A 253667-nucleotide genomic window follows, 5' to 3' on the forward strand; every position below is an offset into this window, starting at 1 on the left:
GGGAAATGACCTTTACCACTACTCTTTAACAACGAGGGGCCTGAACCACGATCCCTCAACCACTACTGCATTTACAACTACTTAGTCTAAACAACGACCTGTCCAAACAACGACCTGCATGAAGAGATTAGTTGTTTTTTTTGTTATAGTAAGTTAAGTCAGTCTGATTTGTTTTTTTCATAGTGTAACATTGTGTAACAATAATTAACAGTTTTACATTTTCTACGTTTATTTATGCAATCTTACTAATTAATGTATGTTGTTTAAATTTACCTTCTTAGACCAGTAGATGGCACTCTTGGAGTGTTTATGACATATATAGTGGCAAGTGTATCACGAGTATGAGTTTTTGGGTGGCAGGGTATTTTTAGGTCTCGTAGAGAGACCTGTTGCCGTCCATCCACAAAGCTGACTTTTTACGATCCGGATTTTGACGAGTGCATGTGCTCTCGTGCACGAGCTTGCCCGAGCCTTCTGCCTGCCTCCTGCCTTGAAGGCTATCTGCTTCTCCGCCCCCCTGGCAGCCAGACGCTCTTCAAAGGGTTTGCTCCACGCCCCCCGCCTGCACCACTCTCCATACTTCTCCCACCTCCCACGGCCGTCCTTTCTGCCTGCCTCGCACCCGTCCTCCTCCTCCTTGCCACACTGCAGCCCCCCATGAACAACAGAGGAGGCAACATCACACTGCGCACTCCCTGCCGCCCTCCTTTGTTGTACGAGTAGTTACAGTGAAGTCGTGCATCAGGCAAGCTGAACTCCTCTTGAAGTACACCGCTTTGTTTATGCCTCCCACCTCCCACGGCCGTCCTTTCTGCCTGCCTCGCACCCGTCCTCTTCCTTGCCACACTGCAGCCCCCCATGTTTATGACCTACCTAGTTTCTCATGTAATGCACACAGCGCTCATTCAAGCTGAACAACAGAGGAGGCAACATCACATCGCGCACTCCCTGCCACCCTCCTTTGTTGTACGAGTAGTTACAGTGAAGTCGTGCATCAGGCAAGCTGAACTCCTCCTGAAGTACACCGCTTTGTTTATGCCTCCCACCTCCCACGGCAGTCCTTTCTGCCCGCCTCGCACCGTCCTCCTCCTTGCCACACTGCAGCCCCCCATGTTTATGACCTACCTAGTTTCTCATTGTAATGCACACAGCACTTATTCAAGTTGAACAACAGAGGAGGCAACATCACATCGCGCACTCCCTGCCGCCCTCCTTTGTTGTACGAGTAGTTACAGTGAAGTCGTGCATCAGGCAAGCAGATCTCCTCTTGAAGTACACCGTTTTGTTTATGATGAGGTACTCAAGCGCGACGCTTCCCCAACACGCGCTTGGCCTCACTTCTCATGCACACCCCATATGGTCGTTCCCTCCCACTCGCTCGCGCATCAAAGGCTGCTGCTCCCCGCGCCACCCTCCCCCCCCACACACCAATGCCGAGAGCTTGTTGTTGGCCATATTATTCATAAGACCTTTCTTCGATGTGCAAGCTAGCAAAGAAGCCCCTCAGACGGTTTAAAGACTGACTTTGCATGTGCAAGCTAGCAGAGAAACCCCTCAGACGGTTTAAAGACTGACTTTGCTTCACCTTCTATTCATTTCTACCAGCCGCTGCGTCAGTGGAATACGGAAATAATGTTAGGGGTGTCTGCGTCCCTTTTCTTGTAGTTGTCTGGTGACGTGCTCAGAGGTCTTCTTACTGCACGTTCAAAGCAACAAAGACCCCAAGGAAATAAGTTGCATTGCTAGAGAAACACTAGATGGCAGGAGAGCACACAATAAACCAAGTACATTGTTCTTTTTCGAGATCTCACACCGTGAATGCACGGCTAAGAGCGATCGCTTTATGCAGCGGTTCTTCCTGTTTGACTTCTCGTGACCCCCCACTTAATTATTACTGGAAATCCCCATTGAGTCGTTATTAGAATCTGGACCCACCCCCAACACCCACACACCCGAGTCACTGAGGACTTCGCCTAAGCAATTTAAAGTGATTTGAACCTCATTAATACAGAAATAAGCATTCGGCAAATAAATGCGCAAACGAAATATTTTACTTTAGCCACAAGCATTTTTTTTAACGAGATTTTAATGGGTAGGCCAGTTCATCTTTAAATTCAATTGAGACCATCTCTCTACATACTATATTGTGTTAGACATTCTTGCAGTAGTCTCACACATCAATCTGATAATAACTTAATTTAGACTCGCTCTATAAATTTGTTTATGGGTGCACCGTTTTAACCATTTTTTCATGTTGGGTTAAGTCTTCACAAGGACGTCAGGCTTAGCAGGAACCTGTGCCCCCTCTAACACAGCAAAGGCCGCATCTGTGGTTTCTAGAAATGGGTTCCATGTATAGGATTCATTGTCTGACTTCAGCATGCACTTTCTCACAACCCCTTCGAGCACTGTTATCTTAACATTTGTGTTTCTCTCTCTTAAGATGTCTGCCCTGCCACTATTTACTTGGTACCCTCATACCTCCTCACCCTCACACACCCTCAAACCCTCTCAGCCCCTCACACACCCTCACTCACCTTCACCCCTCACACACCCTCAATCACCTTCACCCCTCACACACCCTCACACCCCCTCCCTCACCCCCCCGCCACACACCTTCACCCACCCTCACTCACCCCCTCGCCCACCCTCACACATCCTCACACCCTCTCACACCCTCACCCACCCTCACACCCACCCTCACTCACCCTCACCCACCCTCACCATCGCACACCCTCACATCCTCACACCTTCACTCACACCCTCACCCTCACCCACCCTCACACCCTCACTCACCTTCACAGCCCCTCACCCACCTTCACACCCCCTCACCCTCACACCCTCAACCCCTCATCCTCACACACCCTCACACCCTCACAACCCTCACCCCTCACACCCTCACTCCCCATCACACCCCCTCACACACCCTCACACACCATCACACCCCCTCACACACCCTCTCACCTCACACACCCTTTCACCCTCACACACCCTCACTCCCTCACTCACCTTCACCCCTCACACACCCTCACACACCCTCACTCACCCTCACCCATCCTCACTCACCCTCACACACCCTCACACACCCTCACGCACCCTCACATCCTCACACCCTCACTCACACCCTCACGCACCCTCACTCAACCTCACACCCTCACCCTCACCCCCTCTCACACCCTCACACACCCTTACCCTCACACCCTCACCCCCCTCACCCTCACACCCCCTCACCCGCACACACCCTCACCCTCACACACCCTCACTCACCCTCACCCTCACACCCCCTCACCCGCACACACCCTCACCCTCACACACCCTCACTCACCCTCACATCCTCACCCTCACACCCCCTCACCCTCCCAACCCTCTCACCCTCACACACCATCACACCCTTGCCCTCACTCTCACACCCCCTCACACACCCTCACTCACCCTCACTCACTCACCCTCATACACCCTCATCAGCATAGCATAACAAAACATAGCATGGCATAACAAAAAAAGCATAGGATACACAACCTCACAACCCTCTCACCCTCTCACCCTCACCCTCGCTCTAACACACTCAACCTCACTCACCCACCCACCCTCACCCACCCACCCTCACTCCCCCACCCTCACTCACCCACCCTCACTCACCCACCCTCACTCACTCACCCACCCTCACCCACCCACCCTCACTCACCCTCACCAGAATAGCATAACAAAACATAGCATAGCATAACAAAACAAAGCATAGGATAGGAAAACATAGCATAGCATAACAAAGCATAACAAAACATACCATAGCATAACAAAACATAGCATAACAAAACAAAGCATAGCAAAACAAAACATAGAATAGTATAACAAAGCATAGCATTGCAAAACAAAATATAGCAAAACACAACAAAGCATAGCATAACAATGCATAGCATAACAAAATATAGCATAACAAAACATAGCAAAACAAAACATAGCAAAACACAACAAACCATAGCATACATAACAAAACATAGCATAGCATAACAAAACACAACAAAGCATAGCATAGCATAACAAAACACAACATAGCGTAGCATAACAAAACAAAGCATAGCATAGCATAACAAAACATAGCATAACAAACATAGCATAACAAAGCATAGCATAACAAAACATAGCATACCAAAACAAAGCATAGCATAACAAAGCATAGCAGAACAAAACATCTCATAACAAAGCATAGCCTAGCAAAACACAACAAAACATAGCATAGCATAACAAAACACAACAAAACATAGCATGGCTTAACAAAACATAACAAAACATATAATTGCATAGCAAAACCCAGCATAGCATACCAAACACAGCAAAACATAGCATAGCATAACAAAACATAGCATAGCAAAACAAAGCATAGCATAATAAAACACAACAAAGCATAGCATAGCATAACAAAACATAGCATAACAAAGCATAGCCTGGCAAAACACAACAAAACATAGCATAGCATAACAAAACACAACAAAGCATAGGATAGCAAAACTAAACATAGCATAGCATAACAAAAAAACGCTTTGGATAGCAAAACAAAACATAGCATAGCATAACAAAACATAGCATAGCATAACATAACAAAACATAGCATAACAAAACACAACAAAACAGTATAGCTTAGCAATACAAAACATAGCATGGCTGAACAAAACATAACAAAACATAATAGCATAGCAAAACACAGAATAGCATACCAACACAACAAAACATACCATAGCATAACAAAACATAGCATAGCAAAACAAAGCATAGCATAATAAAACACAACAAAACATAGCATAGCATAACAAAGCATAGCAGAGCAAAACATAGCATAGCATAACAAAGCATAGCATAGCATAACAAAACATAGCATAGCATAACATAGCATAGCATAGCATAGCAAAACATAGCATAGCATAGCATAACAAAACATAGCATAGCATAACAAAACAGCATAGCATAGCATAACAAAACAAAACATAGGATAGCAAAACAAAACATAGCATAGCATACAGCATCACTCAGCACCACCACAGCATCACTCTGTGGCACCACAACATCACTGAGCTCCACCACAGCATCAATCTGTGCAACCATTCAACAACAACTGGTTCAAATATGTTATCTCAATGTTTCAAGCTTTATTACAAATGTAACAAAAAGATGTTAATATTTGACATATGTTCTTGGATTTTCGTCACAATAAAATACACTGAACATAATCTTCACAAATGTTATTTACAAAAGTTTAAGCTATTGCCATTATAAATTACAATAACTTTTATTTAAGTATTAATTATTAAAAAAAATTAAAAACCATTGTTATTTGTAATATCAATACATGTAAGTCACGTAAATACAACACATATTGCATTACAAATGCTATAGGTGTCACATTTGCGAAAGTTATAACTATTGGCAAGGTAAATGACAAAGCTATTAATTTCGCTATTTTCAAAAACAAAACCTAAATAAAAAAATTGTCATTTACAATACCAATAGCTCAAACTTTCCTAATACGAGACCTATTGCATTGCAAATGCTTGTTAGGGTTATTGTGTGTGGGTTTTTGGGAGGCAAGGGTATTTTTTAAATTTTGAGTGGGAATGGGTTTTTGGATGGCACGGGTAATTTAAGGGTGGGTATTGCTTTTTGGGTGGCAAGTGTATTTTTAGGGTTAAGGGTGGGTATGGGTTTTTAGGTGGGAAGGGTAATTTGAGTGTTTATGCTAGGTATGGTTTTTGGGTGGCAAGGATAATTTTATCATTTTGGGTGGGTGTGGGATTTTGGGATTGTAAGGGTATTTTTAGGGTTTAGGGTGGGTATGAGTTTTGGGGTGGAAAGGGAATTTTTAGGGTTTAAGGTGAGTGTGGGTGTTTGGGTGGCAAGGGTAATTTTAGGGTTTTGGATGGGTATTGGTGTTTGGGTGGCAACGGTAATTTTATGGTGGGTATGGGTTTTTGGGCAACAAATGTATTTTTAGGGTTAAAGGTGGACATGGGTTTTTGAGTGGCAAGGGTAATTTTAGGGAGGATGTGGGTGTTTGGTGGCAAGGGTTATTTTTGGCTAGGTATTGATTTTTGCGATTGCAAAGGTATTTACAGGGTTTAGGGTGGGTGTGGGATTTTGGGTGGAAAGGGAATTTTTAGGGTTTGGGGTGGGTTTAGATTTTTGGGTGGAAAGGGAATTTTTAAGGCATGGGGTGGGTGTAGGTTTTTGGGTGGAAAGGAAATTTATAACATTAAAAGTTAGTATAGGGGTGTGTGTGTATGTATATAAACATACATTTATCTATATATATGTGTGTGTGTGTGTGTGTATGTATAGTGTTAATACTGATCAATATTACATTTACAACGCATATGTCTTTAGCATGCATGCCTTTACCACGAAATGTAAGATTTTTACAGGTACATACAAATCCATCACACATACACACACTATATATATATATATATATATATATATATATATATATATATATATATATATATATATATATATATATATATATATATATATATATTCCACAGATCCATCGATTGACAGAAGAAGTCCGCACTCACAAAAGAGTTGTTTTCCCAAGTCTCAGATTTTATTTGTCAGAGATCCAGCATATAAGGTTACAACACCAACGCGTTTCGCAACCCACCGGTCGCTTGTTCACGGTAAACAGTAGTTTTTAGTAAATTTTCCATGTGTTATCTTATTGACAAAATAGCGACTTTTGTGAATGGATTGTACGGTCAGTAACCAATTATAACTGATTCATATTTTTCCGTAAATACAGTGGTGAATGTTTTAAAGGTTATGTATCATTCGCCTACATTATTTTTAAATGGCCCGCGACCCACAGATTACACAATTTTTTTTCACCGGAGGGCTTAAATATATGTTGCTTTATTGGTTTCCCTTTGGGAAGCTATGGATGAGATCATATGCATGCAGAATATAAATGTGCCCACTAGAGGGCTTGAATCCTTTCGTGGTATCTAATCATGATTTCAAATGTATGCATAATATGAATGCTGCCCACTGGAGGGCTTAAATATAGGTTGCTTTATTGGTTTCCCTTTGGGAAGCTATGGATGAGATCATATGCATGCAGAATATAAATGTGCCCACTGGAGGGCTTCAAATTTTTGTGAAAGTTTTTTTGTGTGTAATCTGTGGGTCGCGGGCCATTTAAAAATAATGTAGGCGAATGATACATAACCTTTAAAACATTCACCACTGTATTTACGGAAAATATGAATCAGTTATAATTGGTTACTGACTGTACAATCCATTCACAAAAGTCGCTATTTTGTCAATAAGATAACACATGGAAAATGTACTAAAAACTACAAATCCCATCTAACTTCCTGTCGATGTGCAGGAAGTGAGGTCAGCAAGGAAGTTTGTGGCGGGTTTTGTGAAAATATAGGCGGAGTTTGCGAACTTCTGTTTACCGTGAACAAGCGACCGGTGGGTTGCGAAACGCGTTAGTGTTGTAACCTTATATGCTGGATCTCTGACAAATAAAATCTGAGACTTGGGAAAACAACTCTTTTGTGAGTGCGGACTTCTGTCAATCGATGGATCTGTGGAATATAAAAAAGCGGGGCTCTGCTTTGTAGTCCTAGCACCGGTGGAGAGAGCGCCATTGGACCACGGGATTTTGAGCCAAGGCTGTGAATATATATATATATATATATATATATATATATATATATATATATATATATATATATATATATATATATATATATATATATATATATATATATATATATATCTATCCAAGAGCCAGCTTCTCTCTCCACACCCTCAGGAATTCTCCCAGCAAGGGATCTCGCAGACACGAACCAGTTGAGTGCTAAAGTTTTTTATTGAGTGCAAGTTAGCCGCATGACGTTTCGGCTCAAAGGAGCCTTGTTCACATGACGATATATATTTACACACACACACACCCATACATATGGGCTTATACTTACCCAGAAAATAGATAAATATTGGGGTAAAGGCAATCCTGGTAAAGGCATAGTAGTTGTAAAAAATAGTAGTTGTTAAAACTTTAGTGGTTTAGACTAAGTAGTGGTTGAGTAGTCGTTGTTTAGACTGAGTTGTTCATGTGGTAGTTGTTCCATCATACAACCACTACAGAGACATTAGTATTTCTCAAGCAGCATACTACATAACCCTCACAAAGAGATGCCAATGTGGGCTCGGATTGAGCAACAACTGCAGTGTGGTGTGAAGGGTGCTGACCCTCTTTATAGCGGGCCTAAAGCATCTATAGACGCCAAAATGTAATATTCTCTGGCATGACTAAGGTTTTGACTTCTACACACAAAATCATAGGAGAACATGGTCTGCTTCATGTGAAGACACCCAATTTCCACAATGTGGCACTTCTGACTGACCACATACCCTTCCTATGGCGTAACTGGGCAAGCTCGGGGTAAGGACATTGATTCAGTTGGTTGAGGATGGCTTTCTTAAGTCCTCGGCCACCGAATCTCTTGAGATCCATCTCTGTCAGAGTCAATTCTGGTTATATCTGCAACTGTAACATTGTTTACCAGTCCGGCTGGGCCATCACTCTTGGGGAACACCTCTTCCCTATCATCTTTACACTCCTGAAGAGGTTGTGATATTACAAGAAGTTGATATCAGGATGTTATGCTGTCCTGCTTGGGAAACTGTTCTCCAAACCAACGGAAAATCTCTAGTAATGCAGATGACAAACAAGACCGCAATCACAATATATTGAAGAAAACTGGTCAAATCTCCTAAGAAAGCATGATAGCGGTCTTCGGGAAGCATGTTTTAAATTTAGTTTTTTTAAGATCTACCTGCTACACAGAGAAAAACTATCTGACACTGCAGCATGCTGGTGCTGCGGCCTGCCAAGAAGAGACATTTTGTACATCCTCTGGTCCTGCCCTTACATCCAGTACTACTGGAACAAAATCTAAGGCTCCATCTGGGAAAGCTGTGACTTTACATTTTAAGTTTAATTCCTCTGTGGCATTTTCTCTATTGCATGATACCTAGGATGGTAGGCAGACAAAATATCGAGTTTTAAATATCGACATACAATAATGTCGATGTTTAAATATCGAAGGGACATAATATAGAAGGTAAGTTATATCCTTATGTTTAATATCGATGTTAGTAATATCTATGTTACTAATATCGATGTTAGTAATATCTATGTTACTAATATCGATGTTACTAATATCGATGTTAGTAATATCGATGTTACTAATATCGATTTTTGTATGATTTCTATGTATATTATTATGTATTTATTATGTATTTAATTTTTATTTATGTAATTTAAGTACATTTTGTATTTTAGTACCGTAGCGGGTTCTGGGTTTATAGGGGAATAGGGTGGGAAATAAATTAATTATTAGGAATTATAAATTAATTTTAATTAACTGGTAAATAATTTTTATTAATTGGTAATTAATTTTAATTAATTGAATAATTGATAATTATGTTCTGTAGCGGGTTCTGGGTTTATAGGGTAATAGGGTGGGAAGTAATTTAATTATAGTAAATTAATTATTAATTATTAGGAATTATAAATAATTTTAATTAATTGGTAATTAATTTGTATTAATTGGTAATTAATTTTAATTAATTGATAATTTTGTTCTCTAGCGGGTTATGGGTTTATAGGGGAATAGGGTGGGAAGTAATTTAAATGTAATTAAGTAATAATTTATTTTAATTCATTGTTTAGTAAATTATATTATTGTTAATTAATTATTACTTTGTAATTTATTATTATTAATTGGTATTTATTATTAATTCATTTTTACTTAATTATTTATTGCAAATCATGTTTTTAATAATTATGCATTGGTATTTGTAAATAGTTTATATTTATTTAATAATTAATTTTTGTATTATTTTAAATTATTAATTTATTTATAAGTATGTTATTTTTGGAGAGTTCCCCTTCATTTGTTATGTTATGATTGTCATCTAGGACCTTCTGTGCTCTTTTGACTGCCTTTTCTAAAACCTCAAGTTCTTTTTTTTCCTTTTTCTTATGTTCTGTAGCGGGTTCTGGGTTTATAGGGGAATAGGGTGGGAAGTAATTTAATTATAGTAAATTAATTATTAATTATTAGGAATTATAAATTAATTTTAATTAATTGGTAATTCATTTGTATTAATTGTTAATTAATCTTAATTAATTGATAATTATGTTCTGTAGCGGGTTATGGGTTTATAGGAGAATAGGGTGGGAAGTAATTTAAATGTAATTAAGTAATAATTTATTTTAATTCATTGTTTAGTAAATTATATTATTGTTAATTAATTATTACTTTGTAATTTATTATTATTAATTGGTATTTATTATTAATTCATTTTTACTTAATTATTTATTGCAAATCATGTTTTTAATAATTATGCATTGGTATTTGTAAATAGTTTATATTTATTTATTAATTAATTTTTGTATTATTTTAAATTATTAATTTATTTATAAGTATGTTATTTTTGGAGAGTTCCCCTTCATTTGTTATGTTATGATTGTCATCTAGGACCTTCTGTGCTCTTTTGACTGCCTTTTCTAAAACCTCAAGTTCTTTTTTTTCCTTTTTCTTATGTGATGAACCGAGACCAATTAATATATCTCTGAGGTAGGCTTTATAAGCATCCAAGACCGTGTCTAAAGGTGCATACCTGAGGTTAATGTTGAAGAATTCCTTTGTGGAAAGTTTCAGGGTGGTTATTATTGTTAAATCCAATAGTAAGGATTTATTCATAGTCCATCTCCTTTCATCGGTATTATATTGTTTTATCTCAAGATATAAAACAACTGCAGAATGGTCTGACAAATGTTCTGGTATGTGCAGAACCTTACTTATCTGCTGACAAATTGTAGCTGAAACTGAGAGGAAATCTATTCGTGACCTATGGCCATGCTTTTTATTATAAAAAGTGAACCTCCTTGTTGCTGGTCGAAGTTTGGGCCCTTTGTAGACCAAATATCTACCAAGCCTAGGTCTTGCATTATTTGCTTCACTACAGCCCTCATTTTTGGGGTTGAACCTGCTGACCTCTTAGAAGTAGAATCGTGACTTGGATCCAAAATGATATTAAAATCACCCCCCATAATAATAGGGAGAATCACCTCAAGTAGATGTAAGAATAACATTTTCAAGGGTTCTGTATCATCTAAATTGGGTCCGTAATACCCCACTAAAGCAACCCAGAGGCCCTGTACTTTAAGCTTAACTATGATCCACCTCCCTGATGGATCAACCAATGTTTCTCCCAGTACACCATGACATGTTTTTTTGATCAAAATCGCTACCCCTTTTGTAGTAACTGTTTGTGATGTATATAAACAGTAATCCAGCCAAGGTAAATATTTTATTACATCTGGCCATTCCTCTTTTGTCAAATGTGATTCCTGAACAAAAATAATATCCGAATCGCATAGTCTCCAATACTCTAAAATTCTTTGCCTTCTAGGTATGACTCTTAGTCCGTTGACATTCCATGTCATTATCTTCAGACCGCTAATTTTATTCTGTACCGGCATACCAAAAATAAAGTAAAACACACTCCATGTTGCTTGGTAGATGAAAAAAAACTAAACTACGGCTGTGACAATTGAGGACTTTTAAAAAAAAAAATTCCCCTAATGCTCCCTCACCCTTTGTGACATTTTTCTTGAGATTTTTTATAAAAATGTTTTCCATATCTGTGCCCCCCCTCACCCACCCTGGTGAACCCTCCTATTTTTCCTGAGGTATAATATTACAGCTCCTTTTGAGCCTTTTCCTGTCTCAGCAGGCATCTGTATTTAAATAACTTACTGATGTGGCTATCCTTTAGTTCCATCTATAAAGGCTCTTACTTCATTAGGATCTCTGAAGTTGTGCATTTTATTATTTAGCATCACTCTCAGTGAAGCAGGAAATCTAACTGTTGCTGTTGCTCCTAACTCTTTTAGTTCAGGGATAAATTTGCCCAGCTCCCATTGACGATCAAGCATGGTGCGAGATATATCCGATCTGATACGGTACGACCAGTCATTTTTTTTGTATGATCCTGCCTTCAATGCCACTGTAAGTATCTTTTCCTTCAAAGTGTACGTTCTAAAATTTACCAAAATCCTCCTAGCTGACTTCCTGCCAGTACAGGCAATAAAGGGGTCGTGATGGACTCTCTGTATATCTTCTTCTGCAGAGGCTTGATCAAGATCACTGTTATGTTCTAGAATAAGCGAGACAATAAATGATTTAATGTTACCCCCTTCTGCCCCTTCGGGAACATTTAGGATTCTGATGTTATTGCCTCGTGCGTTATTTTCAAGAAATTCAATTTTATCTCTCAGTTCTTGTTCATTTTTTTGTAATTTAGTGATCCCCATCTGATTAGAGACCACCTTTGCTGCAAGTTGACCGTATGCTTGCTCCATAACCCCGACCCTCTCAACTAAGGAGTTGATCTTGACTTCCATTGACCCGCATTGCCCTTGGATTATTTTTTGATTCTCTTCCATCAACTCACATTGCCCTTGAATTTTTTTTTGGTTTTCTTCAGAGACAAAGAACCTTTGTTTGATCTCTGCGTACATAGTTAACATTAGTTTCCCCAGATCTTGAGGAAATTCCTGTATCCGCTCTGAAGTTAACCCAGTACCATCGTCCGGGGGGAAAAATGGGAGTTCTGCCATAGGCAAACAGCTTTGGTCCCTCTGAGTACTACGGAGAAGGTTCACAGTCTGGTCATCCGCATCTACTGATGCAGAGTCCTCCAAACCTGCTAGTAATCCAAAGCTGTTTTTTAATGGAATTTGGGCAACAACACCCTCCTGGTGCGCTACTTTTAAATCTTCATTCATTTTCTGGCTTAGTCCTGGTCCTGGTGCTAGCACGGACATACTCACACTTTGTTTTGGAGCTGCAAAGCTAGTTGAGTAGTTAGGAGCAGACTTCAGGGATTTTACTTTAAAGTATGAGCGTAGAGACGGTGTAATTTTTTGCTTTTTACCTTTCCCTCTGGGTGCTTTCTCTTTCTCTTTTTCTTTCTCTTTCTCCTTACTTGCCGAGCTCCCTAACTTACTTTTTGTTGTAGAGCCTTCTATTTCAGATATTGGGGAAGGCAACTTGTCCCCTTTAGCCTCTTTAGGTGAAATTACTTGAACCGCCGGGTTTCCCTTTGCTCCTTTTACACTGACCGCCAAGTCTTCTACTACCCAGACTCCTCTACTTCTTAGTGTATACCTATTAATTGCTAAGACTTTTGTAAACTTTTTTTTTGCTGAAGTTTCCTCCCCCTGCTTCCCCTCTTTTTTTTGTCTCTTCTGCCCTTCTTGCCCTTCATGCCTAACACCTCACTTAAGGCCCCGTCCTCCGTTCCCTCCTTTATACCTTTAAGGTCTTTCTGATCCTCCTTCTTCTGTTTCCTTACCGGGGTCATGAGAGACTGTGTATGCCTTTCATTATGAAGGGGAACTATCCAAGAAAAAGGCTAATCTAGCCGATTACGTAGAGATTAAGCTAAAACAAAAATGGGAGGCGAGTAAATTTGCAAATCATGATTATGGGGAAGGCTTCGGCAAATTTTAGCCTGGAAAACAAGGGCAGACCTAGTTAGGAACACTATAAAAGAAATCAGGTATCCGGAAACTGGGCTAGGAACAACAGAGGCTGGAGGGATTAAACAAGCATTCTCACGGTTTTATCAACATCTCTATACAGAGAATCTAAGCCCAGATACTGATCAAATAGCAGCCTTCCTTCAAGATAGCGACCTCCCTAGTATTAGTGAAACAAATAAGAAAGAACAATCAGCCCCCTTCACGATTGAGGAAATTTATGGAGGCATTAAAAACTTGAAGAAAGGGAAAGCGGCAGAACCCGACGCTCTACCTAATGAAATTTACTCCATTTTAAAGGAAGAGTTAGCACCTATATTATTGGATATGTTTAACTCCTTTTACATCTCACAATCGGCTTTACCTGTATCATGGCAAGCGGCCACCATAATTGTATTATTAAAACCTAATAAAGACCCAAAGATATTTGAGTCATATAGACCGATCTCCCTACTCAACTCGGACTATAACATTTTTACCCAGTTAATCACCAAGAGATTGGAGAGGGTGATCGGTCTTGTCATTCACGAGGAACAGAAGGGCTTTATTAAGGGTAGACACCTGCACGATTCAACCCACGAACTAATAGGCACAATCGACCTGGCCACTACAAACCATAAACCGCTAACAATCATGACTTGTGACGCAGCTAAAGCATTTGACAGGGTGAATTGGGTGTTCTTACAAGAAATAATTTGGCGCTATAATCTAGGTAACACGTTTTTACAAGCTGTTAAATCCTTATATAACAGCCCAGTTGCACGGGTACTGGTGAATGGATCCCTTTCGCCGCAATTTAAAATAGGAAGAGGAACCAGGCAAGGGTGTCCCCTTTCTCCTCTGCTTTTTGATATGTTTATCGAGCCACTTGCCATTAAGCTAAGGAATACTCAGGAAATAACTCCTTTTGTTTGTAACGAATGGAAAAAAAATAAGCCTCTACGCGGATGACCTTATGATTTTTACAGGTCATTTACAAGATTCAATATCGACTATTTGGGAAATCATAACAAAATTTGGGGAAATATCCGGTTATGCAGTGCACCACGACAAAACTGAAATTATGCAATGGAACACATTTTATAGTTGTCCACAGATTGAGCAAAATATTAGGTATTTGGGCATAGAGGTGGTACAAAAAATTGAATCAATAGCAAAAGCTAATTTTGATAAAGTAACAGCGAAGGTAAGAACTTTACTACAGAAATGGGAGACCTTGCCATTATCCTTTTTAGGTAAATCCAATCTTGTAAAGATGTCCATCCTTCCTAAGTAATTCTATTCCTCTGGAGTTTAAGAAGGAATGGATTAACAAGGTCCATAGTCTTCTTATTAGTTTCATATGGGCAAAAAAAAGCCCCCGAATAGCCTGGCAAAAGCTTAGAGCTAAAAAAGATAATGGAGGGATAGAAACACCAGATCTTCTTCAGTATCAGAGTGCATCCCATTTAAAAATCTTCAGGCAGCTACTGGGTGATACCCCAGCATTTTCGCCACTATTTCAGTCCCTAACAGCTGTTTATAAATCCCAAGCTAGATTCTTCATGTTTAATTTGGTGACCCAAAATACTACAAGAAAGTTAAATTAAAAGTCCTATTAGCAGCCTGTAGGGGATGGCATCAAATAAGAGTCTCACAACGTATCCCCTATTACAGCTCTTTGGCCCCAATTTGGAACTCACCGGGAACCCCAATCTGTCTACAAGACTCCCTAGCCAGAGCAATTCAAGACAACGGAATAGAAAGGTGGGGGGAGTTGTTGGAGGACGATGAAATAATATCATGGCCAAGTCTTCTAGTTGCAACGAAGGGGGACATCTCCAAATTTTAATATCTTCAATTACTAAGCTGGGTTAAATCACTTAAAAAACTGGAAATGGTAATGGGTGGATTGAACCCAAGGCAGCGACTTTTCCAGCGGGACGGAAGGGAAATTGCCATATGGTACTGGAATATGATTCAATCCCATGAAGATTTGCAGCAGTGGCCCGGATCTATTTGGAGGAAAGAGCTGCCAAGCTACGATCGGGATACCCTATGGCAAGTATCTCTATCTCTTCTATGGCAAAGTGTTAAAGCTGCACCTTTAAGGAAAAAACATTTATTTAGAGTTCACAAGGCTTATTGGACCCCGAGAAGATTATCCAAGTTTGGTTCCAGGAGAGTGATATGTCAAAAGTGCGGGGAAATAGAGGCTGATGAAATACACATGTTTTGGAGATGCCCTGCAATTCAATCGTTTTGGGAGAAAGTTGGCGAGACGATATTCAGCATCATGGGGGTTGAAGGAAAGGTGAGTCTCCCACAGGTAATTTTTGGGGTAATTCCAGATGAGGATACTTTAACCAGTTTTGCGAAGAAGAATAAAAGCTTAATCTTTGCGCTAATTTTACTGGCACGAAGGGAACTATGTATTAAATGGGTTTTACCTGTCCCTCCATCAGAGAGTGAATGGATTAACTCAGTCCATAGGGTGGCTAAACTAGATAGGGCAATTCGTACAACAACAAAAAACTAGTTTTTGGGATATTTGGGACAACTATTGCAAAACCAGATAGGAGTAGTTGAAGGGCCACACTAGCTATAGTTTAGTAAACACCTTTTTTAATGACCTATCTTCTTTTCCTCCTCCTATTCCTTGGTAGACAATTTTTTGGGGTTTTTCTCTTTTTTCTTTCTTTTTTAAAGTTAGGGAACTTCAGTCCTATGATTATGTTTAGCCATACAGGTTTGGGATAGTCCATTGGATATGGACTGATAACCCCAGAGCAGAGCCATCTGCGGGACCTGTTATACTGGAGAGCGAGACTGGGGGACAGAGAGATGGACAATGAGGTTAAAGGTCATGGCCAGGTGCGGACTCGAAGTGTTGTGAACACGCCTTTAGCGAATGAAGTGTTCGGTAGTCCCCAAAATCTGGTGATCTAAGGCCATTAGACTTCGGGCCTCTTCCTCTGTGGGTTTTGTCTCTGTCTCTACATTCGACCTCTCAAAAATATATCAGCTATGTACAAATGAGGACAATAAAAGAAAAAAAAAGTATGTTATTTTTACCTTCTACACTATCCAACACTTTCCCTACTGTTGCACTTTCTGGAGTTGGAATAGTAATTTTTACCCCTACACTATCCAACCCTTTCCCTACTGTTGCACTAACTGGAGTTGTAATAGTAATTGTTACCCCTACGCTATCCAACACTTTCCCTACTGTTGCACTAACTGGAGTTGGAATAGTAATTTTTACCTCTAAGCTATCCAACACTTTCCCTACCGTTGCCCTCTCTGGAGATGGAATAGTAATTTTTACCCCTACGCTATCCAACACTTTCCCTACTGTTGCACTCTCTGGAGTTGGAATAGTAATTTTTACCCCTACGCTATCCAACACTTTCCCTACTGTTGCACTAACTGGAGTTGGAATAGTAATTTTTACCCCTACGCTATCCAACACTTTCCCTACTGTTGCACTAACTGGAGTTGGAATAGTAATTTTTACCCCTACGCTATCCAACACTTTCCCTACTGTTGCACTAACTGGAGTTGGAATAGTAATTTTTACCCCTACGCTATCCAACACTTTCCCTACTGTTGCACTAACTGGAGTTGGAATAGTAATTTTTACCCCTACGCTATCCAACACTTTCCCTACTGTTGCACTAACTGGAGTTGGAATAGTAATTTTTACCCCTACGCTATCCAACACTTTCCCTACTGTTGCACTCTCTGGAGTGAGAATAGTAATTTTTACCCCTACGCTATCCAACACTTTCCCTACTGTTGCACTCTCTGGAGTGAGAATAGTAATTTTTACCCCTACGCTATCCAACACTTTCCCTACTGCTGCACTCTCTGGAGTGAGAATAGTAGTTTTTACCCCTCCTCTATCCAACATTTTCCTCACTGTTGTTTTTTTGGGAGTTGGAATAGTATTTTATTCCCTCTGTTACTTAATATTTTTTGTATTGTTTTAGTTAATGTAGTATATAATTAATTGAAAAAATATTAAAAATAAATGTATTTATTTTAATTTGTTTTGCATAATTATTAAATTTTTATTTATGTTATTACTTTATGTGTATAGATGTATTTGTTATATATAATATTTTTAATTATTTATAAGTTATTATAATAAATATTGCAACTTATTATTAAGCATATATATTATACATTATATTTATATGTTTAATTATTTTTTTAATTATATTATGTATATTACTTATTAATTTTAAATAATAGAATATATTTTGTTCTATGTTTATTATATTTTTAAGTATTTTTAAATAAATTTTCCATATTTTTTTATAAAAAAAACGATATTTTAAAAAATACGATATTTTTGACATCAATTAATTTTTTTTCGAAATGTTTGTACTTACCTTTTTGTAGATAGGATTTCGATATTGTTGACATCGATATTATTGCTCCGATATTTTTGTAGGTCGATATTTTGTCTTTCTATATTTTGTCATAGATCCGTTAAGACAGTGGATAGACGTAATGGCTATGACGGCAGGGCATGAACAATTAATCTACAGACATAATTTTCAGACAGGCATCTTTAATGTTATTTTGGTGCATTTGTCTTCTAGGACAGTGTTACTTACAATGTCCGTACCCCAGTGTGAGTCAGGGTAACCAGTTCTCCATGTAGAGTGTTTGGGACATTGATATTTATATGGATTTTATGTGAGAATGCTGTTCAACATTTTTTGCGCTGTTTTTCAGGTATTAGGATACTGTAACTTTACTATGTTATGTTTAGCTAGCTTACCCGTGCTTTTCAATACTATACTGGTTTGTGATGTTCTGCACTGCAACCATGTTTTTTTCTGGTCTCCCTTTAAGCCTTTGGTAAGTAGTAACCCCTATCCCTTCCCTAGCTAAGGCTTTATGATTGGATGGATGACAAGTGATTTTATATATACCTCAATAAAATATATTCAAACAAGGAATTGTGGAAGCAGGTTGGAATTATGCGATTCTGGGCGAATCCAACAAAATATTGTGTAAATAAAGGATATATGATGTTACAACGCGTACTTTTAGCACGCATACCATTACCACAGATTTTTTACATCGCAGGTCATTTTACAACGAAAACCTTTACAACGCAATACACTACAACGCAGATACTATTACAACGCATACCATTACAACGTAAGTATAGGTAAGTATATCTTTTTAAAAAAAAATTAATTAAGTTAATTTAATTATTTTAATTTAACTAATATAATTAAATTAATTTTAAAATTGTAATTAATTTAATTTAATAAATTTAATTCTATAAATTTAATTTAATTAATATTAAATTTGTAATTAATTTAATTTAATTAATTTAATTTAATTAATTTAATTTAATTAATTTAAAAATTGTAAATAATATAATTTAATTAATTTAATTTTATTAATTTTATTAATTTAATTTATTCAGTCTTTTTTTTAAAAAAACTGAACCCCAAAAATACCCCTGTACCCCAAAACCCAAACCCAGCCCAAAAACCTAAAAATACTCCTGTACCCCAAAACCCAAACCCAGCCCTAAAACCTAAAAATACCCCTGTACCCCAAAACCCAAACCCAACCCTAAAACCTAAAAATACTCCTGTACCCCAAAACCCAAACCCAGCCCTAAAACCTAAAAATTCCCCTGTACCCCAAAACCCAAACCCAGCCCTGAAACCTAAAAATACCCCTGTACCCCAAAACCCAAACCCAGCCCTAAAACCTAAAAATACCCCTGTACCCCAAAACCCAAACCCAGCCCTAAAACCTAAAAATACCCCTGAACCCCAAAACCCAAACCCAGCCCTGAAACCTAAAAATACCCCTGTACCCCAAAACCCAAACCCAGCCCTAAAACCTAAAAATACCCCTGTACCCCAAAACCCAAACCCAGCCCTGAAACCTAAAAATACCCCAGTACCCCAAAACCCAAACCCAGCCCTGAAACCTAAAAATACCCCTGTACCCCAAAACCCAAACCCAGCCCTGAAACCTAAAAATAGCCCTGTACCCCAAAACCCAAACCCAGTCCTGAAACCTAAAAATACCCCTGTACCCCAAAACCCAAACCCAGCCCTGAAACCTAAAAATACCCCTGTACCCCACAACCCAAACCCAGCCCTAAAACCTAAAAATACCCCTGTACCCCAAAACCCAAACCCAGCCCTGAAACCTAAAAATACCCCTGTACCCCAAAACCCAAACCCAGCCCTAAAACCTAAAAATACCCCTGTACCCCAAAACCCAAACCCAGCCCTGAAACCTAAAAATACCCCTGTACCCCAAAACCCAAACCCAGCCCTAAAACCTAAAAATACCCCTGTACCCCAAAACCCAAACCCAGCCCTGAAACCTAAAAATACCCCTGTACCCCAAAACCCAAACCCAGCCCTTAAACCTAAAAAGACCCCTGTACCCCATAACCAAATACCCCTAATAAATGTTTTAAAAAAAAGATAAACTTACCTATAATTATACTTACGTTGTAATGGTATGCGTTGTAATAGTATGTGCGTTGTAGTGGATTGCGTTGTAAAGGTAATCGTTGTAAAATGACCTGCGTTGTAAAAGTATGCGTGGTAATGGTATGAGTGGTAAAAAATGCGTGGTAACAGTTACATACCGTAAATAAATATCATGGGATAGAGCATAGAATGTAAGAATATAATTTTTTAAGTTTTCTAAATAGTTTGTTATTTAGTTTTGCATAATATAGTGTTTTCATTTGTGAGTTCGTTTTTTTAGAATATGTGTTATAAAGTGCTATTATTTTAATGTTAAGTATGTTTAATTATTTTTAATGTTGTGTTTTTTTAATTTGGCAAACAATTTAAATGGTGTTTTTATTTATTTTTGCGGGTTGTTGTGGGTGTAGGGGAATAAGATGGAGAGTATTAAAAAAAATTATTTTTAATTGCTTATATGTTTTGTTATAGGTTTTAATTTGTCAATGAGATAATTACATAAATAATTATTTTAGTTATTTAGCAGATCATTTTAGAAATATGGTATGACGTTTTGACTTGTTATTGCATGATTGTGTTAATTATGATTTTTTTAACAATGTATTTTGATGATAATTATGTTATCTTTAAGTTTTTTGTTTAATAGGTAATTCTATAATTTTATTATATTTTTTAATAATTTGCATTCGTATTTTTCTCCTATTTAATTTGTTTTTGTAGTTGTAGGAATTTTAAGATAATAGGGTCAGAAGTATTTTAAATCTATTATTTCAATATTCTCTTCCATTTATTTTATTTTTAAATATCATTTTAAGTATAATTTTACATGTTCACTTCCTTTTTTTTTTATTACAAAGAGAAGATTGAGTGTGAAAATGCTATAAAATCTCTTTTTCTTACAATGATTCCACTCGATGAATAATACTCCATATCTATAAATGCAGGCTGCTTTGCTCAAATGTTCCAAGATTGAAAACCAAAGATAAAATATATGATGGAAATGAAGAACATTTGAAACCTCGTCGCAAGCCTATTGGCCAATTAATTGCGAATTCTGGTTAACCTCCAATCATAATAAAACATATTTAACTGCAAATGTTTAAATTACATAATTGTTTGGATATTGAGCCTGATGCATGTAGGTTAGGTTGCAAAGCAATCAATTCTCATACATATTGACCGATTTGAGGCTCAACCTGAGTTTTGCAATTCAACTGTTGTATTAAGCAGTCGCAGTGCAAAATTGGCATTTTCAGGAGTCACAAAAACTCCTGCTTATTAACATGCATGAGAAATGTGCCATTGTGTGGCTGCCTACCAAGGACTGTATGTGGAGGGATGGAGTCCTTTGAGGGGCAGCAACTGTTCATTCCTGTATTTGCAGTCACTGAATGCTGGCAGTTTTTTTTCTATAGCACCCCTGTCCCTAGAAAGGACTGAGGCTCAAGGGTGCTTAAAAAAAGTTAAGATTCAGTAAATTGCATCAGAGGAGCATGCAGTGATGCCCTGGACCACTCTACCTCCTCGCCCTCTGTTGCTATGCATATACATTAAGACGGTGGAAGCTGTCCTGTGGGTAAAAGCTTTGTGAATGGGACACCACCCCTGTAGGGAGTTAGTAGCTCATAAATAGTTTGTAATTGCAGATGAGGTCAAAGAACATAGAGACATTCCACAGTGGCTCGGTAGGAAGAGGGGTACAACCTTTTACCACGCCTCCTTCCACAGAATCAGAATCACTTGCAGACAGCATTTTATGAGTTGGAAAGTGGTTTCCAACTAACAGTATTTCCTTAGTACTTTGTGATTTACTTTTTTCTTTTGTTGCATAGTCTGTGATTTTGCAAATCGTGTTCTTTGCAGCTCGACTAAGGTACAAAAGACCCATACCTCGGTAGTGTGGTTCATTTCACTCTTCTCTCTGGACCCGATTCACAGAACTAACTTAAGGCAAAATCCTAAACTTACTACTTTTGGTATTCACAGAAGTTAGGATTTTTTCTTAAGTTTGTCTTAAGACAAACTTAAGACAGACTTAAGAAAGACTTAAGTTAGGATTTTGTCTTAAGTCTGTCTTAAGGAGGGAGGAGCTTCGCACGCAACCAAGATGGCCGCATGAGCACAGGGCTCCCGAGACCCACGTAACCTCCCGAATATATCCTGTCACTTATCCTGTTCGCTGTTGACGTCTTCGTGTGGATGAACCACAGGAGAAGTGAAAACTGAAATTTATTTCCCGATCGGACCACGGAGACCGGAGTTGTGGCACTGGAAAGTTTGCGGCCTTCACCTCTTGGATCCTCGGCGCCAGAGTTGGCACGGTGCCCAGGGCGTAATTGAACAACAACGGCCTAAGGCAGCTGAGGCAGTCGGTCTGCTTCCACTTTCGCTTTCGTTTTTGTCATCTGGGTTGGATCCCGGGCCTTGGGTCGCCTCAATCGCTTCGAAAGCCTGTATCCTGATCGGTGCTTGGGCGTGCCGAACAATATTTGGAGTTTTGGCCTTGGACTGCACTATAAACTGTCTTTTTTGTCCATTTTTGTTCCTTTGCCTGAGAGCCATTTTGGACTTTCGCTTTCTTGACTCCTTGCTGCCCTAACATCTTGGTCGACATCCCTTACAGTTGGGTGTTGTCTACCGCTTTCTGGTTGGCCTGCTTGTGTCCCCCCCGCTGCTCTTGATTTGGATAATACCTGGGATTATTCCGAAATGGCGAACAAATCGGAGGGGGACAAACAGAGGTTGAAAACCACCAGACAGGGTGGCTATACCCAAACTAACGTGATGGATTGTTATGCTCAGGTTAAGGGGTCGTCCAGTGGACCTAGCCGATCGCTGGAGGAAGCGGGGGGTTCATCGACTCCGGCAACGGAACCGACTTTACAGGATGTGATGGCCGCCGTCGATGGTATCAAGTCTTCCCTCGGAAAGCAAATGGAGACCCTTGCTCATAAGTTGGATACAGTGGCGATCTATGTAAATTTGATCCATACGGACCTTACAAAAACCAATGAAAGGGTCAAATCGTTGGATAATAAAACATCAAGCTTAACTGCTGATGTCGTTGACCTGCAGACCGAGGTCCGTAACCTGAAATCCTCCAATGACATTGCTATCCGTCGCCTGGAGGAATTTGAAGGAAGGGCTCGGCGGAACAATGTCCGCATAATTGGTGTTCCGGAACAGGCGCAGGAGAAAGCGGCTGACCTCTTTGTTGAGGACCTTATTGTCAAACATCTAGCCCTCAAGGGACTGGCAAGTTTTTTACGGTGGAACAGGCTCATAGGATCCCGGGTGGCAGACTGAAGGTAGGAGCCCCGCCGAGGCCTATGATAGCGTGGATTTTCAACCTTCGGGATAGAGATGCTATGCTACAGGCTTCGCGGGCTGGTGGACCCTTGAAGTTCGAGAACTCTTCTATCAGTTTCTACCCGGACTTCACGCAGGCGGTCCAGAAACAGAGACTCAGTTTTCTGGGGGTAACAAGGAGACTACGAGATATGGGACTCAAATATGCCATGCTTTTCCCGGCCAAGCTGAGGATTGAATATAACGAACGGGTCCACTTCTTTGATAAGCCCGAGTTGGTGGCCGACTGGTTGGACACTCTGCCGGCCCGACAGGAACCAGAGAGTCAGTCTGGCGGAGCAGAGGGAGGACTTGAGAGGCAGGAATGAGTGCCATTTGCCTGGTCTCTGGGGACATTGGGAGGATTGCTACTGTGATGGATCCAATTATGATGTGCATCTGATTATTGTTCGAACGAGGGGTTGCGGGCTATCGGCGGGTCTTTCTCCTCCTCAGCCTTACTTCTTGTAGTTTAGTTTAGATGTGGGGGCGACAGGCACACTGCGAGTTGGGGTGGCTCTTTAGTCGTATGCAGGGGTGCAGGGTGGGGGGTGTTGTAATGGGTTGTTTTGGTGGGGGTTGGAGGGGAGTTTGGTTTTCAGGTTGCTGTTTTTGCAAGGTGCTCTATTGCTGGACTTTATCATTGATGTGCTAGACTCTGCTCGGGGCTGGATCCTCTTTCTCTTTCATGATGGGGGGTAGGGGGTTGAGGTTGATGAGTTGGAATGTTAACGGGCTGGGGGATAAGATTAAGCGTGGGGTGGTACTGCAGCTTCTGAAACGTCACTCCCCTGATGTTGTTCTACTACAGGAGACCCACTTGGTAGGGAAGACATGTCATGCCATGAACAGGAAGGGGTATCGTCTGGTTACCCACGCTGGGTTCTCCTCTGGGTCCAGGGGTGTTGGAATCCTTATTAAGAACGCTTTCCTACTTGAGGTGGACTCCAGGGTCCTTGACATTAGGGGACGCTATGCGGCTGTTTCGGGACGGTGGGAGGGCCCCACACTTTCCCTGGTCTCAGTTTATGTTCCTCCGGGCGTACAATCTACTACCTTTGCTGATTTGGGACGGGTCTTGCTCGATCTCCCCGGGGGATCTCTGATACTGGGGGGTGGGATTTTAACGCTGTGGTTTCCGGTTTGCTCGATAGACACCCCCCTAGGGACCTAAGGGGGGCGCTTGGTTAGCTACCTGACTTCATGGACACTCTGGGCCTGGTGGACTGCTGGAGATTGCTTCACTCTGATCAGCGGCAGTATACGTTTCACTCGGGCGCCCATGGTAGCCTCTCTAGGATTGATTATGTCTTGGTACCGGCTGCACAGGCGTTCTGTATTAAGGAGATCAGGCATATGGCCCGGGGTATTTCCGATCACTCCCCGCTGTGGCTTCGGTTGGAATTAGCATCGGGTACCGAGGGGTAGCCCCGATTAACCCTTGGTATCTCCGTAATCCCAAGACCTGCGGTGAGCTTGTAAAGGCTTTGGATCACTATTTCCAGGAGAATGAAGGTTCGGTTTCCTCCGCGGTCTCCTTATGGGACGCGTTTAAGACCGTTATTAGGGGTCAAGCTCCATCATTGATTGCTGGAGTCAAGAAGCAGAAAGAGGAAGATGTGGTAAAGATAGAGACTGAGATAGCTGACTTGGAACTAGCGCTAGACCAGGAGGTGACCCGTTCTAGATTGCATGTTCTGCAATTGAAGCAGCTGGAATATAAGACGTTGGTGAAGGAGGTTGTGAAGGCTCTTAGTCGGGAACAACAGGGGCGTCTTTATGATGTCTGGGACAAGGCAGGCAAATAGATAGCATGGTTGGATAGAAAAGATAGAGCAAGTTGTGTGGTACCAGAGATTGTGAGGAAATCAAAAAAAGGGATGGAAGAGGTGGTGCTGGTAGGCACCGAGGTGGGCACGTCCTCCTCTTGTCAAGGTACTTGTAATCAAAAAGGTCCACCTCCGAGAAGGTTATTGTGCATCCTGTTGGTGTTGGAATACAAATGATGTGTTAAGATACCCCTCACACACCAAAAGGGCCCTTGGTGTCATGCTTCATCATCGGGGTCTTCCCGCTCGGCTGCCGAACGGGGCAGTGCTGCAACAAGCGACTACACCGGAGCACCTTTTGAGTGAAGGTGCTATGTGAGTGAGTGGGAGTGAGTGTCAGTAGGGTCAGGGGTGATATAGTGATGTTAAAAAATACCTGGCCTAGTGTAAAGAAAAAATTATTTATTAGGCACTGGCTGGTATTATTAGAATAGGTGATGTCGGAAAGGTTAAGCTAGTTAGTGGGCTAACTTTCCTGTGCGGGTCAACATGTTTCGGGGCTCCATGCCCCTTCGTCAGGACCGGGGTCAGATCCCCCTGTCACTCACTAAATGTTGTGCCACAGTGCGTGTATGTACCCTAAACTGTAAGGTACTTACTCCTATCAATGTGTATTTTATTTTATTTGTTATATAAATACACAGCCCTTGCTAGTACTGGTATACTTGGTTGTATGCCTGAAAAACAAGAACCAGGTGTTAAAAGTGCGCGGATCCCAAAGCGCTTCGCTTAAAGGTACCTGTGAAAAAAAGTTTGTGGAAAGAAAGACTAATATACATAGTACATACAGATGCTGCTGGATGACCTATGGGAGGTAAACAGTTTTTCATCGAATCTGTAGACAAATATTGCTGGGTACGTAGTTTCAACTAAGGACAACACATAATCAAATACACACTTCAGTACATTATGGGAAAGTTTGTGCAAAGCGGTATATACATACTAGGCAGGGGGGGGAACAGTGCCCCATGAGCCAAAACTGAACAGACGGGTAATTGGAGGTTCAACTGCAGTTGGGGAGAAAAATGGGAAGAAAAACAAGAGGGAAGAAAATGTCTATTGGTTTTCTATATCTGTTCTGTAATGAGGGAAAAACGATATGGACAGCAAAGTTTTTGTGCCTATCCTTGATCGGCTATGCCGTACTATTACATTAGTCTTTCTTTCCACAAACTTTTTTTCACAGGTACCTTTAAGCGAAGCGCTTTGGGATCCGCGCACTTTTAACACCTGGTTCTTGTTTTTCAGGCATACAACCAAGTATACCAGTATCAGCAAGGGCTGTGTATTTATATAACAAATAAAATAAAATACACATTGATAGGAGTAAGTACCTTACAGTTTAGGGTACATACACGCACTGTGGCACAACATTTAGTGAGTGACAGGGGGATCTGACCCCGGTCCTGACGAAGGGGCATGGAGCCTCGAAACATGTTGACCCGCACAGGAAAGTTAGCCCACTAACTAGCTTAACCTTTCCAACATCACCTATTTTAATAATACCAGCCAGTGCCTAATAAATAATTTTTTCTTTACACTAGGCCAGGTATTTTTTAACATCATCACCCCTGACCCTACTGACACCCACTCCCACTCACTCACATAGCACCTTCACTCAAAAGGTGCCCCGGCGTAGTCGCTTGTTGCAGCACTGCCCCGTTCGGCAGCCGAGCGGGAAGACCCCGATGATGAAGCATGACACCAAGGGCCCTTTTGGTGTGTGAGGGGTATTTTAACACATCAAGTGTATTCCAACACCAACAGGATGCACAATAACCTTCTCGGAGGTGGACCTTTGTGATTACAAGTACCAGAGATTGTGACAGAGAGTGGAGCTATTATGACAGACCCACAAGAGATAGTGGTGTGTTTTGCTGATCATTTTCATACTGTGTACTCTTCCGTGTCTGATAGACCGGAGGAGGACTCGTGCTTATTGTTACGAGATATTGCCCTTCCGAGTCTCTCTGAGGAAGACAGGGAACGTATGAATGGTACAATCACTGCCGATGAGGTAGCATTAGCTATGCGTTCCGTAGGTTCTGGCAAAGCGATGGGTCCCAATGGTTTGCAGATAGAATTGTAAAAGCTCCGGCCTGACAAGATTGCTCCATATTTAAGGGATATGTTCCTAGAGTCCCGGGACCGTGGTTTTCTCCCCAGCGACCAGAGGTTAGCGACAATAGTTGTAATACACAAGGAAGGGAAACCGAGGAATAGGTGTGCCTCATACAGACCGATTTCTCTGTTAAATGCCGAACCTAAAATTCTTGCCAAGCTACTGGCTAATAGATTGATCAAAACCATTAGTGCCCTAATTCATCCGGATCAGTCTGGTTTTATTCTGCATAGAAACACAGCGTTGAACCTTCGGCGTCTGCACGGGGTTCTCGAAGGGGTGCAACGTTGCGTGAACCGGAATTTTGGCATCTTTGGACGCCACTATGGCGTTCGATACTGTGGAATGGCTGTATTTGTGGGCGGTGCTGGCTAAATTTGGTTTTGGGTCAGATTTTATTGGTTGGGTGCGGCTTCTTTATGCGGACCCCCTTGCTCAGATTGTGGTTAACGGTCGCGTTTCGGCTCCGTTTTGTCTCGGGCGGGGTACCCGTCAGGGTTGCCCGCTCTCTCCCCTTTTGTTCGCATAGGCCCTGGAGCCCCTCGCTGCGTGGATCCGTTGGGAGCCCTCCATGAAGGGTATTTACTGGTCTCCGGAGTACGAAGATCGAATCTCCCTATATGCGGACGACATCTTGCTTTACTTGACTTCCCCTAGGAAGTCTCTGATAGTTTTGTGTGATGTTTTGACTTCCTTCGGTAAAAACTCGGGCCTGATTATCAACTGGGCTAAATCTTATCTTTACGTCCTCTGTGGTGATACTCCGGTTTTGCCGCGTAACTGTCCCATTCAGATAGCCCAAAAGGGGTTTAAATATCTTGGTATTTATGTTTCGATGGACCCCCTGGTTCGTTATGAGCAAAACCTTCTCCCTCTCTTGAATCGGTTGAAACGAGATGTTGCGGGCTGGCGGAAGCTTCCGCTTTCGTTGCTTGGGCGAGCGGCCCTTTTTAAGATGATGTCTCTTCCTCGTTTTTTGTACGCCCTTCAGAACACGCTTGACATAGTTCCCACTAGTTACTTTCGGATAGTTGAGGGTCTACAGAGGAAACTGTTGTGGGATGGCAGACCTCGTATTGCGATTGCCAAATTGACACTCCCGTGGTATGACGGGGGCATTGCCCTTCCCGACATTAAAAGGTAATATTGGGCATCGCAGTTAGGGGCCATCAACCATGGTATGTATGGCCCGAGTTAAACCCTGGTTTCTCCATGGATAGGTGGTTACTTCCCGGGGGCAACTATTATAGGGCGCTATATTCCAAATCGGGGGTGAGGTCTTTGTCGGGGCCGACGAGGACGGCCGTACGGGTCTGGCAGGATGCCACTAGTGCGTTAGGTTGGAAAGATCGCTTGACCTTGGCGACCCCGCTTTTCGGATCTGATAGGTTTGGTAAATTGTGGAACACTAAGGGGTTCGACAAGTGGGATCTTATTGGCATCAACAGGGTGGGAGACCTCTGGGCCAAGGGACAGGTAAAGTCGTTTGCGGCCCTGCAGGTTCAGTTTGAATTGGGTGGGTCTGAGTATTTCCGTTATGCTCAGGTTCGTCATGCATTGACTTCAGTCTTCCCGGTTGGGGAGGAGATACCGGAATCTACCCCACTGGAGGACCGAGTGTTGGATGGTCATATGCCTGACAGTACCATCTCCCTGGTGTATAAAAAATTAATTAACCATAGGGCAGACCTACTGTCGAAATTGCGAGGTCAGTGGACCCGTGACGCCCTTGAGCTTGATGATGAGGACTGGCAATCGGCGATCTCCTCTCCCAAGGAGGTCGCGATTCCGGCACGACTCAGATTAGTTCAACTCAAAATACTACACAGGGTATATGTCACGGGTCCCCGTCTGGTCCGAATGGGCTTTTCTGAAGAGGGTCTGTGCCAACGGGGTTGCGGACAGATGAGTACGTTTCTCCACATCATCTGGGAGTGTAGGGAAGTTGCTGTTTATTGGAGGAAGGTCCACAAGGTCATTCAGGAGGTCACGGGTGTGGCTCTCTTGCCAGAAGCCAGGCGCTGCTTGCTAAATGTGTGGGAGCCCACCGACCATAATGTGGCTCAAACTCAATGGGTGACCCTAGGGGCTATGATCGCCAAACGTAATATTGCACAGCTATGGGGATCCCAGAGGCCCCCTACTCTTGGAGTATGGAAGGAAAACATGGATTGGTGCATGTTCAGGGAAAAACTGTATACCTGGCTCGGGGTCGTCCCCGGAAGTGGCACAAAGTATGGGGTCCTTGGAACCGGTATAGAGGTGACATATGTGTACCGCCTGTGACACCTGTCCTTGATATTCCGCTTTCCCCCTGACTCTGCATTAATTCTTGATTGCTTTAAGGTCTTTGATACTCGCTCTTCTCCTCCCACCCTCCCCCGTCAATGTGTTTTATCATTCTATTGTCTATATAATGATGTTCCGTCTTTGCGCAGTCTATGCACTTCATGTACATTGTTATCGCCTTGCTTGTTTTTTCTAATAAAAAGAAATATAAAAAAAAAGTCTGTCTTAAGACAAACTTAAGACAAAATCCTAACTTCTGTGAATACCAAAAGTAGTAAGTTTAGGATTTTGTCTTAAGTTAGTTCTGTGAATCGGCCCCTCGCTGTTCATTTAGATTCTCCTCAGTAGACCGAGCACCTTTGACTTTTCATGTGACACGTGGAATTCCTAAGCCTCTCCCCCAGTCTCTTCCACACATATATGAGAACATTCTGTAGAATTTTACAGCCACCAGATGAAGGAGAGCGCACACAAAGAGATAACACCCACGTCTGTATCACAATCACAGAATCAGAGAACCCCAAGAAATACCTAAACAGAGCTAATACAATATTCTCAAGTGCTGGAAAAAGAAGCATTGCTTAAACTTTGCCCGTCGTGGGCTCCCGCTGGGTCGTTACGTCTCTCTGGTCATCCTGAATCTTGCCGCCACTACTTGGCAGTTCGTGCTGGACTGTTCCCATGAGGCACAGGGTCAGACTGATTTGCATATGCCCATGTCTGAACTGGGGTGGCTGAGTGAGCTAAAGAATGATGATGGATTAAACCCAGATCAGTTGACTGGGGGTGAGTGTTTGATCTGCTCAAACGCTCCGTCCATCATCCCATTTTGTATCGCTTTGTTTGCCCTAAGTTGGCAGGGTATGCTCAGACGTGAGTCCCTTGATCACTTGGCCACTGGATTCAAGATAGCCTGGCTGATGAGGATTATGAATCTGAAACCGGTCCCAGGATGCTTGTTTCCGGTCCAGGGAAGATATGGGTTGGCAGTTCGGGCTGGACTGTTCCCATGAGGCACAGGGTCAGACTGATTTGCATATGGCCATGTCTGAACTGGGGTGGCTGAGTGAGCTAAAGAATGGTGATGGATTAAACTCAGATTAGTAAACTGGGGGTGAGTGTTTGATATGCACAAACGCTCCGTCCATCATCCCCTTTTGTATCGCCTCTATAGAGGGGCAACAATTCACAGATCCTCACTCAGGCCCTGGAACCTTTACTTACTTTCATCGTGTAAAATAATTGGCACCTTTTTTTGGCTGCCTATTTTACTTCAATAATTAAAATATTAAACAATTCATAAATAAAGGTGCTCTTTCCCTGCACTCTTCATACGTTTTGTATTAAAAGAAGTCCCACATTTGTTCTGTGTTAAAATTGTGCTTAAGGCAAAAATACTAATTAAATTAGTAGCAATTAATTGTGTGATGTTCCCTTTCTACTAGTATGTAACTGCCATGGTCATGCCACCGACTGCTACTATGACCCTGAAGTAAATCTGCGTGGGGCGAGTCTGAACATTCATGGGCGGTACGAAGGTGGAGGGGTCTGCATCAACTGCCAGGTATGAATGAATGAAAACACAATTGATATACAGCTTTTTTTGGATCCCATCCTCTTTTTTCACATTCAAAACTGATTATATCAAATTTAAGAGCCATGTCACTAACTGTTCCATACCTCTAGCTTCTCATCAGCTGTCTCTTTAATGGGCAAGTACTATCAGGTACTGAATAACTGCACTTCTTTATTTTTAAATGGAGTGTACCAACTCTCCTAAGCAGGGGTGCACTGTTTTTAATTGAAGCATACTAGCACTTCTCAGTTGCAAGCAGATACTTTAGGATAGTACCTGCACTTCTGTGTTCCCACTTCAAGCACTGCTCCAAACATGTTATTTACGAACTATATAGGTTTCATGAGGGATGTAATAAGTAGTGCATAGAGGGGGCATAAGTTATAGTTAGCTCAGAAAACTAACACTTATCAATTTCAGTGTTTTTGTGATTTTTATTTTATGTCAGTTCAACACCTATGAATAATATCAGGTTTTTTTAATGAAAGGTATGATCTTATTACAATACCTAATTGTAATGTCACTTTATCCTTGTTTTTTTTACTGCTTTTCTGTAGTTTTTTTTATCATATTCAGCCAACAACCTGCTTGCACACCAGAGTGTTGGATGCAGGGAATGGCCTTTGACAAGTGCATGTTCCCAACCATGCCACAGGTGCCCAAACTCCCTGTGGACAACTAAGCTACATTTTCTTTCTTTTTCAATTCTTTTTTTCAGCAGTGCAGTCCTCCTGTGATATCCATAATACCCCAAAGTACGTGATACAGTGATGCTGGCACTAATCTGGGATATCATGGTAGTGAAGCTAGAGTGGTCGCTCCTATGGGAGTTCTGCAGTACCTCATGTAAAGGCCACGCATGGTCCCACAGGAGCATCACTGGGCCCATGACCCAAAGAAGCAAAATAATTATTTTGGACCCTGGGGTTGTTCTGATGTTTTCCTGGGGGGCAGTGTGTCCCTATACTACCCCCTTATATCCTAAATCTCAAAGATTTTCAGGACACAGTGATGGAGTCCCAGGGTCCTCTAATGGAGGCTGCAACATTTCCTTCTCAGTTGTGGTCAGCCAATCGGATCACTTGTTACTGCTGGATCCTACGTGAGAATGACTGCACACTGGAAGGCTTCCACATATGTGGGTGATGAAAGGCATGTAAATATAGCACCAAGGTAAAAGAGTTGAATGTACCATACAGCAGTAGGAAGAAAAGTCTAAAGACATTTTATAACACGTGGGACAGGCTATACAGTATATGCACGTAAGTGCCCATGTAGGAGGCTCTACGTGGGAAGCACGCTACAACCTGTGCAAAAACGCATTTTAGAAAATATGCCTGCAATAAAAAAATAATGACAGGCACTGTCCAGTGGCACATCACTATCATGATAAGCATCTAACACAATTATTACAGATTGGGTACTTTGGAAAAGATAAGGTACTCACAAATCCAAGAGGTGGTTGATAGAGAACCGACCCTCGGAGTATTGGAATATACATGTATCTTGGATTTAGAGACAAAACAACCAGGGGAGCTGAATGTAGAAGAGGAAAATAATATACACTTGCAATGTATTACCAATAAATATAAATATATGTTTGTTCTGGATACTCTTGGAATTTTAATGCAATTGTCTTTACCCAATGCTGGATCTTTCTCCAGTAGAAGGATAGAGCATTCATATTCATGGACTGTGATTCAGCACTCTCCAACTAGAATGAGAATACACTTTGTCTAAGTTTATTTGACTCTAATTGAGACACTAAGAGGAGATGTCTCAGTGCTAGCCCACTGGGGTAGTATCTGAAGCTGGTAACTCTATAGGGTATTAAAATGCACTTAGCTACAAACAGCCATCAATCTATGCAATTTAACTATTTTAATATGGACTGCATTTCCCATGAGGAATAGACGGGGATGTGACTTAAAGGTTTATGCAGTAGGAATTATTGAATATGAAATGCACAGCCTGATGTGGCTGGGTCAGATGCTGTTAACATGTACTGACATCTTTGTCTGAATACTACATATGCTGCTAAGAAGGCAACAGAATGGTATATGCAGAGCTTTAACTGTGCAGAAAAAGAACCCATTGATCAACTATTTTGTTCAATCACAGGGACAGAGTAGAAAGGGACAGCCAGCATGGGCAAGATGGGCATATGCTAATGAGCTGACATATAAAACCTGATGTAAAGAGGGTCTGGCACCATACTAATTCCTTTATTGCGGGAACAAAAATGAAATATGATAGCTCACTAGGGCATGATGGGTTGTTGTTATGAAATTAATGGGAAAACCCAATGTTAAGTGTTTCTAGCAGTAATGAATGTATCTAATAATACATATTGTATTGAAATATTCAATGGATGTAACTGTAATAAGATAGGAGAAAGTATATAAACATGTCTAGCTAATATGTATTAGCCATATTAGACTGAGCAACTTTTTTTAAGATGGCAGCAGTTTTGATAAGTAAGAAGAGAGGCTCTATGTACATCGCTTATGTCTATGGCACTTTTTTTTACTGTTGCACTTTATATGGAGGGGGCTAATGCTGAAAAACACAAATCCGATAAAGTTGTGTTGCAGAAATGCATTCTTGTTGTCACATTCTGCCAATAAATACCTGGGAATCTAGAATCCCTGTAGAAAAACCTCTTTCTAATTTCTTTATAACAGGCGACGTGATGTGCTCGGTCACCTATTATAAAGAAATTATGTCCGTCTGAACTCAACTGTAATATAGCCTTATAGCCCGCCGTAGCAGTCTATACCGGCTATTAAAGGCCCGCTGCAGGACTTTAACAAGGCAGCGGGGCTTTAATAGCCGGTATAGCCCTGCTATGAAGGGCAATAAGGCTATTCAACATTCTGCCACTAGAGGGCAGAATGTTCTAACAAATTAAACAAAGGCTTCAGGGAGCGCGAGGGGATTGAAATCCCATCAGGCTCTCTCAAGCCTTTATTCACAGCCATAAAAAAGCATTGGAATGTTGGAGCTCCGGGCTTATACAAGCCATTATAGGCCCGGACCTACTCCATTGTTTTCAATGGAGCTTCCAATGTTCTAATAACTATTAGAACATTGGAATGTTGGGAGCTCCATTGAAAACAATGGAGTGCTCTGGGTTTATAATGGCTGGTATAGGCCTGGAGCTCCAACATTCCAATGTTTCTTTGTTCACAGCTCTGGCTGTGAACAAAGGCTTCAGGGAGCCTGAGGGGATTCCAATCCCCTCACGCTCCCAAAAGGCTTTGTTTTTTCGTTAGAACATTCTGTCCTCTAGTGACAGAATGTTCTAATAGATAGGCTATACCGCTATTAAAGTCCCTCTCCCTTGTTAAAGGAAGATAAGACATAAGAGCACTATTATAGTTAAGTTCTGATGTCACATTGCCTGCTGCCAGATCCAGGAGCTGAAGGGAAAGGCCGCTCAGGTCAGGGAGTATAATTAAATCAGCTGTTTAGTGCCTTAACCACAGCGGCAATTCTGCTGCAGTGTGGGCGTTCTAATGAGTGGGCGGGGCTGAGACAGCCGTTGGCCGTTCGCTGCACTAGGGAGAGCACGGAAGGGGTTAAGGAACAAAACAAAATGTTGTTTTATTTTCTTTTGTTCTGTTTCTTTAGCTGTATAGTGACAAGCAGAAGAGAGATATATTTATGGCAACATGTTTATTCTTTACACTTCTTAGGAAATTATAAAAAAAGTTAGACTCTTTCTGCATGTTTCCTAGCATTCTGAGCTACAGGGCTTTTAAAAAAAACTGATTCTAATATCTTTTTGCAGAAAATATCCAACAGCATTTTTGAAGTGTTCAATTTTGCACTAGAGATTGTATTTTTAATATTCATGTTTACAAAAATGCTTGCATTTTTATGTGAAAGAGCTACACACCAGGATTTTAGTGGTTTGTGGGAAAGGAGGTGGTGTTACAATGTATTATGAGGAATAAAGTACCCACGCTACACATAAGGATATTGCAAGTCACCTCAGTGTTCCATAAATTTATAAAAGAATGAAGCCTTCGTACCTATATTTGGTCATGGAACTCCTCAGTGACTTGCAATATCCTTATAATGGACTCCTAACCTCCCTTTACCTTTACCTTTCCCTCCCCGAACCCTAAATTTACTCTTATCTCCCTATACCTCTACCCAAGCCTGAATACTACATTTACCCCTACTTCCCTTTACCACCCCCTAGACCCAAAAATCACTTTTACCTCCCTTTACCTCTACCCACACCTATACCCCCATTTTTTAAAATAACATTGAAAGTGATATTATTTGAACAAAATATAATACCTGTATTGTAAAATATCACGTGGTAAAGGATTCTTTGTAAAGGCAAACAAACATCCCTTTCACGTATCTACCTGGTACTTACCTGTGTGGTAATTTCCTGCATGGTAAAAGATATGTGGTAAAGGCTGCACACCGTCGAGAGGATCCTAGCCAAAGAGCGACTTAAGACCCCAAAAATGTAATATATCAGCACTGCTCATCAATTGTCTGAAAATATGTTGTCACTCCAGGCTCATCCCTCTTTACGATCTTGATGTCACAGTGGTTCCTGTCCATCAGAAGACAGAAATCCATGTTCAAATGGTGACAGAGGTGGAAATGTCAACACAAGTATATGACATATATGACATTCAAATATCGAATAACATAACATAACATAACATCTGAGAGCCCAGAACCAGCTCAGGCATATTCACACTCCCAACATTTGGAAGATAAAAAGGCTAAGGCATTAATATAACTGAGACTGGGGGTCATTAGCAGTTCTTCTTTGATGGCATGGGATGCTATTTATCTGCTTTAGAAGAGTTTGACACCAGGCGTCTTATGTATATTGTACCCTGTCCCACTATGTGCTGTGCTGGGATAAGCCGGTTAGTGAAAGGTGGACCAGCTGTTTCAAGCCGCCAGTCCACCATTTACTGTGCATGCAGCACACCACCCTGCATTACGAAGGGGCGCTGAGATCTGTTTTCAGGATAGTTGGGTGAGTTACTGCGCTCACCTGCAAAAGGGGCCCTGGTGGGTTCTAGAGCTCCCTTTCTTCCTTTCAAGGAGCACAGTCAGTAAGCCTCCTAACAGTCTCATTGCCTTTGTGCCCGCGTCCCTAATAAAATTCTCTCATTCCACACCACCATGAAAATGAGGGGAAACCCCCTTGAGAACTCATTGGTGCACATTGACTGTCAGGCACATCTCTATTAACGAAGGGGCCACGCAGGCATCTATGTACCCATGCCCACAAATCAGATAAAAGCACCCTATGAGCACACAGGGGACCCTCCATGACACTCCTGTTGGCTGTCATGAGAATGGATCCTAAGTAAGGGGTGTTATTGTATTTGGCTTCTGAATGCTTCTTCCAGGGCTTTGTCAAAAACAGGTAGAGTAGGTAAAGGGCAGGCATTGTTAGGGTTAAAAGAGGATACTAGGTTACATTATCGAATACTCTTTAACTCCTCTGTATTTTGTTGGTTAGGAAGGGAGCGGAGGCAAGCTCCTAGTAGGATAGAGCTGATTTACTAGGCAAGGATACATATAGCAGTTTTGACTATGCTGGTGGGGCATTGATTGAGGGGACATATAATCAGGCACATGCATCAAAGGATTTTGTGATCGCAAACAGTGCGAATCGTAAAAATCGTCCGTTTGCGATCGCAAAATCTGCGTTTGGAATGCATGAAGGGTGAAGGCCCTTGCAATTTGCAATTGCATTTAAGGAATCACATTTTGCGATTCCTTAAATGCAATGCATGAAACCTTAAAAAATTGCGATTTCACAATTAGGGGGAGCAAATTACCATGAGGTTGAACCTCGTGGTAACTTGCGAAAACTTTGAAAAATGCACTTTTGTGCATTTTTCAAAGTTTCATGTTGTGCACACACAGGGCATGTGTGTGCACAACATATGTGCACAGATTAATTTCAGGGGTGCAACAGGGTGTCCTTTGGACACCCCTGCACCCTTGAAATTGCATTCTCAATTTGCGATTCGCTAATTGCTAATCGCAAATTGAGAATGTCTTCCCATTCATTCCTATGGGCCTCTGGGCCCATAGAAATTAATGGGGAGGTATTCCTTAATTTAGATTCGCAATTTGCGAGTCGCAATTAAGGAATTTTAAGAAATCGCAAATTTTTCAGCGATTTCTTCATGCATAGGCTTTTGCGATTTCTTAATTGCGATTTCTAAAAAATCGCAATTAAGAAATTGCAAAAGCCAACAATGATGCATGTGCCTGATAGTGTTTTTTGTTTTTATTTAGCAGCTTAGTGGTTTGAGTAATGGAACATACCTTTAAGGTGGGGACAAAACAGAGCCCTGAAAACATAAATCAACCCATCACTCAAAGAATTATCATGTCTTTTAAAGAGCAGACCTGAAAGTAAAAAAAACATGTTTATAGTATCTCTCCTTAGATAAATAGTATTCAATCCGTTCTCTAAGAATAAACCTCGGAGTTCAGAATTGTTGTTTGACCTTTTATGGACCTTCACTTACCGAGGCATTTTGGTAAAAGCAGGCTTATGCAGTGATGTAACTGGTCTTAACCACACTGACCTATTGTTCGCTGCTTTTGTGAGGGATTTTGTTTGAACAGTTGGCAGTGGTCCTCGAAAGGCAGGGCTCAGGAAGGTCAGCCAAGTCCCTTAGTATTCTCAAGCATCCTTGCATGCAGGCTTCCTGTAGAAACGATGCTCTTATCTGATACAGTGGCAGCACAGCACGGTTCACAGTTATTCATCAACATTAACATGTGATTTTTTATTTAATCTGTATAGAAAATTACTTGAATGAAAGTCAGTACACACAAGTAACCACAACTGCACGTTTTAATTTCTCTATAAATGCATAAACCAGAAAAGGGAGAGAAAATGGAAGGTGTAGAAAAGACATTTATTTATCACCCAAAAAGTACAACATTCTAAACAGGGTGTGAGAGGTGGACTGTGAATGTGAAAAAGATAACAAATTCCACAAGTACTCTGGGATACAGGAACAATTGGTTTATGTAGAAAACCTCAATGGGGTACTAATACTCTATTCTCTGAAAAGGTGACTAGTGTGCGTAAAGTGTTTTACTTCTTAGGAGGCTGAACCCTTACTCCCCCTAGGTTGGCCTGTTTCATCATAACGTCTGCTCCGGACCCGCCAACATGTTTCATCCCACTCAATCATCCCCGAAAATAGGGCTCAAGCGATGGAAAAATATAGAGCGGTATGATCAAAGCCTCTGCTGAAGAAGGCGCGTTTTTGTGAAATATTGATGTTTATTTATTTATTTATTTATTAATACAATTTGTAGAGCGCAAACTTTTGCCCGTGGGCGTCTTGGCGCTAAGATTACAACATAGGATCTCTGAGTGGTAGCAGCATTTATCCATAAGGGGTCATTACTGGTTAAACAACCATGTGTTCACCAGTTTCCTAAACTGGAGAAGAGATTGAGCCGATCGTTTCTAACTAACTCGCTCAAACAAGCAGGGACTAAGGGCCTTATTACAAGTTCGGCAGTCGTGGACGAGTGGCGGGCACTGCCGCACTGGCAGTGTGACCGCCGCATTTTGAGTGCGGCGGTTCCACCTCCACACCTTTACAAGATTGCCACAACCGCCGGATATCTGCGATCCCTTGGTGGTGGGGCAGCATACTGGCCAAGGAATATGCTGGCAGTGCCGCAGCAGCACTGCCAAGCATATTCTGAGTTTCCTCACCACCAAAGTTTTCATGTCGGTGAACCCGCCATGAAAACTGTGGTTGTGAAGAAACAACGAGGGCCCTACGAGGTCCCCCCTGTGTCCTCAGGGCCATGGGATGTATGCAGGAGGGTTCATGCTGTGCTCCCCCAGTGTGCAATCACCCTCTTTCCTGCACGGCTTGAATGTAGAGTCCATGCTGTGCAGGAACGGCCTTTGGAACTCCCATTGCGGTTCCTTTTTAATAGGCCCTGCCTTGAGACCGCCAAAGTGCTGCCTGCCAGACACAAGAAAACTCGTAATCTGGCGGGCGCTGTTCACACAGCTTTGCGGGTGTGGCAACGGGGTTGTGGCGGGGCTGCCCCTCTGCCAAAGTCGTAATTAGGCCCTAAGACAATGAGTCTGACTATTATTTTTTCTAGTGACTTCTGGATGTTTACATTACGACAAAAAAGCACAGTATGTGTTGTAAAATGTGTTTGCTGTTTGCTTTCTAAAATATTGCCAATTAGACACACGCATAGAAATATATTAAAAAAAGAATTAAAGTAAGCCTATACGTCGTTTAAATGGACTAATGCATCTGCTGCAGGGGTTCAAATCCCAGATGATCCACTCAGCTTTTCATCCATCTGAGGTCGATAAAATGAGTACCATTGAGTTGAGTAACAATAAACATCCGTTATTCAGCGCCAAGATGCTTACGGGTGAACATGCGCATTCCAAATACATGTCATGTCATGAACGCCATTGAATACATTTATGGCATTTCACAAAAGTATTTATAAGTATATTAAGTACTACTTTTGTAGTCCCACGTCACATCCTCGTAAATGGCTTTGTTGATTGCTCTGACATATCCACCTCCTTATAAATAAAAGTGCAAAGAGGGCAATGTTTTTTCTATTTATAGTAATTTGAAAATTAATATACCCTGTAACTCACATTTTATTTGTTTTCAGGCCAAATCACAAAGGCATAAATGAGCACATAGAGAAAATGCCATAGCGGTACTACCTCAGGCACTCAAAAAGATGTTTGGGAATTAGAACCATTAAGGTGTGAGCAGCACAGTGAAGCATGCTGTAGGAATCTATGGGACTGAGTACGTGAATGTGTTGGTGGATGTAGGAGAGAAGCACTAAACAAGTTGTTGCAAATGTTGTTGTGATCGAATATCTGAATAGATGTCGGGTTCTGGCTCTGTAATTCACGGTTGGGGAGTGCTGACTGCTGTTTGGAATAAGCAATATTTAGAGTTCAATGAGCTCCTCGGGCCTCTGGGTCCCGTGCCACTGCACCTGTTGCAAAAATGTAAAGCTACACCCATGTCTGCTCTTGATGTAGTCTCACACGGAGCTCCACCCTTGATATTCCAGGCCCACTGAGTCCCCTGCTCCTAATCTCCACTGTGATATGATGTCTAGCATATTCACTTGAATGGGAGGGTCCCTGGGCAGGGCCAAGAGGTAAAAAAAACAACAGTTAGTTCCAAAAACCTGCATTTTTGTCAGTACCCTTCCAGTATGCTTGGTTTTTGAATAATATTTTTCCTAGACCTACATAACTTAGATTTGTAGTATTAGATTTAGTTATACATTCATTTTCAAAATATGTTTCATTTTTCACAAAATAATTTTATTTATATATTTGAGTCACAGAAAAGAACAGTAGGATATAAAATAAACTCGGCACAGTGAGTATAAAACCACATGCATTTTAGAATCTTCCTCCGTCTCCCCCTTATTTCTGTTGGTTGTCTTTTATCACACCGGTATATGTTTGCACCTGGACTCAGGCTAGTCTATATACAACTCTTTTTATAGTCTATTTACTCTCTGTTTACGACATGTGTAATCGTATCGCTGCCTACTCTGTTAATAACTCTGTCAATAATATTCTATTATTTGTATACAATTTACTTTTATTTTCTATGCTTCTATATAGAATCTACATGTCTTCCTGTTCTATCTGATATATATATATAAAAAACCACTAAGAGGTAAAAAAAAAAGAATTGGAACATATTATTAACGGATAATACCATCAGAGAAGATTTATCTTCAAGTCCGTTAGTTACTTATCGGAAAGCTAGAGCCTTAAAGGATGATCTAGTACATAGTCATCATGTGGTCAAAACTAATGCATCTAGTAAAATACCTCTTAGTGGTTTTTTCCCATGTGGTCGATGTAAGGCCTGTAAAATCAGCAAAAGGACCCTCACATATATCATTCCAGGTTTGAAATTCCGTAAGAACATAACAAAGTTTCTGACATGCACAACACCTTATGCTATCTACTGTTTCGTATGTCCCTGTGGGTTAAGATACGTCGGGAGCACCATCAATCCTGTAAAATTACATATACTAGAACACATGCCTGCTATTAATAACGTCGATGAATCCTATCCCGTGGCAAGACACTTTAATAATTTGCATGGACGCAACAGGGATCTGTTGGCCTATTTTTGCCTGGATAGTGTGCCACCCCTTCCACGAGGTGGAGACCGTCTACAAAAAATGCGGCGACTAGAGTCACGCTACATTATAGATTTGCAGAGTAAGAGTCCTTTTGGGCTCAACACACATGAAGAATTAGCAGTCCATTTGGGATATTAACATTCTATATGGGGATAAACTGTCTTTTGTATTATAATATGCTGTATAAAATTTGCTATCGATTTTTGCTTTTTCTCCATCCCCTTCCCCCTTCTTTTTTATTTTCTCTTTGCTTCTTGAACTGACATTTTAACAATACAATGTATTTCTTTCACAGTATGAATTGTTATGGTTTAGCCCATCTGTGGGCAATATGAATTGTTTAGTGATTTACGCCCATCCAGGGCTATAATGAATTTGTGGGAATATTTCTATAGTAGAAATATGGTTAAGAAGAAAGAGTATCGAATTGTACTTACTTTACCCCACTTTTTGAACAAGCATGATAATTGAATTGTAATTTTTCTTTTCATTTTTCATGTTAGAATAGTACTTCCATGATGGCGCTATTTTAGCTATCGGACAGTCCTTTCTTTATGTTCATGCCATGTTTACTGTGACAAAAGCACTGTGATTTAAATGGAATGGCGGCGCGTTCTCATTTGCAATTGACGAAGGCTCATCGCCTAAACGCGTCTTGTCTGTGCTGGTGGCCAAATAAAGGATTGTTGGCTTTATACCCCCCTGCGAGTGCTGTTTCTATTTCACAGTGTATTGTGAGAGGATTGTGGCAGCGAGAATATATATATATATATATATATATATATATATATATATATATATATATATATATATATATTCACACTGCTGCAAAGCGCTCTATCACCCGAAAGGGTCTTGTTTGCACTACATAAAATAAATATCACAAACATTGTGAAGATCACAATTGGACATAGAAAGATAATACAATTATTTTGTGGAGCAAATCAACTATGAAAAACTCAGTCACTTCTTCGTGTTGGATTTCACACAATATTAATCATGAATATTCTGTATAAAATCTTATAGGACTCTGACTTTGATACAGCAAAGAATATGTGCGGTAAGAGTAAAAAAGACAAAGGACCTTATTATGAGTTTAGCGGTGCGGGAACAAGACCACTCCACTCCCGCACAGCCAAGCCCATGTTTGAACAGCCCATCAGATAAGGAGTTTTCTCCTGTCTGGCAAGCTATTTTTTGGACATCCTTACACTGCATTGTGTGTCTTGGCTTCCTGTGCCAAGAAGCTGTCATAGATATTCCACCGTGGTATTTGGAATTTGAGTTGGCGTCTGTGTCCGGAGCAATGTACTCTGCCAACCCAAGTATCTTTTAAATAATCCATTAGGGTAATTCGTTTGTGTTCATTTTGTTGGTAGAAAGGGCTCTCTATTAGTAAATTGTAGTGATTGGCTGCCTCAGGGATAGGGACATAGGCAAGTGCTATAATTGTTTTTCATTTAAAGGCAAATTGACTGCTTGTAGCATATTCTACTCTTAGTGCAGATTGTTGGAGGTTTCTCCATGGGCTTTGATTGAAATCGTAGTAATAGACTTGTATGGCTGAGTGGAAGTACATAAAATGGTTTGACTCATGGCTTGTTCAAATCTATGATTATGTTTTGTGGGTATTAGTTTCTTATTTTATGTCAATTGTGGTTTGAGAGTTCGTAGTAAGTGCTACAAGTGCTACATTGCTTATTTCTTAGTACAGCATATATATAAAAGGGATATTTGTGTTTTGATATTCACCATGTATGGTAAGTTTTGGTTATCATATGACAGGTGACAGGAATGTTTTCTCATTACGTGTAATTTTTAAGGGACTTATTGTGACTACGGCTGTCCATTGGAACATCGTAGTCATTGTGGGGGTCACACCACCCCCTCCAATGTGGCACTGTGCGCCGCATTAGGACTGCAGTGGTCAGACCCCCACAGGACCCCTGCAACTGCCAGGGATCAAGGATCCCTCGATGGTCGTGCAGCGGTCAGGGATAGTAATATACTGGCGGTGCAGCTGTGGCACCGCTGAGCCTATTACAAGTTGCCTCCCTGTCTCCGCCATGAAAAAGTGTGGCGGAGAGGCAACAAAGGGGGCCCTGACAGGCCCCCCTGCTGCTACCGGGCTGGGGGTACATGCACAGGGGCACAGTTTGTGCTCTTTGTATTTTTGCACCCCAGTTCCTGGACAGTGTGACATATATGCCACACCATGCAGAAAGGTGCAGTCGGCGGTCTGGCAGGTGCGGTCTGCCTGTTAGGCTCCACTATGGGCCTGACAGACTGTCACCATCAGACTGACACAGGACCACCTGCAAGATCAGGAAACTCCTGATCTGGTGGGCGGTCACACCACAGGTTTGGCGGTCCCACAGCGGACAGCACCTTGCATCATCCGTTGTGGGACCGCAAAACTCGTAATAAGGCCATAAGTGTTCATGTATTTCTAAATGTTGGCTTTCCACTGCCCTGTTGATGGCGGGGAGCCCATCACGAAAACGGTGGTGGAGAGACAACAAAGGGGGTGCTGCAACTAGACCTGTGGGTATATGTCCCCCTGGATTTGCACCCCCAGTTCCTGCATGGTGTGGCATGTATGGCACAGTCGGCACTCTGAAGGCAGCATCTGCATGTTGGGCTCTTTTATGAGCCTAATAGACTGCTGCCGTCAGACCGCCACCGCAGCATCACCCGCCAGACCAGGATTGAACTCCTAATCTGGCGGGTGAGCACACCACAGCTATGGTAGTCCATTAGTGGATGGCCCGTTGGCGGCACTGCTGTAGGACTGCCAAAGACGTAATAAGGCCCAGATGGTCCAGAAAGGGCTGCAGCACTGGTTGTGTTACCCTGAGTGTGACAAGAAGAAAATGGCTCACGGCTTGCCACTGCAGACTGGAAGGGCAGTGTGTACACTGCCAGTTTGACTTTGACATTAAAACCAATGGCAATGTCACCACTACCGTAACATTATATATAAGACTCCCCTACTGATATGATATGAAGTCCTATGGCAGAGAGCTATTTATTGTTAAGTAATACATATATATTTTATGTGTTTTTAAAAGCAAAACTTCAAAATTTTGATTTTGCAGGGGAACAGTTAGTAGCCCGAATGGCTAAAACATGGTCAACGACTGACATCCCAGCATGGCTAATTTCTGAACTGGACTACCGAAATGGATACTGTAAGGTATCAAATTAATTGGGCCGTTAATTTCAACTTGGTGTCCAAGTCGAGATTTCTGTCTCTTTTAAAGTTTTGCAACTTTTAGAAAGTTACCAGCCTGTGTCCTGCTAGTCCAGTGGCCTCACAAAGGTCTTAGCACACAGGAAACTTTCTGCCCACCTGGGGAGACATGTGAACTACTCCCAGGCTAAGGAACAAAGGCATTTACAGCAGAGTGAGGTGTTACCTTCTTTCCCAAGGTCAAATGGGTGTTAGCCTAAAAGTCGAGCTTTAAAGGGTAAGCCATCTTTGAAGGGCTGCCTGCAACAACACTTCTGGGCAGGATGCCTTTTGTTCCAACAGACATGTTGGAGACAGGGACAAGGAGGGAAATCTCATCCTCAAACCTATTTTCCTGTGGGCGTGCAGCTCACAGGTAGCCACACCTCTAGGGTCGACTACCTAGCTCCTGGCAGCTGAGGAAGGGTCCCGACATTTTGAATACGGCTGAAAGAGTGCTGGTAAAATCGGTGAGGCTCAGAACTCCTCTCGTGAACTATTTTCTTCTCGATCATGAAGTTGTTCTTGTCCCTTGATCGAGTTTCAGTGACCTCTCCACTGTCAGAGGAACGCTGGAACGTCATTGCCCAGTTTTTCTTTGATAAAGTGGCCTCCATTTACTCCATCTTCCCTGAGAGAGTTAGAGACGCTCCTTGTCTCAAGCTGTGTTTGAATCCTCAGATGACAGCTTGGGCCTTTCCACTTTTAAACATATGTCAGTTGAGGAATTGCTCCCATTAGTGACAGCTGTTAAATCAGGTGCCTCCTGCTGTTTTGGAAGGAGGGATGACTACAATATTACCCGTGCTTGGTGAGCTATTCAGTAGCTCTTTTGAGATGGGCTGGGTCCCCAAGAAGCTGGAAACACGCCACCATAGTTCCACTTCTCAAAAATCCATTAATAGATCCCACTAAACCTGAAAACTGTAGCCCTTTTTCACTGCTTTCTTTTATTTCTAAAGTAGTAAAGAAATATATCAAACAAATGCTTTTGACCTTCATTGAGGCAAAAGAACTTCTTCATAGGACCCACTTGGGCTTTCGCCCCCATTATAGCACTGAGTGTGCATTACTGTTTGCCTCTGAATCTATCAGTCAAGTTGTTGACAAAGGCATAACTGCAGCAGTGCTAATGCTGGACCACAGTGCGGCCTTTGGTAGTTTTCCACAGCCGATTACTCAAACGGCTGTGGAATTGCCTCAAGGCCCCATTGTGGCTTGCCTCTTTTTGCAGAACCGCACTTTTTAGTTGAGGTTTTTCCATTGCAGCAGGGGGTACCACAGGGCTCTTATTTGAGCCCTACTTTATTCAATCTCTATATACACCCCCTGGCTGATATCGAGTGCTACGGTTTTAATATAGTATTGTATGCCGCTGATACGCAACTAATTTTCACCCTAACCCAGAAGGAGGCCAGTACATCTGTTCCTGCTTAGATCCCGTTTTCGGAGGTGGCTAAGTTGATGGATCTCTGTTGCGTGAAGCTGGATGCCGGGAAAACTGAGGTCCGTATCCTAGGTAAGCAGCCTTCGATTTGATCCCCTGCTTGGTGGCCTGACTTGCTCGGACTGATACATGTCCCTAAGCTAAAAGGTAAGAATCTTGGCATCTGGTTCGATACGAAGCTCTCGTATGACAGCCAGATCAAAATTCTAGGGACAAAGTGTTTCAGGATCTTAAAAACCCTAAAAAAGATCCTCAAACGTCTCCCAGAGAACGCCAGAAAGACAGTAGTTCAGGCCCTGGCCACATCCAGGCTGGATTACTGCAATGTCCTGTATCTGGGAGTCTCACAGTCCCGACTGGCGATACTCCAGCATGTATCGAACTTGGCAGCTTGCCTATTGCTAAATCTCCCAAGGCGGTTGCCTATAAGCCCTGTTCTTACTAAACTGCACTGGCTGCCTTTGAGGGAAAGGCTCTCTTTTGAAGCCAAATGTCAAGTACTCTGTGATAAAATAGCAATGCATTTCACACAGAAAATGTAGCTGATTTATGATAAAATCACCTCAGTTGGGAGTCCTCTGCAGACTCCTACATCTTATAGCCCGCCTACACTCACTAAGGTGCAGCTGTTGGAAAATATTCCCCCTCTCACTTATGATGACGTGGAATCATTACTTCTTACAGTAAAATCAGGTTCTCCCTCAGACATCGTTCCAGCAAAAATGTCTTCCTCACTTTCTATACAACTTTCTGCGCCTATTTGTTCCCTCCTCAATCTCTCAATAATGAATGGAAGGCGGCTTAGGTCGTTCCTATACGCAAGAATACTGAGGCTCCTATGGAGGACTTGTTCAACTTCCGGCCTATTCATCTACTACCCCTCCTGAGCAAGTTACTGAAAAAGTACATCAATAAACATCTGTCTGACCATGTCGAATCCTCCAGAAGCCTTGATCTTTCTCAATCTGGATTCACCAAGCATAGCACTGAGTCAGCCCTGATTGCTGTCATGGACAACATTAGGATGTCCCTGGACAGCAGACAATCAGTATTACTCGTGCTGCGTGATCTCTTGGCTGCATTCAACATGGTCTCCCACCAGATCCTGCTCAGGAGACTGAAGGAAATTGAACTCCGAGGATTGGCTCTTCAGTAGATGACGAGCTTTCTTTCCCTCTGCTCCGAAACCATTAACCTTGGTCCTTTTCGCTCAAATACCTTGGAGCTGACCAAGGGAGTGCCTCAGGGCTCTTGTTTGACCACTACTTTGTTCAACATTTACGTCGCTCCCCTTGCAGACCTACTTAGGACATTAGGTTTCACACCCATTTCTTATGCTGATAAAACTCAGCTTTTATTTTCATTTAATAAGTCCACTCTTATGGCCCAGTCCACCTTCTCTGAAGGTATGATAGCCATATCTAACTGGATGAGGAGCAATTTCCTTCAGCTTAACGCAGGGAAGACCGAGATCATGCTCTTCAGAGATACACCACTGCTGTGGTCACCTGATTGGTGGCCGGTGGATATGGGCGACTCCCCTGTACCAAAAACTGCTGTCAAGAATCTTGACATATGCCTAGACCAGAAACTGACCATGAAAGAACATGTGGTTTACACTGCTGGATCCTGTTTTCATGTGCTTGGAATTTTACGGCGAGTCTTTTCCTTTTCTCCCCTTGTCTACATGAAATCCCTTATTCAGGCATTGGTACTAAGCCGCCTAGACTACTGTAATGCCCTCCTGATCACCACCAATGAGCCCTTGCTGAGCAGACTACAGGTCTAAAACACCGCGGCACGCCTTGTCTCGCCTCCCTTCCCCTTCTCCAAAAGCTTCACTGGCTCCCGATATGCAAGCAAATTAAGTTTAAAATCTGCTGCATCGTTCACATGGCAGTGTGTGGCAAGGGCCCCAATTATCATGCAGGGAAATTCCCCCACTATATTCCTTCAAGGTCTCTACACTCAGGAACCAAGGGGCACATGCATCAAGTTACACTTTTGCGATTCCTTGATTCTGAGAATCTGCCCGTTTGCGACAGGTTTTTCTTTCGATGCGTGTGGCCGAAAAATCTCTTCTCATTGTTCCTCGGTTTAAAAAATCAAGGATGGGTGGGAAAGATTTCTCTCACCTTGCCCCTCTCTATTGGAACCAGCTCGCCACTCATCTGAGACAATGCCCTGACCATTTTCAATTTAGAAGGCTCCTCAAAACTGTATTATTTTAATCAGGTTCTTTTTTCGGCCTACTGTTGCATGTCCACAGAGCAGAGATACCCCTCCGGGGGTGATTCAGGTGCTCTACAAAACAAACAAATAAATAAATAAATAAATAGAATCTTCAACAATAAAGGCCATCGTTAGCTGCATTCTTTTGTTAAAGCCTACTCTTCTAGATGGAATGTAAGATCAGCAGGAGGTCTTCCGCCTGCATGACTGTTGTAAAAAGAGCATGCATCGGGGACGCTCCTTCGGTTTTTTAGCATGCAAGGTATGGAATTCCCTTCCCCTCTCTCTCAAACAGGAAAATACAGAACTATCACTTCGTAAAAACTTGGTTATTTAGATTAATCTGATTGAGGCTTCTTTTGTTTTGTTGTTTGGACCTGTATTCGGGAGCAAAACCTTAACAGCGGGACACTTCGTTAGAAGTAACTAGGTAATCTACAAATTACTTTATTATTATTTTTATTATTATTAGTACACTCTGGGATAGCTAGATGCCACACTATGCAGGAAACAGGCGAGAGGGGACCCAGATGCCCATTGGCTAGTGACTGCATGTTCCCCTCATGGCACTTTCCTGGGATTAATATGACACCTCTGCCACTCTGATCACCAGATAACTTTTGACAGGAAGATCGGACCGAAGAAGGACTGCCCTGCTGCCCTTGACACTGCATGGAGAGAGGCAGAAAGACTACACCTGCTGCACGTTGGGCTAGTAAAGTTTGGACTGTGCTTACGGCTATTGACCCACTGAAAAGTTGATCCCCGGCTTCATCTCACTTCAGTGACTCCAAGTATCAGCTGGCTGATTCCCTGGAACCTGCTCCAGGGACACAAAAGCTGAAAGTTGGTAGCCACCACAGAAGTTTTGCCACTACCAGTCAAAGGACAAATCCGAGATAGCCAAAGTCTCCACCTGTATCTACCAGAACAGAGAGTGCTATCAGAGTCCGGATTTCTCGTACCCAAGAGACACTAGCCCCCACCTAAGGAAGTCACCCCAACCGCAGTGCAAAAAAAAACGTAGCCCCCCATCATCTGTCCTGCTACTGCAACAAAAAGGACTGCAAGGAACTTCAATCACTGTGACCAGAGTCACCATTCATCATCAGAGCGCCGAGGGACAACCACAAAGACACTCCTGTTGACTGCACCTCAACTGGAGCATCTTTAGCCTGCATCCCCAGCACCAGGACCACTCCATCATAGTCTATGGAGGTCATCCTGTAGAGCTTGGAACTTGCCATAAAAATGCTATGGTGGTTAAGTAACTGTTCAAAGTATCCTCTCTGGCCCTCTAGATCTCTAGGCTGTCGGATTTGGCCGCTCAGTTCCCTAACTAACTGTTTGAAACTTTTCAAAAGTTTACAAACTTTATGTTGACCAATGCTTGTTTGCAGTTACATTTAAAAGTATTTAAAAGTTCGACATTCTGTATCTCTGGAACCCTCCAGTGAATTTTGAACAGCAAGGCCTATAAACAGTTATAAAAATACACTCTATTTATATAAATTGGGTTGTATCTCTTTCTTGATGTGTGACTTTCTTACTTCAGTGTTTTGTGCTGTTAAATGATGTATACATTGTTTTTTTGCTAAGCCTTGCTTCTTGAAGACACAGCTACCCCGGGCTGAGCTTAAGGTTTACAAACGAGCTTGACTGGACCCAAGACTGCTTTTTGCGAGTGTACTACACAATAAGTCCCCACATCCTCGCACCTTACATTAATTACAACATCATATTTTGAAGCAGCCCTCCCTTATCATGCATTACAATAAAATGTGGTACATTTCCAATTCACATTTTCCATCAGTGTACTGTTCTAGTTGTAGGTGTAGCCCATGTGGCTTAGTAATTGCTTTCCTTTCTGGGATATTATGTATTTTGCTCTTTTTGTCATTGTGTCTGAAACTTGTGCTTTATAGATGACATGACAAAGGAGGTCTAGTGTTGTCACTCAAAAGGCAAGATTTTAAAAAACACACTTGGGATAGAATAATAGGTTTGGATATATGTTCTTGCAGCCTGTTAGCAACTATCTCAGCATAAACTGTACAACCTAATTATCAAGGATATTGTCCTACATGTTTGGGTAGGGGAGGGCCTTTGCAATCTTTGGTAATTAAAGTTTGATTGATGGGGTAGTCCATCGCACATGTGACGGATATCCTGTCTGCTGTGTTACAAGCACTATAGAATATAATCAGAACTATTCCAATTTTGTGATGTTGCATCCGTACTGTTTTCCGCATAAATATGAAATTGCCACATAAACAGTCCTCTTCTGCATAATCTGCAGCTTTTAAGAAAAAATTTGGCGATGTATTGCCACGCAGTGGAAAACGTTTACTGGTTACCTTTCTGTTGATTATTGCTATATTTGGGTGTAAAACCGGTACTAATGAGGTGAAACTTATGCCCAGATAGTGTTAACAAATGTGAAAATGACAAAATAATGAAGTGATGCTATCATAAAATGTGGCATCTTTTGCCACATAATTTGCCTTTTCTTATTGCATAATTTAATGTACCCTGCTGTATGATTTGGCCCTCCCCTGCTGCATAATTCCAGTGACCCTGGATATAATGCAGTTGTAGCACAGTGGGCAGGAGATCCATCACGCTTGTGACAGAGCATCCCATCTGTAAAACTCTACATTTTGCCCTCAGTCTTTCCAATAAGGGAACCTTACACAAACACCCCAGGACAACATTATTATATTGTTTGCTCTAAAATGGTGCCAGCTCCACTTATATCTCAAAATGGTAAATCAATGCCACATGCAATCAATATTAAATTATGTCCCTGTTTTCTTTCTAGCACAACACAGCTGGCATCAATTGTGAGCAGTGTGCACTTGGTTACTATCGTCCTTATGGCATGTCAAGGGAAACTCTTTATGGTTGTATACGTAAGTATTGATTCCATTCCCCTTATTTCTATATAAATGTAATTTGCCCTATGTGGGAATTATGAGCTTTAAATTCTGTCTTCTAATGTTCTGTTTGTGGTTACTGTATTCATTTCAATGGCTTTCATTTGAAGTGCTGTTGGTGTACTCTCTGGAGAAAAAATATTTTAAGAGATGATAAAGATCTCTTTGGCTTTATAACTAAGCATCTCTATGCTGCTTTAAAAGCATAGGGGCTCATGGTTAGTTGTACTGTTCAGTTCAGACCTTGGTCTCAACTGGAATCCCTCGCTGAAGAGGCCCAACAAGGAGGAAATATGTTTGGGATTGCTTCTGTTTTCATTCAGAATGAAAGTGGCCTCAAAGTACAGACTAGTCTGTTTTATTTTGCAATCCCTTTTGCTAATGGCACTGACTGAATAACAATTACTTAATAGAATGGAATCCAGCAGAATCCCCTTTGTTCAAGATTGATCCAAACATTTTCCCATTAGTTTCTTAAATTAGAGCGTGTTGCAAAGTGGCTAAAATGAAGTGCCATCATTTTGCGTCATGGCTTTTTCGAGTCTCTTTGCTAGCAGTGCTTAGGGCGAGAAGGTTAAAGGAAAAATCAGCAGATGGTTGGCCTCTGTATATAATACTGCATGTTTAACAAGAGAATTGAAAATTTCATGATACTGCCCCGATTACTCTGAGATTACTGTGGGAAGACGCCCAGGCCCGCAATTTAAACAAATGTAAATGTAAATGTATAGGCATTTCTATAGCGCACTACTTACCCGTAGGGTCCCAAGGCGCTTCGACCGCTGCAAAACACTTCCTGGCTTCCTAAGGAGATGGTCCCTTTTTAATGGGTATCTCCAGGGTGAGACCAGGCATCCCTGGCGGTCTGGTGGGGCCGTTAGTGAAGATGAGGCAAGCTAATGCCCAGAGTTGCCGAGTGTGAACGCTGATCAGAGTGGGCACCGAGGCGAGAGAATTATCGAGTCCGCTGACCCTGGTCCAGAAACCTGCCGCGCCGGGAATCGAACCCTGGTCCCGGGCCGTCCTCTGCTCTCGGGACTGCCGCCTCTAACCAGTGAGCCACAGAAAGTTAAGATCTGTGACCAACAGTGGGAGGTGACTTATCTACGCAGAAATAAGTTAGTGCCAAGCGACTCTGATATGGACTCTGACGAATGCGCTGAAAATGGTAAGGTGAAGCACAGGCGTGGTGGCAGCATGAATGAGCGTGATTGCGCACTTAAAGTTTTTTTAATTAAGGATGAAAAAGCGTGTCAGTACAAACATCACTCCAGGAACTTACTACTTGCGGCAAACAAGCCTGCTGGTAGCTGCTGCCCGCAAGTTCAGACTCCCTTTGCGGCTGGGCCAGCCCGTGGCCCAGGCACAATTGTCAAAGTCAAAGTCAAAAACAGCTTTATTCGATTTTGATAATAAAAATCATAAAAGCTCAAATAAAACAATAAATAATCATTTAAAACTCAATTCATTAAAGTATATGAAAGCACATTTGTATATAAAAAACATTTAAAATGCAGGATTTACAGTAATTTCAAGTTATATTAAATTAATTCATTGCGATCCTGGCTCTAATTAAAGATTTTAAAAAAGATGACACAAGGTACATGATCAATTCGTCTTCCAATATTTTCAGTCTCATTAACGCTGTCCTACATTGCCTCAAACCCCAGTGTCTAAAAATTGGCATTAGAAAACTTATCTCTTCCCCCTTTAGGCTTTCGTTTCTGTTGTATTTGGGTGGTGGTCCTGTGTTTGGTTTCAGCGCTGGGACGCTCAAGGGCACCATGCGCTTTACAAATCTCTTTTCATTTCATTTCATTTCATTTCATTTTCCTTGGCAGGGTATAAAATTTGCAGAAAATAGTACAATGTAGAGTGGACTGTTCAGAAACATCATCACAGGGGCATAATGTCAGGTTTTTGGACCAACAGTTTAAGTCCGGAAACGTGATCAATCTAAAGAAAGTCTCCCCCGCTGAATCGTGTCAGTAACATGCGAGAGTAGCAGCTTTGCACCGTAATCAGATATGGCTGGATTCCCTGCCCTTGGAGGATCAGATGATTCTCCATGACTGATGTCTTGCATTTCTCATCCAACCATCGTTTATTTTCTAAAAAGTGCAGACAGATTTGTTTCAGCTTCTTCCTAGATACGGTCACTAAGCAGCTCGGGGTGTCAAAATATTCTATATGCCCTATATCAGCCAAAAACCTCTTTACATACTTAATCCAGGGGATTTTTGAGACCCCCTCGAGTCTAAGGCAATCCTATATTATATCCCTAGTCAGGCCCGTCTCATCAGTTGACCACACTTTATGCCACAATAAGATAGGATCGACTTTAATGAGATCTGATATATAATGTATGCCTAATCCTTGGTGGCACCCGAAAGTAGAAGTGGACTGCGGGAGAAGCTAGTAGGTATCGGAGGAATGCATTCTCACAAAGCTTAAAGTGTGAGCTTCTTTTAACCCCCATATCCCTGCACCATACATTGCCGTGGACACACATTTAGATTTATATATGTCCATTAGTACTGGGACTGGACGGCCGCCGAGTTTGTTAGCAAAGTTTCGGACAGCCCCTATTGCTCTTGAAAAGGCCATTTTTCTAGCCTGAGCTGCCGAAGACCAAGTCCCCCTTTTATCAAAATGAATGCCCAGATATGAGAAGGTGTCGATCATAGCTATTTTTGAGTCTGAAAGAACATTTTTACATTTCAAGGTCTTCTTCGTAGTGCAGCACATAGTAAAAGTCTTGCCTATGTTTATCTTTAGTCATTTATCACTCATGTACCGTGAGAATTTAGTAAGTGATCTTTGGAGGCCGACTTGTGTCCGTGCCATAATTACTGCATCATCTGCGTATAATAAAATGGGGACTAGGGTGTTCTTAATTCTAGGGTAATCATACTGATCTTCCATGAGGTGGGAGGCTACACTATTTATTTATAAATTAAACAAGAATGGTGCTAGTATGCATCCCTGCCTCACTCCCTTTTTATATCAAATTTTGAAGAGCATTCACCCTTGTTCCCATATCGTACCCTTGCCCAGCCCCCCGATATAGTTCCTTTATAAAAATCTAGCAGTTTCAGTTCAACACCCAGTTGCAGTAATATGGACCATAATTTGTCATGGTTCAGACAATTAAAGGCCGAACTTAGGTCTACGAAGGTCAAGAATACATTTTCTTTTTCAGCCGATACGTACTTGGCTATTATCAATGCTAAGTTTAGGCCTTGTTCTGTTGTTCCCAGTCCTGCTCTAAACCCATATTGAAAAGGTGAGAATATACCTTGATCTTCTACCCAGGACTGTAATCTATTAAGTATAACCCTCCCTACGACCTTCATAAGTGAATACAATAAAGAAATTGGTCTATAACATTTTGGATCACTATGGTCATCTTTTTTAAAAATCGAAATTACAATGGTCTCTTGCCATGTCGAAAAAACACATGTTTGTTACAGCTGTTTAAGACATTTGTTAAAAGTGGGGCCCATAATTCTATGTTGGATTTGTACACATCTACCGGTACCCCATCCGGTCCTGGCGCTTTCCATGCCGCACTATTATTAGAACATTGGAATGTTGGGAGCTCCATTGCAGACAATGGAGTGCTCCCTGCTTCTACGGGCCGGTAAAGGCCCGCAGAGCAACATTCCAATGTTCTACAAAGGCTTCCTGAAGCTTGAGGGGATTTATATCCCCTCGAGCTTCGAGAACCCTTTGTTTAATTTGTTAGAACATTCTGCCCTCTAGTGGCAGAATGTTCTAATAGCCTTATAGCCCTTTGTAGCAGGGCTATACCGGCAATTAAAGTCCTGCTGTCTCGTTAAAGTCCCTCGCCTTCGGCTCGGGCCTTTAACAATTCAGCAGGCCTTTAATAGCCGGTATAGCCCTCTACGGCGGGCTATAAGGCTATATTAACAGCCGTTTGGTCTTCTATTAATGAGAATTCAACATTTATAAGGAATGTTTTTTGGGCCACATCAAGAACTCCATCTAATTGTTCCGGGCTCTCTGCCAGATTTAGGGTATCTGCTTCATGAAGCTCACTGAAATAGGTTACCCATGTATCTTCAGTGATTGCCACTTCTATTGTGTTGGTTTCTTTCTCTGTGAAAAAAGGGGCATTTACGGCCTTCCAAAACCCAATGTTATCTTTGATCAGACAGGCGCGGTGTAACGCCTGCCATGCTTCCTGCTTCAGCTCTCTTTTACGATTTTTTACTGCATGTTGGAAAGCAGTTTTGGCGGATCTTATTTCAATCTGGTTTCTAGGTTCACTTTTTAATGTTAACATTAAGTGTGCATGTGACTTGCTGCACTCCGAGTTGAACCATCTCCACACCTTTATTATATCATGCATCCGTGGTCTTTTGAGAAGCTGTCGAATTTCCTCTGTTATTAAGAGAAAAGCCTCTCTAATTTTAGCATCACCCATTTCCACCGTGAGACATTTTTCGAATTCCCTTTGTTTATTTTTAATGAGGTTTGCAAAAAAGGCTGTTGGCTTTACTTTATTCCATTTTATGGCATATCCATTCTTCTTTGCAAAGCTTAGTTTATCATTATATAGGTTCTCAGTTAAATTATTTTCTTTTCCTTGTGTCCTTGCAAAGGAGAGGGATAGGCCATTTGGGTAATGATCGCTCTTTGCTATCTCACATGTGGTAAAAGTAAGAGCGCGACTAGAATGCCATTTAGATATTAAGGCAAATCTATGACAGATTTGCATCCCCTCTCAATAAATGTTGGTTTAAATGGGACCGGAGGTGAACATAATTTGTTTATAAAGCCCAGGTCTAAGTAAAAAATGAGATCATTGAAAAGATTATCCAGGGTCGTATGGGAAAAGTGTGCTCTAGTGTCTTTTCTGCCTAAGCCCAGGCCTCAGATGTTCGACCAGTTAAAAGATTTGATATGTAGGTACAAAGACCTCCCTTATTTCTTTCCTTGGTCCTATGTGTAGCAGGTGTATGAAAAGTGCGATAACCATTTATATGAATAGGCTCCATAACCCAACATTCCTGCAGGCAAATGATCGAGTACTCTTTTTTTTCTTTTTTTTGCAAGACTTTATTGAAATTTCCAACACAGTACATACGTGCGCCTACAACCCTGGGGCCGGCTTTAAAGTTTTGCTTATGAACTTCACACATGCAGGCATCCGGTTCATTTCCCGCTGTTTGTAATCTACGGATCTGCTGACTTACTGGGTTTCTAAAATAATTCTGTACACGGATGTAGTATCATCTTGCTTTTTGTATTTTATGTAAACAAAACTCAAATTGTGACTCAATAGTAACACATACGGCATTTCTTCAGCATACCGTTGTCAAAACGACCCTACTAAATGTCATACTCTCAAGCAATACGTGGGTTCCCCCCCCTCCCGACCGGGCCCTCCCCACCGCTCCTCGTGTACCTTATATGGCATTCGTTTACCATACGTGTCTCTGTCGGTACCCCCCAACAATCAATCAGCGTCCGCCTCATCCTCAGAACTATCAATATCGTCCTCCAGTAGTGGTTCGCAGATGTCCCCCCTGTAAGTGTTCCATGGCTGCCATATCCCATTCCACTTGCGCGGGTTGGCTCTCACTTTATACACAGCCCTCTCTGTTACCATAAGTGATGATCGAGTACTCTTGCATAAATGGAAGGCAGCCAGGATCCCCAAGCCTGGCAGATAGCCCCGCGATATTCCAAGACATCAGTCTAATATTATCTGATGTCTCAATGGTAGTTGTTATTGGCCTATCAGATCTCTGTAGAGATGTAATAGCTGGGGTGCCTCCAGTTCTACTTTGGCATGTAAGTTTGTACTTATTTAGATCCGTAACCTGTTCATGTGGTACCAAGGGTGCTTCCCTTACTATAAAATGTGTAATCAAATCTGGCTTGAGTGGGGTTTCAGCTTTATTTTGTGGGTATTGATTACTTTCTAGTATGGTATCAGGGTGATGCCCTTTATCTATCTCATCTCTTTTGCTCAGTGCAGGGATTATTTGGAGTTCATCTGAAATCCTACTAACTGGGAGACTCCTACTAAAAAATGATTTTCTTTGATCATTGCCATTAACTCCTTTTTCTTTCTTCTTTCGCCCGAGGTTATTTGGTATGGCAGTATTTGGCGACAGTCAATCCACCATATCGAGTATGCTAAATCTGTTGTTGGTCAGAAAACCCATCTCCTGCTCAAAGCTCTCAAGAACTCTTCTGTTTCTGGGGTAGTTTACTCCTGTATTCCCCTCTATGAAGTTTCCCTGTGAAGCATAATTTAGGCAAGATCAAATGGCTGTATACTTGTGTTTGTCATGTAAGGCCACCCATCACAGATGTACTGAGGAGCTTGCGTATCTCTGAAATTTACGATAATGCAATCTCCTTGAATATTTTTCCTACTTCTGCCCACCCAGCTAACCCTCCGTACAAGCAGAATCTTACTATGGATGTGCGGGGGTAGGGGTCTGTTAGCATTGAGCCAGTGTATGGTCTTGTTTTTCAATTCCACATAAGATTCCGAGATACCTTTCCCTAATTCAGGGACTCCTGTCAAAACAATAACATAGGGAGTAGATTCTGGGGGCAGATTTATGCTTGGTAATAGACAACCTTGACCATTAATTGTATCAGTTGGTTTCCCTCCCTTCTGTGTGGTTTTAGTTTTTCCCCCGGCCACCATATGATTTGAGTCCTTTTTTCCCGGAATAATTTCAACGTCCTTTGTACACAGTACGCCTTCCGCTCTTTTCTGTGATGTTCCTGTGATTGGGTCACAGCCAGGTGTCTGAGGTGTAGATGATGGCACCAGGGTTTTCCTTATCTCTTTTGGTGGGGCAGGTTTCTCCTGGGTCGCTGTTAGCATGATCAAGTTTGACTTTTTATTAAGCTCAAGATTCGATAAAGTCAGTTGCTCGAGTTTTTTCAATCTCTCTTCCATATATTTTAATCTGTCCATAATGGGCCGAATAGAGGATGTTAGGATCTCCCCCAATTTTACCCAGAAGCCTTTCCCCATAAGAGTCAGAGCGCAGTCCGATGTATTGGCCGTAGTAGGACTTGTTCCCGTTTTATGTATATCAGCGGTGGTTTGTACAACAAGTGGGGGGCAGTCTTTATTTGCTGTTGTGGCTTTATTTTGTCTTCCTTTTTTAGTGGCCGTTACCTTCTTCTGTTTAGGTATTGCTCCTGAATTATAACCCACTGAATGAATGATACCTCCCTTCTCAGCCAAAGTTTGGGCACGAGTGGATACTCCGTCGGACAAGTTTCTCACTGGGTCTTTTATGTTTCCCATCTGTGTTTTAGTTGTTCCATCAGCCCTGTTAGTTAGAGAATCTGCAGTTGTATCATGCATAAACTTATAGCAGCCGAGTCAACAGTGGTATTGGTATTGGTAGTGACACTGCCATCTGGGCTTTTAGATAGCACAATATTACCCAAAGAAGACCTCTTATTAAATGCCGGGTCTAAGGAGAGGTGACGTTCCGTTAGATCAATTTCACGGCAGCTCTTATAATGAAATTATCTAAGGTTCCAGCCACAGAGCCTCCACATGTAGCAATTTTCCCTCTTCCAATGGTCAGCCATTTCGAGTTGTGATTGATACTGGTAGGAGGTATTAATAGGGATAAGAGCACTTACTGTTTTATGTATCAGTCGTAGATGTTAGGGGGTGGCCCAGCCCAGCCTCTCAGGCCTCGAACTGGCTCAAACGGGCCCGCCCTTGGCCCGGGCTAAGCCCGGCGCAGCCCGCGCGCTGTCCCGCGACGCGAGGGCTCTCCTCTGTTTTGTAGCGCCTCCAAGCGCGAAATGAACAATGGGCAGTGGTGGCTTCCACCGCAAAGGCTCCCGGATAATGTAGTCCCCCTCCTGACCGTGGCCGCGCTGTGATGGCAAGGAGCTGCGGCGGCTGGAGGGAGACCGGGATCAGGGATCAGGGAAGCAGCTTCAAGCCACCAGCAGAGAGGTGAGGTTTTTCCCCGAAAGTATCCAGAGAGCACAATTGAGTTTGAGGGCTACTGTTGTGCTCGGGTAGGCTGAAGCTCAGCTGAGGAACCACTTCTGTGGCTATATTCACTCAACTGTAGGTGTGGGGCCTACTCGGGGTCCGGTCACGGGATTCCTTATTAGATTTAATGGTGCGAGATGCCTCATTCATTGCCAGCAGCCAAAACGTCCTCATGAACTGACGCTGGTGCATGACCCACAGCACTTTTAAAGACGTCACTCAGTTGTGTCTATATTAATGCGGCTGCGCACTTTGCCAAGTGAATGTGTCACAGCCAAAGCTGCAAGCGGCTGAGCCTGCCCCCAAGCCTGGAGCACTCAGCAGCATGCACTGTGACTGTGTTCTGAATACTCAGAAAAGTGAGAATGCATGACAGGTTTAGGCATATTCCTATTACCCGAAATGTGTTTGTAAATACAGCCCAAATATTCAAGCAAACAAAAAAGCAAATACATCAAAAAAATATTTCACACAATTCATCTCTTCTAAGAGGGTGGTAATCATTGCACACCCTGAAACTAAACTAATGTATGGTAGCGTTCAATGGAATTGATAAATTCAGAGGCAATTAACAAGAACAAAGCCTTTCAAAAAGGAAGAACAATGAAAACCGGTTGAAAAAGAATGAGACAATTGTGGCAGGTGTTGGAAACATTTAAAAACAATTGATAAAATGAGTGTGCACAATGATGATTGGCATATTCAGAGCAATATGGGAAGATAACGGGTTTGAAGTGCAAACAAGATTAGAGGCTTACAGTGGGTAAATCTGTAGCAATTGCATACTCATAACTACAAAGACTAAAGTAATGGCTCTGCAGCAAATGATGGTACCACCGTTGGAGTCTTGTGCTTCTCTAAACCTGAAGTGTACCTGCCTGTGTAACAAATTCATGTCATGGCATGTTTATCTAAATTGAAAACCTGCTTTAAGTCCCTTCATGTGGCGCTGCATGTGTGGAAATGCACCGTCTTTTCACTTTTTTTAAGCAAACGTTTGGCGTGATATTTGACGCTGCACCCCCACGAGCAGTCAGGTTCCCGGCAGACATAGCCTTCATTGCAGCGCACAGAGACCGTACACTGCCACACACAGAGGAAAGAAATGAGAGGGAACATAGCCAATAAGTCAGGGGAATTGTTTATTAGTTTCCTATAGATCAGTGGCATTCCCTTATGTGCAAAGGCCTCGGTCAATTTTCGGTCATCTAGTGGTGAGGACTGTGGTATCTGCTCGCCCTCCAACAGATGGCAGTGCAGGGCATGCCCAACCTGCAAATGCTGATAGTGCTTAGACTCAGCCAGACCATAGGTCTTCAAATTTTATGTAGGCTTGGTTCCACCAGACATCTTCCAAATGTTCTACACCTATGAACTCCCATTTCTGAAATCCCTCCAATCCTCTCACCTCTGACAGCTGTTCGCTGCAGCATAGCAGCATCAGACCAGTAAGTTTCCCCTTCCAGCCCAGGAACCGGATGGCTTCCTTGATCTACTGTCTGTGTATGGTGTGGCCTGCTTCTATTTGCTGTTGCTCTGTAAAGAAGGTCCTTGTGTCAACCCTGGCCCATGGATGCCCTCTCCACTCCATACGCTGGGTTTTGATGATCACTGAATATCCATTCATTAATGACCAGGAGTTGGGAGGCCCAGTAATATTTCTAAATATCGGGGACTGTCAGTCCCACATCGTATGCCCCTCCTTACAACTTGGCCAGAGCCAAAACATACAAAACATTTTTTTTATTCTTTCTTGTGCTACAAACCCGACAATGCAATAGAAAATATCGTAATAAAACACTGTTGGACTTGGTCCTTTTTGCAGGGTCATCCCTAAACTTTTTGCTTTTCTCCTAGTCTTTTCTCTGACAAGGTGTTCGTGGTTTTAGGCCTCTGGGCACTTTAGCACTGCTTTCCAGTGTAAAGTGTGGGTCTCTCTGTGTTACGTATGGTAAGATTGGTCTACACCTGTTTGTCCTATTTAATTTACCTGTCAGTCCCTTGTAAAGTGGTATCTCAGATACCCAGTGCTGGTAAATTAAATGCTCCTGGTGAACTTGCAGCGCTGATTGCGCCACCCCCCAAAGTAGCCTTGCAAACCTATCTTAGGCCTCTGCCATTACAGGGCCTCTGCGTGCAGTGTCACTGCCTCTGTGACGTGGCACCTAAAGTGTGTGCCATGTCTGTGAGCCCCTTTTACTGCATGTCAGTCACCCCTAAGGTAGGCCCTAGTTAGCCCTATGGGCAGGGTGCATTGTAGGTAAAAGATAGGACATGTACCTTAAGTGTGTGACATGTCCTGGTAGTGACAAACAGCCATTTTGGGTTCTCACTACTGTGGGGCTGCCCTCCCATAGGAATGCATTGGGGCTTCCCTGATAAGTGTTTCAGTGGTAATTCCTAATATGAGAGGCGCAGTGTGGTCATGTTTGGTAGATTTAGAATGGTAATAATAAATGCTGCCCAATTGTGTGTGCAGATTTATTATAACTATTTTAGAAATGCCACTTTTAGAAGTTTGCCTTTCTGTGTGCTATGTGTCTGCCCGCCTGATGTGAATTGCATGTCTGGCTTTTGAGTGACAGGGGCTGGTGAGGTGTCTGTGGCTCTAGGAGGGGCAGGGTGAGTCAGCACCAGGCTGAATGGGACATCTACATTTGGAGTAGTGTGAGGAGAAGTCCCTGGACCCTGAATAGGTCTGTGCCTTGCCTGTACAATGCTGGCTCCGCCCCCTGTGGTGTGTCTGATGGCTGAGCCACCATCTCCCAAAGAAGGGTGTGAGCACTGTAAACTGAGTGCTCCAGAACCAGTTCTGGCTGGTCCCCCCAAGCCCTGTGCTCTGCAGAACAAAGAGAATGGTTGTATAAATGTAGGGGCTGTGACCCCATGAGGGTGTTGTGCTTCCTGATGCTGAGGGGACCTGCTGCTGCTGGACTCCAAGAGGAACCGCCACAAGGGGCTACCTCCCTGCTGGAGGGCCCTGTGAGCTGGCCTGCCTGGCCCCAGCCTTGTGCCCCCAGATCTTTGCCTTGGACCTTTTCTTTTTAAGTCCAGGACCTAGCGCTTCTATTTTTACTTTGCAGCACTGAGCTGCGACCTGGAGATTCCCCCGAGTTGCTGAGAACCAGCGGAAGCCCACCCCGCATTTGGTGTGCATCGGCGGGAGCCTACCCCGCTTTATGCCTATTCAAGGCACGGGAGCCCACCCCACAGTGGAGGTTATTTTATTGGTGGGTGCCCACCTAGCATTGCCTGTGATCCAAAGGAATCACCACCGCGACTCGAGAACAAGCAGCCGCCGCATTGTCGAGCGGCGACCAGGAAGTCAGGCAAGAACAGCCTGACTGAGGGTGGAGCCAGCCACCAGGAAGTACTGCAGTGGGTTACAGAGCGCCGCAGCGGAAATCAGGCATTGTGGAAGCCCGCCTGTAGTCAGGGCTCCCGAGTGCCGGTGGTAGCCCCGCCAGTCGTGTCTTGAAGAAGCCGAGATCGGTGGAGACTTCACTACAGGCGCATTGAGGGCTGAAGCACGGAGCCTGTCGGGCTCCATTTCGCCTCATCGAGAGAGGCGGGTCCCTAGCAGCCCCAGGAGAGGGACCAGACGAAGGCAGAAGAAGTCTGGGTGAAGCAGGGACTGTCGAGGCATGTTGGTCGGTGCCTGAAGCTGCCCGTGAGCTCCGGTGAGTGGGGCTGTAACGGGGGCATTTGTTGGTGCTCCCCCCAGGCACAGTTAGTGCCAGTGACCATTTGTGCAACAGCTGCCCCATCGGACAGTGGACAGCTGCGACGTCGGGGAATTTGCCCTTGAGGAGCCCCAGTGGGGGCTCAGTAGACGCAGTGGAGCCAGTGCCCCTTTTTCCTGCACAGCTGCACCGCCGTAGCGGGCAGCTGCGCCGTTTAGGCCAAATCATCTCTTGAAGTCCCGGAGTGGGACTTGGGGGCATTTTGTGTTTGCAACAGGAAAGGGGTGAGAAGCACCCTAGGCCCCAGCGCAGTGCGCACTTTGCTTTGGCTGCATAGGCAGCAAAAGGGCCATTTTGGAAGGCCCCATGAAGAGGCCTGACTTTCTGGACCAAGGGCCTTTGAGCCCCAGTATATGGCTAGAAGACCTGGGGTCATTGTAGATGGTGATTGCATAATGTGATTTATGTGAGGTATATGCCAAATATGATCTATGCACCCTCATTTCTGCCCCTAAATGTGATTTATGCTTAGGAGGTTATTGCATACAGTGTTTATGCTGGTGAGGCCTAGTGCGTAATGTGTTTATGCTAATGAGGTTTGGGCCTCATGTGATTTATTGACAAATGTCATGCTATGATATTTTAGGATGGTGTCTAATGCTAATGTGATAATGCTTAGGTCGTTATGGCACCAGTAGTTACTGGTTGTGTTTTGCATTTACTTACCTGTTCTGATGGTTCTGACCATGGCCCGATTGGCCTGGTCCTGTATATAATCCCCTGTGAATATTGCCTAGTGCCAGTTGGCACAGTAAAAATGTGTGATTATGTTCCTAATGTGTTTATGATAATACAAAGGCTATTTTTTATATAACCTCATGTGGAGTTCCTTTTGTGGTGTGCTGCTGTGTGTGTGTTGCACAAACGCTTTACACATTGCCTCTGGGATAAGCCTGACTGCTCGTGCAAAGCTACCAAGTGGGTGAGCTGGGGTTATCTTCAGCGTGTAACTCCCTTGCCCTGACTAGAATGGTGGTTTCTGCCTGGCTTTGGTGCAAGCCTTAGCCAACCAGAAATCCCATTTTAACAAACACCATATAGTAAAGTACTATTATACTAGTTACAAAAAATATCAAATTAAACTAGGTTATATACAACAAATACAAAATAAGCTAAACAGTACTACAACTTAAGGAAAATAGATATTATAATCAACAATAATAAAGTAATCAATATTATCTACCTTAATATTTTTCACTAAGTCAAAAATATGGGCCTCATTTACAATGAGGCTGCGCCACTAGAGCGTCACTTTTTACGGAGCTCCGATGGCGCAAGAGCCTGCTTATTATTTACTAGGCAGCACTAAGCCACTTTGTGTGGCTTAATGTGGCCTTGTAAATACTATTCCCTTTAATGTCGTTTTCTGCGTTAAAGGGGCATGCAATGGGTGTTGCTGTGGGAATTCCCAGCAACATCCCTATCTTTCTGACACTGCCCCAGATTTATGGGGAATTGTTATTCGGAGGCAGCGCCAAAAACGTACGCCTCCCGAAGGGAGGTGTAAGAGAGGCGCAATGAGGAGAAATACCTTTATTTCCCCTCAGTTTTCTATTTTCTATGTGTCCTACTTTCTGCACCACATATAGAAAGAGGAAAAAGCCTCTTTTGATTGTTTTCATGCAGGAAGGTTTCTCTTCTGGACAAAAGCAATCACCCCTGCAGTGCAGGCACCCTTTCACCATGGCACGAAGGTGCCTGTGTTGGTGCATTGCTGCCCATTGTGCGCCAGCGCTGGGGAAACGGACAGGAATTTGCGGTATCGCTGTATTTGCAGCTGTTTATTTTTGTCATAGGGCAGCGCCGCAAGAAGGCTTGCGGAGCTGCCCTACGAAAAATCTTGTAAATAAGGTTCTATATTCTTACCTGCGATATTTACTCCAATTATATTCTTGACATGACAATGATATTTTTCCACCATATTATTGATTAACAACATCGAGTCAATAATATAATATAACATCGAGAAGGTGGGGAAATGAAGATGTAAAGGTGATATAATAATGAAGATGTTGGGAGTTTGACGCCAATATCATGGATATGCTCAATTAAAACCCTAAACTTTGGAAGTGGTGGTTTGGTCAAATGTTTTTAGGAGTATATAAAAACAAACCGATAAAATAAGGTCTTAAAACAAGAGATCATAAATAAAATGCAAATAACTATTTCATGCATGGTTTCTATTGGTTTTACTTAACACAATTAAAAAATACATTACAACTATTTTTGTATTTTAATGTGGGAAACCCTCTGTACCACCCTGTCATTTTATGTGGCCTACATATCCGCGACAAGCCACAACATATACCTGCAGCCCTGCCATATATTCTCAATCTTATGTCTGACCTGCTCTAAGGTCACCTACGCTTAACTTTTTTGTTTCTTTTTTCCATGTCCTCTTGCACCCTTTACTTCCTTTGAGATTCCATCTCCACTCCCAAATAGCAAACACACTGTGCTCCCCCCTCCCTTGTCATTGACCCAGTACCCCATCTCCCTTCCTCCCAGTCAGTGGTGTAGCAAGAGTGCCATTGGGTCTAATGCAAGCAAGGAAAATTGCCCCCAGAGCCCTGCTGGATATTAAAGGTCTACAATAATACGGGTGCAGTGGTTGCCCTCTGACCCAATGGCCCTCATGACTTCACTTGCTGCACCATTGATAGCCCGCCCCTGCTTTCTATAGATTTATTTGCCCACATACTGCAGCTTTAAAGTGGTGCAGTGGCAAAGGAAACCTCCACTAGAGCCCACCCATGCAGATTCTGTCTGACTGGTGAATATGTGCCTCACTGATTCCTGGGTATGCTATAGCAGGTTTGCGTTATTTTATAATGCTGCTATATAAAAGCTTACTTTTTATTTTTCATATCTGAATTTCCTTTGTCTTCTTTTTTTTCCTAATTTGAAGACCTTGTTAGTTTTTAGAGGGATATTTTTACTGGACACGAAACTCTTTTATAGTCAATGGTGTGTCGATTCCGAAATAACTACGTTTGTGCCCCACATAAAGGCTAATAAACGTTATTATGATTGCCAAAAACATTGTTTGAAGAAATTGGGAAACTAAAGCTAATTTGAAAATTGTATTCTCCATTATACTTGTAATTAATAAGTTCCATACCAAGTCCAAAGTGAAAAGTCTAATTATGAAGGCATCTGGAATTTTGAGTTAAACATATGTGACTAAATTGATTTTCCTAATGCTCTTCCCGAAGGTGGAAATCATCTGCTAATAGAATGAATAGTTCACTGGTATTGTTCTGGTTGTTACAGTGCAAAGTACATACTTATTATTCAATACATTGCAATATCGGGTTTCAACGTATTTCTGGTATGTTTGTAACTTTGTAGTGTTCATTCTTCTTTTCATATATTTTTCTTTTCGTTTGTCTTGGCTTTTCCTGACATTCGTTGTTTTAAATGAATAGGATCAATGCTGTTTTTATGCTTTACTATCTGATTTACCGTGGCTTAGTTTGTGTGGAAATTCTAGTTGCCTGCCTTATGAAGGGAGACAGCTTCTTCGTAATGCATGTGTGTATCCATATAATGTGCATTCGTATTTAAAATACATGTAACATATTTTTACCCTTAAGACATTGTTGACACCCAAGGATTAATTGATACGAGTCTTTGGAGAAACAGTATTCCTGATTCATTTTAAAACCCTGCAGAGGCAAACATTATTTTAAGAATACGACTCCACCGCCATTTGTACCCCATCTCCACTGGTCGCTCAGGCAAAAACTTCTGCAAGTTGCAAAAGCCTCAAAATCAAGCCAGTCAGTCATCTTGAACATGAGTAGATCTGAGCACATCACCTCTGCTTCATGGAACTCTGCCCTAATTGGTACTGGTAAAATAGTCCATATAGAACAGAGTCAATTCCACTGTTCACAAGACCCTGCATGGGAAAGTCACATCCACCCAAACAAAATCCACCCAAAGCATGATCTAAACACACATCTAAAATGTGTTTTCCTGAACCTGCCTACCATCCATTCTATCAAATGCAAACGATTCAGTGGGTGATTATTCAAGGGTGTGCGCTTAAAAACTCCTATTTGTTAAACCTAAACAGAATTTCCTATGATCTGTCAGTGAATGCATTTGGCCCACCAGGTCTTGATTGACCTTTGGGCAGCTTAAACTGTGACACTTCTTCCTGGCAGGTATTTTCCTATGTGGTGGTCTCTGTTCTGTCCTACAGGCCACCTCACCCATCCGTTCCCAGTCTACCACTTTGGAACAACTGGAAAGTGGTAGCAAACTCTATATGCAATTGACCCATTATGCCCCATATAGTCGTAATTTTCAGAACACAACTATACAAAGAAGAGAAGACACCATTTAAGTGACTTCAAACAAATCAAGATTTACAATGAAGTCTACTTGTTTCTTCAGTTATACATTGAAGGATATTCCCTTCTGCGTCTTTAACCGCATCGCTGCGGCGGTTATTTTTCCGCTGTGCGGCATTTTTAAAAATACCGCGTTACATGACGAGCTGAGCTCGTCATCAGCAGCGAAGGGGTTAACTATTAAAGCGATGCCTGCTACATAGCACGTCTGGATAAATGGGCCGCACAACTGCCAGTCATCATCATCATCAATACTTTATTCGATTTTAAAAACAAAATTATACAAGTACAGCAGAAAATAGAACAACATCCCAATTATACAACAACAAATATAAATATTGACATAAAATTGCATAAAAACATCAAGAGCGTTATCATTATTTACGACCCCTGTCGAGCTGACCTGTAAACCCCACTGAGAAACATTGACACATTATAGCAGATTTCATGAGAAGCTAAAAGGTGTAGCTATAGAAAGGGAGGCCTACCTTGTTAAAAGTCCAAGGATTCAAAAAGAGTTTTTAAAAGCTTGTGCCAGTCTATACTCAAATTGCATAACATAGCAGATTTTGCTGGCCAAACGAATGAACCCAGGTTGTGAGGACCCTATAAAAGCAGTCATTAAGAAAACAGAATAATCTGTAATGTCTCACTGGCCTCACACCACCAGAAACAAGCGTTTATATCCATTGGCAAAGGTGGCTAGGAGCTTGATGTAATAAGGTTTTTATTTGCTTAATCACATTTTACATGACACACACTATTGAAATAGAAACCCTGTGCATGCCAGAATCCTTACTTTTGTGGGGGAAGGAACACGGGCACTGCTGAAAGGTGACAGAGCTGATTTCCTGTAAATTAAGCAACCGAGAAAAAGCAAGCCCAAATGGCATTATGTGGTATGATACCATTCCTGTAGCAAGGCGCAAAGTACCTCCCCCGCTCACCAGTATACAAAGATGGACCGCCACTCTGTACTTTTCAGCACTGGGCATCTTTCTCAGTGTCTTATGGATACATGTGGTAGTGTTACTTCTTACATTAAATGTTCACGTTGATTAATAGGATTTTTACTGTAGAGCTGTTGAGTTTATAGTGTCAGGGCCAGCAGTCCAACTTGCTATTGGATTCTCCTCTATTTGAGTGGATTTCCCAATATTAGAGGCTGCAATAGTATAAGCTCGGAAACGAAGGGTGTGGACAGTGGTTTGAACTATGTATGATGGTTTCTTTTCATGCTGTAGTTCACAGAACCCGCCTCAGTTCTTGAATGCGATATGTGAGCTTTTGGTTTTCTGGCATGGACAAGCAAATTAGGTATTTTCTTCACTGAAGGAACCATCTGTTGCCCCAAATTCTCTGAACACAAACCTTTTTATAGAGCTAGTCAATGAGAGCTCATGTGTTTGTGTAACTCGTTTACTTCTCGTGAACATTCATGCTGTGTATTAATAATTCAGGGTCCATCCTTCACAGACAATAAAATGATGGCAAGAAGAAGGCTTCAATGAATTTCCGTTGTTCAGGCCACATCCAGTCTGTCATTTTTCACACACTGTGTCACTCTAAACAGAGATCAGCCTAGGTAAATGAGTCTTGGTCCTGATTTTATAGGAACGGTCTTGGCCAATTTCCTGGCCAGATCCCCTCCGGAAGGGAACACAAGCAACCCTACACAGGATTTGACCTGGACCTCACAAGTAACGCGCAACTTGAGTCGCGTGGCACAGTGAGTATAGGACCCATGTCCCTGTATAGTCACAGCACATAAGGTATTTACTGCAACAAAAATATGTTGAGCCAAGGACTGTTTGACCTAATGTCAGTTACTGGCAGGGCTGCTTTCCACTTCATTGTTTATCACCTCTTGTAGCAGTCTTAGTATTGCACCATTGACTAAGGGCCTTATTATGATTTTGGCGGTGTGGCAGAGAGCCGCCACACCAGCTCCCTTCTGCCACACCGGCAAAGCCATATTGAGACCCCCACCAGATTCCGACTGGAATCCAGGTCGGGCAGTCCAGTGGAGGCTGGCCTGCAGCGGTGCAAGGCTAAGGCTCATATAAGACCCTTAGCAAGGCACCGCAATGGGAACACCGTTGCACGTTCCTGCAGGTCATGGAGTGACAAGTCCATGCCCTGCCGGAACTGGGGTGCATACATACAGGGGGGCACACCATATGCCCCCTATATGCATCCCCTGGTGCAGAGGCAACAGTGGGCCCTGTAGTTCCCCTTTGTTTTCTCACCGCCACACTTTTCAAGGTGGGCTCACCGCCCTGAAAACTAGCGGTGAGGAAGCTCCTAATATGCTTGGTGGTGCCGCAGCCACACTGCCACCATATTAGGACCTCAGGCCGCCACAAGACGGCCAGGAATGGATAATACCTGGCGGCAGCAGAGGTCCCATGGCAGTCTGCCCGCCCTACTTGTTACAGGGTGGTCGGACCACCTGTGTAGCAGTAGCTGCACCGCCACCGCGGTTTTGGCAGTGCATCGGTTCGCCAAACTCATAATAAGGCCCTCAGAGTAATTAAAGTGTTCCTTCGATTGCTTTGTCATTTGTTGTACCACCCTTTAAAAGTGTCAAACTAGGGGCGTGGCCAAGACTGCAATGTGAACGGACGTGCCACGGGCGAGCTCTGTCGCCCCGTTGCCTGCATTAGCCTCTTAAAGCGACATTCGGGGGCTACCGAAAGGGGTACCTGCACAGCTGCTGGTGTCTGGAACGTGGGGCGGCCACTGGCGAGGCGGACCCGGCGAGGGAGGCCGGGGAGCACAGATCGGAGGGCTTGGGCGTCTTGCCGCCGGAGGGCCCGCCCGCCATCTTGGTCCTGTGACGGGGGACTGGCGCCTGGGTGACTGCGCCTCTGCGGATGCCCCATCCCCTGGCAGCGGCTGGGGATCGTAGACTGTGCTGCCTCACCCCACGGGGTGCCCTCCGGTTGCCGGGCTTGAGCTCGTGGATGCCTGGGAGCCGACCTGCCGCCTTCTCGCGGAGCGCGCTCCGGCATTACATGAGACCAAAGATGGCGCCGTCCTGTCGTCGCAACCTAGCCTGACGCCGAGGGTTGCACTGGACCCCCCAAGCCAGCGAGAGCCTCCTGCGAGACTGCGGGGAAGAGAGGAGCGCCCGGCCAATACCTCCACTCGTCCCTGAGGTGAGAGTCCCTGGAGTGAGCTGCCGCGGAGGGCCGGAGTCGGACGGATTTGCCTGACTCTAAGATGGCGGCGGTCCCCGAGACCCGCGGTGGTCTGCAGCGCGGCAACTAGCGCTTCAAACGCAGCGCTCGAGACGCCCCTCCGGCCCATCCTGCAAGAGGAGGGAAGCCCATTGGTCCTGCCCAGGCGACTCAGTTGGGGGTGACAGGGGACCGGCAGAAGCTGAGGCCGGTGTGCCCAGCGAACTTTCCCGCGCTAGAGCTTCCCCACCCCCTACCTGTGGACTGGAGCGCCACTGCTGCCCGGCGCTGCTGGACTGCGGCGGGGACCGCTTCTCACACCGCCTGCCGTCTGGAGCCTCCAGGACTGGGCCCTGCTTGGCATCTTGACCCCTCCGGCCGCTGCGACCACAGGCTTCTGCGCTCCCGGGGCTGAACCGGCTGGACTGGAGCGAGGGAGCAGAGCTGCGGCAGACCTGTGAGTACCCCTGCGCTGACTGTGGGGCCCCGGGGTGACCAGCGCCACTCCTGGGAGGCGACGCCATTCCCCGAGGGACGAGAGGAGTGACACCCGGAGCTCGAGGGGAGGGATGGCCTGTGCGGCGTGCTGGTGGCGACAAGAGGACCCAAATCTGCACCCCGCCTTACGGACAGAGCGAGCTTGCACGTGGGGGAGTACTTGGGTGGGGAGTGGAGGACTGGTGGCGCTCCGCACTTTCCCCACACCCCGGCGACACCGTCGAGGAACCGTGCCCGCGACGAGGGACACTACACTCTGGGTGGACGATGACCCGAGGCAGAGGAGGGGGCAAGGCGGACCCGGCGACGGCGTCCAAGGGCACGTCGGTGGTTGCCATGTGGGGCAAAGCAGGGGCGTCGGCCCTAAATGAAGAAACGCCGCCACCTGTCACCGACTCTCCCCCGGTGACCCAGGCCTTCATGTCCTCTTTCATGGCAGACTTAAAATCTGAGATAGGGTCCTTGCGGGCGGAGGTGCATACCTGCGTTAAAGAAATGCGCAAAGAAGTCACAGAACTGGGAGACAGGGTTGATGGACTTGAAAAAATTGTCGACACGCGCACTGAAGATGTTGATCAGTTGTGGCAGAGGGTGGCGGCCCTGGAGGAGCAAAACATCGAGCTCCAGGTCAAACAGGAGGACCTTGAGAATAGGGGGCGCCGCAACAACCTCCGAATCCGCGGCGTACCACTCGGAAAGGAAGGGACTGACATCATAGCCTACACGGCTCAGCTCCTGCACGAGGTGCGAGGCGGAGAAGGGGCCTCCCTACCAATTCTGGACCGCGCACATCGAGTCTTCAGCGCGGGAGGCAAGACGGGCCTTCTCCCGGATATAATAACCCGAGTACATTACTTCACGGAGAAGGAGGCTATAATGAAAGCAGCAAGGGACAAGCAGGACCTACAATTCGGAGGGCATAAGATCCAAATCTACCAAGATCTGGCACCCAACACGCTGCATAGAAGGAGAGTCTTCCGTCCTGTGACAGAAAAACTATGGGCTCTCGACATCCCGTATCAATGGGGGCACCCCTTCGCCCTGATCTTTCGCTGGGGTGACAAGCACAGAACACTCCGCTCCTACAATGAGGCGGCGCAACTGATTGGACTCTCGGAATCCCCCGAACATAGCCCATCCCACCCCAGGCGACAGGAGAGACCCCCGGCTCGACCGGACTGGACCACGGTGACCCGGCGACGCCGGACGACCCCGAAGGACGATCTCTCCACATCCCAGGCCAAACAAGACATCATAGACCACATTCGCTCCCTTGAGAGCGACCGCGAGGAGCACCCCGCAAAACCTCATACACCGTGACCCCCGATTGGCCAGTCCCCACGCTTAGATGACCACTGATCGCGGAGGGAACTGCAACTGCAAACCCCTGTGCGGGAATAGGAACCTCTGCGACTGTACGCTCGCTGATGGGCGATATGGCGCAACCTACATTTCTGCAGCCTGCACGAACTCCCACACCCCGGCGACAAGGGGGAAGCGCATGCCTGGCCCTACAACCTGCCGAATCTCTACAGGGGGACGACTGAACAATAGATGCGGCTATGACGGGCTGATGATGCCATGGACAGCTGTTGGGCCCCTTGGGGTGATCGAGAGGATACGTCCTTGCGGCCTTTTGCTACAGGATCTTGCCCCCGTCGCTGGACCCAGGTACTCCTGTAGAAGTTATTCAGCCTTCCCCGATTTTGAGATACATTAGACTCACTTCCCCCGAATCCGCCCTGGGCAGCGGGGCAGACGGGTTCCATGGCTACCGGGACCTATATTCTCAACAGGACCCCTCCCCATTCTGTCCCGTAGGAAGTGACATTCCTGAGACCATCCAAACCCTCGGGTAGAGGATGTCCGGAACATGGGACATTGTGCTAGGGCCCTGTTGGCCCGTTGTGGTTCCTTACTCTCTTTGTTCTCTTTGTTTTCCCACTCTGTCTGCTTCTCCTACTTTTCTCCCGAGCTGTCCCTATGCTGTCCCCCCTTCTGCCCTCGGGCGGGGTGGCAGTCCCGAGGCTTCTGCAGAAGCACACACGGAACTGCAGCAGTGGTGGTGGAGGGAGGTGATTATTCCCGCTCATGCGGGGTGGAGGGTGCTGGGTGATAAGGCGGCAACATCCCCCCTAGTGTTATGGCGGTGACTGCTCCCAGGCCCCTAAAGATCCTATCGCTCAATGTCAAGGGGCTGAACTCCCCCAACAAACGGAACCAGGTATGGCGCTACCTTCTCCATCACTCCCCAGACATCATATTTTTACAGGAGACGCATCTCCTACGGGGGGACACTAAGCGCATGGCACACCCTAGATACCCCACACAATTCTGGGCATCGGCTGACACCAAGACGGCAGGGGTGGCAATCCTGTGTAGAACGGGTTGTAGACAGGGGCCCACCAAATCATACAGGAGCAGTGATGGGCGCTTCATCCTTGCTGCGGTGCAGATGGGGGGGATACAGTACACCCTAGGTAATGTATACGCACCCAACCAGTCGCAGGACAAATATCTCCAGTTACTCCTGAGGGCCCACTTCAAGTCTGATGAACCGCGTACAATCCTGGGTGGAGATTTTAAACTAGTGTGGGACCCAGATATAGATCGCGGGGAAAACGCGTGCGGTGGCGCGGGAGCGATGTCCTCTACGCTCAGGTCACAGATCACGGACTTGGGACTGGTCGACGCGTGGCGCTACCACAACCCGGGGGTCCGAGACTACACCTTTTACTAACACTCCCACCGAACATACTCGCGCATCGACTACATTTTCACCTCCCTAGACCTTGCCCGGGACACGCTGCAAGCTGCCATTTCGGATATCTCGCTGTCGGACCACGCACATGTGGAACTTACGTTGCAGGACCCCCTGGCGTGCGGCCCTTGGGAGCGACGCTGGACCCTCCCACCGGGCGTCCTCCGTGACCCGGACGATGTGAATAGCATCCGCGAAGCCATAGACTCGTATTTCACCGTCAATGATCTACCCGAGACACCCCTCCCGGTGGTATGGGACGCCTTCAAGGCCACCATACGGGGGCACATCACGTCCCTAGCGATCGCAAGACGACGGGAGACCCACAAGCTGGAGTCTAAGCTTACGGGCGAAATCAAGCAGGCGGAGGCACGGGACAGGAATCGATCTTCCCTAGCGTCCAGAAGGGAGCTAGCTAACCTCAGGGGACAATTGCGTCTTCTACGCACTAACAAGGCAGAGTACTCCCTATTAGCGCTGAAGCAAAAATATTATGAGGGCGGAGACAAGGTGGGGCGTATGTTGGCCAGACGGCTGAGAGCGAGAACAGCCAGAGCCCATATCGCTAAACTCCATTGTCAAGATGGCTCCACGGCCGTCACGGAGAAGACAAAACAGGACGCCTTCGTGGCCTACTACACCTCCCTGTACGCGGGGGCACCCACATTGCAGGAGGCGCGAGCAGCTGTCCTCGACGACTATGAGGGGACTCCGTTGCCGCCGACATGTGCTGCGGAACTGGAGGAGCCCATACTAGACGAGGAGGTTTCGGCGGCCATTAAGGAACTCCCCACCGGGAAAACCCCAGGACCGGGTGGCCTCCCGCTGATCTTTTATCAAGTGTTCCAAACCCAGCTCCGTCCTTATCTGCTCAGGCTCTACCACTCCTTCTCTGACACGTCTGGTCCGTCCTCCGACATGGGAATGGCGGAGATTGCGTTGATCCCGAAACCCGGAAAAGACCCTGCGCTCTGTGCTTCCTGCCTATCGCCATCTTAAATACGGATCTGAAGATCTATACCAAGATACTGGCCAAGCGATTGGACCCCTACATGCCGGGACTTGTGGACCCGGATCAGGTGGGTTTCATCAGGGACCGACAAGGGGCGGACAATGTACGCCGACTGGCGCACCTGGTGGGCAAGGCACGACACTGGGACATTCCGGCTTGCCTTCTCTCGCTTGACGCGGAGAAGGCCTTTGACCGGGTGGACTGGACCTTCTTGAGGGCGGTGCTCCGGAAGCTTGGTCTGGGTCCTAGAATGATAACTAGCATTATGGCCCGTACCTTGGGCCGCAAGCTAGGGTCAGAGTGAACGGCCAACTAACACCGCCGCTGCAGATACATAGAGGTACGAGGCAGGGATGCCCGCTCTCGCCGCTCTTGTTCGCCCTCGCGGTGGAACCACTAGCGGCAATGATACGGCGCGACCACAGAATACATGGAATAGCCCATGGGGGGAGGGACAACAAAGTGGCGCTATTTGCGGACGACTTGATCCTCACTCTCACACACCCCAGTGAATCTCTGCCGGCGCTTCACGAGGTTCTGTGTCTCTATGAGCAGGCATCGGGCCTCAAAATAAATCATACCAAGTCCTGGGCGCTCAACCTCACTATACCCGCGGATGAGCTCCAACCACTGAAGGAGACGGTGCCCTACCAGTGGGCGGAAAGCCAAATCAAATACCTGGGCCTCACACTAACCCCCCACCTGGACTCCTGGTCTTCGGTAAACTGGACGGAGTGTCGTAAAGCGGTGCTGGAGGACCTCCGGAGGTGGAGGCCTCTGATGATCTCCTGGCTGGGGCGCCTAAACGCGGTCAAAATGTCGATTCTGCCAAAAATGTTGTACGTTTTTCAGAGTCTGCCCACGCCGATTCCGCTTTACTGCATCCGGAGCCTCCAGCGAGAGATCACTTCCTTCATCTGGGGCGGGAAACGCCCCCGGTTCTCGCAGAAAATCCTTATGGAGCCGAGAGACAGGGGCGGCCTGGCATGTCCCAACTTGGTTCATTACTACTGGGCAGCACACCTGCGCTTCGTAGTAGAGTGGGGTGCACGCGCAAGTGACAAGCACTGGTTCCACATGGACCGGGCGCACTATATGGGACCTACCGTGGCTTCCGCGGGCAGCGCGCTCCAGGAGTGCCTATATAGCAGTCCCTACAAAAACGGTCCTGGACATATGGGACAATGTTGCCGTGTCCAGGGGCCTCACAACGTTCCCGTCTCCGCACATGCCGATAGCGGGTCACCCGCAATTCCCTCCGGCCCACAGAACCCGTGCGTTTGATGAGTGGACGCAGGGAGACTGCAGAGTCATTGGGGACCTCTTCCTCGGGGGCTTGCCCAAGACCTGGGAGGACTGCAAAGAGGAGTTCAGACTCCCCCCGTCGGCTGGTTTCCAGCACACCCAGCTACGTCATTGGACTGCGGGCGACGAAGTATACCAGGCGGCCACCAGGGCTTTCACACCCTTCGAAAAGCTGGCGCGGTCTCTCGGGGGGCTGAAGAGACTAATTTCGCAAATATACCACATACTACAACACCCTAAGTCAATCCCCGCGCACCCGTACCAGAAGCAATGGCAGCTGACGGCAGGAGCAGACATCGAGCCCTCCCAGTGGAGCAGGCTGTGGCGCGATATACCCAAAATTTACCGCAGCGCCCCGCAGCAGGAAAATGCCTATAAATTGCTCACCCAATGGTACTACACTCCGCTGCGCCTTAGCAAAATGTTCCCTAGAGTCTCGCCGATATGCTGGAGATGTAGCTCTGCGACTGGTGACTTTGTGCATATATGGTGGGCGTGTCCAACTTTGACAATCTTTTGGAAGGAGGTACTTAGCCATATCAGAGGGGTGCTGGGTTTCCCCATACCTGAAGAAGTGCCCACAATACTACTCGGCATTCACCCTAGCACACTTAAGGCACTTACCCGCAGCGATTGGGTACTCACACTCCACATGCTAGGTGCGGCTAAGCAACTCATAGCCCTGTATTGGAAACGTACTGAAGCGCCGCCCATAGCATCCTGGTTTGTAGGCCTTTGGCAGGTACTCGCGCTGGAACTGCTCACGGCTAGGCTACAGCTGAGAGACACACGCTTTACAGCATTTTGGAAACCCCTAGTGCGATACCTATGTTCTGTACAACATGCACGATACATGCCCCCTAGGCTCCGCACGTTACGCCTCTTTGAGGACGCTATTGTCCCTGCGGATCCTGCCAGGCTGTGTCCTTGAGTGTTAGGCACACTACGGTGTCCCGCGCTGCAGCACATGCCCCCCCACTTTGCCCCCTGACGCACCACCCACAGCCACTATCCCTTCCCCTCTCTCTACTCCCTGACCTCAGATTCTCTTGCTCCGTCTGCTTTCTTTCTTCCTACTTGCCACTCTGGCCTTCGTCTCGCTCTGAGACGGTTGTGCCCTGTTGGGCTGTTTACTACAGTTGGGCTAGTTGCCTGCTACCTACCTCCCATGCATAGCGGGCGTATGCCTGCGTGTGATGAGCTTTTGTTTACTCCTCCATAAGCCTCGCGGCCGGCTCTCTTGAGAGAGTTGTAGGCATGGCGCTGTGTTAAGGCTTTGAGCCGGCTCCAGTTGATACGCAAGCATAAGAACTATTGCAAACGCGGCCGGCCTCTACAAGAGGTTGTAGGCTTAACGCTGTGTTACAGATAAATAAATGTGGCCTGTATGGGCCTGAACACAAAAGTGTCAAACTAATCATATCATGACTGTGTGCCCCACAGCCTGTGTATTAATGTTTTGACATGGAAGGCTCCTGGTGTAACTCTCCACCCTTTGCAGGTTTTGTAAGTATGAAGGGTTAGCTAATGCACATATTAAGCCTTTGATCTCTCATCACCTGGCAAGCTACCCTGAATAAGGGTGTCTTATACTAAACAGAGATGTCATTTTCTTACAGCCTGTAGTTGCAACCTTGAATATTCAGATGGCTGTGAGGAGGGATCAGGCATCTGTTACTGTAAACCGAACTTCAGTGGGGGAAGCTGTGATCGTTGTGCTGAAGGGTATTACAACTTTTCATCCTGCATCCGTAAGTGCATTTTAAAATTCTGAACTCAAACATCTTCTTTCAATGGAAATAAATACTTTCAGGCTAAATGGAAATTCCTCTGAGAGCACAGGGTAATCTGGGATTGTATTTATGTTTATAATTTCTTGAAAAGTGAAAAATATTCATAGTTATTGACTATTTCATTGACATGTCTGAATGCAGAATTGACTAGTATTTCTATCCAATTAGGCAATCCGAATGCCATATGCTTTTTTGAAAATTCGCTTAATTTAGGGGTGAAAAATGTAAGGGGTAATTAGAGATTTATAGAATTGAAATTGTACTGTTTTGTAGTGTTTTTTCATTAATACTCATATGAGCATGGGCAGTGGTCCCCTGGCCAGTTTCTTCACCTTGCCCTCTTCCTTCCTCATCTGCATCTGTAAGAGATGTTACCTGCAATTCGAGGCACAATCAACATTTCAGGTGATCTGGTTGGAACCGGTCCAGAAAGACTCCTACTGTTCATGGCCTTGACATGAACTGATCTTGCAGTGACTATGCCCTTTTTGAAGGCCCCCTCCACCAGAATTTGAACATTTGAACAGATTGTTTCTGATGATATATGTTGGTCGCCTTGACCAGTAAGCAGTTACAGGAATACCCAGCAATCCAGAATGGAGCTGTACTTTTATGAAAGTCTGAAATGCAGGGAAAGTGCCTGTCTGACAACTGTCTCCCTGCCTAACTTGGAACACGTTTAGTCAAACAACTTTAGGTAGAAATGTTGCTGGTCTGAACTGAGAGAAGAGACTCCTGCCTGCTTTGGAAAGGGATGATGGGCTGGGCCCCACAGAGAGGAGCCTCAACTCAATCCCCTGGCCTGGGTAAGTAAGAAGGGTGGGTGGGCAAGGCTGCATCAAATCTAGAACCCTTGACTGCTTGGAAATCAGAGACATTAGTGCGCAAACCCCTTTTCAGTTGTATTCTGATTTGTTTTGGCTGCTGTAGTCTGTACCCCTGAATCTGTGAGCATCCCTGATACCAAGAAAACTAACTATGGCTGGCAGTTTTAAAGTTATAGGGCATTTTAAAAATCGTGTGTGTTGCATGAGAATTTCTTTGTTGCAACTCTGGAAGCATCAGTTGTTCCTTACCATAGGCAATTGTGTCAATATTAGTCACTGGGCACTGGCATTGTCCACTCACCCACCTTCACAACCATTTTTGTGTTTAACTCTTGGGTGAGAGCCTCTTTGCATGTTGGGAGATGGGTCCTTGTGCAGTTATATTTGTGTGCACTAAAGAGAAGTCCCAACATACAGATTTGTGTATTGCTGCTTTCCTGTGAGCTGGTTGGGACACACAATTGGGAGAGGAGGGTGAGGCTCCCCCTGTACACTTCAAAGGGTGGTCTTTGATTCAGTGAAAAGGTCACAAGGGGGAGGCCTGGCCACAACTCAGGAAAGAGACAGACTGATAAGAGAATCATAAAGAGTAGGTTTGGGGGCCTGGGATAACCTTTTGATGTGCATATCACTGTTCCTGACATCCAGGTGTAAACTCTAGTTTCTGTGATGGCCTTTGTTGTAGGACTATCCACTTTGGAAACACCCTTGCTGTGACAGACTGCTTTTCAAGAGGAAGAGGGAGCAAAGGAGTGGACACTTCAAAAGAAGCAGAACCCCAACATAAAACTTCAAAGAATTGGACCCTAAATCACATTTGGTGTCTGGAAATTAACTATAAGAAGCAGAGTTTGAGACCCAAAACATTGTGATCTGCCAAACAGCCACACAGGCTGTGTGAGTAGGGGAAGTTCTGCAAGATCTCTGCCTGTTTTCAGGCCTGGGGGCCAATGCCTGCTAGTGTCCCTACTGGATGAGGGGGCATCACCCAGGGAATCCAAGACCACCTGCCCAGGAGCCTGGAGTGACAGCACCTGCCTGATTGCCCATACCAGTGTGCCCTGTGAAGAAGAGGAGAGTTTTGAAGGGAGTGAGGTCCTGTGGTGATCCCTGTCAAGTGGACTGTCTTGGCAAGGTTTGAGGAAATGGCTGCTGCACCGATCGGGTACCAGTATGCCAGGAGGGGCTGCCATGGGATGAATTGCAGAGTGGTAGTGGCCAATGCCTTGTACGGTAGCGTGGCAGCAACCCTGAATGCCAGGAAGGGTTGCTGTGGGAAAGGCTGCTGTTTGGTAAGGGCCATAGCCCTGTGCAATAGCAAAACAGTGACTGCTTATGCCAGGAGGGGTTGCCTTAAGAACTTTCCCTTACTGATCACGCCAGAGGTCATGGGCAGTGGGTTGCAGTATCCCCATATGCCAGAGGGGGCCATTAGGAACACCAGGTTCTGCAACTGGTTCTCCCCCATTCCACCACTCGAGAAGTAAGGATGCATCAAGAGTACCTGGGCACCGTCACCCACGTGCGGGAAACTAGCCCCGGATGAACTTGCTGCTAAATTAGTACAATAGCGCTGGAATCTATTGACTTAAAGTTGGAGTCATAGTGGCCTCTTAGTGGGTTATTACCAATAGTAACTGGGGAATACCCACAATTGATAATGTGAAGAGTGAGTGGGACAGTGAACCGCCCAAAACACTAGCACCCTAACCCAGTGGCTCCCAAACTTTTTTGACCTGTGGCCCCCTTGACCAAATTGGCCTTTGGCCGCGGCTCCCCAACATGTCACTTTTTTTCGGGTGGGGGTATGTAAACCCGACCTCAGGTATACTCGCATTTTTCTCCCTGAAATTAATTAAGATAAAGCAGATAAAGGTATTATATAATTATTACCAATTGTGTAACAAAAGAAAAATACAGCAGTCGTTTAATGAAAAACTTTAATTGGTCCGTATGGGTTTGCTGTTTGCGACCTACGCCTGTAGGTTGTAAGTTTGTGACCTGAGGTGTAGCTCTCCTGCCTGAAACCTGCGCCTGGATGACCTGAGTGACCTATAAAGAAGTACAGGAAAGACGCTCAATGTTAACAGTGATAGCCGAGAGCACTATAAGACATGAAGTTCCTGCACTATTTATGTGGAGCACTTGCAAAATCCCCAACTTTAAAACGCTAATTACCCAGAGCTATTGCATTTGCCACACATACAGCTCACAAAAGCATGCTCACTGCTGGTCAGCATTCCATCCCTGTGGTAAGTAAAATGATTTTGAAGCTGTACCCTGCTGTAATTGTCAGTGCTTATAAATTACAGAGGCTCTGCTACACATAAACAAGTTATGACTCCAGTAATATTTATGATTATTGTCCCTAATATTCTTAACGGAAAAAGAGTAGTGACGTGATTAAGAAAATACTCTTTTGAAGCGTGGCAACTTGCGACCCAAGACCACCCAACTTCCTCCCTCCAGCCATCAAAGTGTCAGTGAGTGCCCTGTAGGTGGTAGCCATGCGTGGAAGACAATGGAGGCCACTTACAGGAGCATACCGTTCTCTTTCCTCTGCCATGTTGTGCATGGTTCAGGCAATGGCTTCAGCTAGGGACTTCCAACTTCAATGTGTCTGCAAGCAGCCTTCTCTTTCTTTGTGGCACGATCAGCGCAACACATAATTTGTTACTACCACAGGAAGAAGGTTAGACTGAGAGCTTTGACTTTGCTAATACACGACACGACTTCAGTCAAAAATGCTGACCAACTGCCTGAGAATAGAAGGAAAAAGACAGCAAGGGCCTTTCAAAAACTTCACACTCCCCACTGCGTTCGTTTCTGAGGCACACTGTCTCTGGTGCTTCTCTGTGTGCATTTCTGGGAATATTGTAGGGGTTACTCAGGCCACAAACGATTCTTATTTTCTAAACTCTGCACATTACAAAATTCTTCTTCAGCAGAAATACCTTTCCCATGTTCCGAACATCTGCACGGCGCCCCTGGCTAGTTAAAAAGGCGCACCGGGGTGACGAGGCGCACAGTTTGGAAACCACTGCCCTAACCCCAGGGGAGGGCTGTGTAGTTGTGTTTTGATGTTGTATATTTCCTTTGTGTAGGTGGCATTAGAAAACAAATACTTTTCTTTTGTCATGAAAGTGAGTATTTCACTGGACAATGATATATTGCTGCTGCTGCACTCATATTGATTTGGGAGCCTGTGTTCACTAACTTGTATCCACATCTCCCTTGGATTGCTCAAACCATGCTGCCCTGAGAGTCCAGTGGAGAAGGGGTACTAGGCCCAGTTACTCAGAGTCCACAGTAACAGGGGGCCCGGACATCAGGAGTATAAAGCCTCATCCCCCATGGTTGGGCCCAGTAGCCCCTGTGTGCCCTGTGGCCCCCTGAAAGGGGCTCCTGTAGTCATTATCTGACAGGGATTAGACAGGTCCTGTATGATTATTTCCTAGATGATTAGACCATTGACTAGTTTCTAAATTGAACGCTGATTCATCACACTCTAAAACATAATGATCTGTAAGGACCAACAGCCCAAGGTATCCTGTTCAGAGCCAAAGAAGGCTCCAACATAAGTGGAGGGCGTAGTCATAATCTGTTGTGGCTCTTAGCATAGTCTGTGGAAGGATGTCAAAATATAATCAGTTTCCAAGCCTGTGTGAAGTCTGAGCACATTTGTTAAAACAGAATAAACATTCTGTGAATTCACAACCTTGAGCAACAAAGGTTTACCCTTCCCATGGTGAGCATCTATGCTAAACCCACCTCTTTGAATACAACTGAGCACATGTGGCAGAAACTAAACCAGTTTGATTTTTTTCAGTTCACATCGTTCTCATGAGAAATGTTTTGAGGACATTCAGGAAAGAGATAAGAAAAGTTATTTTCTAAAGACTGAACTAACTACTTGTGAATCCTCTCTTAGATCTACCAAGCATGAGAGTTTGTTAGTCTGTAGGCTGCGAGGCAGCCTACCCGACTGCTTTACTCGCCTCCACTCTATACAGAGGTACATTCCTTTCACTTACCTGCGTCGCCACGAGTACCCATGATCTTTCCTTTGCGGCGGCCAGCCCACTGGTGCAGTCTCTGGCTATCCTCTCTCTGGGGGCCACGCTGGAAACCACCACAATCCTCCTTCCCAGAATCCCTAGGAAGGTTCATGTTTTTTAGCATCCCTATCCATGATGGCGATCTCTCTATTGATGTCTTTTCTTCCCAATCCAATATGGCAGCGCCATTCTCAGATGTAACTTCCTGTCCTGGGTATATGAAAAGGGTTGCATTTTCTTCATTTTTGCGTCGCAACACGTCTTCAGTCCTGTTGGAGTGTTACATGCTCCTTTTAGTCTTTTTCGATCCAATTGGTATTCTTCACTCCAGTTGGGAGTTCATCTTTCTTGACAGTGTCTACAGTGGTGCTCCAGTAACCTGTCCATTGAGTCCAATTTCTCTGCCCTTGTCATCTTAGAGCCTTACAACCTTTGGCAGAGGTTTTTTCCCTTCTGGGTTTCCCTCCTTCGGGCTCCTCCTGGAAGACACTATCTGCTTGGACGCTTAATGTTTGGGCACCATCGTGGTTAATGGAAGCGGTCACCCATATCACTGACAAACCAAGACTGTCAAGAACTGGGCTCTAAGATCTACCAGGTCAATAGTCAGAGGTTCCTTTCATGAGAGACAAAATCACAGGAGACAGCTCCTCACAACACTGCACGTTATTATTAGGGGTACTTACACCTTGGATCCTTTCGCCCGCTTTACCGATTTAACAGCCGATTCTATTTCACCAAAGGTCAGTGTCTCTTTCATAATATTAGCGAGACATTGGTATCAATCACAGGAGACAGCTCCTCTTACCGTTGCATGATACCGCCCATCACCCTTTGGCACAACCTTTTGCATATTTGTGTACACCACAGACAGTCTCAGTTCCAGCTCACTTCTTCACACAACAATCGTTTCCTTTTTCGAGGATCATCAGCATGTTACTTGTCACTCTTGATCTAAACCTTCACTTGAAGTTCATGCATGACAGCGTGAATTAGATTATATTACACCGGCCCTCACAAGCCGCTGCAGTGCAATGTCGCTCGCTATTTATGAGTTTTTAAACAAGCAAGATTCTTCTCTCATTTCTTTCCTCTCTGTCTTTCTCCCTCCTTACTTCACAGGCAGCACTTTTAATTTCAGGCATGTAATTTGTACAGTCCTGTTGATGATCCCACCATTCACCTGAAGGGATCGAAACGTCGTCGACTTATGGAATAGTGTCACACAGCAAACAATTGTGTTATCTAAGTGTGATTACTATTATGGAGAGCTCCTTTTGTATTAACATTGGTCTATAGCTTCCTCCTTCTTTATGCCTGAAAATTCTTTTTGTTTTTTTTTTGTTCCTATGTACTGGATGCAGGATTGTATCCCACTGTTATTGTTGGTTGTTCTTGTAAATACTGAAAATATTTGATTAAAAATTGTGTCTGGCTGGACACCTGATAATAAAGTACTTATTACAGACTATATTTATTTAGAAATGCTATAACTGATTCTTTAAGGACCACTGTTTTTGCTTAAAGATTGTTACATAAGGTCCTTAACTACCTTTAGGGTTCTCTTGTACCCTCCGAACTCAAATTGAACTGGATACAGCACAAGATTTGACTCAAGCTGGACAAGCAGACCTAGCGCAAGCCTTAGTTCAGGCACTCCATCAACAACAACGATATGAGACCTGGCACTTTATCAAGCACTAACCGCTAGAGCTTTTGATGTTACTATGGTTTCTTCAACTACTCCCCGTTTTTTCTGGAGATCCAAACAAGTTAAAAGAATTTTTGGATTCATTGACCGTACTCTTTTTCTTTCAACCTGCACAATTTTTGCTATATCTAGCCAAGCTATGATATCTCATCAGCGCTCTGTCTGGCCCAGCACTTTCTTGGGCGACTCCTCTAGTAACCATAGAAGATCCAAGTCTTTATAATTACTCAGCCTTCCTCACAGACTTTAAGCACATATTTGAGAGGCCTGGTCTAGAGTACTCTGCAGAAAAAGCTCTCTATGATATCCAGCAAGGCAACCAAGATGTCTTCACCTACATCACCAGCTTCCACCAGTTGGGCACTGCAACTTCATGATTTGAGACGATCCTCATCACCCTTTTTTGCCGAGGTCTTTGGTAGGAGCTAGTACATTCAGCTGGAGTGGAGGCAATGTTGACGCCGATTGATCAAGCATTGTCTGTTGAACACTGCCTGTACAAACGAAGATCTGAAAAATGTAGAACCTGAACTCAGCAGCCTTAGGGAACTGTTTGATCATCCATCACAAGAGTTGGGGCCTCTCCAAGGAAGTCTTCTATGCCATTCTGTGAAGATTCAATTCAAATTGTTCTTGCTTGTGGAATACTTTCCGAATCTGAAAAAGAACATCGATGGAAGCAAGGGCTTTATAAGTATTGTGGATCACCCGGTCATTTAATTCATGCTCGCCTGGTTTGCACCCAGAAGGTGTCAGTAAAATGCCAGAACCCCTCCTCTTTAAGAGGGAGAGGACAAGAATCAATCTGCACCTCAAGAGAACTGTTAGTTTAATTTGTTTTTTTGCCAAAGCAGTTGAACTCCCTAATGGAATGACTGAAAGGGTATTGGCACTTTTGGAAAGCAGAGTTAGTCGTTTATTTCTGAATGATAAATAGTTGCATGAAAAAAGAAGTGCCTACGGTAGATGGTACGCCATTGGTCTTTGGACCAGTTAAAGAGATGACAGTTCCTTTGAAGTAAACCTTTGGAAGACACTATAAAGTGTTTAATTTCAACCTCATGACCTTGCCTATTCATGTCATGATCTTAAGTATCCTTGGCTTGTTCGTCACAACCCATACATCAATTGTGAAGCAAGGACTATTTGTCTTTCATCTAAATTTTTTCCCCAATTTTGCTACTTTACGGAAGATTAATGAACCCCAAAGGTAATGTCCCACAATTTTGTGGCTAATCACAGTACTACTAAAGCCCTGCAAGGAGTTCCTAAACATTAGCAAGAATCTATGACCGAAAGAGGCATCACTACCTCCTCACTGAGAATCCAATTGTGTCATTCCCCTAGAACCTGGTGCCACTGCTCAATTTGGAAGAATCTAATCACTCTCGGAGTCTGGAAAGGAGGCGTTGAGGCAATAGTTTGAAGAAAATCTCCAAAATGGTCTCATCACTCAGTCCTCTTCACCTGCTGGGGCCTCACTCTTTTTTTATACCGAAAAACTCCAATGAACTGCACTCTGCATAGACTTCAGAGGGTTGATCAAAGTAACCATCAAAGACAGTTCTCCCTTGCCACTCATTAAGGATATCCTGGAGTCTGCTCTGGGGGCAAAAATATAAACTAAATTTGTCCTTCGTGGGACCTATCATCTACTGTGAATTAAAGAGGTGCATGAATGGCAGACAGCTGTTAGAAATCCGCTGGGACACTCAGAATACTGTGTCATGCCATTGTGATTAAGCAATGCTCCATCGGTCTTTCAGCGCTTCATGTTTCATATCTTCACAGATTAAATTAACCAAATTGCTGTGGTCTACTTGGAGGACATCCTTGTGTTCTTCACTTTTGATCCTTCTTTGCATGATCAACTTGTTACTCAATTGCTTGATAGTTTGCAACAATTGCCTATACTGCAAACCTGAAAAATGTGAGTTCCACCAGCCTGAGGTTGAATATTTAGACGAAACTGGAATTACCATGTACCCTCAAAAGGTCTCTGCTATTTTAGAGTGAGCTCCATCATTTACAATCTAAATCCTTGGCTTTGCCGTTTTCTATCTGCAGTTCATTGGGGATTTTGCCTCCCTTACTATTCACATAACACAAACTCTAAAGAAGGAAAATCTCCACAATGGTTTCAAATGGGATACTCAAGCTGAGGAAGCATTATAAATTAAAACAAGAATTCACCCAAGCTCCTATCTTGCATCATCTGGACACCAGCAAAAAGTTAATCATTAAAACAGATGCCTCAGATCGAGCCGTCAGTGTAGTTTTGGGTGAAGTGCAAAAAGTGGACAACCTAGGACATCCCATCTTTTATCTTTCTCATATCTTTTCAGATTTCGAAAGGAAATATTCAGTATTGGCATAGGACCTCTTGATCATGAAGTTGGCCTATAGTGAGTGGAGACAATTCCTAATGGGAACAAAAGAACAGTTCAAAATTAGGACAGGCCACCGAAATCTTCAGTATCTTTGCAACCTGCAATGTAGGAACAGTCGGCAGGCACGATGGGCCAATTTTATCAACCATTGTGATTTCATCCTGGTTCTAAGAACGCCTTGGCTGATGCTCTTTCCCATAGATCCTCCATCATGGACCACCTTTGATCAGAGTATTCTAGCCGGTCAACATATTATTGGAGCTACACAATCTTTCCTGGACAGAGTACCATCCAGTTATTCTATGAAGCTATTCCATGATTACAAAATAAAACTGGATTTCTTTACTTTGATAGATCCAAAAACAAGACACATACTATTCCAAGGCCTAATTCATACCTTTTTCTGCAGGGAATCGAGTCATAACGGTTGCAGTGGATTACTTTTTGGAGATGACAAATTTTTCTCCTCTAAAATATTTGCAGGTAGTGAAAGCCTACATGGCTTTCATCAGGTTATCATGTCGGATTGAGGTCCACAGTATGTATCTCGGTTTTGGAAGCATTTTTGCAAATCAGCGCACATGGAGGTTGCATTGTCTTCTGGTTTCCATATTCAAACCAATGACTGGTTAAAACATCTCAACCAGACCCTAGAACAATACCTCCAATGTTTTTGTCATTCTTTTCAAAGTGACTGGTTCACCTTTTTGTCTCTTGTTATATTTACGTATAATTCAGTTCATAATGCATCCATGACTACACCATGTTTTTGTCTATATGGACATCATCCTCAAACCTTCCCTTCCAGCTTGCAAGGGTCTGTTTTAGTTCCAGCTGTTACTACATTTCTTCCAGGCCATTAATCTGTTAGGTGTAAAAGTGTTCTTAATTTGCAAGAATACAAGCATAAGATTAAAGTCTCCTCTGAAGCCCACCAGCGTCGATCTCCTACATATCAGGTTGGAGACAAGGATTGACTTTCTTCCATATATCCACCTGTCTTTAAACATATTTAAACCAAGGTTCTATGGACCATTCAAGATTGTTCATATCACTAATCCAGTGGGGTACGGGTCCAGTTGCCACTATCATGGAAGGTGCACCCAGTATTTCATTCCTCTCAGTTAAAACCCTATGTAAAGGATCCCTTTTGCCATGTCTTCTCATGGCCACCTATGATTTTGGCAAATGATGCTTCTGAATTTGAAGTTCAAGACATGTGTGACTCCAGCTTCTTTAACAATCGCCTGCAGTTCTTGATCCATTTGGAGGGTTATGCTCCCAGTGAATGATCATGGTAAGATGCTTCTGCAGTTCATGCCCCTGACCTGTTCTGATGATTCTTTTAGTAATTTCCTGAACAACACGGGCCTCTGGTGGGCATACTGTTATTCTGCGCCCCACCCTACTGCTTCCCTTGTGGCTCTCTCAGTACAGTGGGATGCACCCTTCACTTACTTGCGGGGCTATTGTAATAACGGCAGTCCACCAAGAGTAGCCACAAACATTTCTTCATGGCAACCGGCCCACCAGTGCAGTCTCTGGCTATCCTGTCCCTGGGGACCATCCTGGAAACCACCAAAGTCCACCTTCCCAGAATCCCAAAGGAGGTGGTTGATGTTTTTTTTTAGCTTCACTATCCATGATGGTAGCCTCTTCATTGATTTCCCCGGTTTTCTCCCCAATCCAATATGGCAGTTCCATTCTCAGAAGTAACTTACTCTCCTGGGGGTATGAAAGGGGTTGGATTTTCTTCATCCTTACATTGCAACACTTCTTTGCCTCTGCTGGTTTGTTCCCTGCTCCTCTTAGCCTTCTTTTTCCTCCTGTATTGTGTTCCACGCTCCTGTTGGTGCGATCCTCACTCCAGTTGATACTATTTGCTCCTGTTGGGGGCTCTCCTTCTTTAATGATGTTTCCAGTGGTGATCCTGTGACCTGTACTTGTCCACTGGGTCATTTTCTCTGCCCTTGTCATCTTGGAGCCCTACTTCATTCGGTGGAGGTGTTTTCCCTCTGGGATTTTTTCTCCCTGAGGCTCCTTCCAGGTGGCACGATCTGCTTAGGTCCTTAATGTGTCACTGGCATTGTGGCTACCGGAAGAGGTCACCCATATCTCTGGCAGACCAAGATAGTCAACAACTGGTCTCTAAGGTCTACTCACTGTCCCAGGTCAACAGATTACTGACATAATATTGATGCACACAATAGTAAAACACAAAAATATCTGAAAATAAATATAAAAAATATCAACTTCCTATAGTTGACTAGTAAAATTACAAATATCGAGAACACAAGTACTGTTATTAAAAATATCGATTTTTACTTATTAACACAAATATGGGAAACAAATATATCGTCACCTTTAAATAATTAAATAATATATAAAAAATATTGATTCACACAACATCAGCAACAATAATATCACCAAAATAATTAAATTATCATTAATAAATATAGAAAAATCCCTTTTTATATAAAGCAAGTATTTGAAATAAACCTAAAACATTTTATACACGTTTAAATTAATTATAAAATTATGACATCACCAAAATACTTACCATTCACCCCAATAAATGATATAACTAAAACCAAAACAATACAACCCAAAACAAATATTAGCATTAACTACTAACATTCATACAACAACCTAAATATTAAGCAATACACATATAAATAGATGTATATTCTAAACTATCAAACTATAGATCATGCATTATAAATCAAATCTAAATTAGCCAAAACCAACACAATGGAAGGATGGCACAATGCTTTCCAATCTACCAATGGCAGAACCCACCCTGAACTTTATACATTTTTAGAAGCATTACAAAAATAGCAAAGATACTACCAACTATGAATGGAGCAATGTTAGCAAAATTGCCTCTATACTTAGGAAACAAATTAAAAGAATGTACAACATGCTACAGTTTAAAGTTAAACCCTTCATAAATGACAAAGGAGTAAACAGCTTAGAAATTATAGGTAAAGCGCATTATAAAATAATAGTAACCTATGAAAGTTAAAAAAACGATAATAAAATCAAAACCAACATGACAAACCTCTTTTTAATCAATAATAAATACAATATTTTATCAGACGTCTACAAATTAAAGCCCGTTATCAATAAAGACTGAAATAATAAAATGATTTTAAAAAATGATTTTGAACAAGAAATGTAACCATCACCAACTAAAAAACAATATCATCACATAAAATAACTATATCACATAAATTACACAATTCCAAATAATAATCACATAATATTTACACAAACAATAAAATGTCTTACCCAAAAGAAACCAAATAAATAAGACTTACTGTTGTGCAGTAGCCACAAATCATCCCATTATCCACGTAGTCACAGATAGTAATCCACCAAAAATGGGAAAAATCTCATCCAAAAAACCCAAAATAAAACAAATCCAACAAAGATTCATTCAGACCAAAAAAGGGCGCTGAAGTAAAAAGCATTTCTTTATTATAAAACAAAATTAATTTCCTTTAAAAAGAAAAGGAAAGTCCCAATGCCAAAAGGACACATTCGTAGACAAAAACCTGTAAAGCAAAAAAGAAAACCCACCCGCAAAACATAGTACATTGCCGAAAATACATATACATGACACTTAGGGCCTGATTACGAGTTGGCCGGTCCAAGTCCTCAACGGTCTGACCGCTGTATTACGAGATTGTCGGATTGCTTTTGGAAAGATCGCGGGTGAACCGCCAACACCGCCAGTAGGCTGCAGAACGCCACACCTGCGGTCGTAATGAAACAGCAACCATAGGGAAGTACAGAGAAGTTTCACCACCTTCCATACTACAAGTTGGCAATCTGGGCAATAGCTTGCTTAATATCCACACTGGCCCTAATCACTAAGGATGCCTGGCTTCACCTTGGGGTGCCCAGGAGTGGGCGCCTCACAGGAACAGGCCAGGATGGGTTACTCAGTGGTACAGCGCGGGGACACACTGGCTAGTGTAACCAGGCGCTTTATAAGCTCAGTTACTTACTTACTTACTTACAAGCCTACCATGGCGGTGGGACCGCTGGCTTCAAGTTGGCGGAATTGAAAGATTTGGGATGCATACTCACCCCTTTCCTGTTCTTCCAGTCAAAGTTCAACGTGGATCCCTTTCTCCAGGTCCCCCCGTCACATCAGCATCTTCACCCCATAGAATATGACCCTGTTTGAGGTGATATACAGGTAAGTTCGTTTTGTACCATGTACCCATTGACTGAACTGGCCACAGATGGGCCAGATCTGGCAATGGGTAGTTGGTATTTTTCCTCATGTATCATGCATATGTGTACATTTGACACAAGTACAGTCGAAATATACAAACATGCATCGCTAAATATGAAAAATCATTGGCCATCGCCACAAGACCACCGCAGGCACACCACGGGCCCAGTGACCAAGTCGTAATGCGGCGGTCAGAAGACATTTAAACTTTTATATTAAAAAAGTCAAATTATTTTACTTTATTAAAACAAAAATATATATATTTCTTTGCATTTCCAAATTAATTTTTTTATATTTTTAACAAAGAAATCTTTTAATTATAATACATATATATTTTAATTAATTATGAACAGAAATATATTAAAAATATGTACTATGTATATATCCAATTATATTTAAAAATTGTAAAACATTATTTGCATATCATTAAAAAAATTAACATAAAGGTTTCTTTAAAATATACACTTTTAAAAAGTCTCCACACCCTTAACCCCTAAAAACGCAAAGTTCCACTACTAAAAAAATATATAAAATAAATATTTATAGCCATTAATACAATTGAAAATACAATTCTCAACAATTGCATATCTAATAAATTATCTCATTAAAAACACAAACAAAAAATGTGTAAACTTATATAATCAAACAAACTATAATAAATTACTTACTAATTAACACAAACGATATTACATACATTTTCTACTATATTATTTACAATTAATTTAAAAACAAGACTTAAAATTATTATTTTACCTTCGATATTCCTGTCGATATTTTTGACACAATATTTTTGCATCACAATATTTGTTTCCAATATTTTGTAGAAGCACCAAGCCAACGGTCAGAGATCCCTTTTCTGAGAGACCTGACCCAGTGAGGCAGAAGAGGCCCAGCGTGTACTACAATAGTTAACATGTGCTTAAAACAGTGGCATTGGCTTACACAGTAAAGTTAAGGCAAATGAGGGCAATTTTTCAAGGAGAAGTTGTGGAATTACCAATTTGGCGTTGGGAGTGGTTAGAGTGTCGTCGCCGATTCTCCCATTCATCTGGTTTTCTTTGTTGATGTCTTAGTTGTGCATCAAAAATGCTTACCATAAAATTTGTATATGCTACTTTCTATTGTTGAGTGTGTACAAGTTTTGAAAAAACACTGAGGTGTTCATTCCTCATCCAGCGCAATAGTAGTTGCAATTGCACACCTGGTAAATACCAATGGCGCCAACTGCATTATTTGCCAAGTTGACAATTGCAATGCCATTCCAAGATCCAGACTGTAGAATGGGTAATAACATGCAAATAGTACATATTTTCAGGCAATCTGAAGTGCGCAAACTGTGATTTCAAGAAAGAAAACACCTATGTGGTATACAATTAGCAATTAGCACCCATGTTATGATCCCAATTCAGCTGCAAAAATAGACGTTTTAGATGCAATTGCTCAGAAGAAAAATGAGCCCCTTTTACTGTTCCGGAAGATTAGCACCGCCTGCGTGCAGCAAGCAGATACAATGTATGAAATTATAGTGATTTTTTTACAGAAAGGTGTTGCTAGTTGATCTAGATATAGAAGGGTACATTTCAGCACCATTGGTTATCTTTCACAGAGAAACCCAAGCAACAGTTACAAACTCACAAACTTGAGAAAATACTTCAACAATTTGTAGAAATGCCTTCAGAAGGGTGGGTGTGAAGATGCAAAGTTAATTGACTTGCGCCTTCACATTTTATTAGAAACTATGGGGGCCATTATGATGTTGGGCGGATCGCCACCGCCCGACCGGCGGTGGCGATCCGCCCGACATATTTCTCCGTCCGCCAGCCATTTACCCCTGCCCTATTAGAATGACGGGGGTCACAGCGGCGGACAGAAAGACCGTCTGCCGCTTCATCCGCAGGCTGGCAATCATTACGATTCCCTGCCGTGCAGTCCTCTCACATAATATGGTGGCGGTGCCTAGCAGGCACCGCCCGCCATATTATGATGGTTGTGGATTTGTGCCTTTCCATGGAGGTAATGCCGCCTTGGTGATGGGGGCCCGTTGCGGGCCCCAGGGGCTGTGGGGGGGCGGGGGGGAGGGGTGCACTTGGGGGGTACCTATGGTACCCCCCCTGCATTTGCATGCACAAGGTGGCAGGCCCCGCGCGGTGCCTGTCACGTTGTGCATGCAACTGCACAACATGCATATTCAGCATTGTGGCGGGTGCTGCTTACAGCACCGTCCGCCACAATGTTGAATATCCGGGATGCGACCACCAGGGTGGCGGTCACTTCGTAATTGCTACTGCGGGACTGCCGCACCTCTGGCGGTCGGTCCCGTTTCCCGGTACGGTGGCATCCAGCGGTCATCGTAATAGGCCCCTTTGTGATTTTCGCAAATTCCAATAATTGTGTTTTTTTGTATGAGGAGCAGTTTCATTTGTGTATCCACTTCCTGTCGTATTGGAAAGGAACAACCCAGTCAAGAATTGATTAATTCCAATAAGAAACTCAATTGAATCCAGGGTTGATTTTGGATAAAGAAATGCATTTGGAGCAGCTTCAACACCTCTTTGCAGTAGTAGCAAACTGTTCCATCTGTTGTGAGAGCCACAATGGCAGTTGGCGGCTGGCACCACTTGGCAGACATCCCTTATCAGTACCCTATCCCCCAGCCCATCTTCTGACCTAATTCACAAATTGTATCATCCACTGCCAAGTGAACACACCTTCCCCCCAATGACCCTAAGGATGTGCCTCCTTCATCTCTGAGTACTGTCCCAGAGCTCCAGCCCATTTCGTGATCCCTACTGCATCTCCTATACTTTTAGCCTCAGCTGTTTTCCAGTCATAAGATGTCCCACCTTATGAGCAGAACATTCTATAGGAAGAGAACAGCCCAATTGTGCAGAGTTTTCAATGAGGTTGATTTTGTACTAGCTGAAACTGTTGCCAGGAGAAAGACCATTGTGGTGGATATGACACGGACAGATATATTGTTTGACTGGCCTTCCAACTTGGGGCCCGATTCCGATGTCGGGCAGACCAGAGTCCCTCCGACATCAGTTGGAACTGGAACCAAACAATCTCCTGTTGTCAGTTCCAGTCCAAGAAGTGGGATGAGACCAAACAATGTTTAGTCACAATCCTATTCTTTGACAACGGGAGCATGCATTCTAAACAGAATGCTTGCTCTCATTGCAAAGAACAGACGTGCAGTTCAATCCTTCCACCCTGTGGCAGGCACCTCTAGATGTCTGCAACCAGGTGCAGGGATCAACAGTGGAGTATAATAGGTGCCCTCTAGGCTGCCATTCGGCAGCCTTATACCCATGAGGGCCCAGCTGGGGGCTCCCAAAGACAGATTCCTAATGCCTTTCTGTGTCAAAAAAGCTGGCACAGAGAGGCAGGGGGGAGCCGCCATCGTAATCGCTTGGCCGGCTCTTTCTGGCCGTAGGATTACTGCCGGCTTTTCAAATGGCAGACGGGCTCTCTGAGCCCATCGGAGGCCATTCAGAAAACGGATTAGGATTCCCTTCTAACCGACCCCATCAAAATGGGTCAGTTGGAAAGGAATCCGAACAGGCAATTCCGTAGCAGTCGGAACGGCTCCGACCAACGGTTGAAGCCGATCCCAACCCCAGCAGAATCGTGCCCTTGTTATGGAGGGTCCACTATCATTTCTAGTGGTTTCTCTTCTGTGCAATGCTAATCTGCATTGATACGCCTGAAAACATCTCCGACAACCATTAGTCCTTTCTGGACATTTATAACGTTGGTGTTGGAATTGTGCTCTTAGACCCTACTGGGAGGCTGGAGTAAAAAGGATGAGACATGTGGGCAGAATCATGGGACAAAAGCAAGTAAGGTGGGATATGAGACAGATTCAGAGGATCCGAAGCAACAGAGGAGTGACAAGGGGTGAGTTTTACCAGTTGCCACAGCTTCCTTCACCACAGCACTCTTGGAATTCTGCTGGGAGCTATCATGGAACATAACATCTTTTATACGGATTGATACCTCTCCTACATTAATGTTAGTTCGTGTTAAGGGCACTACTCATATTTAGAAACTCAAATCAAAGTAATGTGACCATTTCATAGTCGTTAATGAAATGGTTTCTTGTTCTTGCTGCACATTTTCACCATATCATATAGTGATACTTGACTTCGTCAGTTTTAAAATTTTTAAATACTTTTTTCCATGTATAATAAAATCAAATGACATTCAAAATATCAAATATTCCTCTCCTTTGAATTTATAATTTAAATTAATAATCAAATGCTGAATCATTTTTTTAAAACTGTCTATGGTCCAAGGTATCCATTACATTCACTTTTTATGTTGTTTGTATCGAGATTTAACAATGATATCTTAGAATGCTTACATTTATGATGATATTAAAAATGTATTCTACCATTGTTCTCCTAACATATTTATTGCAGAGATGTGTCGGGAAATCAATTGTTAATTTAATTTGTGAAACAATTCTTATAATTGTAATCATAAATGATCATGTAAAAAATCATTTATGATTATCTTGCTAGTAGGGATATCGCTACTAAGGATAAGATCATTTCATACTCTGTACTGTGTGTTTGTTCCTAAATCCCATATTCTTAGAGGAGGCATGCATTAGTAGTTCCAGTACAGGACAATTGGTCTGCATGATGGCCTGGCGCCTGCTCAACCGCCCACGGGCCCCAATCGTCTTTGTGGATTTCACCGCTCCTCAAATTGAAAACGCAGGAACTGGAAGGGCATAGCCTGGATATGACATAGTCAAGCAACAATTAGCAGTAGGACCTCCTCTTACTCTTCTGGTCCCTGCATCAAGGGGCACCTCAGGCTGCTGGAAACCCACCAAAGCCTCTTTATGCAACTGCAGTTGTTGGATTGGGTGGGTGCTAATGCTAATACCTGTCTCTTTAACCTAAAGCCATACTTTGTCTTTGTTTTGCTCAACTCACTTTTTTTGAGAGTCTGGGATGGATACAGGACTCGATGGAAGAGAACTGACCTACTAATGCTCCAGGGCTTCTATCTCTGCTTTGTGGTTGCCCACAGTTTACATGAGAGTCAGTGGTGATAACAGGTGCCTTGAGCAGTGTTACTGCAGTATAGGGTTTCCAGGGTTGCAGGTTGCTGTAAATACACAAATCATATTTGTCATGGTGTTATAGTTTGTTTGTAACACTTTACACTAAAGGCACTCTTATGGTTTGACACCAAGTGATGACCTTTGACTACCATCATTTTAATTCTCTTTTGGTGTTTTACTTTACCCTAGCATGAATGAACGACGTCCTGCATATGTCTTGTTTCTCTTGAAGACTTCTTTTCGTAGTTTTGAAGGGGGAGCTGTCACAGTAGAACAGCTTGCCAAGAACAGAACGTGTGGGATTTGCATTAGAAAGCATGAGAGAGAGAGGTGTGGAATGTTCTTTTTAGTCTCGAAGTGCAGTGTTTTGAGCAGTGGTGTACACATGTGCAATGTGGTGTACAATGAAAGATGAAGTATGTGATGCTATAGGCAGTGGTGCAGAAATGCGCATTGTGTAGTACATTGGGAAGTATTATGAAGTTCTTACTATTGGCTTTGGCATGGCCTCATGTCATCCTAAATCTGACTCTGCCTTGCTTGAGCTTTTCTACGTGCACAGACAGGCCCCGAGAGTGTCTGTAATTTGTTTGGGGAGAGTGTCTGCAATTTGTTTGGGTTAATCACATTCAAGGTCGTTTTGGTGGAGATTGTTTAATGTACCCTGGAACACTTTTGTAAGCTTTGTTAAGATAAAGGCTGGAACATGTGAGAATGTAGAGGGAACGTGGGAACTCTTAAAAAAGATCATCTTGGCAAGGTGGGTCAAACCAATTCACAGGCACATATATGACAAATTATTACTTGTAATGACCACATATATATCTCAAACACATAACAACCTAATATCTGATAAATTTATGTTATTATTCTTTTTTGTGTTTTCTTTTAAATCATTACGTTTGATAACATTAATCACTTTTTTTAAACTATTTCCTAAATATAGATATCTTGTTCAAACAATTTTTTTGCATGTAAAACCGGTTGTTTTAGTGCACATACATATTAATATTAATAATTCCTCTCACCTTTCGCAATAATCTTATCGCTATCAATAGTTTAGTTATTAACAAAGGAAAAACATTTTTTCAGCATATTCATTTAATTTCATCCTATAACAACACCATTACTTTCAATATATATTCAACTTTTTCTTGATAAGAGGAGACTGGCGGTCTGTGTTCTAGCTACGCGCATTTCAGCTTGCGCCTTCGTCATTAATCCATCACAGATTCTTGAAAGGAGAGATTAACAATAATATGGTCTAATAATAATATGCCTGCTTGATAGTTCTAATTAGACATAGTTTCACATTTAAGGTAAAAAGTGATGATACACAAGAGGCCAAGTGCATCCCATTGACACCGCACCATTTATTTAGAAAATCGTGCTCAGAAAACGCCCATGTGCTTAAAATGCTAAAGCATAACATTTGTGGATAGGGCCTGAATTTAAAGTACACAACCTCCAAAAACCTTCACCAAGGTAAATCCCTATTGTGCTTGTAACCTAATTTTTATTCTAGTTATACCTTTTGGCGTTGGCTTTGAGCAGACTGTCCCTACTTCTCCTGAGTAAACATTTTCTTCAACAGGCACCTAGTAGCGACTAGAAAACATAAGGAAAAAATGTGTGGACGATAGAAATAAGTCTATAATTTAGAATTTTGGCCTGTATTTAATTTACCAAGGTGAGCCCTTGCGAGAAATTTCCTTATCTAATGACTTGAGGAGAGTTAGATGGCCAAGGCTTGCTGTCAATGAAGGGGATCATGCTAGAATGAAGGACCTGGTTGAACAATCTATCATCCTTTTTCAAAGCTGCCCCACACAGGCGGACATTGATTTAATTTCCCTGCAGGTCCACTGTGATCTGTTTTCTAACTTAAAAAACTTCTTTGTTAAAAGATGTAAAAAAAAAGTGGAGGCTAGGGTCGTAAAGGCCTCTTGGTATAATAAATACTGCCAAGGTGCTTACCGTAAACTGTCCAGGGCCATCAGATCCAAAGATATGGCTGAGGTGAAGGCCTCTAGGGTCAATTACAAGGCAACCCAGTTTAAGGCCAAAGAAGAATGGGATGAGGATAGTTGGAACGATCTTCTCCTAGCGAGCAAAGAGAAGAACTTGACCTACTTCTGGCAGCTGGTAAAACCAGGGGCGAAGGGACGCCCTTTAAAGCAATCAATCATGTCCCGCCAGATCAGTGGGCGGAGTATTTTATGGCCCAGTTTTCCATCACTAATACTAACTTAGATGGATTTAAAATAACCAGCCCAATTCTAGCTCTGGTATTCACCAACTCTGAGGTTGAGACTGTTCTTTCTCTTGTTCCTAGAGGCAGGGCCCGGGACCAGACTGTGTGCCTGCTGATTTATTCATCCATGATAAGGACAACTGAGTGCTCTACATTACTTTCTTGGCTAACTCCATTGCTAGTGGTTCGTGTATCCGCGCCACTTGTTCGGGAGCGGTAATAATTCCGGTATATAAAAAGGGGGACCGAGCGCAGGCAGGTAATTACAGCCCCATTAGATTGTTAGACTGTATACAAAAAATTGTTGCCAGATTAGTCCTAAGCCCGATTCAATGGTGGGTAGACGATGCTAAGATTCTTGCTAAGATTCTATCACCCCTGCAGGCAGGGTTTTAGCCCTGCACTAGTACAATAGACCAGGTCCTGAGGTTTGTGATGATATATTGGAGGGTTGTCCTCATAGGTGGTGGCACATTTTACGTGGCATTTATTGATTTAAAATCAGCTTTTGACCTTGTCCCACTGTTGTAGAACATTTTAGGACCCTAGTGTAATTTTCCCGATTCATGCCCTTATATAGGAATAAATCACCATGTCCATATATAGGCATAGAAATCCTAACCATATTTAGACATAGCTCATGCAGTCCAAATGTGGCACGGCTACTTCCACTAGTTCCGAAAATCCACGATTTCTTGGAAAACTTGGCTTCAGCAGCTAGGGACTTCCCCTTGCTTGAATATTGATTTATCCAAGAACTCATGGTGTTTTAAAAGAACTGAGACTCTTTGATGACGTTATTATGTCCACCTTTACGTCAATCTCGGCACCTTCAGGGAATAAATATGCCCACACTTGCCTTAGCAAACACACAGTGGTTTGAAGCAGTTCGACTATCTACTTGCCCGACGCATCCTGCTACAGCAAGTGCCGAAGGAAGTCGACCCTCCAGCAGACGCACTGAGAGAGATGCTGTCTTTTCTCTTGCCGAGAAATACAGCTTCAGTGTTTCCAAGCTACCCTTGCTGGTTGTTGGGAAATCGAGTCCTGAGACTGACCTCCTTCATTCTAAAACCAAGGAACGGAGCTGATTAGACCCTAAGAGAAATCTTGGATAGATTCTTGGCAAAAAGAATACTAGATTTATGCTACACCTCACTTACTTCTTCCCTCGTACTAGACGCAGGTTAGGTACATCCGGGTAGGCGTATTTTAGAAGCACCAGTTGAGTACTTTTTAGCCTTTGATATTTATGTATGTATTTATCTATGGTCTAGGAAACATACAATGCTTTTACAGTATTATTTTATCCTACTCTTATTACTGTTTGCATTATACTTTTCAACAAGTCTTACTATTGTAGCAGTTCATTTCTTCTGCATGCGAAAGACTGTTCAATAAATACTTTTATTGAAAACGCCCATCTCTCAATTTCTCTGCACCTCTGGTGAAACGAAGCATGCACGAATGACTGAGTAGAATATCTATCTATTGTTTCCACGACTCTGAAGGTCAGTTTTATCTTGGGGAAACAAATTTGTCATGTTTATGCGGTTGTCAGAAACAAAATCCCTTCATGTGAATTTGAGAACGTTTCTAGTGACCTCTGAGCTAGCTGGAACTCATACTTAAGTCTAATATATTCGATAGCGACCTAGTAGACATAAGTCCTACGTCACATCTATAGGATATATTATTCCAATTCGCAGAGCCTATTGGGAATACAGGAACTACACTGCACCACGTAGCAAAATGTGGAGAGCCTTCCTAGAATTGGGAATGCCCCTGGAGCTCTTATCGATGTTAGTTAAGCTCCATGATTCCAAATATGCCCAGGTTAGATGGGGCTCTTATTTTAAAACCACTGGATAGGAAGCTCTGCCATCCGTTTAGGGTTGGTTCCTTGCCCACAAGAGCCTTCACAAGCAGATGGCTAAGGCCCACAACTGACTTATGCCCGTTGTGTCAGGCCTACCATGAAACTACTTCCCATATGTTATTTTCTTGTTCGGCCTACAGTGTCCCGAGGAGGAAATGGCTTAAACCTATATGTCTTGTCCTTGGCACAAGGTTTGCCAGTGAAGCCCTGAGGATCCTAAAGACAAGCCCCCAGGAGGCCATTGTTATCGCCACTGCTAAATTTCTTGGGTGGGCATGGAGGCTTCGGGACAATAAACTTAGGGCCTAAAGATATGTCTTTCCATACTGAATTCAGACGTGGGTTAGTGTGAATTGCTTTTTAGCCTTTTTCAAATGTATAAAGTCATAGATGCTGAGTGTTTTGACCTTATCTATCTTTTGTGTTCTAATCATGGTTTTAAACAGTGAGTCTTGGCTTGTGGTTTAATACTTATTTTAGGGTACCTTGTGCATGTTTTAACTATTTATTCTAATGTGTTTTAATGGATACATTCTATTGTTGGATTGTCGTTTATGATTCTGTAATCGAAATAAAGACTCTATGAATTGAATTGAATTGAATTTACCAATTTTTTTAAAATTCAATACCTTTTCAATTTTCTATTGTCCTTCTCCAGTTGAGTAATTTTTAGGGGCAATTCTATTCACCTGTGGCAGCTCATTAGTTATTTCTACATTATTTTCCTGTCCTCTGATTTAAAAAAAATATAAAAGTCTATGGGTTAGATAGACTGCTATCACCCAGCATTATTTAGAGCCAACATGTTTAATGTTTTACTGTTCACCAAGGAGGGTCAATGTCTTTTTGCAAATATATTGTCCCGCTTGAATTGAATAAATTAACAAATGTTCTGTTCACTTTCAGCAACTGATTCATTGTTGCTTCATTATTTTTAATTTTTTAACCTCTAACTAAAATATAAAAATGTATAGTTTAGATAGACTATTGCCCTCCGACATTATCAACATAATTTGCTCTTTCAGTTATATTACCCGCTGCAATATATTAAGAGGTTTCTCAATAAAAATAATGTTTGTGCATTCTTATATTCTCAACATTACCTGTATGAGGGGTTGTCATTTTTTTCCTTACTCAACTGGGAGATTTGACAACGTGAAAGGATAGAACTATTGGTTAAATCTAAAAAAGTTAAAATAATGTATTCTATTCATGGATTCTGTGCATTTATAATATAATTCATGTGTTTATTCTAACAACTATCTTAAGTGTAGAAAAAGTTATGAAGAAGGATACTGACCCTTTTGTTCCTTTTTCCTGCCAGGTTCTGGATTTTCTTTTAAAAAGGACTTCAATGTACTTACAGACCAGATTCTTGAACGTTATGGTCTTTTGCACTTTCTTTGAGCTGGAAGATAAATGCTGACATTATATGGTTTGCCTATATCTCTCTGCACGCCGTTTTGTTGTAAATTTGTATACTATAGCGCCCCTGTTATCTACAAACTAAGGCGTCTAGGGCTTTAGATCTCCCCTTATTGCACATTGCTCTAACACGCCACTTTTGTATGAAGGCAGTGTAGTCTTCTACCTTAAATAGCACACTCTACGTTTTGTCAACTCTTCTCCATGTCCTCGCTTATGCGTATTTGCTTTTAATTATACTGGTATCCCCTTTGTACCCGATAGTGAAACCGTAGACAGTGTACTCTAGTACCTTAAATATCACACTCTACGTTGTTGTCAACTCTTTGCCATTTCCTCGCTTATGCGTATTTGCTTTTAATTATACCGGTCTCCACTTTGTGCCCAATAGTGAACCTGGGAGGTATATACCTCTCCGATTATAACTAGTTTGTGCAATATTTTAAAGTATACTCTCTTAATGTACATGGGCCCGCTAATATTCTTTACCACCTCATCATGATACCCTCACAGCAAGTGTTGCATGCTTACTGGCTCCCTTACGTTAACGGGCGCAATTACTTGCGAAGTTTAACTCGTTCCCTTAGAGCGATTAATCAAAAAAAGGGGGAGCTATCTTTGTCTAGTCAGTTAAAGCATATAGGTTGCATTCTAGTTAGGAAAAATTAACGGGAAGTTTCTGGGACATCAATATGTTCCTATTTACATTATAAACTTCCTTACGTAGCATTTGCAAATTTGTATCAATTACGGCAGTTTTCTCTTTATATCTGTTGATTACTTTAGGAGAATAACTGCTTGCTTAACTATATACAATCCGAGCATTGTGCAAAGCTAGATACTACTATACCCTGATGGCAAAATATTGTTCTGCATGCATCTCTTACCTGCCATAGATTACTCTCTCGATGACCTTAGGTAGACCACGCCTGTAGCCATGTGGTTACACTATGGCCTTTTAAATGCTACGAGCGACCCTTTACGTCAGCAGGAGCAATTACTTCCGGGGTTTGACACGTTCTCTGATAAGAAGTGTTCAAGGTACGGTAACATATTTGCCAAGTTTATGGCCTAGTGTAGATTCCATTGTAATTGGAGGATTGTTATCCTGCTTGGTTACTATTGTCCCAAAACAGACTCCACATAGACGTTAGTTGTGTGTAACCGCGTTTGACTTTTATGGGCTCTAAGATTCCATTTTAATTGGGGGATTGTTATTCTGCTTAGTTACGACTATCCTGAAGCTCACTCCACATAGATGTTAATTGTGTATGACCACGTTTGACTTTTATGGGTTCTAACCTGATGATAAGTGATTATTTTCTCAAAACGTGATGTATTTTACTCATGGGGTGAAAAGGTAAGTTAATACCGCTCCTCCACTGTTATTCCCCAAGTTGGTGGCAAATAATCCCCTCCCAAATTCTAACCTTATTTCTTTTCCTACACAGTTGTTATTTACATATACGATATGTGATTATAATCTGAGCGTTTAACTTAGTAGTTGTCGGATATCCTAATACGGGGTGACAATAAATGATTTAAAATACCATATAAATAAACTGTTTAGAACTTGGTAGGCTAATATTTGCCACCGACTTGGGGAATAACAGGTAATATAACTGAAATTGCAAATTATGTTGATAATGTCGGGGGCAATACTCTATCTAAACTATACATTTTTATAATTTTAGCTAGAGGTTAAAAAATAAAAAATAAAAAATAATGAAGCAACAATGAATCAGTTGCTGAAAGTGAACAGAACATTTGTTAATTTATTCAATTAAAGAGGGACAATATATTCACGAAAAGACTTTGACACTCCTTGGTGAACAGTAAAATCTTAAACATATTGGCTCTAAATATTGCTGGGTGATATCAGTCTATCTAACCCAGAGGCTTTATATTTTTTTAATCAGAGGACAGGAAAATAATGTAGAAATAACTAACAAGCTGGCACAAGTGAATAGAATTGGCCCTAAAATACTCAATTGGAGAAGGACAATAGAAAAATGAAAAGGTATTGAATTTTTTGAAAACTGGTAAATTCAATGCAGGCCAAAATTCTAAATTATAGACTTATTTCTATCGTCCACACATTTTTTTCTTATGTTTCCTAGTCGCAACTAGGAGTCCTGACGAAGGCGCAAGCCGAAAGGCCTGTAGCTAGAACACAGACTGCCAGTCTCCTCTTATCAAGAAAAAGTTGAATATATATTGAAAGTAAGGGTGTTGTTATAGGATGAAATGAAAAGAATATGCCAAAAAAAAAATGTTCCTTTGTTAATAACTAAACTATTGATAGCGATAAGATTATTGTGAAAGATGAGAGGAATTATTAATATCATTATGTGTGTGCACTAAAACAACCCGTTTTATATATAAAAAATGTATTGAACAAGATATCTGTATATAGGATATGTTTTTTAAAACAAGTGATTAAAGTTATCAAACATAATAATTTTTAAAAAATCACAAAAAAGAATATTAAAACAAATGTATCAGATATTAGGTTGTTATGTGTTTGAGATATATATGTGGTCATTATAAGTAAATATTTCTCATATATGTGCTTGTGAATTGGTTTGACCCACCTTGCCACAGTGATCTTATCTAAGAGTTATATTTCCCTGTCGTGGCAATTTATCCAGTATTCAGGGGCCCCGTTCTTTACAAAAGTGAGGGAACGTGGGAACTCCTTTTGTCCTGGAATGCTTGCATGGAAGGTGGCCAATTCCAGCATGTTTCCTTGGTGCAAGGGAAAGACTCTCGAACCTTCTTGTGTGTTTTGAGACTATAAAGCTGTAGAATCTTGGCAGCCAGCTTAGGAGCTCACTTCTGGAGTAGACGTACTGTCACAAGACAAACAGAACCTGAGTCCCGGCTAAGAGTGCATTGCTTGGCTTTTAACGGGCTCCTCTTGCTTGAGTTGGCAAGGATGTCGAGTGAATGATTGGGTGAGGTGATTTGATTCTGACTAGTGCCATTGTGATGCGTGGTGCCTTTGTACATAGTCATTTGAGGTGTTTTTTTTGTGATGTGTCAGTGAGTCCAAGTACACATCCAAAGTGATCATTTGATGTATTTAGTGTATTTATATCTTTCTGATTTCTTGCAGGACTTCCAGTAATATTTGCTGCCTGTTTATTCAGTATTTCTATTCATGCATTTAACAGTTACATTTGCCAAGTGTGTTATCATTGCTTGTATATAAAAATATATCTCTATATACATTTGAATGTTACTCATTCGATATCTGGGTAAACCTTTTTGTTAGAGAGCAGTGCATAAATAAACCCCCAAGCCTTATTCTAAAAAGAGAGTCTTTGCATTTTGTAAAGTGAAACCCCTTTCTAGGAGTTGTTGTGTTTTATGTCTCCTGCTTCGTCGTGTTTAGGCCATCATGTGAGAGTGGTATTATTATTTTGAGGGCGAGGCAAGACACACTCGTAACGCATGAAAAATATGTTGGCTAGTGGAGCCTGGGTCAGGATGTAATAGATACATCTTAATTGGTTGACAACACATTTCAGCTCTATGTATATAGTTTGTTTAGAATCTTTTTGACACTTGGGTGTAATTTAACAAGTTTTATTGGGTCTTTTCAATGTGTACAAGATGACAAATTAATCCAACAATTCATATCCAAACACTTCTATGGTACAGGTGTGTTAGGAGATAAATTGTTTAATTTATAATATTATAATAAAATAATATTTATTATAATTGGAAGACAAATTGTTTCATTTATAATTATATATAAAATAATATTTATTATAATTATAATCACAAAAATGATTTGAATTACATTGTTTGCTTATCCTACTATTAAAGGACATGTCCCTACTAAGAGTAAAATACTCATATGCTTGGTCCTGTGCTGTAGATCAATGTGGTAGAATAATTAGTTACTTGGATATGATTTGCTGGTGTTCTCAAACTTCTTTCCTGCACTACCCCACCATGTCAAATATTTCCTCCAGCAAAGGGCTGGAGTAAATCATTTTGCTTGGTGGGAAGGGTAAGGAAACATCTCCAAACATTATGGGGATATAGGGGAAGTGATTCTTCAACATGGAAATGTTTCCTTATTGAACAAAATAATATGAAACAATGTGCATTTGCACATCAGGCAGCCTTACTGAATGTGGAGCAGTACCCTATATACTTCCTCATTAGAGAAAAAGCAAAGTCCTATGGCATTCCCTGAAGTACACCTGGAAATATGAGATGGTGTAGCTTTCAAGGCCTTTTACTAGGAACAAAGGTGAATTCCTAAAAGTCGTACATTTACACTTGTACGTAGGAATGTAAGTGTACGACTATTCTTCGACGTTTGAGAAAAGGCCGCTATGTTTCAGTGATAATGTTTTGAAACTCTTACCTGGTTGATCTTTAAAGACATTTGATAGGCAAAACTGACTTTGTTCATGTAATGGAGTACACTTTTTTTCACAGGTATCCCTTTCTATCCAGTAACCCCAACGCCTGATGATCCTTCCGCTGGGCATATTATAAGTAAGTTAATTATTTGTTCCTTCCTATCTCTTTATTTCATTATTAGGTAAAACATGTAGACTTTAAATAAGTACTAAAATGTTGTCTCAGATTGATGGTACATTAGATTCAAAACCAGATGACCCCCAGACACTAGAAATTGTTGAAAGGCAACAAGTGTGTAGCGTGGCCCTGTCAGTAATCAGAGTATGTTTTATTTTTGTAGTTACAATTTTTTTATCCTTTTGAGGCAATACTACAGGCCTATTAGGATGGCGGGCAGACTTATTTCTGTCCGCCACCCTAGCGGACCTGGGACCCGCCGCCAGTGGTGCGGCGGTCCCACATCGGCAATTAGGATGCCATCGTCACGGTGGCAGTGGCATCCCCTATTCCCAGCATTGTGGCGGGCGGTGTTCACAGCACCGCCCGCCACAATGCTGTGGATGCACCTTGTGCATTTGCATACACACAATGGCAGGCACCATGCGGTGCCTGCCACGTTGTGCATGCAAATGCAGGGGGGTACCATAGTTAACCCCATGTGCAACCTCCACCCCAACACCCTGGGGGCCCGCAACAGGCCCCCAATGCCAAATGCCTCATGCCTTTCCATGGCGGCATTGCCGCCATGGAAAGGCTGATCTCCGCCTGCATCCTAATATGAATGGCAGCCATGGAAAGGCTGATCTCCGCCTGCATCCTAATATGGATGGTAGTGTCTTGCAGACACCGCCACCATATTGGAGATGTTTTTCACCCGGTCGACGAGGCGACCGGTGGAAAAGCGGCAGGCCCCCTCCAGCCATTGTAATATGGGGGTGGAAATGGGATGCAGGCAGAGGGAAATGTCGGGCAGATCTCCACTGCTGTGCAGGCGGTGGCAATCCGCCCGACATCCTAATAGACCCCTACGACTCTCTTCAAAATGCAAGTCTTAAGACACTAGTGCTTCGACTGGCTGCATCTTTTATTTTATTAGGAAAATATAGAAGTCAAAGAATTCAAGCTTTTTTAGCTGACTTTTTAGTGGGACAGAGAAAGGATGTGCAACAAGACTGGCTCATGTGCTAATAACATTATTGACCTTTATCATTATTAATCTTTGAGCATATATTCAACACAATGGATATACCTCAAAACACTCAGTTGTGCATGGGTGTGTAAAACCAACATTCAACAAAAACATAGGCCATTGCTATGCATAGGTTATCGCTGGACCTGCCATCCGTGTCATGATTTCCCCCTAACTTTTTGACTTCCATCCTACTGTTATTGGTGACTTCGTTTTTACTGGCTGTAGGACTCTGCCCACTTTACCACTGCTAACCAGTGCTAAAGGGTTTGTGCTCTGTCCTTTAAATATAGTCACATTGGCTTATACCCATTAGGCCCATTTAATTTACTTGTAAGCCCCTAATAAAGAGGTACTACATGTACGCAGTTAGTGTAAATTAAATGCTACTGCTGTACCTCCAGCACTGATTGTGCCACCCACTTAAGTAGACTTTTAAACATGTCTCAGGCCTGCCATTGCAGCCTGTGTGTGAAGTTTAAACTGCCTTTTCATAATGACAAAATAATCCTTCCTTTTTAATACATATGAGTCACCCATAGGGTCGGCCTATATATCCCATAGTGAAGGGTGCACTGAATTTCAAATGTTGGACATGCACTTTTAAGTTTTACCTGTCTTGGTACTGAAAAACTCATTTGTTTTTCACTGCTGCAAGGCCTACCTCTCCCATATAATAACATAGGGTTACCTTATTACATTTATAAAGTGATAACTCTCAATTGGGAGGAGATACGAATGTCAAATTTGGTGTATAAAGAATTGCAATGTAAACCTCTCTTTAATGATTGGGTTGGATTTTAAGTCATAATTCACAAAAATGCATCTTTTAGAAAGTTTCATATTCTTGTCACAGCAATTTGTGCCTGCAGCCTATATTCTGGGCCACATGACTAGGTGTATCTGGCAGTTGGGCTTCATGAATTGTGCCCAGATGGGCCATCTTTGCCTTGATGAAGGGGAGATGTTACCTACCCACTAAATATCACAAAGGCTCCGCCAAGCACACTCACAAAGGGTTTGTCTCTATTCTTTTGTGACCCCAGACAAGTTGGGGCCAGGGCATGGAGGTAGGAAATTCCAAGCACTTCTGGGGTCGGAAACCTTCAGAACCTTCTACTTCAAAGTGGGCACCAGGTATAAATACTGAATAGTCAGACTCAACTCTTCAGTACACCTCTGGACCTTTTGAAGGCTCAGAAGCATTTATTTGCTGCTGTGCAAGAAGGGCTGCTACTCTGCTCCACTATTGACTTAGTGAAAAGGACTGGAGCTACATCTTGAATGAAAGACCACCAGAGTGACTCCAAGGGCTAGTTGACTGGCTTGCTGATCAGAATCTCAGGGACAGAAAAGGCTCCAACCACCTTGAACCCAGCACTTTGACTTTGTCTGCTGTGAGTCCTACCCCCATGTGGTGCCACCCCAGTCCTGGACCCTTGGAAGCAGGCCTAAATGGGCTCTGGCAACCCAGCTGTGGCCCCTTAACAGAACTTATTCAGTCCGATACATCTCCACTTTAGAATTGCCGCACTGCGGTGCATCCCTAACGCAGGAACTCGCATCATAGACTCGTAGCTCCTCAGAACCACCACTGCACAAAGCATTCTCGACGTGGGATCTTGCAATGCTACACAAAAGCGATTTAAGGTACTTTGTTAAACTGGCCTAACTTGGTTCATGAATCTGGCCTGCGCTTCATCGAAGTTTCATGACCTTGTGACCTTGTCCTAGTCCAGGTTGACCAAATAACCTCAGTTGCCTCCTTGTGCTTCTAGGCCTTATTTTTGCTTACATTTTTAACATTGCATATCTTCTGTTCTACTGATTAGATTTTTGTCATTTTGGTCTTAGATAATTTATTAAATTTACTCTATTCTTCTAATTTAGTGTGGGATTTTTCTTGTGTTGTATTTTCACTTTATTACTGTTTGACTTGTTGCATATTTTACATATTGCCTGTGAGAAAAGCCTGCCTGCTTGTGCCAAGCTACCAGAGGGTTAAGCATAGGTTAATTTGGTGTTCGCTTGTGATTTCACCCTAATAGAAGTTATGGTTGCTGCTTGAGTGGGGTTTTACTCTCCTCAACCTGTAACCCAATTTCCTACAGTCATGCGCATGCTACTTTTTATTCTGTGGCAACATCCAATCTCCTTTCTCACTTTGTTTTGCATTTTGGGCAGGTGATTCTGCCTTTGAGTAGGTCTATCTTGAAGGACATCAAAGATATTCATAGATCTTTGGCTGAATAAATGCCCTTTCGGAATGAAGGTGCCAACAGGGCCCTCCTTTGTGCCCCACTGTTTCAGAAGGAAGAGATTTCATGAAGGAAAGGAAAGGGAAAAAATATTAAGTATTTTCATAGGGCAGCCCTTACTTTAGGGAAGGTCCTGACACATCCTTTCTATTTATGTAATTGCATTGGTAAAGCCAATAGGTCTGGTGTTAAATGCCAACCTTTTAGTTTTGCCCATGGTTTTTCATTTTGTAATGGTTTTCGTAAAACTTTATTACACAAAATATTTGAGTTTCCTCAAAGAGCACATTGGGCCAATAGATCCTGGCACTAAAAGGGACTACTTTTCTATGAAGGTGCAAAATGTGCAAGCCCCTCACAGTAAAGGTAGTCAGTGGCTCAAGAGTGCTGGCATTTGCCTCAGGTCGTGAGCTATGTGAGTGGAAGACAAATGAAAATGACACAAAAAACGTCCAGTGGGTTCAAAAGATGGTTGAAAACCAGTAAAAATATGTTATACTTATATTACAGTGCTTTAAATGGGCCGGTACTGAGTACTGGCACCTTTTAATTTTCTCCCTTTGAGTACCGGAACTTTTCCTTTGCCAAGGAGAGTACCGGTACTCTTAGGGGAAAGACAGGCAGTCAGGCAGGGCAGGCTTGAAGGCACGGGAGACTGTGCAGCTGCACAGAAAGTGCTCTGCTCAAATGCTGCCAAAAAAGAGAAGGCAGAATGGAGGAAGGGGCCAGTGTACACCTCTGAATGGAGCCGCTGCTGACCAATCCTGCAGCTGCTCCTTTGCATCACTTAAGGGCTGTTTGGGGTTTTCGATTCCCTGTGGCCATCTGTGAATGAAAGTGCAGGATCCAATCAGACCTGCCCAGTTGGTCATGCTGTTGGTGTGTGAGACACTGGGTCTACCCCCTTCCATGTTTTAGGGGAAATTAAATCTATTTAATTTACAGTGTGACACCCGAGATTAGACTGCACCTCGCAACTGCAGTCTGCTGGCAGCCGAAGAGGAGGGAGGGGTTGGGAAGGGTGGGGGCAGTGTATCGCCCACCGGCTATCATACATTGGCTGATTTTCATTCAGCTGGGCAGTCGACTGTAGGGCAGGTAGTCCATCAGCATCCACACTACTGGCTCTACCCGTCCCAGCGTACCTGTGTCCATTTGGCAAGTTTTATGAAGTCATCCGAATTGAAGTATTCATTCATTAGATTCTTTATTTCGGCTAATATGCCATAAAAGACAGTGCATACATTACATTGCATTTCATTAGTGATTAAAAACATGTTATCACTTAAATACATAAAACACAAGGTATAAAATACAATACAAGTTGGATAATAATTTGAGCAGGAACATACATTCGTAAAAGATACAATGGACCATCATGTCAATCCCAAGCATCGGTTCGGTTACAATTGATGCCCTATTTTTTTCCTTTGATAAAAGATAGAGAGTAAAAATCTACTGACACTAAATATTATTTGTTGAGATGTGTTTGTTGTTAGGATTCTCAGAGCCTGAGAGCATGACCTCAAGCCTAAAAGTAAGCATATTGGTTTAATCCACTTCTTTCTAGCCTGTAGATAGAAGGGACAGAAAAAAAGAATATGCTGTTCATTTTCGGTCTGGTTTTGGTCACACATGGGGCAAATTTCATCCATTACTAGGGATGCTGGGTCGCGGTTTCTAGCCCACCGTGCCAAAGTAGTTTTAATCAATAGATTTCCATACCGAAATTTTAGGAATAAAGTTTTGGCAAGTGGCGGCTCTATCTCGTCCATAAACATCTCATAGAGCGGTTCATCCTTAAAGTTTAGGAACTTTGCAACTAAGGTACCACTGGTTGTAATATTTACAGTCCTACTTAACATAAAACTCCAAAAGGCTCTTTTTAGGATTAGTTTGGGGTTAGCAGGTAATTGCTCGGGATTCTCCCAAAAGTGCTTCAATCCTATATTATTCAACCATGTCTTAATGTGCCTTAGCCATGGAGTGGTACTCTGGCTGTCAAGGATCATAATTTCCTTTAGCCCGTCTCGGTAGTCTTGAAGTTCGGGCACTTGCCATAGTCTCACCCACAGCATTAGTGGTCGAATCAAAACTTGGTGATCTGTCCTTTTGAAGTTTAAGTCAAGCTCCAGGGGAACTAATGGGGTGCCTCTAGGGACCCTTACCAAGCTACGCACAAAATTATTGTCTAAAACACTAAAAGACTCCCTGGACCCAGGACCCCATATTTCAGCACCATAAAGAACAGATGCTTGGACCTTAAATTTGAATAATTCCATTACTGGGGATATCGCTTTACTAGTGCTCATACTTTGCTCCCTGAGTATTGGTTTAACATTTTGTACAAAGGTTAATTTGCTTTTATCGATTTGGGCTTTCCAAGTAAAGTTTGAATCCAAAGTCACCCCTAAATAAGAAAAATGTGGCACTGATTCAAGCGTAACTCCTTTTAATGTTAAACAGCCCTTGTCTGGTTTAACAGGGTTTAGGGCCATACATTTGGTCTTCTTACCATTGATCTCCAACCCCTTTTGGCTACAATATTCATTAAAGGTATTTAATAATGTCTGTAAGCCATTTTTTGTTTGGGAGATCAAAATGGTATCATCAGCAAATAGCAAAGATGTCACCTTTTCGCCATTCAGTTTCGGAGAATCGTTTTTACATCTCCCTAAAAAGGAGGGGATGTCATTTACAAAAAGGGAAAATAACGTCGGGGCCAGAACACAACCCTGGCGTACTCCACGTTCGATGGGTATTTTTTGGGTTAATTCACCATTTGGACCCCATCTAACTCTCGCGAAGTTCCCTTTGTGTAACTCTTTAATCTGAATGACAAGATTTTTTGGCATACCTGCTGCACTCAAGGTTTTCCATAAGAGACTGCGAGGCACCAAATCAAATGCAGCCCTTAAATCTACAAAGGCAACATATAAATGGCACCTCTTAATCACTACGTACTTCCAGTAGAGGCAGCAAAATCTAAAAATTTGGTCTATTGTGCTGACCTTAGGTCTGAAACCGGCTTGGAATTTGGTTAAAAAAGAATTTTCATCTAGCCAATTACTCACTCGTATTAAAATGTGTCGTGAGTAGATTTTCTGTAAAATGTCCATTAGACTTATTGGCCGATAGTTACATGGGTCCATCCTATCTCCTTTTTTAAAAATTAAAACAATTTCCGCTCCCTTCCAACTTTCTGGGAATTCTAAAGTGCAAGAAAATGTATTGCACAGATAATTAATATAAGGTGCCCATACTTCGAGGTTATGCTTATATAGATCCCCCGGGATTTTATCCAAACCTGGAGCTTTCCCGGATTTAATTTGTGATATTGCCAGCTCTGTTTCCCCTATAGTAAAAACCAGATGCTCGGCTGGGGATTCAGGATTTTCTACACTCGTATTCATGTATGGGTCGTCATATTTTTTGTATAAATTCGTGAAATGTGTGACCCATGTTAGCTCATCCAAAAAAACATCTTTAGTTACCCTGCCTACATGGTTCCCATTTGCGACCAGCCTCCAGAAGGCCACATTGTCACGTGACTTGGCGGCTAGCAGCAAATCAGCCCATTTATCTTCCTCCCATGCTATCTTTGCGGCCCTTTGGACAGATTTGTAATCGCTCCTTGCTCTTTTTACGTCTGTTGGAGATTTGGTCTTTATTGCCAATAGTAATTCCCTCTTTGACTCTCTACAGGATCTGTCATACCATGGCTTACTATGGGACAGATTCTGGGTCTTCTGCTGGGTTTTTTTTGGCATCTTAGTGACTAGTAACTTTAGGTCAGCAAAAATTTTTTGGTGAATTTGAAGAAATGAAATGTTACTTTCGTTATCACCTATTATTTCTAAATAAGGACCAAAAGTACCTGCCAAAAGCGAGTATATTTCACTTAAAATGTCACTATGATCCAGTATGAATGGCCATTTTAGGGATCTTCTATTATTACTGATATGGATCTCAGAATTAACAACTTCGCCTTCCTCAGATGTAAGTTGTTGGACCATGTCATTGAACAAATAAGCATCCAGCATCAGGTTTAAGGGAAAATGATCACTTTCAAACCGTTCCATTACTTTGAGGTCTAAAAGATGAGGCCAGAGGGGAATAGAAGCAATCACAAAATCTAAGTTGCTTTTATAGTTGTTCCTGGTGAATGTTGGTTTTTTTGAGCTGTCGGAGGGTAACCGTCCGTTACATGCCCTAAGGGAGTGTTCCGTACATAGATTAATCAATTGTAAGCCCAATGTTGAACATTTAACCTGTTTTACATTCTCCAGGATAGGGATTTTGTTTGCTTGATCTTCATCATTAAAGATTTCGCTAAGGCCCAAGACTGGCTCAAAATTACAATTTAGATCACCAGCCAAAATAACAAAATCCTCCCTGGGATCTAATCTACTCAGAAAACAATCTAAATTAGCAATGGTCGGTGATTCTTTTGAGGAGGGTAAAGGCCTGTTATAGACATTTATAAGGAATAGGTTCTTCCCATTACAAGCTGTGATCTTTAGAGCTAATATGTCTACGGAGTTAGTGGGTATCTCCTCAATGTTTACCCTTAAATTTATTTTCACCCATATCAAAAGTCCCCCTGACGGCCTACCACTTCTAGAGGGTATCGCACCAATCCCATAAGTCTTGTAGCCCACCCTATGAGGCATCTCCACTGCCCAAGTTTCCTGAAAGAGGCAGAGATCAAAGGACTCTATATAGCTAGCCCACTCCGGGTCCCTTAGATTTTTATCAACTCCAGCTATATTCCAACAGATCATTTTAATCGGAATTTCAGGAGTAACTAGTCTCTCAGGGAAAGTCCTAGGCATCTCTTCCTGAGAACTTGGAAGCCTAGATTGAGTTGCCATGGGCATTACCTCTAAGAGTGAATTGTTATGCGGAATAGATATCTGCAAAACCTCCTCCTCTGGATTTTTGACGTCATGGAATACATTAACATTGTCATAGGCAGTTTTACCCACACAAGAGGACGCAGTATTAACCAATATATCATTCACATCATCAAAAATCACAGTATTGGCCAGTGCATTCTGAGTGGTATTACTCACGTCACCACAATTCAATGTGTCTAACCCCGCACACCCCCACATCACATGGCATCAATCACAATCATCTAGACCGCTAAAGATGTCATATCTATTAGAGGTTTCTAGCGGAGTAAATGGTTTAAGGTTATCCATCCTACCTTTCTGGGTGTTATGTGTTTTGGCCGAAACATAATTCCATCCCATCGGGTCTGGTGCTATCATAGGGCATGGTATGTAATGCATATTGTTTACATTCTGCAGAGGGGGGGATATGACGCATAACAATTACTCCCAGCATTCTGTACAATGGAATGATTGTTTGGTTGAGTTGTGGGTATATGGTGTAGTTGTTGATATTGCGGCGGGTGGAGCTGTGATGGAAACACCACTGACCTCGGATAAAAGTAGGTTAATGGTTTAGGGATTATTATGTTATTTGTACTTCCTGCCTGCCAGTTCAATATGAACTGGACAGCGTTTGGGTCCCTAAAATTCACCACCACCACGTCACCATCAATATCTTTGGGTCTACCCCCAGCCATTGAAGGCGACGAACATGAACAATTTCACCATTAACATGATTTGCAATAGGCCTATATAAGCTGAGCCAATGCATAATCTTATTTTTTAGTTGAGCAAAACCTTCCCTCTTATTTGGTCCAAGCACAGGCACCCCTGTTAAAACTACCACATAGGGTACTGCCTCTGGTGGAAGTTCGGGCAGAGGTGTCCTTCTAGCTTTCCCCCAAGCATGTCTAGTATCCCCCGCCTCCCTTGTTGGTTTCCCCAAAAATGGATTGGGTGTGTTACCAGTGTTTTTATTTGTAACATTTGATGATGTTTGAACAAGGTTTTTTGGGTGTGGAGGATTGGGGGGTGGTTGAGTTTGTACAGTCGTCATCAGCGTGTTCCCCGTAGATTTAGAGGTAGATGCAATTGGGGGAGGAATATTGATAGGAGTAGTGGTAGCTTTAGGTGCTTGGGCTTTAGCTGGTATGTTTTGTGAGACATTGACTACAGTTGTTTTGGTCACATTATTCAAACCGGTGTTAGTTACAACATCCTTATTACCCAATACACGCTCGATGTTACACAGCCTACATTCCACCTCCATCAACCTCTCCAGTATACTTGCTGAGTAAGACTTAATCAAACTCTCTATATCAAATAAGGACACAGGATCCCTGCTCACGGTAGGTGCATTAACAGCCGCAGTCGTGTCCATAGAATCCTCATTGGCTGACGGGGTAGTTGGCAAGGCAGAAGAAGTTACTGGAGCAATACCCCCCTCATTTTCTATATGTGGAGTACAAAGTTCTTTAACAACATTACTTATTTTCTTGCCAAAATCACGACAACTTAATTTGGGTTGGAGAGGATCTCCCCTTTTCCGCTGTTTTTTATTCGGTGGTGGGTCATAAATTTTTTGAGGAGGAATCAGTTTTTTAACCTTAGTACGGGATGTTTTTACAACAGGCGAGGCTTCTCCTTTTGATGTACTTTGGTTATTTAAAAGTGAAGATGACCCATTCGCATCTGGGGTAGGTAAGGAGCTTTGTGTGAGCACAGTTACATTAGCTTCCAAGGGCTGACTATCCAATAAAAGGGACGAATCATTTACTGTTAGATCAATGTCAGTATCATTAGAACCATTAGCTGGAAGTGAGGGCAAAGGAACTAAACCATTTTTTATATTTTCCACGGAGCGACGTCGGTCAGCCCTCCGCTCAGACAGGACAGACTCCCTTGCAATATCAGGGGATGATTTAGAGAAATAATTGTCCAGGGTACCGTTTAGCAACACTCCCAGTTTGTCAGGTGCAGGCTGGTCTCAGTTTAACGACGCCATTAGCAAAGGCTAGGTAAAGGAACCAAGGCAGTCAAAGGTAATAAGGAGAGATGACAAAACAAATAGTACCTTAAAGGCCAACATTTATGGCCAGTCCAGTCTCCTCGGTTCTCGGAGGGTCTCAGAGGGTCCGCCCTTAGTCCGGGCTTTGTCCCGGGGTGAGTCCCGCACCCGCGTCCCGCTAACGCGTTGCTAAACCAGGTCTTATGCAGGCTGTAAAAAGAGGGGGCGGAGTCACGGGAAGAGGCGGCAGGTGTGCTCGATGGGACACGCACAGCCTGGTGGGCCTCGCTGTCCCGTCCTCCTGCAGCAGCAACTCCCCCACGCAGCTTCCAATGCCCAACGGGGCTCCAGGCAGGCAGCAAACAACACGGGTCACAATCTCCTCGGCGAGCGGCTCCCGCGAAGCGGGGGCCGCGAGGAGTTATCAGCAGCACAGAGCAGGGGGCGGAGACACGGGAAGAGGCGGCAGGTGTGCTCGATGGGACACGCACAGCCTGGTGGGCCTCGCAGTCCCGTCCTCCTGCAGCAGCAACTCCCCCACGCAGCTTCCAATGCCCAACGGGGCTCCAGGCAGGCAGCAAACAACACGGGTCACAATCTCCTCGGCGAGCGGCAATTGAAGTATTAATCTAGTTCAGTGACATACCAGCTCGACTTATTCCATTGACTTTTCAAGGGGCGGAGTGCACTAAAGCAAGTAATCCACTACACATTTCTCGAACAGAACTTTGGGATGGAGTAATTTAGACAGACTTTAGTTTCAGAGGAAAAACTGATTTTACAGTTGTGAGGTTAATCTGCAACATCACCTCATGTTTGTGTGCCTTTCACTGTGTGCATGAATAGTACCTTTTCTGACTTTTGAGGGATTATTGTGGACAAGGGGTGTCCACCATAGGTCCAGAAGGGCAGTTCAAGTCCCTGTTTTCTGACTATTAACATGAGGTAATATGTGCAAGCTAATGATCTTAATCAAACTGTGTGTGAGTGGTTGTGAATGTGTGTTTTTTATGTGATAGGTAAGTATTTGTGCAGAAATGTGTTTAGTCTGGGTAGACAGCTCACAACCTCCTATTGGAGTCCAGCCATATGTGTGTGAACCAGAGGCAGCATGAGTCCATACTACTTGGTTTGCCAAACAGATGGTGAGAGGCAGAGGCCCCGCAGAACATAAGATAAAGATCCCCCATGCATAGGAGCGCAGGCAGATTGAAAATGTTCCCTTTCCTTTGGGTTGGTTCTTTGACTTCCGTTTTGATGTTTGCTGTGTGAAAAGTGGAGGAGGCAACAGACAGAAAAAGTATGTAAAGATGCACCGTGCAAGGTGTACCCTAAAGAATGGAGGCCAAAGGGAATAGGCCTATCGTTATTAATGTTTCTTAGTCAAATTGCCTACAATAGCTGTTGGTGTGCGCAATGAGAAAATTAATGACTTATGTTTCATATGTCAATAGGTTCACAGATAATCTGCACTGGTATCAAATTACCAAAATCATAAATGTGTCGGTTTGCACATGGGAGGACAAAAATAAATACTCTACAGTTAGCAAAAATATGTCTATATTATCAAGCACAATTGGCACCAGGAAAATGTGGCTCTCATTAAATGACTGCCTGCAAGCTCTGCCTCTAGTCCCTCCCACAATTGTCCCACCCCCATTTGCTGCCTAAATTGATGAGTACCTGCACTTATTTTTCCCATTTAAAGCACTGCTTATATAAGTTTGCTAAAATCAAATGTCTTAGCTAGCACTGGACCTAGAAACGTTTAAGATGATGGGCCGTGACGAAGAGGCAATTAAAGCTTAGAAAGGATGGGCTTTAAAGAGAAGGGGGTCTTATAATAAACACGCTTGCAGCTTTAAGATAATGATATGTAATGTTTCGAAATGGTTGTATGTTAAAACATCCTATTCAGAAATCTCGTCTGACATAAACATGGTTTCCTAAATATCGTTTGCCCAAAAAAAATTAGTCCAATTAGTTTTACGTTCTCTATTATTAACTGTACAGTTCTGTAAATGCTATTTCGGACACAGTAATCGATAATCTGGCCCAGACTAGATTGGAATGTTGACTCTGCCCGGCCACTGAGGGTTGTCCTGGAAACTACTGCTTGCGTGCGTCAAGCACAAGGGCATTATTAGGACCCGTACTTTCATGGTGCCCGTATGTAAAGCAGCTGGTCATGCTGTGTCACAAACCTTTTCTGCTTGCTACCCAACCTCCTTTGCACTAGTTTGACTTTTTTTTCCCTAAAGTTTTATTCCTTTCAAGTCTGATGAACAGTAACTTTAATGTTCTGTGGCAAATGTAAAAAAAAAACTGCGCGCGGCTGGGGCCGGAGCTTCTCTTTGTTTGTACTTGGTCCCAGCCACAGGTTCTGCTCATTAGCACTCACGAGACAAGCTTAGTTATATTCTGGCTAGGCCTGCTCAGATGTTGGTTTATTAATTCGCTCTATTTGGTTTTTTTTTATTGTTTGTTCAAGGACCATGCACAGACGGATTCTTTGGACCGCGGTGCCAACGTAAGTGCTGTAATGCATTTATTGGATTTGGGCGGGGTGGTGTCTCGTGCAGCTGAGGTGCCTGGGGGTCTTACCAGTGCCAACAACCTTTCATAATAGATGAAGCGTAGCGACATGAGAAAGACAATACACCATTAATTTTAATTCTAATATCAACTATCTAACATGAATGTAAATGTAGTAATTTGCAGGATACAAATATTTGATGTCTTGAGTAGATTTATTAAGGTACATGGAAAGAGAGACAGTGTAGGAAGCAACTGGCTCTAACAGTCACTAACTCAAGAATGCCCACAGGACATTCTAAGGTAACTAAGCACAAGTAGATACATTCCACAATCAACATGACAAGATTTAAAGTGAAAGCTTACTACATTACCTTCCCTTCTCAATAATAAAAAAATAAAAAATAAAAAATAACTTGTGAGAAAAAAAAACAATAACGAAAATCTACTAAGTTCATAACATAAAACAAATAAGTATATACACCCCAAACATCCACAACAACATTATTTATTCTTTATATCTAAAAGGTCTAACAATAGAACGAGAACTCTTCCTAAGAACAATATTAGAAGCAGACTGATAATTACTCTTATCAGATTGCTTCTGGCTAGAACAATTAACTTTAGCAACTTTACTCAAGTTCCACCAAAACCCTCCTTCAACCTTAACAGTGTTTCCACTTATCTTGAGAACCTTGACAGGAGGACCAAATTTACACTCCCCTTTATTAACATGAGTGGATTTCCTAATTCTGACACAATCTCCAACATTCAAGGTGCACAATTTATCCCCTTTCTTAAAATCAAAGGTAGATTTTTGTTTCTCTTGAGTAATAGTTGCACTTTCTTTAGCAAAAGACATCAACTTTTCCACATCAGATTCATTTTTAACCCACTTTGACATCCAACCTGGACGAAAAGAAGTGTTCGGTTTCCTTCCCCTCATTAATTCAAAAGGGGAGACTTTTGTGGAGGAATGAGGAGTGGTCCTGTAAAACCAAAACCTGCTCCTAAGGGATTTGACAACATCACAATTCCTATCCTTTGCCCATCTCAGGCAATCACCAACCACCCTATTCATCCTCTCCACAAGACCATTTCCTTGAGGATAATATAGGGAACTCTTACTATGCTTGACCCCAGAAGTAGACAAAAAATCTTCCAATTCTTTAGAGACAAACTGTTTTCCATGATCAGAAACGAGAATTTCCGGAAAACCTTCTCTGCTCCAAACATCACTCAAGAAATCAATGACAACGTTCGAATCAACATCCTTGACTAACTTGAATTCTGGCCATTTTGACGCATAATCAATCATCACTAAAATAAACCTAGCACCACCACTGAGAGTCATATAGGGTCCCATCACATCAACTCCTACCTTTTGCCAAGGATGATCTGGACATTCAACCGGAATTATTGGAGGAATACAAGTTTTTAGAGATTTGTCTGAAGATTTGCAGATACTACAATCCAAAACAAACTCATCGACCTCAGCATCCATACCTGGCCACCAAAAGGTATCACGAATGCGACGCTTAGTAAATGAACACCCTAAATGTCCCTCATGAGCCCTGACTATAATACCTTTTCTAAACACTTGTGGTGGAATTAATTTGTCATTGCGTAAAAGAATATCATCTTCCACAGACAACTCGTCTTCGACCTTAGAAAAAGGTTGAAGAGAAAGTGAAAGAACTTTCTCTCTTGGCCAACCAGACCTAATAAAATTGCAAACTTCTTGAAGAACAGAACCATTAGCAAAAGCTTGCATCCACTCCTCCTCAAAACAAAATATAAGTTCAGGGATATCAACACTGGCAACAAGACAGTCCTCGCAATCCTCATCAATAAGATCAGCAAAAGAAACATTGTGATCAAGTGAGTTTGGACCAGGAAACCGTGAAAAGAAATCTGCCCTTCCGTTCTTGCCACCGGTAATATGCTTAACATCAAAATGATATTGTAACAACCTGCTCACCATGCGCATAATCCTGGGGGTAGAACACTTGGTTATAGTCCCACTCAAGATGTTTATAAGAGGTTTGTGATCCGTTTGCAACAAAAATCGCTTACCCCACACATAAGAACGAAACTTATCAATGGCCCATGCACACGCTAACAGTTCCTTTTCTATGACCGAATATTGCAATTCAGGGGCACACAAAACTCTGGAAGCAAATCCAATTGTTCTTTCAACACCATTGTCTACCTGGGTCAAGGTGGCACCCAAACCCACCTGACTGGCATCAACCGTCAAACAACACGGTAAGCTAGGATCAAAAGGCTTCAAGATAGAACTTGCACTCAGACTGTCTTTGACCCTCCTAAAAGCAGAAACACATTCCTCACACCATTCAAATTTAATTCCCTTCTTAAACGAATTGCTGATGGGGCGAACAGTGGTGGCATAATGTGGTATGAATCTTGAATAGTATTCACAGAGACCCAAGAGAGATTTCACACCTGTTTTATCTGTGGGAGTAGCAGCATTAGAAATAGCCTCCAAGAGTCCCAGCCTAGGCTTGATTCCATCTTGGGTGAGAATATGCCCTAAATATTCCACTTCTGTACAACCAAATTTACACTTCTCTAGCTTAAGAACAACCCCATGTTCTTGAAAAAGACCCAAAACTTTATGCAAGATCATATCATGTGAACAAGAATCCTTTGCAAATATAAGTACGTCAACTTGGAAAACTAGAACTCCATCTACCCCACTGAGAATGTTAGACATTACACGCTGAAATACCGACGCAGCGGATGCTAATCCAAACGGCATACGTCGATACTGAAACATTCCCAGGGGAGAGACAAATGCTGTAAGATGACGCGATTCTGGGTGTAGCTCGATCTGGTGATAAGCACTGGCCAGATCCAGCTTAGTAAAAATCTTAGCACCTTTCGTAGAAGTAAAGAGATCTTGGATCTTAGGCAAGGGATGTGAGTCGACCCAAATCTCTTTGTTCACAGACCTTAAATCTACACACACACGAAGTTTGCCGTCCCTTTTTCTTGCTACGACTAAAGGACTAAGCCAAAGAGATGACTCCGTAGGTTCAATAACCCCTTTCTCACAGAGCATTTGTAATTCTTTGTCTAAATCTTCCCTTACACTATAGGGTACACCCCTTAGTTTATGCTTAACTGGCTGATAACCATCTTTCACAATTATTTTGTGCTTAAATCCCTTTATTTTTCCAAGTTCCCCACCAACAACTGTTGGGAAAACCTTTTGTAGAGATAAAACTTCATCAGCACAATCAACAACAAGAATTTGTTCTTTAGCACCAGGCCTCAAAATCATCTTAAATAAACCCTGGTGGAACCAGCCCAAGATATCAAGCCCCTTGACAGCTACATACATTTTGCCCCTTATCTTCCTTCCTTTGAAGCACAACTCATCTTCAAAATAACCTAGAAGATCAATCTTCCTGCCTTCATAAGACACTGGTGCACGGTCAGGAGGAAGAAGAGGTTGTGTACCTTCCCAAGTTTCGTCAAAAAGTTTTTGCGTTATCATAGTTACTTTTGCTCCAGAGTCAACTAAAAGTTTTACAGATTTTGAACCAATTTTAAAATCAGCTATGGGATCAACACAATCATTAGGATCTCCCACAACAACATCTTCAGTAACAACAGAAACAACTTCCCCATCAGAAGAAGAATCAGAATCAATAATGCAAACAGTGGGTTTTTTAAAACTCTTTTGTCCCTGCCCCTTTAATTTGAGGCAAATTTTAGCGAAATGTCCAACTTCTTACAATAATTACAGGTGACACCAGAAGCTGGACAATGAGAACCTTTAGGATGAGATGCATTGCCACATCTTATACACATATTAGCATCTGAAGTATTAAGCTTGGAAGATTTAAATGACTTCCCAGGATTGTTATAACCACCCCTAACAGATTTCTTAGATAATTTAGAAGAATTGATATTGATGGCATTCACAGGTTCAATAATCTTTTCTTCCAATTCCTTTAAAGAAACCATCGAAATTTTGATGCTCTTAGCGATCTTTATGGTTTCATCTAAGGAAGGATCACCCAAAGAAAGTAACTTTTGTCTTATGCTTTTCTCTCTACAATGACACGCAAATTGGTCTCTGATAAGCTGGTCAGAAAAATGTTCAAACCTACAATCCCCAGCTAATTTCCTCAAAGCAGATATATAGGAATCAACATCTTCACAATCTAGTTGTTTCCTCTTAAAAAATGTATGTCTAAGAACCATGAGACTAGGCTGCTTGTCAAAACGTAATTTAAGTTTTTGCACAGTTTCTAAATAAGCATCATTCAAAGGAGAAAGTCAACTCAATAAAGGTAGAAATAGGCTCTGTAGAAGAATTCAAGGGGATTCAAACTTGATAGAAGAAAGATGAATCCGCTTCTTGATGAAATAGCTGCACATGTGGCTTCTCCATGTAACAATCGTCGCCACAAAATTGTAGTAATTTGCAGGATACAAATATTTGTTGTCTTGAGTAGATTTATTAAGTTACATGGAAAGAGAGCCAGTGTAGGAATCAACTGGCTCTAACAGTCACTAACTCAAGAATGCCCACAGGACATTCTAAGGTAACTAAGCACAAGTAGATACATTCCACAATCAACATGACAAGATTTAAAGTGAAAGCTTACTACATTATTATTCCCTATGTTAACCAATTTAAAATGGAAACATCTGTATCGCTTTAATTAGTTTTGTACAATTAAGATTATGTACTAAAGCAAGTGAGAGGTGCGCTTAAGAGTATACAGTTTCGGGAGGAGCCAAGATGGCGATGGAGACGGACGTGTAGTCTCTCGGCTCCTCGAGCCTTTGTTCTCCGCGACGATATCCTGATCTTTATCCTGCCAAGGCGCGATAGCGGGAGGACGGCGAAAGTGCGCTGCATTGGTTGGCATTTCCCCGATGTCCCTGCCTGCCTACGAGCCTGAGATATCACCGAACTGGCTGCGACGACCATTTCTACCCCCGGAACTGGGACCCAGGCTGTGATACATAGATGGCGGCTGCTGGAGCTACGAGGGGTGACTGAGAAGGGGGAATCTTGGCGCCCTGACCTGCGCTACTATCTCTTAGGGTCCTCACTAGCCCTTTACTTGGAATCTGCGTGCCTGCCGACTGGGAGATCTCTTCGATGCCGATTTTAACAGAATCTACAGGTGAGGTGAGATGCGCCTCCCCCATGATGGCGGGCATCTGACTACCGTAGCTCCCCCACAAGCCTGCTCCCGCTCTCTGTCTTGATCGGAGTGAGACTTTTTCCTACGGATCGTCCACTGATTGCAGGTCTGGACTGCGCCAGTAGCCTGGGTCCCTGTTGTCTTGTGCTGCTTATGCCCACGCACCCCTGTGATTCCCCCGGCGGTGATGCAAAGATGGCTGGCTCGGCTGGGGTGACCGTGGATGATGCCTCGGATCAGGACTGGACTGCATTGTGGGGCCCTGGGCACTGTACTGACTTGGGCGCCGCGCCTATGATCGTGGAGGAGATGGAATCCCCGGCTGCTTTAACTTATGGCTCTGTCCTCGCTGCACTTGTCGAATTGCGGGCAGGAATGCGTGAAGGCTCTAGATTGCTGTGCGACAAACTTGAAGCTGTCGCGCTCAGGGTGGACTGTACATCGCCGGCTTGCTTTTCTCACTGCACCGATTTGCCTCTCCTGACTCTTGACCAGGCTACATTATAGCCACACGAGTGCTCTGTAATTCGCCTCTCCGGCAGTGTTGGCGGACGCGGCTTGTTGTCTGCCCATTCCACTGGCGCTACACTGTTTCCACCCCTGCTGGAGCTCCTGTTCTGTGCTGTGGTCTCGCTGCCTTCGAAAATGGCGCCGCAGGCGCAGCATCTAGTTTGCTTAATTGCCCATGCTCAGCTAACCCTGCTTCTATCTCATGGTATTTTGCAATATTGGGAGCACCCGGTAACGCCACTCCGTTGGGCTCATGGAACTGGTCGAGATTGGACACGTCCATTTTGTTTCGGGACATCGTTTCCCTGCAGAGAGCGGCCATCTTGTTCCTTTGTTCTGCTAGTGGGGGTTGCCCTACGGGAGTTCTGTTCGGGGGGACGTGTGCGGACTGGCCAGGGCTAGAGGATTTCCCTTGGTAGATTGTGCATTCTTGGCCGGTGGAGACTCGGACTGAAGCGCTTCTTTAAAGTGTACTGATGCGGAACGTAGTGACTCTCCCCACTTCATATTGTACTTGCAGCTCACTGTTTTTGCTAACACACATGGGGTGGAGTGACAAATTGTGTCTGATTGGCGGGTGGTGACTCGGGATGGGACACTTCTTCAATGCGTGCTGATATGTGATGTCTCTCCCTATTACACTCCGTACTTGATGCTATCTAACCTTGCTATTGCATATGGGGTAGGAGGTATTTTATGGCTGGGGAGTCCGGGAGACCTGGTATTCGGTGGGCTCCTCCCCACTTTTCCTCTTTTATGGGAGTTGTAGATTAGAATACTCTTTTCTTCCTCCCTATATTTCAGATATTATAATTCTTCCTTTTCTTTTTCTCTTCTTTCTTCCTTGTTCTATATTTCGGGTTTATTGGGCGACAGACACACTGCTGGGGGGGGGGGGGGTAGGCCGTAGCCTCTGCATGCGTGTAGGGTGGGGGGTTGGGGGATGGGATTTTAGTTTCCTGGTTTCAGTTTCTATGGTGCCTTGTTTTTTTTTTCTTTGTTTTCGTTTCTTCCTCTTTATTCTATCTTGGGTCCGTGTTTGGGACAGCTGAGGGGTGGGTGGCGGTGGACACTGGTTATGATGTTAGGTATGATACTCCTGCTGCACAAACTTCGAGCCGCCATGCCGCCTGGGGGGGCTTGACTTTTGGGTACTTTGATTACATGGTAAAATTGTCGCTTTCTTAGTCTATTGTTTATGTAAAAAACCAAAAATGTCGAACTTTAATAGCTGCAACAAAAATACAAAACAAACCTTCACTACTCCTGGGACACAGTATCACGATGATCTACAGTGTAACTCTTAAGTGCTTGATTATCGTAACAATGTGTTACTGTGTCGCCGTATTGCATGCTTTGGTGCTTCAAACGTATCCGTGGCCGGCCTGTCGGTTGTGGGCCCGTATTTGTTCTTTTATTGATGCACAATAAAGGTTTCCAAAAATTAAAAAAAAAAAAAAGAGTATACAGTTTCAAGTCAATGTGTAATAGTTCCTTGGTGTATATTGTTTTACTATATTGTTCTTGCCATTACTTAAAATTGGGATCACAACATACGTATAGGTAAAAGAAAACAACACTTTAACTGCCAATTGCATTGCCTGAAATACAAAACAGATTGGACTTCCCTGTTCTGCCTTTGCCTATAAACTTCCACCACTGGTTCTTGCTTGCTTCAGGCCATCTAGATTGGTCGTAGGGATGTTTGTCCCAGACACATGGCCAGCTTTAGGGCAGTGCCACTGGTGCGACTGCACTGGGCGCTGGCCTGTGGAGGGGGGTTGACCTGGCGGGGGGGGGGGGAATGGCGCTGTGTTTTGCACTTATGATTGGCGAGATGAGGGGCACTTTTGCCCGGTGGTACGGAGAGAATCCGAGGAGGCAGTCATGGGGCATGGGGGCGCCAAGAGGGATTGTTGCACCAGGCACCACCAGCGCTAAAGCTGGCTCTGCCAAGACAACCATCATGTAGTGTACAGATACAATAATTCACTCCTGAAACTTCCTCTGGAAAATGGAACCTCTTGGATACTTAGTATACAACGAGATCCTACAAAAAATTTGCTTTTCTACTTTTCAGCTTTTTACACCGACATACACGTACCTTTGTAGGCCCCCCCCGCACTCCCCGCCTTTCTCATCTCACTCCTATGTCTGTTTACGTTTTTGTATGTATGACACTATCCAATCTTTATACTATCTATTTGCTCTATCATTGATCTTTCTTATTCCTGGCTGTATCCTCACTGAAAGCTTCAATCTGGAGAGTAAGGTGCATCATTCTTTAGCCTCTTTGGTCTCCTTTATATTGCTTAGGACCCCAATGCTTCAACAGAAAGGGCAATGGTTGGCTCACTGGTGACTTGCATTTATGTAAACTACCAGGAAAGTTGTCCTACAAATGCCCAGTCACTGTCCAATTGCATAGCATGGCGTTAATGCTCATAAGACTATAACACCACAAGTACCAAAGCAAAAAATACCCATTTCAAATCTCAATTGTGAATTCAGAATCCTCCACCACCAATCTGTTCCATTTTGGAGAAAGTGATGTCCACAATTGTTACTCTGAAGTCCTGTAATTATTCGACTGAACTATATAATTAGCTTCTATTGTTTTTCCAAAACTAAACTAGGGAAACATCTAACCAACAACCACTCCTCAGACCAAAATCCAACTCTCTGAGCAAACTTGTTCAAGTTCGCAATTGTTCAACCACGAAGATCCTATCCTCCTCTGACTCCCCACTCAGACATGTACGCTGGTCAAAGTAACAAATCTTAGGTTATCCGCACTCCCTCACTATCAGGCCACTTGTAAATGCCTTGCTCCTCATTTCTTCTGTTTCCTTAAAGGTATAAACATGATTGCTATACACCATTACAACAAAGTGCAACTCGTGTATGTATGTTTCTTTGTATATGTGTGGTATTTCCATAGTGTAAACCCAGCCAAAAGGATGAGAGGTGTTGTACATGCTCACAGACAATCATAATGTCAAAAAAAGAAAAGAAATTTGAGTTGTGGATAGATAATGGATTGTGATATAGTGTTCTTTAAAGAGGTGAGTCTGTAACTCTTTACTAAGTTGGAGAAGCATTGAGACAAATGTTTTGGATATGGGGATGTTGTTCCATATCCTGGGTGCTAAGATGCAAAAGGCCTGCTGCCTTGTTTTACCTTTCACACACTTCTTAGTCTGCAGTCTGATGGTGTCCTGGCTGCGGGTGTGTCAAGGTCCACCAGAGATGGTGAACTTGTTTGCAAGATAAGCAGGGGTGCTGGTCGTGGGCATGTCAGGTTGACCCAGTGGTGAGAAGATCTGAGAATTCATCAGTTAAGTCCCTGTTCTGCCCAGGAAGGCCTGTAGATGAGATGGGAGGTGTCAGTCTGAGTTGCAGAGCCTAGGAAACAGAAGGCCAGCAACTCCATGGAGTTGAGATCATGACATTTTGTCCAGCTATGAATACATCTCCAGCCTTTCCTGCATCAGAAATGTAATGGAAATCATAGTACCTGTATAACTGTTCATGCACCTGGTGGCAAGCAATCTACTATGGCAGACTCTGTCCGGGTCTTGGCAAAAATTTCACTTTTGCACCTCGGAAAAGAGCTACTGGTCATCATCAAAAGAAATACGAGCATGTGTTCTAATACTACTGGAATTCTCCTCAACTTTCAAAACTAATGAACACCAGCTTCCGCCTCATAGCCTGCCACTGTTTTTCTGTATAAGACCGACTGTAAGTCCATTCCCTTCTTAAGTTGTTCGAACAAACAGTCCAAATCTAGGCTCCTCCCCTCCAGGGCCTCAGACATCATGAGCAGAATCCTATAAAGGTGGCCATGTTTCTGAATCTTTTCAGCGTCTATGTGGCATTACTGTTGGACATTTTGAACTCTAAGACATCTAAGCCATCTTTGTGACCAAAGGAGCAGATAGAAAAGTGCCAGGAAACTCACGGTGACAGTGCGCTCTAAAAGAACCTCCTAACATAACATAACATAACAAACTCCTGTCCTCTTTGAACATCTCTTAAATTTAGCCAAATGATCTATCAAAAGTGAGGTATTCCAATCCTACCCTGAATGATTCTGTGTCATTATCCCTAGAGGCAATATTGGGGAAATTTGGTTGTAAATGGCACATTTTAGAGCAATTCTCAAATAATTTTGTCAAAACGACATGCTTCCAAGCCATCACAAACCAAGCCTAAAACTAATTCCTACTTACAATGGGTGAATTTCCCCAGGGATGATAGGAGATCATCCATGCAAGAGCATTTCAAACAAATGGGGCCAAATGGTGCAATTTAAGGCACAGTTTACAAGTACATTGATTACACCTATAGCGAGTTCTGATAGGTATTGATTGAATATTAAAATACTTCTCTGGTATGCCTGACATGTCTCATCATACAAAAGAACTGGATAGAGCAGTAGCAGCCCGTGGTGGGAGTGCTGCCAGGTGCTGACGTGGGGCGGGGGGGAAGTAAACTCCAAAATACAGCTGCACAGAGGTAAGTACACAAACAAATAAATAAAACTAATTTAGTTGCGCGTGCTGCATCGCATTTGGGGATGCAGCACGTGCAACAAAATTGGTTTTATTTATTTGTTTGTGGACTTACCTCTGTGCGGCCGTATTCCGGAGTTTACTACCCCTCACTGTGCCCCTCCCCCCCCACGTCAGCGCCCGGCAGCACTCCCACCACGGGCCTCTACTGGGATAGAGGGCAGTTCATCCACCAAGAAAACATAATAAAATGGTAACAAAATGAAGCATGTTGCAGTGTTGTGTCCTAGAGTGCTATAAAAAGTAAAAGGTTTACAGGCAGTTGATTTAAGCTACGCAGGAGCACCCAACCTTCAAATTATAAAAGAAACTTCCTTCACGTCTGTTTTCCACTGCCTTTCATAATCTCATCCAGCTCCTTCATGGTGGATTTTCAGTCGTACCATGACTTAGATTTACTTAGATGAAACAGGGTAGATTACTGTTTTGCCCGTACAAACAAGCAATATCCTATAGGTGAGGCAGATCTCATAGGCTCGAACTAAAGTTAACATGTGGATTCAGCTAGAAGACATATCTATAATAATAAACAATTGATAATGTCATAAAATCTTTATAGATGATGAACACTATGTGTTCCACACTCACATTAAAATAACCCTTAAATACCCGGGTAAAAAATATATGGTAATGCTATATGTGTGTAAGGACACCCTGTTGCACCCCTGAAATTGATTTGTGCACATATTTTGTGTGTGCGCAAAATGAAACTTTGAAAAATGCACAAAAGTGCATTTTTCAAAGTTTTTGCATATTACCATGAAGTTGAACTTCATGGTAATTTGCTACTCCTATTAGCGAAATCGCTAATTTTTTAATTTTGATGCATTGCATTTAAGGAATCTCAATTTGGGATTCCTTAAATGCAATCGCAATTTAAGGAATCTCAATTTAGAGATTCCTTAAATTGCGATTTTTGCATCCCAAATGCAAAAATACCTGTCGCAAAGGGGCAGATTCTCAGAATCTGCCCGTTTGCGACCGTTTTTTGCTTTGATGCATGTGGGCCATAGTGTCTACCTAAGGCCTGCAGCCTCATTTCTTCGCATTGGATCGTCAAATTCTTTCTTTGCAAATTGAGTACCTATCTTTTAATGTAAGGGGTTATAAGGTTTACTCCAAAATTGCAGTTTCAGATTTAAGTGAGATGCTTACATTTTCAAGATGTACTCATTTCTGAGTGCTCCTTTCATGCCCTGTGGACCAGTCGATTTATCAATGATATCAAGCATTTCAGTGCATATTTTCCAGACGATAGTCAGTCGACATCTATTGACATGTACTTTCCAGGTCGTGTTATTTACTTACTTATTTAATTACAAAATTACTTCTCTGCTGCTTATATTACTTGAAGACCCTTCTCTTTGATTGCATCATTCAGATCTGTAAGCTGCTTATCTCATTGTACTTTTTCATGGTTCATTGCAGTGCTCGAAGACTTTTTGGGGTTTGTGCAGTCAGGATGGAAGTCATTTGCATACAGCGATGAAGAGACCAGAAAACCCTCTATGCTAGAAATATATTGTGCAGCTCACAGCACTTTCTCATACATATCATTCATATAAATTGAGAAGAGCAAATATGACTGTGACAAAAATTCAATTGACACAGCTCATGCAGCTGACCAGGAAGCAGATGGTGATTGCTTTTAGGCCAATGTTCAATAAATCTGTTTTAAACCTGTGACATTGAGGCCAAGCTGGTGAAACAGTTTCCTTGCTGGCTGTGCATGACCACATGAGTACATAGATTACATTCACAGCCCAGCAGATTTGTTGCATTGATAATATTGTGAAAGATAGTGCACAATGTTCCCCTGACTCACTTTTGATACATACTTTGTTTCTGTCTAGCTTGCCAGTGTTACGGGTTTGGCGTGTTGAATAACCAATGTGATGGAAAGACAGGGCAGTGCACGTGTCAACCTGGGTTTCAAGGTTCATCCTGCGACCACTGTGCAACAGGATATTTCAATTATCCTTACTGCGAGAGTAAGTATAACTTGTGGGGGTATTAGTAGAATTACCTCTGAGGGAGTGTTGGTAACTGCATTAAAAATCTTTTCCCTGCTAGAGGCACGTGGCATAAAATACTTGGAATCGTAGCATTACAGCCTATAACCACGTACAGATCCTTATTTAATGCACCGGGGAAGTGATATGAAATGAGTGATCTGGGATAAGGCCGTAGATATAGGTACGTTTCAGGTTTTTTAGTTTTTCCTACCTATCACCACTTTACTAAAACGGTAATAGCCATGGAAAATTATTTATAAGTTTCTATATATCAAAAAAAATGTACCAAGTACTGCTGTACTACCTAGGACGTACTGCTGTACTTAAAAAAAAAGAAAATGTTAAAAACATTAAAAATACTGTATGCTACACTATGGCCCTCAATGGATGTCGGTGAGACCGCAATCGACGGCCTGTTGGTGGTGGTCCCATCGACATCTATGCCATCAGTCTGACCAACGGATTATGATTTTGGTGGTCGAAATGAGTTAGGCGGGGGGAAAGACTGCCGCCTCTGACAGGCTCAAGGAGCCCATCGGAGTGGCAGTCGGATTCCTAATCTCTACACAGGGGCGATGACTGCTCAGGCACCACCGTAGGGATTAGGATATCCCTTGTCAACTGCCTGTTCATGGCCAGCCCACTGTTACGAACAGGCAACCAGAAAGGGACTTTGGGGGCCCAGCAGGGCCCCTGTCCCCCGTGGGCCTCCACTATGGGGCCAGGAGACACATGTGGAGCCCGCCCAAACCCCCCAAATGGTGCCCGGCACACGCTGCATGGATGTTTACAAACAAGTCCTTCTCAATTATGGCTTGTGCTGCAGCCCTTTTCCAGGCCGCAGCACAAGCCGCAATAGAAAAGGGCAGGATTCTGACCGCCTCATGGGCAGTCACATCATAAGCGGGTAGGTGGAACTGCTAGCTACTAGTCAGGCATTTACCATCCTGCAACCATCGTAATAAGGCACTATATTTTACAAATATAGTGTACCACAGAGTATTTTTAATTTTCTACATGTTTAATTCTTAACAAAAAAGTTTACGGAGTACCACTGTAATACCTACAAATTAACGTGCTACTTAAAAAAAGAGGTGGGAGGAACTCGCATAGCTTCACTTCGCAGAATTCCGCGGAGTAACATGAAAAATCGGTGAGATTCTGCAGAGTTCCGATTTTTTTAGCAGCTGGAGCTTTTTATGCGCTGCAAAATCAACTCGAACGGCACCATGCCGTGCACCAGAAGGTGCTGCTTCTTTGCTGCGGCTCATGTAGATTTTGTACTTGAGAGGCAGCTTTCCTTACCTCGACAGTTGTGATCGACCACGACTGCCCACATTGAGAAAATCTCAACGGGTGCCCTCCTAGCACCTGAAAATCACACCAGGGAATGCAAATTCTCACTCGTGCCAGCCAACTTACTGTTGGTTAATCACATGCAAGAAAAATCTCCGCAACTCGGGGGTTGGCAGAATATGGCATGTTACATGCTTAATGCGTTGTGGTCAAAACTCCGCCGGTGGAGCGAAATGTATAAATTTGCCTATGTAGTGTACTATAGTGTATTTTACATTTTTTATATATATTTTCGGTAGCTACCATAGTACTTTGTAGGTACTCGCGTGGTTCTCTGTAAAGTTTCTTTGTAAAATATGTTTAAAAATATAAATAAATTACATAACCTATTACCACTTTCATAAAGTAGTAATAGGTAGAGAACAACACTAAAACCTACTACTTACCTATATTTAAGGCTGTAACCCAGAATGCAGCCAAAGTGTGCTGTAAAACTACATGGCTGCCTTTCACGTTTTCAAAAGACATCCATTAGGCGATCATATACTGCCTTGTCATCGGCATGTACTGTGGTATATTGTGTCACAATATATAACTGAGTATTTTGACTCTTATAACTTAAACGCTACTGAAACTATTTACACCTACTACCAAAAATTTGCATTTACACCCTATAATCTATATTCCTGCCACATTACATCTACATCCATTCATCTACTTTCATGCTACATCTCTTTAAAATACAACACTCCACGCTATGCCACTTCACTCTATGCCACTCCACTGTAAGCTATTCCCCTGTATGCCACTCTACTCTACATCACTCCACTATACACAACTCCACTATACACTGATCCACAGTGTGCCACTCCACTCAACCCCACTATCTGGCACTCCACTGTATGACACTCCTCTCTTCGCTATTCTATTGTACACAACAACACTGTACCTCACACCGCTCTACACCACACTACTCTATGCCACTCCACTGTACCCTTCTCCACGGTACGCAAATCCAAGGTATGCTATTTCACTGTACGCAACTACACTTGGTGCCACTCCAATTTACTATTCCACTCTACACCACTACACTACCCAACTTCACTCTGTGCCGCTCCACTGTACAACACTCTGCTGTATGCTATTGTACTCTATGCCACTTCACTCTATGCAACTCCAGTCTACGCCACTCCACTAAATGCCACTGCACTCTACGCTACTCCACTCTGCACTGTTTTACTGTACAGCTCTCTACTGTACGCTAGTCCACTCTATGCTAGTCCCCTATTGGCCACTCCACTGCATGCTATTCCACTGTATGCCACTCCACTCTGCGCCACTCCACTTTACACTATTTTATATTGCACTCCACTCTATGCTTTTCTACTGTACGCAACTACACTGTACCTCACTCCACTCTACACCACTCCACTGTAGGCCACTACACTCTATGCCACACTACGGTACACTATTCCACTCTAAACCACTCTCCTCTACACGGTTGATACGGGGGACTCATTGCGTACAACACTCGCCCTGAGAACGAGTGGACTTGGCAGCTTATTAAGGTCTGCCAAGTTGTTTCAAGACAGACCTCGTCTCTACAATATTCGCTCAAGAACCCCATATTTATGTTGCTTCAATACATTCTAATTGCCTTGGAGCCATATTCAACGCTAATCGGTCCTTACTGAGCTCAGTTCCAGCACATATTTTCGTGTGACTTTCTTGACTTTGTTCACTCTAAGTCTATTTGGATTCTGACTGAGCCTTATATTGCCTGTTTGGCCTGGACCCGTATACTACTATCTCATTTGACTTCGCCCTGACGAAGCTCCCAAGGTGTGGAGCGAAACGCGTTGGCTGTCCTGTGCACCCCTAAAACAAAAAGATCAATAAAAAGAAGAACATATTTTCAGAATACTTTGCCTTTGTGAATTACTTCATAAATGCTGCTGCCTCTACGCCTCTTTTAAAGCTTTATCTGGAAATCCAGTGAGACCGAACCACAGCAGGTCTTGGAGGTTTAACAGCACATGACATTGAACACTTTATAGGACTGTTGAAGTAGAGGTGCTAATCGCTTGGTCCACTGTGGTGTTCCTTGTTTGCTGGCTCACTCTCCTCTACACCAATCCACTCTACGCCACTCCAATCTATGCTTTTCCACTGTACACCACTTCAATCTACCCCACTCCAGTCTATGCCACTCCACTGTATGCCACTACATTGCACCTTGTTCCATTCTACACCACTCCACTCTACGGCCCTCTTCAGTACACTATTCCACTCAATGTCACTCCACTCCACTGTACACCATTCCACTGTGCCCCACTCCACAATACCACACTCCAGTCTACTCCACTCTACACCACTCCACAATACACTATTCCACTCCATGCCACTCCAGTCCCAGCCACTCTACTCTCTGCTATTCTACTGTGTAAACCTCCATTCTACTTCACTCCACTCTAGGACACTCCACTCTGCACCATTCCACTGTACCACTCTCCACTGTACACCAATACAAGGTATGCTATTTCACTAGACGCAACTGTACTCTATGTCACTCCACTTGAAACTATTCCACGCTACGCCACTGCACTCTACCCAACTCCACGCCACACCATTACGCCACTCCACTGTACACCACAACATACGCCACTTTGATCTATGCAAATCCAGTCTACGCCATTCCACTCAACACTACTCCACTCTACGCTATTTTACTGTACGCCACCTTACTCTGCGCTATTCCACTGTATGTCACTCCACTGTGTGCCACTCCACTCTACACCACTCCACTATATGCTATTCCACTCCATCAGGGCCGGACTGGCTACCGGGCGTTTTGGCAGCATCTGGGTGCTGATGTCACTGCGGTGGGGGCTAATTTTGTTGATGAAGACCTGTGTGTGCTTCAAAAGAAACAAAGCAAAATGAATTTCGTTCAGCACACGCAGGTCCCCATCAATGAAATCAGCCCTCAGCTCGGCAGTATGCCAAGAGCCCGGTACTCCACTCTATGTCACCCTACTCCACATTATTCCACTATGCATAGTTCTACTCTGCACCACTTCACTCTATGCTATTCCACTCTACGCCACTCTACTCCTCACCACTTCGCTGTACGTCACTCCACTGTCAACTGCTTCACTGTATGGAACTCCACTCTACATCACTTGACTCTACGCTACTCCACTCTACACCACCCACTCCTCTCTACGCTATTCCAGTATACGACACACAATTCCATCTCACTCCACTCCAAGGCAATCTACTGTATTCTGCTTAACCAGACTGTACTCGACGAAAGTCTATGTACCTCAATTCTACTCTACACTATGCTCTACTCCTTAGCATTCCACTATACAACAATGCACTTCTGTCAATGTGAGTCTACAGTGTTCAACTTTTCTCTATACCACTAAACGACACTCTACTCTGCTGTAAGACACTCTTCGCATTTCCCTGTGTGTGGCTCCAACCCATTGCTCCACCCCTCTTTATTATACTATACTCAGAGACACTACTCCACTGTACTCCACCACTGCACTCAAAGTCACTCCGCTCTACGCTCCTCTATGCTACTCTATGCCACTCAACTCTATAACAGTTTATGCCACTCCACTCTACCATTCTGTACTGCATTCTACTCTACTCCATGCCACTTTGCTGTAGAACACTGTAATCCACTCTGTGGCTCTCCACTGTACTCCACTCTTACACTTTCCAACACTCTACAACATGCCAGTCCACTCCACTTTACACCACTGTATGCAACCCCAGTCAATTCTACTCCACGCCACTCTACTCCACAACACGTTGCTCCAGTCTATGCTATGCCACTCCTCTGGACTCCACTCCACTCTATTCCACTGCATGACACTTTACCTTACCCTATGCCACTGTACGACACTTCACTCTACTGCACTCATCTCAACTGTATGCAACACCATTCTATTAGACTGTACTACAGTCTGTACCACTATACCACTCTGTACTCCTCTCTATGCCCTGAAAAACATAACCCTCTACTCAACTCTATGACTCTACACTCCATTGTATAACACTCTGCTCCACTCTACGACAGTTCCCAAGACTCTATGACACACCACTCTACTGTAGTGTACAAGACCCTACTCCAATTTATTACAGTTTACTCGATGCTACACCTGTCCATTCCACTCCACTCCACACCACTCTATTGTTCAACATGCCACACCACTCTATGACACTTTACTCCATTGTATGCTGCAATGTGCCACTCCATTCTACTGCACTCTATGCACAACAAGGTTCTACAATCTCCTCCACTCTACTGTACGCCACTCCACTGTATGCCACTTCACTCTACAGTATTCCACTCTATGGCACTATACTCTACTGTACGACATGCTACTCCATTCTACAGCTCTCCAGTCTATGCCACTAAACTGTACATCACTCCACTCTACGCCACGCTACTCCACTCTGAGTCATAGTTACTTTAGGGCACAAGTTATAGTTAATGTAGTGTGGCTAGGGAGTTGACAACGCTGTGAACGGAGGTGCTCAGGTTATATTAATTAGGAGGTGGTACATAAATTATACATTTTTAGGCATAACTACAACCTTAAAATTTCTAATGTTTGTATAGTTTAGGTTTTGTTTGTATAGAAAATAAAAAGAAAGTGTTCCTAACTAAGAACTATATGGGGGTGTGCCCTAAGGTTCAAAGCGTGAGTTACATATTTAAGTCAAATGATTCAACATTTAAAAGAACTATTTGAATGTTTTTACACATTCACTGCCAACAACACTGATTTTAGATATGGAATTTTGCGTTACTTTATTTAGTGATGTTTACAATAGCATATTTTTATATTTTAACATTATTGGCTTAGAACTATGCTAGTGAAAGCGGCATGTTTTATTGACCTGTCTGCTAATCTCCTGGTTTATGCAGGGTGTGACTGTAGCCCTTATGGGGTTCTCCCTGATGTGTGCAATCAAGAGGGAAAATGCCTTTGTCGCTCCGAGGCTGAAGGTCCTCAGTGTGATCGCTGTAGACCAGGGCGCCATTCTTTTCCTAATTGTGAAGGTAAGGAACTATGACAAGTGACTACTGCTTACAATATTGCTCGTGCCATCGGTCCCTGATAATAGGGGAGTGCAGAATTAGCATTCCACTTTCAAAGTTGTGTATAAATTACACATTTTGACGTTTGTGAAGCTGTACAGCTTCTAATTTGCACACAGCTTTCCCTTCAGGTGAGATTTTCTGCAAAATAAGTTTGTGCAGTACAGTTTTTCCAATTAAAGTACTTTTTTCTGGCAAAACCTAAGGCTCATTTAGAGTTTGCCATGTGAGATACTCTGATACACATGGCTGATAACCCATCTCCCAACCTCACGAGGAGGAAACTCCCAGGGTGCCAGGGGCATGTCTTTTTTTAGTTTCTCAGCTACAAGAAACTTTGCTGACCTGGCAAATTAAACATGCACCCACTCAATACAGAGATGTCTGCGTACCTGGTGCCGACCTCTAAGAATGACAATTAGTCTTCTACCACGGGAGCGAAGTACATCCCTCCAGTGCCCTGGTGGACCAATAAACCAACCACCATGCCTTAAATGACATCCTTAATCTTGCAATCAGTTTTAATCTGCTTTATTTTTAAAGTTTTCTACCTTGATGAAGTTTGCAATCACTGTGAAGTAAAACGTTTCTGAAATTTACAGAAACAAAGTCCAACAATTTCACTCACCAACATCAAAAAGGCACAGCTAGGGGGGAGGAGCCAAGATGGCGATCGGATCAGACGCGTAGGCTCCCGGCTCCGCAAGCCCTCGAGTCCCGCACCGACTTCCTGACCCCCATCCTGTGATTGTGCTGCAGCGGGACGCCGGTGTAAGCGCGCTGTCATTGCTCGCGTTCCTCCGAGGTCTCTGCCTGCCTGGTAGCCGGAGTTATTGACGAAGTTGTTTGGCGGCCTCCATAGCCCTGGAGCCGGGACCCGTGTTGTCATACGCCGCTGGATGCTGCTGGAACAACATCGGCCAGTCGAGCCGGGGTGGAGCTGGTACTTTGAGACACACTGCCTGCCGCAAGGGGAAACCGAAAAGATCCTTTTCGCTGTAGCATGGTTTCTCGCCACACGCGAATTGATCACATCTGCGAGGTGGGAGCTCAATGAGACTACTTCTCCTTTGTGGAACGCTGGAGGTGAGCTGTGCCGACCCCATTTTGGAGCTTGCCCAGCATTTGCGGACCACCTTCGAATTTGCCCCCGCCTTGAGCCGAAGAAGGGATGGCTGTCGCCGAGGGACGCTCATTAGTAGTGTGTCATGTCAATATCAGTAGCTCGGACTGCAGCCTTCCAGTGCCGCTTTCGCCCCCATTTTATCGTGATCCCCCCGACGAGGTGGAAATGGCTCCTGGCTCCCTGAATGGCAAGGCGAGTATTACCTCGCCTCAAGACTGTGTTACCCTGCCTAGTGCTGAGCTGTGTGCTGGATTGCGCGTATCATCTCGTGATGAGGAGCTGTTGGAACTGCAGCCTGCGCTAACCTGTGGTGCCATTCTTGCTGCTCTCGCTGACTTACGATCGATCTGAATGGCGAGAAGGCTCCCGAGAGCTGGGTAAGAAGCTTGACGATGTCGCGCTCACACTGGGGCGAGCACGACTGGCCTGCTCCCAGCGATGTGTTGATTTGCCTTTGCCGGTTACCACACGAGTGCAGAGAGGAGCGGACTATCCCTGGCTGTGTTAGTGGCTGCGGACTGTCGTCCGCCAGCTTCAGCTGCGCTACAGTGTTTCTCTCTCAGCCGAAGATTGAGACTTCACCCATGTTGTCGCTACTATTGTCTCGAACGCCGCTTTTGCAGCTACTGGCCCCCTTGGTTGCCTCCGCCTCGCAAGCCTTGCTCTGTCTGCAGTGGAAAGCGTATCATCGGGCGAACCTGGGTGCGCTCATTGTGAGAAGGTGGCCTGATATGCAGTGCTCACTATTCTAGTGAACACTATGTATCAGTCCAGCAACCCTTATTGATGATTGGTTGTAAGTCAACCTTATAGACCAGCTATCCTAGTAGCATGGATACGAGCAGTCTAAGGCTAAAGACTCGAGAGGGCGTGTTAAGCCAGCTGTTTACCACACATATACCCCTTGAACACCAAGTGAAAGGACACCACACAAGTGTTATGAAAATAAACAGTTATTTATTAAAGATCACAACAGCCCTGTACTCTTTATGAGGACAGGGTACTAAGCACAAACCAAAACTCTTACAAAAATACTTAAGTTAGCACAGTATATACAAATGCCCGAGGGGCACGGAAAACCATATACTCTGAAAGTGGAATGTGAAATTCCTAGCAGGTAAGTACAGTACTAATAGCTTTTGGAATCGCTAGGACTTGACTAGGGAATCGTTAGATTACTTCTAGGAGGCCTAGGGGACTCGGGTGCAGTGTGTGCACTCTCACGCGAGATGCGGACAAAAGTCTATGGTAGCTAGGAAGTAGAAAGTTAGTGTTCTCGGGCGAACCCGACCTGGTAGGGAGAAAACGAAAGTAGATTCTGACCCTTGGATAGTGAGGCTATGCTGGGGCACCGAAATGCCGAAGTTACCTAGCCCAGGGGCTGCAGCTGCATAGGTCTGAAAAGACGTCGGGAATCCTCGTAGACGGACCAGGGGCCGGAAGAAAAGATGCTGGCCGGTGACCAGTGAAGAAAGTTCAGTTGGATCCAAGCCTGGATCTCGAAGATAGATGACACCTGAAAGCAGAGGGGACCAAGTTCGAGACTACTAGCCAGTAGTCAGTGGGCACCAGGAGGGCACCGGATGGTAGCCACCTCGACAAGGTGAGTGGGTGACGCTTGAGCTCGAAGATCTCACGGACCAGGAGGCGTTGTCCGCGACCAGGATGGAGGATCGAGCTGTCCCACGAAGATAGAAGCTGTCGGCGTCGCTGGACCCAGGATTGGGCAACAAAGCCTTGGCAAATTCAAGCCCACGCGGTGGACCTAAAATGGCGTCTGGAGTGGACCAGGAGGGTCCGGGGTGCCTCTCTTGAAGAAGGAAGCAAGGGCCAGTCTGGAGCAACCAGACCAGCAGTCGTGAAGTCGTTGGGCGTCGTTCAGAAGGCCACAAGCCAGCCGGCTAGTAACCAAACAACGCGGTGCACAGCAAACAGCAGAAGGGCCCCACGCAGATCGTGGAGATGCAGGGAGGCTGACCTTGGGTGCTGGAGCTGCGCAGGGTCGGGGCTTCTCGGACCCCAAAGCACTCACCAGTGGAGGACACGGTGGGCTTGCAGTAAAGATGTCGTGCAGTCTTGGCGATCGTCGGTCCCTCGAGGTCTCGTCGCACTCACGGTTCTCAGCTTGGCTGTAGAGGTGAGTAGAGGTCAGAGGTGCCAGGGAAGCCGGGTCTCGTCGAGCTGGGTCGTCGGATTCGTGATGAAGGACTTGCAGCAGACCGCAGTGTTCTTTAGGATGGTGCCCGCTTGATGCAGGGTGACTACTCCTTAGCCACAAGGGAGAATCTTGAAGAAGAAATCGTGAAGTCCTTTCGAAGAAAGTGGTATCTTGATTCCAAAGATGATCTAATTTGAACAGGGGGCCCGCTCCTATCTTTATACTAAAAAAGGGGGCTGACCCGGTGACTAGGTCCTGCCTATGGGTGGGACCAGGAGGGGGGTGGTTACACCCCTCTCCCCTGCCGGACTTCCCCAGGCCAGGGGCTGGTGTGCCCCTGGAACTGGTTCTGACTGGCCTATGCGTAGTGAGCACCGGGGTGCCACTCAGCAGTCACCTTCCTGAAAAGCCCTGCCTACCCAGGATACACAAAACCATGTCTGGGACGGTGCTAGCACCGCCCCGGACAGGAAACCCTTTGTCCAGGCCTCCCTCGCTGGAAGGACTCCCAGAAGCAGGAGGTCAGACTCGTGTCTGTGGTGGCAGCATCCATTTTGTGGAGCTGAGGCTTCAGTTAACTTTAACCGGGGTTCACAGTTACATACATGTCGTGTCCCTCTAGAAGGGTGGAATGCTAACCCCGTCGCCAGAATTGGCGAGGGGTTAGTATTCCAATTCGTATGACACCTTACTCGACATGTTTTGATAAAGCAATACCAAAGATAGCATTTAACCGCGAGGATTATAATGCACTTAAGAGTATATGGTATGCAATATCATGGAACAGCTATTAGGACTTGATTCCGCAAGCTGCAGACAGGCTCAGCTCATGCCAGAGCACCATCTCACACGATTCCAAGCACTCTGCCTTCAGGATTGTCAAGGCCTGCCATAGGAGTGACTGATAGGAATCTGTGTGTCCATTTTAGGGTTAGGTATACTACACCTACAGCAAAGGGTGATTACACGACTTTGCCCCAGCTGTCATGCAGCCAGTTGTGTCAAATTTAGGAGGCCAGCCAGGGGTGGCATAATACATGCTGCAGCCCCTGGCAGCCCTGGGTACACCTATGCCCTGAGTTACAGGGTCTGATAAGGTGGCCCAGTACCAATTGGTAGATGCACCTAGGGTACATGAGGTAATTTAGAAAGAGAACAGCCAGGCTGTGGGTCTGATTGGCAGGCCCACAGCCAGAGAAAGTCGTAAACCAGTGAAACAAAAGCAAAAAATCTGGGTGATCATAGGATTGCAGACCCTACTCTCCTACATGTGACCCCCCCCCCCAAACTTTGGGACAATAAGCTAACCTTGACCAGGTGAGTCTTCTTGTTCTAAGTGGAAATATCTGGAGAGCCCTTCGGCATTGCCATGATCAGTACCAGGTCTATGTTCCACTGTAAAGTCCATCCCCTGTAGGGAAATGGACCACCTAAGCAGTTTGGGGTTTTCACCCTTCATCTGATTTAGCCACAAGAGGGGCTTATGGTCGGTCTGAATCTTGAAGTGAGTGCCAAACAAGTATGGCCTCAGCTTCTTCAGGGCCCAAACCACAGCAAAGGCCTCCCTCTCAATAGCTGACCAATTCTTCTCTCTGGGGGTCAGCCTTCTGCTTATAAAAGCAATGGGCTGATCCTGACCATCAAAATTCAGTTGAGAAAGAACAGCTCCCACACCCAACTCAGAAGCATCTGTTTGGACAATGAATGGTTTGGAGTAGTCTGGACTCTTAAGGATAGGTGCTGTGCACATGGCCTGCTTTAGGTCATCGAATGCTTTTTGACAGCCTGCTGTCCACTGAACCTTTTTTGGCATTTTCTTACTTGTCAGTTCATTTAATGGTGTCACCATGGAACCATAGTTCCTGACAAACTTTCTGTAGTATCCAGTCAGGCCCAAGAAAGCTCGAACCTGAGTCTGGGTGGTTGGAGGAGCCCAGTCCCTGATTGACTGTATTTTGCTCTCCAGTGGCTGAACCTGGCCTCCACCTACAAGGTGGCCCAGGTATACAACCTGTGTCTGCCCTATCTGGCACTTGGTGGCCTTGATAGTGAGGCCTGCTGCTTGCAGAGCCTCTAACACTTTCCTCAGGTGGACCAGGTGATCCTCCCAGGTGGAGCTAAAGACAGCAATATCATCTAGATATGCTGCACAGAAGTCATCCAGCCCAGTAAGGACTTGATTCACCAACCTTTGGAAGGTGGCAGGTGCATTTTTCAGACCAAAGGGCATTACCACAAATTGATAATGCCCACCAGGGGTTGAAAATGCTGTCTTGGGCTTGGCATCCTCAGCTAACCTGATTTGCCAATACCCAGCTGTTAAGTCAAATGTACTTAAGTAGTTGGCAGAAGCCAATCTATCTATAAGTTCATCTGCCCTTGGTATTGGATGGGCATCAGTCTTAGTGACTGCATTGAGACCCCTGTAGTCTACGCAAAACCTCATCTCTCTCTTACCATCTTGGGTGTGAGGCTTTGGCACTAGAACTACTGGACTAGCCCAAGGGCTATCTGAGGGTTCAATGACTCCCAATTCCAACATTTTCTGCACTTCAGTTTTTATGCAGTCTCTAACATGACCAGGCTGCCTGTAGATTTTACTCTTGACTGGCAGGCTGTCACCAGTGTCAACCTCATGGGTGCACCAATTGGTCTGACTGGGTGTCAGAGAGAACATATGTCTGAAAGACTGAAGAACCTGTTTACAGTCTTTCTGCTGATGCTCAGAGAGGCTGCCGCAAAAGACAACACCATCTACTGACCCATCATCAGGATTCTGAGTGAGCAGGTCTGGGAGAGGGTCACTCTCTTCCTCCTGTCCCTCATCTATGGCCATGAGCAAGCTCATGTCCTTCCTGTCGACATATGCTTTGAGCCTGTTGACATGGAGTACCCTGTGGGGACTCCTGGGAGTTCCAAGGTCCACCAGGTAGGTGACCTCTCCCTTTTGCTCAAGAATTGTGTGGGGCCCAGACCATTTGTCTTTGAGTGCTGCTGGGGCCACTGGCTCCAACACCCACACCTTCTGTCCAGGCTGGTAAACAGTCAGGACAGCCTTTTGGTCATGCCAAGCTTTTTGAAGTTCTTGACTGGCCTTAAGGTTTTCAGATGCCTTCTCCATATACTCAGCCATCCTGGAGCGGAGACCAAGTACATAGTCCATTATGTTGGTTGCAGGCTTTTTGAGAGGTCTCTCCCATCCTTCCTTCACCAAACACAAGGGGCCTCTCACAGGATGCCCATACAAAAGTTCAAAAGGGCTGTAGCCAACCCCCTTTTGTGGGACCTCTCTGTAAGCAAACAGAAGGCAGGGCATCAGGACATCCCATCTACGCCTGAGTGTTTCAGGTAGTCCATGAATCATCCCTTTTAGGGTCCTGTTGAACCTTTCAACAAGCCCATTGCATTGTGGGTGATAGGGTGTAGTGAATTTGTAATTGACACCACACTCCTTCCACATAGCAGTTAAGTAGCTTGACATGAAGTTTGCACCTCTGTCAGAGACAACCTCCTTAGGGAAGCCCACTCTGGAGAACACTCCAACTAGGGCCCTTGCCACCACAGGTGCTGTGGTGGTCCTAAGTGGAATAGCTTCAGGATACCTGGTGGCATGATCCACTACCACCAGTATAAACTTGTGCCCTGATGCTGTCTGGGGTTCCATTGGACCAACAATGTCAATCCCCACTCTTTCAAAGGGCACCCCCACCACAGGCATTGGTATAAGGGGGGCCTTTGTTGTGCCACCTGACTTACCACTGGCTTGGCAAGTGACACAGGAGCGACAAAACTCCTTGGTATCCTCATTCATGTGAGGCCAGTGAAAGTGTGAGACAAGCCTGTCCCAAGTCTTTGTCTGGCCTAAGTGACCTGCTAAGGGAATCTCATGGGCCAAGGTAAGTAGGAAACCTCTCTGAGACAAGGGTACAACCAGCCTCCTGGTCATGCCAGGCTTGGGGTCTCTTGACTCAGTGTACAGGAGTCCATCTTCCCAGTATACCTTGTGGGTACCTGTGGCGTTCCCAGCAGCCTCAGCAGCAGCCTGCTGTCTGAGGGGTTCAAGAGAAGGGCAGTCTAACTGGTCCTTCCCCAGGTCTTCCCTTGAGGGTCCCCCTGAACCCAAGAATTCAACTTGATCAAGTTCAAACTCTCTAGGCTCAGTTTTCCTCAATTCCTGTAGGTCAGCCTCCTCTGAGACTTGATCCACAACCTGGGGCAAGGGGGAAGGCACAGCCTTAACCCTACTGCTCTTTTTCTTGGAAGGTGTCTGGTCTATTGTTCCAGGATCCAGCACCTGTTCAGTGGGGCATTTTCTGGCCTGTGACCTGGTCACAGCAAACACATGTGCTGGCAAGCCTAACATTTCCAGATGAGTCCTCTGCTCCACTTCTGACCATTGTGATGACTCCAAATCATTGCCCAACAAACAATCCACTGGGAGGTCTGAACTAACTACAACCTTCTTTTGGCCAGTTACCCCTCCCCAGGAGAAAGCTACAATTGCCATACTGTGATTGGTAGTGACATTGCTTGCATTGGTCACCAGGAATTCTGTACCTGGCATGATCTGTCCAGGGTCCACAAAGCTAGGTGTCACCATTGTGACACTGGCACAAGTGTCCCTATAGGCCTGAGCCATTTTTCCATTAATGAAAGGTGTCTGTCTGTATTTGCCCAAAGTATTGGGACTGATGTCAGGGGACATATCCATATCCCCTGTACTGACAAGGACAGCCTGAGTAAGAGTTCCAACTAAGTTGTCACTCCCCTCAGAACCCAGGGTTAACCCTACTAAACCCTTGGGAGGTGCACTACCACTGCTGGCTGTACTAGGGGGCACAGGTGCCTTAGGGGCTGCAGTGGCAGGAGTCTGCCCTCCTCCTTTCTTGGTGCACTCACTAAACCAGTGAGTTTTACTTTTACAGTATTGGCACCACCTTTTAGATTGGCCTTCTTTCTTCTTTTGGGGAGCCTGACCCCACCCTCTTTGGGTTGTTGGGGACCTGTCGAAGACTTCTGGTCATTTTGTTCCCCCTTAGAATCTTTACCCTTCTGGTCTGCTTTCTTCTGACCACCTTGATTCTGGCCCTGGTTCTGTTTAACTCTTGTTCTAACCCATCTGTCTGCCTTCTTTCCCAATTCTTGGGGAGAGGTCAGATCTGAGTCAACAAGATGCTGATGCAACAACTGGTTCTGACAATTGTTTAAAATTTGTTCTCTCATCATCAAATTGTACAATCCTTTATAATCAGTAACCTTACTGCCCAGCAACCAGCCCTCAAAAGCCTTAGTGGCACAATCTACAAAGTCAGCCCAATCTTGAGACTGAGTTTTCTGGGTATCCCTGAACAGCACCCTGTACTGCTCAGTGGTTAGGCCAAACCCATCAACCAGTGCATTTTTCAAGACTTGGTAATCATTAGCATCCTCTACCCTTGTGGTGAGGAGCTTGTCTCTTCCTTTACCTTCAAAGGAGAGCCACAAGATAGCTGCCCACTGACTTGGGGGAACACCTTGCACAGTGCAGGCCCTCTCCAAAGCAGTAATCCATTTGTGGATGTCATCCCCTTGTTTAAAGGGGGGCACTATCTTACCAAGGTGTTTTGTATCAAAACTCCTTTCCCTATTGCTAGGTACAATGCTGCCACCAGTGGGGACTGCCCCACTTAACTGTTGCTCTCTAGCAAAGGCAAGCCTTTCTTTGGCCAGGGCAAGTTCTTCCCTTTCAATCCTCAGATTGGCTGCCCTTTCTTTAGCTTCATACACTCTCCTCTGAGGGGAAGTCATCCCTCTTTGAGAAGAGTTGTGAGAGCCATTGGTTTGAAGGGATCTGCCAGAGCCTCTTGACAGAGATCTGGCTCGTCCATTCCCAATGTTAAGCTGACCTGATAGTGGCCCCAGGAGTCCCCCAGTACCACTGTCATGTTTGCTTAAGTTGGACCTGCTTAGTCTTACGACTTCTACCTGTCCCTTATCTGCCTCATCCCCAGAGGGATCCTCATCCTCATCATCCTCTACATCTTCATTCTCAGTTGAGAGGTGGATGAGGTCAGGGTCTCCTCTGGTTCCCTCAAGGGGAGGCATGCCTCCTTCTGGATTAGAAGGGCTAAGAAGTTTCTCAGCCTTTCTGGCATCATAGGTCTCTAGGAGACCAATCAGAAAGGAGGTGGTGGGGTTAGCCCCTTGCTTAATCTTCCTAGAGGTACATACTTGTCGTAACTCATGGAAGCTAAGCACAGTATATCTTGAAGGGATGACCTGTGGAGGGTCAACTGACACAAGGGGAGACTCAGAGTTTCCTCCTTTGTCCGACATACTGTTTCTAGTGTGGTGTAAGTGATGCACCTACCTACACTATGTGTTTACCTACTGATCCCTTGCTAAGAGTTGCAGCCAAGGTGTGCTAAGCCTTGAGGAGCTGCAACAGCTGGTTCAGTAGAACTCAGAGTATTCTAAGCTTTAGTTATATGTACCTGAAGTACTTATGTGATCTTTCAACAAGATATTCTTAGGATACGTGTGGTAAAACAACAGCAAGCTCAAATCCCAACCGCTGCTCACCAATGTGAGAAGGTGGCCTGATATGCAGTGCTCACTATTCTAGTGAACACTATGTATCAGTCCAGCAACCCTTATTGATGATTGGTTGTAAGTCAACCTTATAGACCAGCTATCCTAGTAGCATGGATACGAGCAGTCTAAGGCTAAAGACTCGAGAGGGCGTGTTAAGCCAGCTGTTTACCACACATATACCCCTTGAACACCAAGTGAAAGGACACCACACAAGTGTTATGAAAATAAACAGTTATTTATTAAAGATCACAACAGCCCTGTACTCTTTATGAGGACAGGGTACTAAGCACAAACCAAAACTCTTACAAAAATACTTAAGTTAGCACAGTATATACAAATGCCCGAGGGGCACGGAAAACCATATACTCTGAAAGTGGAATGTGAAATTCCTAGCAGGTAAGTACAGTACTAATAGCTTTTGGAATCGCTAGGACTTGACTAGGGAATCGTTAGATTACTTCTAGGAGGCCTAGGGGACTCGGGTGCAGTGTGTGCACTCTCACGCGAGATGCGGACAAAAGTCTATGGTAGCTAGGAAGTAGAAAGTTAGTGTTCTCGGGCGAACCCGACCTGGTAGGGAGAAAACGAAAGTAGATTCTGACCCTTGGATAGTGAGGCTATGCTGGGGCACCGAAATGCCGAAGTTACCTAGCCCAGGGGCTGCAGCTGCATAGGTCTGAAAAGACGTCGGGAATCCTCGTAGACGGACCAGGGGCCGGAAGAAAAGATGCTGGCCGGTGACCAGTGAAGAAAGTTCAGTTGGATCCAAGCCTGGATCTCGAAGATAGATGACACCTAAAAGCAGAGGGGACCAAGTTCGAGACTACTAGCCAGTAGTCAGTGGGCACCAGGAGGGCACCGGATGGTAGCCACCTCGACAAGGTGAGTGGGTGACGCTTGAGCTCGAAGATCTCACGGACCAGGAGGCGTTGTCCGCGACCAGGATGGAGGATCGAGCTGTCCCACGAAGATAGAAGCTGTCGGCGTCGCTGGACCCAGGATTGGGCAACAAAGCCTTGGCAAATTCAAGCCCACGCGGTGGACCTAAAATGGCGTCTGGAGTGGACCAGGAGGGTCCGGGGTGCCTCTCTTGAAGAAGGAAGCAAGGGCCAGTCTGGAGCAACCAGACCAGCAGTCGTGAAGTCGTTGGGCGTCGTTCAGAAGGCCACAAGCCAGCCGGCTAGTAACCAAACAACGCGGTGCACAGCAAACAGCAGAAGGGCCCCACGCAGATCGTGGAGATGCAGGGAGGCTGACCTTGGGTGCTGGAGCTGCGCAGGGTCAGGGCTTCTCGGACCCCAAAGCACTCACCAGTGGAGGACACGGTGGGCTTGCAGTAAAGATGTCGTGCAGTCTTGGCGATCGTCGGTCCCTCGAGGTCTCGTCGAACTCACGGTTCTCAGCTTGGCTGTAGAGGTGAGTAGAGGTCAGAGGTGCCAGGGAAGCCGGGTCTCGTCGAGCTGGGTCGTCGGATTCGTGATGAAGGACTTGCAGCAGACCGCAGTGTTCTTTAGGATGGTGCCCGCTTGATGCAGGGTGACTACTCCTTAGCCACAAGGGAGAATCTTGAAGAAGAAATCGTGAAGTCCTTTCGAAGAAAGTGGTATCTTGATTCCAAAGATGATCTAATTTGAACAGGGGGCCCGCTCCTATCTTTATACTAAAAAAGGGGGCTGACCCGGTGACTAGGTCCTGCCTATGGGTGGGACCAGGAGGGGGGTGGTTACACCCCTCTCCCCTGCCGGACTTCCCCAGGCCAGGGGCTGGTGTGCCCCTGGAACTGGTTCTGACTGGCCTATGCGTAGTGAGCACCGGGGTGCCACTCAGCAGTCACCTTCCTGAAAAGCCCTGCCTACCCAGGATACACAAAACCATGTCTGGGACGGTGCTAGCACCGCCCCGGACAGGAAACCCTTTGTCCAGGCCTCCCTCGCTGGAAGGACTCCCAGCAGCAGGAGGTCAGACTCGTGTCTGTGGTGGCAGCATCCATTTTGTGGAGCTGAGGCTTCAGTTAACTTTAACCGGGGTTCACAGTTACATACATGTCGTGTCCCTCTAGAAGGGTGGAATGCTAACCCCGTCGCCAGAATTGGCGAGGGGTTAGTATTCCAATTCGTATGACACCTTACTCGACATGTTTTGATAAAGCAATACCAAAGATAGCATTTAACCGCGAGGATTATAATGCACTTAAGAGTATATGGTATGCGATATCATGGAACAGCTATTAGGACTTGATTCCGCAAGCTGCAGACAGGCTCAGCTCATGCCAGAGCACCATCTCACACGATTCCAAGCACTCTGCCTTCAGGATTGTCAAGGCCTGCCATAGGAGTGACTGATAGGAATCTGTGTGTCCATTTTAGGGTTAGGTATACTACACCTACAGCAAAGGGTGATTACACGACTTTGCCCCAGCTGTCATGCAGCCAGTTGTGTCAAATTTAGGAGGCCAGCCAGGGGTGGCATAATACATGCTGCAGCCCCTGGCAGCCCTGGGTACACCTATGCCCTGAGTTACAGGGTCTGATAAGGTGGCCCAGTACCAATTGGTAGATGCACCTAGGGTACATGAGGTAATTTAGAAAGAGAACAGCCAGGCTGTGGGTCTGATTGGCAGGCCCACAGCCAGAGAAAGTCGTAAACCAGTGAAACAAAAGCAAAAAATCTGGGTGATCATAGGATTGCAGACCCTACTCTCCTACACTCATCTTTTGGGACTATGGATCTATTGGTGACAGGCGACGTCCATTTTGTTTTCACACGCCTCTTCTCTGCCAAGTGTGGCCATTTTGTTCCTTTGTTCTGGTTGGGGCGGGCTCTCCTCGGGGGCCATGTTTAGGGGGACTTCTACGAACAGGCCAGGGCTGAGGGATTTTTTCATGATTGGTGGCTGATTGGCTGGCGGAGACTCGGGTTGGAACGTTTCTACGACACATTCGGCTGTGCAATATGTGATGACTCTCCCCATTCAATGCTGTAACTGCTGCTTGCTATTGTTGACTCTTGCTCATGGGGTGGAGGTTAAATGCGTGGCTGGGGAGACCGGGAGCACATATGTTTGGCCCTCCTCCGGTTTTATATGATTCCTTTTTCTTTTCTTCCTTTTCTTTCTGTGTCTATATTTCGGGTACTCTTTTTTGGGCGACAGGCACACTGCTAGGGGGGGGGTAGGCCGTAGCCTCTGCATGTGTGTAGGGGGGGGGGGTTATTTTGTCCGTTTCAGTTTCTATGGGCCTTAATTTTTTTTCTCTTTTCTTAAACTCTTTTCTCTTCTTATTTCTGTCTTTGGGTCAGTAGGTTGGTTCGGTACGAGGTGGGTAGCGACCGGCATGCAACATAATTCGTGATTGTTAATCCTTTTGTATGTATCCTTATGCCGCTACTTTGATTAGGGGTTTTTTTTTTGCTTGTTGGGTTTCATCTGATAAACGTTGCCCACTCATGTCTTAGGTGGACGGTATGGACTCTGATCCTTATTAGTTTCTATATTTTAAAAAATACTTTAAAATTTTTAAAAAATTAACCTTCCTCTCTCCTGTTCCTCGGTAGTACGAAGATATCCAGTGTAACCCAGATTGATTGTCATTTTGTATTGAGGTGCTACTGAGTCGCCGCATAGCTTGCAAAAGTGCTTAACATGATGTTGAGGCCGGCCTGATGGTTGTGGGCCCGTATTTGTTTGCTGATACTGCACAATAAAGGTTTTAAAAAATTAAAAAAAAAAAGGCACAGCTAGCACATGCTGACTAAATGATAAGATGTCTTTGTAAACAGGCCTAGATGTAAGAGTTTGTTCTTTCCTTTTTTACATGACATTTCCTTCCCTGTGTCATTTATAGCTTGGCAAATGATGACTTAGGGTCTGATTTATATGTTGGTAGAGAGGGAACCGCATTGCAATAGTGACGAAGGTCCAGTGCTTAATTTGTGCAGGTGCTTTCAGGTGCTAAGCACCGGCACCTATTTCTCAGGGCCGGGTCTATTGAATTTGTCTCCCATGCACAACCAGCACTGTGCACAGGCCATTTAAAAGCCCGAGCCTTGAGCAAGGCTTGTGCATCTGTACGTTCAGATTTGCTGGATGCTGCTAGTGTGCTTGCTTTTGCGCGCACCAGTGCCTGGTATTCAGCATGGGGGAACGGCAGGTGTGTTGTGTCATGTGCAGTATAAACTGCACGAACGATGAACTGGGAGTATAATTTCAGCTGCGCTACCCAGCAGTCTGCGCTTTCCAGTGTAGCCAAAGCTGCAAGGTTAGGTAAGTTGTGTGTGCGTTATTTTAATAATGTCACAACTGTTATCCTACAGATGACAGAATAGTGCTTGGCCGTGGGACACCATCAATAAATTCCTGCATAGTAGTACCCGCAGGAAACTGCCCAGTAGTTGCCTGCCTCAGGAGCCCAGGCAAGACCTTCCAGCATAATAACAAAATACGGGAAGCAGCTGAGGGTGGGTTAAAATTGAAAACATTTTTCCTGTCAGTCAGTGTATTAGTACCATGCTCCTACCTGTCCCAGTACCATCTTGTCTCTATAAGACCCGTCCTCTCCCTTCTGCAATGGGCATTGTTGCAGCCACACGCACCTTGAAGAACACCTCCCATCCCTGCCACTGTGACTGTGCCCCACTGCTACCTCCGACAGTGCTCCTCTCTCCACAGTCGCCTTCTCCCACTATCCCAGTGCCTGTCTCTCCACAGTGCCTTTCTCACCTGTATCTCAGTGCCCCTCTGCTTACAGTCCCCTTCCCCTCTGTTTCACAATGCGCCTCCCTGCAACAACACTCGCTCACTCCTGTTACAGTACCCCTTGACTCCCTCTTTCACTATCAGAGCACCCCTCCCACCCATCGCTTTGTATTAAAGCATGCACGGGGCCCTGAGTATCCATACTTTGAGTTCGCTCTTGAGACCACAAAGCCCTTCTCAGTCTTGGCCACTCAAACCAGGAGGCTTTCTCAATTACCCCCTAACCAGAGAGAGGATACACAGGGAATTTCTCAGCTTTGACCTGGAGAAAAGTAGCATTGATTCAAAACATTCTATCAGAGGGGATAGGCTGTGTTGGGTGCTCTGTACCTCCCCCACCCCCACAGGCCTGCTGAGCTCTATTGCCCCACACCTTCTATTCACCTCCAAAGACCCATGTCCTGTAAACCCCTGCTGAATACTTACAGCCTTATGTCCCTGTTGGAGAGAGATCAGACTTTTGTCTAGTTGAAGTTTTGACTGTAGCACAGAGGGGTAATGTAGAACATGTACCATGCAGATGACAGAACTATATAATGTGGATAGCTCAGTGGGTTTCTGTGTTTTGTCACAGACGTCCTTTTGTTACACACTGATCATAAATTACAATCCTCATATAGCACAGGTGGCAGACTCAGTTGAATTTCGTGCTTTATTAGTTAAAAAGTATGTGTGGAAGCCTGTCTGAATGGAGTTGAATGTCTGACTTCATTTGAAAATAGGCGGCAGTGGGATTTTGAGATTTATAATCTGATCATGTAATAGAACTATTTGTTTGAAGCATGAGAGTGTGGTTCTCCATCAAGGCGAAACCCCAATGGTATAAGTGACACTTTATTATGTTTTATCAGGAATACCTATTGTAACGTAACAAAACATCTTTTTATGGCATAAAACTTTTACACAGTTAAATAATCGCTATTGTGTGTCTTGGACAACACTACTGTGCATTGATGAGACAGGCCAAGAATGATACACTCCTGTCACCTCTCAACTTACATAATTAATGACTGTATATTTAATAAAGCAGTATCTGCTTTTTTTCTTCCTGCCCTTCACACCTCACTCCTTCACTTTTCTCCAATCTTACTTCACTTTCTGCCCTACAACTGCATTTTCTCTAAATCGCCACCTCCCCTCATTAAATGCTTTTCATTGTTCACTTTTCCATCTTTCCCTTCCACTCTGCTCTCACACGCTCCCCACTGTTCGCTTTTCTTCCCTTGCCTTTCTCCTCTTTTCACTTTTCCTTCGCATCATGTTCCACTCCAATCTTGCAAATCCAATCTCTGCTTTCCACATTTCTCTTCACATTGTCTACTGCATCTATCTTTGCTTTTAGACCTCTCCTCCTAACTCACTCTCCCTTTTAATTTTTTCCTTCTTGCATATATGTTTATATCTGCTCCAGGAATCTATGTTCTATCTCTGGGTCATACATTGAAATCTTGGTGTGGCCACTCAGTCTTTTATCTTTAGATACAATTAGTGCCATTGAGCTGGGTAACAACATTTTTAATTTGGTGTCAAGGCCCCCTCTGGTGAATATGTGCTTTACAAACATACATGATGTGTTTCTCCCTCTATCCCTTCATTTCTTCCTTTCACATTCTTTTCTTATTTCCTCCTTCTTTCATCCATTACTTATTTATTTCCTTACTCCAGTGCTTCTCTTCATGCCTGCATTTATTACTGCCTTCTTTAATGTTTTCCTTCCTTCATTCTTTTCTTTCTTTTAAACAGCGCAGTGCAAGCACATTTTCTTTTGTTTGCAAAGCTGCCTCAAATTACCTTTCTCTAATTTGAGTTCACTTTTAAGTTTTTGTCATAGCCTTCCAATATGTTATATTATGTTATATTGATTTGTATAGCACACTAATCACCCAGGAGGGTATCCAGGGATTTGGGCAGGTGTGTAGGTGTGAGGTGCCTGAGTTGCTTTTGTGAAGAGCCAGCCCTTCATCTTCTTGCAGAACTCAATAAGTGAGGAGGTGACTCTGATGTGTTGAGGCTTGTTGGTGTGGGTGGAGCCAATAAAGGGAAGTGGTTTGGGCCACTGGAGGGAGTGGGACGAACTCGGGAAGTGGTTGTCGCCTCGTTAAAGACTGTGAGCACCTGCACTTCATATTTTACAAATTAAGCACTGCGAAGGTCCCTCCCCACCGACATAGTGGTCCACCCACCCTGTTTATATCTGGGCGGACCATAGTTTGGTTTTAGCTTTGACTAATCTGCCACCACCGTAGCCAAACTTCTCAGGCCATTGGAGAATTGCCTGCACGTTGTTCCGGACCCAACGGGCCGATATTTTTGGAACAGTTGCATGTTGTTCCGCCCAATTACTATGGGAAGACATATACCCATGTTTTACTGTCTTCTCCGCCAAGCAAACCCTGGTGGTGAGGGACAGTAAAAAAACAAAAAATGCCCCCTCGCCTTTGGAGATGACTCTCATGCCGATGGGGGCATTATCTTTTTTATTTTCAAAAAGAAATTCACGCTCCAAGATTTTCTTTTTGAAACTCAAAAAGAAACCAGGTTGGTGCACGGCTCCTTCATGTCGAAGTGAAAATCCACACAGAGGCCCACTCAAAAAAAAATTGAGACATTACTTTTGACTGAGGCCTCCATCTTACTACTTCCTATCTGGCTGAATCATGTGTTTTGTATTCCCTTGCAGGGATTAGTCCTCATATTTTTCAGTGTGTACAGTAATTGTTGTCCATAATGCAACACCATTCAGATCCACGCATCTTGTATTTTTTCACAGAGTGCAACTGTGATGTATATGGTTCAACAGACAACTATTGTAGTCCTACAGGGCAGTGCCGGTGTCATGCAAGCTATGGTGGCCTAACCTGCAATCAGTGTGCACCAGGCTATTACAGCTATCCCGATTGCATCCGTAAGTACTTATTTATCTAACACGTTCAGTGATTGTGAGGTTTTTGCTTTACATGGCTTATGCACAGTTATACTGCATTAGTGTAAGCTTACATATGATATGAGTAATATACAGTTTGAAAGCTAACATTGTCTCGCAGTTGTGGCCTTTTTGTCACTCTTCTACTGAGAGCCCCCAAGTTATCCTGCTATTTGTATATTAGAAAGCATGTGCCCAATACACTTGCTCTTGCAACACGCTTTATTAGGCTTTCTAGGCTCAGAAAAAATAAAATTTATTGATTTTAAAAGGTCAAATTAGATCAGATTTTTGGAGAACCAAATGCGAAAACGAAATCCGAATTTGCCACCTTTCTCCTTGTTTCTTAGTGAAAGTCGAAGTGTAAAAATAGTCGGTACTGTTGATAACATCTTAAATACCAACTCCGATTTTGTTAATTTCCTTAATAACTTTTATGCATTTTAAAATATTTGTTACTTCCCTATAACCTGTAATGGACTGTAAAAACCTTTACTCGAAAATTGGTACTATTTTGTAAATATTCTGTTTGTTTTAAATTTTCTTTTGCGGGAAGGATTTCCCCCAAATTGTACTCCTTGTAAACTTTTCTGCATATTCAAAAGTAACAACGGTGTGCTTCCTAACTGAAACTCCACAATATTGCATAGCGTTGCAATGCTCCCGCCCTGCCATCCCGCCGCCGCTGCATGCCCTAAAGCACTCCCCGTCTGCACATAATTCCAGCATTTACCTTATTCTGTGCATGCGTGCAGGTGCGTAAATTAGAGTACACATAGAGTTAGAGAAATAAACATAGATCAGCAACATATGAGAATAATATACTTAAATGTATAGACAACATGACATGAATAGTAAATGCATGAGTTGGAAAGGAATGCACTTCAATGACTAAACAATTGTTAGCTAGGTTCGTAGGTAGGCATAAAGTACACAAAGTAAAGTTCACACGTGCACTTCCTGTGTTTGGTGAATCTCTTCCATGTTCTGTTATATTAAAAGACTCTCAGAGTTTAGGATCTGAACGTAGGGTGGGTAGTGTAGTAGCGCGCTCTAGTGTACGCACGTCACGTAAGCCACGTGACGTGCCATGCCCGCGTAAGGCTGCGCGCGCTGCGTAAATCATTGGCGCGAAGAGCCGGTACTGGCAGTTGAGGCTCGGCGCTGTTTAGGGATAGACGTATCTAATAAAGCACGGTTGAACTAGCACCAAGGTTGCAGCGTCATCTTTGGGGGGAAATCAGAACATTACAATGGCGACGAGGATGGGATAGCCGATCCCTACCCCCCCACAGCAAACACCGACGGCAACCACCTAGCAGGTACCCTAAAGAGCGCGGCAGGGCCAAACAACCCGGAGATCCCAAGGGGTCGAACGACGGTGCAAACCGAAGAAGACACGGCAAGAAGTGCGCCATATAAGGCCAGCGTCCACCGAGTCGAAGAAACAAGCTGGATATCCTGGTAAAGAGCGAGGGGGCTGGCACAGGTAGTCCCCAGGACCACGCAGATAAGGAAGAACAAGACAGCGCGCCGGGAAGCCCCAGAGGCCAAACGAGCCACCAGCCCACGATCAAGAGCGAAAGGATGAGCGCGCAAACAGGATACGCGACGGCGCCGGTGCAGTTTCTGCCCAGACCGGGAGAACCGCTGATGAAGTGGGAGGACTGGAGAGAGTATATCGACAACTTCATCGGGGTCCTGGAAGATGAGAACGAAGAGACATTTAAACCATCGAGGAAGAAACGCATCTTGCTATTGAACTTAGGCCCCGAAAAGTTGAGGGTCTACAAAAGCTTGGTGCCGAAGCAAAGAAACAGCACAGACGATGACGTGTATGCTCATGCGATCGACGACCTCAATGAACATTTCAGACCGTCTGTGTGTGTGTCGGTGGACAGATTTAACTTCCAACAAAGAAAGCAACGCCCAGGAGAGACAGTAGAAGAGTACGTGGCAGCATTAAAACGGCTGGCAGCCACGTGCAAGTATGACAATTGGGAAGAAGAGTTCATAAAGGACCAAGTGGTGATGCACACCACATGCACATCCATACAAGACAAGCTGTGGGCCAGCGGAGACACTACCCTGAAAGACGTGATGGTCATTGTTAAGAGGGCAGAACTGGCAAGGAGGTGTGCGGACGCAACAAAGAAAGAGACGGCGTCCAGCGCCATGGTAAACAAGGTGGACGAGGAGGAGTCCCGTAAGGACCACCAGACAAAAAAGGCAGTAGACAGAAGTAACACCAGGTGGAGCAGCAATGGTGGTCTGCCAGGAAAGCAGGCGGGAACCAACCGGAAGCCATGCTACAGGTGCGGAAACTGGGCACACGAAGCGCACGATAGGAAATGTCCGGCGTTTCGCGCCAAATGCATGTACTGTGGAATAATCGGACACTATGAGAAGGTGTGCAGAAAAAAGGCCTCCAAAAGCATGGTGAGATTAGTTGGCCACGACAGCGACACCCAGGAGGAGGCAACGGAGGAAGATGTGGTCACGGTATTATGCATATATGATCAGGTACTGGGAGTGGATGGACAAATAATGAGCATCGATGGCAAAAGAACCATGAAACCTGTCTTGGAGATGGCCATAGGAGGAATCATGATCAGCGTGGTGGCCGATACCGGCTCACCGTACACCATCGTCCAGAGGGCAGTGTGGGAGGAGAAGTTTGCACCACGATTAGGCCCGGAACTGGAGAGACTGGACATCCGCCCAGTCACATACAACGGGGACCGCATTCCAATGGCGGGTTTTCGGCCGCTGAAATTCGAGTTCCGGGGCCGATCTGCCTACTGCAAACTCTATGTATCAGAGAAAGGTCCCTCTGTGCTGGGGTGGCTGGACCAGGGCGACCTAGGCATCAAGCTAGATCCTGGAGGCAGGGAACAGATCTTGTTAACGGAACAAGGAACATGGCCGGACCTGGACAAATGGAGAAACGCGTTCCCTAGGGTGTTTGGAGGCACGGTGGGGAAGCTAGAGAAATTCTCGCACAAAATAATTCTGAAAGACAAGGCAGTACCCGTGGCTCACAGGGCCAGGAATATCCCCATTGCGGTACGGGAGGCAGTCCAAGAAGAACTCCAGGACCTGGAAAGGAAAGGGATCATCGAGCCCATCACGTGCGCGGAATGGCTGGCGCCATTGGTGGTAGTTAAAAAACCAAGCGGAAAGGTCAGGCTGTGCGTGGACCTCAGGGAGCTCAATAAGAACATTGTGGTGGAAAAGTTCCCTCTGCCAAGAATTGAGGAGATGCTGGCTAGCACCCGGGGCATCAAATGGTACTCCACCATCGATTTGACCTCGGCCTACCACCAAATTGCCCTACATCCGGAGAGCCGCCATCTCACATCGTTTATCACCCTGTTTGGATGTTATCAATTTCACCGCATGCCATTCGGGTTGGCCTCAGCGGCAGCGGTCTTCCAGAAGTTAATGCACCAGCTCTTTCAGAAAACTACTGGTGTCCAGTACTTCCAGGACGACATCCTGGTAATGGGCCGAGACAAGCCAGACCACGACGCAAAGCTTGAGAAGGTGCTACAGATCTTGGAAGGGAAAGGCCTCACGGCGGAATGGTCCAAGTGCCGCATTGGAATGGCATCAGTGACGTACCTGGGACATGAAATAGGGGTAGAGGGAGTGACCCCAAAGGCTGAAAATGTCAAGGCAATCTGCGATGCACCCCCACCTACCAATAAAGACGAAGTCAGGTCATTCATCGGCATGGCCGAATATTACAGGAAGTTTGTGCAACATTTCGCCTCAAGGACCCACCACATGAGGCAACTGACAAGAGATAACACAGAGTTTCAATGGTCAGAAGAGGCACAAGGTGAATTTGAAGCAGTCAAGAAGGCAATCACTGTGGCCATTCCACTCCAAGGGTACGACCCCCAAGGGAGAACAGTTCTGACCACGGACGCCAGCGATAAAGGACTGGGGGCGGTCCTTATGCAGGACAGGGGACAAGGACAAATAGACACTATAAGCTTTGCATCACGCAAGCTGTCGGACACCGAGAAGCGGTACAGCGTAATAGAGAAGGAGATGTTGGCAGTGGTGTGGGCTACATCGAGGTTCAGACAATTTCTGTGGGGCACACGGTTTCTACTGAGAACGGATCATAAACCCCTGCTGAAGGTGCTAACGTCGAGTGGACACGCCGAGGCTACACCCAGGATTTCCAAAATGTCACTGAAATTACTAGAGTTCAGGTACGACGTAGAGCACATACCAGGAAACAAGAACAGAGTGGCAGATTACCTAAGCAGGGCAGCCGCCATGGAACCAAGTGAAGAGAACAATGCAGGAACGGAGGAATGGGTGGCACTCACGAGGATCAGGAGGCCTCCATCAGCCTCCCAGAATGGAGACAGGCATACGACGAGGATTTGGCGTTGAAGGAAGTGAAGAAATTCGTTACCCAAGGATGGCCTGAGAAGAGAATACTCGGGGTGGAACTTAAACCCTACTATGAAATCAGAGAAGAACTGTCGATGGACGACAAGGGAGTGTTTGTGCACAGGGGTGAGAAGGTAATACCACCCGCGAACATCATCAACAGACTGTTAGACACACTCCACGAGGGGCATCTTGGAATCTGCAAACTAAGATTGAGGGCCAGACAAGACTAATGGTGGCCGGGAATGGACTTGAGAGCAGAAAGGCACGTAAGAAACTGCAGTAGATGCCAAGGGGCCGATAAAGCCCTTAAACCACTCCGCCCCGAACTGGGAAAGTTTGAACTGCCAAAGAACCCCTGGGAGGAACTGAGCGTGGACATCTTGGGCCCGGTTCTGGACATACGGGGAGTCCAAAAGTACGTGTGTGTCATGGTGGACCGGTACTCGAAATGGCCTGAGATAACGATAGGAGAGACCATGGACGTGGAAACCATCATCAAGTTCCTGGCAGATACATTTGTGAGGGAAGGCATCCCTAAGGCGGTGCTCAGTGACAACGGACCCCAGTTCAAGTCAGAGAAGTGGAATAACTTCATGAGCAGGAATGGCATTGTAGCCAAACACACAGCCATATATCACCCCGCCGGGAACGGCTTAGTGGAGCGGTTCAACAGGGTGGTGATGGGGTCGATCCAAGCTGCCATATCCGACGACAAGGACTGGGAAGTGGAAATTTGGCACAGTGGTGATGGGGTCGATCCAAGCTGCCATATCCGACGACAAGGACTGGGAAGTGGAAATTTGGCACATGATCTGGGCCTACAGGATCACGCCCACAAGCACGGGCTACAGCCTATTTCAGATATTGAGAGGACGCGAACCATTTACACAAGACAACAGAGTGTGGAAAGAAAAAACAGTCACGAGCGAATGGTCACCCGCTGTGGTGCGAGCCAACCTTGAGAAGGCTCAGGCAGTCTACACCAAGCATTACGACAACAGAAGGAATGTACGGAGTACTGGCCTGGAGAAAGGAGAATGGGTGCGAGTGAGGTTGGCCAATGCGCCGAGGAAGGGGGAGAGCAAATACAGCAAGCCCATGCAAGTGAAAGAAGTCCTGGGCAGGGCAGCCTTGCTGAGCGATGGAAACGTGTGGTCGCAGGACCACATGGGAAGATGTAACAAAATCTTGAACTGGGACCAAAGAACCACAGACTTTGGAGATGAAGAGACTGAATCTGTTGAGCAGGAGCCCCCAGAGACAACGGCTGGGGAGGATGGAGAAGGCCCACAAGAACTAGAGACAGTGGTACATGATCAGGAGCAGAGGGCAGGAGGACGTCGCAATGAGAGAGAAGGAGGCGCGGCCACGCAGGAGAGTGAAGGAAGCAACGAAAGTGAGACCACCAACACCCAGGTAAGACTGACCCGCAGGGGTAGGGTGGTGGTCAAACCAGCCAGATTCAGAGACTATGAAATGAACAGTGGACTATGAGTAATAACTTGAGCGTTGGAAAAAAGGGGAGATATGTAGTAGCGCGCTCTAGTGTACGCACGTCACGTAAGCCACGTGACGTGCCACGCCCGCGTAAGGCTGCGCGCGCTGCGTAAATCATTGGCGCGAAGAGCCGGTACTGGCAGTTGAGGCTCGGCGCTCTTTTGGGATAGACGTATCTAATAAAGCACGGTTGAACTAGCACCAAGGTTGCAGCGTCATCTTTGGGGGGAAATCAGAACATTACAGGTAGGAGTCTTTGAGATGTCTCTCCTAGCTCCAATGAATTGCATCCTCTAAAACGTATAACTAATGGCATTGTTACATTATGAAAAATGATGTAGACACAATTATTCTAAGTAAGTGAGATATAGAGTTTTTCTCAGAACGTTTTCATTTGCTCTAAGGAGGGTGGAGATGCAGTCCATTTTTGGTAGACAAAAAACAGGACCTGCAAAATGATCTGCCCAGAAGGAACAGTCATTCACCAAAAATGTGAACCCTTGAAAGTTCAGGTGCGGCCAGCTCATCACTCCTCAGAAACTGACAGAAATGCATGTGCCACCTGGATTACCTACCACTGATAGGCACATAAGTGGCTGTAGCCTCATGTGTCTGATGGCCAAGGGATCAATTATCTGGCACTCGCTACGCAAAGTGTTGTCGGGCTGTACTTGGTGACATCACTTGCAAGAAGTTGCAACTAGTTAATTAGGGTATTCTACGAAAATCAAGTTTTTGTTGATCAGCAAACTTTCAGTGTCCCTGTACTAATTTAGATTATCATCAGACCTGCTCCAGCTCTCTTACAATTCATAAAACACTGAATACTGTCATATTTATAGAGTAATCCCACCCTACACAATGGAAACCTACAAGGGGACTGCTTATTGTAAGTGATCATGGAAAGTCTGAAGGGCTCTGCCCTTGTTCAGCCCCTCCCTTGCCCCCCAGCTAGGTTTGTGCTATACCACCACCACATACATAAGTACACAATAGTAGGTAGAATGCAATTCATGGTTGCTTCCTAAAATGTTAGGTAAAATTATGGGTAAGCACTTGAATGTTGCTTATAAATGATTGGCGCCCTACATACAAGTCCTAACAACAACAAACATTCTTATTTTATCAAACTACATCCATCCTGTGGAGAAGGAATTTAGGAGTCTGTGGTGTCTGTGTTTCATTTCTCAGTGCACTTCTTTTATATAAAAATGTTTGGAATGTTACTTTATACCTGTCAATGTATTCATGTATTACTTGTTTGGAATGTGTGGGCTAGGCACTGGAACTACTTCCCAGGCAGTTGGGGCTACCACCTTGAGCCCTCAACACATGTACACTTGTGTATCCTGTTGACTGCAATAAATCTACTCAAAGAGTGAAGACTCCTGGTCTGTTTGACTTGCTGTACAACTTTATTGAAGAGGACACACCTCAGAGTCGTTACCATTACATTGAAAACCTACTCTGCTATCTTCAGGAATGTTCTCTGGTCACTTCCACTAACCCCACATTTTGGGACCCATTAGGATCGCGGACGGACGCACCAGAGTAGGAGGGAACCTCCGCATGGCCTGTGGAGTTCCCTCCTGTGCAATTAGGATGTGACCGCCACCCAGGCGGTCACATCCTCTATTTTTACCATTGCAGCGGGTGCAGCTTCAAGCTGCACCCGCCGCAGTGGTAAAAATGCATACATTGCATTTGTATGCAGAAAGCGGCAGGCACCGTGCGGTGCCTGCCGATTTCTGCATGCAAATGCAGCGGGGTACCATAGGTACCCCCCATGTGCACCCCCCACCCCTCCTTCACCCAGGGGCCCCACAACGGGCCCCTGCAGTGAAGTTCCACATGCTTTTCCACGGCGGAAAACCCGCCGCGGAAAAGCATGTTTCGAAACCCATCCTAATATGGCGGGCGGTGTCTGAGAGACACCGCCTCCATATTAGAGCTTTTCCACCGCGGTTGTAAGCCAACCGCGGCGGAAAAGCAGCGGACTGAAACCAGGACCCACCAGCCATCCTAATGTGGCGGGGGGTCTTTGGTGGGTCCGCAGCGGCTTTTCCGCATCCTCCGGGCCAGCGGTGGCTTCCGCCGGCCCAGAGGATGCGGAAAATCCGCTATCTTAATAAGCCCCTTTATGTGGTTTCTTCATATTTTCTGCAAATCATCCTGTCTTCCTCTGAACATTCATAGAAACTCTTTCGAGTGCGCCTGTCTTTCATCTGTCTCTTTTTCACTACTGGATTTAAATCTTACTAGTTGATTTACTGCTTCTTGGTGCTATGTACTTTTCAATGCTGAGGATCATGTCGATCCACAGTGCTGTAGGTAAGAAAACAATATACTGTATAGGTATTTGTTAATGACTGGACGATTTTAACTTGGTGTAAATGATTCACCATTCCCTTCTACTTGTCGTCAGTTTAACAATCCGAGTGAACATAATTTCGAAGTTTATATTTTTGACAGTTGATACAGGGGAACACTTTGCATGTGATCTTGTATATCACCCGAACATGATGCTTCAGTTTCGAAATCCTGACAGAATCGTTTGCCACAGTGAATTTGATCAATCTCAATTTATCATTAGAATATTTATATCTGTGAAAATATTTCTGTTCAGCTTGCCGGTGTTCAATCGATGGATCCTACCAGAGTGCATGTGATCCAGGGGCAGGACAGTGTGAGTGTCGACCAGGAGTGACCGGACAACAGTGTGATAGATGCCGCTCCGGATCCAACACCTTCCCATTCTGTCAAGGTATGATGTACCTGATTTTTACAATTTCAAGCCTTACTTTCTGACCTTGTGCTTCTGGCCACAAAGTGAACAATGGTGCTCCTTTAATTATGTATTACTTGACCTACATGTTTCTTATGGAGCATTGATATTGTAATATTTAACACAACATATGTTGTTACTTTTCTAATATTTTTGATTTATTGTTTCATCAGTTTTCGTTTCTAGGGGGTAGCTAACAATAGTGTAGCAGGTACAGTTGCACCGGGGCACCTATGTATTAGGGGCCCACTCCACCCCCATTATAGATGTTTTCTACTGCCAAACCAGTAGATAAAACCTAATTTTTCGTTCTTGCATTAAGGCCCTTGCTATCCTTGCTGGGCCACTTTAAATGCAAGTGTTATGTTGTACCAGAAATTCTGGAGGGAGCCATGGGTTTTACAAAGTTAGATGGCTAGCTAGAGCTTTAATTAATAAAACCTTTCAGTTTTTTCCTACTGCTGTGCTTCTTGTTTGCTGTGATGGTGCTGGGTGTTACTTTCTTGTGTTAACATTTCACTATCTATTTTGACACTCTAACAATAGAGACCCTCATCCTGGTGCATAATCGTATGAAACGAGTCATAATTTTTGGTCTCGGCTAGACAGCGCATGCCCTGTCCCTTCAAGATATGTTGTTTACAGTCTGTGGGCTACAGCCCGCCACAGCCTTACCATTTGTTCCCTTCCACACTGCTCTCATATCCATTGTTCCCATTTGTCATGGCACGCATGTACCATGCCTCTCCTTGTGTTTGGCCCTCCCCTAGAGCATGGACCAAGTACTTATGTGCATCCACTGCTGCCGTTTTTGGAGATACTTTTTTAATTGTGTTTAAGCACTCCATTCGAGTGCTTGTGTTTTCACTCACTCCATTCCCTTACCACCCGATCCATTCATGTTGCTCCTTTTTCCCTCCCACCCGTTTTGATTCTTTTCTGTCTAATACCTCCACCCCATCTGTTTTTTCTTTATCTCCGCCACCCTTTAATTGTGTTTACCACTGAATACATGTTTGCTTTTAGGTTCTGTTCCTATTTGTTTTACAATAACAAATAAATGCCATTGACTCAATATCCATGTTGCTTCTCCCAACCCCAACCCCTTCCTTCTCAATGGTTGTTATTGTTTACCCTTCACATTTGGGAGGCCAGCTAACTAGAGAGGCTGTAATGTTTTCGAGGCAGAAAGTGAATTACAGCAAAAATTAAACAGATCAGTATATAAAGCCCTAATATGAAAATATTTTAAAGTGAAAGTAATTTTGAAAGCTAGGGCCCACTACCCATGCACTCTGCGCTGTCTACTGCCAACTCCTAAACATATCACTGGTGTGGCTAAAAGAGAATAAAAAAGGAGGAAGCAGCTTAAACTGCCAATCATGCCCATGGCATTATGGGCATACAAATGAACCCTGAAACGGCTTTCTCGACATTGCAGTTGGGGCTAGTAAGAAATTAAGCTGACAGGCAGTGAAACTGAATTTTTCAATATTACAGTTTTTCACCTGGAGCATCACAGATCTTATCCAAAGTCAAAAAATTACACAAAATAAAATGTTTTATTGAAAAAATACCTACATTTAAAACAGTTGCCAAGCATTACAACTGGATAGTTGAGTTTTTCTCCATGTACCTGCAATGGGCCGGAAAATACTTTTTTTCACTTTTCAGAACAAATTGGCTACACAGCTATTAATAATGCATAAGGAACGTGCACTTCATCGTAATAATGCTCCTACTACCGCATGGTACTGCTGCCCCTTCTTCTTCATCAGACTACAGCTCCTCCATCTTCATGGCACTGCTTCTCCCCTTTCCTCCAGGTATTTCTGCCTCCCTTCTTCATCGCACTCCACCCCACTCCAATCGATCCTACTCCATCCTACTTTAGTCTGCCCCTGTCTACCTCAATCCAAGATCTCCCACCCTACCCCAATCTATCCCACCCAATCTATCCCATTCCAGTGTACTCCATCTATCCCACTCCAATCTACCGCAAACTACCACACTACAATCTACCCCATGTATCTCCTCCAACGTACCCCAATCTATCCCACTGCACACTACTCCAATCTACCCTACTCCCCACTTCAATCTACCCAACTCCAATCTGCCCAATTTACCCTACTCCAGTCTACCCCATCTACCACATTCCAATCTACCCCACTCAATCCACCAAATCTACCCCACTCCAATCTAACCACTAAATCTACAACACTCCAGTCTACCCCATCTAGCCCACTCCAATCCACCGCAATCAACCCCACTCCAATCTACTCCAATCAAGCCTACTAAAATATACACCACTTCAATCTACCCCAATCTACACCACTCCTATTTACTCAAGTCCACCCCACGCCAACCTCATCCAATTTACCCTACTCCAACTACTCCAATCTACTCAAGCTGCCTCATTCTAATCTACCTAAATCTACTCCACTCCAAACTACCCCAATCTGCCCCAATATATCCCACTCCAATGTAAGGCAATTTACACTACTCCAATCATCTCGGCCCCAATCTACCATACCCAGTCTACCCCAATCTACCCCATTCCAATCTACCTCACTCCAATGTATCCCAATCTACCCAACCCAAATCTACTTCATTCTACCTCACTCCAATCTACCCCATTCAACCTACCCCAATCTACCTCACTCCAATCTACCCCACCTAATATAACCCAGACCAGTCTATCCCTATTTACTCCAATACAATTTACCGTACTGTACCCCATTGCAAACTACCCCTCCCAAATCTACCCCACTCCATTCTACCTCAATCTGCTCCACTCCAATCCAATCTACTTCAATCTATCCCACTCCAGTCTAACCCACACCAATCTACACCACCCCATTCTACCCAACCCCAATCTAGCACACCCAACCTCCCCCAATCTGCCCCATTCTAATCTGCCCCAGTGTACCCCATTCATGCAACCCCAATCGAATCTACCCCACACTAATCTACTCGACCCAAATCTGACATAATCCACCCCAATTTGCCAAAATCTGCCCCACCCCAATCTACCTCACTCTGCTCACCCCAACCTACCCCATGCCAATATGCCCACCCCAATTTACCCATTAACCCCAATATACTACCACTCCAATCTACCAGGCCTCTATATTTCCCAATTTAGCCTACCCAATCTTCTCCATCCCAGTGTACCACACTCCAATGAACCCCACCCCACCCAACCTATCCCACTCCAGTCTATTCCATCTATCTCACTACAGTCTACCCCACTCCAATTTATCCCAAACTACCCCACTCCAATTTATCCCAAACAATACCACTACAATTTACCCTTATTGTCCCCCACTCTACCCCCCTACAATTGACCCCACTACAACCTCCGCCATTATACCCCATTCCAATTTACCCCATTTGACCCCGTCCAATCTTCCCCTGCCTACCCCACTCCAATCTACCCCAATGTGCCCCAATCTAACCCAATCTGCACCACTACAATCTATCACACCCCAATCTATTCCACCTCAATCTACCTCACCCAACCTATCTCAATCTACCCCACTCCAAACTATTCCACCCAATCTACTGCACTCCAACTACAATTTACACCAACCTACTCCACTTCAATCCACCACACTTCAATCTACTCCAGTCTACCACACTCTACCCCACTCCATTGTACTCCGCAAAACCTACCCCATTCCAATCTACCTCAATCTACCCCAATATATGCCACTTCAGTTTACCCCAATATACCCCACTCCAATCTACTCCAATCTACCCTACTCCAATCTACTCCCAAAGTCCTCAATCTGCCCCACTCCAACTACAATCTACCCAGTCTACCACATTCCAATCTACCCCTCTCCAATGTATCACAATCTACCCCACTCAAATCTACTGCACTCCAATCTACCCCACTCCAATGTACCCACTCCTATCTACTCCACTGAATCTACCCTACCCAACCTACCCCAATCTACCCCACCCCAACCTACCCCAATCAATCATAATCCACCTACTCAAACCTACCCTGCCCAATCTGCCCACCCCACTCTACCCAACCCCAGTCTGTGCTAATCTCCCCATTCCAAACTTCCCCACCCCAACCTTCTCCTACCCAACCTACTCCACCACAATCTACTCAGCCCCCAATCTATCCCGATCTACACCACCCCACTCCACTCACTTTTAGCCATGCTGAAGATCAGCCACACTGATGTACAACATACCTACAACATTTTGCCAAAGCCAGTAGCTCTCACATAATCGAGAACTATTGGCTTTGCCAATGATTGTTAAAGCAGCTGTTGGTATTGCCTTCCCCTACAAACCAACTCGTGGAATTCCAGGTTTATCCATGTTTGCTCGAAAATATGTGGTCATTTTTCACCACTGAATTCTTGTCAAAGTAAACAATGCTGACTCTGTTTCTGATTGATAGGGGTTCCTTGGACCACTGCCAACATGTTTGCATAACATCAACCTTCCTCTACGTTCATTCTTAACTTTGTGTGATGTTTTTGAAAACAGAATATACTGAATAGTTGTTTAAAATGTGAGACCTCCTGTTTTGCTAAAGTGTCAAGAGAAATAAATAAAAGAACGTTACATCGTTTTGGATGTGGGAAGTTTCTGTTCTTAGGGAGACAATGTTATTATAAGTCCATGTTCTACTGTCTTAAAAGCGGAACCTTTCATTATACGTTTATATTTACATAAATAGAAGAACTTAAGGGCCATTTGATGCAAAATAAAACTCAAGGTCATTGTTCTGCACTTGTCTAGGGGCGTAGCTTGGTCAGTAAGAATGGGGGAAGGGATGAGCTTCAGATTTTCCGACAATCACTCTGACATATAAGGTTAAAGTACATTCTACAATGGCAGAGTGTGGCTTAAGGGGTAGTAGAATGGGGAGAGGAATGCAGATTACAAAACATTTTGAAGCCTTTCTAAACAGAGAACGGGAGAATTATTTGTATGTTTTTGTCTGTATGTAAATATTCCTGGTAAAATCCAACAGACACCTCACCATACCCGACTGAAAGCACCCGTTCCCAACTCTTTACCAGAAAATACTTTTTAGGGGGATGTAACACCACAAACACCGACCCGGAAGCTACCCCCCTGCTTGTGTCATATTTTAACTGCCTTCTTCATGTGTGGAGGCACATCTTCTCTCAGACAAATACGTCTATGTTTTAGTTATTTTATTAAAGAATGAATGGAATGAAATGAATGAATGAAATGAAAACATGTATAGCAAATAGCACACTAGAACAGGTAGGTTTTTAGCAAGGACCCGAATTCCTTTAGGGGTTTAGCTGAGTAGATTCCAGGTGTTTTACGTCAGCGCAGTGCGGGCAAGAACCCCAAGAGAGGCAGTTAAATACTCCTAATCTGAGATGTTCTTCTGTGAAGCAATGTGCTCTCGCAGGAAGACATCGATATTTCTTTCCAGTAAATACTTCGGAGCAGGTCCGAACAGCTTATTGAATTTAACTATGGACTCCGGGTGTATTTATTTATTGTGGCAGCACAAAATCATTGGAACAGGCCATTCTGTACATTACAAACAGTCGCAGGGTGCCTGAGCAGGCAGGATGAGAACATATAGACGAGGCTGTGGATTTGATGTATGGCAGATGTTTAGTAAATACAAAATATTACAAACAAGTAACTCGCATATAGATGTTTACATTGCTTCTTGCTTTGGTTTAGAAATGATGATGAGGTGTGCTTGAAAATCAGGATTCGCTTAAGATGAGGTTATCCTTGACAGCAGTCTTGATTACAGTGGCGGCTCCTCTAAGGCGGAGGAGCGTTGCCCCACTGCGCAAAAAGGAAAAATAAAATGACAACAACGTATTGTTATTGCAATTTCATTTTTGCTATTGCATGCAGCCAGTGGCCTGTGTGCAGTGTGGAGTGGGCTGTGCTGGTCAGAGCAAGGGAGGAGTGATTTGCACTCCCAAAGTGCGTATGTACTGTTTGGCTGGCCCTCTTGGGTCGACCAAACAGATCATGCACACTTTGCATGTTCCTACTCTACCCTTGGCCACTTAGAGCAAACATAGAAAATAAAACATGCCCATGCTTTACTCATGCAAGGGTATGTTGAATAGCTAGCCCACAGTGCCATTGGATTCAAGTTAGCCTGGCTGATGAGGGGGTGATACCCGAAACAGGTCCTAGAATGCTCGTTTCCAGTCCAGGGAGGACCTGGCAAGGCAGTTCGGGCTGGACTGTTCCTATAAGGAACAGGGTCAAGACTGATTTGCATGTGGTTGGGTCTGAACTGGGGTGGCGAAGTGAGCTAAAGAATGATGATGGATTCAACCCAGATCTGTAACTGGGGGTGAATGTCTGAAAAGTTTCAGCGCACCGTCCATCATCTCCTTGTGTTTGCTTTATCATTCATGAACTCTGCCATTGTTTATACATCTTCTGTATTACCCTTTCATAGACTCCCTCTTTTTACGCTTCATTGATTGTTACCACATTTTGATGTAACACTAATGTTCTGTGCAGAGTGGCCTCACACTTTTGAGCCAAGAGCAATTTATAGTGTGATAAACAAACAAATAAAAACATTTTTACAGGTGTAATCTAGCCCTGATTTTAAAACAATTATTTGTGAATTAGGTTCAGAGCTTTTCAATAGATGCACTTCAAAAAACATAAATGTCTCTTCTAACAATTCTTATAATACTGATAAAAGCAGACTGTGTGTCATGTATTTGCAATGCCCAAGAATCAGTAAGGCAAACCGAGACATTGTGACCAGCCTCAAAGTGATAGTGAGTAGTTCGATTTTTCCTGGGTGCCAAGGCTTGGCATATTTTGATCTTCTGAAGCTGATAGAAGCAGATTGGGGGTCATATCTTTGTAATGGGGATGGTCAATAGGATGGAACCAAGTGCATGGGAATCAGCAAGGCTAGCCCAGGACATAACTAGCCCTAAAGTGGTAGAGGGGTAGTTTTAGTTGTTCCTGGCTGGCAGGACTCAGCATGCAGATAGGGCAGATTGTGGGCTAAATAATTGCAAAAAGAAGGCTCGGCAGGATGGAACCAAGTATCAGGAATGGGCCAGGCTGGCACACAATATTGTGATCAGTCTTAAAGGAGTAATGGTTAGTTTGATTATTCCCTAAAATGTGCCTATGGGATCAAAGCTAGAGTTTTTCAATCAACAAGGCAAGCAAAAGCTCTGGTCTCCCAGGGAAGAAGTGGGCTGCAGTATTCCAGAAAGTTCAAAACAATTCTCTGCTAGCTAGAGCCAGCATTCAGAGAATTTGAATTAGGAGTTCTCTAAAAAAGGAAATTACACCTACTGGCTATTATTAAAATAGAACAGGCCCAAACATAGGAAATCTGGAGGAAAGTTAACTTGTAAAAACATGTAAAAGAGGTCAGTGAAGAGCTGGGCTAAGACTGAACAGCCAAATCATTGCCATGCTGCTTTTGTTAGTGGAAGCAGGGTAAGTTTCCTTTCACTACATTGGCTCTTTTTAGCCTCATGCGTCATTCACTACTAATAATGACATCAGAAGTTGTTTTGAGAGGAAATTCTATAAGGTAAGGACAATGGCTCCTTATGCAAACTAGAATGAACAAAGGTCTCTGGGATCTAAGAAAAGCGTTAGGTTTGCTTGGTTGGATAAGGACAAAAGGCCAATATGAATCAGGCCAGTCTTGCTCTGTCAGGGCAGTAACCAACCAATGTTCTCTCAACCGTGAATTGCAGGGTGCCCGTCTGGCTGGTATTCGAACCATGATCTGACTAGGCTCACCCGATCAGGAGTAGGTGGAACCAGGGCCTTTCAAATATTTTGCAGTTTCTCCTCAGGTTGCCAGTCTCGATTGCTGTTCAGTTCCTTCCTTGTTCATTGGGTGTATTTGTTCATCAGTAAGCAGCATCCTTGCCTTTATAAATAAGTGCATGGCTAGCGCTTATGTCGCCAACTCCAATTCTTGTCCTTTTGGCATTGTTTTACTCATTCAACACTATTTCCGCCCGGTGCATTTTGGCATATGGATCATTGGGCCTTCTCTGATTAATCCCTCCTTTTTGTCTTACACACACTGAGCAACCTACTGCCATTATGGCGTGGCTGGTGCTGTGTGGCTGCCTATGTGTTGTAGTCCTTATTACAATTAGAATTTGTGGGTCCATCTCTCATGTATTCCATACCTGCCAACTTATGAACAAAACGGGCCATGTAAGGAGGGGGCGTGACTTGTAGGGGGCGTTGCTTTATGCCAAGAACTTCCCCAGATGACCTCTGGCCCCATCCTATTTCCCTATCAACCTGAAATGAAATTAAATGAAATGAAGTAGGTCTTATAATGCGCTACTGAGCCCAAAGGCATCAAGGCGCCTACCAAACAAAATCAGAATTACCCAGATAACAATACTACGGATAGGCCTTTGAGAAAAGCCATGTCTTCAAAGCTTTCTGAAACTCCAGGACCGACAGTTGGGATTTGATTTCAAGGGGAAGGCTGTTCCACAGCTTAGGAGCTACCGCTGAGAACGCCCTACCGCCCCATTTATTTCTTCGGACACCAGGCACCACCAACACATTCTTGGTTGATGAACGGAGGTCTCTGCCCGGTGCATGAGGAAGCAACAGATTCCTCACACCACCCGCCCCCTTACCAGCAAGTGCCCCATATGTCAAACACAGAGTCTTAAAGGCAATCCTGGATTCGATGGGGAGCCAGTGCAGGCTTTTCCTAGCGGCCGTGGCAGAAAAATGTCTGGGAGCATCCAGTACAAATTTGGCCGCCGCATTTTGGGCGGTCTGAAGGCGCTGCACCAGCCCTTTATTAACGCCAGCATACAAAGCGTTACAATAATAATTTTGAAGCGACAAGTGCAACAACAACCTGCTTGCGAGCCTGAGGAGACAGGTAGTGTTTAATTTTTCGAAGAATCTTGATAATACCACAGCAGGTAGCAACGGTTCTGTTTACCTGCTGTGCCATTGAGAGAGCTGGATCAATAATCACTCCCAGATTCCTCGCAGAGTCTGTTGGTATGGGACAGACTCCCAGTGAGGGAGGCCACCATTCGGCTGTCCAGATGTTAGACTTTCCACCAAAGACCAGAATCTCGGTCTTCTCACCTCCGCCTTCCATTAACAAAACGGGTACAAAAGGCCATTGAGGCTGCTGCTGATGTCCTGGGGTGTTTTCACATCCCTTAATGGACATCACCTACAAGCAGCCTCAAAAGATGAGCTCGAAGTTTACTCTCTGCAGTGGTTTACAGCTCGCCTTGCCTGCTACTGTGTGATTTCAACTCGTCACCGGGTGACCGTGTGAAAGGAGCTGAAATTGTGTGACACTTAATGGCACAGTGTGAGTTGGCAGGTCAGGTACTGTTACCCATACCATTGCCAGCACTGCTCCCCATAACACGACAACTGCACCTCGTGGTCATCACGCATGACCTGAAAACAGTTTCCACAATGTCAAAACCAAAACAACACCCTTCCAACCACATTCCCTACAAGGTGTAGCTTGCTGCCTGTTGGGTAAGTAATTCAGCATCCCACATAGAGGCAGTAATCGCTATACAAATGCTAGAATACATGATCTAACTTTAGCTGCTTAATATTGAGTCGATATGTCCCACCTTTGCTCCGGGTCACTCCCAAACTTCTAGGTGTAGCTTTAAGATGAGTGTCTTCTTATTTACTGGATACCCTGGGTTGAGGGAACTGGAGGGGTTAATTAATAAAAAAAACTACTTACCTTAGAACGGCAGGGCGCCGCCTCCCCTGCATCTTCCTCCTTCTTCCTCTGCATTTCGGTCGAAAGCAGGAAGCACCCGCCACACAGGCTTCCCTGAGCCAATCACAATGCTGCAATGCAGCGTTGTGATTGGTCTGACTGCAATGGATCAGCACTCAGACTCAAACCGGGAGCGTGTGCATGTTCCTCACCAGGCAGTGTAATGCAGCTCACTGTACCCTAAGTGGCCAAGGCATACCCTTGGCCATTTAGGGCAAACACTACAAGATGATAGACGAAGTGCTGAAACTTTTCAACCACTCACCCCCAGTCAAGAGATCTGGGTTTAATCCATCGTTTATTGGCTCACTATGCCACCCCAGTTTGGACTCAGGCATTTGCTAATCAGTCTTACCTTGGCCTTTATAACCACGCTTAATTATAGTACTAAGTGGCTAAGGGTTTGCCCAGACATTGGTTCCTTGCTTGCTGTGCGACTGGATTCAAGCTAGCCTGGCTGATATGGGGTGATACCACAAAACCGGTCCTACGATGCTTGTCTTCCGGTTTCCATGGGGAGTTGGGTCAAGGTTAATTTACATATGGCTGGGTCCAAACTGGAATGGCGTGGCGAGCAAAATAAACCTGGATTAAACCCAGATCTGTGACTGGGAGTGACTGTTCCACAATGTTCAACATTCCGTCCATCATCTTCTTGTGTTGCATTCATGGATGACACACATGTCTTGGGTCACTGTCTTTACATGGTAATGGTAGTTAGATGTCAGGGGCGTAGCTTGGTTTGTAAGATTGGGGGTGTGAGCTTCAGATTTCCAGAAAATCGCGCTTGCGTATAATGTTCAAATACATTATACGACAAGCAGGGTGCATGGGATGGGCTTGAGAGGCAGTGGAAAGGGAGAAATATGCTGATTGGGAGGAGTACTAAGGGAGAGAAACAATATTTTGTAAAATAATCAACATTTATTAGGACTTTCAAAACAGAAATGAGAGAGAGTGTGTGTGTTTTCTGTCATATTGTGCATGGACAAATCCCAGATGAAATCAGACAGACACCTCACCATACCCAACTGAAAATACCTGAACTCAAGTGTTCATCTAAAAATGCATTATTAGGGTGGTGTAACACACCCAAACACCCCCCCCCCCCAGGCTACGCCCCTGTTAGACTTTTTAGTTTGGTAGGGATGAGGTTCCATGCAGAAGTGAATAATTGCATTTGGACAGTGGATGGTCTGCATTTGGAACTTCAAGTAGCAGGGATTTTCAGCTGTTTAGTTCTCTTGACCCTTAAGAGATGTTAAGTAACTCAGTGATATATGGCCTGCTGGTGTTGTGAAAAATGCAGCAGATTTTAAGTTGTATCCTGGCTGCAATAGGAGTAATTATGATTTTCTAAGCTACACTGCTTTCATGAAAGTTGAATAAAACTGTTTCAAATAAATGATTTAAGAATATCCTATTGCAAGTATTTTAAATCTGAAAAAGCCCCTAAATTACTCATATTATTGTTTCTCGCAATGCAGAAAGGGTCGTCTGAGTGTTTAATGTGTCTTGCAAATGATCTTATAAAAGTTCACATCTTTTGTATGTTGCAACTGCAGAAATTCATATTAAGCAAAATAATGATAAAATTCCCTAGACAACGCAATAGAAATATCAGTATCATACATTAGTTATGGATTATACAACAACATTTTTACAGTCAGTGTCACCATTTGGGACTGCATTAAATCCCAATACACCTGCTCTATCTTCTAAGAATGCATACCAGTTAAACCTAAGGGGTTGAATGCACAAACAGGAAGTTACAGTCAGGCATAAACATCTGGGGCTGTATTAAGACAAGTGACCCGTGGGATCAACGTGTATGTTCACCCCCTTTTTAGCATCCCTTGTGCACTTTGGCATTACAGAAGTGGCTGCAAACACTTGTGCAGCCCCTTCTGTAATGCAAATCTCGCAGGCCTGCATGAAAGCGCTTCCATAAAGGATGTACAATGCTTGACGGTGTGGCCCATTTACTTTTGCCTTTACTTTCATAACCGTGCCAAATTATAGTACAAAGGCAAAGAAGCTGTCTGGAGGCACACTGACGATAAGTCACCCCAAAAGTGCCCATAATTCCTCCAATGGTGCCCTTTTCGAGGTGGACTTGGGGTTCTTAGGGACCGCGTTCAGAGCCCCTGTGTTATTTGCATGCAGTTATTACTGCACCCACTTGCAGGTAGATCCCTTCCCCCTTTAAATCTGAGACCAGGTCTTCGCCCTCAGTGAAAGGTGGACTAGATGCTTCAAACAGTCAGTCCACCTTTCACTAATGTGAGGTAGTGTGGCTCACTGGTTAGAGGCGGCAGACCCGAGAGCAGAGGACGGCCCGGGACCAGGGTTCGATTCCCGGCGCGGCAGGTTTCTGGACTAGGGTCAGCGGACTCGATAATTCTCTCGCCTCGGTGCCCACTCTGATCAGCGATCACACTCGGCAACTCTGGGCATTAGCTTGCCTCATCCTCACTAATGGCCCCACCAGACCGCCGGGGATGCCTGGTCTCACCCTGGAGATACCCATTAAGGGACCATCTCTCAGGGAAGCAGGAAGGGTTTCGCAGCGGTCGAAGTGCCTTGGGACCCTCCGGGTAAGTAGCGCGCTATATAAATGCCTATACATTTACATTTACATTTACAATGCACTGTTTCCAGGGTAAGTGCGGATTTGATGCTGCTTGGTGTCACTGCATCCCTTGTAAAAGGGTACAATGAGCTGGTCTGTGGCCAGCACACCATGGTAAAGGTGTGGCACCATGCAGACAAGGGCAGTGCGTCCTTTACTTAACACAACCCCTAGACAAAACAACTATGTCCACACATATACATTTAACAGAAATCATGAAATAGTTATATCATGCCTAACAAATGCATGCCTGCAAATTTCACACCATGAAACATCTGACATTGGTGCTTACAATGGAAGGGTGTATATCTTACACATGGACATAAAATATGCATAAGTGTGCAAAACACCCACCCGATTCTGTGCATGACTGTATAAAGTATGTAGCTAAACTTTATTAAATAGTTGTGTCAGGTATAATTGAGGCATGCTGAAGCTCTTCAATTGAGCACAAACACTTTTCTTAGGAAGCATTGGTTATCATAATGGTTATGCGATAAGAGTGGATATTTGGTGGCGTGTGAATACTGGGACATCCCTCCAATCTCTTAGCTTTAAGGAAATTCAAATATCTTTTTCAGCACATTTTAATCATCTTAGCTAGTCCTATGTGGAAATTTCAAATTAATGGAGTGATTAGTTTTTTTCCTCATTCAACACATCCTTAAACACCATACTCCCTAGACCATTAACCCTTTGCTACCACCCCTGACGGGAGCTGGGTATTCAACATTCCATTGTGGTAAAAAGTGGTTATCAGATTCTCTCAATCAAGGTCTAGTCAGTGCCAAGTAGGTATAATCATCAGACAAGTGTTGTTCTTCCAATGCCCTCTTGAAATCCTTAGCAGTAGTGTGTAAGAAGATAGCATACTCAAGTAGTTACACTCACCCAGTTTCTCAAAGGTTGCCACATCCTTATTCTTTTGTTTTATCTGTCTGTGGTGTTCAACTCCATAACATTCCTAACAGTACTGACCCAGTCATTCATGGCTGGTGGTATATTTATAAACCACTTTTTACAGATCTCCCTTCTAGTAAGAAGAGCAAAATAAAAAAAGCTTCCTTTCATCCACATCCATTGTATCCAGGTCACGTATGTATCCAGAAATAGCCAGTATCAAGCTTACTTTTATCTCCCTCTGAAAAATATTTTGATAATCTTATTCACATCTTCTCAGTAAGACCTTATGGGGGGACATTCCCAAACGTGGATGTCATCTGCTCTCTCTGTGCCACACTTTACACAAATTGATGAATTTCTCTTGCCCATTCTACATGGGGTCCAGCACATTCTATATACAGTGAACAGATGATTTCTTTTTTTTAAAAGCAAGTCTGACTGTACCATAAATCATAGTCATTGATACTTGCCATATGTCCTGTAACGTAGCATTTGGTAGGGCATCTCCCCATAAGTCCATCGGTAAGTTGAAGTTCCCATCCACCAGGTCTAGTATCGACCAATACCATACTGCAATCTCTTTTTTCTTTGGGCCTCTGTTGTAAATCAGTTCCTCGTGCTCTTTTGTTGAGGATCACTTATTTTCCACTGCCTGGGCCCAACTTCTCAGTTGATGATATTTATACCACAAGAGGTCTTTCCCAGTGATCTTAATCAGTCCGTCCCAAGACACCAATTTTCCTTTTCGCATCAACTGACCCCATCTTTCTACTGCTTACTGCTCCTTATCTTCCAGGCATTCTAGGGTGCACGGCGAATCCCATACGGGGGCATGGTCACTGTAATATGATAGGCCAGTCGTTTTCCTGTTCTGCATCCAGAGCCTGGCTGCTGACTAGCGCTTTTAGCCTGATCTTCTTAAAGAAGCGTTTATCTCCAAATTTGTAGAGAAAGTGTGAGTTACCCCCTCTCACATCCTTCACCATTGTGCAGAACATCAAGCCTATTTCTGATTCTTGTAGGCCCTCCCATTCCCCAGCTAGAATTCTTCAATTTTTTAGCTGTGAGGTCCTTGCGTAGTATTGGAAATCGAGTAGCCCTAGGCTTCCTTTGGCCTTCTTCCTTCGTAGGTTTCTCCTTGAAATCCTCACCCTTCTTTTGGCCCAGATGAAACTGGAGAATTTCCCATGTAATTTGTCAATCCACCCTTTTTGGAATGATTGGGGTCTGGCGTTAAGTAGAATGATAAACTTAGGCAAGATCACCATTTCCCCCAAGTTCGTTCTACCCACAAGCGTTAATGGTAAATGAGGCCAGCTCCTTAATAATTTACTAGCCTCCTGCTTTTGCTTTTTTGAAATTTATTTCAGGGATCTCATTCACCTCTTGCACCATCTTAACTTCCATTTATCTCCTTTGCTTGTTGTTTCTTTGGCAGTTCCAAGTTGTTATCTCTATTTTTGTTGAAATTACTTAGTATCCTGCAATGCTCCCATTAGCCTGCATAATTGTATTCACTTCTAAGAACGCCCCCTCTAGGTCATTAGTCTATGTTAATAAATCATTGCATAAAATGCCACCCTTTTCTCCCACCCATTCATTACATCTAAATGGACAAATCTTTTCTCAAAATATTTGCCAAGGGTTCCATATATAAATTAACAAGCAGTGACGATAGTGGCCATCCTTGTCTGGTACTTCTTTCAATCTTACACTCAGCTGTTAAACTGCCATTCAACTGAATCTTTACAGTTGGATCCTTATAAATGTGATGGATGATCCTACCGAAGTTCTGCCCTATGTTATTATGACTCAATACTACCCTCCGGTATTCCCTATTTACCCAGTCAAATGCTTTTTTGGCGCACACTGCTAAGGGCATCTTATTGGTTGAACCTATATTTATTGTACCAATCAGTCCATGAGATAATTTTTGGAGATATCTCCCTATCATGAAGCCCCTTTGATCTTTATGGATTAAAAGCCTAATAACGTGTAATAATTATTTAATGAGAATATTGGTTTATATGAGTCACAATCCTGAGTCTTTTCTTAATCTGGCTTAAGTATCAGAGTAATGATTACTTCCTTCCAGGAGGGAGGGTGTTCAAGCCCTTTATTAAAGATTTCTATAAATAACCAGGTAATGATTGGTAAGATTGTATTTCCTAATACTTTATATAATTCATTTGGCAACCCAGTTGGTCCTGCAGACGTATTTTTTCCATCCTTAACGGCCATGACCACTTCTTTTTGTTCTATTTCTTTAATTAAGCCTACAATTTGAGCGTCTAAATGTTTTTACAATAGGGCCATCAATCCAGTCTAGAATCTGTTCTTCAATTACTGTTAAATCTTCTATGTAAACCTCTCTAAAATTTAAAGGAAAGCCTCCTTAATATCCTTGTCTTCAGTTATCACCACACCACCTCCTCCACCTCCTCTTCCTTTTAGCTGACTTATGACATTTCTTATAAAGTCAGTTTTGATCTTCCAGGCTAGCAACTTACAACTATTCTTCCCATATTCAAAACTAGCGAATCTACCATCCTCCCACCTCTTTCTTGCCCAGCAAGTTTGCTTCCATTCTTCTGTAGCACAATATAAAAACTTCTATTCTGTTCATCAGTGGCGTCCTTTGTGTTTAACTGCTCTTCTAGCTTTCTCTTTTCCACCTCTATCTGTCCACACTTTTCCTTATAAACCCTATTTCTCCGCAAAGATATACTGGTCATTCTGCCCTGAATATTTGCCTTATAGGCATCCCAAATAATGTTTAATGGTGCTGAGCCTTCATTATACTTTAAAAACTCTACTGTGCCACTTTGAGTTTATCAACCACTTACCATCCATAAACAGGTTCCGTTCCAATGTGGATCTTCTCTGCTGTGACCTCCGCAGGACACTCAACTCTAATATGACTGCTAAGTGGTCTGATGAGTGTGCTGGTATATGACTTACACTACTCACAACCCCCACTAAAAGATGTGTCTACAAGGAAATAATTTATCCTGGAAGCATGACCAGGTTTCCTGTTTTGAAAAGTATATTCTTTTTTTTCTTTCCCCCTCTTCCTCTAGGTATTGCACAAACCTAATTCTGCCTTCATGTTCTTAACAAAATGTTCCATCTTCGGGCGTAAATCAGCTTCTTCCTGGAAGATTTGTCTAGAACATTATTGGTTGAGACATTAAAATCTCCTGCCATAATCACAGGCATATTGGCATTCAGAAGTTTTAAATAGACAGTTTTTATCGAGGCTACATCATCTGAGTTTGGGCCATAATATCCCACTGATCGATATCCTCTATTTCACATTTGAAGGTTGGCAAATTTCTAACTCCCAAAGAGCCATCTATTTCATATCCTGTGATTACAGGGTATTCCTTTTGATTACTATAGCTACTCCCTTTGTAAACCCTGCTTGATCTTTAGTAACCACTTGTTGGAACCATTTATATGATTTGAAAAGCCATGTAAACTCTCTATGCATTAAGTGGGTCTCTTGAAGAATTAAAACTTGAGCCAGAGAATCCTACAAATATTGTAAGACTCTTCTACGCCAAGCTCTCGTATGCAACCCATTCACAATCTATGTCAACATTTGGGCTACCATTTTTCTCCCTCCATCTAACCCCAACCCCCCATCTCATATCAAATGGCTTCTTATCTGGATGAGGTTTTACTTTTTTTCCCCCTTTTATACTCTAATGCTCCCAACCCCGTGCTACTAGTGCTATGGTGCTCTTACTCCTGCAAAGCCTTCATTTCTTCCCTCCCATAGGGAACCCTTCCAAGTAGCAGCCGCTCCTCCGTTAAGGAGGAGGAACGTCGGGCAAGCACAGCCTCAGCCTCTGCACAGCAGGCAAACACAGAGAAATAAAATGGTCATTACCATGTAATTATTTTGTGTGAGGTCGGCTGTGCTAGCATGAGTGTGATGGTGGGGGTGTGGCAGATTCCTGCGGATTGCAGGATGACATCTGCAGGTGCTCAGTGCACATGTCAGATTGGCTGGCTACATGCAGATGGCCTATCCGACATGCATACTTCATAGCCAGCAATCCCAGTGTTGTAAAACAGCCAGGGGATTGCAGGCACAGGTCCCCAGCCTCAAAATGAGAACTGGGCTTGCCTGCTTCAACCAATCCTGGAGCTGCCCTCATGCTGAAAACAACATAAGTAAATAACAATAAAGTGTCAATGCTAATGCACAACTCTTGTATTCTGCAAGGTGTATCGATACAAAACAGAAACACTGTCAACCACTTTTCTTTCTCGGCGTGCGTTCTGCCGGATTATTTCAGCGGTCAGTAAACGAGCTGCCTCCAACCGAAATAACCTGTGGATAATAAGCACCCCAATACAGGCCCACAGAAGTCCTGTTTGAATCGTCTGACCTGGGATGCCTGTTTTCCCAAATTACCACAAGAGCGTTGAACTTTTTGTAAGTGTGTGTGGGACCTCTGTGGAAATCAGCCGATTGTCCAGCTTCAAGCTGAGCTTTGATCCTGATGAGAACCACGGTTATGAGAGGGTTCGAAACGCGTCGACCGCTTTGTCATGGCCAGCAAGGATCATTTGTTTCTTTAAAAAATTGAAACATTGTGCTATTTGGTGGAATATTTTTGAGTCTGGCCATGTTGTGTATTGAATAATTTTGTATATATTTCTTTGTGCATAACAGTGTTTATTTTAAGATTTGCAAGCAGGGTATGAATGTGCTGGGATGAGAGGATAGTAGATTGTATGAGTGAAGGGAAAGTGAATTGTGGAAATGATTATGGTATGAAAGGGTAGACAAGAACATTGTATAAGTGAAAGAATGGTTCTTTGGGAGAGTTTGTGGGGTAAGGGATTTTGATCGTCCTTCTAATTCTTTGAATTTCAATAGACTATTGGTGTGGGTTATTTATTAATGTAATTGTTTGTAAAAAGAAGATAGATTAAATCCAACTGTAAAAGTGGTTAACGGTGTTTCTGTTTTGTGTCGATACACCTTGCAAAATACAAGAGTTGTGCATTAGCATTGGCATTTTGTTGTTATTTACGTATATATGGCTCAGCCATGCTGATTCAGAGCCAAAACCCTCTTTTGGTTTCTCCGAAAACAACATAAGAGCAGCTCCAGGATTGTTTGGATTGGCTTGCAGAAAGTTCATCACATTCCTTCCCTTTCCTGCTCGTAGTCCGGGAGAGGAGAGACACTGGTCAGAAAAATCTCAGTAAATTTTTGGGTTTAGCTCTCCACCGATTTCTAATATTACTAGCAGCCCCTGCTCCCAAGCTCTTTTTGGACATTCTTTTTGTCATTTAGAACACCTGCGGCTTGACTAGAGTAGTACTTCATGCACAGTGATCAACTTTTAAGTTAAAGCAATTAAAGCCTAATAATCAATTGAGGGAGGTCTCATCATCCCATTAGTTTCCCGCTGATCGCATTAAGATCACACTTTAATCATTTGGCGGTGCTGGCTTGCATGTTTTTATCTCAGCAATCAATTCATCCACCTCTCTGTCATTTTTTTTATTAGTCATTTTGGTGTCATACATTACTTTAAGGAGAACTGGTAATTGTATTTGCTCTGTGGCCTCCAGTTTCTTCAATTCATCCATTCATTTTCCAAACTCTCATTGCCTCTATGAGGTCACCTGGGATATATATCTGACCTTATTTCAAAACTAAACCCTGTTTTTTTTTTTTTTAAATATATTTTTATTGCAGAATTAGAGACAAGACAGCTCAAAAGACCAACCAGTACACTTGCAGCATCCCGACAGGTAACATTGTAGAAACACATTACACAGCCAATTAGCCCACATCCCGGAGGCTGGGCGGCGCTTCAATTTCCGCTCCCCGGTCTATGCCTCAGTGTGTGCCCTCTCGGGGCGTCCGGTCGGTTATATCATGTAGTATCTGCTTTTACCCCTCAACATCCCCCCCCCGCACCGTCTGTCCCCAGATTGCATCTTCGTTCGCACCCGACAATTCCTGGGCACCTCCTACCAAGCCCAGCCGGGTCTAATAAATAGCTCCACGGTGTTGAACCAGATACCCAACAAACACCCCCCCTCCCCCCTCCCTCCTCAACTGCTGCTAATGCGGGCACCCATGATCTTTCCTAGCACTGAGGTACGTCACCTATCAGGATCCACACATCAACATTCAATCCACGTGGAATATTCTCCCCTCTTCATGCTCCCTCTACATCGTCAGTCATGTAGTCCCGCAGCGCCTGTACCACCAACTCCCAGGACCTTGCCAACTCCAGACATTTCTCGTTACCAGTCCTAGTAGCCTGACGCATCCTGATCACGCTCTCGCACCCTGACCACTTCAACAGCTCATTCCTCCATCTCCTCACTGACGGGCCTTCTTTGGACTTCCAATGCCAAGTGATTTCACGTTGTGCCAGCATGATCCCCAAATCAATAAATTTGCTCGTTACTTTAGTCTTCTTAGTATGCGGGAACCAAAGGAGCAGGCACGCCGCCATATCAAAGTCTACTTCCCTGTCAGTGACAGCATTCAGGAGTTCCCCCACTTCCGGCCAGTACTCCCCCAGCTTTGGGCATCCCCACAATAGGTGATCTAGATCTACCTCCGGCGCCACACACCGCGGGCACACGGCATCAAGCACCTGGAAGTGCCGTCTCAACCTTTCCGGGGTCAAGTACGCCCTATGGACGATGAAAAAATGTACCTGCTGAAATCTCGCGTTCCTCGTTCCCTTCCAGGTCCTACGCAACACTTGGCTCCAGATGGTATCCGGTATGGGTTTGCCTATACTGACCTCCCAACGCGACTTTAGCACCAGCAAGGGCTCCAGTCCCTCATTCAACATTCTGGTATGGAGGCACGTCACTGCTTTAACGGTGCCCGCCGCCATTACCACGTATTGGCATGCCATGGTCACCTCCGGCTCTACCAGCCCGCCCCCCCAATACCGCTGCATCGCAGCCACCACCGCCGCGTGCAGTAGGAAGGTTCCGTCTGGTAGTCCAAATTGTTCCTGCAACACCTGATACGGGATCAACACCCCATCAATATAGAGGTCTCCCACCACTGTAGGCCCAGCTCCTCCCACATCAACAATTGGGACCAATCGCCCCCAAGGGGTAGCGCAGTCAGCATTCCCAGCGGTATCTCCGGCGCATATGGCCGGCTTTTCCCCGCTCTCTTCAAACTCCTATCCCAGCACAACTTCAGCGTCCTTTTCTCCACCGTGAGCTCCCTCACATCCAGTTTCTGCTGCAGGATGATATAAGACAGAACATGTCTCTGAATGCCAATTCCCCGTTCGTGGTCAGGACCCCGGAACTCTCTGGCCACATTCTGCGTTAATACTTGGAGTTGCGCTGCCAAGTAGTACAATTCAAAGTCGGGGACGGCCATCCCTCCTTCGACCTTGGCCTGGTCAGAGTATTCAGCGCTACTCTGCGCCGTCCGTGGCCCCAGAGGAAGCCCGTCACCAAAGTCCTCAGGTCTCTAAAGAGCTTCTGCGGGATCCGCACTGGTAGCGTTCGAAAATAATAAAGGAGCCGCGGGAGTGCCACCATCTTCAGCAGTGCCACCCGACCCAACACGGACAATGGGAGGGAGGCCCAAAAGTCCATGCAACCCTTCAGCGCCCGAATACAGCGCTCCACGTTCCCCTCTAAGAGATCCGTGGCCTCATGGTAAACTCGCACCCCCAAGTAGGTGAAACAGGAGGGTTCCCACACCACCTCTCTGGTAAGTTGTGGGCAGAGCGTACTCTTCCGCAGCGGGAATATGCAGGTCTTGGTCCAGTTCGCCCTGAGGCCCGACAGCCGCCCGAATCTACCCAGCAAGTCCACCGCTCCCTCTAGAGCTCGCCCAGGATCCGCCAGGTATAATAACAGGTCATCAGCGTATAGCGATATGTAATGCGCCTCGGGTCCCTGCGCTATCCCGTTATACACCGCGCCAGAACGTGCCTGAGCCGCCAGCGGCTCCATCGCCAAAGCAAATAGCAGAGGAGACAGCGAACAGCCCTGCCGCGTCCCCCTACAGACCGGATAAGCCGTAGACACTATGGGCCCCAGGTCGCACCCGCGCCCTCGCCGACGAGTAAAGCACCCTCGTCCAACTCCGAAATCCCTCGCCAACCCCAAAATTCAACAGCACACCATCCAAGTAGTCCCATTCGAGGCTATCGAACGCCTTTTCTATATCAACTGCTAAAACTACTGGATCCTGGGTTGATGACGCAGCACCATCCATGACCCGTACCAAACGACGAATATTCATCGAGGTGTTCCTAGTCGGGATGAATCCCGCTTGATCCCTATGCACCAGGGTGGTCATCTGCGGCAGGAGCCTGGTAGCCAGGATGCGGCTCAAGACCTTATAGTCCACCGTCAGCATTGACAACGGGCGGTAAGAGGTCACGTCTAACGCGTCCCTTCCGGGTTTCAACAGCGGGACCACCAGTGCCTCCCTCATGGACTCAGGTAAACACCCCACCTGTTTCGCCTCCGCGTACACCGTCAGCAGTCTGGGCGCCAATATATCCACGAATTTGGCATAGAATTCCACCGGCAGCCTGTCCACCCCTGGTGTTTTGTTCCGCGCCATGTGTTTAATTGCCCCCCTTATCTCAGCCAAGGTGATGGGGCCCCCCAGGTCTTTCGCCTCCTCGATATCCATTGTCGGTAAGGGGATCAGGTCTAAATATTCACCTATCTCCGAGGTCTCGGCCTCCAGGTGGCGCTCGTACAATCCTGTATAATAGGACTGGAAGCGCGCCAATACCACTGATTGAGAATAGACCACTTCACCATCCTCTCGTCGTATATTCATGACTGGGCACCCTCTAGGACCCGGATCAGCTAACTTGGCAAGAAGCGTGCCCACTTTATCCCGCTCCTCATGCACCTTAACAGCATACAACTTGTAATCATAGCACCGCAGTCTTTCCGTCTCAGTCGCCACCGCCTCTTTAGCTTGCAACAGTCGCTCCTGTAACTCTGGCCGCTCAGGCCTCCTCAGCTCCAATCCCCTCAGTGTCTCTTCTGCTTTCGCAAGGTCACTCAAAACAGTCTTTCTCGCATTCGAAAACCGACCCATGCATACCCCTCTCACCACTACTTTCATCGCATCCCATTCAATCGACCTAGTCGTGGCTGAGCCTCCATTTTCTGCAAAGTAGCAGTCAATACCCTGTTGAACTGTGTCACAAAACACCAGGTCTTCCAACGTATCCGGACTCAGTCGCCATGATGGAACTGCCGGTCTCACCTGTTGCCACTGCATGGAGATCAACAGGGGATTATGATCTGAAATGGTCCTAGTCAGGTACTCCGAATGAGTCACTGCACTCACCAAGGAGCCGCCACATAACACCGAGTCTAGCCTGACATGTAGGTCGTGCAGCGTGGAAAAATAAGAATAATCTCTGATCACGGGATGTTGTGCCCTCCACACATCCACCAAGCCCCATCTTTCCTGCCATTCCCTCCTGTGGGTCGCTAGGCGGCGTACCGGGGAGTCTACTAGCGGTGGGTGAGACCTATCCAATAGCACATCAGAGATGGAGTTAAAATCCCCCGCCAGTAAGATAGGGCCCGCTAAGAAATAAGCCAGCGAGTGCGACAAACCTTCAAAAAAATGAGCCTGATCGGAATTGGTGGCATATATGTTACACAGCACCACCTCCCTGCCATAGAGACGGCCCTCCACCACCACATATCTACCCCCAGGATCCACCCGCTGACTCGTAACCTGGAATGGCGTGCCCGCCCGAATCCATATCAACACCCCTCTGGCGAATGCTGAGTATGTCGTGCCAAAGACCTGACCCCGCCACCTCTTCTGTAAAGCCCCACACTCCTTCTTAGTCAGATGAGTTTCCTGAAGCATTGCAATCTGAACGCCCCTCCGAACCAAGTAGGCATGCACCTTATGACGTTTCACCATCGTACAAATACCTCGAACATTCCACGTAATACATTTCAAGTTAGGTAACGTCCCCATGAAGAGCTTTCCGACACAGTGGTACTATCCATCAAATGACCCCCGCATTGCAGCAATTGTACACCCCCTTCAAAACATTCCCCAGAACTCCCCAAATCCCCCTCCCCAGGACAGGACCTAATAACCCAGCTTCAGCCCCGTTCCAAACCTGTAACACCCCACACATTCCACTAACCTGTGGTCGACACCACAGAAGGCCTTAAGGGCCTCAAGAGGGCAATGGAGCGCCAAACCATGGCCGCAGAGCTACTACCCCGCGCCCACAGTCCCAAACTGCTCATGCAGCCCCATACCAAAAATGTGAGCGTCTTAATAGGGTACGTTTAAAACGTTGCATACCCGGCGAGACCCGCCATCAACAAACACCCGGACCAACCTCTAACCCTAGTTGGCAATACTGCGGCTACTATAGACGGCTTAACACGCCGCAAGCATCACTCTCCGACGCTCTCCTACTGGAACGTTTTAAACGTACCCTATTAAGACGCTCACATTTTTGTGAACACACGATCAGGACCGGGTTGGAAATATCACTGTTCCACCGACCCCGCTTCTCATGACCTCTAAACAGCCCTGAAGAGTCATGGGTTAACTCCCTGCTTGACGAAACACGTGTCGGCTGGTTTCATGTTCTTAATATATGCATTCCAATAAAAACGACACAAAAAGAACACATCTGTGTTACTCCATCCTTATCATTTGTTGGTGATCATTCATATCACACTGGTTTGTTGTGTGCATCGGATTTTGCTTACAATTAACTACAGGGAAGGATTTCCTCCATCCCTGCTTTTCAGAGTTTAGGGTTTTCTCTGATCCTTTTGCACCAACCACAAGCTAACATTTCTTTTGACCGAACCACTACCTGTTGTGCGCCAAAACATTTCTGAACACTCATAAACCCATCGCAGAACCTCAACTTTTCGTTGATTTTATCCATCTGAGTATTTAGTACTACCTCTCCCTTTCCCTTGCCTCTCTTGATTGTCCTTCTCACTTTTATTATCAGAACGAGTCTGAGCAGGTCTCTTCTTGCACTTTCCCCGAACCTCAATATTAGAAGTGTTATCAGGAGTGCCGAAGGAATCCCCACCTCCGACCTAACCTTATTTGTCCTCCCTAGGCTAGTCGGTTTCTTAATGGGTATCTGCCACTTACCTTGGGGTAGCTGCTTCTCAAGCTCCCCTTACACTCAGCCCTGCTTTCCATGCTTTCCCTTTTACCTTTTACCTGGGGAAACAAATCTATGTCGGCTTCCATCTGCCTTTCCCAAGCTCTCCATATTTTCCAGCCTGCCAGCCTGCAAAGAGGCCCTCTGCAGCTTTGAGGGCAACCACTGCCACCCCTGAACTCTCCACTGAGCCGTCTCTGCCTCCTATAGCATGGAAAGGAATCCTTGCACGCAGCATGCCTGCCCTGTTGTACTTCCAACACCACCTGGCCACAGCACCAATGGTGACTCCTCACAAAAAAACTGCGCACAGAGCTGAGGTCCGATAATACTTACGACTGCAAACTCCATCTTACTTCTTCCTGCCTGTCTGGTCCCATTGTAAGCTTGACCTTACTGGCTCCACGCAGTGACAACATTAAGGTTATGTGTTTATAATGTTTGAGATTTTATGGGTGTTTACATGGTCACAAGGTGGTGATGGCTGTGCAGTAAGGCCTGCAAAATGAGAGACCCTGGCCAGAATGCAACCATTGCTGTTCCTTTAGCATTCGTGGCCCAGTGTCTCAGCATTCCTTCCACAGCACTACCAGCAAAACAAGTCTGTTGATTCCCTCAAAAACAACAGCATCACAAGTATAATGGATAATATAAAAGTTAGCTCCATCCTTTAGAGGTTGATAAAATGAGTGCCACTAAATTGGATGATAAAACCACAAATTATTTGCAGTGCTATTTTACGGTATGACCTAAAATGCGACAGTCTCAGTGTACATTCAGTGATGTGGCTAGTCCAGCAGTATTCAAGTATATACACCTTAATTGTTTTTTATTACCTTTCATAGAGTGCAACTGTGATGCATATGGGTCAGTGGACAATGTTTGTAGCCCTACAGGACAGTGCCGGTGTCGAGCCAACTATGCTGGCCTCACTTGCAATCAGTGTGCTCCTGGCTATTACAGCTATCCCAGCTGCGCCCGTAAGTACTCATTTTCCTAACTCTCAGTTATCTACTGTGTTTCATTTACCTGTCTTGATACTCCATTAGTATCGTTCAATGAGCACTGAACCACGGTCCTTCAAAACAAATTTATTATCAAGATATTTTCTCAAATAAGTCTTTATGTACAATTAGCAGTGTCATCTTAATGATTTTGGGGTCAAGGCAAGACATACTTTGGGTGCCCCTCTTTGGAAAAGCTTTGTGTTTTATTATCCTTTTTCTGCTAGTTCAACCCCCATGATGCCTAACAATATTGAATAATTGTTAAAGTTAGAGAAGTAGAAACAGAGATTTGGGAGATGGAGAGAACGTTTACTTTCCCAGGGGCCCTTTGGAAGTTGGGGGCCCTGGGCAATTGTCCAGCTTGCCCATGCCTTAAAACGTCTCTCAATTAATGTGTTTTACTGCATGCAAAAAAAATAAAAATTATACAGGTTCAAAGCTACTATTTCTACAGTGTCAGTCCGTAGTGGGGTCCCTATATAATTCTGCTACTGTCAGCCTCGAAAACCTTCAAGCTCTCTTTATGTAACAAAGCATATGTGTGAGGTGTATTTTCTGTGGTCCTAATGCAATAAGGTATTACTGGGTTCCAAGTGTAACAATTGGGGAGCTATCAACCACTTGCGCTCTACGACAAGCATACAATTAGACCCAAATTAAATTACTAGTTACACCCCCCAGTTCTTAGCTCTTCTCGATTCAGAATGGTAATGAGGTAGAACAGTTCAAGGCTTACTCAAGAAGGGGATGAGAGTCAGATACTCAGATACATATTAAAACACAATACAGTTGTGATCAATGGCATAATCCATGTCAAACAAATCATTTATTTTAATTTATTTATTTTAAAGAGTTTTATATAGCTCTGGCTAGACCCGTAGGTATCAGAGCGCTTTACATAAGGTCAGCAAAGTTACAACAATAATAACAATTTACGTAACATCAAAATATATGAGAAACAATAACAGTAGAGAAGGAGAGATCAGTAGAGAGGGATGGTGGGCGAGTCAGGGAGAAGGGGAGAAAAACTGTGCCCAAGGTCCGGCTGGGCAGGTGACGGTCAGGGGGTGAACCAAGTCCGATCTCATTAGCTGAACAGAGCAGCTCCACCGGGCGTCGGACATAATCCTCTGACTCTGCAATCAAGAAAGATCTATAAGTCCTCTTGAGGTCAGGCATAGTCCAGGAAGGGATGAGTAGGTAAAAGTGCAGCAAGGGAGAAGGAGTCACAGTCTCTTGTGTTAGATGGCATAGCTCTCCTTCCTGCTCCTCTTGCGCTTCTTCCTGCCCTTCTTGGGCGGCTTGGAGAATGCTTTCTTGGAGCCCTTCTTGGGAGCCGGCACAGACTTGGCTGGTTCAGGCATGGTTGACTCTCTCTCACTGCTTGCTTTTGTCTCTTTCCTGGTTATTGTTCAGTGCTACTGTTGATAGCAGGTGGCAGATAGCTCACTCCTTTTTATGCCTCTGTGGTGGGTATTCCAAACTGAAGACAAGCCGGCTGTGAGAAGCCTCACTTTACACAAAGGCTGTATTTGGAGTGTAGCCCGATCCCGGCAGTGGCTTAGGACGGCATCCGCAGCTTGAAGCCTCTTGAAGTTCTTCCGCTGTGCGGTAGGGTGCTCCGCTTCCCACACGGGGGCCCGGGCTCACTCGGCGGGGCACCTGGAGACTTGCTCAAATACGAGTCTCTCAAGGCTGTCCTTTTGCAATTTATTTCCATGCTAATGCACACACAATCTCCAACTGCCTCCTGAACCATTTAATCTTTCCTCTAACATGAAAGCATCTTCCATATATCAACATTTGCTTTTCATAACTCCCTTTCGTCCACAACCTTAGGCTAAGTTAATATGAGAGACAGACCTACAACACTCCTTTTCTTTAAAATTCTGGAAATTAATTTGGAGTAAAATACAACATACATCCTTCAACATCAGTACCTCACAAACCTTCTAATAGGTTGCATATTACTCCAGTTCCTATACATAAATACAACCCAACTTTTCCAAACACATGTTGGTCTTGTAAAACGTTGCCTGGCACATATTTGCATATGTTTTTCCATTGCCCCCAGTTAAATCCTTCTGTTTTGAAGTGTGCAGAACAATCTCCACCATCTGTTCAATTAATTTTCCATTTGATATTCAACTTATTGTTTTGGGAAGCTCCTCTCACTTTTGGTCGGTTAATCTTAACTAAGGTAAGTTTGTGGACCTATTACTTGCCATTGCATGTCGCGTCCAATTGGAAGAATGATACTATGGTCAGTACTACTAGCTGGTGGAACCTTCTCTGTCCATATTATAGACTTGATAATGCATCAGTTACCTCCATGTTACATGTAATTAAAAAAGATTTGTTCTGGTTGCCTCTTACTGTTTATTTAACAAAAATATGAAGACTCCTAGGACTCTATGATGGCCTTCAAACCTCCATCAACTTTTTTCTTTAATATATGAATAATTTGATCCTGTTTATTACCCTATGTAGTAACCGTATCACAATCAACGATTATATCATATAAGTATTATTATATGTATTTTTGATTTCTTTCACCTTCCCTTCATTCTTTTCTTGTTTCTCTTTTTCTTTTCCTTTCTTTCCTTCATCATAAATTATAAAATATAAAAGTTGATTTCTATAAGGTACTGATTTATTATATTGTTGTAATTGGTTTAGAGTATACCTTGCATTAATTATTTAATTAATTACTCTTTATTGTACCTCTCATATTGATTTATATTTTTACACAATGTTGTACTTTCCATTTTACAAGGAAATGCCGTACCTATTACTTATTTTAATAAAGCTTCTTTAAACTGAAAAACAAAATCACAACCCACAATACAGCTACAGTCATCCTTGCTCCTCACAAAAGGATAAGTTGGTGTAGGACCTTTATAAGGTTTTAGTGCACCTTCTCAGGCCCAAAGCAGAGCCAGCAACTGACCCAGAATAGGCAGAAAAGCCCACTCAAACCTGGAAACCACAACAGACACTAGAAGGGGAATAGTGGTAATTGTCTAGTGTCAGGAGTCTGGGCACATTCCTCAAGAGTGCACTAGCCCACAGCCTAATCTAAGATGAATACAGATAGTTCTGTGCCAATGCAACACAATTCTTGTGCTAGGGCACAGAATACTTCAATGTATTATAACTTGGAAACCATTGGTTATGGTGGAAATTTCACAGCAGCAAGCATGTCCACAGGCGTGTGGGCAACCTCTCCAGCAAAGACACCGCTGGAGACAACCAAACGGAGATTTAGTTATGAGTATCTCCAGATCTACTAGAAAGATTTAGATGTTGTCAATGGTTCTGGACTTATGGTGCCCTCTCCCATCCACTTCTCTGAATCCCCAGGAAGTGAGGTAATCCTTGAGGGCTTCAAAAGTTTTCCATGCACCACAAATGGGGTCCGGAACAAAGGAGTCTCACCCTAACTTTCATCCTATACTGCAGTAGATGGTGACAACTAATCTGTGAAATCGTCGAATTTGACAACACTGTATAATATTTACCCCCTTAGATTTTAGAGACAAAAATGCACAGAAACCAAAATTGCTAAATGGTTGCATCAAAATGTTTTCTTTCTGTTGAAAAGTGGTGTATATTTTACTTGGAAGTGATAATGAATTGTAAATGGATCCGGTATGAATTTAATTAACAATTCCAACTTTTTAATCGCATTAACAACTTGTTCTACTTTTTTTTTTTAATACTCTTTTTATTGAAAAACAAAGAAAGGACATTACAGAAAGAAAAAAGAAACCAACTCTCAGGCGAATGTATACAGTTCCAGCGCATGGGTCAAAGTGGCAAAATGCAGAATCAAATTAACAACATTTAGTGCTAGGATCTAAGGGATTCCTGTGCTCCCAGGTCTAATCTCGGCGTAGGTGGTTGGCAGATCTCCCCTCGGTGGCTATTCCACGCTCCCCATATCTTCCCCCACTTCTTCGGGCAATCCCTGGCCACATATACTGCTCTTTCCCGAAACATACACCAGTCAAGGTCTTCCGCCCATTTGTTGATTCGGGGCGGCTGGCTAGCACCCCAGAGCTGAGCTATATTCTGTTTTGCCACCATGTACGCCAGCATCACCCACTGTTTCTGGTACATATTTAAATCGGTAGGCTCCTACACATTCAACAAACATCTCTGGGCTTCTGGTCGTATCTCCGCACCTAAAACTTCCCCCAGCTCACCGTGAACCTTTGTCCAATATATCTGTATCGTTACACAGTGCCAGAGGACATGCATCAAGGTGCCAATTTCTCCACACTCTCTCCTACAATCTCGGATCGCCCCATTCGTACCAAACGGGGCCCAGTTATGTAGGATCTTTGTAGTATCTTCAGCTGCACCAATCGGAGCCGCATCTGGATAGCGACTACCTTTGGGGACGAAACCTCCTCCGTCCAATCCTTATCATCAAGTTCCAATCCATCCGCACTCCACTGAGTTCTAATTTGCTCCAACGGTTTTCCCGAGTTATTGGCCAATATCCTGTATATCAAGGAGATGGTTTTCTCTGGAATATGGCCATCCAGTACACGGTCCTCAAGAGGAGACGCCTCCGGGAGCTCCGCGCCCTTTGGGACATGAGTGGTGAAGGCATGTCTCACTTGCAGATATCGGTAGTATTCGTTTTCATGCAAACTATACTACTTTACGAGGGACTCAAATGTGTGCACAGCGTCTTTCCTCCACACATCTTTTATCTGGGTGATTCCGATAAGGTCCCATCTGTCGAATCCCTTAGTTTTCCACAGACTACCCAGCTTCTCGGAGTTTAGCAAGGGAGTGGCCAAGGTCAATCTGGCTTCCCACCCAAAACATTTATTGGCCGCATGCCACACCTGTGTCGCATGTGCGGTCGGGCCAGTCAACGAAAACCTCCTAGGCCGAGAATATTGAGCTCTATCTATCATCCCACCCGGGGCTTGACCCGGTCCATGGCATAGCCAGGATCCTGGGGCAGTCCGTAGACAATATGGGTCACAGCGGCCAGCTGTGAGGCCCAATAGTACTTCCGCAGGTCTGGAAGTCCGATCCCGCCATCGTACCACGGGAGAGTCAGTTTATTGAAAGCAATACGGGCCCTACCATCCCACAGGAGTTGTCTCTGAAGATTTTCTATCTCCCTGAAGTATGCGGTGTGCACTGGGTCCATTGAATTCTGCAAGGCATATAGAAACCGGGGCAAAGCCATCATCTTGAAGAGAGCGCCTCTTCCGAGCAGGGAGAAAGGAATAGCTTTCCAGCGCTCCACATCTTTCTTACACCTGTTCAATGGGGAAGCTAAATTATTATCATATCGCAACTGTGGATCAAGCGTGATAAATATGCCTAAATACTTAAATCCTACCGTCTCGACATGAATAGGGCACGACTCCGGAAGCGCCGGCGGGTCGCCCACCAAGACAAAGAGCACTGATTTTGCCCAGTTAATGGCCAATCCGGAGCATCTACCAAAGATGGCAAGCACATCCAGGAAGTTGCGGAGGGATTTCTTAGGTGAGGTAAAGCAGCACGTCATCTGCATACAAAGAGATCTTGTCTTCCCAGTCAGGTGTCCAAAGCAAGCCTCGTATTGATCTATCCCATCTGACCCAGGCCGCCAAGGGCTCCATTGCAAGTGCAAAGAGTAATGGGGACAGTGGGGATCCCTGTCTAGTGCCCCTCCCCAAGGAAAAATCACTAGACTTACAATTATTGACGACAACTCTAGCTAGGGGGTTTCCGTACAGCAGGCGCACCCAACTGATAAATTCACTTCCAAAGCCCAACTTCGCCAATACCACAAACAGATATTGCCACTCCACTCTGTCAAAGGCCATTGTGGCATCAAGGGATACCAGCACCGTCGGCTCATGGATCTTCGGGGAGCCCCCAAGGACCCCATGTAGTGCCGTATTCCGACCCAGCATAAAACTGGATTGATCCGGGTGAATCAGGGTCGTGATCACCTTGACCAGTCTAGTAGCTAGGAGTTTCGCTAGTATTTTAGGCTCTGCGCTGAGAAGCGATATGGGCCTATAGGAGGAGCATTGTGTCTTGGGCTTGCCGGCTTTATGTATGACCACTATGTTGGCCACTCGTTGATCATAGGGGAGCTCACCCTTCTCCCTGCTTTCCACGAACATGGCTTGGGTGTTGGGGGCAAGCTTACCCGCATTTAACTTATACAACTCAATAGGTATCCCATTTGGACCCGTCGCTTTACCAGACTTTATCTGCCTGATCTCTTGGGCAACTTCATCATCTGACAAAGTGGAATCAAGATAACTTCTGTCCTCCTCTGACAGGCGTGGCATAACAATATTCCTGATTATTTAGCTATTCTCAACTTCCGTGAATTCACTACCGGCCGTATAAACCCTCCCGTAATACTCAGAGAACTCATCCGCCACAGCCTGCGGATCCGTAATCTTGTGGGACTCCAACCCTTCCAATTCAGGTACCAGCCTAGACGCTCGCTCCCCGTGCTCAAGCCATGCAATCAATTTACCAGCTTTGTCGCCGTGCTCATAAATACAGCTCTGGACGGCATTGTGTTGGGCCACCGCTCTATTTCTAATAAGATCTTTGTATTCTTCCTGCCAGACCCGCAACAGATGTAGCTCCGCCGGCGTGTGTGACTTGGCCACCTTCTCCTCCAGAAGTATAACTTCCGTCTCCTTCTGTGCTACTTCTGCGTGGCCTTTTTTCTTGTTACCTGACACTAAGGATAATACCTCACCTCTCGCTACTGTTTTGTACGCTTCCCAGAGGGACTGTGCCGAGTCTACAGACCCCTTATTTTCCAAAAAGTAACGGTCTGACATCCGGAAAATCTCCTTTTTATTAGCTGGATCCTTTAACTGCCAGGCGCCAATAGGAGCTATCCTACCCACTGCCGGCAGATCAAGGGCGAGGCGAAGCCACAATGGAGAATGGTCAGAGATTCCCCTTCCAAGATATTTCACTTCATGGACCATGGATATCATCGCCGCAGGCTTCAGTATATAGTCTAGCCTAGATAGGCTACCGTGAGCTGCTGAAATATGGGTGTAGTGTGTCAATGTCGGGTTACGTACTCGCCAACTGTCTACCAGCCCCAGTGTTTCCAGGAAGTCTGAAATCCATCTCTGAGTCTGTCTGATCGCCCGAGGTGGGCTGCGGTCCACCTCCCCATATAATACGGCGTTAAAATCACCACCTAAGACTAGGCCACCAAGGGGCAACATGAGGAAGATAGAACTCAAATCCCGAACGGTCTCTGTCTGGAGGCCAGGTGGCACGTAGATAGACAGAAGTGTGACCGTCCGGCCCCCGGCCTGCCTCGAGACACCTGCGTATCTGCCCCAATGGTCAATCCACGTAGCCTGCACAGACAATTGAATGGAATTCTTAACTAGGATACCCCCCCGCCCCTAGAGCCAGTGGTGAATCCAGCATGTACTACCAATTTATACCCTCCCTTGTGGAGGGCCATGCACCTATTACTGACTAAGTGTGTCTCCTGCAGTAATATCACATCTGGGGAATGTCGTCTGATAAGCTGGCTAACCATCCCTCTTTTGATCTTGTCACCCAAGTCATTAACATTCCAACTCAGCACCCTCATCCCTGATCCTCGGCTATTCTGTGTCGCCGAACCCATGCAAAGAGCGTGTCGCTACAATCTTATCACCTGAGACGAAAACATAATAAAAAAGGAAACCACCATCACACAACAACAAATCAAAAACTCTACATACTCCCATCCCAACTCCCCCCACCCAGCACCCCTGCTCTTGGCTTCCGCCTGCCCCCAACTTGCAGTGTGCCTGTCGCCCCATAATCTAACTAACTAACTATCTAATAGTAGAAATTAGGAGGAAGGCAGCTCCATGGATCCCCCCTCACCCCGGTATCACCTATTTCTGCGCCTAAGGCAAGTCTTGACTATCAAAAGACAATATCATATCCCCAATTGCAGTATTTGAAGCGGCACCATTTACTCCTGTTCTGGCACATCGCTCCTTTCCTCCCTTTTGGGTCCCTCAGACCCCAGCAGGGGATGCATCTCTAACCAATCCGAGGCGATGTCTGGATTGTCAAAAAAACGGGATTTTCCGTTGTCTTCAATCCTCAGTCGGGTCAGGAACAGAATGGCATATTTCAGACCTCTATCTCTGAGTTTTTTCATGACCCCCAGGAATCCCTGGCGTTGCCTCTGCACCACCTGTGTGAAATTCGGGAAAAAGGCGAGACTGGTATTCTCAAATCTCAGAGGACCTCCCATCCTGGAGGCCTGCAGGATAGCACCTCGGTCTCTGAAATTAAATACTTTTGCAATCATAGGGTGGGGGGGCTCCAGGCCTCGGCCTACCACCGGGACTCTATCCGCCTGCTCAATGGTGAAGAAATTACTGAGCCCCTTGGGTTTAAGGTGCTTGAGAACTAGGTCCTCCACGAAGAGAACCGGAGTCTGGCCCTCCGCCTTTTCAGGAACCCCGATGATTCGGATGTTGCTTCTCTGAGCCCTCCCTTCGTAGTCGTCCAGCTTCCGGCTCGTGAGGTCACTAGTCCGCTTGAGTTCTCGTACCTCCTGCTGTAGTGATGCCACATCGTCCGTCAAGCTGGCAGTTTTAATGTCAAGGGATTTAACCCATTTACTGGTTTTTGTGAGATCTGCATGGATAAGGTTGACCTCTATAGCCATTGTGTCCAGTTTATGATCAAGTGACTCCATTTTCTGTCCCAAAGACATTTTCACTCCATCTACAGCTGCCATCACATCCAGTAATGTGGGTTCTGTCTGGGGGCTGACCGAATCTCTTCCCGGATCTTGTGTTTTCTTCAAATCAGATGGGGAGCCTCTCGGCAATGTATACCTGTCCAATTTGTTGGCTCGCACATAGCGGGACCCTTTATTAGATCATGCCTGCGACTTCTCGCTTTCAGGTTTGGTCGCCATTTCGACCTTCACCGGGGTCCCCAACAGTAGCTCGCTGCACCGACTCACCGCCGGAAACCACAATTTTGTCAGATTCCACCCCCGATAGGGTATCTTGCTCGTCACTGGGACTCCAGGTGACGGGTTTCAAAACCCAAGAAGATCGCTTCAAGACCACCTTCGCTCCACAATAGGTCTGTGGTCCAGATCGCTCGGGCTTCTCCACCCCCCGCGGCTAGCAGTCCTCTCGCTCACCCTAGTTTCGGGGTGTCTTCGAGAGTCGTCTGTTCCGCGGCAGGACGGCCGCCACAAAAGCTCAACATAAGGTTCTGCTCACTGTGTGCCACTCTGGCCCCTAATCTTGCCACTTTTCAGATACCCACCAGGGGGGTTCGTGTCTCCGAGGCGAGGCGCACGCTCTCTCGAACTCAAAGACTTCCTGCCCCCAGCCCGGTCAGTAACCGACACCTCTTCAGCCACGCTCACGACGGCTCACCTCCAACCCTCCACAGGCGGGCACCGCCAGGCGAATGGGCAGGGCGTCTGCAGCTGGTTCAGCCCCTCAGTGCTTGGGCCCCCTTTAGGTCTTCCGGGCCGGCAGGTCACCTCCTGTATTAACACAGCTATTGTTAAATTCGCAACCGGCCGCACCACTCACCACAGTCCCTGGCTTCTCCGGAATCGGAGGCTCCAGACCTCCCGACTTCTTACTCTGGTCCCTGAGCTCGCAGTGGGATCAGAGTTGCTGCAATGGGCCCCACAGGACTTCCACCAATCGCGCGTGGGGTTTGCGCCTCAGGATAGAGCCCAGGCGGCGAGTCTCGAAACCCAGGAAGTTCGCCCCAGGACCACACGTCTCTACACAATTGGGTCTGTGGCCCAGACTGCTCGGCGTTCTCCACCCACCGCAGACAACAATCCTCTCGCCCACCTTAGTTTTCGGGGTGATAGGCGATCTCGCTCTGTAACAAAAGATCTTTTTTGGCAAGGGTTCTTCCTCTGGGGTCGTCTGTTTTGCGGCAGGACTGCCGCCTTAAAAGCTACTCGACCCCCCCTTCACAGAAGGTCCTGCTCACTATGCACCACTCTGGGCCCCAATCCCGCTGCTTTCCAGATACCCATCTGGGGGGGTAGCTCGTGCCTCCAAGGGGATGCGTCCACTCTCTCAAACTCAAAACTTCTTGCCCCCAGCCTGGTCAGTTACCGGCACCTCTTCAGCCGCGCTCACGGCGACTCACCGCGACATTTCACAGGCGGGAGCTGCCGGGCGAATGTGCGGGGCATCTGCCGGGGGCTCAGCACCTCAGTCCCAGGGCCCCTCCCGGATCTTCCGGGCCGGCAGGTCGCTTCCGGTTTTGATTGCGGCTGTTGTTGCTTTCGTAACCGGCCGCGCCGCACACTACAGCCCCCGGCTTTCCTGGCCCCGGAGTCAGGCCTCTGACTCCGATCCCCGACCTTGCAGCGGTACTGGAGTTGCTGCAATGGGCCCCACAGGACTTCCGCAAACCGCGTGTGGGGTTAGCGCCTCAGGATACAGCCAGGATATGAGGGCAAGGGCACAATCGCGGCGGAGCTGGTGTTCTACGCGGCCATCTTGGGCGAACGCTAGGCTCCTCCTCCTTGTTCTACTTTTTAATTCAATATTCAAACGCTTTTGAAATGTTTAATAACTAAAAACAATAAAACAGGGCTTGTGTGGAAAATATTTTATTTATAAAGTGGGATTATTTGCTAAATTATTCCAATTTTGCAGAAATTAATATGCCAAAATACGATTTTTGAGGGAGAGTTAAAATGTAATCAATAGTGTGCTTCCACAAGTCTGTAAATTCATGAAATTGCAGAGTTCTCAATTGCACAAGATGTTGCCCACGGAAAATAAATCCCAGATACAGACGGAAATTCCCAATATTCTCTTATCATCAATTTAAATGTCTTTTGTGTCTAGTGTAAAATGTAGCATCTGGTCACGTGTTACCTGTTACCCATTCCTCCAGGTGATTCAAGTCTTGACATATATCCTTTGCAACAGTGATTTGCGACATGTGATTTGTTTATTTGAATATTTATATCTGTGAAAATATTTCTGCTTAGCTTGCCGCTGTTCAATTGATGGATCCTATCAGAGTGCGTGTGATCCAGTAACAGGACAGTGTGAGTGTCGACTGGGTGTGACTGGACAACAATGTGACCGCTGCCACTCCGGATCCAACACCTTCCCGTTTTGTCAAGGTATGGTTTACCTTATTGTTACTATTCCAAGCTTCACCTCGTACCTAATAACACAAATTGTAATCCAAGTGTACACTTCAGGGCACAAATCCTAAAACAAAAAGAATGGGGGACTAATGGCATAAACAGTTCTTGATGATGTCACACATAATGACGGCACAGAATGTGATGTAACACCCCTGTAATATCCATTGTCTAAAAGAGCACAGGCCCACTTTACAGTCAAAGCTGAGATCCAGGTGTTGCCCCATATTGGAATGTAAGTGTTTTTATGCATATGCGTACAAATATATGTGTACAGCTACTTCTTATCTGTCAGTGCACAACAGTGAATCTTTTACACAAGTGAGTCTATAATTAAATAAATATAACGGGATAAGGGCAGGTATTGATTAAGAAATGAAACCCTTTTAATATTGTCATTCATATTTAAAACTAATATTGATGGTATCAGGGATGACATATAGTTAAGGGCAATTTTTGTTAATAGATTGAAATATGTGGTATGGAGAATAAAGTTTGTCAATATGTTTGTTTTACCAGTGCATTAAAGCTGTATGTGCGTTTTACAAAAGCTTCACATGAATGTAGACACTTAGAAATGTGAAAAGAACATTTCTGATGATCCAGCTGAAGTTTTTCCTCCTGGGCCCAATATTATTTAATTTATTTCTATTCTTATTTATCTTTTAATTTGAGTTGTCCTTCATTTGGTCCTCCGATGGATCTTGCTTGTTGCATTGATCTGTGAAGGAAACTAGGGTGTCAACCGTTGGCTACACGAGGACCAACAATTGGTAACCAACTTACAAATTAGTGATCACGTTCAAATATACCACCCCCAATACCATACTGTAAAGGTATAGGATGCCAACTGGAAGTCCAAACCTCCTGAAGAAGTTTAATAGGGCCAAAGTCACACAGACCAACAGCTCAGCTACTGATGTACAGAACAGCAACAAGACTTGCTGTTCTGAAAACAATCTATGACTATCTTTACTATGCATTAGAATCTAGATATCGTATGCACAGACTTTGTGGAAAGAAAATTAGTCAATTTAAAAGACTCAGACAATGAAGGCTTTAATTAGTGTTGCATTAAGCAATAAAATTAAGGCAACAATCAGCATTCAGAAGGTTCAGTCATGAGTCCTAGACAACAATATGATGTAGTATCAAACAACACATTGGATAAGGAAGCAGTTCCCAAAGTCCATAGAGAAAGTTAATTAACTAGAGGTTAATGAAATTCCAGTGCAGTAAGTGGAATGAAGGAATGTCACCTTTTTTTGCCTTTTTTGCCTGCAGAGTGGACTTGGGGCAGACCAATTGATCAGTCGGAAGAAAAGAATCTCAAAAATAACAATTTCTTTTAAAAGCACTATGAGGGGCCGGCCAATGTATTTAGCTTAATGCTAACTGCATTAGGCTAAATGCATTGCTCATAGCCCTGGCAGTGCACCTCAAATCCACTTCCCCAGTAGGTAAGGATGTGTGCCACCCCTGCCTTCAGGGTCCTCGTGGAAGGTGGGCACCACACACAAGTTGCTTTGAAGAGTATTGTCAAGGGTCGGCCATTGTAATTCAATAACCTAATGAAATTGCCATTAAGTTAATTACTATGTCCTGCCCCTTATTGACCTGTGCACCGAGTGGCACATGAATATCTTGTTTCTTGCATTCCTTTGTGCCAAGAACAGAGACATTTAAAAAAAAAAAAATTAAATGTAAACAGATTCAGAAACCACAGAACTGCCCGCCATTTCAAATCTGTTTATTGTGGACTGAAAAATAGGAATTTCGACCAACTCTAATTTTAATTATCTTCGTTTGAAGAAGGATTGTAGCATCCCATGCCAATACAAAAGTGAACACTAAGGTTACCCTGCATATTTTATCAACAATTCTGAATTTTTAAACCACATATCATGTACATGGTATGGCTGTGGTTGTGTGTTGAGATTTTACCAATGTAATACAATTGCAAGAAGTAGGTATAATTGCCTGCTACACCTGAAAAAGGTACATCCATATGAAGATGGACTTCACCTCACCAAGGACTTAGGCACAATGTGACAGATGCATCAGCAATGAGTGAAGATCTTTAATTTAATTGTGCGAGCTACACAAATCAAATTAAAAAGAGGTGCAGAAATTGAACACAGGGTATGCCTTTTTTTAAAAGCAATTGTGAGGAGATCATTGGCAGAGCAGAGGTAGAAGAGTGACTAGAAGCGCAGTGCATTTAAACCAGTCTTACATGAGCCTAACTATTTTGAATTAGGGTCAGGTCTAGTCTCCCCAGTTAGGTAACGTGACCAAGCAGAAGGCATAACCACATCAGAGTTGCAGGGCATAGAGGAATGAACAAACACAAAGCCAAATTCAAATATGAAAAATAACTTGCTCTCCAGTTAATGTCAGATAGAAAACAAGCATTGGCAAAGACAATAGTTTGCACCTATGCAAGATCTGTTGGCTTTGTCCATGTTTTTTAGACATGTTGCGCAGCAGCCTGGGCTGCTGTGCAACTAGCTTAAAGTTAAGAAAAAGCACTATGACACAGTCAGCTTTGACCGAATCCTAGCATTTGTTTTTTTTAAGCCTTGTTGCACAGCAGCCAGTGTTACTATACAATATTTTTAAAAACATTTAACAAAGCCAAATAGCACTCGTGAGAGCTTTTTGGCTTGGTTTGATGTTTTCATGCAGGACGGAAGGATTATACGAGGTAGAGTGAACAATGGGGGGAGTTAGCAACACAACAGACATGGCGAGGAGGGCTGGGGTCAAGCAACACGAGGGCGGTTTCGGGGAAGAGGGAGGGAGAAGCAACACAACAGAGAGCAGGCCGTGTTGTTTGGCAAGAGGTCGGAGAGGACAGAGAGTGGGAGGAGGAAGGGACTGAGATACATGCACTTGTATATAGTGCATGAAACAACATTTTCAAAAAGTACTTGCAAGAGACTCTGGCCAGTGAAAGGACACTGGTCGCAGACCGGAAGCTGTGCTAGGTCCATACTCCACATTTTTTTTTTATGTTACAAAGGTCCTAGCTTTTTTTTTGATATCTGGAGGATTGATTTTCACAGGCTAAAGATAAAGACTGTGTTTTTTTCTTCAGTGTCCAGCCGGACCTAGAAGTATTTATTTTCAAAATAGTAAGGATAAACAGAATAAAGCGAAAGCAGTTCGCACATTAATAACTGGGCACAAGCCTGTACCAAGTCAAAGGGAGACAATACAAAAGAAAAAGACAAAGAATTCACAGGCAAACAGGGAGAACAGGGTGTCTTATAATACAATGCAAGAAATTCTTGAATAAGCACAAACCCACAGTAACTGCCGAGAAAGTTAAAAATCATACAACAAGCAGTACTGCAAAACAGTCGACGAACGTTTCGATCCCTATCTCCAATAATATAGTGGGATCATCTTCAGGACTAGAATTTGACTTTGCCTGATTTGTCAAGTGAGCCACGAGCCGGGCTGGGTGGGCCAGTCGTAGATGAACACAGTTTCAATGCCAAACAGTTCCGGTTACAGTTGATGCCGGGTGACGATTCAGAGGAATCGAAATAAGGATAAAAGCCTGCCAAAACAGGTCGAGTTGATTGTGACCGATGGAGCCTGGGCTCGATGTGAGACTTCAGTTTAGAGGTTGTGGCCGTAACCGGTGGGCTGTTCCACGCAAGGCGCTCGATAATACGGGCCTTTTCCGTGCGAGCCTTAGTTTGCTCGTAGAGGGGCCACAATGGGATCCCGTCTTAGCAGCACAGTGGCCGGATCCCCGGCCACTGTGCTGCTGAGACGGGATCCCATTGTGGCCCCTCTACGAGCAAACTAAGGCTCGCACGGAAAAGGCCCGTATTATCGAGCGCCTTGCGTGGAACAGCCCACCGGTTACGGCCACAACCTCTAAACTGAAGTCTCACATCGAGCCCAGGCTCCATCGGTCACAATCAACTCGAACTGTTTTGGCAGGCTTTTATCCTTATTTCGATTCCTCTGAATCGTCACCCGGCATCAACTGTAACCGGAACTGTTTGGCATTGAAACTGTGTTCATCTACGACTGGCCCACCCAGCCCGGCTCGTGGCTCACTTGACAAATCAGGCAAAGTCAAATTCTAGTCCTGAAGATGATCCCACTATATTATTGGAGATAGGGATCGAAACGTTCGTCGACTGTTTTGCAGTACTGCTTGTTGTATGATTTTTAACTTTCTCGGCAGTTACTGTGGGTTTGTGCTTATTCAAGAATTTCTTGCATTGTATTATAAGCCACCCTGTTCTCCCTGTTTGCCTGTGAATTCTTTGTCTTTTTCTTTTGTATTGTCTCCCTTTGACTTGGTACAGGCTTGTGCCCAGTTATTAATGTGCGAACTGCTTTCGCTTTATTCTGTTTATCCTTACTATTTTGAAAATAAATACTTCTAGGTCCGGCTGGACACTGAAGAAAAAAACACAGTCTTTATCTTTAGCCTGTGAAAATCAATCCTCCAGATATCAAAAAAAAAGCTAGGACCTTTGTAACATAAAATAAGTAGCTTAACCCATGGTCCTTGGCCATTACTTTGGGTTCCCTTGTATACTAAACCTAGGTCCATACTCCACAGCAGGGACACACAGTGGAAGCGCTTGCAGGAAGCAGGAGGCGCTAACCAAGCAAAGTAAGGAAACCAAAGTGGCATGGAAGCCAACCAATGGTAAGTAAGTCCAATATACAGTAAAAAATGCGGATTAGGTTCTGCTGGAAAGATTATTATATGTTTCCACTTCCCCTGCCACTACATTGACTCAAGAAGAGAACTTCACTGAACCCCCCGCCACTTTTTAGTCACCCCTCCTCAATTTATGATTTAATAACCTGTAATCTATTTTATACAACTTAAATTTGAAGTTTAAAGGGAGCTTGGTCTAGTGGTCAGGTGGGGTAGTGGGGTGCGTTGGAAAAATACCCAATAGTGTTTGTTATGTATGAAAATGTGGTATAACAAAAAAATCTGTTTGGCGCCTGGCAGCCCAATACCTAGTAAAGAATATGTTTCATTTACAAACAGATCAATGATAAAGGGTATTTGCTATGTGCTTGATAAGTTGGTGACCGGAAACAACCTGTACTATATAACAAGACAATCAGTAAACAGCAAAAACATTAGTTAGATATTTGTATGAGCCCGCTGATTGTAGCCGGATAGCCAACATGGGTTTTTATATAACAACTTTATACCACAATTCTGCTCTTTCCAAGCGCTACAAATGAAAGGTATCAATATTAACCATTTTATACTATGCAATTTACAGATCTCAGAAGGGTGCCAGGCCAAGTGTGCTTTACCAGGGTGTCAACTCTTCAGATCATCACATTTGTAATCAGTGACGATCAATTCACTGAGCTACGCTACTGGCAATACTAGTAAAGCAAACCTGCTAAGTTATTAAGAGCCAGACAAATGGAGAAAAACGTCTGCTTTTTAACCCTGATGGATAAACACTGAACTAGCTCTGCCAACTGGATGAATACAAAATAAGACCTCTGCCATCTATCTGGCATCCGGGTAAAAAAAATTAATTCTTTGAAGCTGCCAGAAAGCAGGACGTGGTACCAAATAAATTACCAATACATTCATTGATTGAATTTGTATTATCTAACTGACCAAAAAAATAACCAATTCACTTCAGAAGCACCATAGGACATTTAAGGGATCGCTACCTCTTTTCCTTTATCACTATAGTACATTTCTTTCTTTATTTTATTTTTTATTAAAATTTTTATTGAGGAGAGCATACATTGTAAAGTAGTCAATGATCTGGAATAACAAACAACATTTTACATTAAAACCTATTCTTGTTCATTTGTCAATAGGAACCAACATGGATTAAATAACCACACCTTATCACCAAATATTTTTAAGAAAGACAGCAGAAGTCTGGCTAAACCATGGGGAAAAAACAACATGTTGCTACTACCATGATTTCTAAAGTGTTAACAGTGCTTAATACTAAAATATTGCAGGATTGACTAATAACAGACCCTATTGGTGTTGTTTACATATACATCCCTATATAAGTAGTATTTATTAGTAGTATAAACATTATAGCTGTACAAAAAAATCCTGCGGCATTAAAGTGCAATTGTGCCTTCCCTTAACTATACAAAAACAAAGTGCATCATGCTAAAAGTGCTAAATGTCAGTCATCCATTTCCAATTATCAGAAAACTTCCAAACAGTTGTAAACCTTTTCGTTTCCCCGATCCTCTTGGCATAGGCTTCCTCAAACCTCATTGTCCTTTGCATTTTATTCAACCATTTGGAGTAAGATGGTACATCTTCAGACCTCCAATTTAGGAGGATTAGGGAACGAGCAACTAAGGAACAAATCGCTGTGTAAGTCTTCGGCTTTGGTCAAATCAGACCTTTTTTCAGAAATGCCAAAAAGAGCTACCTCTGCCTCAGGGTCAAGCTTCTTATTAATTGCCTGGCTTATTGACGATAAGATCTTGCGCTAAAACACTTCAAGTTTTGGGCACGTGTAAAATATGTGGAGCCAATCTCCCCCACCTAGAGCCTGGCATCGAAAACATTTATTTTCCACTCCCTAGAAGCATTTGTTAAAGACTTTTCGTGGTATAATAGACAAACCACCGGGACAAAAAGGCCATCCTTTTGAAATGAGCTGGTCTGAGGGCCTTACTTCCTAGCTGGGCTATAACCTGCCACTCCTGACCAGAGAAAGAATAATTGGTTTCCTGGGTTATTTTTACCAGAACTTATTCAACCAGGGAGGAATCATCGCACTTTCTCAGGAGAGCATACCAATTTCCAGCCCGTATTAATTTATAAAGTTTACAAACTGGAGATACTCCAAAAATCCAGGCTTGTATCGGTTACCATATCTATCTAGGACTTCTTGCCAGGAGATGACTTTCTTAGAAATTAGGAAGAGACCCAATTCCTCAAGACCACAGTCCTTTCATCTTTTGAGCCTGCTAGAATGGATTTGATGACCAAAGACTTTACACTCCTCTAACTTCAAATAATTGAATCCTGAAGACCCAGCTTGTTTAAAAAAGGACAGTATTCTATTGGAGAGATCTCTGACCGCCTTATATTGTGTCTTTTTTGGTAGTTTGGATGTTTTTAAGAATATAGCGAGCCAGACTCCTGAATCATTCTATAAAAAAACCATATCTAACAAACCATTTGGTTCCAATAAACGTGCTGTAAGATCCAAGATCACTGCCTCATAGTAGGTATTAATATTTGGTAGCGCTAAACCCCACTGATTGGTTCCCAACTGTAGTATGGGCAGCTTACCCCTGGAAGCTTTCCTATTCCAAACAGAATCCCTAAACATTGATTTAATCTCTTTAAAATAATAAGAATTGATCTTCAGGGGTATATTTATAAAGAGAAAAACAAATAAGGGAAGAATAGACATTTTTATGAGTTCTACACGACCAATCAGAGTTAACGGTAAGAGAGTCCACTTATCGAGCAAAATATTCATTTTATTTTGCATCGCTAAATAATTCATACTAAATAATTGTTCAAATTGATTGAAAACAAAATCCCCACATATCTAATAGGTTTTGCCTTCAAGGCTTGGGATTTTAAATCATGGGGTAAAAAATTACAATCAACATTTAATGTTGAGATCTCGGTTTTATTTTGATTTATTTTATATTCCCCTATTAATTCAAATTGACTGAATTCTTCTAGAGCCTGATCCAAATTATGTTTGTCAGGGCACAGATATAAAATCTCCTGCGAATAGTTTTAATTTCGCCATCCCTTCTATTGGAGGTTTAATTTCAGGGTTTCCACGAATTCTAATAGCCAAAGGCTCGATAAAAAAGGTGAACAAAATGGGAGACGTCGGGTAGCCTTGTCTGGTTCCCCGATAAAGTACATTTCTAAAGTGGCAGAATTTAGGCACCAGAATCACTTACCATCAACATGCAGAGTCAGAAAAGAAAGGAGAAATAAAAATATTTCTCCTCTTAACAACAAGTTTTTCACTGGAAAGTAAATTAGAAAAAAACATTTTGTACTGGTTAGCGTCACTTTTGTGACACTAACCCAGCTCAAAATGTTACTAAATCTCCTCAAAAAGTGAAAGCCAATTTATAGGCCCTGCCCTTCGAATTCATCAACCAGTTTCCACGCTGTGTGAATTTGAATACGATTTCTAGTGCTCCAAATCCTGAAGAATGTTGAAAAAATACCTTAAGAGGTCACATTTGTAATACATTTTCAGTGAAGAAGTGTGTCCTATGACTGAGAATCTGGCGATAAAAGTTTCAGAAGGTAGAGTAAGATATATTACCCAAAGAAAAAGGCTTTGTTAAGAGGGGTCCTTATTTCTTGGGTACAAAATTACTCAAGAGGTTTGCAGGTGAAGTCAAAAGCAGATTTCAGACATTTAGATTCAATTTATGGAAGCACCTGGGTACGGATCACTACGGTAAAGGAAAGAGCTCTAAGTTGGTGAAAGTGTTTCTACAGGACAAATAAGAATAGATAACTACTGATTGCAAACAGTTATCTTATTGCGGGTCTCCATGACCAAAGTATACTCCATCAGAATACTGACAGAAGTCAAAGATGGCTCCACAGTCTTGAATCTGCTTGAAATAAGCACCTAGTGAAGAGCCGTAATGGGGATTAAAAGTCTTGGAGCCAGTGCTGTATGTGGCTTAATAAAAGTAGGTCTTGGCTCAAAACCATGCTGATGGTTACTCTCTGCCAAATAACTAAGCATTTTAGCACAATGTACTTGGTGTCAACTTCAAGCTCCTCTGGTATCCTTCTGATGCAGCACTTAAAGACAAGGTCGTCAGGATTCAAGGAGATTTTGTCCATGTTCTCCCCGTGAGACCATGGGACTTCCTTAGCAATCAAAAAACATCCCAAAAAGTTTCATCCAAAGCACTGATTTAGTGTAATCTGACATTTATCCAAACAAATATTGGATATTACATTGTCAATAGAATTAAGGTCAAGATTCAAAATCACTTTTAGACCATCATGCAACTGAAATCACAACTGATTAATCCAAATCAACAAATAAACCATAACCAATAATTCATGATTCTAACAAATTATCCTATTTTGTGGTCACAAGCACCCATAAGAAAGACACAGGTCTGCAAACATGCAGAACTGCTTTTTTCATCACCCCACAGTTACATAACCATTGTTGAGATGAGATGTAGCAATAATTCTACTGCCCTCTATGTTTCCAAGGAATGTTGGCAATATGGTACAGTGGCATCTTTTTAGAAAACATGTCAAATTTGCAACTATTAGATGGACCCACCTTCCTGAATATTGATACTTTTCTTACATGGTTATGGGGATTTTTAAAAAATGTTGTAGAGTAAAGGAACATGCAAGTTTGTTGTGCGCACAAGTATACTTTATTCTCCTGGCCTTCAACATAGTGTCTCTACTTGTTCTTAGAATTCATTCCTGGTTAACAATTTATTTTCCTTCATTTTTATGCTCATTACCAGGCTCTCCCGGGGAATGTGATCCAGCAGGTACCATTGATCCCCAAACTGTAAGTAATAATAATAATAATGATAATTAATTGTAATGTATCACTTCATTCCAAATGTCTGCCATTAATTACTAAGTGTAGCAGAGGTTACTATTGCCTAATGATATTGTAATCAATATTCTGACTTTTAGAAGACTGGCACATTAAATTGGAAGTGCCCGGGTTCCAACTTAGAGCTTGCAGATCATAACATATCAGCAGAAAGTGCTAAACTCACAATGCCACCCTGGCCCTCGAGTAAGGTTTTATCAGTCTGTAAAACGTAGATGACTTCAACCCCTACATAAGAACCTATAAATATTATCCTTGTTGGGGCCTACAGATAAATGTAATATTACCATTCTATGATGATTCAATGACGAGAATGTCTACGTGCTAACAAGGAAGTAATATCTTATTACAGACCAGTTGTCACATCGCTAAAAGCCTCTAATGAAAAAAAAATTCTGAAATGGAGCTACATTTCGGTGTGTGGATTTGGGGGGTCAAGTTTAATTTTGACTTTATATTAGTTCTGAAAATATCTACCAAGTATTTTACACCCATGTGCTTTAACTATTTTTCCCCATAAAGAAACACACATTTTTGGTCCAGAAAAAAACAGAAAAACATGTTAAATAGTAATAGTAACATAACGTAGAATGTGCATTTCTAAAGCACACATTCACCCAGAAGGGAATCTTGGCGCTAAATAACAGATTTTTATTGTTACCAAACTCAATGGTACTCATTTTGTCAACCACAGAAGAATGAAAGAGTGAGCAGACCCACCAGGATTTGAACCTGAGTGTGAATATGAGATTAAATACAGCCCCCTACAGTGGACACATTAGTCCACTAAGCCACCAGATGCAGCTTCTGTTGGGTGAAAAGTGCTAGCATTTGCATGTTATGATTCCACAACACTTTACAAAATTCCATGTGATAGCATCCCTAAACAAACTTGGCTGTGCTCAGAGAAGAACTGTACCTGTTTAGATTTTGTTCATTTAGGAAAAGTAAAATCTAGGGAACTATTTTGACATTTATTCCATTACGTGATCCAGGAATGTTTGAATTAATAGGATACACTTGAAGTGTTTCAGCACAGGTCTGTCAATGCAATTTTCTCCATGTTTCTTCGGTATTCTACCAGAATATTGTGAATTAAATATAATCTAACAAAAATATCATAGCCAGAAAAATAGACTGACACAATTTTGTGAAGCTAGGTATATATAAGTAGGTATAGATTAACTATTCAATAACGCCACATATATGTACCTTGAAGATACACATATCTTGAATACATCTGTCTTTTACTGCCCAAGTAAGAGTTGGGGCCTATATAAATAAGCTATGATATGTTTTGCATTTTTAAGATAAATATAGCAATCTAATCCAAAATTCTTTATTTGACATTTTAAATTAACGCCATAAAAGTACAGATTAAAAAAGACAATAATGTGCAGTTTAAAAAGGACAGAGACTGTTACTCTTACAATTCATTGGGCCCTTCTCCCCCCCACTTGTTAGTCAAGATTATGGGGGTATTTTACTCAACGAGTCCCTATAGTGTCTCTTAATTTTACTGCTAACCTTAAGAAATTTGTCACAGAAAGTAAGGTCAGGGGGTCTTGGACCATTTGTAAGTATAAAAGGGCCTCCTTCGCATGCCTAAATTTGGCTTATTTCAGCAAACTTACTAAAAAACGGCGCCTGGGCAATGAATAAAATGGGCATAATAATACAAAATGAAGGGTATCCTGCCGAGATCATTGATCGCAGCCGCAGGGACCCTTTGACTCAACTGAATTATTAAAATCCCCCGGGTCGGCTAGTAAGTGATGTAAAAAGTTGAGTCTAAAACGTGTGATTAAGAATTTATCCTGGGCATTGTGTATGAGGGCGAGGTAAGGTTCTATTCCTTCACAGGTCCTCACTAAACTATGGGCTTTGACTGATTGTTTGCCCCAGTCCCTAACTTCTCTGGATGAGGCTTTGTATTTGATAACCATCTCCTTTACCGTAGCCTGACCCCGACCTGTTATACCGGTCGGCATTAGAAAAAGGTCCTTACAGCCAATATTTTCCAAAGCTCCCTTTATGTACTTCAGCCATGGGATATTCATTCCCCTATCCCTCCCCAGGCAATCCATAATTAAGTGCTTAGTCAGCCTGGCCTCTGGGTTAGCCCAGATCTTTAGCCATGCTAACAGGGGCCTACTCTCACCCTGTCCTCTATAAACGCTCCACCCAGTTCTTCATGTATAATATAAGAGGGTTCGCAATCTGGGACTTAGAGGAGCCTTCTCAGATATTTGTTCTCCTCTATCTGCAGCTTGTCGACGTTGGCGATCCCCCAGAATTCTGCCCCATACACAGCTTTAGACTAGCAAATTGAGTTGTATAGGTTCATCATTTGCTCCGGCGACCATAGCCCCAGTCTGCGACCGAAATTCATTATTGCCCCTGAGCTGGATATTAGCTTATTGCATCGTTCCTCAATCAGTGATTTAAAATGTAAGCCCCTATCGAATAAAATGCCCAGGTACGAGAAAGACTGTACCTTCGCTAAACTAAGTGCGCCTATTCTATAGGAAAAAAAATGTCTGGGTTTAGTCCCCATCTTCATGACATACGACTTAGTCAGGTTGGCGGATAAATGTAAACTAGTCATAAAATCCACGAAACCGTCTATCAGTCGCTGTAGTCCCAGTGGAGAAAGTGCCAACAGGACCGCGTCACCTGCATAGAGCAGGACAGGGATTGCTATACTGCCTACTCTGGGTGAGTCCACGTTTAGGCTTCTTAGCGATTGCTCTAGGTCATTGATATACAGGGAGAACAAGAACGGGGCCATAATACACCCCTGTCTTACCCCGCTGGTGCAAAGAAAAGGCTCGGTGTTAGCGCCATCCAGATTGTACCTAACTTTGGCCGATGTATTCCAATGCAAAGCTCTCAGGATCTTAATGAGATCTTGGTCCACCCCTAGGTTAGACATTAAGGCCTGCAACTTCTCCCTGTTCACACAGTCAAAAGCTGCGGTAAGATCCATAAAGGCTAATTAAACCGCTTAATTATTGGCAATGGTGTATTTTGCCACTAGTAAATATAAATTTAAGCATTGGTCTGTCGTTGATCTGTTGGCCCTAAATCCGTACTGAACATCAGTAAGGTTGTGGTGGTCCTCAGCCCAGCTCATCAGGCGATTTAAGACAACTCGACCCAGCACTTTAGCAGTCACGTCTATCAGGGAGATAGGACGATAGCATTGGGGGCAGTCTCTGTTCCCCTTTTTGAAAATGGGCACTATTATAGCCGTTGACCATGAGCGGGGGATACCAAAGCTATGGCAGCGTTTATTACTCTTGTTAAAACTGGCTACAATAGGTCCACCTTGCTTAAGAAAAGGTCCGGGGGATCCCTTCTGGTCCCGGAGCCTTATTTCGGGTAAGGCCCAGGATACCCGCGATAATCTCTTCTAGGGTGAATTCTAGCGCCACCTTCCACCTCCCACCACCCTCCTCATTCTCCTGTATCTCTGTGTTCCAGAAACTCGCTCTTCTCTCCATCGACCTCACCTCTCATTCTGCCCGTCTGACCAGTCCTCTCCCTATCGGTCTCAAAGTGCCCACAGTTAAACCTATAATCTACTGGTGTGTAGAAATAATTTATATCCTGCACCTGGATTTTGGATCGTGAGCCTGTCTGAGGGCCTTGGGTGACATAGTGCACTGCCTTTGGGTCTTTGAAATTAACCACAATGCAATCCTGTGCAACATTTTTGTGCCTGTGTCCCACCCATCTCACTCTCCTCACAAGGAGGATCTTGCAGTGAACATCTCGGGCAGTGATCTATTACTGTTTAGCCAATGTATTGTCTTGTTTTTAAGTTGGTCATAAGATTCTACTATACCCTGTTCCAATTCAGGGACACCGGTCAGGACAGCGACATAGGGCGTACAGTCTGGGGGCAAATCTAAATAGGGATGCAGTTTCTTTGCCTCATTTCTTCCCCTATCATTACTTATTACCCCCTGTAACCCTGCAGGAAATTTGTTTCCACTACTTACGATTCCCCCCCTGACTTATTAGTGCCCTATGATTGCACAGCATGAACCGCAATGGGTGGGACGATAAAGTTCGAGCGGGGTGCGCCATCCATTTCTCCCTCCCTTCCTGACTCCTTAGTATGACCACAGCTCACTATTTTGTGGTCAATGCTACCCAGAGTGTGCATTATCAGTCCTTCCGCCTTCCCAACTCTATTCTCAATTGCAGAGAGTCTTTCCATTAGGGGCTCCAGACAGCATGTTATGAGTGCCCCTATTTTTGTCCAGTACATTTCCTCAGTCTACAATGATCCAGTTGCGGTTACAATCCTAACCACATTCGGAGCATTTTCTGCAGACTGGGATCCTTGTGGGCCTTTGGTAATTGAGGGGTCAGCATTAGGGGTCTCTCTCTGGGTGCTTGGGTTAGAGGTCTTGGGCTTATTCCCTTTCTGCTGTGTACCTCCTTGTGTGGCTCCTCGCTTCCTTTACGAGGCAACCCCCTGCAAGTGTTCAGATAATTGTCGGGGCTCTTCGTGAACTACTTCCAGACCCGTTACTGTATTCATTGGCGGTTTTGGCAGTATGCTACGGGGTGGTGAGGATGCTGAGATTTCTTGTATACTTGTATTCTCAGTCTGTGGCCCGATAACTGAAACGATCTGGCCATGGTTTTCTGGCGAACACACGTTCGTAATGGCCCCCAAAGATGATCTTTTAGAAAATACTGGGTCCATAGAAAGGCGTTGTTCCGTGAGGGCAATCTCGTGTGCAAGTACTGATGTGGCCCACGTTATAAATTGATCGAGAATTCCTGCAACATACCCAGTTCCAGCTGCTTTCCTCCCTCTTCCCTCTCGGGCTGTCATTTTGAGTGAAAAAGGGGGAACAATTAAAATTAGCGCAGAAACAATGATTAAGACCACTTACTGGACCGCCGTTGGTGTCAGAGGCCTTAAAGGGGGGCCCAGCCTTGCCTCTGCCTGGCTCTAACGGGCTCAAACGGGCCCTCCCTTGGCCCGGGCTTCGCCCCGCACACGTCCCGCGAAGGGGGGGCCGTGAGCCATGAAGTAGCGCTGCTGGCGGGATTCTGGCACAGGTGGGCTACTTTGCAGGGCTCCTGGTTATTGTAGTCCCCGTAGTCACCAAAACAACAGCTCCAATGTCCGGCTGCGAGCGGCAATATAGCAATAAAATAACAAAGAAAGCCCTGGAAAAGGACCTCTGGGCCTCTAAAATGGAAACTGAGCTGAATTTTCTATCTTTGCTACATGTCCGACCTAGATTGTTCAGATTCAAAAATGTATTCTAGTAATTTTTGTATCCATACAAAAGATTACAGTGTATTATGATCTTCTCTGTCATTAGGGCGTTTGCCAGTGTTTATCAAATGTTGAGGGACCAACCTGCAGCCGCTGCAAACCTTTATACTGGAACTTGGCCTTAGAACATGCAGACGGATGTATAGGTAAGATTGCTTACTAATAAAACTTTAATTTATGGACAAGAAAACAGACTGTTTAATCATAAACATTTCCCAATTCTTTTTAGTCATTCGATTGATCCATGCATGCTTATGTATAGACTTAGATATACTCTAATGATAGTTTGAAGATGCAAAATGCAAATGTGAAGTAATTTATTATAGCATGCCTCCGTTGGGCTATTAAAAATTTGGTCTTCAGACTTGGCCAGGATTTTAAAAGTACTCCTAGTAAATCCCAGATTTTTTTATTCTGTGATTTCCCAGTACCAGACTTCATATTATTGGGATTGGAAGTCTCTGCATTGCCCTGGAGCACTCTCCTGCATCCTGTTCTGTGCAGTCTATGTTTTTTTGCAATTTTATTTCTTAGTGAGTCCAGCACTCATGCAAGCTCACTGAGGATTCTCCCTAATCATGGACTACAACTTCAAAGAAGTGTGTTAAGGTTGACGCGGCACATAATGTCACACATCTGAAAGAGTAGCTGCTGCCATCTTTAACCAAGTTCGGTGGAACTAGAGGTGGTACCTGCATGATATTTGATGAAAGGATAGCTCTGTTCCCCTCAATGGAGATGCTTACTGGCCTCCCCCATGTAATAGGTTCTGCCAGTCCCCCTCAACTTAGAGCTTTTACTTTCATATTTGTGAGATATGTATGCAAGGTGTGTCTGCTCATTTGCGTATTTAAAAGGTGAGTGTGAGGTCTGTGTGTGTGTGTGTTTTTCCTAGGTTGCACGGTTCCGAGTATGTGTAGCAGCCTAAAATGGTGGAGGGTTTTGTGCGAGGCTTCTCAGGTCTCTGCTTACCTGAAACCTGCTTATTTATATTTCTTTCCCTCCTACTCAACTGTAAATTGATGCAGTGGAAAGAAATGTCAGGCTTGAACCCTTTGATGTTTGATACCTGAATCCTTCCTGATCTACATATCTGCGAGGTGTTTCCTGCTGTCTGGGGTCCAGTAAATATTTTTCTTACCCGGCTGGAAGCAGCCCATGGGTTGCTCCGATTGTAAGGGACCTAGCATGAGCTGATCATGCAGTTTCCATGCTCTCTGGTTGGAGGGGCCCCAAGAACTTGAAAGTTGTAGAAGAGTTGATTGGTTAGCTCTCCCCATAAATCCAGGCCCACTTGACCAGTAACTTGTTTCAGGATTTCTTCAGTGAGTGGCATGCACAGTAGCTGAGAGACTTGTGTTTCAGGCATAATACTTGGTTGGTAGCTGTCTCTCTGCCAAGGCTGGAATAAGCTTGGATCCAATAACTTGAAGAGGAGCTGCTGTTTACCCCCAGAAAGACCTCCGCCTGTGAAAAGCAAATGTCCAGGATATGCAGAGCTCAGATATAGTGAGTAGACAAGTATGAGCCTCACCAACCCAAGTGCACAAGATCACCTCACCTAGCTGTATGAGGACATCACTTTACACCATCTGTTTCCATCACCTTTGCTGAAGAGGATGAGTCGCCTTTGTCCATGACCATTTCCATGCTGCAGAGATACTTGTGTGATGGCTCAGTTTTATTGGAATTGGAATCATTGTTGGCCTGCCCTGAAAGTGAACATCCAGAAGTAATAGGGATAGCTGCACAAGTAAATATTGTAATTTATTGTCATCTGGAACTAGACACTAAGCTGACCAATTGCGACACGTGTCATGTGGGCCTGAATGAAGGGAAGACAGAAGCGAGGCAAAGGCTATTTCATTAAAAAAATAATATAGTGCTGCTAAAATGGTGCATGTAACTCACCTCACCTGTATGTCTTTTATTTGATCCCAATGATATTCCCCAAAAGAGATTTTTTGAAGCTGATTAATTCGTTTTTTAATTTCTATGTGCTGGAGGGACATCACATTTGAGCTCAATCCATTTCCAGAGCAATGGTGGAGGACTTACAATGCCCAACCCATATCTATATGCAACAGTATTTAGTGCTGTTGGCTTAGCAAGAAATCCCTATTGGTCCAAGATCTGGATGGGCAGTTTATTTTACTGAATAGCACTTGTAAAGGTCAAGAGGTATACTTAACATTGGTGGAAACAGTCTCTATGTGGTTGGATATGTCAATGATCCGGGCTAAAGATTTAAATGATACCCTTTCAAGAGTGCTGAATAGAGTTCCCCCGGGTTGGGCAATGTGCCTAACTCACACAAAAGCTGCAAAAACTGTAAATCGGCTGCTCTTAGTAGATGTATGGAGGGAACGCCACATAATATATTCTTAACCCCTTCGCTGCGGCGGCAATTCCGCCGCAGCGCTAGGGGGGTAGGGGGCGGGGGGGCGAGCGGCGGCCGCATGCTCGTGAGGGAGCCGCTCCGTCACGAGCCACGGTTGAGCTGTGCTCGTGACGGAGCGGTTCCGTCAAGGCCCCGCCCGCTCAATAGAACGCGCCGCGCAGGCGCGAAATCAGCGCCGCGCAGACGCGGTGGCAGGGCCATGACAGAACCACTCCCTCATGAGCACAGCTCAGCCGATGCTCATGACGGAGCGGCTCCGTCATGAGCATGGGAGGGGTTAATATTCATCCCACACAGCTAGTATAGCAGGATAGACTATGTATTTGTCAGGCACAGTATTTCTAATAGGTGCTTAGACTCGTATTACCTGGGATGGAACATATCAGACCACTCCCTTCATTGTTTACAATATAAGTGGAATATTATAGAGCAAGAGTTCTAACATGTAGGATCAGGGCGTAGTCCCTTCAAGACCCCACTTTCTGCAGAGATATGAGTGCAGTTCTGTCAGGCATCGTTGAGATTAACTGGGGATGCCTTTCCAATAAGGACAAAGAATGGGACGCCATAAAAGTGGTAATAAAGGGAGCTGGCATAACTACAGTCAGACATAAAGAAAATTAAGACATTAATCACATAGTAAGTTCAAATTGATATAAACCTAAGTTAAGAAAAAAGCTAACTGATAGTAAACAAAAACACAGCATGTAAAAGATTAGCCTGGGTATCCGAGAGGGTGACATATAGACCTCTGATCCTTGGCTTTGTGGATCAGGCTGGAGGGATATATTGCACACAAATGGCAGACACATAGACCTCACATAGTGAATAAGGCTGAATGAATATACCGCACATTGTTTGTTTAAAAAGGCTAGAATTTCTGCACCTACCCCAGAACAGAGAGGCCAGCTGGATGACCCTTTGACTTAAGAAGAGTTACGTTGAAGGTTGTGAACTGGTAATAAACCTTGTGCCTTGGCAGGCTACCTATTGAGTCCTACCAAGCCTATTGTGGTACTCTGCTGGAAAACCGGTGGAGGTATGTTATGAGGCAGTTGCAAAGTTCAAATTGTATAGCCATTATTGATGCGTTTGGTAGTCACTAAAATACTTATTGGAGCCATCGCTAAGAGATTTCTCATAGTTGTTGAGGAGTCAATAGAAATTGATCAAATGGAATGCATCCCAGTCATAATTCCATACTTAAGGTGAGGTTGATGCCCCATATAAAAGGCAGTCTGGACGAGGCAGCAGAAGCCTAAGCGGTGGAATCCCTCAACATTGAAAAGATGAAGATAAGTACTTTGAGTCGAACCTAAGCTATGAAATGGATAGAATGCATGATTCAATAAAGTTTTGGTCAAGACTCCCACAAACTACCATGATCAGGATTGCACTGATTAAACTAGCTGTGTTGCCAAGCTCTCTCTATGTATTTCAGGAAGTCTTTTGCCTGGTCCTACTGATACTGGTTTGAGAACTGGACAATTTGATGTTATGCCTGATATGGGCTTGTACTCACCCAAGTATACAATTCGAAACTCTAAGGTAACTTATGAGAGAGGTAGGGGGTGTGACAGGCATTGAGTGTTACTGCCTGATCTGCTGAGATACATCACTCCCCAGAATGGCTTACAGACACCTCTGGCATGGAAATCGGATTTTTAGGAGTTTGTCATGGGAACTCAAATAACGGTTACAAACCCCAATAAAAGTAGACTGGCAATCATGGTCTACAGTCAAAATATTGAGTTTGCATTAATTTCGATTAAAAAATATAGAATGGACACAATATCGACTGGACAGAATATAGACTACAAAAATATTGAATAGGATAGCATTAATATCGAATTAGAAAATATAGAATGGACATAATATCGAATGGACAGAATATAGACTACAAAAATATAGAATGGACAGAATATAGACTACACAAATATCGAATTTGAGGTAAGTAAGTTAATATCAATTTATAAAGTGTTTTTTATGTTAGTATATGTTTGAAAAGTGTATATTTATTTTATTATTATATTAATTAATTATTTTTATGGTATTTAATTTTTGCGTAATATAATTCTGTAGCAGGTTGTGGGTGTATAGGGGAATAGGGTGGGAGGTAATTTAATTATAATTAATTAAATATGTTAATTTATTTATTGGTATTTATTTTGAATTAATTGGTAATTCATTATTAATTGGTAATTAATTAAAATAGAATCGGTAATTATTTTTAATTAATTGATTAATTGATAAATATGTTAATTTTAGTAATTTATTTTCTGTAGCAGGTTGTGGGTTTATAGGGGAATAGGGTGGGAAGTAATATAATTATAATTATTAAATATGTTAATTTATTTATTGTTTTTTATTTATTATTTATTAATTAAATATTAATTGGTAATTAATTAAAATATAATTGGTAATTAATTTAAATTAATAGATTAATTGATAAAAATGTTAATTTTAGTAATTTATTTTCAGTAGCGGGTTGTGGGTTTATAGGGGAATAGGGCGGGAAGTTATTTAATTATAAATAATTAAATATGTTAATTTATTTATTTGTATTTATTGTGAAATAATTGTTAAATAGTTATTAATTGGTGATTAATTAAAATATAATGGGTAATTAATTTTAATTAATGTATTAATTGATACTTATTTTAATTTTATTAATTTAGTTTCTGTAGTGGGTTGTGGGTTTATAGGGGAATAGAGTGGGGAGTAATTTAATTGTAAGTAATTCTATTATTAAATTATTTTTTATTTTATCAAATTTTTAATTATTTTCTAATTGTTAATTAATTTATTGTTAATTGGTAATTATTTTTATTAATTAATTTTTATTTGCATTTTTAATTGATTGATTAATATATTATCTAAAAGTGTTTAGTATTTTAATTAATTTGTAATTGGTATTATTATTTATTTTATTTTTATTTATATATGAAGTATTTACTTTCCCTACTGTTGCACTCACTGGAGTGGGAATAGTAATTTTTACCCTCCTGCTATCCCATGCTTTCTCTACTGTTGCACTCACTGGAGTGGGAATAGTAATTTTCACCCCTACGCTATCCAACGCTTTCCCTACTGTTGCACTCTCTGCAGTGGTAATAGTAATTTTTACCCCTACGCTATCTAACGCTTTCCCTACTGTTGCACTCTGTGGAGTGGGAATAGTAATGTTTACCTCTACGCTATCCAACGCTTTCCCTACTGTTGCACAATCTAGAGTGGGAATAGTAATTTTTACCCCTACGCTATCCAACGCTTTCCCTACTGTTGCACTCTCTGGAGTGGGAATAGTAATTTTTACCCCTACTCTATCCAACGCTTTCCCTACTGTTGCACTCTCTGGAGTGGGAATGGTAATTTTTACCCCTACGCTATCCAACGATTTCCCTACTGTTGCACTCTGTGGAGTGGGAATAGTAATTTTTACCCCTATGCTATCCAGCGCTTTCCCTACTGTTGCACTCTCTGGAGTTGGAATAGTAATTTTTACACCTACGCTATCCAATGCTTTCCCTACTGTTGCACTCTCTGGAGTGGGAATAGTAATTTTTACCTCTAGGCTATCCAACGCTTTCCCTACTGTTGCACTCTCTGGAGTGGGAATAGTAATTTTTACCCCTACGCTATCCAGCGCTTTCCCTACTGTTGCACTCTCTGGAGATGGAATGGTAATTTTTACCCCTACGCTATCCAACGCTTTCCCTACTGTTGCACTCTCTGGAGATGGAATAGTAATTTTTACCCCTACCCTATCCAACGCTTTCCCTACTGTTAAACTCTCTGCAGTGGGAATAGTAATTTTTACCTCTACGCTATCCAACGCTTTCTCTACTGTTGCACTCTCTGAAGTGGGAATAGTAATTTTTACCACTACGCTATCCAACGCTTTCCCTACTGTTCACTCTCTGGAGTGGGAATAGTAATTTTTACCCCCACGCTATCCAGCGCTTTCCCTACTGTTGCACTCGTAGGGGTTGGAATAGTATTTTTTACCCCTACGCTATCCAACGCTTTCCCTACTGTTGCACTCTCTGGAGTGGGAATAGTAATTTTTACACGTACCCTAACCAACGCTTTCCCTACTGTTGCACTCACTGGAGTGGTAATAGTACATTTTACCCTTTCTGCTATCCTACGGTAAAAATATTGTAATTTTTTTAATAATATTACGTATATATATATATATATATATATATATATATATATATATATATATATATATATATATATATATATATATATATATGTGTATTAGCAAATCAATTTGCATGTTTTTTTTGCTTACATTAATTATTTATTAATTTTAAGGTTATTTAAGTATTTTAAGTATGTTTAAGTTAATTATATTTATTATTTCATTAATGTTTTATTAATTTAAAGCATTTAAAAAAAATCATTATTTTGACTAACTATATTTTTTACATCGATATTTTTGATTCAATGTTTTTGTACTTACCTGTTTGGAGATAGGTGGTCGATATTTTGGCATTCTATATTTTTACCTCGATATTTTGGTAGGTCGATATTTTGGCATTCTATATTATGTCAGTCACTTGGCAATTATTCCACCTAGTCTCTCTAATTTAGCAAGTTTGAGACCGGGTCACCAGAAAGATCATTAATGGAATTCCTTTGTTTCCAGGCGAGTGTCGGGATAGACAATAGGCATGAGCAAATAGGTGACATATTTGAGGTTGAAGTCTTACACACCTTTGAAGATGCAAGGGGACAGATGCTAGATTGAGGGGAACATTTCCTGTTTCCTGTTGTATGCACGGTTATTATAAGCAACACATGATATAGGGGAGGAATTACCGTATAGACTGCCAGGGTGTACAACACTGGAGGAACTCATGTCCTTAACTCAGGGAGGGAGACCAGTGCCTTAAGGGACCACTCGAAACATGAACTGATGAGCTAATCTGAATAGGACAAAGATAGAGGGGTGCTATTGTCAGATGAGGAATAGGATAGGGCATTGGTGTACAAAAAAGGAGTGAAGCAAAGTCTAATTTTAAATATAATTAAAGAGCATCTCACCCTAATTATGCTACATAAAATATATCGGAAGGTTGCCAGAAATGCCAATCAAGGGCTGTAAACTGGATACACATTATATGGACGTGAGCAGTTCTACAGGACAGCTACACAATTACAAAAAACAAGTGGAAATATAGAGCAGCTGAAATTATACAAGGTGCTGGGACTGCGCCCATTCCCAAAGAGAAATTACATATACCGTCCTATGACTTTATTGGGCCTCTTATTGGGTAAAATGTGCATAGGTATCCATTGGGTGCAGGTGGGGGTTTGTGTGTGCCCCTTGTGCAGAGAGACATTAGGAAGCAGTCACTGGCTGCAGAAATCTGGATGTGAATGATCTGCACAGACACCAAGGTAGGCAAGGGCTTGGAAAGACAGAGGGAGCAATGTAGGAGCATAGGTGTTGGCACAGAATCGAATGACTGAAGGCTCTTACTGAGGTGTGCATGATGTGCACACCCCACCCCAAGTGCATTGGAAACGTCTGTGTCAATAATAATGTGGACCCTCCTTACCAAAGCTGCAGCCTTGTGGGGAGAGGTGATTTTTTGCACTCCGCTTCCAGTCTGCTTGGGTGCTTGTTTATACTGAAAACTGCCACCCAAACGTTTATTAAAAAAACGTAAGGCTGCTCAAGAGGTGCAAAAGCGGTACTAGAAGAGAAGGGTGAGAGGGCATAGACGTAGGGAGAAGGAAGAAGCACTGGGGGAAATTACTATATCATGGTTCATTGTTGGTGTTTTGTAATGTGTTCAAACGGGTTCGTAACTGTGGGTGCAATTAACACTATTGTATTTGATAAGCTGACATAAATGGGACGCTGAAACAAGTGTAATGTGAAAATGTCAGTAAAAACTCTAGATACAAAAGAGAAAACTGTATTTCCTACTCATTGACAACATTTGTACCTTTTGCTGTTCAAAACTGTGTTGTCACTATTATTGCCTGCAGGCGCCGTGGGGCCCTTTGGAGCACAGTAGGTGAATAATAAAAACCCACTATAAGTAAATAAATAAATACATAAATAAATACATTTCGCATTATACCAAGACACTCACCTGTCAGCATTATCACGATTAACAATGCACTTCAGACTTATCACATTGTGGTCGTATCTCAAGGAAATATCTACAGGCTGATATATGATTTTCACAGGTCAACAGGGTGCTCTCCACCCAAAGAGAAATAATTAATGCAAACGGAAAAAAAGCCGATAGCTCTGACTTGCATTTTGAGTCCTATCTAAAACATTAAGACAAGTCTGCTTCAGTGAAAAACAAACGAGTAAAATGATTGGTTTCTGCATACAATACACCTGTGAGATTAAGAATGTAATGTGTGATGATTTAGTGTACTTTTTGAAATATAACAAAGTCCCTCATTCACTGCAGGCCATTCACAGGAGCTGGAATGAAACATTAAACACACAAATCTAAAGGAACCATCTGAGCAACCTTAGAATAAAGAAAGATTAAGGAAAAAACAGCATGTTTCTACTGCTAAGCCTTATAGTTTGCATGCAGCTCTTTCATGCTGGCTCCTAACTCACAGACCTATATTACAAGAATTATAACTTGTGACCTGCAGGTAACACACAAACCTCTGCAGCAAAATGTGCAGGCCACTAAGCTGTCTACATGAAATACAAATCACATGTTGCACGTTGTGCTTTGTAACAGGCTCATTAATGATCAATGCTATTTAATGTAACACCAGAACTACTGGGAATAAACGGAAATATGTTTCCATAGATTGGAAACCAAAATAATGTTAAACAAGCTAAGTTAATAGCAATAACAGTTTAAAACGTTTTTTAAGATAAAGAAGTACTTATCTGAGTGAGGAGCAGCATTTAAAGAGTAAGAGTGTTGACTACATGGACTACTCATACTGTGTGGATGTTTTATTCTAGATTTCTTTTGTTTTGTGATGTAATGTTCTTTGAAGTGCTGTGTGGAGTGGCATTAAAGGAATAATAATGCATAATGGTAGCCTCCGGTCTTGTAATGAAAGTCACTGGGTGGAGTCAAAGCTCACTCTGTGAACATTTGGAGGAATTGATAACAATAAGTCTATAGCCAGCTTTGCACTAGCCAGAACAAAAATGTTTGAGGATACTCAAAGTACTGCACTTGCAGAACAAATGCACTTCTTACGGGGCGCGGTCTATGACCTTGCATTACCAGATACCCTCAGCTCATAGATATAAACGTGAGATCCTTATTTTATGTTTTTAATGCTTCTTTACAGCCTGCCAGTGTAACATAAAGGGAACCATAAGTGGAGTTGCAGAATGCCAGCAGGTAATCTGAAATAGTCTTGAGTAAAATGTCTGTTTCCAATTAAACAAGCTCGTAACCCATTTCAATCTTTTCTTTACAGGTGGATGGGAAGTGTCCTTGTAAAGTGAATGTTTGCAGTGAGCCTTGTGACACCTGTAACAGTGGCTATTTTGCTCTCACGGGTAGTAACTACTTTGGGTGTCAAGGTACAGTGATGACAAAGTGCATGCTACCACATATCTAATGCATGCTTCAACAAGGCATGGGTCTATCAAGCATGAGCATTCTCTGCTGTCCGAGGTGTGTGGCAAAATAAATCACATCTTACAACTTTTCTGTCAATAGGCAATATAGAAAGCATAGATATGTGTTTTATAATGATGCGTAAACTCTGACTGCTAGTGGGTGGATAAAATGAAGTCTAGATTCAGGCATTGACAGTTAAATGGATGAGTGGGGCCTTGAAGGCAGAAAAAGAGTTGTGGTACTTAGAGTGGGACTAATGCAAGCTGTAGTAGCTGGTTCACTGCATCCTGTGGGAGCTTTGTAGGCATGCCTGCAGATCAGCGACTGCTGATAAGGTGCCCTGCCTAATGGTAAACGTAGGAAGAGTAAACCTGAAAGTGGGTAGATTCAGATTACAAAGAGAAAAGATGCTTTACAGTCTGTGATGGAGACTACAAATTAGTTGGCATATATTGGAGGTAATTGCTTAATACATATTCTTCTCTAAAGAATATTCTAATGATTTATCTGAATAAATCAGGTTTAAAATTCATAATCAGTAGTTTAATTTGAACGATAAATAGTATTTGACATTCATAAGTATGTTACTGATATTCCACGTTCATTCACATATAGTAATGTCCAACTGGAGTTCCTGCTGTTCTGGTATATGTATGTGTTGTCATGTTTTAATATTTGGGTATAAAAAGAAAATCCAGTACCCTATCTGCGTAGTAATGCTCATTGCATAGAGATTGTTTTGTCCACTGATGACACCTTTCTACTGTGCTATATCTCCCTGTGGTATTCCACCCTAATTTTGACTAAAATATCATGTCACCAGAATATTATGTCAAAAATATTGAGGACCAGAATTTAATTACACATATATATACCTGGACCATATATATATATCATGAAAAGAGCCTCCTTCTGGAAATCTTAGCCCGTAGAGGGGTGGCACGATAACCGGCGGAGAAATACCGGCATGTCAATATGGCAAGAAATCAGGATTCCTACGCGCTCTCAGGCCGCACAAAAACCAACAAACGCTCTGAGATAAGGAAAGGGGATTTATTGCATCATAAAACCTGCGTGACACGTTTCAACCTCGAAAGGCCTTCATCACACAACGGAGTGACAAAATTAGCTGTCTTACATACATTTTCTGGAAAGAACTTAACAAGGTACTAGAAATCCGTGTGAGTGTCTGTTGCCTCAAACACAGCCGTCATCTTGTAATGATGAACTTGTATACACACAATGAATGATAGTAATACAATTGGCAACCAAAACAAATGTAACGTCCCTACCAGTGGGGTACAATTCCAATCTGTCCTAACATGCACAAATTCTGTGGGCAAAAGACATCAGTCATTGTAGTGTCTGATCGCAACCCTGACGTATGTGCACTGTACTGGGTATTATTAACTCATGACAGGTAACAATCTCCCTGTTTCGAGTGTGCACCCATCTGAGTTGTAAACACGTGTCAAGTGTTACACCATACTGTCAAGCAGTCTGGTACTCCGGGTTGAGGATAAGATGTGCTGTCTATCTGGCGGTGCATGCTGGTATATGTAGTACGTTCATGCTGCCCATCGTTTGTTGTCCTCTCTTGATAGATTCTAACCTTAACCCGGTTATGTGCTATGATCCCCCTTGTTTGTGTAGTTTGCTATAAACAGCCCGTCTAGTATAGGCATCCAACTAGTGTAGTAGCTAGTGGTGAGTTCCTGTGTAGTGGCAGCAGTGTTTGTTGTCTGCTTACGTCAAGTGGCTCTAAGTCATGCAGATCTGCGTTAGACACTTGGGTGTAGGAGCTCAAGGTGCTTGCCTGTTTTCGCCAAGTGGCGTGTGATCTACGTTAGGCACTTGGGTGTAATCACTAATGGTGAATTCCTGCTTTATGACCACAGTAGTATATGATGTCAGAGCCCACACAGATGTGGTTGTTTCGATGCATTCGCCAAGTGGTGCTATGTCATCTACTAAAAGTTCACAGTAATAATATATTCAATTTAAAAATACAAGCAAAGATGTCTTTTCTGCGAGCTGAGTTGCGGCCAATGGTGTCTAGAAGAAAAGGGTAGTGACCCCATTGTCACAGGCACGAGACATGGTGCAAAGTGTCAGATAAAATTTAGGAAGACATCTTATGTTATAGAAGTGTAAAAACATTTAGAGACATAGCAATAAAAGAAAAGAAAAGTAATACCCAAGAAAGAGATATATAATAGCATAGAACAGGTGCAGGACAGAATACACTGGTAATACAGATCCATCCACATTGCATTGTGCATAAAGCAGTGAGTCAATTGACCCACAAGAACCATTCAAAAGTATAGGCAAACGCAAGTCAAGTTAACAATAGTAAAATGAACAAACAGTCCTGCTGCCCGAGGTCAAATGGGGGCTTAACCTTCCTGCAGATGTACTTCCATTTCCTTGTCCAGGTTATGTCCATTTGGATAGCGGGTGCCCATCCCTATGATATGCCTAGACTCACGTTATCTGAGTCTCAATGTGCGGATCCCTCCTCTCCTGTTCCTGTCGCCTGTTCTATGGCATATTAAGCTAGTTTAGAGCTGTCTGAGTATTGGTGTGCCTCAAAATGCAGGACAGTAGGCTATTGTTGATCTCTGTTATTGCTCTAATATGCTCAAGGATTATTTTTTTCGACATATGAGTCGTGCTACATATCTTAAGTTGACACAGTACTCCAGAACGTATACCACAAAGGTGGTACTGCATGTGTGGAACTGTCTGATAGGTATCATTTTTTTGTCAAATCTGTTTATTAGCATTTTGAAAAGGTATCACAGTACATTAGACTTTTCAACATTAATAGCCTAGTAGTAATTGGGCACGTCAGGCATGCATTTAAAGGCGTGTTATCATATGATAAAGGAGTACAAGACCACATTTGAATTAAGAAGGAAGGATACCCGCCCCATACTGGCGAAACACAGGTTGTCGGGGCAGCTGCCACAAAGTAGGTCCATGACTGTCCGCACGTTGAGTTTTTGTGCATGAGCATAGTTGGGGTTGGATCTTCCCAGCTCCTGGTTTGTGCACAGAGATGGCTTTTATACAATAACTGTGATTAAAAAATAAATGGAAGAGCATAAGAAAACAATATAGGCAAAACCCATTACGCTGGTACCTATTAATTCTCCCCCCCCCCCTTCCCCTTAGGCTACCCCCCTCCCCACACACACCCATGCGCCCCAGTCTCAACTGGACTTGCACCTGAATCTTATGTGACCCCAGGAGTCAATGACGGTGTCAAGCCATCTTATTTGGCAGGAAAGTAACCCGCGGCGCACCCCAATCCCAAAGGGCGACATTTAGTCCTCCACAACACCTACGCCCCCAGCTCCACCCGTCGGCTGCAAGGCTTTAAGCATACGCTCCCAGTGCTCCGCCATTGGTTCTTTTTGAAGCCCCATCGTCTCCTCCCTGCGTATGGCCATCCACTCTGCCCGGGCCCATGCCTGAAAGGAGGAGGTCCACGCCTGTGCGCTTGGAGGATCACTTGCCTTCCAGCGCCTCGTAAGGTACGCGTAGCCACCACCATCCCCAAATCTAAAAAGCGGGACGACACCTTGTCTTTAGGCGGCCTCCTGAGCTGATGCAAAATGTATTCCGGCCAGTCAAGGGGTATTGTGCGCCCAGTGCATCTGCTGAGAAGCTCGACGATTACACTCCAGCAGGAGCTCACCCTAGGGCAGCTCCATAAGGGGTGAAGGATCCCCGTGTCTAACTCTCTGCATCGGGGGCAGGAAGCATCTGCGCGGTGGAAATACCTATTGGTGAGCACAGGCGTGAGGTAGGCCCTATGAACTACATAAAGCTGTATCTGGTGGAAGCGCAAGTTTCTGGGGACGCGCACAGGGCTTTTAAGGATTCTTTCCCACTCCTTATACGATAGCTGTCTGACCATGTCACGCTCCCTTTTGTCCCTGAGCGGAGCCAAGCTAGTCCCTGTGTGTATCCTCAGCGACACCGCATACCAACGGACCAAGTGCCTGCCCCTCCCCATGACGTGTAGGTATTGCATAGTTAAGTGCTGCTCAGGCTCCGATGCCATGCTACCCCACCTTGCTGTCATTTTCGCCACTATGGATCTATGCAACAGGAACCCCCCAGGGGGAAGCCCATCTTCTGAGACCAACGTCTCATACGCCACCAACTCACCATCCCTAAAGATGTCACTCAGCGTCTGAATGTCCGCCTCTTTCCAGCGCTCCAGCATAGGTTGGGTAAGGCCCCCCTTGTCCCTAGGAAACCCTCCATGGGCACCGCTGGGGCATACGGATGTACCAGTCTGGTAAGAAAAAGGGCCCTGCGGAAGCACTTATACGCCACTGCCAGCAGCAGCGGGGCGGGCCTTGCAGGCGTCGCCAGGGGGTGAAAAAGCCCGGTGACTCGTTCTAGTGAGTACGGCGGCTCAACTGTGGCATTGTCATCCCTGCCCCTGTCCGCCAACCAGCGTGCAATCCATTGAAGTTGCGCTGCCAAGTAATAGTGCTCAAAGCTGGGAGCGGCCATCCCACGGCTGTCCGTTGGCAGGAACAACTTCGCAAGCGCTAACTGGTGCCGGGACGTGCCCCAGATGAAGTCCCACAACATCGCATTGAGCGACGAGAAGAAGGAGGCCGGTACATAAAGAGGCAAATTGACAAAATAATACAGGAGTCGGGAGAGCATAACCATTTTGGCTAGAGCCACTCTGCCTGTTGTTGTCAGTGGGAGGGAGGACCAAAAACGTATCTGGGATCGAAGCGCTGCAACCGCTTTACCCAAGTTGCCTTCAAAAAGGTCGTCTGGCTGACTATAGATCTGAATCCCTAGATACCTAAAGGTGTCGGCTTTCCATTGGACCCTCACGTCCCCGAGACAGTACCCCAGATCTTCTATCTCAGCATTGAAGGCATAGAGGCAGGACTTGTCCGCATTTACCCTAAGCCCTGAGACAACCGCAAACTGCTCCAGCAATTGGGCCAGCCTTTCTGGTATGTGCGTCACATCATTTACGAACACCAGCAGGTCATCCGCATAAAGCGAGATCTGGTGGGTCGCATCCCCCAGAGGTATTCCCGCTTCCAGTGTCTGCCGCAGTGCCGCTGCCAAAGGTTCCACAGCCAGCGTGAACAATAACCGGGACAAGGGGCATCCCTGCCGAGTGCCCGGCCCACCGCCACCGCTTCCGAAATGTATGGGCCCAGCTGCACTCTAACTACAGGATTGTTGTAAAGGAGCTGAACCATCTGTAGGAATCCCTCACCCAGGTCATAGCGTGCTAGCGCCGCAACCAGGTACCCCCACTCCAGGCAGTCAAAGGCCTTTTCCAAATCTATTATCAGGCACCCCGCCCTAGGCCACTCCTTTGTCGCTTCAGCCACCACCCTAAAGAACCTCCTGAGATTCAGGGATGTGGATCTCGCCGGCACAAACCCGTTTTGATCGGGGTGCACTAAGTGAGGGACCACTACCGCAAGCCACTCTGAAAGAATTTTCGCAAAGATTTTATAGTTTGCATTTAGCATTGCCAGTGGCCTGTACGAACCTAGCGCTGTGTGGTCCCTGTCTGACTTGGGCAAAGAGACCAGGAACGCTTCCTGCATGGACGGGGGAAACGAGCCTTCACTTACAGCGGTGGTATACAGCTGGAGGAGCAGGGGCGCCAAAATATCCCTATTCGCCTTGTAGTATTCGACGGGTAGGCCATCCAGCCCGGTGTTTTTTCCAGTCGCCATGCCCCTGATCGCATCTCCTACCTCTTCCAGTGTGAGGGGGGCATTAAGTTCGTCCCTGTGTCCCTCAGTTGCCGCGGTCAGGGTGACAGCGTCCAAGAGCGCATCCAGCGCCTGCCGGGGGCCAGTGCCGCAGGCCTTATAGAGTTGTTTATAGTGGTCGGTAAGAGCGCAGTGAATTTCTCGCTGGGTGCATACCATCTCCCCCTCCGCTGTGCATAGTGCCCCTACAGGGGCTCCGCGCCCGTCGCTCTGCACTAGCCAGGCTAGCAGCCAGCCAGCTCTGTCCGCCCTGACATGTGTCCTGGCTGTGTGCGCCGCGTAGTTGTGGCAGCGCATCTTCTCCATAAGCTCTGCGTGTTTAGTGTGCAAGTCACTTAGCGCGTGAGTGCTCCCCTGTCCCCTCTCCCTCCCTCTCATATTGGAGGAGCTCTGACTCCAGACGCATCAGGGAGGCCGATAGTGTTTTACGAACATTCCATGTGGCCCCCATACAGTGCCCTCGAATGGCTGCTTGATGTGCTTTCCACTCCACCAGTGCACTGCCCGCCGTCCCCTCATTGGCCTCGAAATAAGCTAAAATAGCCGTGCCCAGCAAGGATCGAAACTCAGCATCCTCGAGCGCAGCAGGCTGCAGCCGCCACGTGGGTACGGGCGGGCGGTCCGCCTCCCAGCTGATCTGGAACCATAGGGGGTTGTGTTCAGAGTGTGTTCTCCCTAGATATTCTGTCCTGGTAAGGAGCGGGAGCAACGACTGGGTGCCTATTATCCGATCCAATCAGACATGCAAGTCATGGACTGTGGAGAAGTAGGAGTAAATTCTATCTGTGGAATGCTGCGCGCGCCAGAGATCACACACCCCCCCAGTGCACAAGCCAATCCCCAAACGCTTGCGCATGTGATGTCACTGTCACAGCCCGGAGGGGAGGGAAAGACCGGTCCAGGCTCACATCTAGCACCATGTTAAAATCCCAGCCCACTAGCCAGGGGAGGCCTGCCTATGGATGTAGGACATGGTTCATGGTCTCTAAGTAGGAGGGCTGGTCTGTGTTTGGGGCATAGAGGGATCCCAGCAGGATTTCCTGTCCATTCAATCTCCCCCGCACTAGGGTATACCTGCCCGCAGGATCCACCAACGATTCCATGCATTTGAAGGGAACGCCCGCCCGCACCCAAACCAGGGTACTGCGCGCATGGGCAGAGAAGGTTCTACCGAATATCTGCCCCTTCCAACGCCTGCACAGTTTACCCAGCTCAACCAGTGTCATGTGAGTCTCCTGGAGGAGAGCAGTCCCCACCTCATGGCGCTGTAGGTATGAAAACACTGAATAACGGCGGGACGGGGTGTGCATTCCGCGGATGTTCCAGGTCATTACTTTCGTATGTGTCATGCGTCAGGTCTTTTTGCACGCAAGGAGCAAGGGAGCGCCTCAGAAGGGGGGCTATGAGCGCCAGCAGGGAAAGGAAAGTCAGTGTGCCGCAACAGATACATATGAGCAAACACAAACAATATAACAAGAAGGGCATGTCCCCGATAGGGCATATGTCCAAACCTTAACAAGATCCACCACACAGCAGTGGGTTAACTCAGCGCGGTCGCTGTCTGGGTGTGTGTGCTGCCAACAACCACAGTACCCTACACCCCTAACTCAAATCACTTAGTAACATGAGAGGCGCTTTGGGATATCTAGTACTTGCATCCGCGCCGGGCCAACGGGAGGCACCTGCAGGGGAGCCCGCTAGTGGGATAAACACATAGTTCCCGCTAAACCCGGCCCCGCTATGGCACCCTCAGCCTAGTAGCCTCGCAATTTTTGCAGCAGTGCGCTCATATGTAGAGAAGAGTAACCATTTCACAATTGCGCGCATAGCCACAATATGAGAAACATGACATTATCTAGCGCCAAGTCAAAGGTAAGCCCGTCTGCGCCCGTCCGCGCCTGGACCGCGCCCAGGGCACGGACCCCTGGCCCCCACCGACGGAAGACGACCCGACTGTCCTACGACGCCAACGAACTCATCGCACTCAACGCCGGCAGACTCCCGGGCTGCATCCAAGCCACTCCGAGACGCACCCACGGACCCTTCTGCTGCAACTCCTGCAAGTTCACCTGCATCCGAGCCTGCACCACTCCAGCAGTGCCCAAGACCTCGACGAGCAACAGCAGCAGCCACCTGAAGTGCATCCTGCTCAACACCCGCTCAGTCCACAGGCACGCCGTCGAGCTCTGGAACCTGCTCGACACCACAACCCCAGAGGTCGCCTTCCTCACGGAAACCTGGATGAACGCCTCCTCAGCGCCCGACATCGCCATCGCCATCCCGGACGGCTACAAGATCATCCGGAGGGACCGCGTCAACCAGACAGGAGGAGGCATCGCCATCATCCACAGGAACTCCATCCGCATCACTACCAACACCGACGACACCCTCGCACCCGCCGAGCACCTCCACTTCCAGATCCACATCAATCCCAAGACCACCCTCAGAGGCACGCTCATCTACAGACCCCCGGGACCACGCACACAATTCAGCGAAGACATCGCCGACTTCGTCAGCCCGTACGCCCTCCCCTCCTCTGACTACATCCTCCTCGGGGACCTCAACTTCCACCTGGAGAACATCAACGACCGCAACACCACCACCCTGCTGGACAACCTCGCTAACCTCGGACTCAAGCAACTGGTGACCACCTCCACCCACTAGGCCGGACACACACTTGACCCCGTCTTCTCCTCCAGCAAGGACATCGCATTCAGCCACGCCACCGGACTCCACTGGACGGACCACAGCTGCGTCCACTTCAGCTTCAAAAGGACCACGATCCACCACCAACAGCAACAGGTAGCACGCAGAAGCTGGAACAAGATCACAGCTGACCAGCTCACATCCTCCCTGAACAAGAACCCACCCACCAGCACTACGAACCCCAGCCAAGCGGCCACCAACCTCACGAAGTGGATCAGCGACTGCGCAGACGACCTCGCCCCCCTGAGGACCCCGCCCAACAGACCCGGCAGCAAGAAAGCCCCATGGTTCACCGACGAACTCAAGAACTCGAAGAAGAACTGCAGAGCCCTTGAGAAAGCCTGGCGCGAAGACCCAACACCGGACAACATGACTGCCCTCAAGCTCGCCACCCGAAAACACCACCAACTGATCCACACCACCAAGAAAACTGCATTCAAGGAACGACTGGATAACAACGCACACAACAGCAAGGAACTCTTCAACATCGTTAAAGAGCTCTCCAACCCCAACGCCAGAAACAACGACATCACCCCATCGCAAGACCTCTGCAACTCCCTCACCTCCTACTTCCACAACAAGATCGCGGACATACACAACAGCTTCAGCCCTCAACCGATGCATGCCACAACGGAACCACCGCTCCCCACCACCATCCTCCGCGCCTGGACCCCGATCAGCACCGAAGACACCGTCCGCACGATGAACTCCATCCACTCCGGATCTCCGACCGACCCCTGCCCTCACCACGTCTTCAACAAGGCAGACGCTGTCATCGCACCCCACCTGCGGGACATCATCAACACCTCCTTCGACGCTGCCACCTTCCCGGAGAGTTGGAAGCACGCCGAACTCAGCGCTCTTCTAAAGAAGCCATCAGCCGACCCCACCGACCTCAAGAACTACCGCCCCATCTCGCTGCTCCCGTTTCCTGCAAAAGTCATCGAGAAGACCGTCAACAAGCAGCTGGCCGCCTTCCTCGAGACGAACGGATCCCTCGACCTTTCACAGTCTGGCTTCCGGGCCAACCACAGCACCGAGACCGCCCTGATCGCAGCCACCGATGACATCCGAGCTCTGCTCGACAGCGGAGAAACAGCGGCACTCATCCTCCTAGACCTCTCCGCGGCCTTCGACACTGTCTGCCACCATACCCTTGTACAGCGCCTCAGCAACGTCGGAATCCAGGAGAAGGCCCTGGAGTGGACCATCTCCTTCCTCGCCGGAAGGACACAGAGAGTCCGCCTCCCCCCGTTCAGATCAGAAGCCACCGAAGTCATCTGCGGCATTCCTCAAGGCTCCTCACTCAGCCCAACCCTCTTCAACGTCTACATGAGTCCCCTCGCAACCATTGCACGCCAGCACAACCTCAACATCATCTCCTACGCCGATGACACCCAGCTGATCCTCTCCCTCACCAACAACCCCGCCACCGCCAGAGCCAACCTACATGAAGGGATGAAAGAGGTAGCCGAATGGATGAAGAACAGCCGCCTGAAACTGAGATCGGACAAGACGGAAGTCCTCATCCTGGGATCCTCACCTTCCGCCTGGGACGACTCCTGGTGGCCCCCCGCACTAGGCAGCGCACCCAAACCAACAGACCACCCACGCAACCTGGGCTTCATCCTGGACTCCTCCCTCTCCATGACCAGACAAGTCAACGCCGTCTCCTCGTCGTGCTTCAACATCTTACGCATGCTACGCAAGATCTTCCGGTGGATCCCCACCGAGACCAGGAAGACGGTCACCCAGGCCCTCGTCACCAGCCGACTGGACTACGGCAACTCCCTCTACGCCGGAACCACCGCCAAACTCCAGAAGAGACTCCAACGGATCCAGAACGCCTCAGCACGACTCATCCTGGACATCCCCCGTCGCAACCACATCTCCGGACACCTGAGAGACCTGCACTGGCTCCCAGTCAACAAGAGAATCACCTTCCGTCTCCTCACCCACGCACACAAAGCCCTGCACAACGAAGGCCCAGGATACCTCAACAGCCGCCTCAACTTCTACGCTCTCAAACGCCAGCTTCGGTTGACCGGCCACACCCTCGCCGCCGTCCCCCGCATCCGAAGAGCCACCACAGGGGGAAGGTCCTTCTCCTACCTCGCCACCAAGACCTGGAACTCCCTCCCGACCCACCTCCGCATGACCCAGGACCACCTCGCCTTCAGGAAGCAGCTCAAGACCTGGCTGTTCGAGCATTAGCGGACCCCCCCCCCCCCCAAGCGCCTTGAGACCCTCCGGGTGAGTAGCGCGCTATACAAATGCATTGATTGATTGATTGATTGATTGATTGATTGAGGGTAGAGGCCCTGGTGTGTTCACCATACATTACATTACATGAGAAGGTCGGCAGTCTGTGGTGTTACCACCGGCATGGTTATGTCCTCCGATAGTACAGTTGATGGTGATGACGGCCCGCTCAAGTCCGGGTCGCTGCGTGTCTGTGAGGCCACTCGGGCCCCGCCCTGCACTGTTCCTAGATTTACTACCGCTTCAAGCGCTTCCTGCGGCTCTAGCCACATTTTCTCCAGACTGAGCGCCGCTAGGCCACTGCCCTGCCCCCGACAAGCGCCTCGTCTCCTGCGTCTTCGGGATCTCTGCACCTGCCATTCACCCTCCGCATCCGCAGGCCGTGTGCCCTACCACTGCCCCGTTTCCTCCAGCCAATCCGAGACGCCTGACTGCGCATCAAAGAAACGGGCCCCTTCCTTGGTGATCACGCGGAGACAAGGGGGGAACAGCAAGGAATATGGTAGTCCCAGTTCCCGCAACAGTTTTTTCACCGCCAAATATTTGCTCCTCCGTCGCTGCACCATTGCTGTGTAGTCTGGAAAAACATCACACGGCTGCTCCCCACTGTCAGATTGTCCAGCTTCCTCATTTCGCGCAGCACCACATCCCGGTCACGGTAGTTCAGTAGCTTGAAGAGAAACGGGCGGGGCCTAGCCCTGGGTCGGGGCCTCTGCGCCGGCACTGTGAAGTGCGGGGACAGTACCTCCGAGGGCAGGAGGTCCCGCAACCAGTTCTCCATGTATCGCTCCGGGTATTTCCCCTCTTCTCCTTCTGGAAGTCCTACCACCCGAACATTATTGCAGCGAGAGCGCCCTTCCACGTCCTCAATGCGATCTTCCAGGACGTGGACTCTGTCTATGACATCTTGAAGCGCCGAAGTATAACTTTGCACCACAGGTTGCAATCCTTGAAGCGATTGGCGCTGCTCAGCAACTGACTCCGCCAGCTTTCGGTGGTCGACACGGAGGAGAGTAAAGACGGATGTTACCTTGTCGATCCGTGCCTCCATTGATACCTTAGTTTGTTCCAGTGTGGTGCCTATGCACTCCACTGCCGCCAGCACGGAGTCCATCTTGGCCGCAAGGGCCGCCGCCGGGCCCAGACCGTCACCCTGCAATCCATGGGATGAGCCCAGACCATCAGCTCCCTGCTGCTTCTGCAGGGACTTGTCCCTGAGCCTGCCCATCACCAACTGTTGCGCAGAAGGCATCCACACCTGCCGACAGCCGCCTGCCTCCTAGCACCAGGCCCCCACCTAAGTCCTGGGTGCTTGCCCGTGCTGCCGGATTCACTGGTGCGGTCTTCTTCCCGCTTCTGACCATGTGTGTTCTGTCTCCTCCTTGGGCGATCTCTTCTGGCACTGATGTGCCTGAGTTGTAGCTTGCAGTTGTGTCTGTACACCAGTGGGAGCGAGTAGTGATCTTCCCACTGGCGGTGGCATTGGGCAGCTGCTTGTGGTGCGCGCTCTGCACCAGTCTTTCTTGTGCTTTTGGTGAGGATGGCTACCTTGAGACATTGCTGTCTGGCAGGTCTTCCACCCTTGCTGATGATAGCTGTCTTTGACATTACAGCTTGTGTTGGTTAAGCACTAGGCAGGGCTGGAGAAGCTTTGTGGGGCTCTTGGGGATGTGCAACTGTCTTTATCCTGCAACAGCCTAGTCAGCCCATTGGGGCCCATGGTGTATTCATCAACCGCCTTGGCTGTGTCAGTTTTGCTACTAGTGCGTGTCGCAGCAGTGTTGTGTCCACAGTGGTTCTGCTGCCGCAGTGAGTGTCGCCGTCTGGCTCGAACGGCCAGTCTGTGTCCTCAGGCGTCTGGGACTTCGACTTTTTGAGGTCTTTGTGTCTGCATGGAAGCATTTGCACAGCCGCTGGCTACTTCTCCGGTGTCGCTGTGGCTCCTTTGGCTGTTCAGGTTCCCTTTTGTTGTGAGCGTTGTGCACACTGTGTGGATGTGCTGTGTCATGTGATTCGTGCCACTCTGTCGCGGGCCTCAACGCCTCTGCCCGCTGACGGTCTCCTCTGCCTCAGCCACGGGCTCGATTCGGGATCCGCTGTGCTCCGCGGGCTCCCCGCTGTGCCTCCACACCAGCCCCGTACAGTATGGGCTGTGTAAACGCCTACACAAGGTAAAGGTCAGGATAAGTAGGGGTGATCACTGGAGCTCTACACGGACACGTCTGCCATGTTGGCTGGCTAGCCACGCCCCCCCCCCAACTGTCTGATAGGTATCATGTTGTTAATGCTTGTGTTAAAGAACTCCTTCATGCGGCATGCAGCATGTTATGTTAATAGGGATTTTTCATTTATTGAACACGACTACAGCTCGAACCGCTGAACGGAATTACACCAAAATTGGCAGGGAGCTAGATTTTGTTCTAGAAAGTGTGCTTTTTGCAATTTGGTGTAAATCCGTTCAGTAGATCAGAGATATTTAAGTTTAAAAAATATAGCTATCTGGGAGTCCAACAATCTACTGAAACTCAACTGAAATTTGATTGGCTGCCAACACTTCAACGAAGAAGTGTTGGCAGCCACCTTGGGACTTAGTTGAACAGAGCCCCACAAAAAATGATTTAAAAAAAAAAGAAAAGGGGGTATGGTAGAAACAACCTGACCCTAGGTCTCTTGGGGGGTCCCACTGGGATCCACCAGGGTCAAATAATATATATATTTTATTTTTGGGCGGGATCCACAGATCCGGTGAAAATCTTTAAAAAACACAAAGCATGTGTGTCTCCATTTGTTCATTATCGGCCCCTGGTGGGCCAGGTCCCGGGGGCATTATGTTAATAATAGGGGGCGCACAGGCCCCCCATTCTGGGGCTCATTATGCCCCAGGGACCACCACCTCCCCGGGGCTTTTTTCACAATGAATACGGGGGAGACACCCATGGCCTCTCCTGCTGCCCCGGGGACCACCACCACTATTTGCTATGTGGTGGAGAAAGGGGGCATGGACACCAAAAATCTCTCAGCAATTCCACTGTGTGGGACTTACTGGAGGTAACAGGAGGGGTAGTTGGCCCCCACAGAACCTCAAGAGACAAGGGGACTTCATCCCCAAACTTGTAGTGCACCCAGTGGCGTGTTTGCAGAGTGGTGGAGAAAGGGGGCATGGCCTCTGACAACTTCTCAGCAATCCTGCTGTGTGCAACTTACTGAAGGTAACAGGAGGAATAGTTGGCCCTAAGGGCATCCTTGGGAGCGAACTACCCCTCCAGTTACCTCCAGTAAGACCCACACCTCAGGATTGCTAAGAGGTCTTAACTAATACCCCAATTTTTTGCATCTGTGTAGTAGCATTTGTTTCAATTTCCAGACAATTGTGAAGTCTATGTTTTATGCACAATTCCTTTTTTGATGACTTGCAGTGCCATATTTCATTGCTCTCACTGCTGTTTATTTAGCATATCTCTTAAATGAAGTAACATTTTCCTTCTTCAAGTTTCTTAGCAGAATGTGGGTAAGTAAGTGTTCCAAATATCTTGGTAGGCAGTGTAGGAGCCTGTGTGTTGTGTGGGGCTTTTTCTGGGACTATTCTAAGTCTCGGAGAATTCTCTCCTCCAGCTTGTGGTCGCCTATGGGAAGATCCTAAGGGAATGACTTCTACAGAGAGACTTTTATTCTGTGAGATAGCATTCGCGGGATTTAATTGGGTGATTGCTTTCTTGATCTTTTTGCACCTTGTATTGGATGGCCTTTTGATCACTTTGTTTCACTTTGTTGCTTGTGGAGATTGAGCAGCACAAGAAGTCACTCCAAGTGTCTAGACTTCCAGGATTTGTGCAGTATTTGCGCAAAACAATGTCTGCAGATGTTAATGTTCAGGGTTTCCGCTGAGGACTGGATGTGTCTAATTGTGTTTACTCTACACTTTAATTCCATAAATTAATACTGGACAGATAATGGTGTCAAAAGTAATATTAATAATTTTACTGATGAGTAGGATTGTGCTTCCTGTTAGTCGATGGTATAGAATGCATACATGTCATGTTTTAAGTGTTTTATCGCTAGTTTAAAACATCAGGATCCTCTTAGCATGAGCCCCAGACTGGTGTAGTCTGTGGTGTACTCATCCTCAGACCAATTAAAGAAGAGCTTGAACTGGTTTCCGTCTTTGTGATTTATTTATACCTTAATCATAGGTCAGCTCATTTCAAGATAAAACAACCAATAATTGGCACAGTGTTTGGCACTGTACAGCGGAACTTACTCACACCTTTTATATTCTACCCATAGAATTATGAAACAAGTTAGTCATGGATCTATGCCCTTATTCTGATTTGACAACCACCAAAAGGCATGGTCACTGAACTTAGAATATCTCTGAAAATTACACTTGTTTTCTAGATTGCCTAGAATAAATGAGCTTAGAGGGGTTCACTTTACAAGCCCAGTTCAAGCTATCTGGCAAAATGTGTCATACCTTTGAGGACAAGTATGTCCACTTGACTGTGACTATGGCTACAACCACGCCATTCCATTCAAGATATTGGGCAAAGCTGTAGACTAGCTGTAGACCTAGCAGTGCAACTTCTAAAGCTGTAAAATGCTGGTGCAGTACCCAGAGTCTAAGTGGTGGTCAGTCAAAGTTATTATCAGTTGAAGTAACAGGAGTGACACAACGAGTGAATATCATGCGGACATTTTGACTTTCTTTACATAAATGATTCTGCTTCCTGTTACTACAGGTTGCCAGTGTGACGTCGGGGGCTCAGTCAGCCCATCCTGCAGTGATCCCTCCGGCACGTGTCAATGCCGAAGGCATGTTGTTGGGAAGAACTGCAACCAGTAAGTAAAACGCGTGCAGCAATTTATGTCATGTTTCTGTGTGAGAAATCAAAATCTTAATTTGTTCAGATATTTTATTTACATGTCTCTTCAACATTTAGGGAATCTTTATGGCTAAAATGCATGAGAGGTTTGGGGCATGTTATTGTTGCTGTGCAAGAATACGCATCTGTGTGTCTACTTTGTGAACTTAAAGCAGTTTGATTAGACCACCACCATTGTTGGCACTTTCCATTCACTCACTTTCAGGTACACAAGGGGTGTCCTTGGGTACCAGTCTTTATGTGTGAGTGGTATAGTACGACGGATGAATAAAATAGTACATTTGCATGTCAGTGTAATTTTTTATGTTCTATTAGGTCATTTAGTTTACTTGCTATATGAGCAAACAAGAGTTCAACACAGAAACACACTACAAAAAAACAACAGAAATACCTTAACTTTCTCTATAAACTATTTTATTATACAAGGCTAAGCAATGTTCACCTGGCCACTTCTAAACGCTTATTTGTTATTTACCTACTGCCATATCCTATGGAATCAGGCAGTTCTAGTTGCAATGAATTGCTATAGATCGAAACACTATGTACCTGGACACTTCCAAGCACTTTTTATTGTGCATGTAACAGAACAAAGCAATATGTACAGTTTCTAAATTACAATCATATTATTCTTCACTCTTAGGGGAGTGAATATAAAGTTTTCTATTAAAACAAATATGCGGAAAAACAGAAATTCTAAGTTAAGGAGCCAATTCAATTAACAAACTAAAGGTATGTTGGAATGTGATACGATAATGACTGTGACGTACTTAGGTAATGATTGCTACCAGAGGAGGCTGCTGGTTTCAAAATAACATAAGATCCTGTTCGTCCAGGTTCACTTCTAGGTATCTGTGTGGGAGCTGCATACAGAAACTGGTACAACACTCTCTTTTCAGCTGTGCCTCTTTTGCTGTCCAAACTCAGTAACTACACATCCACTAGACTTTAGAATTAGCACCTCTACATGATACTGAGACAGGAGGACTGTAAGAAATTGGGTTACTGGTTGAGGGGGGTGAAACCCTACTCAAGCCTGTGCTCTGTAGCTTGGCAGAGAGCCATTAGGCTTAACTTAGAGGCAATGTGTAAAGTATTTATGCAGCAACTTAAACAGCATTAAAGTGAAATAAAACACAAGAAAAATCCCACACCAATTTGGAAAAATAGAGTAAAGGGTAATACATAATTTAAGATCAAAACGACAAAAATACCAATCAGTAGAACCGCTGGTAAGCAATTTTAAAGATTTAAGTGAAAATAGCACAGAAAGTGCAAAGTGCCAACTGTGGTTATCTGGTTAAGCTATGCTGGGACAAAGTCACAATTTCAGGCCGACTACAATGGAGCACAGGAGCGCACAGTCCTGTGTCGGGTCATGAAGCAGAGACGATGTGATGTCCTTGCGTGGAGATGCATTGCGCAGCAGCAGTTCAGGAATGCTGCAATGGCAATGCAAGGTCCTTGCATGGATATGCGTCGTGCAGCAGCAGTTCCGATGAGCTGTGGTGGGTGATACAAAGTCCTTGCGTGTAGAATGTGTTGCACAGCAATGGTTCCGAGGAGGCTGCAGGCTGTGATGCAAAGTCCTGCATTATGGATGAATCGCACAGTGGTTCTGATCTGGAGTCTTCTGAGGCGATACGCCGCGCTGCATTGGTTCTGGCGGGACCACAGCTGGGCTGGCAGAGCACCATCTGGCCCACTTCCAAGGGTCCAGGACAGGGATGGCACCACTTGGGAGGGTAGGTCTTAAAGCTGGCAGAGTCTTGGTGCAAGGTTATTGGAGCCTCTTCTGTCCCTGAGGCTCTGATCAGAAGGCCAGCCAACTAGCCTTGGAGTCACTCTGGTGGTCCTGGGTTCAAGATGCAGGTCCAGTCCTTCTCACTCAGGCAGGAGGGCAGCACAGCAGGACAGCACAGTGGCAGTCCTTCTTGAAGCAAAGCAGCACAATAATTCTTCTCCTGAGTCTTCCACAGGTCCATGTGTGTACTGAAGAGCTGGGACTGATGGTCCATTATCTATAACCGGTGCCCACTTTGAAGTAGGGGAAGGTTCTGGAGGTTTCTACCCCCCCCCCGCCCCCTTAGGTATCAGGCATCCCTTCCTCCCTTGCCTGGCCCAGCTTAAATGGGGTCAAACCCTTTGTGTCTTCAGGCAAGACCTTTGTGGTGTACAAGTAGGGTGGGTGACAGCTCCGCCCCTCATTAAGTCAGAGTGTTCCATCCTGCCACCCTCTCACTTCTCTTTGTCTCACTGTTTGAGAGCAAAACACAAGGACCAACTGTCAGCTACACATAGTCATGTGACCAGGGAAAGGCTGCAGACACCAAATGGTTAGGACAAGATAATGGCAACTTTCTATAAGTGGTATTTTCAGAATTGTGACTTAAAATCTGACTTTAACTTTAAAGATGGCTTTAAATTACAATTCTTTAGACACCAAACTCGACTTGTCTACCTTCTCCCAGTTGCAAGTTGTGAGAAGTTGGCCTGATATGCAGTGCTCACTATTCTAGTGATCACTATGCATTAGTCCAAACAACCCCTATGGTGATTGGTTGTAAGTCAACCTTAGACCAGCTATCCTAGTAGCGTGGATACGAGCAGTCTTCGGGCTAAACTCTAGAGGGCGTGTTAAGCCAGCTGTTATACCATCACATACCCCTTGAACACCAAGTGAAAGGACACCACACAAGTGTTATGAAAATAAACAGTGTATTTATTAGAATCACAACAGCCCTGTACTCTTTATGAGGACAGGGTACTAAGCACACAACAAAACTCTTAAGAGAATACTTCAAGTGCACAATCAATACAAGTGCCCGAGGGCACGGAAAGTTTAGTGGTCTCGGGCGGACTCGATAAAGCAAGTCGGAAGCGGTAGGGACTCGGGACCCTTAAATAAGGAGGCTATGCGGGGCACCGAAATGCCGAAGTTACCTAGCCCAGGGGCTGCGGCTGCATAAGTCTTTACAGACGTCGGGAGTCCTCGCTGACAAGCCAGGAGCCGGAAGGAAGGAGTTGCTGGCCGGCGACCAGTGGAGATAGTTCGTAGTGATCCAAGCCTGGATCAGAGATGGATGACACCTGAAAGCAGAGGGGACCAAGTTCGTAACTACTAGCCAGTAGTCAGAGGGTACCGGATGATCGTCACCTCGACTAGGTGAGTGGGCGACGCTAGGCTCTGCAGTCTCACGGACCAGGAGGCGTTGTCGGCAACCAGGATGGAGGTGCGAGCTGTCCCACGAAGGTTGATGCTGTCGGCGTCGCTGGGCCCAGGATTGGGGCAACAAGCCTTGGCAAATTCAGGGCCACGTGGTGGACCTAAAATGGCGTCTTGAGTGGACCAGGAGGGTCCGGGGTGCTCCTCTTTCAAAAGGGAGCAAGGGTCAGTCTGGAGCAACCAGACCAACAGTGTTGTTGTCGGACGTCGTCAAGCAGGCCACAAGCCAGCGGCTAGTAACCAGACAACGTGATGAGCGGCAAAAGCAGAAGGGCCCCACGCAGATCGTGGAGATACTGGGAGGCTGAACTTCGGTGCTGGAGCTGCTCAGGGTCGGGGCTTCTCAGACCCCAAAGCCCTCACCAGAGGGTTCCCTCGGCGGTCGTGCTGGTTAAGAAATCGTGCAGGTTTTGATGATGGCCGGTCCCTCGAGGTCTCGTCGCACCCACGGATCTCAGCTGAGCTGACGATGTGGGTAGAGGTCAGAGGTGCCAGGGAAGCCGGTTCTCGTCGAGCTGGGCAGTCGGATTCCTGAGGAAGGACTTGCAGCAAACCGCAGAGTTCTTAGATGGTGCCTGCGGATGCAGGGTGACTACTCCTTAGTCACAAGGGAGAAATCTTGAGAAGAGCCTTGAGTTTCCTTTCGTAGAAAGTAGTTCTTGATTCAAAGATGATCTAATTTGGAAGGGTCCCCGCTCCTGCCTTTATCCTAAAGAAAGGGGTGGGTACGTGACTAGGTCCTGCCCTAGGGGTGGGGCCAGGAAGGGGGGTGGTTACACCCCTCTCCCATGCCGGACTTTCCCCAGGTCAGGGGCTGGGGTGCCCCTGGAACTGGTTCTAGCCAGCAGATGCGTAGTGAGCACCGGGGTGCCACTCTGCAGTCACCTTCCTGTAAAGCCCTGCCTACCCAGGATACACAAAACCCTGTCTGGGATGGTGCGAGCACCGCCCCGGACAGGAAACCCTTTGTCCAAGCTCTCCTCGCTGGAAGGACTCCCAGCAGCAGGAGGTCAGACTCGTGTCTGTGGTGGCAGCATCCATTTTGTGGAGCTGAGGCTTCAGTTAACTTTAACCGGGGTTCACAGTTACGCACATGTCGTGTCCCTCTAGAAGGGTGGAATGCTAACCCCGTCGCCAGAATTGGTGAGGGGTTAGTATCCCGATTCGTATGACACCTTACTCGACATGCGTTATCATGGAACAGCCATTGGGTCTTGGTTCCGCAAGCTGCAACCGGGCTCGGCTCGTGCCAGAGCCCAATTCACACGATTCCACGCACTCTGCCTTCAGGATTGTCAAGGCCTGCCATAGGAGTGACTGATAGGAATTCGGGTGTCCACTTTAGTGTTAGATATAGGTATACTATATCTAAAGCAAGGGCGAGTACGCCACCTTGCCCCAGCTGTTCTGCAGCCAGTTGTGTCAGATTTAGATGGCCATCCAGGGGTGGCATAATACATGCTTCAGCCCCTGGTAGGCCCTGGGTACACCTATGCCCTGAGTTACAGGGTCTGATAAGGTGGCCCAGTTCCAATTGGATAATGCACCTAGGGTACACATGTCAATTTAGTGAGAGAACAGCTAGGCTGTGGGTCTGATTGGCAGGCCCACAGCCAGAGAAAGTCGTAAACCAGTGAAACAAAAGCAAAAAATCTGGGTGATCATAGGATTGCAGACCCTACTCTCCTACATGACCCCCCCCAAACGTTGGGACAATAAACTAACCTTGACCAGGTGAGTCTTCTTGTTCTAAGTGGAAATACCTGGAGAGCCCAACTGCATTGCCATGATCAGTGCCAGGTCTATGCTCCACTGTGAAGTCCATCCCCTGTAGGGAAATGGACCACCTAAGCAGTTGGGGGTTTTCACCCTTCATCTGATTTAGCCATAAGAGGGGCTTATGGTCGGTCTGAATCTTGAAATGAGTGCCAAACAAGTATGGCCTCAGTTTCTTCAGGGCCCAAACCACAGCAAAGGCCTCCCTCTCAATAGCTGACCAATTTTTCTCTCTGGGGGTCAGCCGTCTGCTTATAAAAGCAATGGGCTGGTCATTACCATCAAAATTCAGTTGAGATAGAACAGCTCCCACACCCAACTCAGAAGCATCTGTTTGGACAATGAATGGTTTGGAGTAGTCTGGACTCTTGAGGATAGGCGCCGTGCACATGGCCTGTTTTAGGTCATCGAATGCTTTTTGACAGCTCGCTGTCCACTGAACCTTTTTCGGCATTTTCTTACTTGTCAGTTCATTAAGCGGAGTCACAATCGATCCGTAATTTCTGACAAACTTTCGGTAGTAACCAGTCAGGCCCAAGAAAGCTCGAACCTGAGTCTGGGTGGTTGGAGGAGCCCAGTCCCTGATTGACTGTATTTTGCTCTCCAGTGGTTGAACTTGGCCTCCACCTACAAGGTGGCCCAAGTATACAACCTGTGTCTGCCCTATCTGGCACTTGGTGGCCTTGATAGTGAGACCTGCTGCTTGCAGCGCCTCTAACACTTTCCTCAGGTGGACCAGGTGATCCTCCCGGGTGGAGCTAAAGACAGCAATATCGTCAAGATACGCCGCACAGAAGTCATCCAGCCCGGTGAGAACGTGATTCACCAGCCTTTGGAAGGTGGCAGGTGCATTTTTCAAACCAAAGGGCATTACCATAAATTGATAATGCCCACCAGGGGTAGAAAATGCTGTCTTAGGCTTGGCGTCCTCAGCTAACCTGATTTGCCAATACCCCGCTGTCAGGTCAAACGTACTTAAGTAGTTGGCAGAAGCCAATCTATCAATAAGCTCATCTGCCCTTGGTATTGGGTGGGCGTCAGTCTTAGTGACTGCATTGAGACCCCTGTAGTCTACGCAGAACCTCATCTCTTTCTTACCACCCGGGGTGTGAGGTTTCGGCACTAGAACTACGGGACTAGCCCAAGGGCTATCCGAGGGTTCAATGACTCCCAACTCCAACATTTTCTGCACTTCAGTTTTGATGCAGTCTCTAACGTGATCGGGCTGCCTGTAGATTTTACTCTTGACGGGCAAGCTGTCACCAGTGTCAACCTCATGGGTACACCAATTGGTCTGACTGGGTGTTAGAGAGAACATATGCCGGAAGGATTGAAGAACCTGTTTACAATCCTTCTGTTGATGTTCAGAGAGGCTGCCACAAAAGAATACACCGTCCACTGATCCATCATCAGGATTCTGAGTGAGCAGGTCGGGGAGAGGGTCACTCTCTTCCTCCTGTCCCTCATCTATGGCCATGAGCAAGCTCATGTCCTTCCTGTCGACATATGCTTTGAGCCTGTTAACATGGAGCACCCTGTGGGGGCTCCGGGGAGTTCCAAGGTCCACCAGGTAGGTGACCTCTCCCTTTTGCTCAAGAATCGTGTGGGGCCCAGACCATTTGTCTTTGAGTGCTGCTGGGGCCACTGGCTCCAACACCCACACCTTCTGTCCAGGCTGGTAAACAGTCAGGACAGCCTTTTGGTCATGCCAAGCTTTTTGGAGTTCTTGGCTGGCCTTAAGGTTTTCAGATGCCTTTTCCATGTACTCAGCCATCCGAGAGCGGAAACCAAGCACATAGTCCACTATGTTGGTTGCAGGCTTTTTGAGAGGTCTCTCCCATCCTTCCTTCACCAAACACAGGGGTCCTCTTACAGGATGCCCGTACAAAAGTTCAAAAGGGCTGTAGCCAACCCCCTTCTGTGGGACTTCTCTATAAGCGAATAAAAGGCAGGGAATCAGGATGTCCCATCTACGCCGGAGCTTTTCAGGTAGTCCATGAATCATCCCTTTTAGGGTCCTGTTGAACCGCTCAACAAGCCCATTGCATTGTGGATGATAGGGTGTGGTGAACTTGTAGTTGACACCACATTCCTTCCACATAGCAGTCAAGTAGCTCGACATGAAGTTTGCATCTCTGTCAGAGACAACCTCCTTAGGGAAGCCCATTCTGGAGAACACTCCAACTAGGGCTCTTGCCACAACAGGTGCTGTAGTGGACCTAAGGGGAATAGCTTCAGGATACCTGGTGGCATGATCCACTACCACCAGTATAAACTTGTGCCCTGATGCTGTTTGGGGTTCCATTGGACCGACAATGTCAATCCCCGCTCGTTCAAAGAGCACCCCCACCACAGGCATTGGTATAAGGGGGGCCTTTGTTGTGCCACCTGAGTTACCACTGGCTTGGCAAGTGACACAGGAGCGACAAAACTCCTTGGTATCCTCGTTCATGTGAGGCCAGTGAAAGTGTGAGACAAGCCTGTCCCACGTTTTCGTCTGGCCTAAGTGTCCTGCTAAGGGAATCTCGTGGGCCAAGGTAAGAAGGAAACCACGCTGAGACAAGGGGATAACCAGCCTCCTGGTCATGCCAGGCTTGGGGTCTCTTGCCTCAGTGTACAGGAGTCCATCCTCCCAGTATACCTTGTGGGTACCTGTGGCGTTCCCAGCAGCCTCAGCAGCAGCCTGCTGTCTGAGGGGTTCAAGGGAAGGGCAGTCTAACTGGTCCTTCCCCAGGTCTTCTCGTGAGGGTCCCCCTGAGCCCAGAAACTCAACTTGATCAAGTTCGAGTTCTTTAGGTTCAGTTTCCCGCAATTCCTGGAGGTCAGCCTCCTCTGAGACTTTATCCTCGACCTGGGGCAAGGGGGAAGGCGATGCCTTAACCCGACTGCTCTTCTTCTTGGGAGGTGTCTGGTCCATTGTTCCAGGATCCAGCACCAGTTCAGTGGGGCATCTTCTGACCTGTGACCTAGTCACAGCAAGCACATGTGCTGGCAAGCCTAACATTTCCATGTGAGTCCGGTGCTCCACTTCTGACCATTGTGATGACTCCAAATCATTGCCCAACAAACAATCCACTGGGAGGTCTGAACTAACAACAACCTTTTTCTGGCCATTTACCCCTCCCCAGGAGAAAGCAACAATCGCCATACTATGACTGGTAGTGACGTTGCTGGCATTGGTCACCAGGAAATCTGTACCTGGCATGATCTGTCCAGGGTCCACAAAGTTAGGCGTCACCATGGTGACACTGGCACAAGTGTCCCTATAGGCCTGAGCCATTTTTCCATTTATTAAAGGCGTCTGTCGGTATTTGCCCAAGGTATTGGGACTGACATCAGGGGACATATCCACATCCCCCGTACAGACAAGGACAGCCTGAGTGAGTGTGCCAACTAAGTTGTCACACCCCTCAGAACCCAAGGTTAACCCAACTAGTCCCTTGGGAGGTGCACTACTACTGCTGGCTGTACTAGGGGGCACAGGTGCCTTAGGGGCTGCAGTAGCAGGAGTCTGCCCTCCTTTCTTGGTGCACTCACTAAACCAGTGAGTTTTACTCTTACAGTATTGGCACCACCTTTTCGATTGGCCTTCTTGATTCTTCTTTTTCTGGGAAGCCTGACCCCCCCCCCCCCCCCCTCTTTGGGTTGTTGGGGACCTGTCGAAGACTTCTGGTCATTTTGCTCCCCTTTAGAATCGTTACCCTTCTGGTCTGCTTTCTTCTGACCACCCTGGTTCTGGCCCTGGTTTTACTTAACCCTTGTTCTGACCCATCTGTCTGCCTTCTTTCCCAATTCTTGGGGAGAGGTCAGATCCGAGTCGACAAGGTGCTGATGCAACAACTGGTTCTGACAATTGTTTAAAATCTGTTCTCGCATGATCAAATTATACAATCCTGTGTAATCAGTAACCTTACTGCCCAGCAACCAGCCCTCCAAAGCCTTAGTGGCACAATCGACAAAATCAGACCAGTCCTGAGACTGAGTTTTCTGGGTATCCCTGAACAGCAACCTGTACTGCTCAGTGGTTAGGCCGAACCCATCAATCAGTGTGTTCTTCAGGACCTGGTAATCGTTAGCGTCCTCAGCTCTAGTAGTGAGGAGCTTATCTCTACCTTTACCTTCAAAGGAGAGCCACAAGATAGCTGCCACTGACTCTGGGGGACGCACTGTACAGTGCAGGCCCGCTCCAAAGCAGTAATCCATTTGTGGATGTCATCCCCTTGCTTAAAGGGGGGCACTATCTTACTCAGGTGTCTAGTGTCTAAACTCCTGTTTTCCCGTGGGGGAATGCTGCCACCAGTGGGGTTCTTCCCACTCAATTCTTGCTCTCTAGCAAAGGCGAGTCTTTCTTTGGCTAGGGCAAGTTCTTCCCTTTCGATCCGCAGATTGACTTCCCGCTCTTTAGCTTCGTACACTCTTCTCTGAGGGGATGTCATCCCTCTTCGAGAAGAGCCTCGAGAGCCATTGGTTCGAACGGATCTATTAGAGCCTCTCGATAGAGACCTAACTCGTCCATTCCCAATGTTAAGCTGGCCTGAGAGGGGCCCCAGGGGTCTCCTAGTACCATTCTTGTGCCGGCTTAAGTTGTCCCTAGTTAGCTGGCTAACTACTACTGGACCTTTGTCTGCCTCGTCCCCAGATGTCTCTGGCTCCTCGTCCTCCTCTTCACCTTCTGCGGAGAGATGGATAAGGTCAGGGTCACCTAGGGTTCCCTCGAGGGGGGGCATATTCCCTTCTAGATGAGAAGGGTCGGTGTTACCAGCCCTCCTAGCATCATAAGTCTCCAAGAGACCAATCAGAAATGGAATGGTAGGGTTTGGACCCTGTTTTAGCTTCCGAGATGTACAGATTTGTCGCATCTCTTGGAAGCTAAGTGCAGCATATCTGGAAGTGACCTGTGGAAGGTCGACTGACACAAGGGGAGACTCAGTGTTTCCTCCTTTGTCAGACATGCTGCTTCTAGTGTGGTGTAAGTGATGCACCTTACTGCACTATATGTTTACCTACTGATCCCTTGCTAAGAGTTGCAGCCAAGGTGTGCTAAGCCTTGAGGAGCTACAACAGCTGGTTCAGTAGAACTCAGAGTATTCTAAGCTAAGTTATATGTACCTGGAGTACGTATGCGATCTTTCACAAGATATTCTTAGGATACGCGTGGTAAAACAGCAGCAAGCTCAAATCCCAACCGCTGCTCACCAATGTGAGAAGTTGGCCTGATATGCAGTGCTCACTATTCTAGTGATCACTATGCATCAGTCCAAACAACCCCTATGGTGATTGGTTGTAAGTCAACCTTAGACCAGCTATCCTAGTAGCGTGGATACGAGCAGTCTTCGGGCTAAACTCTAGAGGGCGTGTTAAGCCAGCTGTTATACCATCACATACCCCTTGAACACCAAGTGAAAGGACACAACACAAGTGTTATGAAAATAAACAGTGTATTTATTAGAATCACAACAGCCCTGTACTCTTTATGAGGACAGGGTACTAAGCACACAACAAAACTCTTAAGAGAATACTTCAAGTGCACAATCAATACAAGTGCCCAAGGGCACGGAAAGTTTAGTGGTCTCGGGCGGACTCGATAAGGCAAGTCGGAAGTGGTAGGGACTCGGGACCCTTGAATAAGGAGGCTATGCGGGGCACCGAAATGCCGAAGTTACCTAGCCCAGGGGCTGCGGCTGCATAAGTCTTTACAGACGTCGGGAGTCCTCGCTGACGAGCCAGGAGCCGGAAGGAAGGAGTTGCTGGCCGGCGACCAGTGGAGATAGTTCGTAGTGATCCAAGCCTGGATCAGAGATGGATGACACCTGAAAGCAGAGGGGACCAAGTTTGTAACTACTAGCCAGTAGTCAGAGGGTACCGGGAGGGTACCGGATGATCGTCACCTCGACTAGGTGAGTGGGCGACGCTAGGCTCTGCAGTCTCACGGACCAGGAGGCGTTGTCGGCGACCAGGATGGAGGTGCGAGCTGTCCCACGAAGGTTGATGCTGTCGGCGTCGCTGGGCCCAGGATTGGGGCAACAAGCCTTGGCAAATTCAGGGCCACGTGGTGGACCTAAAATGGCGTCTTGAGTGGACCAGGAGGGTCCGGGGTGCTCCTCTTTCAAAAGGGAGCAAGGGTCAGTCTGGAGCAACCAGACCAACAGCGTTGTTGTCGGACGTCGTCAAGCAGGCCACAAGCCAGCGGCTAGTAACCAGACAACGTGATGAGCGGCAAAAGCAGAAGGGCCCCACGCAGATCGTGGAGATACTGGGAGGCTGAACTTCGGTGCTGGAGCTGCTCAGGGTCGGGGCGTCTCGGACCCCAAAGCACTCACCAGAGGGTCCCTCGGCGGTCCTGCTGGTTAAGAAATCGTGCAGGTTTTGATGATGGCCGGTCCCTCGAGGTCTCGTCGCACCCACGGATCTCAGCTGAGCTGACGATGTCAGATGTCGATGTCAGAGGTGCCAGGGAAGCCGGTTCTCATCGAGCTGGGCAGTCGGATTCCTGAGGAAGGACTTGCAGCAAACCGCAGAGTTCTTAGATGGTGCCTGCGGATGCAGGGTGACTACTCCTTAGTCACAAGGGAGAAATCTTGAGAAGAGTCTTGAGTTTCCTTTCGTAGAAAGTAGTTCTTGATTCAAAGATGATCTAATTTGGAAGGGTCCCAGCTCCTGCCTTTATCCTAAAGAAAGGGGTGGGTACGCGACTAGGTCCTGCCCTAGGGGTGGGACCAGGAAGGGGGGTGGTTACACCCCTCTCCCTTGCCGGACTTTCCCCAGGTCAGGGGCTGGGGTGCCCCTGGAACTGGTTCTAGCCGGCAGATGCGTAGTGAGCACCGGGGTGCCACTCCGCAGTCACCTTCCTGTAAAGCCCTGCCTACCCAGGATACACAAAACCCTGTCTGGGATGGTGCGAGCACCGCCCCGGACAGGAAACCCTTTGTCCAAGCTCTCCTCGCTGGAAGGACTCCCAGCAGCAGGAGGTCAGACTCGTGTCTGTGGTGGCAGCATCCATTTTGTGGAGCTGAGGCTTCAGTTAACTTTAACCGGGGTTCACAGTTACGTACATGTCGTGTCCCTCTAGAAGGGTGGAATGCTAACCCCGTCGCCAGAATTGGTGAGGGGTCAGTATCCCGATTCGTATGACACCTTACTCGACATGTCTTGATAACGCGATACCAAAGTTAGCGATATGGGATGCGTTATCATGGAACAGCCATTGGGTCTTGGTTCCGCAAGCTGCAACCGGGCTCGGCTCGTGCCAGAGCCCAATTCACACGATTCCACGCATTCTGCCTTCAGGATTGTCAAGGCCTGCCATTGGAGTGACTGATAGGAATTCGGGTGTCCACTTTAGTGTTAGATATAGGTATACTATATCTAAAGCAAGGGCGAGTACGCCACCTTGCCCCAGCTGTCGTGCA

At 44.7% G+C, this 253667-nt stretch overlaps 1 protein-coding gene across 1 annotated transcript; it reads left to right on the plus strand.

Moving 5' to 3' along the window:
* Positions 1 to 22794: 22794 nt before the first annotated feature.
* Positions 22795 to 241215, plus strand: LOC147660957 (laminin subunit alpha-5-like; the record flags this gene model as incomplete). The annotated part of the gene is made up of 18 exons (XM_086951410.1): positions 22795 to 23340; positions 24897 to 25233; positions 31119 to 31237; positions 51191 to 51281; positions 77810 to 77941; positions 106312 to 106371; positions 119081 to 119119; positions 131257 to 131394; positions 137663 to 137797; positions 155217 to 155351; positions 163909 to 164046; positions 189397 to 189531; positions 200579 to 200716; positions 210239 to 210285; positions 215691 to 215790; positions 225354 to 225406; positions 225486 to 225591; positions 241116 to 241215. Coding segments are annotated over exons 1-18 (2549 nt in total), but the record flags the coding sequence as incomplete, so codon positions are not given.
* Positions 241216 to 253667: the final 12452 nt, after the last annotated feature.

This window comes from Lissotriton vulgaris, unplaced genomic scaffold (assembly GCF_964263255.1).
Source record: "Lissotriton vulgaris unplaced genomic scaffold, aLisVul1.2 SCAFFOLD_3097, whole genome shotgun sequence".
Classification (NCBI taxonomy): domain Eukaryota; kingdom Metazoa; phylum Chordata; class Amphibia; order Caudata; family Salamandridae; genus Lissotriton; species Lissotriton vulgaris.